Genomic DNA, 248,230 nt, shown 5'->3' with positions numbered 1-248,230 from the left:
TCAGAGGTCTTCTAGACCGGTCCCCTGCTCAAGCAGGAATACCTATACCATTTCAGACAAGTCCAGTCTATCTCTTAAAAATCTCCAGTGATGAGGCCCCCACAACTTCTGGAGGCAAAGCTTTTTCCACTGGTTAATTGTCCTCACTGTTAGGAAGTTTCTCCTTAATTCCAGGTTGCTTCTTTCCTTGATTAGTGTTCATCCATTGTTTCTTGACCTACCTTCAGGTGCTTTGGAAAATAAGTTGACCTCCGTGAATTGAATTATAATCAAAGATCTGTTCCCAGGCTCCAAAAATACCCCTGACATTTATTTTCTTCTCAACGACATAATGCAGTCTCAACAGATGTTTTAGAGGATCAAATATAAAAATGTCCATATGAGTTAAGGTTGTGTCTTCATGGGCAAGAATACATTAAACTCATAGTCCATGTTCTCTTAAATTGTATTCTCTGTAAAAATGCCAATGCCCACTTCACAACTCCCTGTTTGGGAAACTACATATACAATTCTGACCTATGGCAAGAACAGTATGATTGTTTTACCCTAAAAGTGGCATAATATTGATATGTCACTGGTGAGTGCCTTTGATTCAGTGTGTTAACTCCTCAAAACTGTCTGGCAAATTCCTGAATTTTTCTTAGTGAGATTTCAGAAGTACGCTTGTTTGCTTCAAGGACAGGAGAGAGTGACTGGCCCCAGATCACCCAGTTGTCTTCATGCCTAAGATGGAACTAGAATTCACAGTCTCCTGGCTTCTAACCTGGTGTCTTAACTGCTACACTAAACTAGCCAAATTACCTAAACTAGGTAACATCATTAGTGCTAGTAAGGAGTGGTCTACTGTCAGTTTATATTCTGGTGAGTTGCCTGTCTGTGTGGTTGGGGACAGTCTTAGAGATTCTGTTCTGATTCTGATGAACCAGTTACCCAGTTAGGGTAATGAAACATCTGCAAGAAAAGAAGCAAGCTTAGAGAGCACCAAGGACCCCTCATTTCAACCCTGAGCTACAAATATTCTCCTTTATTTTGAAGGGTATCAGGCGAATCATCTCCTGGAGGCCAATATTTGGAAGATGAATTTAACAACAGCTGTTCACTTGTGTTCCTAAAAAAAAAAAAAAAAAGGAAACCAGTTCTTGGAACTACCTTAGCCATCTTGATGAGCAGCCATTGATATTTGATTTTCGTCTAATCACACAGAATAGAACAGAATAACAGAGTTGGAAAGGGATCTTGGAGGTCTTCTAGTCCAACCCCCTGCTCAGTCAGGAAACCCTATACCCATGTTGGCGAACCTATGCCACGTGTGCTGGAAGTGGCACGCAGAGCCATTTCCCCTGGCACGTGAGAGGTTGCCCGGGAGAGCCCCACTGTGCATGCACGCCACTGCCCGACAACTGATTGTTGGGTATCTGGTGCACATGCGGCGGATGAGGTGTGTGGGAGATGTGTGCGCATGTGCAGGGACACACTGCACACGAGGGGATCGCACACGCATGCACAGGCACGTGGCATGTGAGGGGAGTCATGTGCACATGTGCAGGGGGCATTGGGGAGGCCAGCATGCATTGCCTTCTGGGTGCTGGCACACAACTGCGCGCAAGCGAGCGAGCGTGCAATTATCGGTACAGGAGCCAAAAAAGGTTAGCCCCCACTGCTCTATATCATTTCAGACAAATGGTCATCTAATCTCTTCTTTAAAAACTTCCAGTGTTGGAGCACTCACAACTTCTACAAATCTGTTGCCATCACTATATCTTATGGTAAGAAATCTTATCAGCGAAAAACATATGTGTTAGGCTATGTGCAGAGTAACCCTTGTATAAAAAGGATATGTACATGGAAATGGTTTATGAGAACAGTTATGAATAAATATACAGCTATACAGAGTTAAACAAGTTGTGTTAATATTTACTTGAAGAAATAGCACAGTCCAATAAACAGTCCAGGTCATACACGTTTTTTATCAGTCCAGAAATATCCAGTTATAAACTCTTCTTACCGGTTTCGTGTCTTTTACAGCAGACAAATATCAAACCATAATACAACATATAATCTTCAATATCAACAGAATATCAAAATAAACAGGGTTAGTCAGTATCGATCCGTAGTCAGTAAGTATCAGTATCAAGAGAGATCATCAGTGAAAAAGAAGAGTGTTAAACCATGATCTATAGCTGCCTCTTATGGCAACTTGTAGCATAGTCAACCAACCAGAACACAGCATAATACATTACAATATTCTTCCTTAAAGCTACAAACATATATATTTATGGTTTATATATTGTCAACCCAACTACATTATTTACATATACATAACAATATATTCAGCAATCCTTGATAGTACCATTTTTACTACACTAGTGAGGCCATGCTTGGGATATGGCATACAGTTCTGGTCACCATTATGAACAAAAGGTCCTGAAACCCTTGAAAGAGTGTGGAGAAGAACAACAAAAATGATAAGGCATCTGGAGGATAAATCATATAATAAACGGCTGAGGGAAATAGTTATGTTCTGCCTATCGAAGACAAGGATTAGGGTAGACACGATAGTTATCTTCTAATGCTTGAGGTGCCGTCATAGAAAAGGGGTTGACTTATTCTGCAAAGCACCAGAGGGCAGGACAAAAAGTAATGGGTGGAAGCTTGTTAAAGAGAGATTTAGCCTAGAAGCTAGTAGAAATTTTCTGATTGCAAGAACAATTAATCAATGGAACAATTTGCCTCCCACAATTGTGGTTAGTCCACCACTGGAGGTTTTCAAAAATAGACCAGACAACCATTTGACTGGGATAGTATAAGGTCTCCTGCCTTGAGCAGGGGGTTGGACTAGAAGATCTCAAAGGTCCCTTCCAGCTCTATGATTCTCTGTCATGTCCTAAATCTTCCATCTCCAGATTCATGTGATTTTAGATTATAATATTATGAAATTGAAACATTTATAGCTCTCTCCAATTTTATTTCTCAGTAGCCTGTGTGTGTGTGTGTGTGTGTGTTTTCTGAGGTTCTCATGGGTATTTGTATGTAGATCTTTAGTTATTCGGGTTTTCTCCCACGTAAAATTGGAAGTATCTAGGCGACGTTTCGATGAAGTCTCATTCATCATCTTCAGGCTTGTGTCTTCGGCTTTGTGCTTCTCAGAGTAATGTGAGCTTGCAGTTGCTTCTTCCTTTTAACTGCTAGTGGGGTGTGTGACTTGATTGGGTGGGAGCTTGGCTGTGTTCTGATTGGGTGTGGGTGTGTTCTCAATGGTTGGGGGAGAAAACCCGAATAACCAAAGATAGATAGATAGATAGATAGATAGATGATAGATAGATATATTTCTTAAGTTTTCGCGGGTACTTACATGTATGGTATTCAGCTTTGTTGGGTATTTTCCCATGTCATTATATATACATATTGTTTGGGTACTTGTGAGGAAGTGTTTTTGAACACAAAAATGCAGTAAAAAAGCTGGAATACACTTCCTCACTAGTCCAACACATGAAAGCAAAAGGTCACAGCATTGACTTCAATGGCATCAAAACCCTAGCCACTATACAAAACCCCAGCTACAGAATTATCAGAGAAGCCATAGAGATTGAAAAAAGACCTGAAAGCATGAATAGAAGAGATGACTCCACCACTGTCAATTATCTGGAAGCCTGCATTCTCAAACAAAAAAAATATCCACACCACAAGCCAGTCAAACACCTGGGCACAGACAGATCCCTCCTGATACTTCCAGCTCAAACACACCCCAACCAGGCACCCAGATGAAACCTAGCTTCCTAATAAATGATAAGCATCCATTTACTTGGAGCCAAGCCGCACTAAAAGCCTCCAATACAGGAACACTATGTTGCCAGCCAATCAAGACAAAAAAAGGCACAAAAAAGACAGAAGATATTAGAAGCACCAATCAAGCAGAACACAGCAAATTCCAAGACCAATAAACAAAGACCAAGACACCCAACCAACCAGGATGAAGAAAAAACCATTCTATACATTTATATATTTAAGGCAGCCATGTCTCTATTTTTCACTTTTTGAAACTAGCCTGCCCCTCTCTATGGCCGTCATAGCATCCCCATGGTCACATGATCAAAATCCAGATGCTTGGCAACTGGTTCATATTTATGACAATTTCAGTGTCTCTTTCTGAGACCTTCTGATAAGTAAAGTCAATGGGAGAAGCCAGATTCCGTGAACAAATGTGACAAGAAAAACTGTAGAATGTGGCAAAACTCAGTTAACAAATTTCTCATTTAACAACATAAATTTTGGATTCAATTGCGGTCATAAGTGGAGGACTGCCTGTGGTCTCTTTTGAGAACTTCTAGCAAAGGGTAGGTCATCATTTAATATGGTCCTTTGGCTGACATTTCATATAGTTAGATGTTTCTCCTGGTATCTAGCTTGAATAGGTTTCTTAGAACTTAGAATGACAGAGTTGGAAGGGACCTTGGAAGTCATCTAGTCCAACCCCTGCTCATGCAGGAAAGCCTATTTCAAATATTAGCCTCTACCTAGGATCAAACTCACAGCTTCCCGATTGTGAGGCAAGTGCTCCAACTCTAGGCCACCAGAGCTAGCATATGTTGCAGTTTTAATCTATTGGTTCTTGTCCTGCCCTCTGCAGCAATCAAGTAATGGTAGTTCAATACTCTGACAATGTCAGCAGAGGCTGACAAAAGCTTAGTAAGTATAATAAATATAATTTTAGTTCCGGAGATCGCAAAATATCTCTTTGTTCTCTTACAAGGATACCTGGAACTCGTATTTTTAGAATAGTTTTCTGTCAAACTGAATATTGTTTGTGGTTTTCAGAGAATTCAAATTCCTTCTTTATCTTCTTTTGATTCTACCTAGGATTTGGTAACAGTTTCCCATCTCCTATATTTGTTAAATGTTCTAATTTTGCTTGGGGAAATTTTTCTAATTTTTGTAAAATTTGTGTAAAAAAATAATAATAATGAAATGACCTTCTTAATTATTTGCACTGATCCAGATTCATTCAGAATCTGATCCAGAAATGATCTCTGCATTGGGAAGGCTAATCTATCTATCTATCTATCTATCTATCTATCTATCTATCTATCTAAATTATATCTATCTATCTATCTATCTATCTATATCTATCTATCATCTCTATCATCTCTAATTATAGCTATAGCTATCTATCATCTATTTATCTATCTATCTATCTATCTATCTATCTATCTATCTATCTATCTATCTATCTATCATTTATCACCTATCATCTTTCAAAAATGTGAATAACCTGCCCCTAAAAATGAGATGATATCTAATTCAGCATCCCATTCTAAGGTTAGCATGTGTTTTTTTTTAATAATCTTTGGGAGTTTTTTCCATTTCAATGATGAAAAATTTCATCCATTTTGATCATTTTTCATTTTCAAAAAACAGCTGAACAAACATTTCACTGTCTGCCCCATAATTTTTAACTCCTTTTGAATGAAATAAAAAGACAGATGGAAGATTTGACCATGCATTGTCTGCCTTACACATTCTAAGCCTGTTAGATTCTATTAAAATAGCAATTTATGAATTTATTTTAGGATAAACATTTTGTACAAAGTCCCACGGGAAAACATTTCATATGAAGTCCCATTTGTCTGCTCACAATAGAATTCCCTATGCCTACAGGCTCAAAATTTTGGGCCTGGACAATCTAGAACTGCACCTCCTGAGGTATGATCTAAGCATAGTACACAAAATTGCCTGTTACAACATCTTACCTGTTAACAACTTCTTCAGCCTCAATCACAATAATACATGGGCAAACAACTGATACAAACTCAAGGTAAACTTCTCCAAACTCAATTGCAGAAAATACAACTTCAGTAACAGAGTGGTCAACACGTGGAATGTCCTACCAGACTCCATGGTTACAGCCTCAACCCCTCACAGCTTCAACTTCAAACTGTCTACCATGGACCTCACCCCATTCTTAAGAGGTCCTTAAAGGTGGCGTACATTAGCGCACCAGCGTGCCTGCTGTCCCTATCTTACTGTCCCCATTTATCTGTATTTACTTCCTTTGTTCATGTTTATATTCATATCTATACTTGTTATCTTGTACATGTTTGGCAAACAAATAAATAAAATAAATAAAAATAAAATGTTAGTTTCTCTATTCTTTCTTAAATTTCTTTGACTACTTCCTCCATTTTTTCCTGTTTTTATGAGAATATCATTTGGATTTATAGATCTCAGGTACAACCATGAAATTGTTCACCATTGCTTTTCGTGGTTGGCTTGTTGTTGTTATTGTTGTTGTTGTGGTTTAGTCTCACTTGTGTGTTTCATCCTCTTGGATCTGCTGAATGATTCTTGGTTTTAACATGGATATTCTTTTTAGGGGACTAAATAAGCAATATATCACTTTGGCAGTTCCTAAGGTTCTTTCTGTTCCACATTTGTCCTGTTCTTCTTGGAGATACTTTCTGTCTCCATCTTCTGAGAAAGATATGGTTTTAGAAGCTTGGTCCCTGACCAAGAACTGCTGTATGGCACTACAACTATACCTGGCAATTACTTTCAGCTTGTACTGCAACAAGCTTTGGGTCCTGCCTGGAAAAGAAAGAACCAGGAGTTCTAGCAGCTGTTGCACTGTGGAGTACTGCCAAGTTCCATTACCATAGCAACAGCATCAGCACCATCCACATCCTCCTCCTGCTCCTTCTCCTCCTCCTCCTCCTCTTTAGCATCATCAGTATCAGGAAAAGCAGCAGCAGTCCTGGTAGAAGCCAGAGGCTGGTAGCATTGGCTGCATTTTTACAAACTGGCTTTGTCAGACTGCTCAGCCGCTACAACCGAGAGATGCAGCAATCACTACTCTGTCGTTTCCCGGAAGATGGACAGATAGAAAAGGAGGGAGAAAGAAAGAGATGAGAAGAGTGCACTGCAGAGAAGCCAAAGGATACCCAGGTAAATATCCCCACCTCCTCATTTCTGTTCACCAATCTCTTTCCTTTGGTTGCTTTAGGATTATTTATGTATCTTTTTGATTGCTAGTACCTTTAAAACAAATAATATTTTTCTCTATCAGCAATGCCTGCTTCCTCCCCCTTCTTCTTTCTTTCTTTCTTTCTTTTTTTTAAGAGAAGCTTCAGTTTTTCCTCCTTTATCAGCAACTGGGGGTGCGGGAGGAAATCACAAATGTTCAAAAAGCAAATAAAACAAGCTTTGTCAAATGTTGATGTAGGTTGTTGAAGGGAGATGCTACGGAAGAGACACAGTATGGTACACTGAGAAGGTGAAAAAGAGGCTGGCAGAGTTTATTCGGAATAAAAAGTGAGCAGTTGCTTAGATAAGAGGCTGACATAGCAGCAGATAATCTTCTTAAACACACACACACACACACACACACACAGAGCGGGGGGGGGGATATTGCTACACTTTGGTAGAATATCTGTCAGAGTGATTTAATTGACATTGACTCAGATCTGTTTGTGTCTCCCTGCCTGTGTGTTGTTGGTGTGTATGTAAATCCCGTATACTGTGTGCAATGCCAAAAGGTTACATATTGGGAAAATAAGAAAAAATAAAGCTTAGAGGGAATTAGAGGGTTGGGGGGAGATGAGATCATGAAAGCTCATGTTATCAAAACATTGGGTTACATAGTTGATGCCTTAGCATGCGTCAGAGTGTTGGATCACCTAACATAGTATTAGATACACAGAGAGATATCCCCTTGCTCCAAGGTTCACTTATCCTCTTCACCTCTTCTGACGTTTCAGCAATAGAAATCGATAGCAAGAGAGATTGCTTGTAATCTTCTCTCTACCAAACATGTGCACCTGACTTGAGTCAAAGGTATGTTCAGTCTAGTGTGTCTCAGAGAGTGGACAGTCTTGCGTGCCCACTGTCCAGAATCTTCAATTCAGGGATGGATTTATTTCAGGGTTGTTTTTTGGAACAGGGGACTAAAGTGGACCACAATATTATACACTTTTAAACTGGGAGTAAATCCTGGTTACAACACTCAGACTTATTTGGAGCGAGGAAGTCCACAATTTTGCACCAAATCCAGTACATCCCATACAAGTTAAAAGAAGTGCAATTAGTTGCATTTTTCACCCTAAATATAACTTGCGCATTAAGATCTACAACCATACCATCTCTTGACTGTGCTCGTATGATTGATTCAATCAATCAATCAATCAATCAGAATACAGCTGGAAGAGACCTTTGACTTCCTGCTCAACCAGAAGACTCAATACCATTCCAGACAAGTGGCTGTCCAGGCTCTTCAGTTCAGGGATGAATTCAGTTCAGATTTTTTTGGAACAGTGACTAAAGTGGACCATAATATTATGCACCTTTACATTGGGAGTGAATCCTTGTTACAACACTGGGACTTATTTGGGGTGAGCAAATCTGTGATTCTGCAGCAAATCCAGTGTGTCCAGTATAATAGTGCTCGAAAGAAGGTCTATTAGTTGCATTTTCTCCCTAAATGTAAGCTGTACATTATGATCCACGTTCACTCCATCTCTCATCAATGTTCCTATGATTCAATTGATCAATCAATTAATCAATCAGAATAGAGCTGGAAGGAACCTTGGAGGTCTTCTAGCCGAATCTCCTGCTCAACCAGGAGATCCGATACCATTTGAGACAAGTGGCTGTCCAGACTTTTCTTAAAAGCCTCCAGTGATGAAGCACTCACAACTTCTGAAGGCAAGCCATTCCACTGGCTAATTTTTCTCACTGTTAGGAAGTTTCTCCTTAATTCCAGGTTGCTTCTGTTCTCGATTAGTTTCCATCCACTGCTTCTTGTCTTGCCTTCTGGTGTGTTGGAGAATAAGTTGACCCTCTCTTCTTTGGGGTAACTGCTCAAATATCCACCAGCCAGAATTCTAGGACTTCTACACTTCTAATTTTGTTCCTGACTTGAATGGATTCTTCTTTTCTTATGGGTAAACTGCTTGATGGTTTGTATTAACAAACCTAGAGTGGGAAAGTTGAAAGGGAATTTGAGTCATCGAATTGTGCCACCTCTTAATGCAAGTATTTCAATCCAGTCTCAGCTTGAACATACTCAGTGCGGAGAACCCATAACAAGTAGCCCTTCACTAACAACCATTCATTTAGTGAATGTTCAAAATTACTACAGCACTGAAAAAAGAGACTTATGATTGGTCCTTTCACTTACAACCATCACAATATCTTTAGCCATTCAATCAAAATTCAGCAATTGGCAAGTATTTATGATGATTGCAGCATCCTGAGATCACATGATTGCTATTTGAAAGCTTTCCAGCTGACTTCCAACAAAGAAAGTCAGCAAAGGAAGCCACATTTGCTTAAAAATCATGGCAAAATAAAAGTCATAAAACTGGGCATGTTTCAATTAACCATTGCCTTCCTTAGCAATGGAAATTCTGGGCCCAATCGTAAGTTGATGATTACCTGTGTCAATGGCGAAAAAGTACGGCTCTACATTTTGGCAAGAAAAACAAAAGGCACAGGCGCAGTATATGTGGTACCTTGCTCAATAGTAGTAACTTGGAGTCTTAGTGGACAATCACTTAAATATGAGCCAGCACTGTGCTGCAGCTGCCAAAAAAGCCAACACAGTTCTAGGCCGCATAAACAAAGGGACAGAATCAAGATCATGTGAAGTGTTAATACCACCTTATAATGCCTTGGTAAGGCCACACTTGGAATAATGCATCCAGCTTTGGTCACCACATTGTAAAAAAGATGCTGAGACTCTAGAAAGGGTGCAGAGAAAAGCAACGAAGATGATTACAGGACTGGAGGCTAAAACATATAAAGAATAGTTGCTGGATCTGGGTATGTCTAGTTTGATGAAAAGAAGGACAGGGGAAGACATGATAGCAGTGTTCCCATATCTCAGGGGCTGCCACAAAGAAGTGGGAGTCAAGTTATTCTCCAAAGCACCTGAGGGTAGGACAAGAAGCAATGGGTGAAAACTAATCAAGGAGAGGAGCAACTTAGAACTAAGAAGAAATTTCCTGACAGTTAGAACAATTAATAAATGGAACAACTTGCCTCCAGAAATTGTAAGTGCTCCAACACTGGAAGTTTTTAAGAAGAGATTGGATAATCTTTTGTCTGAAATGGTGTAGGGATTTCTGCCTAGGCAGTGGCTTGGACAAGAAGACCTCCAAGGTCCTTTCCAACTCTGTTTCTATTCTATTCTATTCTATTCTATTCTATTCTATTCTATTCTATTCTATTCTATTCTATTCTATTCTATTCTATTCTATTCTATTCTACTCTACTCTACTCTACTCTACTCACCTGTACTTCCAGGTAACCTGAGTTATTTCACAATAAATTGTTAATTATACTTAAGGAGTCAAAGTTGAAAAATTCCAAAATAAGTTGGATATTACTTTTAAATTGTACCTGAAAACATAGAACTTACCAGGCCTTAAAAATCAATCAAATCCAGAGAAAAATAAGATGGAGAATATTCTGGTGTGCTTAGGAATGCACCCATTTTTTCCCATCTCTCTGTGTGCAACTGCCAGTTACAATCCTACCTTCATCATTCCTGCCAACAGAAATGGCAAGAGATATTTTTTTTTACAAATTTAGGATTATGTAGCAGATAAAAATAATGCATAATAGTAAAAAAAATAGGGGCCTGTAGGGGATTACCAGGATGAGCCTGAGGGAGAGGTCAAAGATGTTATCGGTCTCGAGTCACCTTCGTGCTGGCAAGAGATCTCAATCCAGTCCTTTGTGTTTGACTTTGACTTTTATCTACTGCCTATTTGCTTTGACCATTAATAGGTCAGATTCTGGTAGAGAGCTTAAGCTTGCAGTGCATTTTTATTCCCACTTGAACTGTTTGGATCTTCTGATTTCCCCAGCACTTGACAGGACTTGTGTTACTTTGTGTGTCTATGTGTGTTTGTAGAAATGGACTTACCCATGTGTGACTTTTAGAGAATGAAATAAATTGATAGTGTTTCATTTCTCCTGTGAGATACATTTAGGACAAAAGGGACAGTCATTATGAGTCTTGACTCTTGATGAATGTATCTCTTATTTTATGTATACTGAGAGTATTTGCACCAAGACAAATTCCTTGTGTGTGCAATCACACTTGGTCAATAAAGAATTCTATTCTATTCCATTCCATCCTATATTCTATTCTATTCTATTCTATTCTATTCACATTTTCCTCTCTGTGTGTAAGTTAGAGGGACCAGTGGTCTTCTTTAGGTCATGTACATAGCAAAAAATCAAAAGCTTCACAGGAACTATCTTCTGCTGTGAGCATTGGGAAATGATCTTTTAAACTGTGGTGGTATCTCTCAGCTCCTAGCTTCTGAAAACCAAAGATAAAGTAATCTTGACCTACTGAACTGGATTTCATGACAATGTTGATAAGCAAAGATGAATCTCTTTCTGAGTTGATAAAAACTGTTCTTGAAAATAGCAACCATGGTTGCATCTACTGTAAAAAAAAATCCTTGCACAGTTTTAGATCTGGCAGCTCTATGTGCCCAACATTAAAATGTAGAACATAGAACACCAAATAACAGAGTTGAAAGGGACTTTGGAGATCTTCTAGTCCAACACCCTACTCAAGCTGGAGACTCTACACCCTTTCAGACAAGTGGCTGACCCAGTGGTGGTATTCTACCAGTTCAGCCTGGTTCAGTTGAACTGGTAGTAAAAAATGTTACCGTTTGGCCAAACTGCTGTGCCCCCTCCCCCCCGAGCTTCGTTTTTGGCCTCCTGGGCCTCAGGGAAGCCTCCTGGAAGCAAAAATTGCCTCCAAGGAGGCTTCCCTGAGGCCCAGGAGGCCAAAAAAAAAAAAAAATGGAGCGTGGGGGTATGTGCAAAAAAAAAAAAAAAAAAAGAGAGAAGAAGCCATGCCCACCCAATCATATGGCCAAACCCACCTAGCCACATCCACAGAACCAGTAGTAAAAATATTTGCACCCCACCTCTGGTTTGTCCAATCTCTTTTTGAAAATCTCCAGTGCTAGAATACCCACAACTTTGGAAGGCAAGCCATTCTACTGATTAATTATTCTGACAATAATTAATTAATGATTAATTGTTCTAAATTTCTAGGTTTAGTTTCCATTTTTAAGAGCTAACTATGAAAAACCTATCTCCTCCTCCTCCATTCTACATGGTTTACAAGGAAATTAGCAATTTTCAACAAGTTTTACTTTTAAAAACAGGAACTAAAAGATAAAACATGAAGAATGGTTGCAGGAATTGGGTATGTCTAATTTAATGAAAAGGAGATGATAGCAGTCTTCCAATATCTCAGAGGCTGCCACTAAGAAGAGGGAGTCAAGTTATTCTCCAAAGCACCTGAGGGCAGGACAAGAAGCATTAGATGCGAAACTAATCAAGGAGAGAAGCAACCAAGAATGAAGGAGAAATTTCCTGACAGTTAGAACAATTAATCAGTGGAAAAACTTGCCTCCAGAAGTTATAGATGCTCCAACACTGGAGGTATCAAAGAATAGATTGGACAACCATTTGCCTGAGATGGTATAAGTTTTCCTGCTTGACCAGGAAGGTGGACTAGAAGATCTTCAGAGTCCCTTCTGATGTTCTTATTTTATTATTCTGACAGGCCTATAAGGAGAGGCTTTAGAATAAGCAAAACACATTCAGAAAGCCTATACTGTCACTGGAATCATTAGATAAGGCATTGCAGCAACATTTAGCCCAGTGTTATGTAGTCAGGGATAAAAAACAATATGGCTGCTTCAATTTTAGAAACACAAAACCCCACATTAACAATACCTTTTTGAAGGTGTTCATCGCTCTAAGGATTAATGAAGCAAAAGAGCTATTTAAAGATTCATCATTCTACTTAATCAATGTTTTTATGACAATTTCAAACCAAACATGGTCTTTTAAAACTCCTTTCCAAAGAGTTGAATTTATTTCTAAACATAGATACGCCAAAACCACTGTTGAACAAAAAGCAACTTTTAGGAAGGGGAACTTCCTTGTTAATGCTGTTGCTTGTCTTTGTGGTTTTTTTGGCTGATTAGTTTAGCATAATAAAATAACATTAAGAAGATAAATGGTTTCTATTGAAGGAAAAAGAAGGAATGCAAATGTGCTGTAGACCTTTGGACCTGGCCCTCTGGAAGTTGGACCCATGGACATTCCAAGGAAGGAAGGAAGGAAGGAAGGAAGGAAGGAAAGGAAGGAAGGAAGGAAGGAAGGAAGGAAGGAAGGAAGGAAGGAAGGAAGGAAAGGGGAGGGAAGACCATGTGCTGAACCATTCATGCATTTCCCTTGGATTAAGTTTAGGCAGAAGTGCCATGGGGAAGGGGAATTATTTCTTCCTAAAAAACTACCTAAAATGCAAGTGTTAAACATTCCTCTATATGTTCATGTTTCATTTGAATGGGAAGTTTTAAGGGCTTTATTGCAGAGCAAGAAATATGAACTTCAGAGGGGCGTGTTGTAAGAAGCTTTCCTTGAATTAAAAAGATCAAATCAAGTCTGAGAAGAATCTTTGATGCAGCCTTCCCCAGAAGGTGGCTTCTTACTGTCTCTAAAACAGGGAGAGGTAAAAAAACAGCCCTATGATTTTAGTGTTTTGGGAAAATGCTTTGAGCAACTATGCCGGTGTTGGAAGAAATGTCCATCTGGGTTCTGCTCCAAGGAGGGGAAAAGACACTGGAAACACAGAGGCTGTTTGGAAAGATAGTTTAATGGTAGACAGTATCACATGGCTTGGAGCTCTTGGGCGAAGAAAAAGGTCTGAGGGTCCCTGGTTTTTATTTTTCCCTCTGTTGGGATTTGAATTTGAGCTTGCATTCTGATTGGTTGTCAGACTCCCACAGGCCCATGTAGGGGCAACTCTGTAGACTGTTCTGAATCCCAGGCTTGGTTGAGCCTTGCTGGATGATGGTGATGTAATAACAGGGCTTTGGGCAGTTCCTATTATGTCTCTACCTGGAGGAGGTAGAACTTTGTTATGTAGAATAAAATGGCTCAGGCCGTAATGGCACATTGACAAAGGTGTGTGTGGGGGGGGTGGGGGGTGGGAATGAGTTTCTGCCTCTCTGAGTTTCTACTTCTTTGTTAGGGGAAATATTCTGCCTTTTTAGTATATCCTAAAATATTTCATTTTTCCAGGGGACGTGTGAGTTATAACTTCCTCCCTCTAACCCTAACCCTAACCCTAACCTCCCTCCCTTCCCTCTCCCTCTTCCTCTATCATTGTTTCTTCCCATCTTCTCAGTTGCACTAATGTGCAGGCTGAATGATTCCTGCTCAGTTTCCATCATTTCTTCAATTTTGAGCCTCAATCCCCCCCGCCCTCCAATTCAGGATAAAAAGGTATTGGAATAATTGGATCTCCATAATTGTCCCACCATTGCAAATTGCTTGGTAACTAAAAAGAAAGTTAGGATGAGATGAGAGAGAGAGAGGGAGGAAAGGGAGGGGAGAGGAGAGGAGAGGAGAGGAGAGAAATAGGATAATTTTACCAAGAGCAGCTAGCCAGGTTTCACTGAACTACAATTCCCAACATTCCTTAGCTGAGTAGAACTTCTTGAAGTTATAATTTAGAAATGTCTGGAACATGAAAGGGACTAACTCTACCCCAATTTCTTGAGTATCTTCAAAGGTTTTCTTGTTGGAAGGGTGGAATTATCTTGTGGGATTGGAAATAACTGACCTCCTTATGTGTCCTTATATCGCATAGCTTTTGAGTAACTAAGATAAGACTATTAAAGAATATGCCCATCCCTATCATACAGTGAAAGCTAAAGAGAAACGTTGCCATTCAGTTTTGGTTGCAGGAATTCTAGAATATTGAATTCTTTTTTGTTGACCATTATAGGAAACAATGCTAAATGCAATGAGGACAAAGAAGCAACGAAGGAGAACATTTGTAGCTCAGCTTTGAAATGAGGGGTCCTTGGTAGCCTCTGAGCTCACTTGTTTCTCTAGGTACCATCTAGTTAAAATTACCTCGTTAGGGCAATGAAAACTCTGCAAGAAAACTAGCAAGCTCGGAGTGCACCAAGAACCCCTGAAGAAGACAAAGTAATTCCTCCTTACAGAATAACTGAAATCTAGGTGGAGCTTTGAAACCAAAAAGAGCAACTGAACAAATCTGGAAAGAAAAAAAAAAGCTAGCTTATTTGCAAATGTTCAAAATATTGAAGTATTTACAACATGTTGTTGGTTAGGCTCAAGAACAGACATTTCCCTCAGGCTGCTTAGCAATGTTTCATGTCTGGGTTAATTTTTCCCCCCCCTGGGGTTTAAGAATTTCATTTCAAAAAGGAGGTAAGCTGGGACAAAAAAAGGAATGAATTGACAATAAAAAAAATTAATGGCATCTATCTTTATATTGCTCAGATTGCATTAACCTCAACTCGTTTGATATCTCCTCGTGTATGTGGTCTTTAAAAAAAAAAACCCTGTCAAATTCAGAATTTAAACTAATCAATGAGTTCTAGAGAAATTCAAGAGACTTCTGGTCCTTTATAATTAGGGTCCCCACCAGTAATGGGGTTCCTTTTTTTTAAACTACCGGTTCTGTGGGCGTGGCTTGGTGGGAATGGTGTGGCTTGGTGGGCATGCAGGCGAAGGATACTATTAAATCTCCATTCCCACCCCAATCCTGGGGGAAGGTTAGTGCAAAATCCCATTCCCTCCCTATCCCACTAACCTGCTTTCCAGCTTCGTTCTCCTGTGCAAGGCAACAAAAGAAGACCAAGCCGATCAGCTGGGACTTAGGAGGCAGAGAATAGATGGGGGCGGGCCAGTCAGAGGTGGGATTTGCCGGTTCTCCAAAAAGCTCAAAATTTCTGCTAACAGTTCTAACAGTAAATAGACAAGGAGAACAACTGGCTTTTGAGAAGTATGCCATGGCTCACCTTACTGGAATGCAACCAGGGAATTGCATTAACAGTGATTAGTAGATTAGCACCTACTTTGGGTAATGAAATGTCTGCATGAAAACAAGCAAGGACATGTCATTTCAACCCCGAGCTACACATATTGTCGTTTATTGAATCTTGTTAAAGCTTTGAAGAATCTTATGAGGAGACAAAACAAAACAAAAACAAAATTAAAGAAATTAAAGTTCTAAGGTATTATTTGAAGGAACTAAATATTAAGATTGGTAAAAGTAATAAGAAGGAATATAAAGTTTCCTTAGCTGATCAAGGTTAAAATAGATATGTTATCTCCAGTAACCCTGAATAGAACTTTTGCTGATCATAACCGAAATGACCACATATTAAAGATTTGTTTATAAATATGAAATGGAATATGGGATAGAGTTCATTTATTTTACGAAACTGTATTAAAAAATGTTGGTAGTTGTGGTGAAGGGGCTTAATCATTTATTTATATATTTATTTTATTTTTCTCTTTCTTTTAAATGTTCTTTTGACTTTTTTTTAGCATAGTAGAAGATAATAACATAGAAGATAATAACAAGTCTAGCATGTACTAGCCAGTAGTATATACTGTAATATATTTTTTAAAATTTATTTTTATTTTATTTTTATTTATTTATTTTTGTCAATTGCTTACAAGACAATAGGTATAAGTAAAAAACATAGTTATGAATACATGGATACATATAAGAAAAATAAAAAAAAAGAAAAGAAACAATAGGACAGGGATGGTAGGCAAATTGGTGCGCTTATGCATGCCCCCTACAGACCTCTTAGGAAAGGGGTGAGGTCAACGGTAGACAGTCTCAGGTTAAAGTTTTTGGGGTTTGGGGGAAGAAACCACAGAGTCAGGTAGAGTATTCCAGACACTGGCCATTCTGTTGCTGAAGTCATATTTCCTGCAATCAAGTTTGGTTCGATTAACCTTGAGTTTGTATCTATTACTTGCTTTTGTGTTATTATGGTTGAAGCTGAAGTATTCATTGACAGGTAGGACCTTGCAATGTATGTATACTATACTTAGATTGGACTGAAGGCGTCGTAGTTCTCGATTTTCTAGGTCTAGAATTTCTAGTCTGGTGGCATAAGGTATTCTGCAATGAGTAGAGGAGTGGAGAACTCTTCTTGTGAAATATTTCTGGACTTTCTCAGCTGTTAATATCAGATACGTAATGTGGGTTCCAGACTGATGAGCTGTATTCGAGTATTGGTCTAGCAAATGTTTTGTATGCTCTAGTTATTAGTGTAATATATACTAGCCATTCCTACAAGTACGGACCTATCTAATCAGGAAAAGCAAATTTCATTTTTTTTCCATCACAAGCACAAAATCCAGAAGCAGTTTCCCAACAAAAACAAAATTAGATATGTTCTTTTAATGGAATAAAGCAATCATTTTAACCCTGCCTGCTTTTTTCCTTGCCATGGGAAGTAATATGTATTTCTGTTTACACTTATGAATCTTTATAGACTAACATCATTTATATTAACAAAATTTGCTCTAGTCTTTCAGATTCTTTACCGTTAAAGGGGAAAACACTTTGTTCTTTCAATGTACATATTTATATTAAGTGTACTTGTGTTTTTAAACAGTATGTGTTGTGGAGCGAAGGAACAGACGAGGCTTAGACCAGAGCATGCAAGTAACAGACTTTATTCAAAGGAATAAAGGGTTGTCGCATCTGCCCGCTAACAAGGCAGACTGCAAGCGAACAATGGCTGGCTCTGATACCGCTTTATACAATTCAGTGAACAATGAGCGGCCGCTAAACAGGGACCTGGTTGGGAACCCAACAGTCTTGAAGGAAGTTACTATGTTTGCAACCAACTAATGCAAGTGTAGTTGTTGTAAAAATTGAAGGGGAGTTTCTATGCAAAAATATTTATACTCAAGGGTTGGGCAACAATAGCTGTTGGGATTGGTCTGTTAGACTCGAAGCAATCCTTCCTCCCATTCTTATTTCTCAGGCAGCTTGGTCTCTTAAGTAAATTTTGAAATTTTGTGATGTTACTTTCATTTCATGCATCATCCTTACTGCAATCGTGCAGAAAGCTGATTTTAAACATTGCCCTTAGATGCAATTTTTAGAGAATAAAATAATTCAATAGTTGGATTCCATAACCTTGCCAACTACAGCTTTTCAATGGGATTTGATTTTATTTCATGCATCCCTGGCTTATGAAAAGCTATGCCGGCAAACATATCTCAGGGAATGTATCCGTAACTGACTACAGATAGAAAAAACAGGAACAAAAATGTAGCCATGAAAGAACTAGGACATTAGGGAAAACATTCTCTTCTTTACAGTCCTGTATTATGTGTCCAATATATAGGTGTGCCTTTAAAAAGATGTGGGATCATTTAAACTTGCAGCCTTCTTATTTATAATCTGGAGCCAAGCCAATCTGAAACACATATTCCATGCCACAATATTAATCAGGTATGCTTGCTGTTCTCTGAGCTTGGTTATTTCCTTGAAGATATTTCATTACCCAAACTAGACTAGCACGGATGTTGTTACCTAGTTTGGATAATGAAACATCCGTAAGAAAACAACCCAGCTCAGAGAGCACCAAGGACCCTTCATTTCAACCCCAAGCTACAAATATTCTCCAAGACAGGAAACAATGATTAGAAACTAACCAAGGAGAGAAGCTACCTAGAACTAAGGAGAAATTTCCTAACAGTGAGAGTAATCAAACAATGGAATAGATTACCTCAGAAGTTGTGGGTACTCCATCACTGAAGGCTTTATTGGCATAGGATCTCTTGCTTGACCAGGAGGGTTGGACTAGAAGACCTCCAGGGTCCCTTCCAACTCTATTTTCTATGTCTTATGTTCCTTTATTGGTACAATATTAAAGAAACAGCTTGGCTTTCTAAAGGGAGAAATGGTTGGGGTCATGGTTTAAGCAAATACGAGTAGTTCTGACCACAGACTCTGTCCAGATAGGCAAAGGATGTGCTTAACTGGAAGTTTTAAGAAAAGATTGCCCAGTCATTTGTCTGAAATGGTATAGGATTTCCTGCCTGAACAAGGGGTTGGACTAGAAGACCTCCAAGGTCTATTCTATTCTATTCTATTCTATTCTATTCTATTCTATTCTATTCTATTCTATTCTATTCTATTCTATTCTATTCTATTCTACTCTACTCTACTCTACTCTACTCTACTCTACACTCTACTCTACTCTACTCTACTCTACTCTACTCTACTCTACTCTACTCTATTCTACTCCATTCCATTCATTCCATTCCATTCCATTCCATTCCATTCCATTCTCCCTTCCAGCTATATTCCCATTAAATTGCTTGCTGGGTTATAGGAAGTGGGCCACTCAAAAGCTCATTCCAAGGTAGGGCAGATGGGTCCAATTTAGCCTCCCAACTTTGTATAACATTTCCTGAACATAGTAATCATTCAGTCATAGTTCAATATCAAAATGACTTCTTTTGAGATCACATAGTGTTGTGGGTTTTGCAAGGATGAATGTTTCTACATTAGTTCTAACTTATCAAAGAATTGTCTGAAATGGTATAGGTTTCCTGCTTGAGCAGGGTGTTGGACTAGAAGACCTCCAAAGTCCCTTCCAACTCTGTTATTCTGACTCATCTATAGTTTCTTGACCTTTTGGCTAAGATCAGATATGCAGAATAAGATTGGATCATCTAAACTAGTTTTGCCTATACTTTAGAGTTTTAAACCCAATTGTTCTTTGCTTCTTAAACTCCCGTTAACTAGACCGTTAAACCATGGATGGGTTGAGTGTAAAACATGTCCTTATTTCCAAATTCTCCTGCCATTGACATATGTGGCTTAGCATAGAGTTTAAAACAGGTCTAATAATTGATCTCAAGGGTCGCATGAAATATCTGACCCGCCCTTTTTTTAAACTTCAATAGAAACTTCTGATGTAGAAACCATGATTTATTTCTTTTTTTCTCCAAGGAATAATGGGAGACTTTATAAGTAAAGGAGACTTTATTTCCTGATTGACAACCATCTCATCTCAAAGGTGTTTTTTCAATTGGCAACTGGACTATTTTTTTCCTCGAGGAAGAATGGTCTGCTTCTCATTCAAGAAACTTCATCGGCCAGAACTGATGTCGCTTCTTGGATGAGAAGCAAAACATCTTCTTCCTCAAGGGAAAGTGTCAACTCGTAAAATATTTCTATGGTCTTTTTTAGAGTTGCCAACTGAAAGGGAGGGGGGAAAGGGGGCTTGAAAGAGCAGTGCGGCAGCTTGGAAATCAAAAGTGCATTCCATAAATAGTTTTCAAAGATAGTAACTAGGTGACTGAAGTTTCTGCTGTGCACAATGCTAACTGGAGAGCATGATTGATGACTCTTGGCTATGGATGTGTCCCATTGGACAATATGAATTATGATATACCCAGGGGGTGGGGAAAACCAGGGTCAAGGGTGACAATGAATTATATATCTTAGAGTCAGCTACACCCAGGCAGTGCCAGATATGTTAACTCTCAATAAATCCTTTTGAAGTTTTGGAAGTTTGGCTTGAGACTCATGATTTAGTTGAGGCAACTGCCGGAATCCTGACAGAAAGAAAGAAACAGTCCAGTTTCTGTCCATATTTGAGACAACTGTGACCTGGATGACTGAGAATCTCCACAGATGCTTAGCCATCTTATTTTACAAAATAACACACTGTTGGACTCAAACAAAAATCTGAATTAATGCATCATCCCGATGCCATTGCTAGGTGCCCTATCTCTACTGACATTACTGTATCATTTAACCAAGCTGAACATGGTGTACTTCAGGATGATGGTACAGTTTTATCTGTAATTGTGAGCTCCATCACCACAGGGAGAAAATATTTGGGATACCGCTTATATGTACAGTATCTTGCTACAGCTGGCATTGTGTGAAAAGGTGCCATAGAGTTAAGATTCAAAGAAAATGTCAACCTTGGCTTGCAGCAGCTATTGAAAAATGTCAAAATTTCATTTTACGAAAGTCAAGAAACATAAATGCTAGTATAATGAGCTAGTTATATCACTGCAAACAGTTCTTGGAATGTAGGTAAAGTTCTGGCTACCACCTTTATTTTTAAAAAAAGTATATCTGAAGTAAGGGTAGAAAAGACCAGCAATAAATTAATATGAGACTAGAACAGTTCCTCAAGAAACATGGCTACAGTATTTGATATTCAGAACAAAGTGAAACAAAGTAAAGGCGTGTAGACGTCTATGAATCATGGGTAACATGGCCAGAGCAGTTTCTTTCCACATCTCACAAATGTTTGAGATTTGAGCCACCCATTGACAAGAAAATAAGATGCAGAAGGATTCAGAACAGCCTGTTTACCAATGTCGTTACTGATGCTTGATGTTTCATTACCAAACTACATAACATCATCAGTGCTTTGGTAAGACACTTTGTTTTAACCTCATGTATTTCTTCTGCTTCACATCATCTTTTATTTAAGAATGGTTTTGCATGCTAAGCCTCTGGTTAATTTCATATATCTCAGATGGAATCTATCTTTCTTTCCCATTGTATCCACATGTTAAAAGAACACACGGAGGGATCAAATTATAATTTCCTGCAACTGTAATGAAAATCATGGGGTTTTTGACACCCACATGATCCTATATTTCTATCTGTGTAGAGATGACACCCCTTCTCTTCTCTTTCCTGGATTTCTCTCTCCCATTAATGCTTAAGCTTCTCCCCCACCCATTGTTTTATTCTGGTAGATTACTTGCATTCTAATTCAACAGATCTGTAAATTAAAATATCTGCCTGCCTGCCGGCCAGCCTGCCAATCCACCCACCCATCCATCCATCCACCCACCCACCCATCCATCCATCCCTCCACCCACCCATTCACCCACCCACCCATCCATCCATCCATCCATCCATCCATCCATCCATCCATCCATCCATCCATCCATCCATCCATCCATCCAACTTGGAAGAATAATGCAAGGACAAACCATTTCAATAACATTGCTAAGAAACCTACATGAAGGTGTCCTTGAAGTCAAGGTTTACAAGGCAGCCTTTATCTCGAACAGATGGCAGCTCTTACCTGCCCTTCAAAAGCTAAGCAAGATCACGCCTGAATGAGAAATCAGGCAACATCTAGATGAAGATAGTAGTATAATACAGTATCTCTGTGTGGTTTCCTAGAGAACTACACAATCGTGTGCAAAAAAGTAACTAAGTTTTGAGCTTGGGTGTATACTTGCAGACATGTTAGCATCTGACCAAAAATATTTCCAACACAATAATCAAGCTCAAACGGCATTAAGGACTCCATAGTTCAATTTTGGGCCACAGATAGTATCATCTATTGAAGTTCATCTTGAAACTAAGATTTAATGTTTTCATTAGAGATTGTTGGGTCTCTGATGGATAAAAATATCAAGTACAACAGTGAACAGTAGACAAGGACAGCAATCAGAAATGTACAAGTGAGTTTCAGGCTTGGGATCATAAGGAAAGGGACTGAAAATTGTGTGTATGTATATGTATGTGTGTGTGTATGTGTGTGTCTGTGTCTGTATTCAAAAGCAAAGTTGAAGAGTTCCTTCAGTTCAATGAATACAACTTTCTAGAAACTGCATAGTTCTATTTACTTGTCTTGTTCACCCCCCACTTTTCTGAATGCTGAATATACCAGTTAAAATGATATATCAGCCAACTTTAAAACATATTCAGAAAAAAAAATCAACAGTAACAAGAGTTTTATAATATTTGCAACCAGCTTGGTCTTACAGGTCTTTCAGTGGTACACAATTGAATCCATCTACTCCTGCAATTGAATCCATCTACTCTCTTGGGCATCCTCTTCTTCTCTTTCCTTTCACCTTTTCCAGCATTAAAGATTTCAAATACTTGGTCAATGGAGAATAATTTGAGCCTGGTCATTTGTGCCTCAATGTAATCAATTGGTATGCTGATCAAGGAAGCTAAATTAGAAGAAACTGAGCATGGTTTTAAAATTGGAGGCAGGGATATCAATGTTTTGTGCTATGCTCAGGGGTGGGATTCTCCTGGTTTGGACCAGTTCAGGCAAACCTCTAGCTCCAACGATCAGCTGTTGAGCCAACTGGTTCTCTCCAACAATCATCCCTGTGCTCTACTGACCTATATCCTCTCAGTGGATTCATGCAGCAGAGCAGAGTGCCCCGTCTCAGCTGTGTTACTCCCCAGAAGTAACATAGAAGCTAATTTTTTAAAAAACCTGCACACATGTATGCAGCATGCATCAGGCATATGAGATTACTGAACAGGCTATGATGAAGACACCACTCAGCTAAATATGCTTGATTGTCCCAAATACATTTTTTTTCAAAAGGAAACTGGACTTTGTTTTTCCTTGAAGACAAAAGACAATTTCTTCAGTCAGAACTGAAGAAGCTTCTTGGATGAGAAAAATAAATGTCTTCAAGGAAAAACAAAACCCAGTAGCCTTTTGAAAAAGCATCATTAGGAAAAAGTAAGGAAATAGAAAAAAACACACTGATAGATCTATTCAGATACAATAGTTCTTTGTTGGCATGATTAATAAGATATTCCAATTTTAACTTTTAAATCACTGCATTATTTTATGGAATTATGAAAATAACAATGGAGGTATTCCTAAAATATGAACTATTTTTGCAACATAGGAGGGGAAACTAGAAGCCCTTGACAATAACGTCCAGCAATTTTATGTTCCTTCCTATCTCATAAGTCTTTCTGCAGTTCATTGTCAATGGAGCATTGTCCAGAATCCATCTCCAAAATTAGTAAAGAACTAATTTCCTGAAATTTAACCCAAACAAAAAGAACTTCAGATTTGTGAATTAGATTCTATCATTCTTGTCCTCTTTTTCCTCCGTGACAACTGGGTTCCTGGCTTGACTCCAAGATTCAACTTCTCTTCTACGTCGATCATGAAAATGTAGAATGAGAACACTGGATGAAATTTTTAAAATATTTTCCCACCAGTTCTAGTTATTAAAGTGCTTACCTTAGTCACAGAGAGCTGAAGAATTTCCTTCCAAATTTTCTTGGCAGCAAGCTTTTAAGTTTATTTGATTTTTGGAAGTGGTCAAGGGGTGACTGCTATTGTATCTCATTTATATTTCCATCCCTCTGACACCTCACTGATGACCTTACCAATTTTAGAAAGCTCAGTGGAAGGACTTCCACCATAATATCTTTAACTGAGACACTGTGGAAGCTACAAAAGAATGAAAGATGAGTATACTGTAATTTTCTTTTCCTGTGAAAGAAAGTTCAGATTTATCTCACCAAACTGAACAAAAGCTGGCAAAATAAAAAATAAAAAAAACTTAGTATTTTTTTTCTGCAAAGTATCAAAACACATTATATCAGCATCAGCCTTGGAAGCCATGTTTTACTTGGAAGCTTCAAAGCTGCCACATTCAGTGCCTAGGAATTTTGGAGGGGGATTTCATAGGGAGATAGAAGATTAGACACAGCAACATTCTTTTCTCAGAGTGTCAAGGACATGTTTCTCTGCACCTGGAGAGGAGTGTCTGGGGGAATGTCTCCAGTTGGGATGAACATTTGATTGGGCCATATGATGGACTGACGGGTGATGGAGATGGATCTTTGAATTCTCTTCTGGGAAGAGAAAACACAGAACTCTCAGATTCAGGTTTCCCAGATGTGCCAATATGACAACTCTAATGAAATGGAACTTTGAGCAACTGATTGTCTCAGAGTTTATTGGTACAGAGTTGGTTAGTTGGAACAATGACATTCAGAATAATAGAATAACAGAGTTGGAAAGGACCTTCAAGGTCTTCTAGTCCAACTCCCTGCTCAAGCAGGAAACCCTATACTATTTCAGACAAATGTCTGCCCAATTTTTTCTTAAAAACTTCCTGTGTTGGAGCACCCACAACTTTTGGAGGCAAATTGTTCCATTCATTAATTGTTCTAATTGTCAGGAAATTTCTCCTTAGTTCAAGATTGCTTCTCTCCTTAATTAGTTTACATATGTTGCTTCTTGTCCTGCCTTCAGGTTGTCCCCCTCTTCTTTGTGACAGCCCTTTAGATATTGGAACACTGCTATGATGTCTTTTAATGAAATTAGGCATACTCAATTCATGCAACCGTTTTTGTATGTTTTAACCTCCAGCCCCTAATCATCTTTGTTGCTCTTCTCTGCACTCTTTCTAGAATGTCAACATCTTTTTTATGCTGTGGTGTCCAAAAGTTGATGCAGTATTCCAAGTGTGATCTTACCAAGGCATTATAAAGTGGTATTAATACTGCATATGATCTTGATTCTATCCCTCTATTAATGCAGCCCAGGACTGTGTTATCCATATTTCTATTACATTTCAGATACTAAAATGTTGTCTGAATTCCCCACATCACACAAAGCCATAATGATTTAGTTCAGAATTCCTGCAGAAGCCATAGAATTTAAATTCATCTATCTTACTCAACTGTGAAGCATGAAATATCCTACTGAGATCCTGGTCAGTTTAGGATAATTATAGTGATAATTATAAATTATAGTTTATAATATTTCATTTGGTTCTGATTTCATGCAATGTGTCAAGCCAAACCAAGAAAACCACAGGATAGCTTAATGAATTAAAAGATAATTTCATAGAATTATGGATAACTGGATAACTCTAATTTTCCCATTGCCAGGAAAACATAGTTTTAGCAATGGGAATAAGTAATGAAGGATTCCAGCTACATTATTAAAACAAGCAAACAATTCTACTGGGTTTAGTTTATTCAATACTTGGGCAAATAACACGAAAGTCAAAAATTATCATTTTCAGTGATGACCGTGCTTGTAAAATGTCTTATAGCTTGTGTTATGTCCTGAGGACTCAAGGAGTTCTCACTCAGGTCCACTCACTTTACGTGGGCGTTATTCCCCCATTCCCATTGGTTGGCTCTCCCCAGCAGCCAGCTATAAAAGCAGGCTGCGGGGTCCAACCGGTTGCTGATTGCTGCGAGCCAGTTCCAGGCTTGGCAAGCACGGTCAGCCCTTTATTGTAAAATAAAGTATTGTTGCACTCATGCTCTGGTTCAGCCTCTCATTGCTCAAACAAAACACTGGCGACGAGGATGGGATGGCTACCAGAAGCACCTTGCAACCGCTGAGTCACTAGCCACCGATCCACAGCCCAGAGAGCGTCGGCTGGCGACAAGAAACGCTGATCCGCAGCCAGAGAGCGGTCAGCCAACAATACGGCGATCAAAAAGAGCAAACGCTGATCCGCAGCCAGAGAAAGCGGTCTGATTCAAAGTTAGAAGCGTCTGTAGCCGCTTGTTAGCCCGCTGCAGGGAAAGTGAAGCGCTGCGAGCCGCAGCCGCTCTGTATTGGCGCGAAATTCAAGCGGGTGTCATTTGAATTTCGGGCCAGTAGGAGACTACAACACAGCGCTGTAGGAAGTCACTAGCGCCCACTTTTGGCGCGAATCAAGACACCTCAATGGCTAGCAGCCAACGTGGTAACCCAGAGAGAGAAAGAGAGGTAGCAAAAAACCTCTCCAGAGCTGATATCACTCACGGCGCCCGTAGTCCCAGAGAGATTTTTCCGCAGGTTGCACAGCCGTTCCAGCACCATGAGTTCCAACCCAGTATTCCCGGCGTTTAAACCAGACAAAGAGAAGTGGGAGTCGTATAAGAACCGCTTCAATCATTACATCGATGCGGTCGGCTTGGCGGATGCGGGAGAGCATCGGAAAAATCCTATTTCCTAATCTACTGCGGAGCCACCGTTTACGATACCGCCCAGCCTTTTCGTAGCGCCCGAGAGAATTGAAAAAGCGTTCCGTGGTCCGAGTTGCTTGAGGTCCTCACTAACCACTACGCTCCCAGGCCTTCACAAATCGCCAGGAGGTTCACGTTCCGTATGAGGAAGCAATCAAGTAAGGAGACCATCAATCAATATATGGCCGCCCTCAGAACAGCAGCCCTGCACTGCGGGTTTGGAACATACTTGGAGGACATGCTCCTCGATCAATTAGTTTGTGGGGTCAAGGATCTCAACCTACAGAGCGCCTGCTAGCAAAAAGACCTCAACCTCGCGCAGCGGTCGAGGAGGCCCTAGCAGCCGAGCTAGCAACGAACTCAGCCACCCGAAATTCAGGGCCCAAGTGCCAAGCTAGCATCGTTCCCAGTCCATTCCGAAGAGGTGGAAGCGGAGGAAACCCACAACGATGAAAACGCGTCCACCGCCTCGCCAACGACAGACGGTCGCAGGTAGGGGCCAAACAAGAATACACAGGTCCACCCAAGCACATCACATTGTGCCTAGCCTGTGGGGATCGCATCAAAGGGCCACCTGCAAGTTTAAAGGAGCCACTTGCAACAACTGCCATAAGAGGGGCACATCGCGAGAGTCTGCCAAACCCCAAAGCGCTGCACACAGACCCCCGTCCTGCACGCGGACCACAGAGGCAAGTATTAAACTGTCGCACGCACCGCCTTGCCAGGCGTACTTGCCACGCTGTTAGTAAAATTTCTCTCTCCGTTTCCCTAGAAGGTAAACCGTGCCACATGGAGGTTGACACAGGGTCAGCGCTCTCAATAATCTCGTGGAACACCCTCAAGAGACTCCACCCCAGCCTATCTACTACCCGGCTTCAGAGATGCCAGTTCGGTCTGAAGGACTACCAGGGAAGGCCATTCCCGTGATCGGCAGAGGCAAGTTCTTTGTCAGTTTTAGAGCTTTTAAAGGCCACCTACCTCTAGTGGTAGTTAACGGCAATCTACCCACCTTATTGGGGCTCGATTGGTTTCCCCACCTCGGCCTAGGGTTAACAGGAGTCCATGCTGTCTCAACCTCAGACACTGACTCCTTATTCGCTGACTACGCAGATGTGTTCAGCGAGGAGCTGGGTGTTATAATGGAACCCCATCTCATTCACCATTGACCCCCAGGCAGTCCCAATCAGATTAAAACCACGTAGAGTTCCATTTGCTATTCGACCAAAACTAGATGCTGAATTGGATAAACTACTAAAACAAGGGGTCATTGAGCCAACAGATTTCGCCAAGTGGGAGGCCGATCGTCACACCCTTAAAAAGATGGTAGCCTGAGAATTTGCTCGGACTACAAGACAACAATCAATAAATATTTACAAGTTAGCGCCTACCCTGTGCCCGTCATTCAGCACTTATTGCACACATTCGAGCCGGGCAGTATTTTTGCTAAATTGGACATGTCTCAAGCATATCAGCAGTTCCCTGTTGATAACCAAACAGCGGAACTTCAGACCATCGTCACTCACAGGGGTGCCTTCCGATGCAAGCGTCTCCAATTTGGCGTAAGTGTTGCCCGGGTATTTTTCAATCCCTCATGGAGCGGATTTTACAGGGCCTCCCTGGTGTAGTACCCTACTTGACGACATCTTGGTCTCGGCCAGGGACAGACCCCAACTCTTCCAGAGAGTGCGAGCAGTGTTAGAAAGGTTCAGACAGCATGGCCTCAAGTTAAAAAAGAAAAATGTGCCATTGCCACTAGACAGGTGGACTTTCTGGGTTATAAAATTGACGCCTCTGGCATTCACCCCCTGGAGTCCAAGGTTAGAGCAATCCACGAAGCTCCCACACCAACCTCCAAAACGGAGCTACAAGCTTTCCTAGGGCTGCTGAACTTTTATGCATCCTTCTTGCCCCATAAAGCCTCAGTAGCCGAACCCCTACACAGATTACTAGACAAAAAGTCACCGTGGCACTGGGGGCACAAAGAAGACCAGGCGTTTAATGCCGTCAAATCACTACTTACGTCAGAGGCAGTGCTCATCCAATTCGACCCCAACCTTCCTTTAGTACTGGCAGCAGACGCATCCCCTTTTGGAATTGGGGCGGTCCTTAGTCACAGACTCCCCAATGGCGCCGAGGCCCCCATCGCCTTTTTCTCCAGGACGCTCTCGGTCATGGAGGCGAAATTACAGCCAAATAGACAAGGAAGCCCTAGCAGCTGTTGCAGCCGTGAAAAAGTTTCACGAATTCCTTTTTGGCCATTTCTTGAACTGGTCACCGACCATAAGCCCCTCCTGGGCCTACTGGCCGGCGACAAACAGACACCTCAAGTCCTTTCCCTAGAATGACAAGGTGGACATTTTCCTAGCGGCCTACTCATACAAACTTATTCACCGCCGGGCAAAACTCTATCCCACGCCGACACTCTCAGTCGCTGCCCCTTACCGCTCCGGCTGAAGACCCAGCTCCTGTCAACGCCATTTTGAAATCACCCAGTTGGACCTGCCCATCACCGCCCTTGACATCGCCGCTAAAACCAAGGCAGACCAAACGCTCGCCCAGGTGCTCGACTGGGTGAGGAGGGGGTGGCCGGGAGGCAACGTTGATAACAAATTCGCACCCTTTAAGACTCGCATGCAGGAGCTGTCCAGTTTGCAGGGTTGTCTACTGTGGGGCACTCGGTGGTCATTCCGACCTCGCTGCGTACCCGAGTCCTGGAGCGTTGCACGAGGGACACCCGGCATTGTGAGAATGAAGGCATTAGCACGCAGCTACGTGTGGTGGCGGGTCTAGAGCGAGGACATTGTCAATTGGGTAAGTTCCTGCAGCATTTGCCAGGAATCCGTCCTGCTCCCCCATCGCCACCCCTACCAGATGGGAGAGCGCCAACGCCCTTGGTCTAGAATCCATATCGATCTGGCAGGCCCGTGCATGGAAAGATGTTCTAGTGGTCGTGGGCGCTTATTCCAAATGGATAGGCGTGGCACAGCTATCCACGACCACCACACTAGCAATCACCAACATGTTAACGCGCCTGTTCATTACACATGGACTACCCGACTCCATTGTCTCCGATAATGGCCCACAGTTCGCATCAGTAGAATTCAGCCGTTTTGCTGCCAACCTGGGCATTCGTCACATTTTCACAGCCCCATTTCACCCTGCCAGTAATGGGTTGGCTGAAAGGGCTGTCAGGACCACCAAAGAGGCCCTCGCTAGGTTTGGCAGGGATGACTGGCACCACAAACTCGCACGGTTCCTGATGAGCCAGCACTCAACCCCTGTGCAGTCACCAATAAGTCCCCAGCGGAACTTCTGATGGGCCGGCGCCTGAGGACTGTATTGGACAGATTGCACCCACAATACTGCCCTGACTCTCCCCTCGCTTCTACGTGGGGTTAGACATTTTGTTACAGGAACCGATATTCGCAAGGAATTTCGCTGGGGACCCACTTTGGATTCAGGCGAGGTCATCGCGATCACCGGGCCGAGATCGTATAGAGTCAGGCTGGAGGATGGTCGCGTCTGGAGGAGACATATAGACCAGCTTAGAAGGTGCCTCAGCACCCTTGCCAACAAGAATCCAGAGTCTCCAGTCGAAGGGAACCGCCTCATCCGCCGCCCAGCCACATCGTACCCAGCGACCAGTCTGCACCAGCGGTCGTTCCGGTCAGCCCAAACTCGGACAACAGCGCCCAGAGAGTTGACCAGCCTGATCCAACCCAGAGCTCGACCCCAGTAACCAACCCGGTGGTTCCCGAGGATGCCCAGTCCAGAGAGAGTGTTGGCGACACTATGCCGGCTCGACCATCACAGACTGGTACCGAACAGACAGACAATGTTCCCGAGTTGCACCGTTCCGGGCGCCAACACAACCCCCGTCTACCTCAAGGACTATGCAAGTTCGCATCTGGGGGAAGGGGTGTTATGTCCTGAGGACTCAAGGAGTTCTCACTCAGGTCCACTCACTTTACGTGGGCGTTATTCCCCATTCCCATTAGTTGGCTCTCCCCAGCAGCCAGCTATAAAAGCAGGCTGCGAGGGTCCAACCGGTTGCTGATTGCTGCGAGCCAGTTCCAGGCTTGGCAAGCACGGTCAGCCCTTTATTGTAAAATAAAGTATTGTTGCACTCATGCTCTGGTTCAGCCTCTCATTGCTCAAACAAAACAGCTTGGATGTCCTATGTTAATGGAAGCAAGTTCTACAAAGGAAAAGAAGAGGCTTTCTTTATTAATGCTTGTCATCAGCTAATGTCCAACCATATTTAAACAGGGTTCCAATAAAGGAGAATAATTTGTAGCTCAGGATTGAAATGATGGATTCTTGGTGCTCTCTAAACTTGGTTGTTTTCTTGCAGATGTTTCATTACCCAAACTAGGTAACATGATCTTCCTTATTTTGGGTAATAAAACATCTGCAAGAAAACAACCGAGTTGAGCTTGTAGAACCAAAACACCAGAAAGCAAGACAACAAACAATGGTGAGGGGGAACTAATCAAGGAGAGAAGCAACCTAGAATTAAGAAGAAACTTCCTAATAGTGAGGACAATTAACCGGTAGAACAACTTGATTTCAGAAGTTATGGGTGCTCCTGGAGGTTTTTAAGAAGGGATTGGAGAACCATTTGTATGAAATGGTATAGGGCAGTGGTGGCTAAACTTTTTGGGCTCCTGTGCCAAAAATTGTGAACGTGCTTGCACACTTGCGCTCACATGCCAGCACTTAGAAGGCAACGTGTGCCCCTCCACGCCCCCTATGCATTCGCACACAATCTCCACCCACCCCCGCCATCCCCTTACCTGCACTGCGCCTCACAGCTGATTTTCAGCCAAAAACTAGGCCCGTTTCATCAGTTCCAGTATTTTTGGAAAAACAGGAAGTGATGAAATGGGCCTAGTTTTCTGCCTGCAGAAGCCTCCCTCAAGCCTCTGGGAGGCCAAAAAAAGGCCTCAAATCGCCCAAAAATCAGCTGTGAGGCATACGCATGCAGAGTGAGGTAAGTTTGCCTGCAGCTTGTGTGCCAGCACAAATGGTTCTGCTTGCCACCTGTGGCACGCGTGCCATAGGTTCATCATCACGGGTATAGGGTCTACTGCTTGAGCAGGGGGTTGGACTAGAAGACCTCCAAGTTCCCTTCTACCTCCATTCTGACTGATTGATAGAGCACCAAGAACCCTTCATAAACGGGGTTACTAGGTATTATATCCAATAATTGCTAATCTGAGATCTTCGAATTAGAAATTTGAAAAGAGAATGTCATTCACAAGTTTTGGAACATACAGGCAATCCTTGACTTTAACAGTTCCTTTAGTGACCATTCATAGTTGCAACGGCACTAAAAAAAGTGACATGACCACTTTTCACACAACTGTGGCAACACCCCCCTCCCCATGGTCATGTGATCAAAATTCACATGCTTGGCAACTGGTTCATATTTATGATGTTTGCAACGTCCATCACAATCACCTGTTGTGATCCTCTGACAAGCCAAGTCAATCGGGAAGCCAGGTTCACTTAACAATCCAGTTACTCAAGTAACAACTGCAGGGATTCACTTAACAAATGGGGCAAGAAAGGTCATAAAGTGGGGCAAAATCCACTTCACAAATGGCTCACTTAGCAACAGGAATCTTGGGCTCCATTGTGGTCGTACGTCGAGAACTACCTGTAATGAGAAATACAACCTTTATGGAATCAAGTTTTAGGATATTTATGTACATTTCTGTGATACTGAGATGATGGTTAAGAGGTTTTGGGAGGCAAATAGTTTTCCAAAAGTAAAAAACAACAACAACAACAATATCCTTGAACTGCCCTCACTGTTTCATTTTAATTTAATAAGGCTTCAGTGTTTAACTTGATTCGCATTTACTCAAACTGGAATATTTAGAGCTGGAATCAAGGGGACTTTCAAAATTGTCCACCAAAAAACATTGAATATACATAGTTACAGGGCTGGGTTGCTACCAGTTTCTCTCGATTCAGGCGAACCGGTAGCTAATTTTATTATTTTGTTTAATTACCGGTTCAGCAAACTGGTAAATCCCAAACCTGGCTGGCCTCGCCCACCCTACCACGCCCCTCCCAAGAGTCCCCACGTGGCCCCTTTTGGATGCCAGGTGAGTACAGGGCCCGTGCAGAGGCTCAGGCAGGGCAAAGAACCAGCCTCCCGGAAGTTCCAGAAGGCCAGAAACAGGCCTGTTCCACTGTTTCTGGCATCTGGAGGGGCTCCGGAGCTCGGGGAGGCCATTTTTGCTCTCATGGAGGCTTGAGGAAAGCCTCCGAAGGCCAGGGAGGGTGAAAATGCTCCCCCCTGCCGTGGTGCAGAAGGCCAACTAGGCCACATCCATTATGGCCACACCCACTGAGCAACTTGTTCAGAACCAGTGAACCCACCCCTGCATAGATATACAGGAACACCTAAACAGAATATAAACTAGATCTTCCCAACTCCAGTGGGGAGATTCCACAGAAAATCGTGGAGAATAAGAAAGTTGAGATCCTGTGGGATTTCCAGATCCAGACAGACAAGCAGGCACTAGCTCATCAACCAGACATCATGGTAGTTGACAAGGTCCAAAGATCCTTGGTGTTGATAGATGCAGTAACATCAGGAAGAAGGAACATAAGAAACTGGAGAACTATCAGGGCCTGAAGGAGGAATTGGAGAGAAGTGGAAAGAGAATGCCAAAGTGGTCCCAGTGATGGAGGAGACTCAGGGCTGAAACCTCTAAGTTGGAAGACTGGCCAAGAAATTCCAGATACAACGTCAGAGCTCTCCATCTAGAAAAGTGCAATGCTGAGAAGATATAGTGTGGAACCTTCAAACTCCCTGGACTCTAGTAGAGGACCCAAGATTAGAATAGAATAGACTAACAGAGTTGGAAGGGACCTTGAAGATCTTCTAGTCCAACCCCCTGCTCAGGCAGGAAACCCCATACCATTTTAGGCAAATGGCTGTCCAATCTCTTCTCAAAAACTTCCAGTGTTGGAGCATTTACAACTTCTGGAGGCAAGTTGTTCCACTGATTAATTGTTCTGTCCGGAAATTTCTCCTTAGATCTAAGTTGCTTCTCTCCTTGATTAATTTCCACCCATTGCTTCTTGTCCTGCCCTCAGGTGCTTTGGAGAATAGCTTACTCCCTCTTCTTTGTGGCAGCCCCTGAGATATCAGAACACTGCTATCATATCACCCCTTCTTTTCATCAGACTAGACATACCCAGTTCCAGCAACCATTCTTTATACAGTATGTTTAGATAGAGGAAGACACAGACTTCCCATACTGGTTAGAAAGGAATTTTATTTAATCAGATTGAATAAGTACTATCGAGAAAAAATGCAGATCAACCAACTCCTTTGGCTGGGACTTGTTTCAATAATATTATAATAGTAACATAAGACATGGACTTAATTGCACTGGAATTGTTCTGATGTAATCCTTGCTTCCTCCAACATATAGAGTTTACCTAAATGGTGAATTGGGAAACTGTGACCTGCTTCTGGATGACACAATTTTAACAGTATGGAGTATATGAACCAGGACATTGCTTTTAAAAATTAGGACTCACAACACTTGGGATTCAAGGGGAAATTAAAATTAATAATAAGGCGCCAAGAACGCACTTTCAATTCCTTTCAGTTCTTGGAAATGTTAAAGTTACTTGAAGGAGTTTTGGGCAAGTGTTTGTTGTGTGTCTCCAAACAGTTTCAAACAATCTTTTCCCTTGAAATCAAATGTATCACCCTGCCCTATTAAAAGCATTGCAAGATCTTCAATGTTAAACACTGAAAAGTATGTTCATTAGATTAAGAAGAAAATGATTCTAAAGTAAATCTGTCCACAGAGAACTGAAGTTTGTCTATAAGTACATAACCATTCTAACTTGGTCAAGTTCTCAGTAAGACAGATAACTTATCCTTTCAACTATTGTACAGCATACGTCTTTTTAATTCCTTGTATGTCCATCCACACTTGGCCAATAAAGAATTTTATTCTAGACTCAAGTCTTTAGCCTTCAGCCAAGCAAATGATCCCATCATGTTCTAAAAGTGCTATGAACATGGATATCTGGAAAAATAGGCAGCGTAGTAACATTATCACAAAACACAGAAGTCATCATTGTGATAGAGAAGAAGCAGGAAACATTAAGATGTGCCAAGAAATGTAGATCATTTGGGGAGATTAAGGAACGTCTAGTAGGAATCAGGGAGAGTGATTTTTCTCTTGTAACACCTATTTTGGAACACTGACCTGAGATTAGATGGCTCCAACCTTGGGGAAATATCTTCAGACGTGGCTGTTCTCCCAGGCATAAGGGCTATGAATTTGTTGAGCCTGGGTTAATTGATGGCTGATAGGTTTATCCCCAGCTGCTATTTTCTGCTTTTATTGCGTGCTTTATATTTTTTGTGATAACTTTGGTTTTGATGTGTGAGCTTCGCAGAGTTGCTTTGTGAGAAGGGAAGCTGTATAAAAAGGAAGGAAGGAAGGAGAGAGAGATGGAAGGAAAGAGAGAAGGAAGGAAGGAGGGAAGGAGAGATGGAAGAAATGAAAAGAGATAGAGAAGAAGGAAGGAGAAAGAAAGAGAAAGTGGCGGTGGGCGGGAGGAAGGCAGCCACTATGTTATCACCTTAGCCCTAGCCTGGGTTTCAGATTGTGCAACCCTTCTTAAAAGCATCCCTTTATGCCAACATTAGTGCTTTTCAATGTAGTTTTGTTTGTTTGATGCCTTTAATTCAGTCTTGACTTATGAGTACCAGCCAGGACCTGTCCCTACAATTTTGTTTGTGTGTTTTAGGAGATACCTTCCATTGTCTTCTCCCTATTGTTGAGACAGAGTGACTGGCCCAAGGTCAGTCAGATGACTTTTACATGCAAAACAAACAAACAAACCCAGAACTCTACTTTCCCTGCTCCTAGTCCACTGTCTTTAAACAACCAATTGAACTGGTTCATGTTAACAAATAACTACACCAAATAGCTGTATGATTTAGGCTCATATATATCACTGCATAATGCTTTACAACACCCTGTGAGTCATTTACATTGTCAGCATATTGTCCCCAACAATCTGTGTCCTCATTTTACCTATCTCAGAAGGATGGAAGGCTGTTCAAACTCCTGGCTGTGAGCAGTGTTAGCTTGCAATACTTCATTCTAACTACTGGACCACTACCACCCAACAAATGCTCTTTAAATATGTCCACGGTTTTGAAATAAATAATTTCCAACATCTAGATGTGCAGATTCAGCTATGAGTTTAATTATAGTGTGTGGCTATCCTTGTCAGTTGTGAGCTGGTTACAGAATGTATTCAACATTCTGCAGAAACATTTAAGGCAGGCATGTCCCACCTGAGGTTCACAGGCTACATGTTTCCCTACACAGCTAGTAATGTGACTGTCCTAATAAAAGGTCCGGTACAAAATCTAATTTAAAAAATATAAAAATTAAAGGAGATATGTTATTTATATACTTTATATTATGTTTTTATATTGGCCCAAGACGATTCCTCTTCACTCAGTGTGGCCCAGGCAAGTCAAAAAAGGTTGGACATGCTAGATTTAAGGCCAAGTTACTTGTTGATCTGAATGTCTCACAATACATGAATTTTGTACTGTGTCTTAAGTATAATGTTGATGTGTTGGAGTTAGAGTGAGTCCAATAGTCTTGTCAGTTCATAATACTCAAGACAACTATCTAATCTTGGTTGAAGCACTTCAGCTGACCTGGAATTAACCTTCAAGTAGTTTATTTCATTACTGAAGAGGCTTTTAACAGAATAATAGTTGGAAGGGACCTTAGATATCTTCTAGTCTAAACCTCTGCTTAAGTAGGATGTCAAGTTCCCAAGTGATGAAATCCATTAAAAAAAAAGAACAAAGTCCATCGTCCAAGACAATTTCTTTTATTTAAGAAAGCATCAAATTGGCAATTCTGGATCTGACACAACCCAGAATTACCTCACAATATTAGAAGTTGGAAACAACCCCCAAAAGTCACATTCTCCAATAGAAGTAATTCAACGTTTCTTGATGTCATAAATTTCCACCTCAAGGGGCCTAAGCACGGACAGCTCATTTTCCCATGGGAAGAAGAATCACCTGGCCTAAACAACTCTCTCTATCTCCACTCCTTCTCCCTTAGGAATGTGATAAGCCCGAAACCCTTCCCTCATGACTGTCAAAGGGAAAGTAAGAAAAAGAATATGTACTAAGCCTAATTAAAATGGCTACACATATGTCAATTTCAGGCTTGACATAGGACACAAGTGGCTGACCAGGCTCTTCTTAAAAGCCTCCAGTGATGGAGCACTCACAACCTCCGAAGCAATGGTGGTATTCTACCGGTTCAGCCCAGTTCAGTCAAACTGGTAGCTCCGAGGATCATCTGTGAGTGAGCTGGTTCACTCCAATGATCAGCTGCTGGGCCTGCCCACCCACCCTTGCTCTATTCTGACTTTCATTTCCTGGTTTTCAAGCTCAGCTGCTTCACACAGCACAACGGATTGCCCATCTGTTTAACACATAGAGAGAGTGCAGGATTGCTGGAGAAGATCAGTAGCAAACCCTCAAAGCGCACACAAAGCGCATGCTCACTGAACCTGTTATTACACTGGTTGAATCACATCCCTGTTCTGAAGGCAAGTGCTCTGGTTTGAAAAACAGAATAACAGAGATGGAAAGGGACTTTGGAGGTCTTCTAGTCTAACCTCGTGCTCAAGGAGGAAATCATATACATTTTCAAAGAAACGGTTGTCCCATCTCTTCTTAAAATCCATCAAGATTGGAGCACCCACAACTTCTGCAAATAAGTTGTAAACTAGTTAATTGTTCTAACTGTTAGGAAATTTCTCCCTGGTTCTAGATTGGTTCTCTTCTTAGTTAGTTTCCATCTCTTGCTTCTTGTTCTACCTTCAGTGCTTTAGAAAATAGGCTGACCCCCTCTTCTTTCTGGTAGTCCCTTAGATATTGGAACACTGCTATAATGTCGTCCCTAGTCCTCAGCAAGCTTTTTCCCCCTTACAGTAAGGCAAAATCAACTAATTTCCATTCAATGTTTTGCTCTAAGGAACCAGAAAGAACAATCCTGCTGAATTTTCTCCATGGCAACTTTTCAAATATATAAAATCTATAATCTCTCAGCTATACCATTCCTTATCTTCCACCATAAAAACCTTCTCCATTTGCTACTTTTCTACATGCCAAATATTATTTTTCCCCCAGTGTTGGCTTTCTTCTCCAGAAAAGGAAACAAAGAATTATCTTATTTAGTTCTGCAGAGTTCAATTGCTGGTGGTTATCCATTCATCCCAGCTCTGAATTCGGATTTGCAGCTGCATTGAAGGCAGTAGAGAGACAATGAAGAAAGGGAAGGAAAACAGAGAATAACAGAGGGTTGTGGACAAAAGGAATGTTTGAAGCTTACAGTTTAGCCAAAGACAAAGAGATAATAAACACAACACTGTGTTTTCATTTCACAGCCATAAAAACAGATCCCCTGCTACTCACAATCTTCTGCTCAGGCTTTTTTCCTGCATTTTTAACCATTTCATTTAAATTTGTTAAAAAGTAAATTGGCTTTGATTTTTTTCCTCCTAAAGGAGGAGAAGGAAAAAAAAAAAAACTGGTGAAATGTTCATAGCTGAATTGCAAGGTTTGGGTTTTTACTTTAGTTATAAGACAATTAATCATGTGTATGGTTAAATACACATTTAATCATCTGAATATCATTTCCATCCCAAGAGAAGGCATGATGAGAAAAAACTGTTTTTTGTTTTTGTTTTAATCTACAAGGTATGGGCAGAGGGAATATTGTAGAGTCGTCATGAATTTTAAAGCATTAAAAAAAGGAAAATATTCTTAGAAATATTGTAATAATTGTGGACATTTAATCGCTGGGGCAACTTGCCTCCAAAAGTAGTGGGTGCTTCATCACTGGAGATTTTTAAGAAAAATCGGACAGTCAGTTGTCCGGAACAGAATAAGGCACGGGTGTCAAACCTGATTTCATTGAGGGCTGCATCAGGGTTGTGTTTGACCTCAAGGTGATGGGTGGACATGGCCACTGTGGGCCTGGCTAGCCTGACATCACTCATATCAAGGGCACCTGTAGTAGCCCGGGCGGGGCTGGAGGCACAGGTGGGTTTCAAAAATTTTAGCAACGGGTTCTCGGCCTGGTTGTTGGGTGGGCGTGGCCATGGTGGGCGTGGCCTAGTCAGCCTCCTGCACCATGGTGTGCGGGTGGGGGGGTTGTTTGCAAAATGGCCTCCCCAGACTCCCCAGACTGGGGAGGCAAAATGGCCTCCCCAGACTCCAGAGGCTCCCTGGAAGCCAGAAACAGGCCCATTTTCAGCCTTTCCAAACTTTGGGGAGGCCCATTTTTCACCCTCTCTGAGCCTCTGTGTGTGCCCTGCACTTACCAAAATGGGCTGTGTGGGGACTTCTGGGAGGGTTGGGGTGAGGTCGGGAAGGGCCAGCCAGGAGTGGGATTTGGGGGTTCTCCGAACTGCACAGAATCTTATCTAGGGGCTCTTCCGAACCCCTGCAAACCCTCAGCAGTCCCATCCCTGGCTGAGGAGATCCACTTTTGCTACTAGTTTGCTTTGCTAGCACTCTGCCAACAAAAATGGAGCTCGTGGAGCCCTGTGAAGCCCCCTCAGGCTCCATGTTCGGTTGTGATAGCCTCCTGCAGTCCTCTGCCAGAGAAAAGGGCCACCACATGCAGCCCTACTGAGCTCTGTTTTTGCTGGCAGAGGCACTGTGGGCCAGTCCTTTGCTGTTTCCATGGCAACCCCGTGGGCCAAATCTAAGAACCCCGCAGGTCAGATCTGGCCCACCGGCCTTGAGTTTGACACCTATGGTATAAGGGTCTCTCCTGCCTAGCAGTGGGTTGGCTTTGAGAGTGACCAAGGTCCCTTCCAACCCTGTTATCTCTCTCTCTATATATAAAAGTGAAATACCACTCAAGCATCATCACAAAATCTCCAGAACCGTAAAACCTACAAACTTGAAATTTGGCACGTCTGTTTATCTTGGCTTCTAGGTGCTCACTAAGAAAGGATTTTTTTTTTAAATGACCATCAGAGCATTAGTATTTCATATATTATTTTTATTAACACACTCTGATGCTAAGGAGTTCTACTCCCCTTCCCCACCTGAAAAGAAATCTGTTCCAAATGCTTAAAAAAAAAACCAGAGGAGAGGAGTTTCAGTTTCACAACACCAAGCAGCTTTAGTGCAGAACATTTGAGATAAGCCACGCCCAAGCTCCTTGCTGTCTCTTTCTTGCTCACACAGCAAATACTGTTTCACTTTCCAAACAGCCCTCAACTCTCTCACACACTGACAGGACACTAGCCAGATGAATACCGATGGATGCTGGTAGGCAGAGGCAGAATTTTTTTCTCCCTATTTTCTTCCCCCAAAACTAAGCCCGACCACATACTGTAGTTTCAAAGTGAAGTATGGGTATTGAGCTATTTCCATAATAAGCTTTAAAATATTCCTGAAAAAAAGTCCGAAAGGATGCTGGTAATAGATTTTAGAAAATAGAAGAAAACAATAGGAATTGGAGGAAAGATTTCAATAGAGGCTTTTAACATTCTCACTGAGTAGAAGGATGCTCACAATTAATTAAGAATACCAAAAGTGTTTGTTTTCAAATGCACCTCATTTAAAAGAGAAATTGTATGATTGCAGGGCCATAGTTGTCCCATTTCTCTATATAAATTTAATTTGAACCAGGCCAGTGTGGAAGTTAAGACTCTGCAGGATAAATAAAGGGTCTAGTCTGACCCTTCCATGGAAGTTTGCAAAATGACTTTATGTCAGCCATTGTCTTCCTCAGTTCACCCTACACCATCAGGTTGGGTGGGGTGGGAAAATGGATCTTTCTCTGCATTTAGATATATATAAAAATACCAAAAAAAAAAATGCTGCTAAGTACAAAGGGCCTATAAAATAACATTGTCTCCTTTGCAATAGTAACAATTTAGAAAGGCAAACATATTCATCACTTTTATACTCATTTTTATTCAATTGTATTATCTGTTCTTTCTGGTTCCCTTTAGTCAAATCTTCATGACCCCACTTATCTTCGGTGTATTTTCCAATTCACACAATTTTCCCACAGGAGAGTTTCTTTCAAAATGGTTATATGTTCTTTTCTAAACCTTTAAGCAGCCCACAGGAAATATTCTTTGAAGTCCATCAAGACCCCTTCCACGATCAACATTCTCTTTACATTTTTTTACAAAGATTGAAGCTTTTCCCCTTAATCCTTAAACTTACATAAAGCTTCTTTCATTCAGGGTAAAAGGAAATTCTCCTGGAATATTACAGCTTGCTTTTGGAAAACTCGCGATATCTCAAAACTCATTAACAAACAATTACCTAATGTAAATAAAACAGGGAATTGATGAACCCGGCATCTAAAATTCAAATTCAAATCTTTACTGTCGGTGTACAATATATGTAACAATGAGACTGGCTGAGCCTCCCTGTTAGAAGGCACTAAAGCTGGGCAGTAATGGCTATACAATTAGCTGTAGTGAGTTGGCCATAGTAAATTGGCCAGAGCAAGTTGTTCTAGACCCCTCTGTCATCTTCATTTAATGACTCCATAATCCCTTGAAGGGTGGACTTTGGACAACTGAATGGAGCTAGCTGAGTGTTTACTGTCTGGATGCCCTTCCTGTCACCAATGTGGAGTTTTGTTCAGCAGTGTTTTGTTCTCACTGTGCCCAGAGAGAAAAAACATCTGCCTCTACCAAGGATTGAACTCACAGCCTCTTGGTTATGAGGCAAGAGTTCCACCTCTAGGCCATCGCACCACTCCATCCTAGACCCCTCTGTGAACCCCTGAAATTTGTTTTCAAATGAGATGAGAAGCAAAGTAGACAGAAAAACAACAAAAACAATAAACAGTATGGTCAGAGTCTTAATATTCCAGAAATAAATTTAGCCTAATCTGAAATATTTATAGTCTGGCTCAATCAGGGAATGCTTCTTGATTGAATCATCCTTTGAAAAAAATAATAAGAGTCGGTTGTAAGTACTCTGATGATAATGAAGATATAACTCAAGGGTAGCATGTTGTAAAAAAAAATCAGCAGTAATCAAGAAACATGACCAAGTAACAGAATAATGAATCTCTAATGCATTAAAAATCTGCTAAAGAGAGAGGTAACAAAAACATTCATATTTTCTCTCAGTATAAGTGTTGATAATAGAAGATCATTTCAATTAAAATTATGCATAAAATCTAACAGATATGTTAGACTCTTGCCTCTGATGTTTCATTATTTTATCTTTATTTTGATTTTTTTAAAGATTTTTTTAAATTTTCTCTTTATTTTTTTTTAATAAATAACTTAAAAAGTGAACATATTTTCATAGTAACAACCCCGTGAGGTGACGAGGGCTGAGAGAGAATGATAAACTGAAAGTCACCCAGCTGACTTTCATACCTAAAAGACAGGATTAAAATTCACCCTCTCCTTGTTTCTAGTTTTATTTTAGCCTGAATTATTATACCAAATTCTATTCTATTCTATTCTATTCTATTCTATTCTATTCTATTCTATTCTATTCTATTCTATTCTATTCTATTCTACTTAGCAACTATGTCACCAAGTTAACAACTGCAATGATTTACTTAACAACTGTCACAAGAAAGGCCATAAAATGGGACGAAATTGACTTAACAAATGTCTCATTTAATAACAAAAATGCTGGGCTCAATTGTGATCATAAGCTGAAGACTATCTATATTACATTCTTCCTACTGATGACATTAGCTTCCTTTTAGTATGAACTCTCTCTGATTACACAAATATTTCTCTCTCTCTCTCTCTGTCCTCTCTCCTCTCTTCTCTTTCTTCAGTATGATGTCCAATATTGCACTGAAAATTGGATCCAGCCTGATTTCAACCCGACTAATACATTGGGGGACCCTACAGCTTTTTAATAGATTCCCTGTGAACAAAAATGATTGTTTTAAGTTCAAATCTGACCTGAGATAGGATGCACTGCCTCTTAATTAAAACAAGGGCCCTTTTTATCAAACAGCCAGCATGAGTATGTGCCGACGTCTGCCTGCCAGCAGAATCCCCTTATTCCCATTTTGATTAGGAAATGGGATTACATTAAAATTGATTCTCCTTCCGTGCTCTATTTGTACACTCTTCCCTTTGATTCAATTAGATTGCTGGCCCAGTGCCTTGCCCTGACTTTGGGATAGCAGAATCGCCTCTGCTCTGTTGGTGACTTGCGTCATATTGTTGATTGATCGCTGGCAGCGCAGGAAGCCTAACCCAAGGATGAACTGTAATTTGTAAATGCATAGCTTTATCCACTGGTTCCTTTCTGGCCAACCGAGTTGGCTTAATATAGGATCCCCATTAGTGATTTATGGCATCTTCCAGCATCAGCCAGCTGTCCTTGAGGTAATAAAAAGCTCGTGCTGATTATTGTTATTTCAGCACAACTGTTGGTTGATGACTTTAGAAGATGCTAAAGGTTTCCAACGAGACTCTTAGCTGAGTAATGTCTTTGGACAGAACGAGGAAACAATTGCTGTGCTCTCTTGTGTACTCTTAGTCCTCCCAGACTAAGTACACCCACTTTGAATATTGGGTCTAGTTTGGGACACCTTGGTTCAAAACAGACAGTGACAAATTGGAGTACCACTGCGAAGTGGTGAATGATCTGGAAAGCCTTTCCTCTAGCAAGAATAATTAAAGAAACTGTTTATTGCTCAGACAAGAGATAGTGGAGGAGAGATGCCACAGCAATCTTCAACTGATGGATGGGTTATCATACAAAAGAAATGGGTTAAACCACAAGGAAGCTCAGCCTATGTGTTAGGAATAACTTCCTGATTTTACAAGCTGCCAGAATAAGCTGTCCCATGATACAGATTAACAGAGTTGGAAGGGACCTTGTAGGTCATCTAGTCCAATCCCCTCCCCAAGGGAGACCCTACGCCATTTCTGACGGATGGCAGTCCAGTCTCTTCTTGAAAGCTTCCAGTGATAAAGCTCCCACAACTTCTGAAGGCAACTTCTGTTCCGTGGGTTGATTTTTTTCACTGTCACCTTATTTACAGGGGGTGGGCTGCTGGGGGCTTCCACTTCTGACTGGCCCTGTCCCAGTTGCCGGAGCCTTAGTGCAGGGCAAAGCGGCCCTCTATCTACCTTCATGCCATGTTTGTGCATAAGGCAGCCTTTTCTTCCTGTTGCTTCATGCTGGAACTTACACCCACCACATTCAGCCAAAGAACTGCCTGGTGGGGTGGGGGGGGACACAGCAAGATGATGGCTGGAGCTTTAGTCCAGAAGCACAGTGGTCCTGTACATGCCACAATTGTATTCAAGGCAGCCCTCAACTCCTGCCGCACAAGGAGGGAGGAGAGAGATGAGAGAGAGAAAGGGGAATTATCCCCCTTTGTCTCTCTCATCTCTCTTTCTTTCATGCATGTGCACACACACACACACACACACACACAGAGAGACACAGAGGATACCCTCCTGGGCTGGAATCACAACAGCGGCAAAGGTGGCTCCGCCTCCTGTTGCCACCACTGCGTGCTCACATGAGTTGCCAGCCGTGCTGCGCAGGGCAGCCAGAGCTCTTTCCTCATAACCTTCGGTGTCTGCAGCATCTCCAGAGGTGATATTTCAGCAGGCTCTGGCCAGTTCTGGAGAATCAGTAGCGGAAATTTTGAGTAGTTTGGAGAACCAGCAAACACTACCTCTGCCTGGCCCCGCCCCATCCTGGTCTGGATTCCTCAAGCTCGCTAGCAGAACCCGGTCTTCAGCACCTTTCGGAAGAGTGTTAGAGTGGGGGCCATTTTAATCTCTGGAGGAATGATGTTCCAGAGAGAGAAGGAGCCATTTTTCTTCTGTAAGAAATCTTGACAAGAATTATTAAATGGTATGTTGTTGTTCAGGGACGCGGTGGTGATGAGAAAGGCTGGCAGTTTGGCAGTTTGAATCCCTAGCACCACATAATGGAGTGAGCTCCCATTACTTATCCCAGCTTCTGCCAACCTAGCAGTTCAAAAGCATGTAAAACAATTCAAGTAGAAAAATAGGGACCGCTTTGGTGGAAAGGTAACAGCATTCCATGTACCTTCGGCGTTTAGTCATGCCAGCCACATGACCACGGAGACCTCTTCGGACAGTACTGGCTCTTTGGCTTTGTAACAGAGATGAGCACCGCCCCCTAGAGCCGGAAGCGAATAGCATTTATGTGCGAGGAGAACCTTACCTTTATGTTGTTGTTATTAAATGCTAGTAGGGTTTTTTGACCTTTACTCCATTTTTATTTGGGGAACACCCTTCATTTATCCCACAAAAACAACACTGTGAGTTTGATAGGTCTGAGAATTATTGATGGTCCCATAAGTTTCTATTACTGAGGATAAACCTGACCTTGATCTCATTTGGTCCAATATAAGAAGCAACCCATCATGCCAAGATGGTTATTTCTTTCGTCATTGTGTCATGTGAATTTTCTATTGAGATTCTCAGTCATCCAGGTCACGGTTGCCCCAAAGGTGCTTTTTCAGGAAGCAAGTAGACTGCTTTGTTTTTTCTTTGAATATGTTTTGCTTCTTATATAAGAAGCTTCTTCAGCTCTGAATGGACGGTGAGGCATGGAAGGATTGATATTCCTTGCAGACAAAGCTGGTCATTTGCATCCTTTTAGAGAGCTGTTGAGGCCACTTGGAGTTTATCTGTGTCCTCAGGGTCACCTGAGTAGTGCAAATGGGTGTGGAGCCTTCTTGGCTGCAGGGTGTTTTCTTTCTTGTCTCCCTTCACTGTTGAAGATGGACACAAGCTACTGAGTCTGTGTTGTCTTCATCTCAAAATGAAGTGCAAATGGTTCCAGTGTGAACAGTGAAGGGACACAGGGCAGAAAATATCCTGCCAAGAAGGCTCCACACCCATTTGCACTTCTCAGGTTACTCTGAGGACACAGATAAACCTCCAGGTGGCCTCAATGATTCTCTAAAAGAGAATGCAAATGACCAGTTTTGGCCTCATAGATAAATGATATAAATTACATTAAATGTTTAAATTAATTGCCATTTTTTTTAAACACGTTGCTTCTTTGATGTATGGCCCTCGGATATTCCTTAGGAGGGTAGCACTTTTCTCTAATGTTCACAAATTCTAACGTGATGGGCTCTCTTATATCATCAATTAACTTTGGGTAGATGCTGTATTTTCTTCTGTTAGAATGAAATTTAAGTTTTCTTCTAGCTTCACCAATGACATTTGGTTCTGGGGTGGGTCCTTGACATTTATATGACCCATAAGAGATAGGATCTCATGTGTTGGACTAAACCATCTATCTTTTCAAGTCTTGACTGACAGCATCCAGATGAACTAAGAAGATTTGGGTAATTCATCTTATGGGCAGGAGTATCATGACTGATCTCACTTTGTTTTAACATTTCTGTGGAGTCCTGGGTGCTTTTTGAGCTTGGTTGTTTCATTACTAAACTGGATAACATCATCAGTGCTAGAAAGGAGTGAAGTTCTCTCTCTATTTATATACCAGTAAATCAGAGGTGGTACTCAGCAGGTTCTGACCAGTTCTGAAGAACCAGCAGCGGAAATTTTGAGTAGTTTAGTGACCTGGCAAATGCCATTTCTGACTGGCCTTCATCTATTATCTGCCTCCAGAGTCCCAGCTGATCGTCTGGGTCTTCTTTTGTTGCCCTGCACAGGAGAACGGAGCAGGAAAGCAGGTTAGTGGGGTAGGGAGGGAATGGGATTTTGCAGTAACCTTCCCCCAGGAGTGGGGAGGGAATGGAGATTTTGTAGTATGATTCCCCTGGAGTGGTGTGGGAATGGAGATTTTACAGGATCCTTCCTCTGCAACACCCACCAAGCTTTGCCCACCAAGCCATGCCCACAGAACCAGTAGTAAAAAAAAAAATGAATCCCACCACTGTAGTGAATATGTGCAAGAAAACAATCACACTCAGAGAGCAACAAGGACCTCCCAGTTCAACCCTGAGCTACAAATATTCTCTTTCTATCAGATCAAGAATTTTTTTGAAAGCTGCTCTATTATCTTCCATGCACAACTGAATTAGATTGTAGACTCAAATGAAATCAGAGACATGAGCGAGATTTTGACTGATTTGAACATTTCTCTTTTGATCCAGATTCAAGGGAGAATTCTGGTTATTAATTTGCAGAGATCTTTTGAAGTTAGTTAGAAGGAGAAAAGCACCATCAAAAAGGGAAAAATGATGCATTGACGCTTTCTGAAGTCTTTCTCTCACCTCCATTGTTGTTGGTGTTGTTGTTTTTTTAACTTAACCAATAAATAAATAAATTACTACCGCTTCTTTATGTGGACTAAAGTATAAAACTACACATTTGAAAGGATAAGGATGTTAAGTGCATGACTAAACATCAAGGTAGAGATGGCTCTTTCATTAGACAAAAGTGGCAAGCATCCAACACAATTTGGATAATTCAGCGGTATTTCTCCCACTTTGGGGTCAGCAGAGTGGAAGCCAGATTTTGACTGAATGTTTTCTTCTTGCTGAATCAGACAGCCAGGATGCACAAGTGATCCCAGGTCAGTTGGAAATCCAGCCATAGATCTGTCAGAGGCATATATATATAAACATCCCTCAGCAAATTATTATCTAGATAAATCAAGTTGTGATTTCAATAATTGCATATATATAGCTTGAGCTCTCTGGTGGAAAATTATGGAATGAATAGTCCATGGCACCTGGAGGCAGAGGTGGTATTCAGCAGGTTCTGACCAGTTCTGGAGAACCAGTAGCGGAAATTTGGAGTAGTTCAGAGAACTGGCAAATACCACCTCTGATTGGCCCCACCCCTATCTATTCTCTGCCTCCCATTGAGTCCCAGCTGATTGGCTGTGTTTTCTTTGGCTGCCCTGCACAGGAGAACAGAGTTGGAAAGCAGGTTAGTGGGTTGTGGAAAGAATGGGGATTTTAGAACAGAATAGAATAGAATTCTTTATAGACCAAGTGTGATTGGACACACAAAGAATTTGTCTTGGTGCAAATGCTCTCAGTATACATAAAATAAAAGATACATTCATGAAGAGTCAAGAATCATAAGGTACAACATTTAATGATAGTCATAGGGTACAATAAACAATCAAATCATACTAGGAAACAATCAATATAAATCGTAAGAATATAAGTGACAAAGTTACAGTCATACAGTCACAAGTGGAAAGGGATGTGTGATAAGGAGTGACGAGAAGATTAATAGTAATAGTAGTGCAGACTTTGTAAATAGTTGAACAGTGTTGAGGGAATCATTTGTTTAGCAGAGTGATGGCGTTTGAGGGAAAACTGTTCTTGTGTCTAGTTGTTCTGGTGTGAAGTGCTGTATAGTGTCATTTTGAGGGAAGGAGTTGAAACAGTTTATGTCCAGGATGTGAGGGGTGTGTAGATATTTTCACAGACCTCTTTTTGACTCGTGCAGTATACAGGTCCTTGATTGAAGGCACTTAGGTAGTAATTGTTTTTTCTGCAGTCCTAATTATCCTCTGAAGTTTGTGTCTGTCCTGTTGGGTTGCAGAACCAAACCAGACAGTTATAGAGGTGCAGATGATAGACTCAATCATTCCTCTGTAGAACTGTATCAGCAGCTCCTTGGGCAGTTTGAGCTTTCTGAGTTGGCACAGAAAGAATATTGTTTGTTGTGCTTTTTTTGATAACATTTTTGATGTTAGGTGTCCATTTTAGGTCTTGAGATATGATAGAACCTAGAAATGTAAAGGTCTCTACGGTTGACACTGTGTTGTCTAGCATTGTAAGAGGTGGGAGTATGGGAAAGTTTCTTCTAAAATCTACCACTGTTTCTACGGTTTTGAGTGTGTTCAGTTCCAGATTGTTCCAGTTACACCACGAGACACCATCCTGTGTGTATGCAGATTCATCGTTGTCTCGAATGATACCAATCACCATTATGTCATCTGCAAACTTCAGTATTTTAACAGATGGGGCATTTGAGATGCAGTAACCTTCCCCTGTAGTGGGGCAGGAATGGAGATTTTACAGTATCCTTCCCCTGCTACACCCACCAAGCCACAGCCACAGACCCGGTAGTAAAAAAAAAAATTGAATCCTACCACTGCTGGGTGTGGACAAGAGGCAGCCCACATCAGCAGTGAAATTAGTTTGTTTGCGTGAACTATGTGATAATCAGTAGCTCTGTAGTATAGTAAGACACGGATAGTGGTATTTAAGGACAGTTCACAAATGATGGTCGCTGGAAGAGCAAGCGCCTGTGAATCTTTCTTAGATTTACGGATTTTTATAGAAGATAGCAACTCCACCTCCTCTATGGATTTCACGATCTGACTGATAAATATGATATTCTCTGACTCTGGTAATGGAGTCTGGAAAAGATGCATTCAACCATGTCTCACAGACAAATATAATATTGAATGTGGCTGTGCTTAGTAAGATGAGGAATTCATTCATTTTGTTTGTGAGGCTTCTTGCATTGAGTGGCTTGCATTTTAGATATGTAGTAGTGGATCTGGAGGATGTAAGGGGCATGCATGCCTAATGTTGGATGTTGGGGTGATGGTTATTGGGCTGTAAGTTGAAGGTCTTGCTTTTGATACATTCTGTGTGGTAGTCAATGTGTAGGTTAGTGACCAGTAGGCAAATTGTTCAAACCTGGTACTATTCCAGAGTTACAAAATAACAGAATTGGAAGGGTCCCCAGCGGTCTTCTAAGTCCCTGCTCAAGAGGAGACCATATACCATTTCAGACAAATGGCTGTCCACTCTCTTCTTGAAAACTTTCAGTGATAGAACACCCACAGCTTCTGAAGGCAAGCTCTTCTCCTGATTATTTATTGTTACCATCAGGAAATTTCTCATTAGTTCTAGGTTGGATCTCTCCTTGATAAGTTTCCATCCACTACCTCTTGCCCTGTCCTCAGATGTTTTGGAAAATAGATTGATCCCTTTTCTTTGTAATAGTTCTCCAAAATATTAGAAGATTGCTTCTGGTCCTTCTCTTTGTTAGACTAGACATTCTTCCAATGTTTTCTTCCTAAGTTTTAGCCTCCAACCCCCTAATCATCTCTGCACTCTTTCTAGAATTTCAGCATCTGTTTTGTGTTGTGGTGACCAAAACGTCCAACAAGAGTTGCTCAATGAGAACTCCATTTTCAACAAACTCTGAAAGGCTTGTTGTGATAAAGCATTTTCGTCCAACTGGGATGACCCACAAGTCCTCTAATCATTTTCCAGTTAATATTGTCCTTTTGTAAAGGATACAAATTTGGAGAATATGACCCAAAGTTGAATGAGAAACCTTGTCTATTTCCTCATCGAATAAACCAGTAAAAAGTACTCTAAAGCGAAGCATTTCTATAATTGTATAGAACTACTTTTCCCTACATTCCCACACAACTATGCCCCACAACGACATCTTTTATCCTATTAATCTTGGTACCATAGATCCACAACTTCTTTATCACTTCTTGTTGCTATTATCTGACAAACACAAAACCTTATGAAAACATATACCTATGGGGCAGCCCTTAGTGCTGTATGACCTATGATACTCTGCCTTTTTCTTTTTTGCATTCTGATCTATCCATTAAAAAATAGAAAAGCAACCAAAGAGGACCACTAAGGTTTAAGGACCAGTGATGAAAAGCAACTAGCTTGGAATAATCTAAAACAGGGGTGTCAAACTCGATTCCACTGAGGGACACATCACGGTTGTGTTTGACCTCGGGGGCTGAGGTGGGCATGGCCAGGGTGGATGTGGCTAGCTTAACATCACTCATGTCTGGGGTGCCTGGGGTGTCCCGAGCTCTCTGCTGGTAAAAACAGAGTTTGGGTGGGCTGCGTATGCCCTCCTGGGCCCTGTTTTTGGTCGTGACTGTCTCCTGCAGTCCTCTGCCAGCAAAAGTGGAGCTTTTCACTGGCAGAGGACTGCAGGAGGCCATCATGGGAGGCCTGCACATAGCTCTCCCAAGCTCCATTTTTGCTGGCAGAGGCACAGCGCACCAGTCCTTTGCTGTTTTCATAGCAGCCCCATGGGCCAGATCTAAGCACCCCGCAGGCCAGATCTGACCCCCAGACCTTGAGTCTGACACCCCTGATCCTAAAACATGAGATCATGTTTTCTTCTGCTTATTACTTCCTGGTTTTGTATTCTTTTCTTTTTTAAAAAATATTCCCTTGCTATGAAAGAACAATCAAAACAGCAATAATGGCACTGACCTAGGTTCTACACTGAAGTAGGTACAGGGTTAAATTATTTGCAAACACTAGGAAACTCATGAAGGCATTCTTAGGCTAATTAACTAATTAACCATAACCTAGGTCTCCCACATAGCTTTTAGAACAGGGGTCTTCAAACTTGACAGCTTTAAGACTTGTGGACTTCAAATCTCAGAATTCCTTCTCCAGTCATGTTAGCTCAGGAATTCTGAGAGTTGAAATCCACAAATATTAAAGATGTCAAGTTTGAAGACCCTTGTTTTAGAGTGATAAATTTATGCATTGACTCTTCTATTAATATATCCATGCTTCTGTGCTATTTTTATTTATTAAAATATATATCCAGAGCTAACATGCTGTAAAGTAAAATTCTGGCTTCTGTGGTCTTAGGGTTCACAGAAACACTTCTAAAATTGTAAGAAAAGACCTGCAACTAGAAGTAGAATAACTGTTTTAAAAGAAAGCAAAGATTAAGCAATAGGTGTCATTGCAGAATTCCTATGATCAAAATGCAACAATTTATGATGGTTGCAGTCAGTGGTGGGATTCAAATTTTTTTTACTACCAGTTCTGTGTGTGTGTGGCTTGGTGGGCATGGCAGGGGAAGGATACTGAAAAATCTCCATTCCCACTCCACCCCACTAACCTGCTTTCCAGCTCCAATCTCCTGTGTAGGACAACAAAAGAAGACCCAATCACTCAGCTGGGATTTGGGAGGCAGAGAATAGATGGGGGTAGTCAGAGGTGGTATTTGCCGGTTCTCCGAACTACTCAAAATTTCCACTAGCGGTTCTCCAGAACTGGTCAGAACCTGCTGAACACCACCTCTGGTTGCAGTGTCCTGGGGTCATGTGATCACCTTTTGCAACCTTCTGATAAGCATCTGGGAAGACAGATTCACTTTACAATTGTGTTACTAAGCAAACAACTACTATGATTCATTTAACAACTGTCTCACTTAGCAATGGATATTCCGGGCTTAATTGTGGTTATATGTTGAGATCTACCAGTAGGCTGTACACCCAAATGACATCAGGATAGGAGTCAGATTTTGCTTGATTTGATCCATATTCAAAAGAAGATTTTGAGTAAACATGAACCTGTATGCCAGCAACTTCTTAAAGAAGCTGTTTCTTTTCCTGGGTACAATTCCACTAAAAGATAAAATTGATTTAAGGAGATGCCAACACTTCCGATATGCACGCTCTCTGCTTGGACTCTTGGGTGAGGATATTGAAATTTCTGATTTATGGGTAGTGCCATATTTAATGTTTTGTTGATCCTAGGATGTATCAAATGTTCAACATCAGATTGTATTGGTGCATATGTGGAAATTGTAATTACATGGTTTCTATGTGAGATATCACCTGATTAAATGGAAATCTTGTTATGTTCAATTAAACGTTTGCATAATAGAATATAATTTATGTGCATTTCCTTAAAAAAAATAGCAAACCTTCAGAATAATAAGAAACATCATGTCAAAGCTAATTGTGCGTATAGATGTTTGCATGTCATTATTAAATGAAGAAGGAAATACAACACCTCTGAAACGTGCATATTTAGTGCAGGTTTAATTTCCCATTCTAGTTGATGAAGTGAATCATGCTAGAACATCGAAGCCTCAAAATTATGTGCCAATATTGTATAAATCAGTGTTACTCAGTTTCTGAGAGCTGCAACAGACCTCTCCTGATTTAAAATTCCCAACATAATGCATGATAAAAGAAAACCACTAAAATGATTCCAGAACTTCTCTCCTATCCTTTTGTGGTTGCCCCCTTGAGCTATGGGTTTATGAGCAATTATGTTGGCTCAACCATTCTCTACATCTGTACTCATAAAATTTTAGGATCACTGGGCTGGAAAGGAACTTGCAGGTCTTCTACTCCAAACCCAAGCCCAAAGCAGGAATCTTTATATCAGCCAGGACAAATGATCGTCCAATCTTTTATTGAAAACCTCCAGCGATGGACTATCCACAACTCTAGGAGGCAAGTTGTTCCATTGATTCATCATTCTCGCTGTCTCAATTCTTGTCTACATCTCAAAAAACCTTGGTTCTATTTTTAGCCCTGTTTTGCCCTGCTGACCAAAATCTTTGAACCATGCATGTGAACCAAGAAGAATTGCACATCAAACATCTGTCTTGGGCTAGAAAATCTACTGGCATCCCCATGTTTAAACTCCCAGCATTGATTTATTTAGCAACCAGATAAGAACTTTTTATGAATCCATCCATTATTTAAAATAAAGAGATTAACAGAACTCTAGAGTGGTTTTGAGCACCCTATCATTGTATAGCAAGGGTCTTCAAACTTGGCAAGTTTAAGACGTGTGGATTTCAACTCTCAGAATTCCGAGCTAGCATGACTTAATGAGGAATTCTGGGAGTTGAAGTCCACAAGTCTTAAATTTGCCAGGAGTCTTCAGACTCCTGTTGTATAGAATCATGCAGCAGCTGCTGGGATCAACCACATGATCCTATGAGAAGATGTGACGCAGATAAGTTATAGGCAGTGCTTTATGGAGTTCTTATACTGAGGTTGCATTCTGCATTATTGGTTTATCTCTCTCAGTATATGAGACATTATGAGCTGGGACAGACAACAAGTCAGCCAACAGGATCTGTTTGGTGACTAAGAAACAGCACCTGTTGTGAGCCAGGTGGCTTGGAGACTGGGCATGGCTTAGGGTTACTGGTCTGTATGTAAGAGTTAATTTATCCTTGGATTTTTGCTTCCCTGTATTATATTGCTTCTGTAATTATGACTTCTGGATTCTTCTGGTTCTGACTTCTGCCATATGGTATTGTAAATATGCATCATATATATTACTATATATAAAGACGTTTCTTCTGTAAATGAATCCTGCTGAATTATTTACTTGTGTGCTGTTTGGATTGCTGCAAATTCTGACAATTTCATCAAATTATTGTATTTTTAAGGAGGAGTAGAGGCATCTGTTGGAAGGCGCAATGATAGCAACATGAAAGCATGATGCAATTCTGGGCTTACATCCAGTGGTTCAAATTTTTTTACTACCGGTTCTGTGGGTGTGGCTTGGTGGCTTCAGTCATAACAATACAAGAGCACACAATAGATACAAACTCAAGGTTAACCGCACCAAACTTGACTGCAGAAAATACGACTTCAGCAACAGAGTGGCCAATGTCTGGAATACTCTACCTGACTCTGTGATTTCTTCCCCAAACCCCCCAAAACTTTAACTTTAGACTGTCTACTATTGACCTCGTCCCCTTCCTAAGAGGTCTGTAGAGGGTGTGCATAAGCACACCAATTCTCCTATTGTCGTTTTATTTTTCTTATAAGTATCTATCTCATGTATTCAAAACTATATTTATTCTTATACCTGTATCTTGTAAGTGATTGACAAATCAAATAAAATGTTAAAAAAAATGTAAATGTAAATATAAACGGGGAAGGATAGTGTAAAATCTACATTCCCTCCCCACTCCTGGGGGAAAGTTACTGCAAAATCCCATTCCCTCCCCACCCAACTAACCTGCTTTCCAGCTCTGTTCTCCTGTGCAGGGCAACAAAAGGAAACCCAGTCAATCAGCTGAGACTTGGGAGGCAGAGAATAGATGGGAGTGGGGCCGGGCAGTGGTGGTATTTGCCGGTTCTCAAAATTTCTGCTACCTGATTCTCCAGAACTGGTCAGAACCTGCTGAATACCACCTCTGCTTACATCATGACATCTGACCAAATATATGTTATGCATGATGATATCATGAGAGATGAGTCATCAGTTGCCCACTAAGTGTCAACCCTGAAGCTGACCTGACTGAGGCCATTTTGAGGCTTCAGGGCTGTCACAACTGGAGCTATGGATAGTGGGGGGGGAGAGTAGGGATAGCCGGGGTAGGTTTATAGCCAAAACAAAATACTTTCTCTTGGGAATCAAGGATGTTCCAGCAGGTGCTTGAAAGGAGAGGACTGAGGTCACTTAGTAACTGGACTGTATCCAGATTGGACCATTGTTTTGTTTGTTTTGAGAAAGTGAAAACTATTGACTTTTCATTAGGTGAAAAACGTGGGAATGTTTAGAGTTGGTTTTTACTAGCTTGTGCCAATATGACATATCCAGTAAAACCAGTCTTTAAGGATTCTACCTGCCTTGGAGTTTTGTTTGCTGAGGGTATGTTACTTGGAACTCTGACACTGAGTCCCTCTGTAGGTGTCTCTGGGTCTAAAAGATACTATTTTCTGATTTTCATAATAGTTCCCAACAACATCACTGATGTCTCTTTCTTTATTTTTATATATTCTGAATTTTTCATTTCTTTTTCTGTCTTCAAGTTCATTTTTTTTTCTGCCTTCTAAGTCCCAGTTAACATTTTGCTTCAGCAGAGTGGAAGTAATGGAAATAATCCACAATTTCCATCATAGGGACATCAAAGCAGAAGAGCTAACGGAAGATTCATAGCATCCTCTTTGTAAAAGCCTTCTGTTGGGCCATGTTCCAACCCATTGTTGCTTCAAATGTTTGACGCAGCTAAGCCATTAATTCAGTTAATTACTATAGAATGGGGGGGTCAGCAGAGGTCCTGGTGAAAGCAGTCACATATTTAGCATAATAAGCGGTGAGCTTTATCTCTCCATTTCCTCGTGTGTTATCTGCAACAATATGCAGCACAGAAGGAATAGAGAAAGCACGAACAACTTAGGCATGAAGTTTGATTGAAAGCTTCGGCAATTTAAGCTCTCTGAAAACACGGTGCTACAAATTCTGCCCCACACTTTCCTTCAGCATCCTCATAAAATCCAAAAAGGGCTGAGATGTTAGCAGGCTCAGAAGAACTCGGATATGTTTCTGCTCTCTTCCTTTAAAGAGTTCTGCATCCTTCACCGTGGATAATTCCAGCCAAGATTCAATTCTACGGAGTCTTTCCCTTAGGTCAGCTTTGCAATGCCCAGATTATGAAAATCCTTTTATATGCCTATTTTGATCGCTGAGAGGTGTTGAAAGGAACTGTATACAAACATGCCAAGCTGGTGTCAGAGTTGAAAACAGACCCTATGCTGTCAAAACTGTTTTGCTACTCAGCAACAAGATTACAGCAATTTGCCATCACATCACATCTTCCAACTGTCCTATTTACCAGGAATAGTCACTACATATAAGAGAGAAAGTGAGCAAGAGAGAGAGAGAGAGATTAGAAGGGTCCATCTGTAGCAAATGGTTTGACTTCATATTTGCTTTTAGAGAAGATATTGGAATGTCATTCTGCCTGACAAACAATCAAATGTCTAGAATATACCATTCTTTTCCCATCACTCTTTCTCACCACCATCTAAAATAAATGTTTCTGGGTGGGAAAATGTAGATCCAGGTGACAAATGGCTTAAAATAGGAGCTATTAAAAGATTGGGGGTGTTGGTTAGATATAAATAACAAAAAGAGAAAGCTCTTGGGAAAATCCATGAGAGATTTCTTGCTAAGCTGAAAAATACTATAAAATACCAATAGCAGTAGGAAAGAATATTTGTAGCTCAGAGTTGAACTGTGGAGTCCTTAATGCTCTCTGAGTTTGGTTGCTTTCTTGCAGAGGTTTCATGACCCAACTAGGTAACATCATCAGTGAGTTCCTTAATTGGGGTATACCTTTGATGAAATGCCTGAAAAAACAACAACAACCAACTTCAGAGAACACCAAGGACTTCGTAGACTAGTGTGATTTATTGAAACAGGTCCATTTGGAGAATGAACAAGTATTTTAGCTCTAGCTGTTGCTGGTAATAAGCGAAGTTCCGAAGTCCAGCTAGACTCTTGGAGGGGACTTGGGTGTGGCTTTCTTAGCAACAGTTGTATGTACTTCTGTTACGTAAGTTCAGCTTCTTTTTCTTGCTGATAGTCTTGATATTTCCTGGAAGTTTCCCTTCTAAATTGGTTTAGAATTGTCTCTGATTTTTTTCAAGGTCAGACAATGTTGGCTAGTGTTACTGCCTCCTGAGATTGCCTGGCAGAAGGTTTTTCTTGGCTCAAGAAGTGTGACTCAACATCCCACGTAACAACTGGGGTTATTTGTAGAATTTACATGCAAACACACACGTGTGCACAGAGGAGAAAGATGGCTACAAACTCAGCATGTTAAGGAAAGCTAGCCTATTAAAATACAGTATATTTTTACATTGAACAAAAACATGGAATTCTGATGGAACAAAACACTAGATAAAACAATAGGAGATATATCCAGACGAAGCTGTATATCTTGACAGGAAAAAAGGTGGTAAATAGGTATTGTGAACACTTCGTGAATTTTATCTTCATTTAAATTTTGCATAGCCTGGAAACATTTGCAAATCAAAAGTGGAATGGAATATTTCATTAGTGAATCTCATCATAGCTCCTGAAATACAACCCACAAATGAACAGTTGCTTTCCTTATTAGAAAACAAGATAATGAATCTCTTTCTTTTAACATAGTAGATGCACTTTCATTGCTATAGTTACTGCACACAAAGCATGCAACTTGGAACTGCAATTCAGCTTGGGTAACCAGGTGCTTCTACAGTCAAACCCAATCTGCATGTGATGTATAACAAGGAGGCATTGAAAATATTCATTAACTTAAAAAAAGAAGAAGAAATACCTTTTGTTGCTACTTTTTCTTCCTAATGTGTCCTTTGTGTTCTTTCTAGAGGAAGAAATATAGGTTGCCAGACAACAGTACTCAGCTACAGATGCCTGATATTCTGTCTACTGTATGAAAAAGAGGTAGAACAACCAAAAATGGTTCCCTTGGGGGGGTTAGATGGGAGATTCACAAAACCAGTGTCACAATATTGGAGCACAGATCTTGTCCCTTTTCCTACATTTGTCCTGATATTGCACCACTGATCCAAAAGAGCCATGGCATCAGGACAACCACTTTTATCAGAAGGTTGTAAGTAATAAACTTCTTTAGATGTGGATGTCTACCACAGTAAATCTTGGTTTGTTTGCTTGTAACCTAAACATATACATCACCCTAATTCTGAAAGACCTTAGGTGGTTTATGACAACATAACAGATATACCCCATACCCCTCAATCCATAAAATCCAGATCAATAAAAAAAACAATTAACCTCATTCTCTTCCAGCACTGATGACATCACTAAGTCTGGTAGTGAAACATCTGCAAGAAAACAACCAAGCTCAGAGAGCACTAACAACTCCATAGTTCAACCCCGAACTACAAATATTCTCTTCTATCAGATACAGATACAGATTAACAGAGTTGGAAGGGAACTTGTAGGTCATCTAGTCTAACCCTCTGCCAAAGCAGGAGATCCTATACCATTTCTGACAGATCTTTTCTTGAAAGCTTCCAGTGATGAAGCTCCCACAACTTCTGAAGGCAACTTCTGTTCCATTGGTTGATTGTTCTCACTATCAGAAAATCTCTTCTTATTTATAGGTTGAATCTTTCCTTGATCAGTTTCCATCTTCAGGTGCCTTGGAAAATAGTTTGAACCCCTCCACTTTGTGGCAATCCATCAGATATTTGAAGACTGCTATCATGTCTCCCCTGGTCCTTCTCTTCACTAGACTAGCCATGTCTAGTTCAGTGGTGGGATTCAATTTTTTTTTACTACCAGTTCTGTGGGCATAGCTTGGTGGCCATGGCAGGGGAAGGATACCGTAAAATCTCCAATCAGAGGTGATATTTGCTGTTTCTCTGAACTACTCAAAATTTCCGCTACCAGTTCTCCAGAACTGGTCAGAACCTGCTGAATACCACCTCTGGCTCTAGTTCCTGTAACCATTCTTCTTATATTTTAATCTCCAGTCCCTTATCAATGTACAATTAACCCAATAAGTACAACAAATCAATCAGTACCACTACAGATGCCAATGGGTCTGCAAGAAGAAGACTCTTTTACCCATTTCTTGAAGTGCAAGTAGGTTGTTTGGCAAAACAAAATCTCGGGAAATTGTTCCATAATATTGAGGCTGCAACTGAGAAGGACCAGTTCTGGACCCTGATCCTTGATCCTCATGAAGTGGGAATCCTAAGTATCTCCACAGAGCATGTGCTGAATGTGGCCAGAGAGATAGAACTGCATGTCCCAAAATACCAAGCCACCCAGGGCTTCATGGATTGAAATCAACATCTTGAATTTGTGATGTGGACCAGGAGCAGACAAACCGTGTCCCTAGTATTGCTGAATGATGATTTAGAAATAAATAAATAAATGAGTAGGCAGTAAAATGGTGGAACCATTTAAGGCGCCATGCAAAGTACCGGTTGCTACTATAAATAAGTTCATTCAAGATACAAAACGCCTTGCAATATTTATGGCACAACCAAGTGCTTTACAGTATTTATGGCACTGTCTCAGTACATATAATTCACTGTGTTCAAATGTTTTGACAAGACTGAAGAGGACAGAATCAGCAAGTAATTTCCACAGTGCAACCTGATCAGCAGGTGTTGCAACAACGATACAAAAAACGTCCCGCATCGCAGTACTATAGCCCTTTCTTCGCTGTGGATACACACCCACAATAACTCACATTATTTTTCCACAGTGTCATTTTTAAAGGGAAATGTTGATGCATTCCAACTATCCCAAAAATATTTCCACTGAGGCCATAACTGCAGATGATTTACATGATTTGAAGGAGAGGAAAAATGATATTCCTTTGAAGGATGTAGAAAGCAAAACTTGGTTCATCCAGAGTCCGAGAAAGTCTTGTGACAAGTCCCAGTTGTTTCTTTTCTATGTCCTGTCCAGAAACCAATTGGATGCTAATGTCAATATATAATGTCATGTATAGAATTCAAGTACTTTATTGTTTTCTGCCTATAGTGTAGGAATCTTCCCAGACTGTTTGACTTCTTTAGAAAACAGGAAGATAAAGTTACAGGGAGCTTATTGGGTGTGGGGGTCAAGATAATAGTGATTGGCCATTAGATCCCAGCATCCTTAGGCAACCTGGCCAAAGTTGGGTAGCTCTGAGCCATTTGAAGTTGAGTAGCACTGAGCCACATATTGCTAATAATTTTGCATTTGCTGATTTCTATCTGGTGCCTTTTTTAAATCCAACACGTTCTCCTCCTTTCTCTGAATACAGGTTGCCCTTGACTTACAACATTCATTTAGTGACCGTTCAAATTTATAGCAACACTGAAAAATGCGACCTATAATTGATTTTCACACTCATGACCATTGCAACATTTCCATGATCGAAATTCAGGCCCTTGACAATTAGCATGAATTTATGGCAGTTGCAACATCTTGGGACCACCATTTGTAACCTTCCAAACTGCTTTCCAACCAGTAAAGTCAATGGGAGGAGGGAAGCCCTTCACTTAACAACCACATCATTCATTTAAGAATTTCACTGATTTGCTTAACAACAGTGACAAAATAGATCATTCAATGGGGCACAATTCATGTATCGTCTCACTCAGCAATGGATATTTTGGGAACCATTGTGGTGGTGAGTCAAGGACTCCTTGTAGCACTAACCTTTTCTGAATTGTATCCATTTGCAGAGAGAGAGAGGCAGAGAGACAGAGAGAGAGACACACACAGAGAGAGACAGAGACAGACAGAGACAGAGTGAGACACAGAGAGAAAGGCAGACAGAGACAAAGAGAGAGACAGAGAGAGAAAGAGGCAGAGACACAGAGAGAGACAGAGACACACAGAGAGAGACACACAGAGAGAGAGACAGAGGCAGAGAGAGAGAGACAGAGAGAGAAAGAGACAGAGACAGAGACAGAGAGATGGACAGAGAGACAGAGAGACAGACAGAGAGAGAGAGAGAGACAGAGAGAAAGAGGCAGAGACACAGAGAAAGAGGGACAGAGAGAGACAGACAGACAGAGAGACAGAGAAGAGACAGAGAGAGAAAGAGGCAGAGACAGAGAGAGAAAGAGGAAGAGACAGAGAGAGAGAGAGAGAGAGAGAGAGAGAGAGAGAGAGAGAGACAGAGACACAAAGAGAGAGACAGAGACAGACAGAGACAGAAAAACATTTCTAAAGATATCTGTAATGACGAACTGTTCTGAAATTGGGTACCTCAGTAGGTTTTCATTTTTGTTCCTGGGCTGTTATTTGACTCTTTTCCTGATCTAGTTACTCCAAAAAATGTGCAAAAAAAAAAAAAAAAGACTATATCCTCTTCCATTCCACACACATACATTTTGATTGCTGAAGATGTGCTGTGATGCTGAACTGTTTTGAAATTGGTGTCCTGAGTAGCTTGCTGTTTTCTAGCTGGGCTGTTGTTTGGGTCTTTTTTTTTTTCTGATCTTGTTCCTTCAAAATGCATGAAAATAAGAATACAACTTCTTCCATTCCTTCCTTTATTTCGGTGCAGAGGCCTGCTTATAATGTGAAATGTGTATTTATTTAGGAAATAATTTGTTTTTGTTTTTTGTTTTTGTTTTGGAATAGACCAGACTGCCTATAACATCACCTTGGACCCCCATGGGTCATGTATGTGTGATATTATGATAGTCCTTTGAATGACTCTGGACTCCCTGTAATTAGACAGACAGCTTAATGCTATTTTTCTTGACCGTATTTCCAGAATTAGATGGCCAGTACAGGTAATCCTCATTTTATGACCATTTGTTTAGTGACTGAAGAAGAACTGTTGGGTATGACTAGTTTGATGAAAAGAAGGACTGGGGGTGACATGATAGTCGTGTTCCAACATTTGAGGGGCTGCCACAAAGAAGAGGGAGTCAAGCTATTCTCCAAAGCACCTGAAGGCAGGACAAGAAGCAACAGGTGGAAACTAATCAAGGAGAGAAGCAATTTAGAATTAAGGAGAAATTTCCTGACAGTTAGAACAATTAACCAGTGGAACAACTTGCCTCCAGAAGTTGTGAATGCTCCAACACTGGAAGTTTTTAAGAAGAGATTGGACAATCATTTGTCTGAAATGGTATAGGGTTTCCTGCCTAAGCAGGGGGTTGGACTAGAAGACCTCCTAGGTCCCTTCAAACTCTGTTATTCTATTTTATTCTAAATCCCTGGATTTGTGAGTGTCTGCGAGTTTGCTTGGAAGCAAAGAAATGTTATTCATTGGACTGACATCCTACTTTCCTTCCAGGAGGGAGAGAAGTATATATAATTCCCTTTTTCATTTTGTCCCTAAAAATCAACCTGTTTCAGAGGCTGAGCTGGGAGAAAATAACTAGCCCAATCCTTGGTTCTATAAACAGAAGCATAGAATAAAAATCACACTAAGTATTGATACCACTTTATAAAACCTTAGTAAGGCCATACCTGGAATACTGTATCCAGTTTTGGTCACCACAAAAAAAAAGATATTGAGACTTTGGAAAAAGGGGAGCAACTAAGATGATTAAAGACTTAGAGACTAAAATATATAAAGAATGGTTGTAGGAATTGGGTATAGCCAATCTAGAGAAAAGAAGAACTAGGAGGGAATGAAAGCAGTATTCTGGTATTTGAGAGGCTGTCAGAAAGAAAGGGGGCGGGGGATCAACTTATTTTCCAAAGCACCAGAAGTCAAGAAACAATGGTTGGAAACTAATTAAGGAGAGAAGCTCTGTTCTGATTGATGTTAATGACTTAATGATCTTTCTGGCTATGAAAGCTGCAGAGTTCCTTTTTTGTTCTTTATGTTCCGTGCAGTAAACCGAATAAGGCTCCAACTGAAAGTGACCAATTCCAGTCCATTTCAATCCACTAACGAGGTCAAAGTGTATGAAATGCCCTTGTCATATTTCACGGTGTTGATCCATGTTTCTACTTGTTCCATGTTCCCACTGTAATTCTGTCTTTGCAATTTCAGATTTTCGGTTCTGGTGCAACAATATCAGCTATTACACATCCCAAAGTCTTTAATCTTGTTTTAATTATTAACACCACTCATACCCCCAAAGATCCTCAGCTCTTCCTCGGTAGCATTTTGAGAGCCAATCCAAACTGGGAGAGCTCATCATAAGGCCACTATATAAGACTTCACTTTATATTATCTATCCAGATGGAGGTTTTGTTCCCCCCTAATGGCTTTACATTGCCTTTCCCCACACAGTACAAAATGATGCTCTTGTCATCGTTGTAATCTGCCTCCAGCAGTTTCCTATACTGCTAATGCCTGATATAGGTCCCTGCTTGATTCGGCTGGACAGCTGGGATGGGTTTCATGCAATTCTACTGGAATTACATACTCTTGGCGTAGTCAAACAGACAAACTTGCCCTGAGGTACCAAGTAGGACTTGAAAAGAAATGGCTAGAAGGCTAGATAGATAGATAGAGACTGCAACTATAGAGATAGTTATAGCTATAGAGATAGAAAAATAGATAGAGATAGCTAGATAGCTATAGAGATAGAAGATAGATAGATAGATAGATAGATAGATAGATAGATAGATAGATAGATAGATAGATAGATAGATAGATAGATAGAGACAGATACTGGTATAGATAGATAGACAGACAGATTAGATTATAGATGATAAAGGGAAGAAGGTAGGTAGGTAGGTAGGTAGATAGATAGATAGATAGATAGATAGATAGATAGATAGATAGATAGATAGATAGATAGATAGAGAGATGGAGATAGCTATATAGCTAGACAGCTAGACAGGCAGGCAGACAGCTAGCTACTATATATCTTGCCTTAACTTTCTCATCATAGTATTGTAGGAATAATATTCTCGGTATACTTAATGGAAGCACATCCTTGTCATAGTAGTTGGGATCTATCCAGCTCAGGTGATTTCATTTTCTCTTGGTCCAAGCGCTGTCATCATTTCTCTCTCTTTCTTCCCCCAAACAGATGGCACAGTTGATGAAATGCCAACAAGGGTTTTGTGGCCTGCTGTAAACAGGCAGACAAAACTGCAGAATTGAAGAAAGGAAGGGGGTATTAACAGTGTGGAACCATTGTCCCCCCCCACCTCTGCTGTAGATAACTATTAGTCACATTACTTGTCCTCCTCCTCCTCCTCCTCCTCCTCCTCCTCCTCCTCCTCCCTTTTCCTTCTTTTCCTCCTCCTCCTCCTTTTGGAACATTGAGTTCTTATCTTTCTTGAAATAATTTTGAACATTCCAGGTATTTTACAAATGTGAAGATTTTCAGGTGACACTTAGGTGCATGCTTTACCATTTATTCATGGCTTGCTGGTTATTTTTTAAGACATTGACAACAGCATATGAATCTTGCACAGCTTATGTCCAAGTACAGATAGATAGCACTGCCTGTTTGTGTATTTGTAATCTTCATGTTCTTTCCTGTGGGCATCAAGTTTTCGTGGCACCTTACATCTGAGTCATCTGAACAATCACAATGTTTTTACCAACAGAAAATAAAAATATTTTTTTTTCTTTCTGAAAAGAGTGGATAAAACCTTTAGCAATAAAAGACAATTTCTGTCATATAAGGACAGTATTATTATGGGTAGCTGTACAATCAGTCAGATATTGAGACTAGATTTGGCATTTTTATCCACCTATCAAGTCCTTCCTAGGGACCCAGGATAGACAATTGGTGTATGATGGCTTTAAATATATTGTTGCACTTTTCCAATATCATCTTGTCAATTGAGAGCTGATCTTTGTTCCTCTGCTATTTAATTTTCTTAGCTACCCAACTGCAGTAGACTCAGTATTCTGCTATGGGAAATATAGAACAGAATGGAATAGAATGGAATGGGATAGGATAGGATAGGATAGGATAGGATAGGACAGGACAGGACAGAATAGAATAGAATAGTTTTGGTCAAGTGTGATTAGACACACAAGGAATTAGTCTCCTTTGTACTAAATTTAGATATATTGGTTGGCCTTGGAACTGTCATGTAAATTAGAGTTTTCTTGGATAAATTAAAGGGGGAAATGGCTTTCTAAGTATAGCTATTTAAATGTCTCTTCAAAAAGAAAAAAAATGGGTCAGAAAAAAAATGTCCATTTTGCAACTGGATTTCAGCTGTGCAATCTTGGGGAGCTCTGGGAACTGCAGATTGGTATCTGAGTAGGGCCATGTTAGATAACTTTCACCTAAATTTAATAGCTTGACTGTTTAGGGTTCCTAAGCAAGCTGTTGGGGACACCATGGGGGGGGGGGGGGGGGGGGGGGGGGGGGGGGGGAGGGGGAGGGAGCATATTAACCGGTTTTTTAAAATGCATTTCTTTTATAAATGCCGACTTTTCATTCCATTGAGAATCAAATATAGCAATGCTTACGCGGAAAAAAACTTAATGGATGAAAAGGGGGGGGGGGTTACAAAAAAAATTTCATAATAAGATTAAAGGCCTGGAGACTAAAACATATGAAGAACAGCTGCAGGATTTGGGTTTGGCTCATCTAGAGAAAAGAAGGAGTAAAGAGAAACGATATCAGTATTCCAGTATTTGAGAGGCTGCCATGAAGAGGTGGAGTCAACTTATTTTCCAAAGCACCAGAGGGCAGGACAAGAAACAATGGATGGGAATTAATCAAGGAGAGAAGCAACCTGGGATTAAGGAGAAACACCCTAACAGTGAGGACAATTAACCAGTGAAATAGCTTCCTTCCAGAAGACGTGCATGCTCCATCACTGGGGACCTTTAAGAAAAGATTGAACAGTCACTTGTCTGAAGTGATATAGGGTCTCCTGCTTAAGCAGGGAGTTGGACTAGAAGACCTTCAAAGTCCCTTCCAGGTCTATTCTGATTCTGATTCAGGTTAATGAGGGGAAAAAGCATATCCTGCACTGACCATGTATATTTCACTGTGGTGCCTTTCCCATTTCTTGCTCTGGGACCTTCTAGCTACAATATAAGCCTCACATGATACTCAGTCAGAAGTGGGTTCCAATTCTATGGAGGACAATGTGATCTGAGATCTAAATCCATCTTGTTCCATAGCCTTTGGATCAATTGTCCCTCAAGCAGGCAATTAAAACTGTGGAGCAACCATTAAACAATAAAAATACAAAAACAAAGAGCCAGTTTGTTCTATATTTTAAGGCACCGGGCTGGAAACCAGGAGACTGTGAGTTTTAGTCACACCTTCACCAAAACAGAAAAACAGAGTTTGAAGGGATCTTGGAGGTCCCTGCTGAAGCAAGGGGCCTTATGTATGAGAATTAACTGGGTTATTTTGTCACAATGGAGATGGTGAATTCTAGTCCTGCAATAGACACAAAAGCCAGCTGGGTGACTTTGGTCCAGTTTCTTCCTTTCAGTCCAAGTCACCTTACAGTGTTGTTATTGTGGGGAAAATAGGAGGAAGAATATTAGATGTGTTCAGAGGTATTTCTCAATTTCGATTTTAATTTTGATTTTGGGTTCAGAGGTATTTCTCTAGAAAAGTATTCCACTCCTCCACTCACAATAGAATTCCCTATGCCTCCTCGAAATTTTGGGCCTGGACAATCTGGAACTGTGCCGCCTACGGTCCGATCTAAGCATAGTACACAAAATTGTCTGCTACAACATCTTGCCTGTCAGCAACTTCTTCAGCTTCAACCACAATAACACACAGGCAAACAATCGATACAACCTCAAGATAAACCTCTCCAAACTCGATTGCAGAAAATACGACTTTTCTGCAACAAAATGGTCAACACCTGAAATGACCTACCCGACTCAGTTGTTACAGCCTCAACCCCTCACAGCTTCAACCTCAAACTGTCTACTGTGGATCTCACCTCATTCCTAAGAGGTCCTTAAAGGGGGCGTGCATAAGCGCACCAGCGTACCTACCATCCCTGCTTACTGTCCCCATTTATCTGTATTTACTTCCTTTGTTCATGTTTATGTTCATATCTACATTTGTTACTTTGTACATGTTTGACAAACAAATAAATAAAAATAAATAAATATGTTCTCTGCCACTTGGCTCTTGCTCAAGCAAAGGGACTAAACATGAAAGCTGGCTGGGTGACTTGGGTCAATCACCAGGAGATGGTGAATTCTAGTCCAGCCTTAGGCACAAAAGTCAGTTAGGCGACTTTGGGCTCGTCACACCCTTTCAGCCCAACTTTCCTCACAGGGTTGTTGTGGTGGGGGAAATAGGAGGAGAAAGGAATATTGGATATGTTCTCCACCTTAACATGTTTATAAAAAATAATAAAGGTGGAATATAAACAAGCAAAGGGATGCGGTGGCTCAGTGGCTGAGAAACTGAGCTTGTCAATGAGAAAGGTCAGCAGTTTGGTAGTTTGAATCCCTAGCACTGTGTAACAGAGTGAGCTCCCGTTCCTTGTCCCAGCTTCTGTCAACCTAGCAGTTTGAAAGCATGTAAAACTGCAAGTAGAAAAATAGGGACCACTTTGGTGGGAAGGTAACAGCATTCCATGTGCCTTCACCATTTAGTCATGCCAGCCACATGACCATGGAGACGTCTTCGGACAGCGCTGGCTCTTTGGATTTGTAATGGAGTTGAGCACTGCCCCCTAGAGCCAGAAACAACTAGTACACATGTGCGAGGAGAACCTTTCCCTTTACCTATGAACAAGCAAACAAACAGAAGCTACCTTCTTTAAACTTTTCCCTGGTGTTGGAGTCTAGCATTATTCTGTTTTGGAAAGGAATTTTCATTCTTAATTTCTTCATAGCTCTCACTTTGAGCATTTTTTCAAGGACAAAGGATGGGCATATTGAAGGATGACATTATTGAGGGTGAAGGTTCGTTCTCCGAGATTGTGGGTTGGTTTCTGAATGTTTCATTACCAGGCTAGGTAACACCTTCAGCAGAGTTTAGGGGATGTCAGTGTCAGTGTTCTTCTGTTTATAAGGGTTTCAGGTGTGGGTGTTTCAAGTGAGGGTCCTGTGAAAGGTCCTGTGATAGGGAGGTTACATCAGGTCAAGGTCATTAGGAGGTAATGCTGGTGGGAGGGCTTATGTGGGTTGATTGAGAGCCAGTGCTATCTCTGATTGGCTGTGTGGTTGATTTGGATTCTGATAGTTACCTAGGCTGGACATAAGTCAATGTGTCTGTTGATGGAATTGCTTGTGGAGTGCCAGGCTTCAATGAACGCATGAGTGTGGCAGGGGGTAGTGTGACCAATGAATCTTATATTGATCTAAACAAACTGGTTGTCAGGGCTCCGACAGTTACCCCCATTTAAATCATGAGTCTCTAGTTGAACTTCCAGAAAACTTAAAGATTTATTAGGAGTAAACATGCCGGTGCTGCCTGGGTGTAGCCGACTCTAAGATACATCATTCATTGTCATCCTTGACCCTGGTTTTCCTCCACCCTCCGGGTGTACCGTAATTCATATTATCCAATGGGACACACCCATAGCCAAGAGTCATCAGTCATACTCTCCAGTTAGAATTTTGCACAACAGAAATTTCAGTCACCTAGAAACTATCTTTGAAAACATTTATGGAATGTGAGCTGCCCTCTGCTCCCCCCTCCCTTTCTGTTGGCAACTCTAAAAAGACCATAGAAATATTTTCTAAGTTGACACTGATGCTTTTGGGGATCAGTGTGTGTAGAGAAGAACACTGACACTGACATCCCCTAAATATCACTGAAGATGTTACTTAGACTGATAATGAAACATTTGGAAACCAACCCACAAGCTTGGAGAATGAACCTTCACTCTCATCCCAAGCTACAAATATTCACCACTATTGAAAAGATGCAGTGGTGGGATTCAAATAATTTAACAACCGGTTAGCCCAGGGTCAGGTTGGATGTCATGGAAGGCGTGGCCCATCCCCGTCCTCCAGCTCTGAGGGATGAGCCTCCTGCGATGGCCAACCTGACCCTTGGTGAACTGGTTGTTAACTTACAACCCTCCCACCCGCTACTATCAAAGTGGATCCTGGGTGCTGCACTGCAATGGAGAAATGGGAAATGGAGCATCCGGCACAAGGGAAGGAGGAGGAGCAGGGAGAAGAAAGATGGAAAGTATCCTTCTTCCCTCATGTCGGCCACTCCGTTACCCATTTTTCCATTGCAGTACATCGCCCAGGATCCACTTTGATAGCAGGGGGGTGGATAATTTAACAACCGGTTTCCTTGAACTGAATCCCACCATTACAAAGATGATTTGTTTATTGCTTATGCAAACTCCCGTCTGTAGATTGCTCTGAAAAAGCTGGTTATTGCTATTATTATTGGTATCGTCGTTGCTCTTATTACTGCTGTTGTTATTCTTATTATTTCACTTCAAGTTTTTCTCCATCCCACCCTGGATACCTTGTTATAAATGAACACAGCTTATGAGTCATCATTGCCCTTTTATTTCAGCATCAGCTCATTTTAGTCTTAAATCTGACTTCATTGATTTCAGAACTACCAGCGCACAGTATGAGAAAGAGAGAATAATTTCTCCAGGATAGTATTTCATAAGCATAATAGAGAATGCGGTTGATTTTTTTTTTTCAACTCCATTCTTATTTCTCAGTAAGACCCCAACCTTCTCAAAAAACACTGAAAACAATGCAGTATATGCCTCAAATGATTTGAAGGCTATGCCTGTCTTATGGAAACAGATATCTAATTCCCCCTTCTTCTGTCAGCCATTATTTCAATCACTGATGTTTTGTTTTGCTTCATTGTTGTTCTTTCTTTTCTTTTTTTTCCCTTTTGGGGTGATGAATGGTTTGAATGAAACAGATCATTACAGCTGAAATTGTGGAGGATGTTTTTAATTTGCTCCAGAGTTACACTGCAATTCTGGAATAAAAGTGCCTTGTAGTCAGATTACTGAGAACGTATGCCGTGTTTGCTGTGTAGTAGATTTATGAATAGGGGGTGCGATGGCTCATTGGTTAAAGACCCTGAGCTTGTCAGCTGGAAAGGTGATAAGAACTCCACAATGGGGTGAACTCCTGTCCTTGCCCCAGCTTCTGCCCACCTAGCAATTTGAAAGCATGCAAATGTGAATAGATAAATAGGTACCACTTCAGTGGGAAGATAACAGCATTCCATGCCCCTCGTTGTGTAGTCATGCTGGCCACATGACCACAGAAGTTTTTTTGGGACAATGCTGGTTCCCTCAGCTAAGAAACAGAGATGAGCACTGCCCCCTAGAGTCAGACATGACTGGACAGGAGAAACCTTTACTAAATTAACCTAGTTTATTTTTGTGAATATAAGTGACACAGTGGGTTTTATATTTCTACTTCTCTTTCTCTATGGAGATGTGGTGAGTTTGCTAGATTTAGTTCAGGTTTTTCTGCCATTCCTTGGTATCTAGACTTAGAAATAGCTGAACTTGTAAGTTGAAGTCATGGCAAACTCTTATATCTGATCCTGGATGAATAGACCACCTCTGGCCAATCCAAAGAAAGCAGAAAAACTGGAGCAACCATACATTACTGGCATTTTATCTCCAATTCATCAACTCATTTCAAAGTGGGTGAATCAGTCACCTACACAGACAGGAATCAGTCACTAAATAGATAGAAATTTTAAGTGTTCGCATTTGCTAAAGGAATTTTTCTTCTCCATTCACCCAAAAGGTACAAATAGCAATTCATATTGCATCCAAATAATCTAATTGTATCTGCTGGGTCCAGTCCAACATTGCTCCAATGTTAGAGTAGGGAATAAAGATACTCCTTATCTTACTTTTAAATTCTGATGTTGACCTCAGAGTCCAAGCAGGAAACATATGTTGGGCTTGGAGAAGCATGATCTGATAGATGATAGATAGATAGATAGATAGATAGATAGATAGATAGTCCCTAGGCCTATTGGCAAAACTATGTCTTCAGGACCTTTCAAAAGAGTATCAAAGTGTGCACCAATCTTATTTCTGCAGGGGTGATATTTCTTAGAGGGGGCCCACCACAGAAAATGCTTATTAAACTATTATTTAGTATAATCTGATATTTAATAACCAGCTCCTTATAGATTTTCAGGGAAGTCCATCTTGCAAACCTATCATATTCCCATTTATCGATATTATATCTTTACTATTTATTTTTCAGGTGATGACCTACAAACATCATGTCGGAGGTCCAGGGAACTGTCAACTTTTCTGTGGAGCTGCACAAATTCCACAATGTTGATCTCTTCCAAAGAGGGTGAGTCAGTTTCTCCTTGCAAAGGAGAAATGAATGAAAAATGCAGAAAGCCTTTCCAAAAAAAATAAAAAAAATAAAAATCAAACCTATAGATACAGCATCATGGGCTTTGAAATGGTAGACATAATAAGGGGATCAGAAACTAGTCCCTTATTAAGTTTCATGCGCTGTATATGTGGGGAAAGGGGCAGAATTTTGTGCCTAGCATTTTGAAGCAATTTTGGACCAGTGGAAGAATTTGGAAGAAGAAGATAGGGTATAAACCTAATAGCTAAACAAACAAAAATAACTCAGTGGCTAAGACACCGAGCCTGTCGATCAGAAAGACAGCAGTTTGGCGGTTCAGATCTCTAGTACCATGTAATGGAGTGAGCTCCTGTTTCTTGTCCCAGCTTCTGCCAACCTAGCAGTTTGAAAGCATGTAAAAATGCAAGTAGAAAAATAGGGACCACTTTGGTAAGAAGGTAACAGTGTTCCGTGTCCCTTCGGCATTTAGCCATACCAGCCACATGACCATGGAGACATCTTCAGACAAGCGCTGTCTCTTTGGCTTTGTGTCAGAGATGAGCACCGTCCCCTAGAGCCAAAACCAACTAGCATGTATGTGCGAGGGGAACTTTTACCTTTATCTTAATGACTAAGTATTAAACTCAAAACTATGATTTTCCCAATAGTAATGTATGACTGTGAGAATTGGACCATAAGGAAGGCTGAATGCCAAAGAATTGATGGTTTTGAATTGTGGTGCTGAAGGAGACCCTTGAGATTTTCTTGGACTGCAAGGTGATCAAATCTGTCTATCCTAAAGGAAATCAGTCCTTCCTTGGAAGGACATATGCTGAAACTCAAATCCTTTGGACACCTAATAAGAAGAGATGATTTAATGGAAAAGACCCTCATGTTGGGAAAGATGGAAGGCAAAAAAGAGAAGGTAAAGGCAGAGGATGAGATCACTGGTGGGATTCAAAAAAAATTACTACCAGTTCTTTGGGCGTGTCTTGGTGGATGTGGCATGGCTTGATGGACATGTCTTGGCGGATGTGACAGGAGAAGGATACTGTAAATTCCCCATTCCCTCCCCACTCCAGGGGGAAGGTTACTTGAAAAATCCCATTCCCTCCCCACCCCACTAACCTGCTTTTCAGCTCCGTTCTCCTATGCAGGGCAACCAAAGAGGACCCAGCTAATCAACTGGGACTCGGGAGGCAGAGAATAGGTGGGGGCGTGGTCAGTCAGAGGTGGTATTTGCCGGTTCTCTGAACTACTTAAAATTTCTGCTATTGGTTCTCCAGAACTGGTCAGAACCTGCTGAATACCACCTCTGGGTAAGATGGTTAAATGGTGTCATTAACACAATGAATATGAGTTTGAGCAAACTCCAGAGAATAGTGAAGAAGAGGAAGGGTTTGGAGTTCCATTCCAGTGAAATTCCCAAACATTTTAAACATGAGACTAATAATGCTTAGTGAATCTTGGTGCTTGAGGGAATGAGATGAAGTATAAGCCTGGATGATAAGGTTTTGCTATAATTCTACAGTCCAAGGAACCCAAGTCTATAATTAAAGTTCAGAATATTCAGCCTTGTATAAATCTAACCAGAAATAACCCTGTCTGAATTTAGTAAACTTATTCCTAATATAGAGCAAAGACATAAATCAAGGAGTCTACTAGATTGTATCAAATAATAAATATCAAAAGCATAGTACAACTTTCGATGCTATTTAGAGGATGTTTGGGAATAAATCAATAAATAATTTGTATATTCCATCAGCAGAGTGAAACTGTGGAAAAAGTTGAGTGGGGAGCAAGCAAATGAAAATTTATTGTCTCTTTTAAACAGAAAGTATGAAACTATTTATAGAGTTTTGAAGGACAAGCATATATAACATACTGGGAATAAAAACAAATGTGATGATTCTTCACATCTAAATCCACTCCATCAAATCTCATTTTATAACTTCGGAGAGGTTTTTCAAATCACTTTAAAAGCTTCTATCAATCTTTACTGAGATAAAAAAATAAAGTTACCCATATCTGCCTGAGTTCAATTAATCATTATTTTATCTGCTCAGTTTATATAAAAATACCTTTCTATTCTCCCCTGTTCTAAGGTCATTTAGTATTTTAGTATATTAGGAATTTGATAGAATTTGTTGACAAATTGTTAACTACTAAACTGAAATAAATATTAAGATTTTGACATATTTCTAGAAATAAATGCATAGATTCTCAAACTCTGCAGAATAAACATTGGATCTGAATTTATAAATAGTTTGGTTGAATTGAATCTATTCTGAAATAATGAAATGAGAACCCAGAGAATACATACAAAATATTTCTATATAATGGAGAACCTCTCCTTTTTGTGGGTGGGAATGAATCCCTGTTTGTAAGAACTGAGTAATTGAACACCAAATTTTAATTTTAGGGAATAGGCTATTAATAGTTTGTTAGCTTTAATTGGTACAAATAGACAAAGAGTCTAACCCTTTTCATGTAATTTCCATTTAAATCCCCTTTGAAATCAGTCTGAAATAATCCTCAACTTACAACTACAATTGGGATCAAAATTTTCATTGCTAAGCAAGGCGGTTTTTAAGTGAGTCACACTTGATTTTTCCACCTTGATGTCAGGGGTTGTTAAATAAATCACAGTAGTTGTTAAGTCAATTATATGGTTTGTGATGACCCAGGGTGGGATAGAAAATAAACAAAGTCACAAAAACAGGTGAAGCCCCTTTTATTCCTTCAACATGGCTTCAATGCTCCAAATATCCTTGACTGGAGACAAAAAACTCCCCCACAAACAGTTACGGAAAGGAGGAAATGCCATTTAAACTAAAAATGCCTATAAATTATAAATAGCAAAAACAATACAAACCACACTGAAGCAATTAAGGGAATCAGGCAAGATAAGGGCTTGAAGACATTGGGAAGGACGCCAAACTCAGATAGTAATGAACAGATTAGAGATATTTTCACGCTTTGTTCCCAGCACTGTCCCATATGCATGTCCATCCTTTTAAACAGTTTTCACAGCTGCAGCCCATGAAGAGGATCAAGGCCCTTTCATCCTCCCATAGACCATGCCATTCACATCTCTCTCTTATCCTCTCCTCCCTGCGTGCCCTGGGATGGAGAGGGGTTGGGCCTGGGTTTTCCTCTGACTTCCCAGCCTGCCTCTGCCCTTCCCCAACTTCCTCCACAACCTCCAGAGCCACACTTTCACTCCCTGTCAGCTGTTCGACCACTTCCTTGGAGTTAGACTCCAACTGACATGGTTGTAAAACAAATCTGTCTTTCCTCCTTTGAACTTTGCTTGTTGAAAACTAGTTGGGGACAGTCACAAATGGAAGGTCACATGACCCCACGATGCTGCTATGTTTTAAGTACACGCCAGTTGACTAGTGCCCAAATTTTGTTCATATGTGTTATGCTCCTGTTGGAGCCTGAATCTGTAGAGGAGGATGAGCCAGAGCTGAAGCCAATGGAGATAGAGAAGGTGACTTCATTGGCTTCGGAGGAATGTGGAGAGGAGCAGGCTGAGGCAGCCCAGGGCCCCTCAGGATTGGGATGGCTTGTAAGCAGGGAGCAACAGGGTCAGGATGACCAAGAGAGGGCAAGCAGTGGCCATGAGGAGCAACAGGTAATGAGCAAGGATCGCTCCCTCCTGATCCCTGAGCATGGAGAGAGGAGAGAAGATAGGAACAGCACAGGCTGACCCAAAAACTCAGGAGGAGAGCGCCCTGCTCCTCTTCACAAGGCACACCTGGGGACTGAGATTTAAGGAGACACTGTGGGGAGGGGCCTTTGTTGGGAACAAATGCTGAATTTGTAGAGGTTCGTGTGCCATTGAAGACACAGGAATTTGCAGGACTGCTTGCTTCTTCCTTGCTTCATGGATTCATTATTTGTTCCTTGCTTCATGGACTCATTTCCCTGTTTGTTTTGCTGGATTGCAGGCAGCCAGAGACCGCCGTGTGTGTGCATGCGTGCGCACATGCATGTGAGCATGTGCCTGTGTGCACTTTGCTCTGGAACTTGGCAAGAAGGTGGGAGTGTTTGGGAAAATTTGGAGCATTAAAGGGGAGTTTGAACTCTCAGCTGTCTGTGTGGCCTTCGTGCCTTGTCCTGGGTCATCACAATATGACTCTGGAGATGTTGTGACAGTTGCAAGTACTATAAGTCATACAACACATGCAACAGAATCTCCTGAATTAAGTGTCTGTGGAGCTTCTCAGCCATCCAAATCATGTTTCTCCCAAAGGAGCTTTCTTAAAAGGCAACCAGACTTTTTTTTTTTTCGTTGAAGATGCTTCGCTTCTCATCCAAGAAGCCTCTTCATTTCTGCTTGAATAGTGGGCAGTGGGAGGATTTATATTTCTTGCAGTCATCTTGTTCTTAGCAAGTTTGAAAGAAGGGTCAAAGATGCCATCTACATTAAGATTGAAAAGCCCTCTATCAACAAAGGGTGGCAGTAGATACAGATTAACAGGGTTGGAAGGGACCTTGTAGGTCACCTAACCCAACCCTCCGCCCAAGCAGCAGATTCTACACCATTTCTGACAGATGGCAGTTCAGTCTCTTCTTGAAAGCTTTTAGGGATGAAGCTCCAACAACTTCTGAAGGCAACTTCTGTTCCATTGGTTGATTGCTTTCACTGTCAGAAAATTTCTCCTTATTTCCAGGTTGAACCTCTCCTTGTTGAATTTCCATCCATTATTCCTTGTCTGGCCTTTGGGTGCTTTAGAAAATAGGTTGACCCCTTCCTCTCTGTGGCAGACCCTCAAATATTGGAACACAGCTATCCTGTCTCCCCTGGTCCTTCTCTTCACTAGACTAGCCCTACCCAATTCCTTCAACCATTCATTGTATGTTTTAGCCCCCAGTCCTCTAATCATCTTGGTTGCTCTTCTCTGCACTCTTTCTAGAGTCTCAACATCTTTTTTATAGTGTGGTGACCAAAACTGGATAGTGGAATATAACACCACCTATCTTCAGAGCTGAAAAAGCTTCTTGGATGAATAGCAAAATGTCTTCAAAGAAAAAACAAAAAGTCCAGTTGTCTCTTGAAAAAGCACCTTTGGGACAGCCATGACCAGGACAACTGAGAATATCCATAGGCACCTATGTCCTGTCTACAACACAGTCCTTTGAGCAGTTCCAAGAAGATTCCACACCCATCTGCACTATTCAGTCATGCTGAGGGCCCAGATAAACCACCAAGTGTCCTCAACGATTCTCAGAGAGAATGCTAACAACCAGATGACTGCAAGGAATATAAATCCTTCCATACTCTGCCATTCAGTCTGAAGTGAAGAAGCTTCTTGGATCAGAAGCGAAACGTCTTTAAGGAAAAACAAAGTGCAGTTGCATTTTGAAAAAGCACCTGTAGGAATCCTGTACTAAGTTTTAGCTTAGCAATATCAGATTTTCAATTGTTCTTCACCCTGACATTTCAATATGAATCAGAGGGGTGCAACGTGGTTGAAAAATTCTAGCAATTCTGATGAAGCAGAAGAATTTAAAATAAATCTGAGTAAAATATTCAGTCCAATGGGTCTTTTTCACAAATGAGTTTTTGGTTTGCTTTCTTTTGGAGATCTTTTTTTCCCCTGCAATGTAAACGCTCCACTGTTTTGACTCAAAACTCTGGCACTTTAATTACTGAAAGTGTTCACCACCTAGGCAGTAGGTGATTAAATGCAAGTCAATTCTATCATTGGTTTATATTCATTTTTCAAGGTTTTGTTTTTAAAGATCCATCCATTAAACTGTGGGCAAGGTACATGCTGTTATTTCTTGGCAGTATAATTGCCTCTTTCTCATCCCTGTAGGAAAAACTTCCAAAAATGAATAGCTTGCTGTAAGATTAAATAATCATTTGGCTGGGCATCAGCAATTTTTGATGATGCCCTCAAACAAGCAAAAAGTTGGTTTTTGAATAGAACTAAAACGGAGTCATTGAAGGAGATATTTGCTCCCAGACAATAAAAACTACAAGGATGACTCTAGGGCAGGAAATACACACTCTTGGAACAGCAGTGTCTGAGCATAGATGTTTGGCTTGTCAGCAAAAGAGTTCCATGCATTCTTTTAATATTCATATTTCATTCTTCCAGAGAAGTCACTGGAAATGACCAATAGAAGAAAATATGTGAAGCCCAGCGTTGAACTGTGGGGTTCTTGATGCTCTCTGAGCTGGAGTCTTTTCTTGTAGTCTATGATGTTGTTGATGATATTACTGTTGGAAGAAATATCAATCTGGTTCAATTCCAAGTGGGCAGAAAGACACTGCAAACATGGAGGCTGATTGGAAAGATGGTTTAATGGTGAAGCGGAACCACCAAGCATGTGTGATTCTGGGTAGCAGCTGACCACATGGAGTGGAGAGTGAGCGTTATTTATACTCTCTCTTGGGCCTTGCCCTTCAGCTTCCTGTTCCTGTGGCAAGAGCATATATTCTATTGGCTGTAGTCAGACTCCCATGGGGCCATGTGAAGTCATGTTTGTCTGAATCAAGTTTGGCTGAACCTTGAGCTGATGCAATGTCCCTCAGGTGATTTTGTATAGAATGGAATGGAATGGAATGGAATGGAATGGAATGGAATAGAATAGAATAGAATAGAATAGAATAGAATAGAATAGAATAGAATAGAATAGAATAGAATAGAATAGAATAGCTTTATTGGCCAAGTGGGATTGGACACACAAGGAATTTGTCTTGGTGTAAATACTTTCAGTATACATAAAATAAAAGATACATTCATTATGATTCAAGAATCGTAATGTACAGCACTTAATAATAGTCATAGGATACAATCAGCAATCAAATCATACTAGGAAACAGTCAATATAAATTGTAAGGATACAAGAGACAAAGTTACAGTCCTACAATCACAAGTGGGAGGGGATGGGTGATAAGGAGTGATGAGAAGATTAACAGTAATAGTAGTGCAGACTTTGTAATAGTTGAACAGTGTTGAAGGAATTATTTGTTTAGCAGAGTGATGGCTTTCAGGAAAAAACTGTTCTTGTGTCTAGTTGTTCTGGTGTGCAGTGTCCTATAGAGTCGTTTTGAGGGAAGGAGTTGAAACAGTTTATGTCCAGGATGTGAGGGTTCTGTAGATATTTTCACAGCCCTCTTTTTGACTCGTGCAGTATACAGGTCCTCGATTGAAGGCAATTGGGTAACAATTGTTTTTTCTGCAGTCCTAATTATCCTCTGAAGTCTGTGTCTGTTCTGTTGGGTTGCAGAACCAAACCAGACAGTTATAGAGGTGCAGATGATAGATTCAATAATTCCTCTGTAGAACTGGATCAGCAGCTCCTTGGGCAGTTTGAGATTCCTTAGTTGGCGCAGAAAGAACATTCTTTGTTGTGCTTTTTGATGACATTTTTGATGTTAGGTATCCATTTTAGGTCATGTGATATAGTAGAACCTAGAAATTTGAAGGTCTCTACTGTTGATAGTGTGTTGTCTAGTATTGTAAAAGGCGGTAGTATGGGAGGGTTTCTTCTAAAGTCTATCACCGTTTCTACAGTTTTGAGTGTGTTCAGTTCCAGATTGTTCCAGTTGCACCACGAGGCAAGTTGTATGCAGTGAGCCTTGCTGCTACATAATTCTATTCTGTCCTGGAGGGTCATGTCTTTATCCCATCACCCAGGAGATGAAGGTCTTTTGTTTTGTAGATAGGCTGGCCCAGTCCTTCTTAATGGGCACCAGATATCCGCCTGGGGCTGAAGCTCTGAGTTTCTGTCTCCCTGAAGATTTCTATTTCTCCTTTAAGGGGAAATATAATATCCTGCCTTTTTTAGTATTTCCTAAAACATTTCATTCTTCTAGGAGAGGGATGGGTGCTAACTGCCTGTATTACCTAGCTGAATGATGAAATTTCTGTAAGAAAGCAACCAAGCTCAGAGAGCATCAAGGACCTCAATGGAAATTGCATGGCATGGCATTGACAAATCTTATTTCACTCTTCGATAAAGTGAAAAGAAGGACCAGGGATTCCAGTGAGAAGAAGGACTAGAGATGAGAGCAATGTTCCAGCATTTGAGGGGCTGCTACAAAGAAGAAGGGGGTCAAGTTATTTTCCCTAGCACCTGAAGGCAAGGCAAAAAAAAAAAAAAACCAAGGGAAGGGATGGAAACTAATCAAGGAGAAGAGCAATCTGGAGACACCTCCTAAATATGAGAACAATCAACCAGTGGAACAGCTTACCTTCAGAGGTTGTGGGTGCTCCATTACTGGAGGCTTTTAAGAAGAGACTAGATAACTGCTTGTCAGAAATAGTAGAGGGGCTTCTGCTTCAGCAGGGGGTTGTACTAGAAGACATACAAGAACTTTTCCAACTCTTGTTATTCTTTTATTCAGAAGATACTCCCAATATGGAATAAAGACATGTCACTTTATTCCTCTTATCCTACAAATAGGTTCCCTTTTATAATAAAACTAGCTCTATACCCGTGTTTTGCTATGAAACTATGTGAGCGGGCTTAGTTTTGAACAAGGAAATAGGGGGGAAATTGTCCTTCTGCCTACCAGCCATCCATCAGTATTCATCTGGCTAGTATCCTGTCAGTGTGCGAGAAAGTTGAGGGCTGTTTGGAAACTGAAACATGGAAAGCAAAACAGCATTGGCTGTGTGAGGAAGAGGAAGGCAGCAAGGAGCCTGGGTATGGCTTAGCTTAACTGTTCTGTACTACAGCTGCTTGGTGCTGTGAAACTAAAACTGAAACTCCTCTCCTCTGCTTGTGTTTTGCTCTTGGAACAGATTTCTTTTCAGCTGGGGAAGGGGAGTAGAACTCCTTAGCATCAGAGCATGTTAATAATAATATATGAAATGCTAATGCTCTGGTAGTCATTTTGAAAAATCCTTTCTTTGTGAGCACCTAGAAGCCAAGAGGAACATATGTGCCAAATTTCAAGTTTGTAGGCTTTACGATTCTGGAGATTTTGTGATGTGTGAATGGTATTTCGCATAGATAGATAGATAGATAGATAGATAGATAGATAGATAGATAGATAGATAGATAGATAGATAGATAGACAGATAACATTAGTGATGGTAAAAATATTGATCAGGTTGGTACTTTCATTCAGACAGATCCATTTAGACTTTCCAAATGGGGGTGAATTGGGATGCGCTGAAATCTACTTTGTATTTTGCTATCTCCCTTGGATATGCTGTAAGATTTTGCTTCTATTATGGATATTGGGGGAAAAAATGTGAGGTTCTTGGTGCTCCTGAGCTTGGTTGTTTTCTTGCAAATGTTTAATTCCCAGCTAGGTAACATCATCAGTACTGAGCACTAGTTGGGTTGGGTGTCAAAAAAACGTAGGTTCAAAACCATCTGTTAAGTTGCAGCATATGAGATTTATTGAAGCCTATACACAAGAATCTAGTCAACTAAAGTTCAATACTAAATTAGTGCCAGACAAGGATCAGTAGAAATCAGGAAGGGTTGGAATTGGATCATGTGTGGCAATGTAAGGATTCTAAACTAATGACACATTTAACTCTCCCACCCCCAGTTCTGCATGCTCTTCTCCTACATCAGGTCATGAAACATCTGCAAGAAAGCAACCAAGCTCAGAGAGCACCAAGGACCCCACAGTTAAACACTGAACTACTAATATTCTCTTCTAAAGATCTAACTGCTACCTTGATCAGCTGTTGCAGTGGTATAGGGTATTGGAAGAAACCATATTTTTTCTTGATTCTGGTGAAGAGATGGAATTCCTCATTCCTTCCAGGGCAGTGTCTTGAAAATCATGGAGTGAGTTTTCTTGGCCATAAAAGTCTTTAGAAGACAACTATCATGTTTGCTGGGCATGTAGAAAAAAAAAAAGCAAGACGATTTTGGCTTCAAATGCATTGATTCAGAGGATTCTGAAGATTCTAATAGAGTTGAGATGAGAGCAGAGTTGGTATTCAGCAGGTTCTGACCAGTTCTGGAAAACCAGTAGCGGACATTTTGAGTAGTTCGGAGAACCAGCAAATACTACCTCTGACTGGAGATTTTATTGTCTCCTTCCCCTGCCACGCCCACCAAGCCACGCCCACAGAACTGGTAGTAAAAAAAAAATGAATCCCACTACTGAATGAGAGGGATTTTTTTCTTTTTGGATGCATGAATAAACAGTTGGAAAAAGAAATAACAGATCTTTATTTTTGTACATGATAACCGCTGCACGATTGTTGTATGCACAAAGATGGAAGAATTTGGCACTACCCACAATGGAAGAATGATTGGTGATTGTGATGGAACTTGCTCAGATGCTAAATAAACTTCCGTGATCAGAGAAAAAAAAACCAATTTATTTATTGATAACTGGAGACTCCTTATAGGTGAAACAGAGAAAAAATGAACTTATGAAATTCATTGTTTTGATGATTAGGTAGAATAGATTATAGAAAGTAAAGAGTTACTATATAACCATAGAGGTAAAATTATCATTGTATTTACAATTACTATAAAGAAGATGGGAAGCTGTTTCTTTGAATCTTTTTTCTTCCTTTTTTCTTTTGCTTCTTTTTGCATCTCTTGCTCTTTTAGTTTTCCTCCCTCCCTCCCTCCCTCCTTCCCTCCCTGCTTGATTGCTTGGTTTCTCTTTCTCCCTTTCTCTCTCTTTTCTATTTTAGTTTATATTAATTTTAAATCTTTATTTTAATATTTTAATATAGCAATAGCACTTAGACTTATATACCACTTAACAGTGCTTTACAGCCCTCTCTAAGCAGTTTACAGAGTCAGCCTATTGCCTCCAATAATCTGGGTCCTCATTTTTACCCACCTCGGAAGGATGGAAGGCCGAGTCAACCTTGATTTGAAATGTCAAATTGCAGGCAGCTGGCAGTCAGCAGAAGTAGCTTGCAATACTGCACTCAAAACACTACGCCACCATCACTCATATATCTAGTTAACTAAATCTATCTCGCATCTATCTATCTATCTATCTATCTATCTATCTATCTATCTATCTATTATCTAATCCAGTGATGGCCAACTGGTAGGTTGCGGCCCACTGGTGGTCCACAAGAAAATTTTGGTGGTCCGCAAAGAAATGTCACCCCCAGAACACCCCACAAAGCAATTAATCCAGGCTGCACAAGACCACAAGGCTGAGCTGCCCACATGGCCCACGGGAACTCTTACCACCCACTCACTCCTTACCTGGCAAACTTGCCCGCTAAGATGCTATTTTTCTTTTCCCTGACCATCAGCTGTTCTGCTATGCTGGGAGATTTCGATTAGCTAGTTGGATTTCTTGCCTTCTAACTAATCTTTAGATCTAAGCAGAGCCGAACTTTCTTTAGGACTGCTATCAGCTAGCAGACTCAGCTAGCTGATGGCAGAAACACAGATCTCTGAGTTGAATCTGTGATTCTGTGAACAACTCAATCTGCCTGCCTGTTTTGCCTGATTTTGGGTAAAAGTTGCTCTTTTGTAAAAAAAAATATATCAATATTTACATACATGGTGTGTTGTGAGTTAATTTTGTGAGTTTGCTTTCAAGCAAATTCTATGGGACAGACTCAAATTAGCTGATGGCAGAAAGATAGATCTCTGAATCTGTGATTCTGTGAGCAATTCAATCTGCCTGCCTGCTTTGCCTGATTTTGGATAAAAGTTGCTCTTTTTTATAAAAAGAATTCAATATTTATATAAATATTTATAATATTTACATACAAGCCATTCCCAGCCAGTCACATGACCACATCCACAAATTAGGCCACAGCCAAGAACTGGTTCTTCAGAAACTTTAATCCCATCCCTGCCTCTCTGTGTGTGTGTGTGTGTGTGTGTGTGTGTGTGTGTGTGTGAGAGAGAGAGAGAGAGAGAGAGAGAGAGAGGTTAGATCCGATCTCTCTCTCTCTCTCTCTCTCTCTCCCTCTCCCACCAATGTCAGCAAGCCACCATCAGTCAACATTCATATTAGTGGTCCCCGGCATTTAAAAGTATGAGTTTGGTGGTCTGTGAGGTCCAAAAGGTTGGCAACCCCTGATCTAATTGATCTTCAGTCTGTGGCTATCAGCTGAGCACTTCTCAATAGCACTAAATGTACTTTCTGAAGTGTTTACTTTGCCAGAGGTCTAAGAGAAAATAACCGTGCCTTATGCAATTGCCAACAATTTGGTATGAACAAGTAGGCTGAACAGTGTCCTCCAGTGCTCTTGTTCATTTAAGCCTTCCTAGGCATTTCATAAAAAATAGAGACAAGTTTTCAATCTCTGAGGTACCAAATCTTTGAAAGCTTTGGAGAAGGGGGAGGGGAAAAAGAGGAGGAAGGGAAAAAAGAAAAAGAAGAAAGGAGAAGTAGTGGAATGAAGAGTGGAAGGAGAAGGAGATAGAAGAAGAAAAGTAGAGAAGGAGGAGAAAAGATGAAAAAGGAGCAGGAGAAGGGGAAGAAGAGGAGGAGGAGGAGAGGGAAAAGGAGAAAGGGAAAGGGAAAGGGGAAGGAGAAGGGATGGAACCAAAAGAAAAAGGAAAGAATGAAAATGAAGGAGTGAAAGAGAAAACAACAGAAGGCAAAGGAAAGGGGGATATAGAAGAAAAAACAGAAAAAAGGAAGAGAAGGAAGTGAAATATGAAAAGAGAATGAGTGGAAGAGGAGAGGAGGGTTATGGGAAGAAGAAAAGATGAGATGAAGAAGAAGGGAAAGGAGGAAAAGGAAAAAATGGGAAAAAGGGAAAAGGAGAAGATGAGGAAAGGGAAGAAGAAAAGATAAGAAGCGGAAGAAAGAGGAGGAGTAGGATAAAAAAGACAGAAAGGAGGAAGGGAAAAAAGAAGGGAAGGAAGGGGGAGAAGAATAAGGGGAAGGAGGAAAGAAGAGGAGGGGAAGGAAAGGAAAGGAGAAGAAAGGGGAGAGCAATATGGTTGATCAGATTACATGTAAAACAGTCTATATAACTGCAATAAGTTATTGGTCTTTCATGGTGTTTCTTTTGGTGTGCAGAGCTTCTCTCTGAGCTGGCATTTCCCACCCCATCTGGAGAATAAACATATGTTCCTTCCAGGAGCAATTGGTCACTTACAAATGCTATGTCAGGTCGTGTAACAATCAACCAGGCTGATGACATGCTGTGATCACAAGTCTGCTCCTCATGGCATCCTGCTGGGTGATAAACTCCTGTATCTCAGCAAAATGCTGGCTTACCTTTTCTGCTTCCAACTTGAGACAAGATGTGGCTGAACAGTGAATTTGTTTAGTGAATATTTTGTGGGCCAACCTCACAGAGATGTTATGAACAGTAGCTGCTGTTCTGAATAGATTTGACCAATTCTCTATTTCAAAATAATAAAACATGTTCTGGAACGAGACCAAAAAAAGAGTTAGGATTGGTATAGTAAAAGTAAAGGTTCCCCTCACACATACGTGCTAGTCGTTTCCGGCTCTAGGGAGTGGTGCTCATCTCCATTACAAAGCTGAAGAGCCAGCGCTGTCCAAAGACGTCTCCGTGGCCATGTGGCTGGCATGACTAAACACCGAAGTCGCACAGAATAATGTTACCTCCCCACCAAAGTGGTCCCTATTTTTCTACTTGCACTTTTACATGCTTTTGAACTGCTAGGTTGGCAGAAGCTGGGATAAGTAACGGGAGCTCACTCTGTGACGTGGTGCTAGGGATTCGAATTGCTGAACTGCCAACCTTTCTGATCAACAAGTTCAGCACCTCAGCCATTTGAGACACTGTGTCTGGTACACCGATTCTCTAATAGTCAGTACAATTAATTAATGCTGCATAGGTAGCATTACTGAATCATAGACAAATAACCATCTTTACCTCTCTATATTGACAATTCAAAATAACCCAGGGTATGCTAACTTAGAAATTGGTTCCCCTGGAGTTTTAAACCAAGTCAAGTGTTCGATATTATAATATATGTAATTATATATATTTATATCCAAGACTTATCCCAGTATCTGGAGACTATGTGGGACTGGATGGGGAGAAACCAATGTTGACTTAAATCCTACTAGCCCTACCAAGACTACTTGATGTGTATATTAGGAAACATGCCTAACAGAAAGGAATGGAATGGAGTAGAGTAGAGTAGAGTAGAGTAGAGTAGAGTAGACTAGACTAGACTAGACTAGACTAGACTAGACTAGACTAGACTAGACTAGACAGAGTTGGAAGGGATCTTGGAGGTCTTCTAGTCCAACCCCCTGCTCAGGCAGGAAGCCCCATACCATTTCAGACAAATGATTATCCAATCTCTCCTTTAAAACTTGCAGTGTTGGAACATTCACAACCTGGGGAGGCAAGTTGTTCCACTGATTAATTGTTCAAACTGTCAGGAAATTTCTCCTTAGTTCTAAGTTGCTTCTCTCCTTGATTAATTTCCATCCATTGCTTCTTGTCCTGCTCCCAGGTGCTTTGAAGAATAGGTTGAGCCTCCCTTCTCCTGAACGATGGTATATATTTGTGTATGTTTTTGTACATGTTGGGTTGGTTGGTTATATTCTGTTTGTTTGCATTCTATTTTCAAGTTGTTATATTTTGATGTGGTGAGCTGTCCAGAGTTATTTTGAAGTTGGGTGATGCCTACATATAAATTCATAAATCCATCCATCTGTCCACCCATCCATCCAAAGTTCACATTATAAGAATACAGCCAACATGATGCATTTCAGTGTATGATTTCACATGTAGTTCATTGTTAAATTTAGACTCTCTATATAATTGATTTTCTCAAGCATTGAATTTACTTATTCTGGTGACACTAATCACTTGTCTTTAATGAACCTCATTAAACAGCTACCACAGTTCCTTCCAGCCTTAGTTTGCTTCATTGTATGTTTTATTTTGTTTTGTACCTTTGAGTCAATATAGACACCCAGTAATAGCCTTGACAGATATTTTCAATTTTCTTTGCAAGATTTCAGAAGTAATTTCCCCTTGCTTTCTTCTTCCTAAGGCTGAGATTGGGACTGGACCAAGGTCACAAGCTGCCTTTCTGCCTAAGGCAGGACTAGAATTCACCATTTCCCAGTTTCTAGCCTCAAGCTTTAATCACTACATCAAACCTTCTCTCTTTTGGGTTTCCTCTAAATTATTGAGAAAATGAGTTCATCTTTCTGACCTATGGAAAATATTGAGAAATAATATTTGAATGTTTTGAATTTGTTTTTGTCAAGGTTGGCCAGGTTTTGAACTAATAGGCTCATTTGTCATCATGAGAGACTCTTAACAAAATGAAATCCAATGGTGGAAAAAAATAAGGTTCTATATTTAGACAAGAAAAACCAAATGCACAAGTATAGAATAGATCAGAGACGGCTATCCTTTTCAGCACCTAGTGTTCAAAGCACGTGTGCATGCAGGCATCCCCAACATGCAATGTGCACATGTCCCCCACACTCTAGCTTCCATGCACATGTGCACCTCCCTACAAATGTGCCCCACCCACCATGTATGCATGGCAGAGACCCAAAGCCCAGCTGGCTGGCGAGAGGCTTACACACCCCTGTGTGGCAGAGTTGAACTGGGGCAATGGTTCAAGTGCCCACAGAGGGGGCTCTGTGTGCCACTTCTGGTACGCACGCCATAGGTTTGCCATCATGGGAATAGGTGGTACCTGGCTCAACAGTAGTAACTATGAGATGGATCTTTGAGTCCTAGTGGACAATTACTTAAATATTAGCCAGCAATGTGCTGCAGCTGCCAAAAAAGCCAACACAGTCCTAGGGTGCATTAACAGAGGGATAGAATCAACACCACATGAAATCTTTTTTAAAAATAATGGTTTTTATTGTTTTCCACCAGTACATAATTACATTTTCAACAACATTTTACATTGACATATAATATTATCTTATATTTCTATCATCTATTTGTACATATCACCAATAATTGTTATCTTTACCTATATTTATTATTAATATCTAACTTTATCCATTGTACATATCTACATATCTATATATCACTCTCTTAGGAATTCTCCTATATAATCTTCTTTTTTCAATCCTTATCTCTATTTTCTAACCATTCATACCATCTATGCCAAATTGAGTAATAATCAGATTCTTCTTTTTCCTTCATTTTTAGTGTGAGCATATCCATTTCTGCACAATCTGCTATTTTTTGTAAGACTAATTCTTCTGTTGGACCCTTGGGTTCTTTCCACATTTGTGCATAAGCTATTCTGGCCTCTGTTAGAATGAGTAATATTATATATTTTATCTTTTTCAGATATTGATTTTTGATTATCCCCAATAGATAGAGTTCTGGCTTGAATTCAATTTGATGTCCGGTAATTTCTTGTATCCAATCTTTGATTTTGGTCCAATAGGTCCTGGTCTTGGGGCATAGCCACCACATGTGGTAAAAGGTACCGTTAACTTGTTGACACTTCCAACATTTTGGGCTGGTATTTGGGTATATCTTAGCTAGTCTTTCTGGGGCTAAGTGCCATTGGTAAAACATTTTGTTTAAATTTTCTTTATACCACATGAAATCTTAATACTTCTTTATAATGCCTTGGTAAGACCACACTTGGAATATTGCATCTAGTTTTTGTCATCACAATATAAAAAAAGATGTCAGTGTCTAGAAAGAGTACAGAGAAGAGCAACAAAGACGATTAGGGGACTGGAAGGTAAAACATAAGAAGAATGGTTGCAGGAATTGGATATGTCTAGTTTAATGAAAAGAAGGACTAGGGGTGACATGATAGCACTATTCCAATATCTAAAGGACTTCCAGGAAACTATTCTCCAAGCACCTGAAGGCAGGACAAGAAGCAATGGATGGAACCCAATCAAGGAGAGATCCAACCTAGAACTGTTAAACCGACTGTTAAAACAGTTAATCAGTGGAATGACTTGTCTCCAGAAGTCTTGGGTGCTCAAACACTGGAGATTTTTGAGAAGAGGTTGGACAATCATTAGTCTGAAATGGTATATGGTTTTCCATTTGGGCAGGAGATTGGACCAGAAGACCTCCAAAGTCCCTTCCAATTCTGTTATTCTGTTATTCTTATGGATACTCTGTTAAAATGGCTGCCTCATGGACTCCAAAGCTGGTTGTTGTCATCCCCCCGGTCGACACACACACTTTAGCAGTTATGTTCCTCTGATTCTCTAGAGAATCTTGTTGTTTCTATTCTTTCTCCTAATTACAGTTGCCAGATGCATCTTTTTTTTTTTTTACATTTACAACTTGGGAAGAGATTAGTCAGCATATCCAACGTAACAACTAGCAACATATGTTGGACTGCAGCATACCCCTTTGAGGGATGCACCAAAATATCTTCCTCTGATGGTGCGCACTATGTTCTACTCTAGCTTTACATTGAAACATAACATCACTCATAGCATTGGCCATAAAATCTTCTGCATTTGTAGCATAAACTCAGCCTGCATTTTCACTAGCCATCTCTTCTTAGGGAAGAAGATTCTGAGGGATATATAAAGGGATGTTGATTGTGTCTTTGGTCCTCCAGGGCATTTAGGAACCTCTGATCTCCTGAAATGAGAAAGTTTGAAAATCATTGGAGTAGATAATTTATTTTTTTCCCCAGCTATTAGATTTCTGGATTAAATATGCATAGAGAAGGGTGGACAAAGAAAACCCAGTCCTTTTTCCAAATAACCATTATTACTAAATAACCAAATATTACTGATGTAGGTTTCATGCTTAGAAATCAACATTATCAGGAAGAAGAATTGTTAATGTTTAGAAAGCCTACAGATCACTTTGGAGCTACCCAACTGACAGCCCCAACTGAGTCCAAAATATCTGTTGCTGAGTGACACATTTGTTCAGCGAATATTGCCTCATTTTACAGCTTGTCTTGCCACGGTTGTTACATGAATTGCTGCAGTTGTTAAATTAGTAACATGGTTGTGAAGTGAATCTGGCTTCCCCATTGACAGAAGGTTGCAAAAGATAAACCCCTGGGATGCTGCAATCGTCATAAATATGAGTCAGTTGCTAAGCATCTGAATTTTGATCACTTGACCATGGGGATGCTGCAACAGTCATAAGTGCGAAAAATAGATACAAGTCACTGTTTTCAGTGCTGTTGTAGCTTTGAATGGTCACCAAAGAAATTGTTGTAAGTCAGGGACTACTTGTAGTGAGGCCACTTTTTGAATACTATGTACAATTCTGGTCACCACAATACAAAAAAAATGATGTTGAGATTCCACATAGAATAGAATAGAATAGAATAGAATAGAATAGAATAGAATAGGAAAAAACAGAATTCTTTATTGGCCATGTGTGATTAGACACACAAGGAATTTCTCTTGGTGCATTTGTTCTCAGTGTACATAAAATAAAAGATACATTCATCAAGAATCAAGAATCATGATCACAACACTTAATAATAGTCATAGGTTACAATAAGCAATCAAACCATACTAGGAAACAGTCAATAAAAATATTAGAGTTTTGTGTCTGTATAGAGAAGTTCAACCCGGAATCATGCTATTTTCAAAAAAGATGTTTTACTTGTATAAAAAATAAAATTTTATTGAAAAAAAATATTTAAGATACAATGAACAAAGTTACAGTCATACAGTTATAAGTAGGAGGAGATAGGTGAAAGGAAGGATAGGAGGGTTAGTAGTAATACTAATAGTAATGTAGACTTAGTAAATAGTTGGACAGTGTTGGGGGAATTATTTGTTTAGCAGAGTGATGGTGTTTGGGAAAAAAACTGTCCTTGTGTCTAGTTGTTTTGGTGTGCAGTGCTCTCTAGCATCGTTTTGAGGGAAGGAGTTGACACAGTTTATGTCCATGATGTGAGGGGTCTGTAGATATTTTCACAGCCCTCTTTTTGACTCGTGCAGTATACAGTCCTCAATTGAAGGCAGGTGGGTTGTAATTGTTTTTTCTGCATATTTCCTGATACTGACTACAATTAATCAATAAAATAACTTGTTTCTTGGGGTTGTCAGTGCTCCATCACTGGAGGTTTTTAAGAAGAGATTGGACAGCCATTTGTGAGGAATGGTTCTCCTATTCGTGCAGGAGGTTTGACTAGAAGACATCTAAAGTCCCTTCTAAGTCTATTATTTTATGTTCAAATATAGGGTTCATTCTCATGTCTAATGAGGTATCTTTTCCAGAAATTCTGAGGTAATAAATAAACGGTCAATAAATACTTCAACCCTGGAGGCTTTTAAGAAAAGATGATTTGTCTCAAAGGGTTTTTCCTGCTAGAACAGAAGGTTGGACTAGAAGATCTCAAAAGGTCTCTTCCAACTCTGTTACTGTGCTAACTAGAATAGGAATAGAATAGAATAGAATAGAATAGAATAGAATAGAATAGAATAGAATAGAATAGAATAGAATTCTTTATTGCCCAAGTGTGACTGGACACACAAGGGATTTGTCTTGGTGCAAATGCTCTCAGTGTACATAAAAGAAATGATACATTAGTCAAGCATCAAGAACCATAAGGTACAACTATTAAGAAGAATAAAATAACTGTGTTCTCACTTGGCTCAAAAATTTCCACAAAAAATACAAAGAAATGGAAATAAAGTCACTTTCTCTCTTTTTAGCACCAATCTTCCTCCGCCTTTCTCCACTTGAGAGTAACCTGGGATTCTTGTCCCAGTAGATAAAATTCCATTAGTTTTTTTCCTGATGTATTTTTTGGTGTAGCAGCACCCCAAATCTTTTTTATAAAGTATCATGATTTCCTGGCAGCTTTGCTGTAACCGATTAGAACTTTTTATTTACTCTCACTACGAAAAACTACTAATTTCTAACCGTCTTCTTTGTTCCAAAACCGACTTTTTAGGTATTATTTGATACGTACAAGTCTGAAAACTTCACCTAAGATCCCACATCGTTTGTCAGCAGTTCTGCCTGAACAAAGAGGTGAGGAATTTAATAATAAGAAAAAGAAAATGGGGGAAAAACCCTGTTCCCCTCCAGTTGAATGTTTTGTTGCATTATACAGCAGGAGAATAAACAGGATACAGCAGGAACAGGAAACTGTTAGCACGGTGATGATTAAGATAAATTAAACCTTGAAAGAGGAGAACAACATATGAATGTTGAACATGATTTCTAAAGTGTTAATGAATGTAAAGTTGCTTGCGGTGTGGTGGCCTAGAGGTGAAGATACTCGCCTCCCACTGGGAAAGTTGAGAATTCAATCCTAGGCAGCGGCAAAGTTTCTCTATCGGGCACAAAGAGAAAATATCTGCGTGAACTCCATGTAGGTGTCAGGTCAGGCATTGGCCAATAAATGCTCAGTTCTACTCAGTTGCCCTGATCCTATCAAGGGACGACAGAGGTCGTAAAAAGAAAAAAAATATAATTTTTTTAAGTGTGCAATTATTGCTAAATATGACAGTGATAAAAAATGCAAAACACACATACATTTTTATAACCTGAAAAAAGTTTAGTTTTTTTTTACACTTAATAGTACGTGGTTCATACTCACTGTTATTATTATTATTATTAATAATAATAATAATAATAATAATAATAATAATAATAATAATAACATAGTCAGCCAGATGTTCAGACTGGGTTTGGCATTTTTGTCTACCTATCGAGTCCTTACCAAGGACCTGGGATAGGCAAATCTGAATGTTAGATAGTGTTACAGATATCGCCGCAGGATGGAAGCTGTTCCAAGTAAAGCTGCCTTCTGCAATTGACTGATAGCAAATTTGTTAATGTCTTTGGTGTTCAAGTGGTGTTCCAGTTGTTTTGGGACTGCATCCAAGGCACCTATTACTATTGGTACTACCCTTGCTTGCCTTTGCCACAGTTGTTCTTTTTCTATTTGTAGGTGTTTGTATTTTGTTATATTCTCCAGTTTTTTCTCTTCTCTTCTGCTGTCTCCAGGCACTGCCACGTCCAATATTCATATTCATTCTTTCTTACTGACAACTATTAAGTCCGGGGTGTTATGTGACAGGGGCCTGTCAGTCTCAATTCTGAAGTCCCAGAGCAATTTAACTTTTTCATTTTCTATGACTTTTGCTATTTTATGGTCCCACCAGTTCTTGCTTACAGGCAAATGATATTTCTTGAAGATCTTCCAATGCATCATTGTTGCTACTTTGTCATGCTGCTGCTTGTAGTCAGTTTGTGCAATCTTCTTGCAGCAGATTATTGTTATTGTTATTATTTTCATTAAACATGCAACTCAGTCAATTGAACATCTAAAAATGTATTATAAATATCATTGACAAGCGCAGATGGTTGATACGGGTTGCTGCCAGCCAGCATCTTAGGAATCAACCAAGTATTTTCTTAAAATGTATGAATAACAATAGCAATGACAATAACAATAACAATAATAATAATAAAGAAAGGGAAAAAGGGAGCTGCTAGAAAAATGGAGATATGTATTTAATCTCTAACTTCCCCTTTCTAAATAGTTCAACTGATTTACAGAGTTTATAGACATTTAGACACGCTTAAAAACCATAGCATATATCTTTGTATTATGTTGCTGTGTGTTCTGTTTTATATGTAAGCCATTATTGCTTGAATTTTAAATTTCTACGTTCTATGTATACTGTGAGTTTCCCCATTGCTGTATATGTAAATGTTGTTGGTATTGTATCTTGAACAAAATTTATCTTTACTGCATGGTTATGGAATTTCTTCTTCTTAATGCATTCTGTAATTATACTTAGTTAAAAATGTGATTTCATTTCCAATTTAATGTCTAACATTTCTAAAGTTTTAGGAACTAAATTTTCAGAAACTGGTTTGAGGGGCAGACTAAGGAAGATGTATCCTTAAAATGTGGAGCTCCCAAATTCTGTAATTCTGCAAACACCTATATCTGTTGCGTGTTAAAGTGTTTCAGTTGTCATTCTTGGCTTTGCGTTATGATTTGATATTGCTTTTTGAAGCTATCTCTATTTTAGTCTTTCAATGGGAGTGACCTTGCAAATATGTTTACCAGGCAGATGGTATATAAATATTTGAAATATCAGGCACTGAAAAAGGTGAAGTTCTATGAGAAGCAAGGCTCTGAATTTCTGATTTCTAAAGATAGTTTGGATAAGATTTACATGGATTTCCTGGATTTTAACTCTTCTCCATAATGAATCTATTGAACCTTTTCAAACTGCATCTCCTGTCCTCTCCTGCCCTTCCCTCCCCCTCCTCTCCCTTCCCCCTCCCTGCTCTCCCCTTTTTCCCCTCTTTCCCCTCTCCTCTTCACTTCTGCCCTTCCCTTCCCTCCCCTCTTATGCCCTCCTCTATTCTCTCTTCTCCTATCCTGCACTTCCCTTCCTTCCCCCTCCTCTCCCTTCTCTTCCCCTGCCCTCTCTTCCCCTCTCTTTCCCCTCTACACTCCTCTCCTCCACTCCTATGCCTTCCTCTATTCTCTCCTTTCTTCTCCTCTCCCTCCCCTCCTCCCCACCCCCACCCCTCCCCTCCTCTATTCTCTCCCTTTCTTCTTCTCTCTTCCTCTCTCCTCTCTCCTGCCGTTCCCTCCTCCCCTCTCCATCCCTCCCCTCCTCTATTCTCCCTTCTTCTCTTCTGGCCTGTTCTCCCTTCCTCTCTCCTCTCCTGCCCTTCCCTCCTCCCCTCTCCATCCCTCCCCTCCTCTATTTTCCACTCTCCTCACCTACCCTTCCCTCCTGTCCTTCCCTCTTCCCATCCCCATCCCTCCCCTCCCCTCCTCTATTCTTCCCTCTCCTCTCCTGGTCTGCTCTCCCTTCCTCTCTCCTCTTCTCTCCTGCCCTTTCCTCCGCCCATCCCATCCCCTCCCCTCCTCCCCATGCCTCCCCTTCCCTCCTCTATTCTCCCCTCTTTTCTCCTGCCCTTTCCTCCTCCCTCCCCTCCTCCCCTCCCCATCCCTCCCCTCCTCTATTCTCCTCTCTCCTCTCCTGGCGAGCTCTCCCTTCCTCTCTCCTCTCCTCACCTCCCCTCCTCCTATCCCCATCCCTCCCCTCCTCTATTTTCCACTCTCCTCACCTACCCTTCCCTCCTGTCCTTCCCTCTTCCCATCCCCATCCCTCCCCTCCCTCCTCTATTCTCCCCTCTCCTCTCCTGGTCTGCTCTCCCTTCCTCTCTCCTCTTCTCTCCTGCCCTTTCCTCCGCCCATCCCATCCCCTCCCCTCCTCCCCATGCCTCCCCTTCCCTCCTCTATTCTCCCCTCTTTTCTCCTGCCCTTTCCTCCTCCCCTCCCCTCCTCCTCCCCATCCCTCCCTCCTCTATTCTCCTCTCTCTCTCTCCTGGCGAGCTCTCCCTTCCTCTCTCCTCTCCTCCCTCCCCTCCTCCTATCCCCATCCCTCCCCTCCTCTATTTTCCACTCTCCTCACCTACCCTTCCCTCCTGTCCTTCCCTCTTCCCATCCCCATCCCTCCCCTCCCCTCCTCTATTCTCCCTCTCCTCTCCTGGTCTGCTCTCCCTTCCTCTCTCCTCTTCTCTCCTGCCCTTTCCTCCGCCCATCCCATCCCCTCCCCTCCTCCCCATGCCTCCCCTTCCCTCCTCTATTCTCCCCTCTTTTCTCCTGCCCTTTCCTCCTCCCCTCCCCTCCTCCCTCCCCATCCCTCCCCTCCTCTATTCTCCTCTCTCCTCTCCTGGCGAGCTCTCCCTTCCTCTCTCCTCCTCACCTCCCCTCCTCCTATCCCCATCCCTCCCCTCCTCTATTTTCCACTCTCCTCACCTACCCTTCCCTCCTGTCCTTCCCTCTTCCCATCCCCATCCCTCCCCTCCCCTCCTCTATTCTCCCCTCTCCTCTCCTGGTCTGCTCTCCCTTCCTCTCTCCTCTTCTCTCCTGCCCTTTCCTCCGCCCATCCCATCCCTCCCCTCCTCCCCATGCCTCCCCTTCCCTCCTCTATTCTCCCCTCTTTTCTCCTGCCCTTTCCTCCTCCCCTCCCCTCCTCCCCTCCCCATCCCTCCCCTCCTCTATTCTCCTCTCTCCTCTCCTGGCGAGCTCTCCCTTCCTCTCTCCTCTCCTCACCTCCCCTCCTCCTATCCCCATCCCTCCCCTCCTCTATTTTCCACTCTCCTCACCTACCCTTCCTCCTGTCCTTCCCTCTTCCCATCCCCATCCCTCCCCTCCCCTCCTCTATTCTCCCCTCTCCTCTCCTGGTCTGCTCTCCCTTCCTCTCTCCTCTTCTCTCCTGCCCTTTCCTCCGCCCATCCCATCCCCTCCCCTCCTCCCCATGCCTCCCCTTCCCTCCTCTATTCTCCCCTCTTTTCTCCTGCCCTTTCCTCCTCCCCTCCCCTCCTCCCCTCCCCATCCCTCCCCTCCTCTATTCTCCTCTCTCCTCTCCTGGCGAGCTCTCCCTTCCTCTCTCCTCTCCCTCACCTCCCCTCCTCCTCCCCATCCCTCCCCTCCTCTATTTTCCACTCTCCTCACCTACCCTTCCCTCCTGTCCTTCCCTCTTCCCATCCCCATCCCTCCCCTCCTCCTCTATTCTCCCCTCTCCTCTCCTGGTCTGCTCTCCCTTCCTCTCTCCTCTTCTCTCCTGCCCTTTCCTCCGCCCATCCCATCCCCTCCCCTCCCCCATGCCTCCCCATGCCTCCCCTTCCCTCCTCTATTCTCCCCTCTTTTCTCCTGCCCTTCCCTCCTCCCCTCCCCTCCTCCCATCCCCATCCCTCCCCTCCTCTATTCTCCTCTCTCCTCTCTCCTGGCGAGCTCTCCCTTCCTCTCTCCTCCTCCTTCCCTGCCCTCCTCCCATCCCCATCCCTCCCCTCCCCTCCTCTGTTCTCCCCTCTCTCCTCTCCTCTCCTCTCCTCTCCTCTCCTCTCCTCTCCTCTCTCCTGCCCTCCATTCTTTTCTTTCTTTTCCTTGGTTTCAATATATAGTTATCCTGATTTGCAGCACCTTTTTTTTGCAGAAGATTTTCCCAGCAATTTTATCCGTCTGCATCTTACCCCCATGACCTTGAACAAATGGATTTTGATTTATACAACGTAGCAGAGATAAGCTACTACCTTTACACTACCGAAATCCATGCTGGGAAATTAATGGGTCATCTTACATTTCCATCTTCACCTAATGAAATAATATTACAGAAAACTTTTCGTAATAATTCTTTCCAATAGTCTAATTAGAAATGCCAGAAGGGAACGTAGAAATGAAAGATTGATGATGGAGCTGGCTGACTTTAATCAGATTTTGGGGAGGAAAGAATGAAAATTGGAGTTTAATCATAAAGAAAAACAGTTGTGGTAGACTGTTACTTTCTTTGTAAAGACTGTTACAGTCTTTATATTTAGAACAAACTTTTCTTTAAATTAGGACTGTATCAACCAATGCCATTTCCTTTCCATCCAAAAAGATGGATTGGACTTTAGGTCCATCCAATTATTTTACCAAAAATAGGGAGCTGCAAAAGAAATCATTATATTGTATACTGTAACTAATAATTTGCTGACAAATTTGATATAGGTAACTGTTGTCTGGCCAAAAAATTAGGAAGTTGACACAGTCCAAATGTGGTTCTATTTCTCCCCAAAGAAACAATTTCAGAATTTGGAGACGCTTGTTGAGTTTAAGCACAAAGTTTAAGTTGAGAAAAAATCAGAGCCAGTGTAAGTTTTTGGTGGACATTCGTATACAGTGTGATGGATATTTTGTCGAGGAGCACCACAGTCACACTGAAGGGTAGAGTCAAGACTCCACTGAAACAATGAGTCCTGGCCAGACACCATGTTGGGTACAAATCCTTTCAGAGTTGACTAATGCTGTTGAGGAAGGTCAAGACCTGACACCATTTTTTGGAGGGTCAACTATGTAACTGCCTGTATCTGGGCGTCCAGCAGCCCATTTGGCTTTCCACTGTGGGTTGATGTCAAAGTTGTTAGACAGCTGTTGAGTGAGTGGCAGAGAGGGCTTCCTAGATTTAAGCCTGCCAATTGATAGAATAGAATAACAGAGTTGGAAAGGACCTTGGAGATCTTCTAGTCCAACCTCCTGCTTAGGCAGGAAACCCTACACCACTTCAGACAAACGGTAATCCAACATCTTTTAAAAAAAACTTCCAGTGTTGGAGCATTCAGAACTTCTGGAGACAAGTTTTTCCGCTGGTTAATTGTTCTGTCGGGAATGTTTTCCTTAGTTCTAAGTTGCTTCTCTCCTTGGTTAGTTTCCACCCATTGCTTCTTGTCCTGCCTTCAGCTGCTTTGGAGAATAGCTTGACTCCCTCTTCTTTTTGGCAGCCCCTGAGATATTGGAACCCATGTTAGATGAGGAAGATCAGCATGCACAGGGAGAAGTGGGTTTCTCTTAATTTTGTTGTACTCCTTCACTAAGGCTTCCTGCCTTCATAGAGCTGGTGGTGCAAAATGGCTCAAGATGGGGAGCCAGCAAGTAGGAGTAGATTTTAGGCAACTGTTTATGATCCTCATTGTACCATTCAGTCTCAGAAAGAAACAGGGATACAACAAAAACCTTCAGAAGGTGGAGGATCTCATTACAGGCTTATCAAATGAACAGACTCTTTTAAGTCTGCCGTGCAAATGTTTTGGGACAAAGAGATTGAAGGGTTTCAAAGAGACCCCGTCTTAATTAACTTACTAATAAAGGAAGGCTTTATAAGTAAAGCAATGTGGCACTTATTTGATTATACCACCACAGAAATGTGATCACGCTGGCATTATCGATGTTCCTGTAATGGGTATAGAGAATGGGCTTGAAGCAGTGGTGAGATTAAAAAAGTTTTATCACCAGTTTGGTGGGTGTGCTTTGTGCACGTGCATACACTTTGTGTGTGTGCGCGCACCAAATGCACACTTTACGCAGGCACAGCAGAGCATTGGAGAGAACCGGTTTGGTCTCCACTGCTCATCGCTGCTAACAGCTCAGCAGAACTGGGCCAAACCAGTAGAATATCACCACTGGCTCGAAGGACAGAGGGAAGATCCATTATCGAGGCAACAATCCAATAAACAAGATTGGAGTCCAGGCTGAGGAAGTAGTTTATAAAAAATGTCTAAAACAAGCTTCCCACTTAATACTCCTGAGCAGTTATGTGATTCAACTGGTGTAATATCCGGTTTGCTGAGTGTGCACGTGCGTGTGTTCTGCATTTAAAAAAACAACAACAACATTTTCAGCTATAATACTTACCTCCTACTGCAGCCCCTGTGAATAAAACAGCTGAGGCACGACAAACTGTTCTGCTGCACAAATCAGCTGTGCTCTAAAAGAATGAAATAAAGCACAGGAAAACGCAGGGGCAGGAGGTGGGGATGGGGCCAGATGCTCACTGGAACTACCAGTTCACTCGAACTGGTCCAAACTGGTAGAATCCCACCCCTGCCCCTGCTCCTGAGGCTAAAAGACAGAGGATGGAGAATGTAATCAGACTTGCAAGCTTTGTGACTGTAACTAAGTTGATATTGTGAATGGAATCTATTTCTTCATCATCCCATGATAGAGAGAGGTAAGAGAGACACATTTCATCATGAATTGTACATGATCGTCCTTGATTTATGCCCAAAATTTATGATGCTAAGCGAGACAGCTGTTCAGTGACTTTTGACTCATTTTACAACCTGCATTGACACCATTATTAAAGTGAATCACTGCTGTTGTTCAATGAGTAACCCGGTTGTTAAATGAATCTGGCTTCCCCCTTGTCAGAAAGTCTCTAAATAGTGATGACATGACCTCAGGACATTGCAACCGTCATAAATACGAGCCAGTTGCCAAGGGCCTGAATTTGACCACAGAGATGCTGCAATGGTCATAAGGGTGAAAAATGTTTACAAGTCACTTTTTTCAGTGCCGTTGTAACTTTGAACAGTCACGAAATGAATGGTTGTAAATCTAAGTCTAACTGTAATATGTTCCAGAAATTATTTCTGGTATTAATCAAAACCTCTCATCTGGATTTTAAACTTCCTTCCCTCCCATCTGTCCTATAGGATGAATAATATGTCTCATATTTTAGCAGCCACTTTTGTTTAAGGCAATAATTCTGTTATAAAATTAATCTCCACCTTTGATAATAGAAATGATTTATGCTATTTTTGTGATCTAATGTCAGTTCTGATTTTTTTTTTAATTTTTACAACAAAATCAACAAATAAAAACTATGTTTCAATTGTACAGTGTGTCGTCTTACATATATTTTGTCCACGTAATAATATCTGTATATATTTCTCATAGTTTACACATATTATATTCTAGTCAACATTATATATCATATTTTATCATTATTACAGTATCATAAGTTTTTTTGTTTCAATTACCATCTATTTTTAATAGCAAATCCCAACTCTTACTAAATTATATTCATATCATGACTTATTCAAAATAATCAATTACAATATATCAACATTGCTATATCCTTTAATTCCTTACTCTACTTTCTAACCATCCATAGAATAAGTCCCAAATCTTACAATATTCTTTTTCTTCTTGCTCTCTCATTGCTAATGTTAATCTACTCATCTCTTCACATTCCATTATTTTCTTAATCACTTCCTCCTCCATCACAATTTTCTCATTTTTCCAGTTTTGACCAAATATAATTCTAACTGGTCTCAGTACATGAATAATCAAATATGTTATTTATTTACTATAGTTTTCAGGTAAAATCCCCGATAAAAATATCTCAGGCTTTAAATCTGTATGTTGTTTTATCATTTTATCCAACCATGTGTGTATTTTAGTCCAATATCTTTTAGCTTCTGCACAAGTCCACCATAATGTCAGTTCTGGAATCCACTTGCAAACTGAATGACCCTGTTGTCTGGTTAAAATAGTGAAGCACACACTCCTTATTTAGTGACTGACTTATTTAGTGACATTCTACATTTTTGACAGTGATGAAAACTAATTTTATAACCAATCCTTATGTTGACTTTGGCAGTTCAGTAAAGCAAAGGAAAATTGAAAGAAGATCATAACCACAATTAAGATTTTATTTTGCTCACTTGCATCACTTAATAACTGAGTTGCCAGCCCCAATTGTGGCTGCTAAACAAGGACAACCTCTATAATTTAACATGGAAGAATATTAGTGAAGGTCAACATCATATATGAGCTTCAAACATATCCGCCACCAGTCGATGGCAATAAAGAGATTTGGCCTGCTCCCATCTAGTGGCTTAATAATGAATCAAACTAAGGGCTTTGTATATTAAAGATATTAATAAGCTTTATTTTCTGTCAAATCTATATGAACATACTGCTGCTTCAGTCTATGTAGAAGTGTTAGTTCCCTGCTCAGCATTTCAAAAATAGAGACCCCCCCCCCGATCAATCAAATCACACGTTTAATCAGTAAGAAAACTTTAATTAGTCGACCAAAGTGCCATCCCTAAAATTAACACAACACTAATAGATTTGCCAAGAGCCACTGTCTTGCAAGATGCATTTGGCATTAGACTGAGAGTGATTCTGCTAATTAATTAACCTATAACAACCAGTTCAGCTTCCCCATTTTGGGGGACAGTGCATTTGAATTAGTGTGCAAGTGAGCATCTCATACAAGGCCAGTGTTTTCATATAGCGAGTCAAGGGCAGCTCATTTTAATTACCACCAACATTGTTGGAAAGTCAACCATAATGCAGAACTGTGATTTAAGACAACTGAAGCTTTTCCTAGATGGCTGGGCACTAGATTCATTTACCTGGCAAGACCTACATCTGCTTTGATTTAAAGCATTGGAAATGGTTGTGCTGGGGGAAAAAAACATCCCCGTAAATTGAAAATATTCTTGTGGTGCTCTAAAAGCTATCCAATTTATAAGACCATGTTCGGCTTGAGTCCACTTTATGACATGCAGTGGAAGATGATATATTGCACAGTATATAGTTAGAACCATTTGAAGGACACAAATCCATGAACATTTACAACTTTATGTACTACTTCAAGTCTATCAGTTGCCCCGAGGCTGTTTGTTATTATTCTATGAATAAGGTGAAATAATTGTTCCTGTGGAAGGAAAGAGGAAGGAAGGTTTCAGGGAAATGTCAAGGGTCTTCAAACGTGTCAAGTTTAAGACTTGTGGACGTCAACTCACAGAACTCCTGAGCTAACATGACTGGAGGAGGAATTCTGGGAGTTGAAGTCCACAAGTCTTAAAGCTGTCAAGTTTGAAGACCTCTGGTCTTTGGAATTTTTCATTCCACCAGATCATGGTTGTCCTAAAGATGTTTTTTTTTTTTTCCAAGAGGCAACTGGACTATCTTTGTTGTTCATTGAAGATGTTTTGCTTCTCATCCAAGATTCTTCAGTTCTGACTGAATGGTAAGGAATGGAGGATTTATATTCTTTGCAGTCATTTGGTCAAGTCGGGGAGGGGGGAAAAGAGAAATACAACACCGCCTGCCTCCTGTTTACAACATAGTCATTTCAGCAATTCCAAGAGGGTTCCACACCCATTTACACTATTCAGGTGACTTTGAGGGCACAGACAAATCCCCCCAAGTGGCCTCAATGACTCCCAAAAGAAATACTAATGACCCAAATGACCGCAAGGAAAACAAATCCTTCCATTCTCCACCATTCAGCCAGAACTGAAGAAGCTTCTTGGATGAGAAGTGAAATGTCTTCAAGGAAAAAAACAAAGAAAGTCCAGAAGCACCTTTGGGTTTTGGAGAAATAATATGATAAAACAATGGACATAATTTTAAAAAATACATAATAATTTAAATACTAAATAATAGTATAAATAAATAAATGCATACATACAAACATACGTATATACATACATGCATTCTAACATACACTCTATAGATTTTTAAACTATCCCTTAATATGTTTGGGCATGAGGTGCAGTGAGAATGTATTTCTTTCATAAATTTTGGGTGGGATTGAGGATTCATTTGGGGGGGCAAGCAGGCTCAGCCAGTTTATTGGGTTTTTTTTGCCTGAAATTGGTAAGAAAACACACCATACATTTCAGCATTTTAATTGGGAGGAATCTTGAAGGTCTTAAAGGATTGTTCTTTAAGAAGTTAGAAGAGGGATCTCAAAACTCACAGACTTCAACTTGTAGGGGTCTCCAAATTTGTAGACTTTAACTGCTAGAATTCCTCAGCCATCCATGCTGGCTGGGGAATTCTGGGAATTGAAGTCCACAAGTCTTAAAGTTACCAAGTTTGGAGACCCTTGTGTTAGAGGCCAAATACAAGCGGTCGGTTGAGGAAGATTGAAATAAAGAACAGGCCGAAATGAACCTGGGCTCATGGAAAACAAAATGAATGAATCCTGTTATATTTAACTGGCTAACTAATGCTTTCTTCTTTAAATATATGATATTGGCTTCAGGTGAGATGATTCTGCATTCAGCCAGCATCTACGACAACATGGTCTTCAGCCGAGTCTTTCAGATCTTGTACCGGAATGAAGAGATTCTCCTGAACGATTCCATGAGCTTCTCTGTGCATCTCCTCCTGGATGGTGAGAGGGTGAGATGGTTTTGATTCTCTTAAAGAAGACTCCTCTTCATTCATATATGAGTAGGAATGAAAATTCGCACATGGTTATACATGGTAGAGTGGTAGCGATATAGTGGTCCTTTGCATACAGGCAGGGGTGGGCAGCTGGGGGTTTGCAGGAGTTCAGGAGAGCCCCTAGCTAAGATTCTGTGCACTGTGGAGAACCCCCAAATCCCACTCCTGGTTGGCCCCTCCTACCCTGCCCCTCCCCTCCCAGGAGTCCCCACGTGACCTGTTTTGGATGCAGGTAAGTGCAGGGCACACACGGAGACTTGGGGATGGTGAAAAATGGGGCTCCCGGAAGTTCAGAAAGGCTGGAGATGGGCCAGTTTCCAGCTTCCAGAGAGCCTCTGGAGCACGGGGTGGCCATTTTCACCCTCCCAGAAGCTCGAGGAAAGCATCTGGAGCCCAGGGAGAATAAAAATGCACCCTCGTCATGGTGTAGGAGGCTGACTAGGCCATGCTCACAATGGCTACGCCCACCCAGCAACCAGTCGGAGAACCTATTGATAAAATTTTTGAAGCCCACCTCTGTATACAGGGCAACTCCACCTCCTCTTTTATTGGGGTCTGGGCTTTTTTTGAGCAGTTTGCATCCTTCTATCAATATGTTAAGGATGTGGTGGCTCAGTGGCTAAGATGCTGAGCTTGTCGATCAGAAAGGTCAGCAGTTTGGCGGTTCGAATCCCTAGCACCGCATAATGGAGTGAGCTCCCTTTACTTGTCCCAGCTTCTGCCAACCTAGTAGTTCGAAAGCATGTAAAAATGCAAGTAGAAAAATAGGGACCACTTTGGTGGGAAGGTAACAGTGTTCCGTGCGCCTTCGGCATTTAGTCATGCTGGCCCCATGACCACGGAGACGTCTTTGGACAATGCTGGCTCTTCAGCTTTGTAACAGAGATGAGCACCACCCCCTAGAGATGGAAATGATTTGCATATATGTGTGAGGGGAACCTTTACCTTATTAATATGTTCCAGTCATGGGTTTCATCCAACCAAGTTTCTGTTATTCCAACTATATCATATCTACCTTCATGTATTAATAGTTCAAGTTCACCCTGTTTGATCCCCAGCCTTTGTGCATTTGTATATAGGAATTTGAGATCTTTATGTCTGACTCTGGGTATGCTTCCTATATCTCTTATTTGGGGTTTAAGTTTGTCTTCCCTCTCATCGCTCCTTACTTCATTATTTGATTTGCTTTCTAGGGTTTTTTCTTTGGAATTAGGCCCTGGAGATCCTAAAGATTGGTCACCCTCCCCACTTAATTTTAGTGGTCCCTCAGTACTCATTGTTAATTGGTTCCAGGTGGCATGATGAGTACCGAGCAAATTTTCCCCCTAAGGAATAATGTAGAGAGTCTCAAGGCAGCCGATACCAACAACCTCTAACTTACCTGTTGAATACTGAAAAAACAATCAGTACTGGGACAAAACTTTTGCATCAAAATGCATTGAATACCAAATTTGATGAGTTTCAAAGCAGTTGACTAACATGGTACTGCTATATACAAGATTGTTATCCCAATAGAAGAGACCATCTGCAGATTGGTGGGATCTACAGCTAAACTGGAGGGAGATGTTAAGAAGGGAACAAGCTTAGAGTCCTTACACTGCAGAAAGTAGTACAAGCCTGATCTCTGAATCCTTTTCTGACTGTTCCCAAAGGAATGCAGTCAGTCTAGAGAGATTCTAGTAACATACATGACTAACAATAAAAGTTCTACTTGAGAGTGTTCGTGTGTGGTTCTGGTTGCTTGTGCATGGCAGTAGCTCAGGGCTGAAGGGTCCTTGGGACTCTCTGAAGTTGTTTGTTTGCTTGAAAGACATTTCATTGCCCAGCTAGGTAACATCATCAGTAAGGGAGCATTACAACCAGGGGTGAGATTTTACCAGTTCGCACCTATTCGCTAGAACCGATTGTTAACATTCTAAGCAGTTTGGAGAACCGGTTGTTAGAAGAAATTACTGACCTAACCCTGTAAGGAAGGCAGGAAGGAAACATTCTGGTGTTGCTTACAGAAACTGCCTCTCCGTTAACCCTTATTATATTCTTGGCAGGACTAGACTTCCTGTCTCAGGAACCTCTCTGGATTTTTTTCCCCCTCCTTTGCTGGTACTTTGCTTGTGTGGAGTGACCATTCAAAGTTACAATGGCACTGAAAAAAGTGACTTATGAACGTTTTTCACACTTATGACTGTTGCAGCATCCCCACGGTCATGAGAGGCCAGGTGAGGAGATGTGTGCCTCGATGTGAATGATATTGAGTTGGCCACACCCAGCCAATAATATGACCACCAGGCCATGTCCACCAACTAAGCCACACCCACAGAACTGGTTGTTAAAAAAATTGAATCCCACCCCTGATTACAACCTCCACAGATTTGTTATATATGTCTTGTCATATTGGTTTGGAGAGCATTTGAAACCACTTAGATTGTCCTTATATCACTTAATCATGATAGATGACATTCACAAATGAATTTCTCCCCCTGCAGGTAGATAGTAAGACAGGAGAGAAAAGATTAAAGGAGGGAAGTTACTGTGAATATAAGTATATTGGACTGAATAACATCAATTTATGTCCAAAAGGTTATGTTAGCTGCACTTAGAAACCCATCATACTTATTATTCCCTAATGATTTCAGTGCCAAATAGGGACTGCAGCCAACAAACTAGATTGGCTAAATTGAGTGAGATAACTAGCACTTTGGAATACAGGAATAAATATTCAATATAATTTAGGGAGTTTAGAAAATAGCCTGAACATGACAGAGTGAAATTTCACAAATACAAAATTCTTCTTTTGGGAAACAACATTCAAATTCACAGTTACAGGAGGGGAATATGGAGTTTCCTGACCTAACCCTAACCCTAACCTCAACTCAACTACCTCTCTCTCTCTTTCTCCATTCTATCATCTGTGTGTCCGTCCGTCCGTCCATCCATCCATCCATCCTCTGCTCTCTCTCCCTCCCCCCCTCTTTCTCCCTCTCTCCCTCCCTCTCTCTCATCTTTGGGGAATAGTTGATCACAAACTGAACATAAAGTGGCAGTTTGACAAAGTGATTAATGAAATTATAGTTTCCAAACCACCACCAGTAATTCTTCCATCCTATTTTACACTGATTAGGTCTCATCTCAAGTACTATGTCTAGTTCTGAATACCCTGTTCTTGGAGGTTTTGGAAAATTTTAACAGGTTCAATGGAGGGCAGGCATGATGAACTAAAGTTGGTTTAGGAATGTCAGAACATGGATAATCCCAGAGAGTGAGTGAAAGAGAGAGAGAGAGAGAGAGAGAGAGAGAGAGAGAGAGAGAAGAAATGCAGCCATATTAGGGTCATGTACTGCTGAGATAGTTGACTCTTTAAGTAATGTGGCTTCCCCATTGCTCCTCCTCCACATTTTTTTCTCAGAAGTTCAATTTTGAATTACATATATCTTATAACAGCATAATAAAATAAACTAAAATACTTTTTTCCATCAAGGGAAAGTTCAGATTTGCTAGCAGGACGTAGAGAAGCACTAGAGGACTTAGATTTTTTTTGTCTTTTAATGAGCCCACAATTCCTTACATTGGGGTGGAGTCAGGGCAATTGAATGGAGCTGAGCGTTTACTGGCTGGATGCCCTTCCTGTTGCCAATGCAGAGTTCACAGCAGATAATTATTCATTGTGTCCAGAGAGAAATATCTTCCACTGTCTAGGATCAAACTCACAGCCTCCTGAGAGTGAGGTGAGAGCTCCACTTCTAGGCCACTGCACTACTCCCTAGAGGACTTAGAATGATGAAGAAAAATAGGGAAAAATGAAGTATCTTTCCACAAGTGCTATGACCTTAATTAATATGACTCTCCTCCACAAATCAGCTGAAACCACACCTAAAGAAGAAACTACAGGGGGTCCAAGTGTCCTTCAGTGTAATCCTTTGCTCCGTGCAAGGAGAGTTTGTTTGAGAGTTTGAGTTTGAAACTGGTTTGAGTTTGAAGTCTCATTCCTCAACTAATCTGGGAGACTGGATGACCTTTTAATCACAGGACAACGTAGGCTGCGAGTCTCTGAGGCATCCATCTCAGTCGCCTGCCCGTCAGATTATCAATCAGTTATATTTTCTTGGTGGTAGCTTAGTCCAGATGGTAATACATATTAGAAACTCATCTACATAGAGGAATTTCAGACTTCAAGTGGGATTTTCTGAACTATCCGTAGGGTGTGATAAAATAAGCCTAGTTGGTTCAATCAAAGTTCTACTGGTGGCATCTGTGTGATACATAAAAGACAGGATTTGACTGTCCCTTTCCAGCTCTTGATATTTGTTGCCACACCTTGTAAATGGCAATTCATTCATTCATTCATTCATTCATTCATTCATTCATACATACATTCATACATACAGACAAACAGACAAAGAGACAGGCATTTGTCTGAAATGGTATAGAATCTCCTGCTTAAGCAGAGGGCTGGATTAGAAGACCTCTAAGTCCCTTCCAGCTCTTTTCTGATTCTGTTCACTTCCTCACTCTTCTTTTCTATTTCTTCTCTCCCCTCTTCTCCTTTCTCTTTTTCCAATTGATCACAATGCTCCAAAGGTGGTTTTTTCAGGATGAAACTGGACTTTCTGGTTTTTCTTTGAAGATGTTTCGCTTCTCATCCAAGAAGCTTCTTCAGCTCTGACTGGTGGTGGGAAATGCAAGGATTTATACTCCTTGCAGATAGCTGGTCATTTGCATCCTTTTAAAGGGACGTTGAGGCCACTTGGAGGCTTGTCTGTGTCAACAGGGTCACCTGAGTAGTGCAAATGGGTGTGGAGCCTTCTTGGCTGCAGGATGTTTTCTGCCCTGTGATGACTCCCTAAAAGAATGCATAGGGCCAGCTCTCTGCATAAATCCTTCCCTTTCCCCACTATCCAGTTAGAGCTGAAGAAGCTTGTTGGATGAGAAGTGAAACATCTTCAAGAAAAAAAAAATAGTCCAGTTGCCTCCTGAAATAGCACCTTTGGGACAACCATGACCTGGATTCTCCACAGACAATTGATTCCAATATTAGCTTTTAATAATAGTTTTTTTTTCCTTCCTAAAATTGCTCCCAGGTGGAAGAAGCGTTAAGTGAAGCTGATTTTCAGCTCAAGCTGGACCTGCTTTTTACAGACAGTGAACAACAGTGAGTAGTATGCCTTTTTAAGGTGAAACGTTATTCTCTTGCAACCAGGACTCTGAAGGCATTTTAAAATTAAGAAATAAGTTGTCCTGAACTACAGTCTGTTAAACAAATACCTGGAGCATTAGGTTTATACAAATCAGTTATTAGATGTCGAGGAAAGAATCATGAAAAGAATGTAGGGGAACAATCCTATAGATAATGCCCCCTGTTCCATCAGTACCCTGATGACTCAATACAAAAAGCATGCTCACATAAATATTACCACTTTTTAATGTTTTACTTTCCTCTTTACAAGAGCAATTTAGGATCATAATCTAGTGTATGTTGACAGTGTCTAATAAAATGGCACTGTTGGAGAAGAAGGAGGAGAAAGGGGGAGAAGGAGGAGGAAGAGAAAAAGAAAAGGCAGAACAAGCAGAGAAAAGGAGGGGAAGGGAGAGGAGGAGAAAAAGGAGGACCAGGAGGAGAAGGGGGAGAATGAGAAGAAGGAAGACAATAAGAGAAAGGGGGAGAAGGAGAAGAGGAGAAGAGGGAGAAGAAGGAAGACAATAAGAGGAAGGGGGAGAAGGAGAAAGATAAGAGGAGAAGGAGGGAGAAGGAGGATGAGGATAAGAAGAGAAATGAGGATAAGAAGAGGAAGGGGGAGAAGGAGAAAGAAGGACATGGAGAGGAGGGGGAGAAGGAGAACAAGGAGAGGAAGGGGAGAAGGAGAAGTGTACAAAGGAAATGAAAAGTAAAATAAAAGATGACTGCAGGAACAGTAGGAGACAAACCATTTGAGATTCTCAGGGCATATTCAAGAAATTGACCCTGTTGTTGCCATAATTACAATGTAGAGAGTTGAGCTGCATCCTCCGAAGTATGACTCACTGCTAAGAGAATAACAGCCCATGATCAAAATTCCGCTCACACCTGAAACTCTGCAGCAGTAACCATGTCGCTGAGCAAGCCAATGTCTCACTTTTCTCAACTCTTCCACTCTCTCCTTCCAGGCTGAGAGACGTCCTGACCATCCCGGTAATAAGCAGCCGCACATTGGGACTCCACTTCCACCCCAGGCAAGGCCTACACCACCACGTCCCTGTCATGTTTGACTACTTCCACCTGTCAGCAGTCACGGTTACTCTGCATGCCTCTCTGGTGGCTTTAAACCAGCCCCTCCTCAGGTACAGTGAACCACCACATTCCTAAAGAGACAATGCAAGAGGGCTTTGCCAATTCTTCCAAAGTTACTCGCATCCTTCCCTGATAAATTATGTTCCCCAGTAAATCAGCTTTCTTCAAATCCTTAAATCAGACACATTTTTATTTCAATATCCAAAGCAAAGTCAGGTGGCCTTGCCCTGCAGTCCATGATGGAAAGAACCAGGAGGATTTTTCAAAAAAATAAAAATAAAAAAGAAAGGTGGCCGAGCCTGGAAAAAGACATGTGTCAACTCGTAAACATTCCCGGCCTGCTCTTGAGTTGCCATAGGCAGTGGTGGTGAGAACTGATGGAGGAGCTAAGTTGCTATAACCAGAAGCACATTTCACACACACCTTTCTTCAGATTGTATCCCAGGTTACTAGAGGAAGCCAGAGAGGCGTGTTTTCTACAGCCCATGAAAGTGCTCCATTGGAGAATGTGATTTATGACACACCCCGGGAGGATGGGGGAAACAGGGTCATAGGTGGGCAGTAAATTACATGGGGCAGAGCCAGACTGTACTTGGGAAAGTGCCGACATGTTGCTCCTAATAAATAATTGGATTTCTTTTGAAACTTGGCTCAAGGCTCATGAATTAATGAGGGCATCCGTTGGAACACTGAAAACATGGCTGTTTTAATGATTTGAAGAAAAGTCTTTTGCATGGCTAAAAATCATTTCTGAAGGACTGGCCCAGCCCTGAACATTAATTTTGCATTCTTCACTCCAATGCAGTCCTAGGCTGCATTAATAGAGGGATAGAACACAGTCATTTGAAGTGCTAATACCCCTTTATAAGGGCTTGTTAAATCCACATTTGGAATAGTGCATCCAGTTCTGTTTGCCACGATATAAAAAAAGATGTTGAGACTCTAGAAAGAGTGCAGAGAAGAGCAACAAGGATGATTAGGGAAGTGGAGGCTAAATATATAAAGAACAGTTGCTGGAATATGTTTAGTCTAATGAAAAGAAGGACTAGGGGAGACATGATAGCAGTGTTTCAATATCTAAGAGGCTGCCATAAAGAAGAGGGGGTCAAGCTATTCTCCAAAGCACCTGAAGGTGAGACGAAAAACAATGAATGGAAATTAATTAAGGAGCAAACTAACCTAGAACTAAGGAGACATTTCCTGACTAATAGAACAATTAACGAGTGGAACAATTGCCTCCAGAATTTGTGAATGTTCCAACACTGGAATTTTTTAAGAAGAGATAGGACAATCATTTAACTGGAATGGTGTAGGGTTTCCTGCCTGAGCATTTGGATTGGACAAGAAGACCTCCAAGGTCCTTTCCAACTCTATTATTCTGTTATCAGATATTTTAATTTTCTGAACTGCCATCTAGTTGTCTTTGGGCAGCGCATAAATCAAATAAATAAATAAAACTATGGAGTTTGCTCCCTGTTTATACACAGTAGCTCTTCCCCTGCCAGTTTTGGTTAGGTGTGTTTTTTCTTGGTGATTCCTTGAGCAAGGAATCAAATCAAGAGTTTAGCTATCAATATTCTCCTCTGTGGAATGTTTTTTTTCAGTTTCTGCTTCTTCCTAAATAGCTTTATAGGCATATAAAAATAATCAATTATTCCTAGTGCAGAAAGGAAGTGAGGGAGATTTTGATTGTAAAAAAAAATATCCGTGCCTTCCTGAGCTTTTTACATCTTCTCTTTTTATTTAGTTTTGCTCGCCCAGGAAGATCTTCCTGGCTTGTTAAAGGCAACTTGGATACGGGACCAGATTTAACTGGGATGTCGCTAGAAAACCTGGTTTTCGGAGCAGGCTACTGCAGACCAACAACTTCAGAGGTAAAATGCTGTGTTGCTTGGAGGTGTTGATATCACTCTAAGGTGAACTTGACATTCTGTAGAAAGGGCTACCAAGCTGTCAATGAATGGCATTTCTTAAAATTACAGTAGTCCTACACTTAGAACCATTTGTTTAGTCACCGTTCAAAGTTACAATTTGCACTGACTTACGACCGTTTTTCACTTATGATCATGGCAGCATCCCCATGGTTACATGATCAAAATTCAGAGGCTGATTCATATTTATGACTGTTGCTAGATCCCAAGGTAATGTAATAACCTTTTGCGACCTTCTGACCAGCAAATTCAATGAAGAAACCAAATTCACTTAACAACTATGATACTAATTTAACAACCACAGTGATTCACTAATAGCTGTGGCAAGCAAGGTCAAAAAATTGGGTGAAACTCACTTAATAACTGTCTCACTTAGCAAACAGAAAATGTAGGTTCATAAGTCGAGGATGGTCTATGATTATTACGCTTTCCTATGCTCACCGATGAAACCAGGCAATTGACTCAATATTTTCTATTGTATCAGTTGAGCTGAAGGTCGTTGCTAAGTGTAGAACCTACACTGAATTTCATTTTGTTACAATAGGGCCAGAGGTGGTATTCGGCAGGTTCTGACCAGTTCTGGAGAACCGACAGCAGAAATTTTGAGTAGTTTGGAGAACCAGCAAATGCCACCTCTGACTGGCCCCGCCCCCATCTCTTCTCTGCCTCCCGAGTCCCAGCTGATCGGCGGGGTCTTCTTTTGTTGTCCTACATAGGGGAACAGAGCTGGAAAGCAGGCTAGTGGATTGGGGAGGGAATGGGATTTTGCAGTATCCTTCCCCTGGAGTGACGTGGGAATGAAGATTTTACAGTAGTCTTCCCCTGCCTCTCCCACCAAGCCATGCCCACCAAGCCACACCCACAGAACTGGTAGTAAATAAATTGAATCCCACCACTGAACCAGGACCCAGTGTTCAAGTCTGCCAAGATCTGTCTTGATTTTGAGCCTATCTTCTGGGGTGCTAGCTATTCCTGCATCTCCATGCTTTTCCTAACCAAAATAGGCAATTTAAGGACAGGCTGACTCTACTCCTCGAAGTTTAATAGGAAGGAAATGCTACATGGAACAGATGGCGGAAGGAACAAGGTGTTTTTGCCTGATGAATTTGCATTTCCTTGCAAAGACTGGGTTTCCTTGACAGTCTTACTATATTTGAAAAGTGACAGCCGTACAAGTAATGATGACAGGCCAAGTTTTGATCTCCTCAGCTCCTGGGCCCGATGTATTTAATTTCTTTTGCACAATGTAGACGGGTTCAGCAGAAATGAAGTGTTGCTTTCCAGTTATCTGAAATGGTGTGGGTTACAGAGATAATTGAGATAACGAGCTTCATTCTCAAAGGCAGAGAACTCCCTGAATTGATATTTATTGCCATTTCTCTCTCATTTCCTTCTCCCACAATCTGATAGGTTATTCAGATCCAGTTCTCCATTTCTGTTTCGGAGGAGGGGGGTGGGGAAGAATGCTAAATGAAGTTGATGGCCTTGGAGGTGCTGGAAAGCATTAAAAGGATTTTTTAAAAAATCCTTTTTATCCCCATATTTCCTTTTCTCCTTTCACTTTTCCATATGCTGTAAAAAAAAAAAAAAAATGCAATGTGAGGGGGAAAAAGGTAAAATAGGTTATTATATTCCGGGGAGAGAAATTATATTCAGGGGTAGGCTTCAAAATTTTTAGAAAGGGTTTCTCTGCCTGGTTGCTGGGTGGGCGTGGCCATGGTGGGCGTGGCCTAGTTGCTTTCTTGATCCATGATGGGGCGGGGTAGTTGCTCTCTCCGATCTCCATAAGTTTTCCTCCAGCCTCTGGGAGGGCGAAAATGGCCCCCTCGGGCTTCAAAGGCTCTCTGGAAGCTGGAAACAGGCCTGTTTCTATCCTTCCTGAACTTCTTTGAGGCCTTTTTTTCACCCTCTCTGAGCCTCTGTGTGTGCCCTGAACTTACTTGCACCCAAAACGGGCTGCATGGGGACTCCTGGGAAGGGCGGAGCAGAGTGGGCGGGGTCAGCTGGGAGCGGGATTTGGGGGTTCTCCGAACTGCACAGAATCTCAGCTAGGGGCTCTCCCGAACCCCTGCGAACCCCCCCCAGCAGCCCACCCCCTGATTAAATTTGGTTGCAGAGGAGGTAAGCCAAATATACCTTCTGTACCAATATTTTTCAATAGTCTTGATATTTATTTTTTATTTTTATTTGATTTGATTTGATTTGTCAATTGTTTACAAGATAATAAGTATAAGTGTATACATAGTTATGAATACATGAAATGGGTACATATAAGAAAAATAAAAGAAAAATAAAAGAAACAATAGGACAGGGACGGTAGGCACACTGGTGCGCTTATGCACGCCCCCTACAGACCTCTTAGGAAAGGGGTGAGGTCAACAGTAGACAGTCTAAGGCTAAAGTTTTTGGGGTTTGGGGAAGAAACTACAGAGTCAGGTAGAGTATTCCAGACATCGATCACTCTGTTGCTGAAGTCGTATTTCCTGCAATCAAGCTTGGTGCGGTTAACCTTGAGTTTGTATCTGTTGTGTGCTCTTGTGTTGTTATGGTTGAAGCTGAAGTATTCATTGACAGGTAGGACATTGCAATGTATGATTTTATATACCATGCTTAAATCAGACCGAAGACGGCATAATTCAAGGTTTTCTAGTTCTAGAATTTCAAGTCTGGTGGCATAAGGTATTCTACAATGAGTAGAGGAGTGGAGAACTCTTCTTGTGAAATATTTCTGGACTTTCTCAATTGTGCTAATATCAGATACGTAATGTGGGTTCCAGAATGATGAGCTGTATTCAAGTATTGGTCTAGCAAATATTCCAACACACAGCACCCAAACCCCAACGCACCACACAGCCAGCCCCCACCCCCATGCAAAAACTAACCCTAAAACTAACGTTATTGAATGTGCATCCAGTTGTCAGAATTATGAGATTAGCCCTAGAGTGGTCAACTAAGAATGATAGGTCGCTACAAATCGATGGATGGCTCATCTTGCAGCTCCCCCACTGAAAACCACACAGCTGCAAATGTGTTTGATGACCAGTTTGATATTTTGAAATGATAAAATCCCCCACCGTGACTCTCCTTTGTAAAAGAGATGGTTTTCAGACCACATTCTGGCCTGATAATTTCTCTGCTTTGATTCTGCTCAGGGGAGCCAGGCCTGCCGCTGTCTCCAGCAGATGTGAAAGGGATTTTTTTTTTTTCAAAATTATTTCTTGCATTTGACCTCTTTGCCTTTTGCAGAATAATTAAATGTCAGCCTTGTAAGGCTGAAAGGAGTGCAGTTTCTTGAGGAGTGATTTTTGTACAGACTGGCTGGCCTTATTTTGTTTTATTTGATTTTATTCTCCTTCCAGCCTGGTGGGGTTCTCTAAATGGATACTGCTGTTAGAAAGAATGGGGAGTTAAAAAATAATTGCTTCCTTCCTTCCCTTCCTCCCTCCCTCCTTTCCTTCATCTCCCTCTCCCACTTTCCCTCTCTTTCCCCTTTTCCCTTATCTCTCCCCTCCTCCCTCTCCCTCTTACCTTTCAAATAACAAAAGAATCTTGAATATTTTAAAAATCGTTATTGTCCCAAATAATTCCAATTTCCAAAGAAGAATACAAAAGCTACATTTGTATCAAGCTTTGCAAAATTGCCCTAAAATTAATTTCCAATATTTCTTTTTTTCTTTCTTTCAAATCTATCCCTTAATGTAGCAAAGAGGAAACTGATAGTGGTACATATTTTAAAGATAAAATGTTTGATTGCATAAATTATTCCCTAAGCAATTTGTTGTTAAAAAAGATTTTGAGACTCTAGAACGAGTGCAGAAAAGAGCAACAAAGATGATTGGGGGACAGGAGGCTAAAAATATATGAAGAACAGTTGCTAGAACTGGGTATGTCTAGTTTGATGAAAAGAAGGACGAGGGACATGATAGCACCATTCCAATATCTCAGGGGTTGCCACAAAGAAGAGGGAGTCAAGCTAAAGTGGAATAGATAGCACCACCACTAGATGGACTCGCAACTGGCTGGCAAACCATACTCAATGAGTAGTCCTTAATGAGTCTAAGTCTACATGGAGGGAAGTAAGCAGTGGGGTGCCACAAGGTTCCGTCTTAGGCCCAGGACTCTTCAATATCTTCATTAACGACTTAGATGAGGGAATAGAAGGGGAACTTACCATATTTCCGGATGATGCTAAGCTGGCAGGAATAGCTAATACCCAAGAAGATAGGCTCAAGATCCAGCTGGATCTTGACAGACTAGAACACTGGGCCATATCTAACAAAATGAAGTTCAATATAGAAAAAAGTAAAGTCCTACACTTAGGCAAGAAAACCAAAAGTACACATATAGACTTGGTGAAACCAGGTTCAATAGCAGTAACTGTGAGAGGGATCTTGGAGTCTTAGTGGACAACCAGCTAAATATGAGCCAGCAGTGTGCACTGGCAGCCAGAAAAGCCAATGCAATCCCAAGCTGCATTAACAGAGGGATACAATCAAGATCAAGGGAAGTACTAATACCACTCCACAAAGTCTTAGTAAGACCACACCTAGAGTACTGCATCCAATTTTGTTTACCACATTATAAAAAAGATGTTGAGACTCTAGAAAAGTTCAGAGAAGAGCAACCAGGATGATTAGGGGACTGGGGGCTAAAACATACAACAAACAGTTGCAGGAACTGGGCTTGGCTAGTCTAGTAAAGAGAAGGACCAGGGGAGATGATAGCGGTCTTCCAATATTTGAGGAGCTGCCACAGGGAGGAAGGAGTCAAGCTATTTTCTAAAGCACCTGAAGGTGAGACAAGGAATAATGGATGGAAACTGAACAAGGAGAGATTTAACCTGGAAATAAGGAGAAACTTTCTGACAGTGAGAACAATCAACCCATGGAACAGAAGTTGCCTTTGGAAGTTGTGGGAGCACCAATCACTTGAGACTTTCAAGAAGAGATTGGACTGGCATTTGTCAGAAATGGTGTAGGGTCTCCCGCTTGGGCAGGGGGTTGGCCTAGATGACCTACAAGGTCCCTTCCAACTCTGATGATCTGTTAAATCTGTTATTTTCCAAAGCGCCTGAAAACCTGCAAGGAGAAATTGCCTGACAGTGAGAACAATGAATCAGTGGAATGACTTGCCTCCTGAAATTTTAGGTGCTCCAACACTGAAGGTTTTTAAGAAGAGATTGGACAAACATTTGTCTGAAATGGTATAGGATTTCCTGATTGAACAAGGGGTTGGACTGGAAGACCTCCAAAGTCCCTTCCAACTCTTATTATTCTGTTAAACAGTACTAGTCGTAATGCTTGCACCGGGTTTTCAAGAGATCCTTATTTCTATTTCTTTAATAGAAGAAATGTTCTGGAAATGTTCCGTTGCTGTCTTAAAGGATGGTGGAAGAGTTATAGGGAGATCCGAGTTACTTGCATTCCCTAATCTAAAAAATAATGGAGAAATGATGTAAACCTTGCTGACCGAGTGGTGGAAGTCATAGGCACAGTGATTTGCTTATAAATGACAAGCACTTTATGTTCCCTTGCTGTGCCTGAAGCAAGCCACTGTAATTTTCCTGAAATAATGATAGGTCTTAGATATTCGTTTCCATCCCCTAAGTTTAAGAATAAGGAAGAGTTATTGGGTCAACAAAATGCACAGGCTTTCTTTTTTTGTGTGTAAATTTTGTTGGTTTTTTAAAAACAAACATAGACAAACAAAACATAAAAACATCAAACTTTCTTCCATAAGTATACAAACAGTGTGCCGGTTGGTTTACAAAACATTTTGTGCATCCGTTTCGTAGTCTTCAATTACAGTTACATTACATAAAAGCTCATATTATCAATCAAAAATTAAGTACCCTAATATCATTATTAATCAATCATTTGACTATAATTTTATTCATTCATATTTTACGAGATAACCAGAATTTACTTAGTTTATTTTTTAACAATTCATATTATCCTCCCAAATCTATCCTAAAAAACATTTTGTAGATATAATAAAAAGAAATACATATATATATATATATATATATATATATATATATATATATATATATATATATATGTATGTATTATTTTCTAAAAATCTACATATTTCATTACTGTATTTTATTATCTAGCCATTGATAGAAAAGGTCCCAAATTTTATAAAATTGTTTATCCTCTTGTTCTCTAATTTCAAATGTCAATCTACTCATTTCAGCACATTCCAATATTTTCTTAATAATTTCCTCCGGTGATAGTATTTTCTCATTTTTCCAGTTTTTAGCAAATACAATCCTAGCCACTGTTAATACATTTACAATTAGGTCTTTCAAATCTTTGCTATATGTTTCAGGTATAATTCCCAATAAAAATATCTCTGGTTTCAAGTCTAAATGTTTTTTTGTCATTTTTTCCAACCACATGTGGATTTTAGTCCAGTATTTTTTAGCGTCTGCACAAGTCCGCCACATATGGTAATATGAGCCAGGTGTCTGATGACATTTCCAACATTTTTCGGATTTATTCTTGAACATTCTTGCTATTCTTGGCCGGGGGAAAATGTCACCTGTAAAATATCTTATACAAAAAAAAATTATAAGCTGTTGACATTGTCATTTTATAATTTTGAGACCACAATTGTTGCCATTTCTCTAAATCAATCCCATATCCAAAGTTCTTCCCCCCAAGCAATCATAGTTTTTTTAACTTGTTCTTCTTCTAGTTTAATTTCTAATAAATATCCATACAGTTTTACTCACCTTTTCATCAGTACCTGTCAAAATCTTATCTAGATCAGTCAATTTGTCATAAAAACCTTCTGTTTTAAAATCTTTATCGTACCTTGAATGTATTTGCGTATATGAAAACCAATTCATCTTTATACCTTGTTCCTCTAGTTTTTGCATCGATTTAAGTTCACCCTTTTCATTCAATATTTCCCCATATCTAACTGTTTGTTCCTTTTTATATATTATAGGATAAGAAAATGCAAAACGCACAGGCTTTTTTGATTGTTTCTTTCCGGAGACCCAATCTTCCCCCACGAATCATTATTCACAACTTTCTTCCTCATTATTCAGTCTTTGCCTCCCTAAAGAATTAGGTTACAGACAGGCTGGGGGAATCCTGAGAATTAAAGTCCACATATCTTGAAGTAGCACGCAGAGCCATCTCTCTGGGCACGCCAGCTGTCGCCCATTGGTCTTCCAGGTTCCGGCAATCATATGCATGCTACCCAGCTCGTCTTCACACACATGGGAGCACTGGAAACTGGAAGAGCAGCTCCCCAGCACACAAGAGCTCACAAGGATGCACGCTGGCCAGCTGGTCTTCCGGTTTCTGGCATGCATGCACTTGCGAAGACCAGCTGGGGAGATATGGATGCTAGGGAGCTGCTCTTCCAGTTTCTGGCACTCCCCTACATGCGCACATGTGCATCCTCCCATTTCAGCACTCAGTGCTGAAAAGGTTCACCAAATACTGGTATAGCTTTCCTGCCAAAGCAGGGGGTTGGACTTGAAGACCTCCAAGCAGTTCTGTGGGCATGGCTTAGGTGGTGGGCATGGCTTGGTGGTCATGTGACTGGGTGGACATGGCCTGGTGGACATGTTATTGGCTGGGTGTGGCCAACTCAATGTCACTCACATCAAGGCGTACATCTCCCCGCCTGGCCTCTCATGACTGTGGGGATGCTGCAACAATCGTAAGTGTGAAAAATGGTCATAAGTCACTTTTTTCAGTGCCATTGTAACTCCACACAAGCAAAGTACCAGCAAAGGAGGGGAAAAAAGCTCCAGAGACGTTCCTGAGACAAGAAATCAGTCTAGTCCTGCCAAGAATGTAACAAGAGTTAACGGAGAGCCAGTTTCTGTAAGCAACACCACAATGTTTCCTTCCTGCCTTCCTTACAGGATTAGGCCAGTAACCGGTTCTCTGAACTGCTTAGAATGTTAACAACCAGTTCTTGAGAATAGGTGCGAACTGATAGAATCCCACCCCTGCCTCCAAGGTACCTTCCAACTCTGTTATTCTATTCTATTCTATTCTATTCTATTCTATTCTATTCTATTCTATTCTATTCTATTCTATTCTATTCTATTCTATGGTGATATTCTACCGGTTCAGCCTGGTTCTGCTGAGCCGGTAGTGCCAATGAGCAGCAGAGACTGAACTGGTTCTCTCTGCTGCTCTGCTGTTGGGTCCACCTGCCCGTCCAGGCTCCCATACTCACCTTTATCCTCTGCTTTTGAAGTGCAGCTCCACGGTGGGATGCTACCTGTTCGGCCCAGTTCTATAGAACCGGTAGCTCTGAAGAGCAGTAGACATTGAACCGGTTCACTGTGATGACCATTTGGTTGTCTCTTTGGCCCGCCCACCCACCTGGGCTCTTGGCTGTCCTTTATTTCCTTCTTTTTCAACCTCAGCTGCTTTGCACGGCATAGCTGAGGTTGCCAAAGCAGGAAAGAAGAGGATTTTCAAACTCTGTGCATCCATGTGCAGTGCTTGTCAACTGTCCGGGCAGCACAGCTGATTTTTTTTCCAAATGCTGTACATGTGCAAAATGCAATCTCACCGAACTGGTCATAACACTGGTTGAATTCCAGCTCTGGTGCAGCTGCTTTGCACGGCACAGTAGAGTGCTGCGCGGCAGCTGCTGACGTGACTGGGAGAGTGCAGGTTTGCAGGAGGTGAGTTGGAACTACTCTGTGCCTGTGCAAACACTTCTGCACCTGTGCAAAGTGTGCATTTGGTGCGCGTACACATGCAAAGTATGTGCACATATGCAAAGCATGCCCACCAAGCCATGCCCACTGATCCAGTGGTAAATATTTTTGAATCCCACATTCTATTCTATGCTATTCTATTCTGTTCTGTTCTGTTCTGTTCTATTCTATTCTATTCTATTCTATTCTATTCTATTCTATTCTATTCTATTCTATTCTATTCTATGGAAGTAGCCAAGGTTGAGAAAAAGTGCTCTAAGCATCAGATGAAGTGAGTTGTGGCATGTAACAACTTCTGCCTTTTAATAAAATACAGAATACAGAATAACAGAGTTGAAAGGGGTCTTGAATGTCTTCAATTCCCTGTTCAAGCAGGAAATCCTACACTGTTTCAGAAAAGTATCTAGGGGTACAGAAAACTAACGATCTGAATTGGTCTCTCCAAACATCCTTAGCAAAATGCCCAAACCAATGCCTGCATTTATGGCTGTCATGATTTAGAATAATAAAGTGCAGGCTCCATTACTGTTTTAAGTTGAGGAGCAGCAATAGCAATAGCACTTAGACCTATAAACCACTTTATAGTGCTTTTCTCTAAGCGGTTTACAGAGGCAGCATATAGCCCCCAACAATTTGGGTCCTCATTTTACTCACCTTGGAAGGATGGAAGGCTGAGTCAACCTGGAGCCTGGTGAGATTCGATCTGCCAAATTGCAGGCAGGCAGCAGAAGTAGCCTGCAGTACTGCACTCTAACCATTGCACCACCGAGGCTCTCAGTACTTGTAAGAAACATTTTGGATACTTATCTTTCCCCTAATTTTCTTCCTGAACATTCCCCACTACCCTTTATCTCTTTTGGGGATTTCCCCAAAAGAAAACATGCTGGAGAACATCCATGCAGGTAGAAAACTCAGTGTGATGAGCTACCAAGAAAGGGTTATCTGCTTCATGCTTCATAAAATTCCATCGGCCTTGCTTGTAAATTGTATTAAGGCTGTTCATTGAAGTAGGAATAAGGCATGAGATGCCCAGAGGAGCTGCTAAGCAAATATCAGGACAAAAATAGGAGAGGGAAACTAATCTCCATTGCATTATCTATCCGGATATTTTTGATGTCCGGAGATGAATTGTAGAAAATGGGAATGGTTTGTGTTGTGTCCCTGATAGTTTCCGTTATGTCTTTTGAACTGGTTGGGGTTTCCCAACCAGGTCCGCCGTTTGAGCGGGAACTCCAGCCATTCCCATTGGCTGGCTCCGTTTGACAGTCGGCTATAAAAGCCGGCTGTCGGGCAGAGCCAGCCAAGCGAGCGAAGCGGGCGGAGCGCGGACCAACGGGGCAGCGCTGCAAAGCTCTCGCCCCGGGCTGCCCGCCCGGCCGGGCAGTTCTCACCATCAGGGCTGCCCGCCCAGCCAATGCAGCTATCGCCCTCTGGACCGCCCGCCCAGCCGGGGCGGCTACAGACCTTCCGGACTGCCTGCCGAGCCGAGGCAGCTAACGCCTCCCAGACTGTCTGCCGAGCCGAGGCAGCTGCGCCTCCCGGACCGCCTGCCGAGCCGAGGCAGCTATCGCTCCTGGACTGCCTGCCCAACCAGGGCAGTTCTCGGCTGCCTGCCCAGCCAGGGCAGCCTCGTCAACCTACTATGTTTAAATAAATTGTGTTAGCCTCCAGCTCCGTGTCTGCCTCGTGTGTCATCCCAACGACTACACAACACTGGCGACGAAGGTGGGATCACACGAAGGAGAGGCGACCGGACTGAATCAACAGAGCTAACCACCGAAAGCGAAATTCTTGAAACCGCCAGCGCCAGCGCTCACGAGGAGCGCGACAGCCAAAAGAGCTGAAGCTACAGGCATTCACCTCGCTCACAGAGAGCTTGAGCCCAAACCACTGCGTTTGAGCTGAAGATCGGGCGCTGAAGCCGCAGCCGCCGCGCGCGCAAAAAGGCGCGCGAAGTTCAACTTGCTGTCACTAGCTGAAGTCACTAGAGCGAGGTTACGGCGCTGAGAGCCTCAGCCGCCACAATCACAAAAGAGCGCGAATTTCAAAGAAGCCTCCTCAGCCGAGGAGGCTGACTCTGCCTGACAGGCGCAGCCGCAAAACGCTCTTTCTCAGGCGCGATTTTCAAAGTCACAACTGCTGATGGTGACTGACACTGCTGAGAGCACGAAGCTCTGGAGCCTCCGTCTGCTGAGGAGAAACGCACCCCCGCCGGGCGATACCGCCGGCGCTGCTGAGAGCGTGAAGCTCAAGCCTCCGTTTGCTGAGGAAGAAAACCCCCTGCCAGGCATTGCTGCTGGCGCTACCAAGAGCGCAAAGCTCAGAGCCTCCGTTTGCTGAGGAAGAAAACCCCCGCCAGGCATTGCTGCTGGCGCTACCAAGAGTGCAAAGCTCAGAGCCTCCGTTTGCTGAGGAAGAAAACCCCCGCCAGGCATTGCTGCTGGCGCTACCAAGAGCGCAAAGCTCAGAGCCTCCGTTTGCTGAGGAAGAAAACCCCCCGCCAGGCATTGCTGCTGGCGCTACCAAGAGCGCAAAGCTCAGAGCCTCCGTTTGCTGAGGAAGAAACCCCCGCCAGGCATTGCCGCTGGCGCCATCGAGAGCACAATGCTCAGAGCCTCCGTTTGCTGAGGAAGAAACCCGCCCCCCGCCGGGCACTGCCGCCGCGCGACTGAGAGCACGACGCTCAAGAACCTCCGTTTGCTGAGGAGAAAACGCCCCGCTGGGCGCTGCCACTGGCACTACTGAGAGTGCGGTTCTAGCCTCCTCGCTGAGGAGACGAACGCCGCCCACAGGCACTACTGCCGCCATTTCCAAAGGCCGCTGAAACGAGCCGGTCTACCTGTCAAACCGCGAGGGAGCCGATCCATCTGCTGAACGCAGAGACGAGCCGGTCTACCTTCTGAAAAGCCGATCTATCTGCTGCACGCAGAGACGCAGCCGGCCTACCCCTGAGAGCCGACCTTAGCGCTGAAGGCTGAGACGGGCCAGCTACCAGTTGAATCCAGAGAGCCCGATCTACTTAGCAACCGTTGACAACAGCAACCTGCCAAACCCAGAGGGCCCGGTCTACCGGCAAAAGGACTCTACCCCAGCTGGGATTTCCTAGGACTGAAGATCTATTTGCAAGCCCATTGCAGGTCTGATTACAGGTCTACCTTGTCCCTGGCCTGGGGAAGGGGTGTGTCCCTGCCCAACCACAGTCCCCAGCCAGGGCTACCATATCCCTAGCAAGAGGAAGGGGTGTCGTGTCCCCGCCTAACCACAGCCCCAGTCTAGGCTGCCATGTCCCAAGCTAAGGGGAAGGGGTGTTGTGTCCCTGCCCAACCACAGCCCCAGCCTGGGCTGCCATGTCCCTAGCTAAGGGGAAGGGGTGTTGTGTCCCTGCCCAACCACAGCCCAGCCTGGGCTGCCATGTCCCTAGCTAAGGGGAAGGGGTGTTGTGTCCCTGATAGTTTCCGTTATGTCTTTTGAACTGGTTGGGGTTTCCCAACCAGGTCCGCCGTTGAGCGGGAACTCCAGCCGTTCCCATTGGCTGGCTCCGTTTGACAGTCGGGCTATAAAGCCGGCTGTCGGGCAGAGCCAGCCAAGCGGAGCGGGCGAGCGGGCGGAGCGCGGACCAACGGGGCAGTGCTCGCAAAGCTCTCGCCCCCAGGCTGCCCGCCCGGCCGGGCAGTTCTCACCATCAGGGCTGCCCGCCCAGCCAATGCAGCTATCGCCCTCTGGACCGCCCGCCCAGCCGGGCGGCACAGACCTTCCGGACTGCCTGCCGAGCCGAGGCAGCTAACGCCTCCAGACTGTCTGCCGAGCCGAGGCAGCTAACGTCACCCGGACTGCCTGCCCAGCCGAGGCAGCCATCGCCTCCCGGACTGTCTGCCGAGCCGAGGCAGCTAACGCCTCCCGGACCACCTGCCGAGCCGAGGCAGCTATCGCTCCCGGACTGCCTGCCCAACCAGGGCAGTTCTCGGCTGCCTGCCCAGCCAGGGCAGCCTCGTCAACCTACTATGTTTAAATAAATTGTGTTAGCCTCCAGCTCCGTGTCTGCCTCGTGTGTCATCCCAACGACTACACAACAGTTTGCTTTAGCAAAAGTGAAGAATGCTTGTTGTTGCTGATCAAATAAAATAAAAAGTCTTGAAGGAAAACTTGTAGAAGCATATATTTTGCATCAGTTTCCCAAGGAAGAAAATAGAGTTTAGGGGTACTTAAAAAAAAAAAAAGCAACCAAAATTTTAAATTCATGTAGAACTATCACAACATCTTCCTTCCTTCTTTCCTTCCTCTTAAGCTGATATACATAAAGGTTTTAGAAAAAACAAAACTGTACCCTTGAGGCTACAGCAAAATGTCTCAAAATATATAATATAATTGTGTACCTTGGGAAACCAAAAACACAAATGGAAAATTAAACAAGAGTACTACACACAAGGGAACTGAAAGCACACGTGAAACCGTACAAAGTTTCATGCTGATATGATTCTATGTTGTTTGAAAATAACCTACCTGAATAATTTTGTGCTGAATTAAAGAACAGTGCCAGTGGCAGAAAGAACTACCGAAAACACCACTCATGCTTGTTATAAAAAGGAACAGAAGCCAAGTATCATATGTTAACATATAATAAGAAGATCATCATGGCCCTGTTGGATAAGAACCATGGTCTGTCTAATCCATGGTGTTCTCATATTGGCCAACCAACCACACAAGGAAACCCTCTAATCTCCTAGCAGATGGCCTTCAGACAGGGGTGGGATTCTACCAGTTCGCACCTATTTGGTAGAACCAGTTGTTAACATTTTAAGCAGTTTGGAGAACCAATTGTTAGAAGAAATTACTGGCCTAATCCTGTAAGGAAGGCAGGAAGGAAATATTCTGGTGTTGCTTACAGAAACTGTCTCTCCGTTAACCTTATTACATTCTTGGCAGGACTAGACTTGTCTCAGGAACCTCTCTGGAGGTTTTTCCCTTATTTGCTGGTACTTGATGTGGAGCAACCATTCAAAGTTACAATGGCATTGAAAAAGTGACTTATGACCATTTTTCACACTTACGACTATTGCAGCATCCCCACAGTCATGAGAGGCCAGGCGAGGAGATGTGTGCCTTGATGTGAGTGACATTGAGTTGGCCACACCCAGCCAATAGCATGACCACCAAGCCATGTCCACCCCATCACATGACCACCAAGCCATGCCCACCACCTAAGCCACGCCCACAGAACTGGTTGTTAAAAAATTTGAATCCCACCCCTGTCTTCAGAGATAGGTCCACCAACTATAAAATTATTGCAGAAACAAAATGAAAGATCATCATAACCATCCTCCCAGTCTAGGCCAAAGCTTTTCTTAGTTTTCCATCTCGTTTCTCAGTAGCCAACCAACTGTATAAGTACAGATAATCCTTACAACCATTCATTTTTGTCTGTTTGAAGTTGCAACAACACTGAAAAAAGTGACTTATGACTGTTTTTAATAGTTATCTCTATTGCAGCATCCCTATGACCACATGGTCAACATTTGGACATGTGACAACTCGCTCATATTTATGATGGTTGCAGTGCCCCATGGCCAGGAGATCCCTTTTTGTGACCTTCTCACAAACAATGGGGAAGTCATATTCACTTAACAACTATTTATTTATTTATTGTTCATTTGATTTATTTAATTTATATTTCCGCCTATTTGCCCATGGCGACTCGAGGCAGCTTATACCTATTTAGAACAAAAAATAAAAATAAAAAACAATAAAAACTAATAAAAAGAATCAAATAAATTAATAAAGCACAGTAAAACAAAATCTGCAATAAATAAAAAAATAAATAATCACCCACCCCATCCCACCCCCCCGCCCCAATGACACCAGATCACACAAACCATTAGATGGGCTTCATCCCTCTCTGGGTTCCCCAGGCCTGCTGGCAAAATCAGGTCTTCAGTGCCTTTTGGAAGCAAGCTAGTGTGGAGACCATTCTAATTCTGGGGGAATGATGTTCCAGAGAGAGGGAGCCACCACAGAGAAGGCCCTTCTTCTGGGTCCCACCAGTGTATCTCCCTAGGGAAATGGGACTTGCAACATTCCCTGCCTCCCCGCCCTGATGGGTCAGGTAGATGTGACCAGCAAGAGAAATTTCCTTTGATAACCCGGTCCCAAGCCATGAAGGGCTTTAAAGGTGACAACCAGCAGCTTGAATTGCACCCAGAAGCTCCTGCAGGAGAGGTGACACATGTGCACACTGGGGTCTGCACAAAACCATGCGGGCTGCTGCATTTTGCACCAACTGGAGCTTCCGGATGCTCTTCAAGGGCAGCCCCATATAGAGCGTGTTGCAATAATCAAGATGGGAAGTGACCAGAGTGTGAGTGACTGTGAGTAGGGACCGTTGGTCCAGGAGAGGGCGTAACTGGTGTACAACTCACAGTTGTACAAAGGGCCTCCTAGCCACGACCAGCACCTACTCTTCAAACAGGAGTCATGAGTCCAGAAAAACCCCTAGATTACGCACAGGGTCTGTTTGGGGTAGTGCCACCCCATGCAAGACTAAAGGTGGTAATTCTCCCTGAGACAACGAACCACCCAAACCCAGAGCCACTCAGTCTTGCAAGGTTTAATTTCAACCCATTGTTCCCCATCCAGCCCCTAGCAGGCTCCAAGCATTGCGAGAGGGAGGACACAGCATCACTTAACTCACCGCGGGCCGAGACATACAGCTGAGTATTATCAGCATATTGGTGATATCTCAGTCCGTGGTGTCGGACGATCTCACCCAGCGGCTTCATGTCAATGTTACTAACTATGTTACTAACTGTAGTGTTTTACCTAACAACGATGGCAAGAAAAGTCATAAAACGGGGCAAAACTCTTTTAAGAACCATCTCACTTAACAGCCAAAATGTTTACGCTATTATTAGGTTTTCTGCTTGAGACTATTCACAAGTGGTTCCGGTGGTTTGTGCCTGACCAAGAAAGATGAAAGTTGTCTCCAAGACTAACAATTTTACTTTTATTTCATGTTTTTTTTTTTAAATAATGAGATTCTCAGGCTTTTATAGTGGTGTCTTCATAGCATCTTCCTTCAAGCAATTCACTTATAAATGAAGATCATCCATTTCAATCTTCAAATCAAGATCATTTGACTTGGAGTGATGATAATGGTGCTAGAACTAGCAAACCTCTTTCTTTCCTTCCTTCCTTCTTTCTTTCTTTTTTGCTGTTTTCTGGACCAGTGAATCTAATTTCATTTTCTGTGATGTGTCCAAAAGCCAGCAACTAGAGGCAAAAGTAAATCAAAATAAAACAAAGAGAAAAAAATAGATGGAAATGCAATATTGGAGCTTAAGAGCTAGAACGAAGAATCTTCCATGAACTATGCCTTGGAATAGCAATATCACTTAGACTTATATGCCGCTTTATAGTGCTTTACAGCCCTCTCTAAGCAGTTTACAGAATCAACCTATTGCGCCTAATTATCTGGGTCCCCATTTTACCCACTTTGAAAGATGGAAGGCTGAGTCAACATTGAGCCTGGTGGGATTCAATCTGCCAAATTGCAGGCAGCTGGCCGTCAGCAGAAGCAGTTTGCAGTACTGCACTCTAACCATTGTGCCACGGAGGCTCATCCAATAAAAAAAATTCTTTGTTTTGTTTTGGTTTACTTTTGCCTTTGGTTGCTGGCTTGCGGACACATCACAGAAAATGAACAACCAACATATACAGGTGTACATCTGTGTTAATGATGCAAATTATATTATATTTACGTAACTAAATTTCAAAGCTCATCATGGAACAGGAAGGGTGTTTTTTTTTCAGTGTTCAATTTTACTTACTGTGTTGTAAATTTATTGGGAATGAGAAACTCTTGAGGATCAACTGAAAATCATCTAGCAAATCTTAATCTTCCTATATGTCAAAGGATCAGACAGTTACCATTCCATAAAATCTGATAGCTGCTAGGGCTTAGAACAAAATAAACCAATTGGCATCAAGGGAATCATAATCAGGGGTGGGATTCAAATTTTTCAACAGTTGGTTCTGTGGGTGTGGCAAAGTTGGTGGGCATGGCTTAATGATCATGTTATTGGCTGGGCGTGGCCAACTCAATATCACTCACATCGAGGCATGCATCTCCTCTCCTGGCCTCTCATGACTGTGGGGATGCTGCAACAGTTGTAAGTGTGAAAAATGGTAATAAATCACTTTTTTTCAGTGCCATTGTAACTCCACACAAGCAAAGTACTAGCAAAGGAGGGGAAAAAACTCCAGAGACATTCCTGAGACAGGAAATCAGTCTAGTCCTGCCAAGAATGTAATAAGGGTTAACGGAGAGGCAGTTTCTGTAAGCAACACCAGAATGTTTCCTTCCTGCCTTCCTTACAGGATTAGGCCAGTAATTTCTTCTAACAACCGGTTCTCTGAACTGCTTAGAATATTAACAGCCGGTTCTAGTGAAGAGGTGCGAACTGGTAGAATCCCACCCCTGATCATAACTCCCTGCACACCCTTCATTTTTCATCCTCAGTTATCTTAATTTGGCAGAAGGTTTTCATCCATTTGTCCTAAATACAAACAATGACATAGACTTATATTTCTCCTCCTAAATTAGCAACTCTCCTGCAAACAAATTGTTTTATTTCCCAGTCCCTTCTAAGAGTAGGAACGTGTGGAACATGATATGGGATTCTTCATAAAAAGATTCCAGGTAGTCCTAATAATTTGGGACTCATATAACACACACACACACCCTCTCTCTTTCACACTTTCCCCACATTCCACTATGAAATATAACACAATAATAAGCAATGGTTAATCTGGTAAGGAGCAACATATGGTGGAATAATGGAAATCTATTTTGCAGTGTTCATTCTTCCTCCTGAAGAGTTCTTTGGAACTGAATGTTTGACGTTTAATGCACATTTTTAATATCAATCAGAATAGAGCTGGAAGGGACCTTGGAGGTCTTCTAGTCCAACCCCCTGCTCAAGCAGGAGATACTATACCATTTTAGACAAGTGGCTAGGTCAAGTCTTTTAAAAATCTCCAGTGATCAAGCTCCCATAAGGCAAGCTGTTCCACTGGTTAATTGTTCTCACTGTTAGGAAGTTTCTCCTTAGTTCTACATTGGTTCTCTCCTTAATTAGTTTCCATCCATTGTTTCTTGTTCTTCCCTCTGGTACTTTGGAAAATAAGTTGACCCCCTCTTCTTTGAGGCAGTCCCCCAAATATTGGAATACTGCTATCATGTCACCCCTAGTCCTTCTTTTCTCCAGACTAGCCATACCCAGTTCCTGCAACCATTCTCTGCACTTTTTCCAAAGTCTTAACATATGTTTTTGTAATGTGGTGACACAACTGGATGCAGTATTCTAGGTGTGTTCTTAGTAAGGTTTTATAAAGTGGCACTAATACTTCATGTGATTTTGATTCTATGCTTCTGTTTATCCAAATTCAAGTCCACGTGCTGATGAAAATAACAGTGCTTCCATCTTTTCCTTTTGCATTTTTGTCTTAAAATACCTCCTCTAAAATTGCTTGGGTTTTTGCCTTCCTTTCACGATCTTCAAACACCCTGTTTCAAGAATTGCTCCCAAATTTATGTGAGCTTTTATTTTAAAGGCCCATTCATCAATAATTTCCTCTGGGGCATTTGGAGACATGCCAATCATCTTAGTGGAAAGAGTGCTTGTCCTTCATGGGGTGGAGCTTGTGATTGCATCCAAACCTGAAAGAAATAAATGCAAAGGACCAGCCTCAGCAGAGAAATGTCAGGCTAGTTGTGAAGTAAGTTAAGCCTGGAAAAGTTAATTAATCCTGGAAAGGGGGCTGCTCTGTGTTTCCTCTCAAGTGATTGCTTGGCACTTTGTTTATGTCTGCTGTGATGTTTTATGAGTGTTTGTAAAAATGATGTTGCAAGTGGCGTTCTTGTTTCGCTTCCTTCTTCTCTACTGAAGGAGACCCATCAAGGGATCTGAAATACAGAGCTGGCGTGGAAGAGATGGCAACTACCACCAAAGCTCAGTGCAACAATATTGCCAAAAAGGCTTTAAGAGTTATAAATTTAATTTTATGAAGCTTCTCCTCTGGTAATACTGATTTGCAAACTAGGGCATTTAAAACCTTTGCTAGACCTTTGCTAGCTCTGCTGTCTGGAATCTGTACTGTATATCAGACATAAATATAATTGAATGAGTCCAGAAGTCTTTTACCAGAAGAGTACTACATTCCTTTGTTTGCAACAGAATACCCTACAGCACCAGACTTGAGATTCTAGGCTTAGATAACCTTGAACTACGCCAACTAAGATTGGACTTAAGTATAGTAGATAAAATCATATGTTACAACATCTTACCAGTTAATGAATATTTCAGCTTTAACAACAACAACACAAGAGCACACAACAGATATAAACTAAATGTAAAGCACTCCAAAATCGATTGCAGGAAGTACGATTTCAGCAACCGAGTGGTCAATGTCTGGAACTCACTACCTGATTCTGTTGTCATCTTCTCAAACCCCCACTCCTTCACCCTCAAACTAACCTCTACTGACCTCACCCCATTCCTAAGAGGTCTGTAAGGGGCGTGCATAAGTGCACAATTGTGCCTACCGTCCCTGTCCTATTATCCCCAATTATTAATTCCTATTTCATGTATTTAAACTTATGTTTATTCTTATTTCCAATTATATTGTAAGCTTTTGACAAAATAAATAAATAAAATAAAAAGAAACTCTTTCTGGAGAAACAAATGTTGATCTCCTGAATGGGACAGAAAAAACATCCGCTTGCCTTGGCACCCAAACTTTGGGGAAAGAATAAGGATTGGGCTTGCTGATGGGTTTATGGATTTGGGAGAGAGATAGCGGGGATCAAGGAAAAGTAACGCAGTGTGGGGGTTGCAAGTAGACAGGATCATTTTGGTGGTGATGAACAATGAGAGATTTCTACGGAGATTCTCAATCATCCAGGTCATGGTTGTCCCAAAGTGCTTTTTTTTTTTCAAAAGGCAACTGGACTTTCTCGTTATGTTTGAAGATGTTTCACTTCTTATCCAAGAAGCTTCTTCAGTTCTGACTGAACGGTGGAGATTGGAAGGATTTATATTCCTTGCACATTATCCCCCTTTTTTTTTGAGGCCTAGAAGTGGAGCTCTCATCTCACAATCAGGAGGCTGTGAGTTCAATCCTAGGTAGAGGCAGATATTGTTCTCTCTGATATCTCTCTCAGATATCAATCCTAGGTAGAGGCTAATATCTCCCTCTCTATCTGAACAACACTCTGCATTGGCAACAGGAAGAGCATCCGGCCAGTAAACACTCAGCTAGCTCTTTTCAGTTGCCCAGACTCCCCCCCACAAGGGATTATGAGGTCATTAAAAGAAGATAATCAGCCCTCTTTCTTAGAGTCATTGAAACTGGGAGGTTTATTTGTGCCCTCAGGATCACATATAAAAGAGGCCCAATGACCACATGACTGCAAGGAATATAGATGCTTCCATACTCCACTATTCAGTCAGAATTGAAGAAGCTTCTTGGATGAGAAGTTAAACAACTTGAAGCAAAACTCCAGTTGTCTTTTGAAAGAAAGTACTTTTGGGACCACAGTGAGAGATATAAAAGAATAACTGTAGGAGATGACCAGGCCAAGGCCAAGGGAGGGAAGGATCACATATGTCATCAGTCTCAAATCCTCTTGGGCCCACAAGTGTTCTAAGTTCAGCCCACCTAGAATTCCATTGACTCTTTTCTACCGCCAATTTGCTTTGAGATATATTAGTTCAGATTCTTGTGGAGAGCTTAAGCTTGTAATAAACCTGTATATACATTTGAACTGCTCAAGTTTGCCGATTTAAGCTAATTGGCTTAAGAAGTTCATCTCCTTCCTGAAATCAGCCTGAAATAAATAGACCGTAGCCTCGTTCACTTCTAAGTGCACTACTTGACCCATCTCTTTAGCTGATGGAAATTGTGCACTTCTTATTTTTTTAAAGTGATTTTTCATCAAGGAAAAAAAGAAGAAGGAAAAAGTGCCGTGATGAAGAAATGAGGCAGACCAATTTGATTTAAAACAATCATTGATTGAGTCACTGGAATCTGGCAATTTAAACCTCCCCCCTCCAGCTTCTGTTCATACAGATGGGAAAAATTATAAGCTTTGGGAAATAACTTGACATGTTCCTTTTCGGAGTCTTCCACCATCTGATTGCTTGAGTCAGAAAATAAGCTAGAAAAGTGGACAAGGATGGAATGGAGCTGAACAGCTTTTATGCATTTTATTTCTGGCTGGGAACAGTTACTTTGTCTGTCTGAAACATTTCCTGATATTTGGGGGTAGAAAGTGTCACAGTTAATTGTCTGTCTGTCTGTCTGTCCATCCATTATCTATCTATCTATCTATCTATCTATCTATCTATCTATCTATCTATCTATCTATCTATCTATCTATCTATCTATCTATCTATCATCATGCAACAAGGAAATCAGGAAATCCAGGCAGTTCAAATGCATATAAAGATGTATTGTGAGCATAAGCACCCTGCAAGAATCTGAACTTACTAAAGATCAAAGGAAATCAGCGGGAGTTAAGAATAAAAAGGAATTCAAAGAGAGCTGGACAAGATCACTTGTGGGTGTGAAGGAATTAATGACTGGTGGTGTATTTGACCCCTCCATCTGGTTCAGCCTCATCACCCCATCCATCCATCCATCTGTCCATCCATCCATCCATCCATCCATCCATCCATCCATCCATCTATCCATCCTTTACCTATCTTCAACATCTCCCTTCCTTCCTTCCTTCCTTCCTTCCTTCCTTCCTTCCTGCCTGCCTGCCTGCCTGCCTGCCTGCCTGCCTTCCCTCCTCCCTCTTACAGCCCTTAATGATTGTTCCATGAATACTGATACTGTATTCTCGTAAAACAGATAAAATGAGCATTTTCCTAATTATTTCTTGCAATAGATTTTTTTTTGCTGTCATCAAGAGTAAGCAATTTATGTCACTCCCACATGTTTGTTTCTTCATTAAAAGTCACCGTGCCACATTTTGCAATGAACCATCATATAATTGAAAGGAAGAGTAGCATCAGGAACAGCAATGAAAATGATAAAATATATTCATTAAAAATTTGGGATGATGCAAAACTGCTTACAAGGTGTTTTATGCCAAATTGCAGAAGAAGCTACTGAAAAAAGATTTAATTATCTGTGTGATGTGATATCCTTAGATTTTCTTTCTTTCTTTCTTTCTTTCTTTCTTTCTTTCTTTCTTTCTTTCTTTCTTTCTTTCTTTCTTTCTTTCTCTCTCTCTCTCTCTCTCTCTCTCTCTCTCTCTCTCTCTCTCTCTCTCTCTCTCTCTCTTTCTTTCTTTCTTTCTTTCTTCCTTTTCCTTCCTTCCTTCTTCTTTTCCTTTCCTTTTCCTCTCCTTTTCTTTTTTTCTTCCTCTTCCTCCTCTCCTCTTTTATTTTTTTCTTTTCTTCGCAATAACTTTCATTTGAGACCTGATTGGGGCCATCAGTTTGAGGGTGAGAGGGGTGAAACCAAAAATAACAGTTGCATGTTTCAAGTGCTATTCTTGGAAAATCCATTGCACAGGGTCAGGTCTATTGTTCTCTTGTGAATTTAATGGAGTTCACACGGAAGGCGAGAGCGGTGTCGAAAAATTTCCCTAAAAGTCATTCATATACTATTAGTGTTTTGTTTGAGCAATGAGAGGCTGAACCAGAGCATGAGTGCAACAATACTTTATTTTACAATAAAGGGCTGACCGTGCTTGCCAAGCCTGGAAACTGGCTCGCAGCAATCAGCAACCGGTTGGACCCCGCAGCCTGCTTTTATAGCTGGCTGCTGGGGAGAGCCAACCAATGGGAATGGGGGAATAACGCCCACGTAAAGTGAGTGGACCTGAGTGAGAACTCCTTGAGTCCTCAGGACATAACACCCCTTCCCCCCAGATGCGAACATGCATAGTCCTTGAGGTATACGGGCGGTTTGTGTTGGCGCCCGGAACGGCGCAACTCGGGAACATTGTCTGTCTGTTCGGTACCAGTCTGTGGTGGTCGAGCCGGCATAGTGTCGCCAACACTCTCTCTGGACTGGGCATCCTCGGGAGACACCGGGTTGGTTACTGGGGTCGAGCTCTCGTGGGTTGGATCAGGCTGGTCAACTCTCTGGGCGCTGTTGTCCGAGTTTGGGCTGACCGGAACGACCGCTGGTGCAGACTGGTCGCTGGGTACGATGTGGCTGGGCGGCGGATGAGGCGGCTCCCCTTCGACTGGAGACTCTGGACTCTTGTTGGCAAGGGTGCTGAGGCGCCTTCTAAGCTGGTCTATATGTCTCCTCCAGACGCGACCATCCTCCAGCCTGACTCTATACGATCTCGGCCCGGTGATGGCGATGACCTCGCCTGGAATCCAAAGTGGGTCCCCGGCGAAATTCCTTGCGAATATCGGTTCCTGTAACAAAAAATGTCTAACCCCCACGTAGAAGCGAGGGAGAGTCAGGGCAGTATTGTGGGTGCAATCTGTCCAATACAGTCCTCAGGCGCCGGCCCATCAGAAGTTCCGCTGGGGACTTATTGGTGACTGCACAGGGGTTGAGTGTTGGCTCATCAGGAACCGTGCGAATTTGTGGTGCCAGTCATCCCTGCCAAACCTAGCGAGGGCCTCTTTGGTGGTCCTGATGGCCCTTTCAGCCAACCCATTACTGGTAGGGTGAAATGGGGCTGTGAAAATGTGGCGAATGCCCAGGTTGGCATTAAAACGGCTGAATTCTACTGATGCAAACTGTGGGCCATTATCGGAGACAATGGAGTCGGGTAGTCCATGTGTAACGAACAGGCGCGTTAACACGTTGGTGATTGCTAGTGTGGTGGTGGTCGTGGATAGCTGCGCCACGTCTATCCATTTGGAATAAGCGTCCACGACCACTAGGAACATCTTTCCATGCACAGGGCCTGCCAGATCGATATGGATTCTAGACCAAGGGGCGTTTGCGCTCTCCCATCTGGTAGGGGTGGCGATGGGGGGAGCAGGACGGGATTCCTGGCAAATGCTGCAGGAACTTACCCAATTGACAATGTCCTCGTCTAGACCCGCCACCACACGTGGCTGCGTGCTAACGCCTTCATTCTCACGATGCCGGGGTGTCCTGGTGCAACGCCTCCAGGACTCGGGTACGCAGCGAGGTCGGAATGACCACTCGAGTGCCCCACAGTAGACAACCCTGCAAACTGGACAGCTCCTGCATGCGAGTCTTAAAGGGTGCGAATTTGTTATCGACGTTGCCTCCCGGCCACCCCCTCCTCACCCAGTCGAGCACCTGGGCGAGCGTTTGGTCTGCCTTGGTTTTAGCGGCGATGTCAAGGGCGGTGATGGGCAGGTCCAACTGGGTGATTTCAAAAATGGCGTTGACAGGAGCTGGGTCTTCAGCCGGAGCGGGTAAGGGGCAGCGACTGAGAGCGTCGGCGTGGGATAGAGTTTTGCCTGGGCGGTGAATAAGCTTGTATGAATAGGCCGCTAGGAAAAGTGTCCACCTTGTCATTCTAGGGGAAAGGACTTGAGGTGTCTGTTTGTCGCCGGCCAGTAGGCCCAGGAGGGACTAATGGTCGGTGACCAGTTCAAGAAATGGCCAAAAAGGAATTCGTGAAACTTTTTCATGGCTGCAACAGCTGCTAGGGCTTCCTTGTCTATTTGGCTGTAATTTCGCTCCGTGGCCGAGAGCGTCCTGGAGAAAAAGCGATGGGGGCCTCGGCGCCATTGGGGAGTCTGTGACTAAGGACCGCCCCAATTCCAAAAGGGATCGTCTGCTGCCAGTACTAAAGGAAGGTTGGGGTCGGGTGGATGAGCACTGCCTCTGACGTAAGTAGTGATTTGACGGCGTTAAACGCCTGGTCTTCTTTATGCCCCCAGTGCCACGGTGACTTTTTGTCTAGTAATCTGTGTAGGGGTTCGGCTACTGAGGCTTTATGGGGCAAGAAGGATGCATAAAAGTTTAGGAGCCCCAAGAAAGCTTGTAGCTCCGTTTTGGAGGTCGGTGTGGGAGCTTCGTGGATCGCCCTAACCTTGGACTCCAGGGGGTGAATGCCAGAGGCGTCAATTTTATAACCCAGAAAGTCCACCTGTCTAGTGGCAATGGCACATTTTTCTTTTTTTAACCTGAGGCCATGCTGTCTGAACCTCTCTAACACTGCTCGCACTCTCTGGAAGAGTTGGGGTCTGTCCCTGGCCGAGACCAAGATGTCGTCAAGTAGGGTACTACACCAGGGAGGCCCTGTAAAATCCGCTCCATGAGGGACTGAAAAATACCAGGGGCAACACTTATGCCAAATTGGAGACGCTTGCATCGGAAGGCACCCCTGTGAGTGACGATGGTCTGAAGTTCCACTGTTTGGTTATCAACAGGGAACTGTTGATATGCTTGAGACATGTCCAATTTAGCAAAAATACTGCCCGGTTCGAATGTGTGCAATAAGTGCTGAATGACGGGCACAGGGTAGGCGCTAACTTGTAAATATTTATTGATTGTTGTCTTGTAGTCCGAGCAAATTCTCAGGCTACCATCTTTTTTGAGGGTGTGACAATGGGCGTCTCCCACTTGGCGAAATCTGTTGGCTCAATGACCCCTTGTTTTAGTAGTTTATCCAATTCAGCGTCTAGTTTTGGTCGAATAGCAAATGGAACTCTACGTGGTTTTAATCTGATTGGGACTGCCTGGGGGTCAACAGTGAACGAGATGGGGGTTCCATTATAACACCCCAGCTCCTCGCTGAACACATCTGCGTAGTCAGCGAATAAGGAGTCAGTGTCTGAGGTTGAGACAGCATGGACTCCTGTTAACCCTAGGCCAAGGTGGGAAACCAATCGAGCCCCAATAAGGTGGGTAGATTGCCGTTAACTACCACTAGAGGTAGGTGGCCTTTAAAAGCTCTAAAACTGACAAAGAACTTGCCTCTGCCGATCACAGGAATGGCCTTCCCCTGGTAGTCCTTCAGACCGAACTGGCATCTCTGAAGCCGGGTAGTAGATAGGCTGGGGTGGAGTCTCTTGAGGGTGTTCCACGAGATTATTGAGAGCGCTGACCCTGTGTCAACCTCCATGTGGCACGGTTTACCTTCTAGGGAAACGGAGAGAGAAATTTTACTAACAGTGTGGCAAGTCGCCTGGCAAGGCGGTGCGTGCGACAGTTTAATACTTGCCTCTGTGGTCCCGAGTGCGAGGACGGGGTCTGTGTGCAGCGCTTTGGGGGCTTGGCAGACTCTCGCAATGTGCCCCCTCTTATGGCAGTTGTTGCAAACGGCTCCTTTAAACTTGCAGGTGGCCCTTTGATGTGATCCCCCACAGGCTAGGCACAGAGTGATGTGCTTGGGTGGACCGGTGTACTCTTGTTTGGCCCCTACCTGTGACCGTCTGTCATTGGTGAGGCGATGGACATCGTTCTCATCGTTGTGGGCTTCCTCCGCTTCCACCTCTTCGGAATGGACTGGGAACGATGCTAGCTTGGCGCTTGGGCCCTGAATTTCGGTGGCTGAGTTCGTTGCTAGCTCGGCTGCTAGGGCCTCCTCTACACGCTTGCGCTAGGTTGAGGTCTTTTTAGCTAGCAGTCGCCTCTGTAGGTTGAGATCCTTGACCCCACAAACTAATTGATCGAGGAGCATGTCCTCCAGGTATGTTCCAAACCCGCAATGCAGGGCTGCTGTTCTGAGGGCGGCCATATATTGGTTGATGGTCTCCTTACTTGATTGCTTCCTCATTCGGAACGTGAACCTCCTGGCGATTTGTGAAGGCCTGGGAGCGTAGTGGTTAGTGAGGATCTCAAGCAACTCGGACCACGGAACGTTTTTCAATTCTCTCGGGCTCCACGAGTGCTGCAGCGGTATTGTAAACGGTGGCTCCACAGTAGATTAGGAAATAGGATTTTTTCCGATGCTCTCCCGCATCCGCCAGGCCGACCGCATCGATGTAATGATTGAAGCGGTTCTTATACGATTCCCACTTCTCTTCGTCTGGTTTAAACGCCGGGAATACTGGGTTGGAACTCATGGTGCTGGAACGGCTGGGCTACCTGCGGAAAAAATCTCTCTGGGACTACGGCGCTCGTGAGTTACTAGTGATATCAGCTCTGGAGAGGTTTTTTGCTACCCTCTCTTTCTCTCTCTCTGGGTTACCACGTTGGCTGCTAGCCGTTGGAGGTGTCTTGATTCGCGCCAAAAAGTGGGCGTTAGTGACTCTCTACAGCGCTGTGCTGTGATTCCTACTGGCTCGAAATTCAAATGACACCCGTTTGAATTTCGCGCCAAATGCAGAGCGGCTGCGGCTCGCAGCGCTTCACTTTCCCCGTAAGCGGGGCTAACAAGCGGCTACAGACGCTTCTAACTATTTGACTCAGACCGCTTTCTCTGGCTGCGGATCTGCGTTTTCTCTTTTTGATCGCTCGTTTCGTTAGCTGACCGCTCTCTCTGGCTGCGGATCAGCGTTTCCCTTGTCGCCAGCCGATCGCTCTCTCTGGGCTGTGGATCGGTGGCTAGTGACTCAGCGGTTGCAAGGTGCTTCTGGTAGCCATCCCATCCTCGTCGCCAGTGTTTTGTTTGAGCAATGAGAGGCTGAACCAGAGCATGAGTGCAACAATACTTTATTTTACAATAAAGGGCTGACCGTGCTTGCCAAGCCTGGAAACTGGCTCGCAGCAATCAGCAACCGGTTGGACCCCGCAGCCTGCTTTTATAGCTGGCTGCTGGGGAGAGCCAACCAATGGGAATGGGGGAATAACGCCCACGTAAAGTGAGTGGACCTGAGTGAGAACTCCTTGAGTCCTCAGGACATAACAATTAGGATAAGGTATTAGGGGTGCTAAATGCAGGTCTTTGCTTGCAGTGAAAGATCCATAATCCCTGACAAAGCAGAAGGCTTGAACAGGCTCCATCAGTGTCCTTTTCAAAATATTTCTCCCCTCAAAAATCAATTTCAAACAAATGAATAACAATGGCAAATTTTGTCATCATCATCTTTTAATTTATTATTTATTTGATTTGTCAATTGTTTACAAGATAATAGGTATAAGTATAAACATAGTTATGAATACATGAAATGGATACATATAAGAAAAATAAAAGAAACAATAGGACAGGGACAATAGGCACATTGTTGCACTTATGCACGACCCCTACAGACCTCTTAGGAAAGGGGTGAGATCAATAGTAGAAAGTCTAAGGTTAAAGTTTTTGGGGTTTGGGGAAGAAACCACAGAGTCAGGTAGAGTATTCCAGACATTGACCGCTCTGTTATTGCTGAAGTCGTATTTCCTGCAATCAAGTTTGGTGCGGTTAACCTTGAGTTTGTATCTATTGTTTGCTCTTGTGTTGTTATGGTTGAAGCTGAAGTATTCATTGACAGGTAGGACATTGCAATGTATGATTTTATATACTATACTTAGATTGGACCGAAGGTGGTGTAGTTCTAGGTTTTCTAGGTCTAGAATTTCAACTCTGGTGGCATAAGGTATACTGCAACGAGTAGAGGAGTGGAGAACTCTTCTTGTGAAATATTTCTGGACTTTCTCAACTGTATTAATATCAGATACGTAATGCGGGTTCCAGACTGATGAGCTGTATTCGAGTATTGGTCTAGCAAATGTTTTGTATGCTCTGTGTGATATTATCAGAGAACAAAATGACCCCATAATCCCTCGCAGGGTGGGGTCTGGGCAACTGAATGGAGCTAGCAAAGTGTTTTAATGGCTGGATGCCCTTCCTGCCACCAATGAGGAGTTTTGTTCAGCAGATATATCCTCAGTATGCCCAGAAAGAGAGATATCTGCTTCTACCTAGGATCGAACTCACATCCTCCTGATTGTGAGGTGAGAGCTCTACTTCTAGGCCTCTCCACAATGGTAAAATTTGTGTGGTATTATTTTTGCAATGTTTGAATAGCACACAAGAAACGCCCCAGAATCCAGGCATATAACTGCATTCTCATGCTTTATTTAGGGAGGATTAGCTTCAATTAAAATTATTGAAGAATTATCGCTTGCTTTTATACCATGATACCACACAGCAAATAAAGAAGGAACTAAGCAATGCGCTGATTGTCAGTTACAGGAAGTTCTTGACTTGCAACCATTTAGTGACTGTTCAAAGTTACCATGACATAGAAAAAAAGTGATTTATGACCATTTTTCACTCATATGACCATTATAGCCTCCCCATGGTTACGTGATTTACATTTGGATACTTGACAACTGACTCACATTTATGATGGTTGCAGTGTCTTGGGGGTCACGTGATCCCCTTTTGCAAACTTGTGATGAGTACAATCAACGGGAAACCAGATTCACTTAATAACCATTTTGCTAACTTAATAATAACTGTGGCAAGAAGGGTCACAAAAAGGGGCAAACTCGGCTAACTGATGTCTCCCTTAGTGATGGAAATATTGGGCTCAATTGTGGTCATAAGTGGAGGACTATCCATAGTTCAGCATAGTCCTGTCCTGGGTGGCGAAGAAGTTAAGAAATGCCTAGTTTAGCCATAGACCATCTTTGTGAATTTAATATCAAATGATTTGGCTCAACCAAAAAGAATTATGTCAGGTTGTATGTGGTGTACTCTGGCTGTTTTCTTGCAGATGTTTCATTACCCCAACTAGTAACATTATCAGTGCTAGAAAGGAGTGAGGTTTGCTCTCTGTTTATGTACAGTGTTGTCAGTGTTCTTGGTTGTTCCTTGATTGGGCTGATATTCATTGTTTGATTGTCTGAGTTGATGGTGTCTCGACTGGGATAGTGTTTGTCACTTGATCGTTCATCTGCAATTACCCTGGCATTAATTGACAATTTGTTTATTTATTATTTGCATTCCACCACCACCCTTTATTATTTTTACAAACAACTCAGAGTGGCAAACCTATCCAACACACCTTCCTCCTCCTATTTTCCACACAACAACAACCCTGAGAAAGATTGGACTAAGAGAGAGTGAAGTCACCCAGCTGGCTTCCATGGCTAGAGCAGGACTAGAACTCACTACCTCCTGGCTTTTGCAGCTAAGGCAGGTTTAGAATTCGCTGTCTCCTGGTGATTGGCCCAGAGTTAACCAACTGGCTTTTGTGGCTAAGGTGGGACTTGAACTCACAATCTCTTACTTTCTAGCCTGGTACCTTAACCGCCAGACCAAAAAAATCATGATAATATATTTATTTCTTTGAGTACTTATTTGTTTAAGCTACGGTGGCACAGTGGTTAGAGTGCCTGAAATTTGCCAGTTCAAATCTCACCAGGCTCAAAGTTGACCCATTCTTCCATCCTTCCAACGTGGGTAAAATGAGGACTCAAATTGTTGGGGGCAATATGCTGACTCTGTAAACCGCTTAGAGGGGGCTGTAAAACATTGTGAAGTGGTATATAAGTCTAAGTGCTATTGCTATTATGTGGGCTGGAAGAATTGACATTCCTCATGGAGCCTTGCTTGTCAGAGATCTCACAGCATTCTGAAAATATCCTTTACATGAATTTCTCCTTGCTTGAAACAGCTCAATTTTGAAAAGTTAATCCGGTTTGCTGAATACAAAATCCATTAAACACACAAACACTTAAATCAGAATTACTGTATTTGCAGAAAGAGACTTGACACAGAAATGGTTTTTTTTTTTCCTCTTTCTAAGATTGTATCTGATTAATTCAAGAAATGGTGATTTAGGCAGATTTGATGAGCCTCAATCCTACCTTCTAAAGGAAAATCAAGTAACGTGGTCTCCTTGCTTCTCTCTCATTCTTCTCTTCTGCAGGGCAGCTGCTATGTGCCATCCGAAAACTGCAGGCAACACGCCCACAAGTGGCATAAAGACCTCTGCCTCCTGCTCCTTGGTGCCCACCGAGGACTTCACAGCTACTACGCTGCTGTCACAAAGGAGGTTCCCAATTTGCCACAGCTGAAGTTAGGTACATGGAGGGTTGGGAATTGAGAACACTACGCAGCATCTTCTTCTCACGCTAAGATCAACACCAGGACAGTTTCACTCTTCCACCAACTTGCCCGGGTCACATCTTTTTGCTCAGTGTCAGGCTGGTTCCCACTTGAACATTTAGGAAAGAAAGACCCTTGATTCCGTGTTTAAAGCGAAAGGATCGTTTTTACTAAAGTTAAGCGGTTGGAGAATAAGCAAAGCTGGATCTGAATATTCCCATTCAGAATCCGTGTTTTTTTTCCTCTTCCTTGGACCTACCCCTTGATCGATCCACCGGTGTCCAATGGTATTTGAATTAGGTGTTTTGGCATTTCTTTGGCATTTCATCTCGTGCCTTCGTCCTTGGTCAGAGAGTTTGCTCCGGACTGAAACCTCTGGTTGTTGTCATCCTGTCATCCCCACTCCTTCTTCCCTGTTCCTACTCCCCTACTACAATCAATCAGAATCAATCAGAATACAGCTGGAAGGGTTCTTGGAGGCCTTCTAGTCCACCCCCCCCCTGCTTAAGCAGAAGATCCTATACCATTTCAGACAAATGATTGTCCAATCTGTTCTTAAAAACCTTTGGTGTTGGATCTCCCATGATTTTTGAAGGCAAGCTGTTCCACTGGTTAATTGTCCTCAGTGTCAGGAAGTTTCTCCTTAATTCCAAGTTGCTTCTCTCCTCAATTAGTTTCCATCCATTGTTTCTTGTCCTGCCTTCTGGTGCTTTGGAAAATAAGTTCACTTATCCTCTTTCTTTGTGGCAGCCCCTCAAATATTGGAATACTGCTATCATGCCTCCCCCAGTCCTTCTTTTCTCTAGATGAGCCAAACCCAATTCCTGCAACTGTTCTTCATATGTTTTAGTCTCCAGGCCTTTAATCATCTTAGTTTCTCTTTGCACTTTTTCCAAAGTCTCAACATCTTTTTTTTTTTGTGGTGGGGTGACCATAACTGGATGCAGCATTCCAGGTGTGGCCTCACTAAGGCTTTATAAAGCGGTCCTAATACTTTGCATGATTTTGATTCTATGCCTGTTTATATAACCAAGGATTGCACTGGATTTTTTTGATTGCTGCCACACATTTAAATGATTGTCCACTAGGATTCCAAGTTCCCTTTCACAGTTACTGTTTTTGATCCAATTTGATCCAATATTGTTTTTGATTCAGAGGTGGTATTCAGCTGGTTCGGACCGGTTCTGGCGTACTAGTAGCAGAAATTTTGAGTAGTATGGAAAACTGGCAAATACCATCTCTGGCTTGCCCTACAATCCCACTCCCACCATTCCCTGTCTTATATTCCTGTCAGGGCTCCAAAAAATCCACCCTCATTCAAATCAAAAGTCTCTAGCCACATCTCAGAGAAAAGAAAATTGATTTATTAGAGGTTGCCATGTTGGCACATGGCTGGGTACAGCTGATACTAAATTACATTATACATTCCCCCTTGACCCTGGTCTTCCCCCCACCTCGTGGATATGACCTCCAATGGGACACATCCACCTCCAAGAGTCATCCATCATGCTCTCCAATAACCTTCTTATGCTCTGACAACTTTGGGCTACCGGGGTGATTATCTAGGCACTTCAAGAATGCCTTGTATTCCTCCACTCTCTTTTTCTGGCAGCTAAAAAGAGCAAAAGAGTATCTTTTTAGTTGACAATTCCTTGTTGTTTACCTCAGCTGATTCCCGTGGTAGAGCGGATTGCTGCACCTCAGCTGAGCTAAAGAAAACAGCTCAGGTCACCAGCACTGATACCGAGGGCAGTGTCTGAGTGCTATGTGTGCGTGCAAAGAGTGCATTAGGTCACGCCTGTGCAAAAAGCACGCGTGAGTGCACAAACCGTGCTCTCATAGAACCAGGAGGAAAATATTTGGAATCCTACCACTGGCCAGGTTTCCTTCCCAATCTTCTTCTCCTCCCCTGGCATTCTATGGCAAGATGCCAGCGAAGCAAAATATACTGAAGATGACAAACCCAACACTCAATTTCTTCCCTGGTTTAAAACCCATTCCTACTATTTTAATAATCTTAAATCCATTCCTACAATGCAAATCTCCATTTCATTTGTTGTCTTGGCTCAAGTCGCTTTATTGGCTGCAGTCAAAGGAGAATATTAGCTTTTCTATTTTATAAGGGTGCATTCGCCCTTGAAATATTACTTCATCATCCTTAGTTAATAAACCCTAATGCAGATATACTACAGGTAGAAGGTAAAGGTTCCCCTCGCACATACGTGCTAGTCAGTTCCGGCTCTAGGGGGCGATACTCATCTCCATTACAAAGCTGAAGAACCAGCACTGCCCGAAGACGTCTCCATGGTCATGTGGCTAGCATGATTAAACACCGAAGGCAGACAGAACGCTGTTCCCTTCCCACCAAAGTGGTCCCTATTTTTCTACTTGCATTTTTACATGCTTTCAAACTGCTAGGTTGGCAGAAGCTGGGACAAGTAACAGGAGCTCACTCCATTACATGGTGCTAGGGATTCGAACCACCGATCTGCCAACCTTTCTGATCGACAAGCTCAGCATCTTAGCCACTGAGCCACCACATCCCTATGCTACAGATAGTCCTTGACTAATGATCATTCATTTTGTGACAATTCCAAGTTATAACGATACGGAAAAAAGTGACTGATGACCATTTTTTCACATTTATGACCATCACGATCATGAATTCTAGGCCTCTGGTTCATATTTATGACGGTTGCAGCATCCCAGGGTTATGTGATCACCTTTTTGCAAAGTACTGGGGAAGTCAGATTTACTTAACAGCCCTGTTGCTCACTTAACAACTGCAGTGATTCACTTAACAACAGTGGCAAGAATGGTCCTAAAAATGAGGCAAAACTCACTTAACAACTGTCCTGCTTAGCAACAGAAATTTAATGCACACTTTTGGGCCTAAATCGAGGACTACCTCCCATCCCAGTACCTTATCTCCTTGTTTGTTTAATTCAGTTAATTGATTGGGAAAAATCTATTTTCAGTGTTTTGTTTTAATGAGATAATTGAATAAAACAATGTTGCATACAATTTCTTGACTGAGATTTTTTCCCCCAGAGGTTTATGTAATATCAGAGGGTGACTCATGACATGCCTGTTATTCCTGGAAAAATATAAGAGTCATATCTGACAGGTTTTTTTTCTTCTGCTATAATTTGATTTTTCTTAGCCCGCTTAGAAACAGGCATGTGTGTGTGTGTTTAAGTAAAGTAAACCATTGTTAACTGAAGTGGTTGTAGTGTGTCTTTCAAAGTGAATAATTGAATAAATTAAATTAAATCACTACCAAAGCTCTAAATTATTTATCCTGGAATGAATAGATAGTTGACATTTCTACATATCAAGACATCAGTATGATACCTGATATTGAGATTATAGATGTTAAGGAAGACGTTTTTATGTCTGCTCATTTTTGGGGGGGCACTTCTCAATTGCTTATAGGTAGAACCATACACAGAGGTAACGTATTACACAGAGGTAACCATACACAGAGGTAACATATTCATGTTCTTTCAAGTGTTCCTGTGAAAAATGACCTTCGATTCTACTCTTAATTATGCAGGGAGTTGGGCATTTCTCAAAAGCAACATTTTGACATCTTATTTGGCAATGGTTAAGAAGCTGTCAGAACTAAACCAAAGTATGTTATCTGAATATCAAGTATGTCATCTTTAGTGATTATATCTCCCTTTCTCTCTCTCTCTCTGGCCTCCTATGTTCTGATTTCGAAGCAGGAAATCCCCTCTTAAGGCGTGATGCTATTGCTTCGGTGTGTATTTTATAATCAAGTTTTAAAGTTTAAGCAAATGATAAAAATGAAGATCCTCAGAAACCGAGCTTGCTTTCTGCACTGTGCAGTTTCCCTGGGAACAACGTGGAAGCGGTTTGCCACTGAATTTTTTTTTCCCCTGAGATTTCTTTGTTGCTGACTAAATAAGTCAGAAACTCCTTAACCTTTTCTGATCAACCAAATGCATCTACTTTGCTGGTGGGGAAAAAAAAAAAAGAATGAATGCATTTCTAATTTGCACAATTTTTATCTACAAAGAATCTTATAGTTTCTCCGATTCCCCGATTGGCCTTTGACAAGATTTGACAATGATTTTCCTGTTTCTTGTGTCTTTGTTCAAGGTATATGCCTCACCTAATCAATTTTCCTATTCTTCCTTTTTTATTTTTAGAAGATCTTGTGGTGGAACAGACACTATCGCAACTTTCTGAAGACCTGCAGGTATTTCTCCAACACTGGGAAGTAGTGTTAACGTCAAATGCAAACATACAATAAGCTGTGTCCTATCAGTTTTAACACAAACTTTACAAGGGTTTATTTTTAGTGTGGTCCAATTTATTTCCTTTTATGAACCAGAAGTGTGTGGCAGCAGTTAAAAAAGCCAATTCAATGCTAGGTTGCATTAACATAGGGATAGAATAAAGATCGCCTGAAGTATTAGTACTGCTTTATAAAGCCTTAATAAGACCCCACTTAGAGTACTGCATCCAGTTTGGTCACCATATTATAAAAAAAGATATTGAGACTCTGGAAAGAATGAAGAAAAGGGTAACAAAGATTATCTGGCTGCTGCAGGCTAAAACATATAAAAATGGTTACAGTGATCGGATATGTCTAATCTAATGAAAAGGAGGACTAGGGGTGACATAATAGTAGTGTTCCAATATTTGAGGGACTCCTACAAAGATGAGGGGATCAAACTATTTTCCAAAGATCAAAAGGCAAGACAAGAAACAATGAATGGAAACTAACCAAGGAGAGAAGCAACATAGTACTAAGGAGAAATTTCCTAATGATGAGAACAATCAATCAATGGAACAGCTTGCCTCCAGAAGTTATGGATACTCCATCACTGGAAGTTTTTAAGAAGAGACTGGACAGCCATTGTCCAGTATGTTATAGGATTTCCTGCTTGAGCAGGATATTGGATTAGAGGACTTCCAAGGTTTCTTTCCAACTCTGTTATTCTTAAAGTTTGAATATTCCTGGGAAAGAGCTTAGAATATAGGAGGTCTGTTTGAATCTATTATACACCAATTTGACCCTGAACTTTTCTGTTGTTGTAGCTACAGGCCTTGTGAACAACCACGGAGGAAGTGTGGAGATGTTGAATAGCACATTTTTTTTCCCACCTTCCATAAATATTTTGCACCCGCCATGCCACCTAATTCACTCAATTAATCAGCAAAGCAATATTTTGGCTCGTGGCTGATTTTTCCCACAAATTCCTTTTAAAAAGGACTTTGTGAAAGTAGAAATATAGTAGCCTGGAAGTTTTCTATTATTCTTAGGACCCAATTTGGATAGTGTGACCAGCTTGGAAAGGTATTCTATAACATCTACGGTAGGCTTTAGAATTTGATGATGAGGGTGAAGATGATTGTTCATTCTTATTTTGTGATCACCATCATCATCTTCACCATTGTCTTCATTATGATCATCATCATCATTTTGTATAGGATTTTATATAACATACACGGGGGGGGGGGGATTCTACCGGTTCAGACTGGTTCTATAGAACTGGTTGTTATGATTGTGTGCAGTTTGGACAACTGGCAAATCATTCCCCTGGCTGGTCCCTCCCCTCTCCATCCAGGCCTCCCCTCTCCAACTAGTCAGTCCTTAGCGTGCCATGCATGCTCGACATTGCTGACTGCATCCTCTCGAACCAGTCACTCCTTAAGGTATTTTTTTCCTCCTCCCGACAATCAGCTGTTCCAATGATCAGCTGTGCTGGGATCTCCATTGCTGTCTTACAGCTTTGCCCAGGAGGCTTCCCTGAGTCCCAGGAGGCAAAAAGGGGCATGCGGGGGGGAGGGGGTGTTAAAAAATTTTGAATCCCACCCATGATTACATGAGACTGTGATGAGTATTCACCTACAAACATTACTCAAATATTTTCTCTGGATATAGTACCTTAATAATTTTTTCTCTCTCAAAAATGAAAAGACAGCAAAACATATGCTTGTCCTTATCCTTCATTCTATGAGCTTCACCGACGCATTTTGCAGAATAAGTAGGTGGTTCCTGGTGTGATCCTAGCTAATTAGGGAATCACAAAATGTTTTTAATGATACAACAGCAGCAAGAACAAATATATAGCTGTGATGACCATTGGTGCTTCCTGGATTGAAGATGTAGATCATTGGCTAATCTAAACGATCTTGTTTAAATAATAAAATTGTAGACAGAATTTAGAACAGAAGAGAAGTGGAAAGTACCTTGGATATCTTCTGGTCTAATGCTCTGCTCAAGCGGGAGACCCTATACCATTCCAGACAAATGGCTGTCTAATCTCTTTTAGAAGCAAAGTTTATTTTTTATTTAAAATCATATTTAATATACATGTAACCTTTGTATAAAACAATTAAAATTTATATCCCTGTTCATTACTTTGGTATTAATTCTCTATTCTTATCTTATTCTTATCTTGTTGATATACATAATATCTCTATTACTATAACATTTCTTCTTAATATGTTTAATTCTATTAACATATTTTCTATATTTCACTAATTTATTAGCTATTTCTAGCTTTCATATTTTTTTCTTTAGTCATCGATAAAATAGTTCCCATATCTTACAATGGTCAGTTTGCTCCTTCTCTTTAATTGCAAGTGTTAAACTATTCATTTCTGCACATTCTAATATTTTTCTGATCACATTTTCATCAGTAGGAATTTCGTTGCTTTTCTAATTTTGAGCATACAATTCTAGCTGCAGTTAATACATGAATAATCAAATGTACTTCCTCTTTATTATAAGTTTCAGGTAAGATCTCCAACAGGAATATTTTAGGTTTTAAGTCAATATGTTGTTGTATTATCTTTGTCACTAGCTGTTCTTGACGTTGTCTTTCATCCTTCTAGATGCTGAATAATTCAGAAGAGATAGCAGAGCAGATCAGCAAAGACCTTGGATGGCTCTGCTCCCACCTTCTAGCCACATGGACCCAATTTTTGGCAATTGTAACCCTACATCCTGACATCACAACATTCCTTGTACAAGAGCATCACACTCTAAGGGTAACCTTGCAGAACTCTGATGTGCCCAACTTAGAAGCAGAAAGTGATATGAAATCAGGTTGAAGTGTATGGTGTTAATTTTGAGCTATTATGGGATTGCTTTGTACATACAAACTTGAGAGTCAATTTCCTTTAGGTTTCTTACAAAGCCTTGCTCTTTCTGTTATTGGTAACTAAATTTTATTAAAATATTAATACATTATTATTCTTGATCAAACACATTGCTTAACAGAAATTGTTCTATTATTTCAATGCCAACTGGGAAAATTCAATAGTGCAAAGTTTAAAAGGGGTGACAACATTCATCAAATTAGTGTATTTATTTAAATAATGGACAGTGTGTTTATCCTTCGTAGCATCTATGTGGTTCATTTATTCAATATGGTTTTGAAGTCAAGTCAGGTTAAAGACTGATTCCGTCAGAATAATTTAGCTAAGTGGGTTTGTTTATTTATTTTTAATCAAAAAAAGACAGAGAGGCAAGTGACAACAACATTTGACTCTGATTCTAAGTGGATTAATTTCATGAGACAGGACAGCTTGCTTTGAAGATGATATGCATTGATATATGTTTCTCCGCTAGGTGAAGAGATTCTCGGAGGCCTTCTTTTATGCAGAGCATCAAAAATGTGCTGCAACAACTTTCCAGGAGAGCCTGTATGTAATTTTCACTGTCTTTTTACCATATCACATCTCTTCTTTCCCTTCCCCTTTCCCTTCCCCTCCCCCCTCCTCCTCCTCTTCCACCCCCATATTAAATATTAATGTTCTTTATTTTTTCTAAAGGAGAATTGTTGCAAGAGATTTTAAGAAACACAGAAGAGATCTTTTATGCTCTCTCAGCTTGGTTGCTTTCTTGCAGATATTTCATTACTCAATGATAATGATGTTGATGTTATCTAGTTTGGGTAATGTCTGTAAGAAAATAACCAAGCTCAGAGAGCACCAAGGATCCCTCATTTCTGTCCTGAGCTATAAATATTGTCCTTTATTGAAACAGAGAAGGCCCTGGTGACTTAATTTTGGTTTTGCATCTAGGGGAGAATAACTGGTTCGGGGCAAAGCTTCCACTGAATGTGTGAAGTTCTCCTCTTTCCATCTTCACTTCATGGCTGAGGGCAAACAAGGGAATGATGAGTGGTGAATGATGCCTTGAAGAGCTGTTGGACAGAGGGATCAAAGTGAGAGATACTATAGAGCAGGCTTGTCCAACCTTTCACCTTCCCTGGGCCACATTAGAAGATGAAAATCTGGTTTGGGCCGCACATAAAATAAAATAACAGTAACGATACCTGATCATCCAAAAAAACATAGAAAACATAGTTAACATATTAAATTTATTTGGAAATGAAGTTAGTGAGATGTTTGACATTGTTTCTCAGCCACCAATGCATCCGTATTTGCTTCGATGGAACTTGTTGCAATTCTCACTGAGTGCTCAAGGTGCTCATCAGATATTTTGGCTCTGACGGCGCCCGCCTTTTCTGTTGCTGCTTGGCATGGCGCTCGCCTCGCCCCGCCTCGCGCCTGCCTCTCCTCCTCCTCCTCACTGGCTTGTCCTCTTGCACGAAGGTTGGGGCGGGCACTGGGCCGCATTACGAGCCGACCTGGGCTGCATGCGGCCCGCGGGCATGGGTTGGACAAGCCTGCTATAGAGACTTGTATTTCTTTTCTCGATGGCTTTCTCTTGAGATAGTCACCACCAAGCTCCACATTCTATAATATAAGATTCATTGATTGTTTAATGGGACACGTGAGGAAATTTTGGAAACTTTTGCACAATTGGTACCTATTTGGTCTGATTTAATAAGAATAAACTGAAGAAGGGACACAGCGAAGGTTTAAGAGAAGCTCCTTATAGCTGAACCTGAAATGTTCTACAATTTGGGGTAGACATTATTTAAACATTGCTCTGAAACCCTACCTTAGACCAGGACTGTCAAACTCCCATCCCATGGACCAGATCCATCATATACTGGCCATGCCCATGCCTGGTTTAGCAAAGGGGCAAAAAGTCCTGATACATCACATAATGCCACGGTGATGATGTGAGTTTGACACCCCTGCCTTAGATGTAATATTTAAAGAACAAAAACAAGTGAAAAATCATTTTAATCTACATTTCATCCCCCCTCCAAAAATACTAAACATAATGCTTAGCCAGCCCAAATATTAGTTATCTCTGCTTTAAATTAAGCTATTGATACCAGGCAATAAGAATAGAGGACCACACATTAAATGCCAGTTAGGCTGATTTATTGTGCATGCCAAGAATTTGGTCAACTAAAAGTCAGCACTAAATTTGAGCTAGGTAAGGGTCAACGGAATTAAAGAGAGGTTGGACCATTTGTGGGAACATAATAACTCTAGGTTGACTGTCTATGGAGATTCTCAGTCATCCAAGTCATGGTTGTCCCAAAGATGCTTTTTTCAAGAGGCAACTGGACTTTCTGGTTTTCCTTTGAAGACGTTTCACTTCTCATCCCAGAACCTTCTTCAGCTCTGACTGGATGTTGGAGAATGGAAGGATTTATACTCCTTGCAGACTGCTGATCATTTGCACTCTTTTAGAAAGTCATTGAGGCCACTTGGGGGTTTATCTGTGTCGTCAGGGTCACCTGAGTAGTGCAAATAAGTATGGAGACTTCTTGGAACTGTTGAAAGGACTGTAGACTGGAGATAGATGATGTCACATCCCTCCCCCCTCTCTGTTGAGAGATATGGTATATGCAGTATATGCAGTATAATGGTCAGATCTGTACATAGGGGAAACAAAACAACCACTTCATAAAGGCATGGCATAACATGGGAGAACAAACCCATCAGGACTAGATTCAGAAGTCCATCTGCATTTAAAAGGCAAATCCCACTCTTTTGAAGACAGCAAAGCCCACATTTTGGATACAGAGAGCTGCTGGTCAAAGAGGCCATCTATGTCAAAACTGAACAGCTCTCTCTCAAAAGAGGGGAAGGAATATAACATCATCTATCTCCAGTCTACAACACAGTCATTTCAACAGTCCTAAGAAGACTCCATATCCATTACCACCACTCAGGTGACACTGAGGACAGAGACAAACCCCCAAGTGGCCTCAACAACTCTCTAAAAGAATGGAAACGACCAGCTTTGTCTGCAAAGAGGACAAATCCTTCCATTCCCCACTATCCAGGCAGAGCTGAAGAAGTTTCTTGGATGAGAAGCAAATTGTCTTCAAAGAAAATCCAGTTGCCTCTTGGAAAACGACCTTTGGGACACTCTAGGCTGATTCTTCTCTTGATTCCACCACAGACTTTGCCTGTTCTTCTCCTACAATTGGTTCCTAAATTATGTGCATTCCATGGAAAAGGTGGCAGAGCTTCCACTGAAAGTGTGAAGTCCTTTTTTTTCATCTCATTACTTCATCCCTGTTACTCTCTACTCATTTCTTAACTTCCAATAGAACTGTCATCTTCAGAAACAATTAACTATGGGATTATTGATTATTAATAGGTGAAGAGGGAAATATTCCTCTCCCCAAAATAGAAGGAACAAAAAACTGATGACGATGAAAAGCTACATTTTGATTTTCTCCATCTCCTTCCCAACAGCATCCAGCATCACAACCAGATTTCAACCGAAGTTCGATATTCTGAGTATTTGACCCGCATGCCACCTCTTCCTGTAGAATGCCTGGACATTGATGGAGACTGGAGCACGCTACCTATTATCTTTGAGGACCGATATGTTGATTTCCCTTATCAAGGTGAGCAGGGGTAGGAATTCCTTTTCATTTCTGGGAGCTTTCACTGTTAAAATGAATGAACAGAATGAACCGTTTTGATCTGTGAAATGCTGCAGTTACTTAAGAACTGCTATTTGTGAGACTGAATTGTCAAGCCACGTGTACAAGAAAGCCAATTGTGTGAGAGAGAGATGGAGAGTCGGTCTGACGGTCAGAAGACATGATGAAAATTCTTTAGTTTCACAACATATAAACAGATTTAGCCATAGTTTCAATTGGGAAAAATATGACCATCCTAGACCAGGCCAAGTCCAAAAAATGCCAGGGAACTTCTAGAAGCCTAGCACTCTAACAAATCAGCCATCAATAGACCCATGGACATTAGCAACATCTATAGACTATGCAAAAGAGGCAGTCAAGCAGCCCAAAAGAAAACAAAAAGACTTCAGCACCTATCCACCAGGACTCAGCAGCTAGATCAACATAGTTGAATTCCAAGGTTAACTTCAGAGCAACATATCAAATAAGCAATTCTCCAGTCAAGAAACTGCCAACATCAAACAGCGCAACAAAATAATCTCTAAGACCTCCCCACACCCACATAGACAAGCAAGTCACCAGGATATAAACTGACAAACAGCACTCCTTACTAGCATTGATGATGTTACCTAGTTTGGGTAATGAAACATCTGCAAGAAAACAAGCAAACTCAGAGAGCACCAGAAACCCCTCATTTCAGTCCTGAGCTACAAATATATTTGTACTGATGGAGAAATGTGCTTGGTTCTACCTGTCTATAGGGAATGTCAGGCTGCTTGATCTCTAATAAAACTGTACTTTTCTCAACAAATGGAGCCAAGAATCGTTTCTGTTTAGAGATTTAACTTGTGGGCAGCCTGATAGTTAGTCAGAGCTGAGAATTGCACACCAAGATCCCTCTCTTCTATTCCCCACCCTTAACTGCCTCTTGCTGTCCAACCCACTGTAACCAATCAAATCCATGTGAGGCATTTTCATAATGGTACGAGGCTCCCTCCTCCTTCCAGCTTGATGGCCTTGAGGCAGCTTCTCAAGGAGGTGCCGTCTTTACTTTCGCTTCCCCAAGCATCCTACTCTCCATCCCTCCTGCCCCACAGTTCACGACAAAGCACAGCAAGCGTAAGGCAACAGCTGACAGGGAATCTTGTGTATGATTACAAAGGAAAAACACTGCCCAAAGGAAGCAAGGAGATTTTCGGTCATCCTAGACATGGAACCGTGGATTTTTGTCACAGGAAAGCAGATTCTAAGTTAATACTGGGAAGAATTTTTTTCTTTTTTAAGAGTGAGAGATGCTCAACAGTGGAAGCAATTATCCAGATCCTATTCCCCGGATATGTTTATGGGAACGCTATACGACCATCTGTCAAGGATGCTTTCTTTTGTATTCCTGCACTATGATTTTAGGTGCAATTATAGTTTGGTTTTTTTTTTGTGTGTGTGCAATTATGGTTTATGTGCAATTACACTATTCCACTCGGGAAAAGAAGCAATATTTAGTTCAAAGTCAACAGGGCCTGGAATAGGATCTAGTTTTTTATGCCTGAGGTTGTTTTTTGGGGGGTGGGTGGGTTTACATCTCCAAATTTCATTTAATTAAAGATAGTTGTACAAAGAGTGAGAAAAATGTCAGAGGGACGGACGGATGGACAGACAGACAGATGGAAAAGACAGAGGGGGAGAGAGAGAGACAGAGAGGGAGAGGGAGGGAGGGAGGGAGGGGGATAGAGAGAGGGAGGGGGGGAGGGAGGGAGGGAGGGAGGGAGAGAGAGAGAGAGAGAGAGAGAGAGAGAGAGAGATATGTTGTACAGGGACCAGTAACGTTCATGAACTGGAATTGCCTTCTATGAAACTGTTAGGACTGTAACTGTATTCTTGCACAGCCATGCTTGCAAAACTCAACAGCTGGCAGTCTCTTTATTGACTGTGGTATCCTTGTACATCTCAGGAATTCCTTCTGAAGCTGATCCTTTCCCTATTCTTCCCCAACCTTCCTTGAGTTGGTGCAAAACAGTATAGGCATATTATCTTCTGTCCATGGCTGAGCTAATCTGATCATGTCCTCTTTCTGTAATTTGTAAGGAAGGGGTTCACAAACTTGCATCTACCTTTTAATTTGAGGAAAGTGCCTTTGGACGCACAACCTCTTGCTCATTCACAGTGGGGTAGGGGTCTCCTTGGAACTTTTTTATACCTCCTAGGAATGATCTGATGATCCACAAAACATTGCGAAGGAGACATGAACAAAGTTTCATGGCCAGTTCACTTGATCAAGTGGCAGAAATGAGTCCATCTCCTGAGTCCTGCTTCAGTGAGCACATGCAGATGTTTGATCTTTTTTTTCAAAGAGAAACAGGACAAATTAAAGAAGGCTTAGCCGTCTTGCAGAACACTGAAGAAGGCTTAGCATGTATGTAAGCCAAGGAAAAAGAAGCTAAAATACAACTCATACCAGTTCAAGCTTGCACGGCTCACAACGAGGGGAATTGTGAGTTGCAGTTCACAGTTTTTGTATGCCAACATGGCAGTGAATGGTCCTTGGGGCTATCTGAGCTTGCTTGTTTTCTTGCAGGAGTTTCATTACCAAACTAGATAACATCATCAGTGCTAGTAGGAAGTGGGATTTGCTCTCAGTTTGCATTCTAGTATATTGCTCTGCCAGTGTTGGTGGGAGTGGTTATAGGGGTTCTTTGGTTGGGCTGTTTACTGTTAGCTTGTTTGGCAGTTCCTTGATCTGGGTATTTTTTGCTTCTTGATTGATGGTCTGGTGTTAATCTTGGAGTTAATCTATGCTCATTTGACATTGATTGCTGAAGTACATTTGGACATGTGAATGTCAGACCCAAAAATCACTAGACTGAGAAAGGTGGTCATCTAAATTCGAATGTCAGGGTTCCGAGTAATACACCCATTGAAAACAGAACTCTGAGGCAGTAGGCTTCTTAAAGAACATGTTTATTGGATACATCATATTGGCACAGCCAGTGAAAACCAACTCTAAGAGCTTTCACTAATTAAAACAGTAAAAAAAAAAACCCTCTTAGGTGTCACCAGTCACTTTGTCCAATGAAGAGGGATGACAGGCTCCTCTCCTCCTTCAACAGCCACCTGTTATGATGACCTTGGTTCCCAAGGGAAAATTTTTGGTTTTGACTGTAGCTGAGCTATCTACTTCTCCCCTCCCTTCCCCCTCTCAGGCTTCATGGCAACTATGAGGCAGCACAAGATGGCTTCAGCCAGGTTTGCTTCAGAGTTGACACATCTTTATAGTAATCTCATTTGGGCTTGGTATTAAGATTTTCTCTGTCGCTGTCATATTATGGGTGCCTAATGGTTCCATTTTTCTTTCCTTTTCAGTTCAGTTAGACATTTTGTCAAACTACATGATTTCTGCAGTGGACAATTCACAAGTGGACCTTGACAGAAATGAAGAACGTTCCTCAAACAATATTGCTTTAGCAAAGGAGGACAGCATTCCTTTTGTTATTCATACTGATAGGATAAATAGAAATTTGATGTTTCCTTTTGGCTATTCAAAAGGTGACTCCTGTACAGGCAAGAATTTCAAGGTTCAGTCCATGACTCAGGTATATACAATGAATGGCAATATCCAGCCCTACATCACTCAGAAAGACCTGGAAAGCAATGCTATATCTAGCTTGCCATCAGATCTCCTGAAAGATCCTTCAAAAAACTTTAAGGGACCAATGAGTTTTACAGAAAACCACAATAGGCTCGCCACAGAGGTGCCATATTTGGATATGGACCCAGTGTTTAAGACCGCTCACCAGAATCAATCAATGCTTGTTATGAATGTTCAGTGTGACGCTGGCAATTGTGAACCTCCTAAACACATGGATGGGATTTGTTTGAGCCAAGCATCTCAAAGGGATTGTTGTAAATCTACTCTTGCTTCTGACAAACCAGTGTTCACTGAGACACTGGTAGATCAATGTAGTAAAACTCAGAGGGCATTTGGCCTGACTCATAATTTCGACTCCATTCCAACAAACCCCAAAACAGTTGTTGAAGAGTTAAAGTCACCTCTGAAGCAGCATAACATGAAAAAGCATGAAGAGGTCTCAACCTCAGGGGTTATGAAGAGATCTTCATCCATAATTTCAGACTCGGGAATCGAAAGCGAACCCAGTTCGGTGGCCTGGTCTGACGCAAAGAGCAAAGCTTTGGAGTTGCCTGGAGATCGAGAGATCCTTCACCAGCTTGTCAAAAGGCATGCAGCCCACCGGAATTCCCTAGAAGGCGGACACACAGAAAGCAATACCAGCCTGCCTAATGGCATACAAGCCTCCCTTACATCTATCAGCTCCTTGCCTTATGAGGAAGAAGAAAGAGAAGTGGAGCCCAACAAGTTGACCAAATCAATCTCTGCTCCTCAGATCAGCAGTCCTGAGGAACCTGCGGAAGTCATGGATACATCCGAACCTGACCAAAACATCTCAGGTGGGCAGTATGTGGAAATAGGAAATGCCAGAATGGTCTCAGTGGGAAATATTTCTGCCTGCCGAGATGGAAGACCTCAGCTGCCCAGTGCTTTGATGGAACACCCCAAATCTGATTCTAATACTGCTCACTTACAAAGAAGTGTTAATAGCTTCCCTGAGAATGACTGTAATTTGGAGGCCACAGGGGGACCACTACCTCAGGTGGAATACCAGTTGCCAGAGGGAAGAGAAGATCACTGTTTAGAAACAGCCAATAATTATTTGGATATGAATGCTTCTAATCTGGATGTCTACCATGAAGATGCAAACTTGAGCCATGACCACAATTTGCATGCCACAGATGTTTATGCCTTCTCCCACTGTGAAAACGAGATGATGGAATTTTGCTACACCAATCCAGACTCAACGGACTTGGCCTATGAATTGAACTTCACCAAGGGGAACTCTCCCCGCTCTTTGGTCAGCAGCAACACTGTAACCTGTGGTAGAGAAGTCACACATTTACAGAAAGTTGAGCTGGACAACCGATCCGAGTGTGGCTCATGCAACATTGAGCTGGAAAAAAGAGATCTCAAGATCGTAGCAAATAGCACGGGGTTTCATTCTGCGGTGCCAGAGACCTTGGCACTTGAGAGTAAGAAGGCCATGGAGATAGTTAATTTATCTGTTTCTTGCACGGCTACCTGTCTGCCCTTTTCTTCGGTTCTCAAAGAGACACCTCCACTGACTGTCTTGTCGTCCAAGCAGGTCACTTCTCCTATCACTCACCAACCAGTAGGGTCCTTTGGGGTCATCTCTTGTGAATCTAGTAAAGTGGGAGAAGAAGACAATGAACAAATGCTCAAGTAAGGATTGACTTTAAAAAAAAGTTTTATGAAAGTGTTGATATGCTGAACATTTGCACAGTAAAGATCCTGAGGTGGTAAAGATGATACAGAATGTAAACATGTAGTATCTTCCTTCCTTCCTTCCTTCCTTCCTTCCTTCCTTCCTTCCTTCCTTCCTTCCTTCCTCCCTTCTGTGCTAACTTTCTACACTTCCTTCCTTCTTCCCTCCCTCCCTCCCTCCTCTTGTTGAAAAAAAAATGATAGGAAAAGTCAAGTATTATTTTGTGATGGTTTTATAGAAACATTGCACCTGGTTGTGAAACACAGGGAAAAAAATCCTTTAACCTTGAGACTATCAAGGCATATATTCCATAGGAATATATGTTTGATAAAAATATTGACATGCTGAACATTTGCACAGTAACAGATCTAAAGATGATATCAAATGTAAACATATAGTACCCCTTTTCCTTCCTTTTTCTCTCACGTCTCCTTCCTTCCTTCCTTCCTTCCTTCCTTCCTTCCTTCCTTCCTCCCTCCCTCCCTCCCTCCCTCCCTCCCTCCCTCCTCTTGTTGAAAAAAAATGGTAGGAAAAGTCTATTTCCTAAATTCTAATCCTCAAGTATTATTTTGCAATGGTTTTATAGAAACATTGAGCTTGGTTGTGAAACACATTAAAAAAATCTTTAACCATGAGATCATCAAGCATGTTATTTTTCCATAGGATCCATGTGAATAGGAATGCAACATATAGGTGGTGCCCCTTTAGAAGCTTCTTAGCAGCATCAGTGGGTACATCACTACACCCTTGTGCCTCTCATTCATCTTTTGTGGTTTTTCCAGGGTTCTCTGCAGTGTATCCTTCCTAAATGTAGTGGGGTTCCTTTATATAACTTGCCTCCATTTATCATAGACAAGAGCAGAAATAAGCTGTGTTTCTTGACATTGCTGAATTGATATGGCACATAAATGTGGGAATTTAAGGAATGCTGTTTGCACTCAGATTTGAACAACTAAATCAGTCCTGCTTCTCCGCCACTGAGATATCCATCGTAATTAACCAAATGGTCGAAGTAGTTACATCCTACCGATTGTTCAGCCTGTGATTTATTGGTGTATTCTCCAGTTTCTATCAGGCCAAAGAAACGTTTAAAAAGGAACTGAAGATTGAAGGATTTCTGTACAGTGACTTATCCATACTAGCTTCTGATATCCCATATTTTCCACCAGAGGAAGAGGAAGAAAATTTGGAAGATGGGATTCACCTTGTGATCTGTGTCCATGGCCTAGATGGTAAGGCAAAAGACCACCCGACACACACAGACACACGCAAACATGTGTGTGTGTGTGTGTTAGAGGGAGGGAGGCAGAGAGAGAAAGAGAGGGAGGGAGAGAGAGAAAGAGAGATGTTCATACTGCTTCCCTCCCAAGTCCTTTGCTTCTATTGGGGCACATCAGGCAGAAGGTCAGGACCATGCATATGGTCAGGATCATATGTTAAGTTGCAGTTCAGACAATTTATTACTCAACCCTACACACAAGAATCTAGTTAAGTAAAGTTCAGTATTAAACTGGCACCAGATAAGGGACGATAGAATTCAACATGAGTTCGATTCAGACCATTTATGGGAACATAACGACTTAATGCCACCCACCAACTCTGCCTTGTTGTTCTCTACATCTGGCCCTTCATGTGCAAGCTGACCCTGTGCTATTTGAGCATGCCCGTAACATTTCACACATAGTCCACTGCAGTTCAAAAATTGGTAAATCCTGTTCCTTTAATTCCTGAGGAGCGGGGAGAGGTTCCTTGTAGTCAATTTTCATCTCCTGGCAACTGTGTGGACAAATCCCTTGCAGCGTTTTTGGTATGGTTTTCCAAATGGTGTGTCATTGCCTCCTTCCTAGGGGAGGAGTGGGAGGGAGAGAGACCCAGAGAAGGAGAGGGAGAGGGAGGGAGGGAGGGAGAGAGAGAGAGAGAGAGAGCTTGCTTTAACACCAAACTGCCTCTCCATTTCCTTCATAAGGATGAACTACTAGATATACAATAAATAGAGCAACCATTCCACCCTGCATGGTAAGGATTCCAATCTTGACTACATAGAGCAAGGGTCTTCAGACTTGAAAAGACTTCTGGAAGTTGAAGGCCACAAGCCTTAAAGCTGTCAAGTTTGAAGACCCCTGACACAGAGGGACACAAAGGTGTATCCAAAGGATAGTTGGATCAAAATCTTTACTTTTTTGGTTTTCCAGGTAACAGTGCAGATCTTCGGCTGGTAAAAACTTTCATTGAATTGGGTCTCCCTGGAGGGAAACTGGACTTCCTAATGTCAGAACGGAACCAGGTATTTGATTCATCCTTCAGTGGTTTGTTTGAAAAATTGATGTCTGCATTTCCATCTTATAAAGAAGGGTTTTGTATGGGTGAAAAGTGGAATTGAATGGACATTGCCACAAAAGTCACAAATTACTTCTGCAAAAGCAAAATATTAGTATGGTATTAGTTTCCATTTTGAAACATTTCACATTTGTTATTCCTTCATTTCTGTTGGACTGTTTTGGGGATGTCTTCAATATATTTGCATTAATAACATTACTGTCATTTCACAAGCATTTTCTCCTTCCTAATTCTTTGACTAAGTGCTTTTTATTGCTTTTTGTTAACACGGCAGTAGCAACATAATTTATTTCATGAGCTATTCTTAATAAGCAGCACCGTCTACCAAGAATATTCCATTTCTTTCATACAATTTTGAAGAACAAGATTCTGGTTTCACTAAAGAATTTTAAAATGCTCCAAAATAATGTACCTTTGAGAGCAATCAGAACCAGCTCTATTTTTTTTTTACCTCTCCAAACACTAAAAAAGAAACAAAATTATATTTTCTTCACAGATACTAAAGTGGTCTATGAAAATATACCTATTCATATCCATTTGTAACTCATGTGATTTGTTTTATAATTAAACAGATATGTGATGTCATCATCTCTCATTAACTCCCAAGAATTTATAAAGTTATAACTCAGAAATTTCTCCTTAGTTCTAGATTGCTTCTCTCCTTGATTAATTTCCACCCATTGCTTCTTATTGTGAGAGTAGCTCGTGATGCTGTCACTTGGAAAAGTCTTATCACATGTGACATAATAGAGACCATTCTCACCCACATCTAAAGGAAGTCAGCATATTCTTACCATAAGAAACTTTAGTTTATTTTATGATGCGTGCATTTGTGGGCTGCTTACTCCCATTGATTTTTAAAGGGTTAACCTAAATGGTGGTTCTCACATCAGATACACTATGGAAGGTTTTTTAACTGATTTTTGAATGTTACCAAGTCCAAGGTTATTAAGGACTGGAGGCTAAAGTGAACAAAGAACGGTTGTGAGAACTGGGTGTGTCTAGTGTTATAGTGCGGTGGAGGAACGAGGCTAAACCAGAGTGCAATGTAAAAGGCTTTATTGCAATGAATAAAGGGTTGCCGCGTCTGCCTTCTCACTAGACAGACTAGCTGGCGGCAATGGAGCTGGCACTGCTCGACAGCCGTCTTTTATAGCCGGCTGTCAAACGGTGCCAGCCAATGGAAGCGGCTGGTGCTCCCGCTCAAACAGCGGACCTGGTTGGGGACTCCAACCAGTTCCAAAGACATAACACTCCTTTCCCCCAGCTGGGAGCATGCGTAGTCCTTCAGGTAACTTGGTTGTCTGCGCTGGCGGCCAGAACGTCGCAAACCGGGCAAGCTGCTGGATGGCGTCAAGTCCTTGCCCCCAGGCATCATCTCGGAGGTTGTTGGGAAGTGGGTTCGGTCTGGTGTGGTGCTCTGTGAATTAGGTAAGTCTCCGTGTTCGGGCTGACCTTGGGGAGTCGCTTGGTCCGGCTGGCAGGCTGGTTTGCTTGGCTGATGGCTCGGTGTCCCTTGTTGACAGCTCGGACCCTCCAGCAAAGTCTCCTGGTCGATGGGGTAGCTCGGATTATGCAGGGAGCTCCCGACTGGGTAGGCTGGTACCGGCAGGGAGTCCTCGGTGCTAGGAGGTTGGGTTGGGTTGGGTTGGTATCAGTTGTGCTTCTCCATCGCCTTCGGAGCTGGTCCACGTGTCTACGCCACAGGCGTCCATCTTCCAGGAGGACCCTGTAGGATCTAGGACCTGTGACTGACACAACTTGACCTGGTACCCACAGAGGATCCCCTGCATAATTCCTGGCGTACACCAGGTCGTGCAAGGCAAAGTCCCTGACCAAACTGTCAGATCCTAAAGGGGTGTCTGGGCAGTAGTGGGGGTGCAACCTGTCCAGGGTGGTCCTAAGGCGTCTCCCCATCAAGAGTTTGGCAGGGGATTTATTTGTAGCGGTGCATGGCATCGAAAGCTGGCTCAGGAGGTAACGTGACAGTTTGGAATGCCAGTTTTCCTGGCCAAACCTGGCAAGTGCCTCTTTCGCTGACCTGACTGCCCTCTCAGCCATTCCGTTGCTAGTGGGGTAAAAGGGGGCTGTAAGGATGTGTCTGATGCCCAAGTTGGCAACGTACATGCTAAACTCACATGACGTGAACTGGGGGCCATTGTCAGACACCAGCGTGTCAGGGAGCCCATGGGTAACGAAGAAACGGGTCAGAGCCTTAACGATTGCTTGAGTGGTTGTCGAGGGTAGTAGGGCCAAGTCTATCCACTTGGAATAAGAGTCTACTACAACCAAGAAGGTCCTGCCATGTACTGGTCCAGCCAGGTCGATGTGCAGGCGAGACCAAGGGCCACTAGCACTCTCCCACTTGGTAGGCGTGGCTGCTGGTGGGGCAGCCCTGGTTTCTTGGCAAGGTTGGCATGAGCTTACCCAGTTGGAGATTTGGGCATCCATGCCGGGCCACCATACGTAGCTGCGGGCCAGAGCCTTCATCCTTACGATGCCCGGGTGGCCCTCGTGAAGTACTTTCAGGATGGGTACACGAAGAGTGGCTGGAATGACTACCCTTGTCCCCCACAGCAGACATCCTTGTAGTTTCGACAATTCTTGCTTACAGGTTTTGAAAGGAGCAAAGTCAGTGGTGTATTGTGTTTCCGGCCACCCCCTTCCCACCCAGTCCATAACTTGGGCAATTATTCTGTCTTTTTTTGAGTGCGCAGCAATGTCCTCGGCTGTAACCGGCAATTTAAGTTCGTTAACTTCAAAAATGGCATGAACAGGTGCTGGGTCTTTGACTGGGACTGGTAGGGGGCAGCGACTAAGGGCATCGGCGTGACTCAAGTTTTTTCCAGGGCGATGCACCAACTTGAATGAATAAGCGGCCAGGAACAAAGTCCACCTGGTCATTCTAGGTGATAGTACCTGTGAGGTTTGCTTATCCCCTGATAACAGCCCCAGGATTGGTTAGTGGTCAGTTATAAGTTCAAAATGGTGTCCAAACAAAAATTCATGAAACTTTTTTACTGCAGCTACTGCAGCCAAGGCCTCCTTATCAATTTGGCTGTAGTTCCTTTCTGTAGTAGAGAAAGTCCTAGAGAAGAAAGCGATTGGTGCCTCGGAACCGTTGGGAAGCCTGTGGCTCAGAACAGCCCCAATCCCAAAGGGGGATGCATCAGCAGCTAGGACCAGGGGAAGTCTTTGATCAAATTGGATTAAAACTGCATCAGATGTGAGTAAGGATTTGACTGACTTGAAGGCATGGGCTTCCTTGGGTCCCCAATGCCAGGGGGATTCTTTGTCTAACAGTCTGTGTAAGGGTTCAGCAACAGACGCTTTGTGCGGGAGAAATGAGGCGTAAAAGTTTAGTAGCCCCAGAAAGGCTTGGAGCTCCGTCTTGTTAGTTGGTGTAGGCCCCTCATGGATAGCCTTTACTTTGGATTCGACTGGGTGAATGCCAGAGGCATCTATCCTATACCCTAGAAAGTCCACTTGTCTAGTGGCGATGGCGCACTTCTCCCTTTTAAGTTTGAGGCCATGCTGCCTAAACTTCTCTAGGACTGCTCTGACTCTCTGTATGAGCTGGGGTCTGTCAATTGCTGAGACTAAAATGTCATTGAAGTAAGGGACAACCCCTGGGAGACCTTGGAGGATCCTTTCCATGTGGGATTGGAATATACCCGGGGCTACAATTACGCCGAACTGGAGGCGTTTGCACTTGAATGCCCCTCTATGTGTGACTATGGTTTGTAACTCAGCTGTCTGATCGTCCACAGGAAACTGCTGGTATGCCTGGGACATATCTAATTTGGCAAAGATGGTGCCGGGTTCGAAGGTGTGTAACAGGTGTTGAATAACGGGGACAGGGTAGGCGCTGGCCTGTAGATAACGATTGAGGGTGGTCTTATAGTCTGTGCAGATTCTTAAACTGCCATCCTTCTTGAGTGGGGTGACTATGGGGGTCTCCCACTTGGCAAAGTCAGTTGGTTCTAACACCCCTTGCTTAAGTAACTTATCTAATTCTAAGTCCAACTTTGGATGGATGGCGAAAGGTACTCTGCGTGGCTTAAGGCGAAGAGGGATAGCCTGGGGGTCCACAGAGAAGGAGATGGGGGTGCCAGAATAACAACCCAGCTCGCTGCTAAAAACATCAGAGTAATCTGAGAATAGGGCTTCTACGTCAGAAGTTGAGACAGCATGGATCCCAGTTACACTAAGGCCGAGGGAGGGGAACCAATCTAGCCCCAACAGACTGGGGAGGGCACCATTAACAACCACCAAAGGCAAATGGCCTTTAAAGGCTTGGAATTGAACTAAAAACTTGCCTTTCCCGAGGACAGGGATGTTCTTGCCCTGGTAGTCCCATAGTGTCAGGTGGCATCTCTGCAGCTTCTTCTTCGCAAATCTGGGATGAATCTTCTTTAGGGTTTCCCAGGAGATGATTGAAAGTGCAGATCCCGTGTCTACTTCCATCCTGCAGGGCTTGCCTTCTAAAGAAACAGAAATACTGATTTTATTAGGAGTCTGGGAAGTTTGGTTAGCGTGGTAGCAGGTATAGCAATCCTCCACTCGCCTTTGAAAATTGGTAAGTGGTGGAGGTCTTTGAGGAAAGGTTCACCCTGCTTGGCAGATTCTAGTGAGGTGGCCTTTCTTTTGACAATTCAGGCAGATGGCGTTCTTAAACCTGCAGGTTGCCCTAGAGTGGGAGCCCCCGCAAGCTAGGCAAATGGGAGGTTGCTTGGGGGCGAAGTTGTTTCTCTGCCCTGCTCCTACCTGTGAAGGCTTTTGTTGCTTAAGGCGGTTAATGTCTGTTGCGTCTATGGGGTCTTCTTCAATGAAAACTTCCTCTGAATGGATGGTGGAACTGCTGGGTTTTACAGGAGTTCCTTGAATTTCAGCTGCTGATTGGGCAGAGAGCTCAGCAGCTTGGGCTTCCTCCACGGCTAAGGCTAGGTTTAAGTCCTTTTTTGCTAGCAAACGTCTTTGAAGTCTAAGGTCTCTAACCCCACAGACGATCTGGTCTAGTAACAAGTCTTCTAGGTAGTCTCTGAAACCACACTGTAAGGCAGCTGTCCTCAGAGCTGCCACATACTCATTAATTGACTCTCCCTCAGCCTGTTTTCTGGTTTGGAAAGCATATCTCCTGGCTATTTGGGATGGCTTAGGTGAGTAGTGGTTGGAGAGGATCTCTTGTAGTTCATCCCACGGAATGCTCCTGATAGCGTGAGGGGCGACTAGTGCTGTAGCGGTGTCAAAAACCGCAGCCCCACAGTAGCTGAGGAAGTAGGATTTTTTCCTGTGCTCAGCAGCATCTGCTAAGCCGATGGCATCGAGGAAGTAGCTGAAACGATTTTTGTATGAGTCCCACGTTTCCTCGGCTGGCTTGAATGGTGGGAATGTCGGATTGGCATTCATTTTGGAAACGGCAGGGCTCGTCCCTTCAGTCTTGATTCAAAATTCGCACTCTTAGAAGAGCGCTTGTGGCTGCGCTATCCGGCGGTGTCTGTCTCTCCGGCTACGGAGGCTTTTTGAATTTCACGCCCTTTGTGAGCGCCGGTGGCTGCGGCTTCAGCGCCCGTGACTTCGCTCTAGTGACTACAGCTCAAAACCCGGGGGCTTTTGAATTTCGCGCTCTTTGTGAGCATCGGTGGCTTCAGCTCTTCGGAATCGCACTACTGGTAGCCTCTAATCCCACCCTCGTCGCCAGTGTTATAGTGCGGCGGAGGAACGAGGCTAAACCAGAGTGCAATGTAAAAGGCTTTATTGCAATGAATAAAGGGTTGCCGCATCTGCCTTCTCACTAGACAGACTAGCTGGCGGCAACGGAGCTGGCACTGCTCGACAGCCGTCTTTTATAGCCGGCTGTCAAACGGTGCCAGCCAATGGTAGCAGCTGGTGCTCCCGCTCAAACAGCGGACCTGGTTGGGGACTCCAACCAGTTCCAAAGACATAACATCTAGTCTGAAGAAGAAAAGGATTAAGGCTGACACGATAGCAGTCTTCTTTAAATGAGGATGTTCAATTTCTAAAGATGAAAATATGCTCTTAGGCCCAGCAGAATACTTATTTATTTTTCATATTTCATATCTCAATTGCCCATTTCCTCCAGTTAGTTAAAGATGTTGAGACTCTGGAAGGAGTGCAGAGAAGAGCAATAAAGATGATTAGGGAAATGGAGGATAAAATATATGAAGAATGGTTGCAGGAATTGGGCATGTTTAATGAAAAGAAGGACTGGGGGAACTTGGTAGCAGTGTTCCTGTTGTAGTTGAGCAATGAGAGGCTGAACCAGGGCATGGATGCAACAATACTTTATTTAGGAAATAAAGGACTGAACGTGCTTGCCAAGCCTGGGACTGGCTCGCAGCGAACAGCGACTGGTCGAACCCCGCAGCCTGCTTTTATAGCCGGCTGCTGGGGGAAACCAGCCAATGGGGGACAGCAAACGCCCCCACAGCGTGAGCGGACCTGAGTGGGAACTCTTGCAAGTTCCAGGGACATAACACCCCTTCCCCCCAGATGCGAACACGCATAGTCATTTAAATAGGCGGGTTGTCTGTGCTGGCGCCCTGAACGGCGCAATTCAGGTGGGTTGTCAAGTAACTCGGAGTCTGTGGTGGCAGGTTGGACCGGTGGGACATCGCGAACTTGCTCATCGGTCTTCGTTGGCTCGGGAGTCGTAGGGCTGGTCGACGGAGATGCGTCTTCGTCTGTTGATTCGGGTTGGTTGGTCGTAAGACGGTCACGGTCCACGTCTGGACTCCCCGGCTCGGCTGGAGGTGGTGTCGGGTCACCGGTGCTGGCGTTGATGTGTGGTTGATGCAATGGTCTTGGACTGATCTGCGCCCAAGAGTCAGCATTGGTGTAGGTACCGTGGCGCCTCCGTAGCTGGTCCAGGTGCCTTTTCCAGATACGCCCATCCTCCAGTCTGACTCGGTACGACCTGGGGCCGGTGATGGTCACGACCTCTCCTGGGATCCATAAGGGGTCTCCAGCGTAGTTCCTCGTGAACACAGGTTCCTGTAAGACAAAATGTCTAACCCCCGACGTTGAAGCGAGGGGGGAGTCAGGGCAGTAATTAGGGTGAAGCCTGTCCAGCACTGTTCGCAGGCGTCTACCCATCAGGAGTTCAGCCGGTGATTTATTGGTGACTGTGCATGGGGTTGAGTGCTGGCTCAGCAAGAAACGGGAGAGTCTGTGGTGCCAGTCCTCCTTGCTGAACCTTGCTAATGCTTCTTTAGTGGTCCTAACGGCTCTCTCTGCCAACCCGTTGCTGGCAGGATGAAAGGGGGCCGTGAAGATGTGGTGGATGCCCAGGTTCGCAGCGAAACAACTGAACTCGGCTGAGGCAAACTGGGGGCCATTGTCGGAAACAATAGAGTCCGGTAACCCGTGTGTTACGAACAGGCGGGTCAACACCTTGGTAACTGCTTGTGTGGTGGTCGTAGATAGTTGGGCCACATCAATCCACTTTGAGTAAGAATCCACGACCACCAAAAACATTTTGCCGTGAATCGGGCCCGCCAAGTCAATGTGGATCCTGGACCAAGGTGCGCTGGCGCTTTCCCACTTTGTGGGGGAGGCGATTGGAGGGGATGGTCGTGATTCTTGGCAGGGATGGCAAGAGCTTACCCATCTGATGATGTCATCGTCGAGGCCTGGCCACCAGACGTAGCTGCGTGCCAACGCCTTCATCCTGACGATGCCAGGGTGGCCCTCGTGTAATGCCTCCAAGACTCGGGTGCGTAGTGAGGTCGGGATGACCACCCGGGTGCCCCACAGCAAACAGCCCTGCAAACTCGACAACTCCTGTTGATGGGTCTTAAAAGGCGTGAATTTGGTTTCAATATTATTTCCCGGCCACCCCCTCCCCACCCAGTCCAGTACCTGGGCGATCGTTTTGTCTGCCTTGGATTTGGAGGCGATGTCAAGGGCAGTGATGGGAAGGTTGAGCTGGGTGACCTCAAAGATGGCGTGGACCGGGGCAGGGTCTTCAGCTGGAGCAGGCAGGGGGCAGCGGCTGAGGGCGTCTGCGTGGGATAATGTTTTCCCTGGACGATGTATGAGTTTATACGAGTACGCTGCTAGGAAAAGGGTCCACCTCGTCATCCTGGGAGACAGTACTTGGGGAGTCTGTTTGTCTCCTGCTAGGAGACCCAGGAGAGGCTTGTGATCCATGACTAGCTCGAAAAAGTGGCCAAAAAGAAATTCATGAAATTTCTTCACTGCTGTGACAGCTGCTAAAGCTTCCTTGTCGATTTGACTGTAATTGCGCTCTGTGGCAGAGAGCGTCCTGGAAAAGAAGGCGATGGGAGCCTCGGAGCCATTGGAGAGCCTGTGGCTTAACACTGCCCCAATTCCAAAAGGGGATGCGTCAGCTGCCAGTACTAATGGAAGGTTGGGGTCAAATTGAATAAGGACTGCCTCTGAAGTGAGTAGTGACTTAACTGCACGAAAAGCGGTGTCTTCCTTGTGTCCCCAGTGCCAAGATGATTTTTTATCCAAAAGTCTGTGCAGGGGTTCTGCCACTGATGCTTTGTGGGGCAGGAATGATGCGTAAAAATTCAATAATCCCAAAAAGGCCTGCAGTTCTGCTTTGGAGGTTGGTGTGGGTGCCTCGTGAATTGCCTTAACCTTGGACTCCAGGGGGTGAATGCCTGAGGCGTCAATTTTATAACCCAGAAAGTCCACCTGTCTAGTGGCAATGGCGCATTTTTCCCTTTTTAACTTGAGGCCATGCTGTCTGAACCTCTCTAGCACTGCTCGAACTCTCTGGAAGAGTTGGGGTCTGTCCCTGGCCGAGACCAAAATGTCATCGAAGTAGGGTACTACCCCAGGGAGGCCCTGCAATATCCGCTCCATAAGGGATTGGAAAATGCCTGGAGCAACACTTACGCCAAATTGGAGACGCTTGCACCGGAAGGCACCCCTGTGGGTGACAATTGTTTGAAGTTCGGCTGTTTGATTGTCAACAGGGAACTGTTGATACGCTTGAGACATGTCCAATTTGGCAAAAATGTTGCCAGGTTCAAAAGTGTGTAAAAGATGTTAGATGATGGGTACTGGGTAAGCGCTAACTTGTAAAAAGCGGTTAATTGTGGTTTTGTAATCCGAGCAAATTCTCAGGCTACCATCTTTTTTGAGGGGTGTGACAATGGGCGTCTCCCATTTGGCGAAATCTGTTGGCTCAATGACCCCTTGTTTTAATAATTTATCCAGTTCCGCATCTAATTTAGGCCGAATAGCGAATGGAACTCTATGAGGTTTCAAGCGGATTGGGACTGCTTGGGGGTCGACTGAGAATGAGATAGGGGTACCGTTATAACACCCCAGCTCATTGCTGAATACGTCTGAGTAGTCAGCGAATAAGGAGTCAGTGTCAGAGGTTGAGACCGCATGGACTCCTGTTAACCCTAGGCCGAGGTGGGGGAACCAATCAAGTCCCAAAAGTGTAGGGAGGTTGCCGCTAACTACCACTAGAGGTAGGTGGCCTTTGAAAGTTTTAAAATTAACAAGAAACTTGCCTCTGCCGATTACAGGAATGATCTTCCCCTGGTAGTCCTTCAGGCTAAGCTGGCACTTCTGGAGCCGGTTTCTGGATAGACTGGGCTGTAGTTTCTTGAGGGTGCTCCAAGAGATAATTGAGAGCGCTGGCCCCGTGTCAACCTCCATGCGGCAAGGTTTACCTTCTAATAAAATGGAGAGAGAGATTTTACTAATGGTATGGCAAGCGTACTTAGCATGGTGGCGGGTGCGACAGTTCAATACTTGCCTTTGGGGTCCAGAATGTGAAAAGGAAGGGACCCTTTGTACCGAGTTGTGAGCGGCTTGACAGACTCTGGCGATGTGCCCCTTTTTGTGGCAATTGTTGCAGGTGGCTCCCTTGAATTTGCAGGTGGTCCTTAGGTGAGATCCACCACAGGATAGGCACAGGGTGATGTGCTTGGATGGACTGATTCTTTCTTGCTTGGCTCCTACCTGCGGGTGTCTGGTGTGGGCGAGGCGGTGGATGTCGGACACATCACTGGGGTCCTCCTCGATGACCACCTCTTCAGAGTGGACGGAAACTGCAATTTGTTTGGAGACAGGACCTTGGATCTCGGTGGCTGAGTGTGCTGCCAGCTCCGCTGCCAGGGCTTCCTCGACGGTTTGAGCGAGGTTGAGGTCCTTCCTAGCGAGTAGGCGCCTTTGGAGGTGAAGATCCTTGACCCCACAGACTAGCTGATCGAGGAGCATGTCATCCAGGTAGCTCCCAAACCCACAATGGAGTGCTGCAGTCCTGAGGGCAGCCATGTACTGGTTGATAGTTTCTTTGTCTGATTGCTTCCTCATACGGAAGGTGAACCGCCTGGCAATCTGTGAAGGTCTAGGAGAATAGTGGTTAGTAAGGATTTCTAACAGTTCTGTCCAGGGGACGTTTTTTAACTCACGTGGAGCCACGAGTGCTGTGGCAGTATCAAAGACGATGGCTCCGCAGTAGATCAGGAAATATGATTTTTTTTTCGGTGCTCCCCTGCATCAGCCAGCCCTATGGCGTCGGTGTAGTGGTTAAAGCGATTCTTGTATGACTCCCATTTCTCCTCATCCGGCTTGAACGATGGGAAGACTGTGTTGGAATTCATGTTGAGAATCTAGTGGCTAGCTGCTTTGGAATCTCTCTGGGACCACAATGGAGGCAAGAAAAAAAAACTCTTGTGCCTAGGCAGGCAAGTGATTACAGCTCGGGGGCTCCGCGCCTCCCGCTCTCTCTCTCTGGGTTTGCACGCTGTAAGCAGCAACGGCTGTTTGGCAGCGCTTTGAATTTGGCACCTGCGTTGGCGTCAGTGATTTCAAAAGAACGCAGCACCGCGCTGTGTTTTGTATAGAAATTCAAACGACAGCCGTTTGAATTTCGCGCCCTTTTGTTTAGAGTGGCTGCGGCTCGCAGCGCTACACTTTCCCTGTAGCTGGCTAACAAGCGGCTACAGACGCTTTCTCACTCTCACTTGTTCGCTGACTGCTCTCTCTGGCTGCGGATCAGCGTTCGCTCTCGCTGCCTGCTGATCGTTCTCTCTGGCTGTGGATCAGTGGCTAGTGATTCAGCGGTTGCATTTTGCCTCTGGTAGCCATCCCATCCTCGTCGCCAGAGTTGTAGTTGAGCAATGAGAGGCTGAACCAGGGCATGGATGCAACAATACTTTATTTAGGAAATAAAGGACTGAACGTGCTTGCCAAGCCTGGAACTGGCTCGCAGCGAACAGCGACTGGTCGAACCCCGCAGCCTGCTTTTATAGCCGGCTGCTGGGGGAAACCAGCCAATGGGGGACAGCAAACGCCCCCGCAGCGTGAGCGGACCTGAGTGGGAACTCTTGCAAGTTCCAGGGACATAACAGTTCCAATATTTGAGGTGCTATCACAGAGAAGAGGGGGATGTACCTGAGGGCAGGTCAAGAAGTAAAGGATGGAACTTATCAAGGAGAGAATTCAAATCTAGAATTAAACAGAAATATCCTGTCAGTGAGAACAATTAATCAGTGGAATGGCTTACTTCTAGAAGTTGTGGGTGCTCTATCACTGGAAGCTTTTAAGAAGAGATTGAACTTTATTCAGGATATTATGGAGTCTCTGTTTGAGCAGGGGCTGGATTAGAAGACCTCAAATGTACCTTTCAACTCTGTTATTCTGTAATTTGATAAAAGCGCTTTGGTTTGGAGGGAACAAAGTGTTCCAAACAGAGAGAATTGCAATTGTTGTTTCAAGTTTCTGTTCCCTCAACCTTCAGCTTTTAGGAACTATAACATCCTCTCCTTAGCTAACATGTATGGGGCAGGATGATGGCCATGAAGGGTACGATAAACAATATATCGTCCTTGAAATATAAAGGCCAGAAGCAACAGGACACACAGAAGTCAGGTATAGGAAAGCAGGATAGGTTAAATTGAAACAATATATTCTCTCTCTCTCTATGTGCTGACCTCTGGCTTCTGGAAATAGACATCGACACATTTTGTCTGTGTCCTCTGTAATTCAGTGGATTCTTTCATTTCAAAATATCAGGGAAAACTGAAAGGATTCAAAGGAAACCATTTACTATCCATTCAGGCAAAGCAAAAATAATCAGGAGTCTTTGTTAATGATCGACTTTCATGGAACAGAGGTGCTGAAAATTGGATCTCTAAATATTTTAAATAACCAGTTAGGATGTCCCATTTCTCTACCAAGTAATTGCATTTTGAGCCTTCATGTCTTGCTTCTTAGCATGTTGGGTGTCTAGGGAAGATAAAGATAAATTCTTTTTCAAGCGGAGTTCAACGCTGGGTGACTTCATGTCCAGGAAGACTTGGTAACACTACGGGACTGGTTTACCCTTGCCTTGCCTTGCCTTTCTTGGGTAGTTGTGTCAAGTTTTAAGAAATTCATCTTAAAGGTAATTTATACTAGAATAGAACAGAATAGAATAGTTGGAAGGGACCTTGGAGGTCTTCTAGTCCAACCCCCTGCTTAGGCAGGAAACCCTAGACCACTTCAGACAAATGGTTATCCAACATCTTTTAAAAAACTTCCAGTGTTGGAGCATTCACAACTTCTGGAGGGAATCTCCAAATAAAATGGATTTCCCAAATTAGATTCACAATGCAGATTTGATAACATCAGAGATGCGCACAGAAGCTTTTCCCACATTAATTCCTTTAATTAATTGTATCTGTAAAATGTAACATTCCTTGGGTGAGGCCTACTGTATCATTTTACTTGGCTTCCTGGAGGTAGCTGACCTCCTCCTCCTCCTCCTCCTCCTCCTCCTCCTCCTCCTCCTCCTCCTCCTCCTCCTCCTCCTCCTCTTCCTTCTCTCAATTGTAAATTCAAAGCATATATAGTACAATTTTATTCACCTCAATTATTGTCTTGGAAACTTGTTTCTTCTTGTCTGGAGAGACCCCAACTTTAGGAAATATTTCCTCCCACACCCCCATTTTGTTTTCACAGACAGATACATTTGCAGACTTTGATACCATGACAGATCGGTTGCTGGATGAAATCATTCAACATATTCAGCTATACAATTTATCAATATCACGTATCAGGTAAAGGCCAAGAAGAAGGAAATGGGCTACAGGACTATATTAGGATCCTTTCCTTATGTGAGAAACTGTGGGGAAGCTGAGAGAAGAGTCAGAAAGCAGGAGGGAATGTTAGTTCACCCCTCCTGAATAGAAAATCCCTTACTTCATGAATGGAAAATCAATTCTGATGGGGCGAAATATGGGAAAAGACATCTTAAAGACTTTGAAGATGCCTGAACAAACTTAGCATGAAGAAACTAGAATGATATTCTGCCTGACACACAATCAAAGGAGACAGTGGGTAGAGAATTTTTAAACTATGCAAAAATAAGTATACGTTGTGTTGTTTTCATTTCTGTAGCTTCATTGGTCACTCGCTTGGTAACGTGATCATCCGATCGGTACTGACCCGGCCCAGGTTTCGTTATTACCTCAATAAGCTACACACCTTCTTGTCCCTCTCTGGACCTCACCTGGGAACGCTGTACAACAACAGTACTTTAGTTAGTACAGGTAAGAGCCCCTGAAATCATCCATGGGTAAGGACTGAAAGAAGAAATGGGTGTGGATAGAGTGAGCAGAATAATATATGATCAGCTTGATAGTAGGAGAAGGAGAAGGAGGTGGTCAGCTACCTGCAGGAAAGCCACTGTGGTTGATTTGAGAAGAAAGAGAATTCCCTTAAGTCTATTAAATAATTCATTAATTAAACAATCCTTCTTACCCCATTGGGTGGTCTGCATCTTCCCCAATCTCAGGTCTTTTACAGAGGCATGGGAGTTCAAAGTTTTTGCACAATATTTTAACTAATTCAAACTCTGCGCTCCGACATTATTTCTGAAATCTGTTGGAGCCAAGTTTCCAAACTTAGAGATCATAACTGGGACCACTCTGGCCTTTACTTTACACACATACACACACAGCTATTACAAAGAGAGCAGTGTGATGGCTCAGGGGTAAAGACGCTGGGTTTATCAGCTGGAAAGCCAGCAGTCTGAGTTTGAGACATGAGCGCCATGCCACCAAGCGAGTTCCCATCTTTGCTCCAGTTCTTGTTAACCTAGCCATTCAAAAGCATGCAAATGAGAGTAGATAAATAGGTACCACTTTGGTGGGAAGGTAACAGTGTTCCATGACATCATGCTGGCTACACTGGCCTTGAAACAGAGATAAACACTGTCCCCTATAGTCGGCAATTACTAGTGGAGTAAAATCTGCAGGGATTCCTTTTTATATTAGCCCAAGTGTCATTTTGCACATGCAAAATGCACAGTCACCCCCCCAACAGGGCAAAAACATAGATATAAAAACTGTCATAAACACTGTTTGATCTCTAATAATCATTTGTAAGTATGTGAAATGCAGAAAATCCCCATCTTCCTGAGTGCTTAATCAAAAAATTTTTTAAAATGAATCTCTCCACATTAATTGGTCTGATAGAAGAGCAGAATGGAATGGAATGGAATGGAATGGAATAGAATAGAATAGAATAGAATAGAATAGAACAGAACAGAACAGAATAGAATAGAATAGAATAGAATAGAATAGAATAGAATAGAATAGAATAGAATAGAATTCTTTGTTGGCCAAGTGAGATTGGACACACAACAAATTTGTCTTGGTGCAAATGCTCTCAGTGTACATAAAAGACAAGATACATTCATCAAGAGTCAAGAATCATAAGGTACGACACTTAATAATAGTCATAGGGTACAATAAGCAACAAGCATACTAGGAAACAGTCAATAAAAATCGTTAGGATACAAGCAACAAAGTTACAGTCACACAGTCATAAGTGGGAGGGGATGGGTGAAAGGAGATGGGAGGATTAATAGTAATAGTAATGCAGACTTAGTAAATAGCTTGACAGTGTTGAGGGAATCATTTGTTTAGCAGAGTGATGGTGTTCGGGGGAAAAACTGTCCTTGTGTCTAGTTGTTCTGCTGTCAGTGCTCTATAGTGTCATTTTGAGGGTAGGAGTTGAAACAGTTTATGTCCGGGATGTGAGGGGGTCTGTAAATATTTTCACTACCCTCTTTTTGACTTGTGCAGTATAAAAGTCCTCAATGGAAGGCAGGTTGGTAGCAATTGTTTCTTCTGTAGTCCTAATTGTCCTCTGAAGTCTGTGTCTGTCCTGTTGGGTTGCAGAACCAAACCAGACAGTTATAGAGGTACAGATGACAGACTTAATCATTCTTCTGTAGTTGTTCTTCTTGCAGATCAACTCTCTTTTTATCCTCCTCTCCCTAGGTTTGTGGCTGATGCAAAAGCTGAAGAAATCTGGCTCTCTTTTGCAGCTGACTTTCAGGGACAATGCCGATCTGCGGAAGTGTTTCCTGTACCAACTTAGCCAAAAAACAGGTGGGTTTTTTTGAGGGAGAACAGGTAAGAATGTACCATGCCTGACTCCTTAGGATAGAAAGACGCCAACTAGATGGGAAAATGATTCTTGCGTAAGAAGAACAACAGTGCTTTAAAAAAGTGAAAAAAAGTTCATGACAATTATAGAATAGAATTCTTTATTGGACAAGTGTGATTGGACACACAGGAATTTGTCTTGATGGAGATGCCCTCAATGTACATAAAACAAAAGATATGTTCATCAAGAGTCAAGAATCAGAAGGTACAACACTTAATAATAGTCATAGGGTACATGACCATTACACCATCCCCCGCGGTCACGTGATCAAAATCCAGATGCTTGGCAACTGACTCACGTTTATGACCGTTGTAGTGTCCCAGGTTCGTGTGATCCTCCTTTGTGACCTTCTGACAAGCAAAGTCAACGGGGAAGCCATATTCACTTAACAGCTGGGTTACTAACTGAACAGCTGTCATGATTCACTTAGCAACTCTGTGGCAAGAAAGCTTGTCAAAATGGGGGCAAAACTTGCTTAACAGAGGTCCCACTGAGCAACAGAAATGTTGAGCTCAATTGTGCTCGAGGACTTCCTGTATATCCCTTACTAGGTGATATTCTAAAATGATCATGCAATGGGAAGAACCTAACACCAATTGTGTTCATGGCTTTAGACGTAGGAGTTAGTTCCTTAACTTTCTAATCTGAAGAGATCTTCCAGAAATCAATCTGTCTCTTCTCTGTCTCTCTCTCTCTCCCTCTCTTTCTCTTTCTCTCCCTGTTTATCTATCTCTTTTTCTCTCTGTGTCTCTCTTTCTCTCTGTCTCTGTCTTTCTCTCTGTCTCTGTCTCTCTTTCTGTGTGTCTGTCTATGTGTGTGTGTGTGCCTCTGTGTCTCTCTTTCTCTCCCTGTCTGTTTGTCTATCTCTCTTTCTCTCTGTGTCTCTCTCTTTCTCTGTGTCTCTCTCTTTCTCTCTGTCTCTGTCTCTGTCTCTCTTTCTGTGTGTCTGTCTATGTGTGTGTGTGTGCCTCTCTGTGTCTCTCTTTCTCTCCCTGTCTGTTTGTCTATCTCTCTTTCTCTCTGTGTCTCTCTCTTTCTCTCTGTCTCTCTTTCTGTCTGTCTGTCCGTCTGTCTGTCTGTCTGTCTGTCTGTTTGTGTCTCTGTCTCTCCCTTTCTCTCCCTGTCTGTTTGTCTATCTCTTTTTCTTTCTTTCTTTCTTTCTTTCTTTCTTTCTTTCTTTCTTTCTTTCTTTCTTTCTTTCTTTCTTTCTTTCTTTCTTTCTCTCTCACTCTCATTCTCTCTCTCTCTCTCTCTCTCTTTGGCTCTCTCTTTCTCTCCCTGTTTGTCTCTCTCTCTGTCTATCTGTCTCTCTCTCTTTGTGAATGTCTCTCTCTCTCTGTGTGTGTGTGTTTCTCTTCCTGACTCTCATTCTCCCCCACTTCTCTCTCTTTCTCTCTCTTTTGCAGGTCTTCAGTATTTCAAAAATGTGGTCCTTGTTGCTTCTCCCCAGGATCGCTATGTGCCATTTCATTCTGCAAGAATAGAAATGTGTAAATCTGCCTTGAAAGACAGACATACAGGTGAGAGTCTCCTTGAGTTGAGGTACCCACCACATTCATTTCAAATTTGTAAGACTCTTTTTATCACCCGCAAACATCAGCAAGGGTTTAAGGTTAGAGTTAGGGCAGGCATTTGGCAAGCTAAGCGCATTTTTTCAAGAATAACCTCCCCTTATTCCTGAAGAGAAAAAATTTTGATCCGTGTCTGTGACCTGCTCTAATATATGATGGTGAAACATGGACACTAATCTCACAATCGATACAAAAACTACAAGTGGCCCAAAGAGGCATGGAAAGATACATGCTTGGCATAACATCACAGTGTTCATTTTGGAAAGGAAACTATCCTACCCATCCTTGTTTTTCCTTCATTTTCAGAATATGCATAGGGACCTCCCATCATACACACCCCACCCCCTCTTGAAGGATATAGAGGTTGGCTTTATGTCTTGAGCTCTAAGGCAGTCATCCCATTTGATAAATAGCTTCCATGAAAGAGGATGCTAAACAAGATGGAGTGATGACATCACCAAGTATTGAGGGCCCAATTGGCAAAGGAAAGCTCAGGACCGTATTGGTTGGAAATAGAATGGAATGGAATGGAATAGAATAGAATAACAGAATTGAAACGGACCTTGGAGGTCTTCTTGTCCAACCCCCTACCTAGGCAGGAAACCCTATACCACTTCAGACAAAGGGTTATCTAATCTGTTCTTAAAAACTTCCAGTGTTGGAGCATTTACAACTTCTGGAGGCAAGTTGTTCCACTGATTAATTGTTCTCACGGTCAGGAAATTTCTCCTTAGTTCTAGGTTGCTTCTCTCCTTGGTTAGTTTCCATCCGTTGCTTCTTGTCCTGCCTTCAGGTGCTTTGGAGGACAGCTTGACTCCCTCTTCTTTGTGGCAGCCCCTGAGACACTGCTATCATGTCTCCCCTAGTCCTTATTTTCATTAGACTAGATATACCCAATCCCAGCAACTGTTCTTCACATGTTTTAGCCTCCAGCTTCATATGTTTTAGCCTTCTCCATCTTGCAGTGGATAGACAATGACTAGAATGATGATAATGACAATCATTTTTAACTGGTCTATGGGCAAATAGCTAGTGCTTGAATTATGATTGTAATTAAGATTGAGAATTATGAGCATAAGTTGTGATGTTTGCAAAGTAGGTCATCCGGCGACCAGCCTGATTTTAGAACTTTTTTTTTTTTTGTAGCAGTCACAAAATGACTCTTGCAGTCATTAAGTGAACATCACAGTCCTTAAGCAAGCCCATTGTTTGCTATGGAGTGCTTTTGTTGAAAAGTGGAAGCACATGCCATTTTTTTTGCCCCCATGATTGCAGTCATGTGACCAGAGGATGACGCAAACAGTCATGATTATAGACTTGTTCAGAGGTGGTATTCAGCAGGTTTTGACCAGTTCTGGAGAACCGGTAGCAGAAATTTTGAGTAGTTTGGAGAACCAGAAAATCCCACCTCTGACTGGCCTCTCCCTCAATCTATTCCTTGCCTCCCGAGTCCCAGCTGATTGGCTGGTCGGCTGGGTCTTCTTTTGTTGCCCTGCATAGGAGCTGGAAAGCAGGTTAGTGGAATGGGGAGGGAATGGAGATTTTGCAGTATCCTTCCCCTGCCACGCCAACCAAGCCATGCCCACCAAGCCACACCCACAGAACTGGTAATAAAATTTATTTTGTCAAGCATGTATTAGATAAGTATAAACATGATTACAAGTACATGAAATGGATATGAATAAAAGAGAACATTAGGACAGGGATGGTAGACAGGGTGGTGTGCTTATGCACGCCCCTTACAGATATCTTAGGAAAGGGTGAAGTCAACAGTAGACAGTCTAAGGTTAAAGTTTTTTGTGGGGAAGAAACCAGAGTCAGGTAGTGTATTCCAGACATTGTCCGCTCTGTTGCTGAAGTCGTATTTTCCGCAATTGAGTTTGGTGCGGTTTACCTTGAGTTTGTATCTATTGCTTGTGTGTTGTTGTGGTTGAAGCTGAAGTAGTCATTGACTACTACATTACCTTTAGCAGGTAGATGGACTAGAAGATCTCCCAGGTTCCCTTCCAACCTTATGAGTCTATATTCTAAGATATTGTGCAACAAATGATATTGATATATATATATATTTTCTTCAATTTTCCAAGGTCCTGTTTATGCTGAGATGATCAACAACCTTCTCCAGCCCGTCGTGGGAGCTAAGGACTGCACTTTAATCCGTCACGATGTATTCCACGCCTTGCCAAACACAGCTAATACGCTGATTGGGCGAGCTGCACACATAGCCGTCCTGGATTCTGAACTGTTTCTGGAAAAATTCTTTCTCGTGGCAGGACTCAACTATTTTAAATAAAACCAGGAGCCTCAGGGGAGCACAGGAATTTTTTTTCCAAAAAACAGCAACCGTTTCTGAATCAAGGGAGTGCTATATTACCAGGAAGAGGGGAGGGAATGGCATAGGCTAATGGTGACATAGCACGCACATACTCATACCCTATTTATTTGGGGAAAGAATCAAGTGCTTCAGTTATTAAGCATTTAAAGGGCCAACTTTTGGTGCTTTTGAGAAGATGGAAACATCTCCACATTCAGTTCCTTTGTCCTTTCTCTCTTTGGTCATCCACCTTGAATAATTGGTCTTCAAATGTCGAGAGTCGGATTCCAGATCTGCCACTTTATATCTGATGGGATCAGTAATTGTTTTTTTTTTTCCTGTCTCCTTCATTAGGAAAACCTCTAAACCTAAGCCAACTTAGGTAAAACTAATGTTGATTGCAAAACAGGCTTGCTGTTTCATTTTGTAGGTTAACATATGCACATGGAAACAACCACGAAGCTCTGGTAAAATGAAAACTGAGTAAAATCTAGTTGTACATAGTTGTATAACATGGTACAGACACATGATCATGTCCTGAATTTTAGGAGTAAGGGGCCAAGAAAGAAAGAACAGAACAGAGCAGAATGGAACAACAGAGTTGGAAGGGACTTTGGAGGTCATCTAGTCCAAACCCCTGCTCAAGTGGGAAACCCTATACCATTTCAGAAAAAATGGTCATCCAATCTCTTCTTAAACACTTCCAGTGTTGGAGTACCACAATTTCTGGAGGCAAGTCATTCCACTGATTAATTATTCTAACTGTCAGGAAATTTCTCCTTAGTTCTAAGTTGCTTCTCTCCTTGATTAGTTTCCATCCATCATTTCTTGTCCTGCCTTCAGGTGCTTTGGAGAATAGCTTAACTCTCTCTTCTTTGTGGCAACCCCTCAGCTATTGGAACACTACTATCATGTCACCCCTAGACCTTTTTTCCTTTAAACTAGACAGTTTGAAGGTGTGCAGTTTCAAGCAAACTGGTCAAATACTGCAGTGTGTCCACCAATATTGTAGGTTGATAAATTTCATCTGAGATTTTTTTCCTTTTTATTTATATATATTTAATATGCAAAATACAAAGAAAAACAGAAATAAGAAATTAAAGGAAGGAAAAAGAGAAGAGAAAGTTTGAGGTACAAGGGGGAAAAGTCATTGACCACTGACTCTTTTTAGCACAATACAAGGCAAATTTTATCTGAGAATTTAAAGAATGAAGAAAATGTAGCCCCTGTTATCTAAAGGGCAGGAACTAATCTTGGAGGATACTAAAAATTGTGTCCTCATATACAAAGGCCCTTTTTAAGGCAACATGGCCTAATTCCCCCATGTGCCTTTCTTGAAAAGAGCTATTGTAGAAAAGACAGTCACAGCAAAGGGTGCTAATTGTGGAACTGGGAAAAAAAATTAAGCAAAGTGAGGCTGAATAATATTTCAATGATAAACCATCAGAAAATTCCAGAACTATAAAATAATATATACATTCCAAAAGAAGGCAACCAGGGCCATATTGCTGCAAGGAAAATAACAGAGTGATTTTCAACATATTGTCTATGTTGTTGCTGTGAATTGAGCTTGACTTAAGATAGCTTTTTCCCTTAAAAAAAAAAAAAGGACAATTATATGTTTAAGTAAACAGTGAAGATAAAGCTTGGATAGAATATATAGAAGGCTTGATTATGGCAGATAATCTTTATGGTTGTGTTCACATGATCCAAATTTGGCTGCTCAATTGTTGAAAGGAAATGTTATCCTGCTAGTAATTACTGACTTCTTGGCTTGACCAGAGTATTACTTTTGCATAAATCTAGTGAAACTGAGGTGAAGGGAGTGAAGGGTGAAGGGAGTGAAGGGAGTGAAGAGTGAGGTGAAGAAATAGTGAAGGGAGGAGAGCAAATCATGTAATCAGTTGGCCTATAAAGAATAATTGGTCCCTGTAGGAGATGTCTAAGCTGAGCCCGAAGGTGGTGTCAAATGCATCATCAGTCATAAGTTACTGCGTGCCCACAAGAGATCTAAGTCCAGCCCACTGTGAAAACCTTTCTTATCTCCCGCTAATTTCTCTTGACCATTAGTAGCTCAGATTCTTGTAGAGAGCTTAAGCTTGCAATTAATCTTTATACTCATTGAGCTGCTGACTCTCCTGATTGCTCTAGTGCTTGATAGACTCCGTGAATGCTTCAGTTCTTTGAATACTATTCTCCTCTAGAGACAAATATGCCGGACCTATGGATGGCCAACTATGTGCTATATTATGTACTGATATCACAATACAATTTTGCAAGGAGAAACTCTCATCTCACTTACAGGTAACTCTTGACTGACAATCATTTATTTAGCGATCTTTTGAAGTTACAATGGCACTAAAACAATGAAATATGACTAATTTTCAAACTAAGCTTTGCAGCATCCCCACCGTCACATGATCGAAATGTAGACATTTGGCAACTGGCATGTGTTAATGATAGTTGAGTGTGTCGGGGTCATATGATCATGTTTTTGCAATCTTCTGAAAAGCAAAGTCATCGGGGAAGCCAGGTCCATTCAACAACCGTGTTACTAATTTAACACCTGCATCGATTGACTTAACAGCTGGAAGAAGAAAGGTTGGAACAAAACTTATTTAATGAGAGTCTTGCTTAGCAGTGGAAATTTCGAGATCAATTGTGAACATAATTCAAGGAACATCTGAATTTAATCCTCTTCACTTTTTCTGAACGTGGCTATTCTCTTGATCTCATAGTCTAATATAGTGTCTTTGAACTTCTTGGATTGAGTGGAGAAAAACAGAGCTCTTTTAGTTAGACTATGTTCTCATTTACTAAAGTTTGATCTTGGCTGTTTGTGATACCCATTCATATTCTCTTGCCCTATTCATGAATTGTGCACATGATATTCACAGCACATTCCCCAATTCTACATAGAGTTATTCAGAGCATCATTCAGAGACCACAGCCTTGATAGATTCAGAAGTTTATCTTTTCATTGCATGATGTGGGATAGCAGAACACATATTTGTGTATGTACTAGACTCATGTCCATAAACTATTCGTCCAGAAAGGTGTGACAGTCCACAAAATGTGTTCTGTACTAAATCATATTCAAACTAATACACATTGCATAGTGATAATGTGTTAATATCTTCAAGTCTTTAAAAAGATGTCAGATTGTGTATCTATACCCACTCAGTATTTACTGGTCCCATTATCCTGGCCATGGATCACAGATAATTCTCTGAAATGTATGTCAGCCAACATTAGCAAAAGTAACTATTTGTAAAAGTTTCCTATTGATCCTAAATGGATCTTCTTTCTTTCCAGCCAAGAAAATCCATGGATCTCAGACATTATCTGCCAAATCCAGAAATTCCCTGTGGGTCATTTGCAGGTCTCTCTTCTTTCTTAAGCATGGATGTGGATTCCATCTTCACAAATGCTGCCACCATTGTGTTAAATGTATAGGCAATAATAATCTGGTTCTGCTGAAAATTTTCAGCAAACAGGTTTTGTTTCTTTCCCTCTAATTTTTTGTAACTGGGATGCTGTCTTTGTAAAGACTATTCTATAACCCTGTCTTACATGAAGAAATAAATATTTATGCTAATCTACTTGTACAAAAACCTTACAAGATACCTGCCTTGTACAGAAAATAAAACCTTCTAAAACTGTTGGAACACTGCTAAGACATTATATGGCCTCCTTTGAAAAGGCTTTTAAGATGTCTCTTTCTGTGTAAATATGACCTTGTTAATTTCTGTTTAGCTCAAATATTGGGGGAGCATTTATCAATGTCCTTGGATGTCTTCATCAATATCTGATTTCTCTGATTGTTTTCTCTTTCTTTCTTTTCTTCCTTCCTTCCTTTTTTTTCTTTCTTTTGTCTCTCTCTCTCTCTCTCTCTCTCTCTCTCTCTCCCCCTCCCTTCCTTCCATATATTGCAAGTTGGGGGAAATTCTATAAATAATGTGGATAACTCTTTTAAGCTTTCAAGCTGACCTGGTTACAAGTGAAGCAAATAAAACATGCTATATGTTATATTGAGTATAGGAAAATTAGAGAAATGTGGGCCCTTGTTGCTCTGTTAGCTTGGCTATTTTTTTTTTCCAGACATTTCATTACCAAACTACACAACATTATCAGTGCTAGAAGGGAGTGGGGTTTGCTCTCTTGCACTGATCGTTTTACCGAGTTTGGTAATGAAACGTCTATAAGAAAACAGCCAAGCTCAGAGAGTACCAAGGACCACACAGTTCAATCCTGAGCTATAAATATACTATTGTTAAATAGAGAAATGACAGGCAGCACCGGATCTTACTTGTGAGCAAATTGATCTGTGATTGTAGGATGACAATTCCATAGGGGTAGAATGTGGATAAACATGCATGAACGAAGTGCAAACCAGCAAGGCCTCCATTCTTCTTACAGCCTTCTAATGTATCATATGATACAGATTGGAATATATATCTCTACCTGCTACTGGTGAGGCTGTTATCCACACATGTGCAATATTTTTTCTGCCTGCAAATATCTCTGAGTTGTAAAGTACATAAGGATAGCTGTCTTTGTTGTAGAACTTTGACTTGAGACCTAGTAAGAGGTAGTACCAGGAAATCCACCATGACTCCTTAGATAGGAGAACAATATATACATCTCTTTTCCCCCGCTTTTTTTTTTTTTTTTGTCTATTTCATGTGGAATCTATGATGTTTTGCCTGACAAATGACTCTCCCAACTAACGTAGACATCTCCATGGGATCATGCCAGTGAAACTCCGTGGAATAATTGGAACAGGCTTAGAGAAAGGGCTTTTAATGGTCTAACGCAGTGTTTTTTTTTTCTCCCTCAGTCTTGGCAAGTTTAAGGCATCTGGACTTCAATACCCAGATTTCCCCCAGTTAACATGCTGGCTTGGAGAATTCTGGGAGTTGAAGTCCAGGCATCTTAAAGTTGCCAAGTCCTTGGAAAAAAACTTGTCTAAAGGACTATCTCTGAATCTTGATCACTCTTAAAGCATAAAGAGCAATTGGCCTCTCATCTATCCAAAACTGCAGGTGTAAAGGTTACAATGACACTGTGATATTTTAATGCTTAGGGTTTATTGCGATGATGATGATGATGAAAAGGATAATGACAACAACAGAATGGTTATAATGATTGGGGAATCTACCTATGACATAATCAGCAAGGGACACACTTCAGTGCCAATATGGTTCAAGTATTTTTCTACATATGCTTTATGGTGACAATTTTCGTGGCTTGTGTAGGGTGTAAAGGAAATGTCAATAAAACTATTTCCTTCCTTTTGTCTGGCAGTGCACAGTTTCTTACAGAGAGTTTCTGTATGTATTGTATAAACAGGATTTCTTTGCCTAGATGATAAATGATAGAGATAGATAGATAGATAGATAGACAGACAGACAGACAGACACAAGATAGATAGATAGATGATAAATGATAGGTAGGTAGATAGGTAGATAGATAGATAGATAGATAGATAGATAGATAGATAGATAGATAGATAGATAGATAGATAGATAGATAGATGATGATAGATAGATGTTTAATATTTTACTTGATGTTGATTATGAAGATGGTAAATAGAATATTCTACCAACAAAGTTAAGCATTTACTCCCACATCAAAAAACTAACCAACTATTTGAACTACCAATGTAATCGATTCCTAAGTCACTCATCACAATTTCATAGGTTAATTTTCATAATAAGGAAAATAAATAAAACAAGGAATAATCATCATCGTATTGGTAAGTTAATGTTCTAAGGGATAAATACTCAGCAGAGATGTGAGAGATTCCGTGGGTGAAACTATAATTATGGTTCCCACAAATCTCTAGAAAAATGGGAATAGGGCTACAATGCCTTTTATCAAAGACATCCTTAATCTATCATTAAGAAGCCTAGGAAAATGATCAGGCCTCATCCCAAGATAAATTTTAAACTTACCATTTTTCAAAACTTGATCTGAATCAAGAATGGAAAGTATTACTGTATATCTAACAGCATTAGTATTGTCTAGGAATTATTGAAGTTGTGCATTTCAGCTCTATCAAAATAACAGAATAACAGCATTGGAAGGGACATTGGAGGTCTTCTAGTCCAATCCCTTGCTCCAGCAAGAAACCCTACACTATTTCAGACAAATGGTTATCCGATCCCTTCTTAAAAATCTCCATTGTTGGAAAATCCATACCAGTGGCAGCACCCACACCCATACCAACTCACCAGTGATGGGACTCAATTTTTTTTTTACTACCGGTTCTGTGGGCATGGCTTGTTGGGCATGGCAGCGGAAGGATACTGTAAAATCTCCAGTCAGAGAAGGGATTTGCTGGTTCTCTGAACTCCTCAAAATTTCCTTTACTGGTTCTCCAGTTCAGAACCTGCTGAATACTGTCTCTGTAACTCACCTGATATTAGAAGTTTAAAGGAGTTAGAAAGTTCTAATCCGCGGACTCTCCATGCTGAAATCAGTTGTTTACTTTTGTTTGAAGAACATCAGATACACAATGCCTGTGCAAGGATGGTTAAATTCTGATTGAAAAAGAGAGAGCTTCCAGCCACGTGGTAGCATGCCTTTCCTCAATGAGCTACTACTTCCCATAGTTCAAAGCAGGAAACATTTCATGGACCCTGGTTTCTCTCTTAGAAAGAAGTAGAGCCTCTTTGCTTTGGGGAAGCAACTTCACCCCCTTAAATATCCACAGAGCCCTAGCCCAAATCCACACTAAGCACTTTGGTTCTGTTGCACAGAATAAATAAAATCTATCAACAAAAGTATAGCATCACGGTCACGAGATGTGATAACGCTGCTTTATAACACACTATTCTGGGAATACTGCATCTAGTTCTAGACACCATGGTACAAAAATGATGCTCAGACCCTAGAAAGAGTGTAGAGAAGAGCAAAGATTAGAATGGGTTTGGAGGCTGAATCATATGCTGAAGGAGTTAGACAGGTCTACCCCAGGGGTAGGGAAACTTGGTTCTTCTATCACTTATGGACTTCAACTCCCAGAATTCCTGAGTGAGCCATAAAAGTTTCCCTATCCCTGGCCTACTGGTTTTTCAGTTATTTTTATTTGATTTGATTTGTCAATCACTTACAAGATAATAAGTTTAAGGATAAACATAGTTATGAATACATGAAATGAATACATATAAGAAAAATAAAAGAAACAATACGACAGGGACGGTAGGCACGTCCTACATTTGTATATTAAACTGTCCCATTCAAGTCAAAAATTGATTTCCCTCACAACTGAAAAACCAGTAGGCCAGGGATGGGGAACCTTTTATGGCTCACTCAGGAATTCTGGGAGTTGAAGTCCATAAGTGATAGAAGAGCCAAATTTCCCTACCCCTGGGCTAGCCTATTGAACAGAAAGATTATGTGTGATATGAAAAATGTCTTCCAGTACTTGAGGGACTGTAACAGAGAAGAAGGTGTTTGTCATGCCCCTGTCAGAATCTGATTGGGAGGGGGAGGCTGAACAGCTGACAGGGAGTGTGAGTGTGGCTCTGTTGGCTGTGGAAGAAACTGGGGAAGGGCAAAGGCCAGCTGGGCAGAGTAGGGGAGAGGTAGAGCAAGGGAGAGGGAATTTGAAGGAAGACACAGGCCCACCCCATCTTCATCCTAGGGCACTCAGGGAGGAATGGAGAAGGGAGCAACGTGAGTTGTGTGGCTTACACAGGGGAAAGGGCCCTGATCCCCTTCATTAGCTGCTGGGAACACAGTGTTTAACAAGGGAACCTGCACACAGCAACTTGTTGGAAGCAAATTGTGAATTATCTGGTATTGTTGAGGCTTATCTGGGTTCTTGGCATCTTTCCAACTGTGTGTGTTTTGCTGGCCTTTCAAGTCTGCAATTCCTTCTCCTGCCCTATCAAGTTAATTACTGCAGCGTTGTTTGTGTGGATTTTTATTTACAGTTTATATGTTTTCAGACTGGATTTTTTCCAGTTAAGGGCTGTTCTTGGGATAATTTTTTCTCCAGCCGAAGGTAACTAGATATTGGGGGCAAAGCTGGAGGTATTAAAGGGACATTTCTTGCTTATTTGACTGTGTTGCCTTTGTGACACTCCCTGGGTCATCATAGGGTTGATCTATTCTCCAAAGCACCAAAGGGCAAGACAAGAAGTAATGAATGGAAATTTCTTAAAAAGAGATCCAACGTAGAAGTAATGAGAAATTTTTTGAACCTGGGAACAATTATTAATGGAATAGCTTACTAAATGGTGTGGTGGCCTAGAGGTGGTGCTCTCATCTCACAGTCAGGAGGCTGTGAGTTAAATCCTAGGTAGAGGCAGATATTTCTTTTTCTGGGCACAATGAGAATATATCTACTGAACAAAACTCCACATTGGTAACAGGAAGGTCATCAGGCCAGTAAACACTCAGCTCCATTCAGTTGCCCAGACTCCATCCCTTAAGGGATTATGGGGTCATTAAAAGAAGATGAATAGCTGTCAGGTGCTCCATCGCTGGAGGTTTTCAAAAATAGAGTGGACAGCCATTTCACCGGGATGGTATAAGTTATCCTGCCTTGAACAGGTGATGGAATATAAGAACTCAGAAGTCCCTTCCATCCCTATGATTCTGTTTAATCTTCAGTGTTTTTGAAATATTGATCACTCCGTATTCAAAGGATTTCAAGTGACTTGAACATTTATCCTTTCAGATTAAGAAGGTTTATTTGAAATACATCTGCAAAGATTGTTTGCAATACACACTTGGTCTGACAAGTGATTTCTTGGTACATGGACAAGGGATATAATACATGGTGATCCTGCATATTTATCTGAAAGAATAAGAAAAGCTCCTGTTTCCAAGGAGATAAAGTAACATGCAAAGCTATTTTCAGATGCCACAAGATGGCAGTGCTTACTCACCTAAAACTGCTAGATGTGTGGGCTACTCAAATACCCTGCACAGATAGTGTTTTCCCTCATTATTTCCATCCGCAGAGGAATAACTTTCTAGAGAGAAATGATGCTTGATTTCCACATTCCCCAGGGTCTATTAAATTTCTATAGAGATTTTCCATTCCCTGGTTGATCAGGCTGAGAACAGATGGTCGTGTTTCCCTCTGTTTGAAATCTTGAAAATGCCTACTAATGTAAAAGAACAATAGTTTCCTCAAAAGGCCAATAAAAAGACTCACAGAAGAAAAAAGAGGAGGTAGCAATTTGCAACCTTCAGATCTTGGCCTTCTCACAAAGACTTCACCCAGTAGGTTAGAATGCAGGCAGAACAAACACCTGTTTTATCATGAGTGGCTAACCTGAAGGCCTAGAATTCTCCATACTGCCTGGCTAGGGAATCCTCGGAATTGATGTCCATGGGACATAAAGTTGTCAAGATCAAAAAACACTGCCCTAGAGTAGCGTTTCTCATCCTTAGCTTGTTTAAGATGTGGGGACTTTAATTCATAGAATCCTCCAGTTAGCATTCTGGTTGGGGAATTCTGGGAGTGGAAGCCCATGTATCTTAAACTTGCCAATACAAGAAGAAAAATCCAGTCTGGTTCCAAACTGGGAGAAAGGTGCTGGAAATAAAATGGAGGCTGACTGGCTGCAAGAAAAGAAGGTTTATTTGGTTACCAAAAAACTTCAGTGGCAGTAGCAAATGTTTCTGGAGTGGCTGACAAAATGGCTGAGTGAGTGGATGGAACTTTATAAGGTGGTGGGGTTTTGTGTTTGAGATGCTCCGGGGGATTGTGCAATATAATGAGCCTTGTGTCTTTTGCTTTTCTAATGGTGGTGGGTTAATCCTATTATGTCCTAAAGGACATGTCTTGTCTTTAGAATTTGGGTGGGGAATGTAGATTTTAGGAATCTTTGATTTTCTACTTTTAATTCCTTCTGGGGGGGAGCTGGGATGAAGGTTTTTATTTGTGAATAGGCTGGCCTAGATTTCTTAATGGGCACAGAATATCCATCTCTAAAGACTTAGGGCATCTGCTGGAGGCTGTTTCATATAGCAGGAAGACTGGGGCTGCTTTCTGCCTTTAAGAGCATGTTTCTCTATTTCTCCTTATTTGGCCTCTCTTAATATTAATAGAATATTAATATTCTATTAATAAAAGAATATTTTAATCTGGGGGGGAGGGGGCTTCCTACACCAAGGTTGAGAAACAGTACCCTAGAGAAAAGAAAAGTAAGAAGAACTGGTTGCAAAAATAGCAATGGTGTCAAAATCTAGAGCCTCAGCTTATTGTGATGACCTACACTGACAATTAAAGGAACCTGACAAATGTGGGCAGCCATCTTCTTCAGTTATGCATCCAGAATCCTGAGATAATCCAGCCCCAATTTAACTTTTCTCAAGAACAGGAAGAAACACATCGTAGGGCCAGGAGAGTGAATATACACTTATAGTTCTTTGTTGAAGAAAGAGTTAAATATCTGGAGAGGTTTACAGCCTAACACAGGTGCAAAGCAATAGATCCATGCATGGCATGAGATATAATTTGAGGAAAGTGTCTTGGAGTGTAAACACAGCACCTGTCTTCAGCTCATTAAAGCCACCTTGTCACTTCTCAAAATCATTTGTCATCACAGTTGAAGAGGTTGCTGGAAAGACCTGCAGACAGGTGCTACATGCACCAGAGCATCTTTCTGAAATCAAATCTGAAGCCTTGCACAACCCTAATATAACATAGCTGAAATAAGATATAAACTGTGCAGCTGATATGCACCCCAAGTAGCTTTTCTAATGTCCACTGGCATTGATAAAGCTTATAGTTAAACACAGTGCATACTATATGTGCCAAGGTTAGCCCTGAGTACGGTTCCCCAGGAAACAAGGTAGAAGAGCACTAAGAATCATAAAGGTCTTTACATGGAAATAAATGAGACTTAGACTTAGAATAACTTTTTTGGCACTTTGAATGAACACTAATCAGCATACATTAAAATGAAAGTTAAGTCCATACAGCTCTCAAAGGGTCACCACTTCCAATATATACTACATAAGCATGACTAAATAAATAAATATGCATATACCTGCATATATTATATGCCACAGAGAGACAACACATTCTAGTTCAGGTGTATGCATGTACATGACAAGAAAAATGAATCTTGTGAGTTTACCAGATGGATGGCCTAGCTGTTTCAGAATCTGGTAGTCCTGCTAGAAATACTTCAAAACCTCCTCCCAGAGGGGAGCAACAGAAACAGACCATAAAGTGGGTGTGTGGAGTCTCTAACAATGCTAAGCACACAGCATTTATAAGCAGTATCCTGAATATCAGGAAGTGAGCTTCCTATGATCTTCTCGGCTGTCCTCACCACTCTCTGTATGGACTTTCTATCTGAGGCACTGCTGCTACCATCAAACCAAACCGTGATGCAGTTTGCTAAAACGCCCTCAATCGGGCCTCTGTAAATAGTGGCCAGGACAGAAGGGGAAAGATGAGCTCTCCTCATCCAATACAGGAAATGCAGACACTGGTATGCAGGCATCACTACAGATGATGTGTGGAGAGACCAGTTCAGATTGTTAGTTAATAGAAGAAAACCAAGATCCATTTTATATAAACTTTGAATCCAGGACATAAATGTCAGAAATGGTATAGGGCAGTGATGGTGAACCTATGGCATGTGTGCTATAGGTGGCACGCAGAGCCATTTGTGCTGGCACGCGAGCTGCTGGCAAACTTACCTCACTGCCCATGTGCACACCTCACAGCTGTTTTTCAGCTGGTTTGAGGCCCTTTTTCTCCTCCCAGAGGCTTGAGGACTGCTTCTGCAGGCTTTGCAAGCCAAAAACTAGCTCCATTTTGTCACTTCCTGTTTTTCCAAAAATACCAGAAGTGACTAAACGGGATTAGTTTTTGGCCTGCAAAGCCTGCAGAAGCCTTCCTCAAGCCTCTGGGAGGCCTCAAACCAGCCCAAAATCAGCTGTGAGGCACAGTGCAGGTAATGGGGTGGGAGGGATTGCGCACACATGCATAGGGGGCATTGCCTTCTGGGTGCTGGCATATGAGCGCGAGCATGCAAGTGTGTGCACAATTTTTGGCACAGGTGCCCCAAAAGGTTAGCCACCACTGGTGTAGGGTCTCCTGCTTAGGCAGGAGGTTGGACTAGATGACCTACAAGATTCCTTCCAGCTGTGATTATCTGTATAAATAATAGTTTCAAGAAACCAATTTAAGTTAGGTTTTTTAAAAAACACCCCTTCCTAGAAGTAAGAAGAATTCAGCAATGGATCTAATAGCATAAAGATCTCTCTTTTGCTGTATCTGATCAAGCAGAGGCAGAATTAATATTGGTACAGATGCTTTAGAGTAAGGGTGTCCAACCTTGTTAACTTTAAAACTTGTGAACTTCAGCTCCTAGAATTAGTCAGAATGGCTGGCTGGAAATTCTGGGAGTTGAAGTCTATAAGTCTTAAAGTTGTCAAGTTTGGACACCATTGCTTTAGAGGCCTAGTATGGTTTTATGATTAAAAAGACTCATCTAAAAGCCTCTCAAATAATGTATTGCAAACATTTTTTGTGTGTGTCCTTAAGCACAAAGCTGGCTGGGTGACTTTGGGGCAGTTCCATTCTCTCAGCTGTTGGAAAAAGACAAGCTACTTCTGAATACTTTGCCAAGAAAACCACAGGAATCAGTCCAGGTTATCACCAGAAGTTAACGTTGACTCAACAGTATTACAAAAACAAGAAAAAAATGAATTGGTTTAAAGAGAAACATATGACCAATTGCATCAAACTATACTCCATGCATTAAACAAACATTCCATAGTCTTTAGATGTAGTTTACTTTCTGCATGGTGGCGCAGTGGTTAGAATGCAGTATTGCAGGCAGGCTCTGCCCACTGCCAGGAGTTTGATCCTGACAAGCTCAAGGTTGACTCAGCCTTCTATCCTTCCAAGGTCGGTAAAACGAGGACCCACATTTTGGGGGGTGATATGCTGACTTTGGGATGCAGTGGCTCTGCAGTTTGGCAGTTTGAATCCCTAGTGGAGATTGTAACAGGAGTGAGCTCCTGTTACTTGTCCCAGCTTCTGCCAACCTAGCAATTCGAAAGCTTGTTAAAAAAATGCAAGTAGAAAAATAGGGACCACTTTGGTGGTAAAGTAACAGCATTCCGTGGACCTCTGGCATTTAGTCCTGCCGGCCACATGACCATGGAGACATCTTCGGACAGCACTGGCTCTTCAGCTTTGTAACGGAGATGAGCACCGCCGCTATAGCCAGAAACAACTAGCACATATGTGTGAGGGGGATCTTTACCTATGCTGTTTCTGTAATCCACTTAGAGAGGGCTGCAAAGCACTATGGGGTGGCATATAAGTCTAAGTGCTGTTGCTATATTCCCTTCTTTGAAAAGTAAGTACACATATTAACCCAATACGGCTGCAGTTAAGACAGTTGCAAATTATCCATCCAGCTTTTCTTTGTTTTCCTTATGAACCTTGTAAGTCTAAAGTGCTATTGCTATTTATTTTACAACTTCCCACCCTACCGTAAGTTTAAAGTCAACAAGCAAGCGGGACATAGCAGAGTTCTGAGCTATTGCTGTGGATATTCTTTGATGTCGGAGAATTCAGGAACATGACGCAATGCGTGGACACGAAGCAACTTTTCTGCAGTACGGGACACAGGAAAACAATTTCTAGCTTATTTCAGGACTGCCATTGTATAAAAATGGAACGTAAGGAGGGCAACATTATTTTAATTTATTGTTATGGTAAATTGTGGGCCAGCTAAACCGGCCAGTAGATATGTGTGTGAGGAAAGGGAAGAAATGGTTTGAAATTTGGCATGTTCTCTGGGAACAGCCCTGAAGCAAAAGTGTAAATAGCTATTCCAGAGGTCTTGAAGAGCAAGCTTCTAATAACTAAAATGTGCAATTGTAGCAATTTCCTTTTGAGTGCCTCTGGGTAGAATCTCTCCCTTGTCACCCCGCGCTGCCTTTTAAGCAATTTTCCATATGTCTTGAGATGGAGAGAGAATGAAAACATACCAATTCTGCCTGCATCCATTTCCTTGGAAATGGCAGCAACCGTGAAGGCAATGGCTTTACCGGCCTTTGCTCCAGCTGATCTTCATCCATGCCTCAGCCGCCCAAATATTAGTTTATGGGATATGAACTGCGCTGTGACTCATAGAAGCAAAAAGTGGCCAGAGCAGATTGGATGATGGGAGAAAATAATTCTCAGAGATACAGCAGAAGAGGAGAGGGGAGGAGAGGAGAAAGGAACGGGGAGAGGAGAGAAGGGAAAGGAAGGAAGAGAAAAGAGGAGAGGAGAGAAGTGAAAGGAGGGGAGGGAAGAGAAGGGAAGGGCAGGAGGAGAGGAGAAGGGAAGGGAAGAGGAGGGAAGGGAAGGGGGACAGGAGAGAAGAGGGGAGGGAAGGGAGGGAAGAGAAAGGAAGGACAGGAGGAGAGGAGAGGAGAAGGGAAGGGAAGAGGAGAAAAGGGAAGGGTGAGGTCAGGGAAGGGAAAGGCAGGAGGAGAGGGGAAGGGAAGGGAAGAGGAGGGAAAGGAAGGGAGAGATGAGAGGAGAGAAGAGGGGAGGGAAGGGAGGGAAGAGAAGGGAAGGGCAGGAGGAGAGGGGAGGAGAAAGGAAGGGAAGAGGAGGAAAGGGAAGGGTGAGGGCAGGGAAGGGCAGGAGGAGAGGAGGACACAGAGAGAGGGGGCAGAGGAAGGAAGGAAGGAAAGAAAGAAATAAATGTTATAAAATGTTCTTATGTGAACTTAGCTAGTTCTTGAACAGGCTCACCTATTCCTTGCAACCCTTTTCAATTTTAATAAAGGTGTTGTACTAATGAGTGAGTTCACAATTTCACCCATATGAGAAAATAACAATGACTGATGCAGGCTTACAGCAAGGAAGGGAGTTGGAGAGCATTAAGCAAAATTAGGGGGCAGAAAAAGAAGAAGGGAAGGGAAGGGAAGGGAAGGAAAGGAAAGGAAAGGAAAAAGGAAAGGAAAGGAAAGGAAGGGAAGGAAGGGAAGGGAAGGAAAGGAAAGGAAAGGAAAGGAAAGGAAAGGAAAGGAAAGGAAAGGAAAGGAAAGGAAAGGATCCCAAAGGCAACAGTGCTAGCTTTCAGGCTCTGTGATCCACCCTAGGCTACAATTCCAAGAGATAAGCCAACAATGACACATAAGCAAACATCAAGGTTTGAATGCAGAGAGAATCATTACTGAACTCGATATCTGAGAGGTATGTAACCTTGAAAAGTTGCCTTCTATAAGAACGCAGCTCCAGAGGGAACCCAATAGTGAATTTTTGGATGAATAAGTTCAACACTTAGTCTGAAATAGGAATTATTCTGGAACTTGTCACTCACTGCAATGTAATAATCCCCTTCCCTGGAATAAAATATTATTTAGTCTTAATATTAAAAAGAGGCAGAAGAGAATACTTTCCCTGGAGGAAAAGAGGAGAGACAGCTTCTTAGAGGCAGAAAGTAGCCCTCGTCTTCCAGCTATATGAAAACAACAACCTACAGCAGAAGCATGAAGGGGGTAGTCCTTAGGAATGGAGATTTTGTATCCATTCAGAAAGACTGGGCCACTCTCTTCATAAACAAAGAGTATCCAGAAACTCCAAATAAGCAACACAATAGGCAAGGAGCCAAAGCTGACAAGATTAGTTCAGGCAAACAAAATACCTAGAATTTGCATTTGCCCTTTTGCCTGTAGAGTAAGGGTGTCAAACTGGTGGACCAGATGCATCATGTGCAGGCCACGCCCACCCTGGCTCTGCAAAGGCAAAAAAAAAAATGTCACGATACATCATGTGATGTCACATGACGTGATTGAATTTGATACCTGTGCTGTACAACTATCCATGACCCCAACATGACCCCCATAGGAATCCGGCCACAGCCAAAGCACATATTCTTGCACAGGAACAGGCATCTCAATTACAAAGCCCCAAAGAATGTGTAAAAGCTATTCTACTCTCCACCTCATTTTGTCAGCCATCCCAAAAACATGCTGCTGTCACTGAAATTTCTGGCTACCTGATAAATGGAGGCCTTCTTTCTTGAAGCCGGCCTCCATTTTATTTCAGTGTCTTTCTCCCAGCTTGGAATTGGATCCGATTTTTCTTCTAACATCCCCATTAAGCTGCCTACCAAAGTGGTACCCATCAATCTACGTGTGGTCTCCTGCTTTCGAACTGCTGAGTTGGCATGAGCTGGAGCATGTGATGGGAACTCACCCCATCCCAAAGGTCTCAAATGTGAGCCTGCTGATCGTTAGCCCAGTAGTCTAACCTCATGAGCCACCACACTCCTTAAAGAGTGTGTAGACAGAGGTCTTTTGAGATTTTCCAACAAAATTGAAAGTAGGATTTCTGGGAACACTGCTGCTGGAAAAAATGTGCAAGGATAGTTTCCTCTTGAGTCCTTCCCTTAAAATTTAATGGAAGATCTGGGAAGCTGGAAATTGCTGCAAATATTACAGGTCACCTTCAGGTCCGATGTAAGTTCTGGGTAAGTCCTAGGAACTTGGCTGCCTTCTTGCAGGCTTTTCATTATTCAAACTAAATAACATCATCAGTTCTGGGGGAACGATGTTCCGAAGGATGGATAACTAGAAAGAAAAAGAAACAGAATTCTCTTGTTTGTTCACCCATTTCTAAAGCCAGTTCTTTTGTCATCCAACAGAATGAGAATTGATTGAGAAATAAAGCCTCAGATATATCTCTGCCTGGTACTACTAAATGCTCATTCTGATGGTGAGTTAATTTTGGCTCTATTATCATATGGACAAAGTAGACCAGGATTTACTGAGAGTTATCCGTACCTGCCTTGACTATTGCAATGTGTCCTTCGCAGAATTTACCCTTGAATACCTGGAAATACTAATTAATGTGTCACAAGAAACCAGAAAAACACTGCATGCTTGTCAAAGAGGCTTCTTCATTGTTACTTGGCTATTTACAGGAATCTCCCCATACCAACTGCACCTTCTTCTCAAGAACAACCAGATAAGGACATGAAGGATTTGGGAACTGGAGTCAGGACTGTTGCGTCCTCTTCTGTGAGGACCCCAAGCTGGTCAGTCTCCTAACTCCCTCTCCCTCTCTCCCCCCCACCTCTCTCCTCTCTTTCCCACTCTCTCCTTCTCTCTGCCTCCCCCTCTCTCTCTCCTTCCCTCTCTCCACTCCCTCTCCCTCTCTTCCCCCTCCCTCCCTCTCTCTCTCCTTCTCTCTCACCCCCCTCTGTCTGTTTCTCTCCCCTCCCACTCTCCCCTCCCTCCCTCCCTCTCCTTCCTCCCCCCCTCTCTTTCTGTACCTTTTATTCATCCCTTTTTTGGAGAGGAAGGTTGGTACATATTTTTTGATATTTGCTGATGCTTAATAAGTAAACATTAAGGTACAGTATTGGTACTTGAGGGTCGTGAAGGCTCACTCTGATCTCAATAGAGAGATCAAATGAGAGTGGGCTGGGTACAAGCTAACCTGGAGATCACCTACAACGATTTCCCAAGAAAATACAAAACAGCTGCATTGAATCCAGATTTGACAGATGAAAACAGAAAGAAAAGGGTGATTAAGTCATTTTGGGGAGGTGTTGCTTCCTGCTGTTCCCCCATCACCGCCACCACCATACTTCTCTGATCTCACCTTCCAGGTGATTAAAGTTTCTATCAATGTATAATTTACCAACTGAAAGCTTGCTCTGGATAAATGGAGCTGTGTTAATGTAGGAGCTTAGCCCGCTGATCTTGTGAAAGCATTTCTTTTCACCGCACATTGTTTCCCAACTCTGAGAAATGTCTGTAGTACAAACGGGATGCTCTCCAGCCTGGCCTTGATTGACATCAAGGTTTTTCTTTTTTCTTCCACCCTTGAGGTGTTAATCAGCAGGGTAAAGCAGGATGCATAGCTTCATACCATTCACCGCCCATGCTGGGAATTGGAGGATATAACAGAACTGGTGGAAATGTGGGGCTCTTCAGGGGAATCAGATGTTTTCAAAAATCTGGGAGGCAAAATATGGTTTTCAATAAAAGGAAATGCCAATCTTAGTGGAGAGTGGAGAGGTGGCCCAGGGGGCACCTTTTTATTAAATTTTATTTTGTTCTGACTTTTAAAATAAATCTCCATCCATCTTAACTTGATCGGGCAGTCATCTTCTCTGAATCCAGACATCAAACTGAATTAACTTGAATTAACTCTTAGGAAGTGAGCCAAATGAAATGACTGCAGACTTCTACCTTGCTTGTTTGCTTAAGGGCTTATCAGACTTATAAGCTGCTTCAATCCTGATCAACTCTGAGCAATCATTTAACCCCGCCTTTTCAAAGATACAAAAAAAAGGTATGTGAATAAGAAAAGTATGTATTTAATATTACATGTCTTAACAGCAGTGAGGATTACCTGCAAATAATATTGGAAAAAATGAAGAAACACCTCAAGGCAAAGAGATAATTAAGAAAATATTAGATTGCGCAGAAATGGATAGACTTACTTTGAAACTCAAACAAAAAGAGGACACAGAATATCATCAAACATGGAACTTATTCTACCAATAGTTGGAAAAAGGGGGTGGAGAGTAAGAATATAATTTGTATTGTTAAGCAATACCCAGACAACACGATGTTCATTAAGCACAAAGAAAAGTAATAAATAGAAAATTAATAAAATGTATTAAAAATGCAAACAAAATGCAGGAAATGAATAATCAAAATGCACCAGACATCATTAGCAAGGCTAACTATCAACTTCATATAGATCTTTCTCTTACGGGAAGGATCAAAGCCATCTCTCAGATCTTGACGCAAAAGCTGGGTCTTAGTTCCTTTCTGAAAAGTCATGAGAACTGATCACCAGAACAGTAGAGAAGCACGGTGGCTGAATGACACTGGAAAAAGTCTGTACTCTGGGCGGTTCGAGCCCTAGCACTGCATGACAGAGTGAGCTCCCGTCACTTGCCTCAGCTTCTGCCAACCTAGCAGTTCGAAAACATGTTACATGCAAGTAAATACATAAGCAGCTCATCAGTGGGAAAATAATGGTGTCTAGTTAGGCAGAGTGAATCCAGCGGGTACTGGACCTTCTCCGGTGTATGGGGAAATATATTTGGGGTTTTTGTTTATTTGAGTGCTGTGAAGAACTGATTTTCCTCATGGAGCCTTGTTTATCAGCAATCTCACAGCTTTCTGAAACTAGATCTCATGGTCCCCAGTTTTATAGGCTGGTGCTTTAACCACTAGGCCAAATTGGCTGAAAAGCTTACTGAAGTCCCTTGAGATGTACCTTTAGTCAACCCTTGGAAGCCCCTTCCAACTGTTCAAGGTTGTGAAGTCACACAAAACAATTGACTGAGGCAAATTTTCTCCCCAATTTACCTCAGGGAAGAGAATCCACTGTTGCTTCCTCAGAGTGCATAGCCTCCTCCAGACAAACCATAGCCCCTCACTAAGGCCTAGTCACTTTACCTCCAAATGAGCTCTTATCCGTGAAAACGGATGCTATCAAAAACACGTTAGCAGTGCAAATGTCAGGACTTTTCCCATTTCTGCTCCAGCTTTCTTTGGCTAGGAAAGACATTTTTAAGAGTTTAATCTTTAGCAGGACTGCCCAAGCTTTTCTCTAAAGTGTCCGAGGGTGAAAGGAAAGGTGATAGATTAAGAGACACTGAGGCAAAGGAGATTGGTAGATGGAAAGTGAAAAGAGGCATAAAGACTTCTTGCCATGGAATCAAGGGAGGAAATTAATCCCTGGTATTAAAGCAGCTGCTCATGTCAAACCAGACATATATTTTTTTTTAAAAAAGGAGGAAACAATCCTTAATCTCACTTCTTGTAAATCAGAGATATTGTTAAATCCACCCTTATTTTTAAGCACTTTGAGTAGCTTTGTTAGGATGAAGCATATTTCTTAGAAACTTCACTGCTGCTGTCATGGATATGTCCAAATGAGTGTAGATGGGCCCAAAGAGGAATAAGAGGTAATTTTGTGGCATCTCCTACATTAATGGCTATTTTTGGGGTGTGTGTGTGTGTGTGGTGTATATGACGTTCAAGGTCCTTTCCAACTCTATTCATCTGATCTAATCAGATCTAACATTGAACCAGATACTCATCTTCTGGCAGTATATACAGCTAGTCTTTGACTTACAACCATTCACTTAGTGACTGTTTGAAGTTACAACAGCACTGGAAAAAGTGACTCATGACCGTGTTTCTCACTTATGACCTTTGAAACTTCCCCATGGACATGTGATCAAAATTTGGATGCTTGGCAACCAGCTTGTGTTTATGATGGTGTATAACAGAATAAGAGAGTTGGAAGGGACCGTGTAGGTCATCTAGCCCAACCACGCCCACCCAAGCAGGAGACCCTATGCCATTTCTGACAAATGGCAGTCCCATCTCTTCTTGAAAGCTTCCAGGGATAAAGCTCCCACAACTTCTGAAGGCAACTTCTGTTCCATCGGTTGGTGGTTCTCACTGTCAGAAAGTTTCTCCATATTTCTAGGTTGAATCTCTCCTTGCTCAGTTTCCATCCATTCTTCCTTGTCTGGCCTTCAGGTGCTTTGGAAAATAGCATGACCCCTTCCTCTCTGTAGAAGCCCCTCAAATACCAGAACACTGCTATCATGTCTCCCCTGGTCCTTCTCATCACTAGACTAGCCATACCTAGTTCCTTCGGCCTTTCATCATATGTTTTATCCAGGGGTGTGATTCAACCAGTATAACAATCGGTTCGGTGAGCGTGTGCTTCGAGCTTTATGCAAAAGGTCCATAAGAGACATCCAATCAGCGTACATGTAGATTACATCTTTTCTCTAACCAAAGAAGTTTATTTCTCCATTTTATCAAAATCTCTAAGCTTCACCAACCATTCATCCTTAATATATCAAGCCATGCTATTCGGGTATTCTAAAAAAAAAAAAACAGAGAGATGACCTTGATAAGGGGGAAAAAAGGAAGTACTTGGAAAAGTAATTACTTGTTTCAGAGATTGAAGCAAGCTTGAGAAAAAAAAAATAGTTGAAATAACCCTGCCTTGATATTACTAGTATACAAGGGAATTTTAAAATAAAACAATATCCCTTAAATCCCTGAGTTGTCCATCTCTTGACCTGGTCAACCTTGAAGGGCTGACCCTGGACACAGCTTTCAGTTGCTAAAATCAAATAATAATCATCTTCAAAGTTCTTACAAAGCAGCACAATCTATCTCCCATCCTTGTGCCTTAACAGCTCTCCCAAAAAACTAATAGTTGTGGTTGAAGCTTCTCATGTCTTATTGAGAACTAGCTCGATATCTGTGCTTCGCTATGAAACTATGTGGTCAGGCTTAGTTTTGTGAGAGGAAAATAAGGGGAAAAAAAATCTGCTTCTGCCTACCAGCATCCATCGGTATTCATCTGGTTAGCAACTTCTCAGTGTGTGAGAGAGTTGAGGGCTGTTAGGAAACTGAAGCAGTATTTGCTGTGTGAGCAAGGAGGAGACAGCAAGGAGCTTGGATATAGCTTAGCTCAAGTGTTGTGTACTAAAGCTGCTTGGTGCTGTGAAACTAAAACTGAAACTCCTCTCCTCTGCTTGTGTTTTGCATTTGGAACAGATTTCTTTTCAGGCGGGGAAGCAGAGTAGAACTCCTTAACACCAGAGCGTGTTAATAATAATATACGAAATAGTAAAGCTCTGATGGTCATTTTGAAAAATCCTTTTTTAGTGAGCATCTAGAAGCCAAGAGGAACATATGTGCCAAATTTCAAGTTTTGTAGGCTTTACGGTTCTGGAGATTTTGTGATGTCGGGTGAGATTATTTTTTAAAAAGCTATGATTTGATGATCAAATCAGTCAATCCTAAAGGAAATCAACTGTGACTCTTCTTTGGAAGGACAGATCCAAAACCTGAAGCTCAAATACTTTGTCCACCAAATGAGAAGAGAGGACCTCTTGGAGAAGACCCGGATGTTGGGAAAGATGAAAGGCAAACAGAGAAATAGATGGCAGAGAATGAGATGGTTAGATAGCATCATCGAAGCAATGAACATGAATCTGGGAAAACTCAGGAGACATTGGGGCTGGTGTGCTATGGTCCATGGAGTAGCAAAGTGTTAGACATGACTTCATGACTGAACAACAAAATGATTTGATTAGATTTTTGGCTATCAGACGGTATTCTGGTCTAGGGTATTAAAGTAATAGAGATGTGTACCAATGTCAAGATTAAAAATGGAGTCGGTGATTCACAAACCCCACTCCCTCCTTGCACTGATGCTGTTACCTAGTTGGGTAATGAAACATCTGCAAGAAAGCAACCAAGCTCAGAAATTGCCAGCTGATGATCTGGAAGACAACTTGTTTCAACTCAGGGCCAAATCTGATGCAACATGATATGCCAGGTTACATATTGACAGTGGCAAAGACATGAGTGTTGTGGTTGTGTTTCTTTTAGAATTAGAATTTGCTACTTTCTTGCTGCCATCAAAGTTGATCATAGTTATGACTTCTCCATTTATCTACCTGCATTTGATGGGAAAGGAAAATGTTTGTTTATTTGTTTATTATTTAGAGTTTGGCATAAATACATGGATAGCAGCAGTAAAGAACACATAATAATATGATACATAAGATGAGATGTGTGGTCAATTTTGCAAGGTATAAGAGATTCAAGAAGTTATATATTAAGTCACAAGTTATATTTTAAAATACATTGGTTCATAGAAATGAAATAGGTATTCTATATATTAAGGCACTGGTATCCTAATTTAAACCCTACATCTGTCTATCCCTTCTATATATCTGATGATGTGAACTGCATCTTGAGAAAGTTATGCCTTTTAATCCAAATTGTTAGCTGGAAAAAAATTGCCACCAGACTCCTTCTGATTTTATACAACCTTGTCATGCCCCTGTCAGAATCTGAATTGGAGGCCGAGCAGCTGACAGGGAGTGGGAGTGTGGCTCCATTGGCTGTGGAAGAAACTGGGGAAGGGTAAAATCCAGATGGGAACAGGGGAGAGATAGAGCAAGGGAAAGGGAATTTAGAAGACCCAGGCCCACCCCCTCTTCATCCTAGGGCATGTAGAAAGGAATGGAGAAGGGAGCAACTTGAGTTGCATGGCTTACGGGGAAGGAAAGGGCCCTGATTCCCTTCATTAGCTGCAGCTGGGAACACAGTGTATAAAAGATGAAGCTATGCATAGCAAACGTGACTTTATCTTATATCATTGTGGCTTATCTGTGTTCCTGGTTTCTTCCCGACTTTGTGAAGATGCCAGGAACACAGATAAGCCACAATGATACAAGATAAAGTCACATGAGTTTTGCCATGCTTTCAAGTCTGAAATTCCTTCTCCTGCCCTGTCAAGCTAATTACTTCAGCTTGATTTGTTTGAATTTTTAGTTACAGTTTGTATGTACCTTGTTTTGGACTGAATTTCCTCCACTTAGAGGCTGTTCCTGGAAGAGTTTTTCTCCAACCAAGGGTAACCTGGACATTGGGGGCAAAATTGGAGATAATAAAGGGACTCTTATTGCTTATGTGACTGTGTTGCCTTTGTGCTCCTTTGGGTCATCACAACCTTCTAGTTGCTTGGTGATCCATAGAGCAGAAAAGGTAGGAATCAAAGAAAAAGAAACTGGGCAATGAAAAGGAACGATTTAATGACGGCTAGATTCCAAACCTGGTTATGCTGGGTTCTTGGGGAGTCAACATGAACTAAAACTAGAATCAGAGATTGAATTGAGACAGGTCCTTTAGGTCAGAAACAAATACAACCCTAGACACAAAAATCAAATGTTGGATGGCACGAAAGTTGATTATCCACCATGCAATTAACTGGTAAGACTCGCTGCCTTGAGGTGAAGTAACAGCAACTAATTGCAATGACTCTAAGATGGGATAAAAGAATGCATAGAATGTTCTACCAGAAGTAATTAGCTGGATAAATCTGTATATTCAGTCCCATTGAAAAGCATTTCTGGGTGTCAATCTGTTAGAGAGCTTCCATTTTTGTGCCCTATTTTTGTCCTTCTGGAATCTTCTTGGCCGCTGCAAGAATCAACGGTATCCCCAAAGGTCTCGTTCTGTTAATAATATCCCTCCTGTTATTAAGCAGGATGTGAATCTGATCCTCTCCTGAAAAGGGACTCTTGAGGTGAGCTTCCAATTATAATGCAAATGCCTGTGCGTCCATTAACCAATTAGAATCCAAGGGTTTTGTTTTCTTTTGAATGTATTGGATTTCTACAAGTAAGGGCCTGCTTTTTGTAAGCTGGATGGGATTTCATTGCTGGGTGAGATTCCATCACAATGATGGGATTTATTGTGTCTGCCTATGTGTGTATGTGTGTGTGGAGAGAGAGAGAGAGAGAGAGAGAGAGAGAGAGAGAGAGAGAGAGAGAGAGAGAGAGAGAGAGAGAGAGAGAGAGAGATTAGATCAGTAGATAGGTAGATGATAGATGACAGATAGAAAGTTATATATAGATTAATAGAAATTGATATAAACATAGATATGATAGATAGACAGACAGATATCAATAGACAATAGATAATAATAGAGAGATAAAGAAAGACAGAGACAGAAAGAGATCATATAAATAGATATAAATAGATTATAATAGATTTAGAGATAGAGATACAGAAATAGATATAGAGATAGATAAAGATAAAGACAGAGAAAAAAAGAGAGATGATAGAGAGATACTGCTTGAAATATAGGTACATATATAGATATGAAAGATTTGTTTTATTATTTTATTGTACTTTTACTTTTCATTGTAAGGTAAAAGTTTCCCTTGTCCAGCCATGTCTGACTCTAGTGGGCATTGCTCATCTCTGTTTCTTAACTGAGGGAGCCACTATTGTCTAAAGACACTTCTGTGGTCATGTGGTCAGCATGACTATAAGCCGAGGGGCACGAAATGCTGTTACTTTCCCACCAAAGTGGTACCTATTCATCTATTTCCATTTACATGCTTTCAAACTGCTAGGTGGGCAGGAGCTGGGGCAAGTTAACGGGAGCTCATCCCATTGTGCGACACTCAGGTCTCAAACCTGGGCTGTTAGCATTCCAAACTGAGAAGCTCACATCGTTAACCATTGAGCCATCGCATGGTTCTCACCCCCTACATTTCATTGTAGCTTTCATTTATTATTGTAAATCATTCCGAGTCAGTTAGGTGAGATGGGTGATACAGAAATGTGATGAATGAATGAATGAATGAACGAATGAACAAAGGAGGGAGGGAGGGAGGGAAGGAGGGAGAAGGAGGGAGGGAGGAAGGGAAGGAAAGTAAGGGAGGGAGGGAAGGAAGGAGGGAGAGGGAGGGAAGGAAGGAAGGAAGGAGGGAAGGAAGGAAGGAAGGAAGGGAGGGATGGAAGGAAGGAAGGAGGGAGGGAAGGAAGGAGGGAGAGAGGGAGGGAGGGAAGGAAGGAAGGAAGGAAAGAAGGAAAGGAGGAAGAAGATAAAACAAGGTATTGACTAATTGAGAAGATACCATTTATTGTTTCCACTGTCTGCATTTGAGGTTTCAGTGCATTGCAAGTTATTTTTAAAAGACAGACATTGGAAAAAATAGTATGTGTGAGTTTTCTTCTTTCTTCAAAATCAATCCCATTACAGTATCATACATGTAATGGACCATACATTCTTAATGGGAGGCAATGAACACTTGAGCAATTGAGGAATGAGATAGAAATGTGACAAACATATTGCTAATTAGACAAGCCACATCCATCTGAAGGAGTGGCAATGATCTCCCTTTTAAAAATTCTGCTGCTGCAGAACAAAATGTCCTGTACTATTAATGAGGATACGCTGAGACTCAAAGGAGAGTAGGCTGCATTTCTTGGATTTCTTGAAGGATCAAAAAGTTAGAGGCTCCATTTTCCCACAGAAATCCATTAGTCTAAATAGATAAGCCCAATGATTGATTCCATATTCTATGTGGTCCTTTGGAGAAGGCATTGTGACTAATTCAGCACCAGTTAAGAAATCCCTCAGTCAGAAACTTCTGGAAATTAGTCTAAAATGTTGTCTTTAGAGGAAACAAAGGGCTACACATCTTTTTGTTTTGGTCACCACATTACAAAAAAATATGTTGAGGCTTTGGGAAAAGTGCAGAGAAGAGGAACTAGAATGATTAAAGGCCTGGAGACTGAAAGATATGAAGAACGATTGCAGGATTTGGGTTTGGCTAGTCCAGGGAGGACATGACAGCAGTATTCTAGTATTTGAGGGGCTGCCGCAAAAAAAGGTGGGGTCAATTTTTTTTTCAGAAGGAGGGAAGAGAGGGAGGAAGGAAGAAAGGAAGGAAAGAGGGAAAGAAGGAAGGAAGGAGGGAAGGATGGAAGGAAGCAAGGAAAGAAAGAAGGAAGGAAGGAGGGAAGGAAAGAGGAAAGGAGGAAAAAGAAAGCAGGAAGGAAGGATGGAAGGAAGGAAGGAAAGAAAGAAAGAAAGAAGGTAGGAGGGAGGGAGGGAGGAGGGAGGGGAGGATGAGGGAGGGAAACACATTATGTTCAGACTGCCAATATCATCACAAGAATAAATGCGAAGTTCATTTATTGGTCCCTATTTTCACTTGCATTAGTTACAGTTATAATCTGACCCACTGCCCAAGGATAAACAAGATGCTTTTCCCCCCCAATTTCACTAATTGGGAAAAGTAGGGCATTTCAGTGCATCAGACTGGAAGCAATTGCCAAGACATTTTCAAAAATGTTCCCTTTTTTTTTGCCTCCAGGTATAAGAAAACAACCACTGCCAATTACAGGCAATTATCAACCAGCTGTTTCTCACGATGTTCAGAAGTCAAAGAGAATTTGCTCAGAGAAACAGAGATAATGGGGTCCACGTGGGAACCTGAATTCCTGCCATGGAGGAAGAACAATAATGCAAATGTTGACGGTCACAAGGGAGAAATGTTGGGTGCCTTAGGGAATTAATGCATAACTCATGTTGGTTTGTGTGGCCTTTCATTCTTCAACATTGGATGGACTTCATTTCACCAGGATTATTTTTCAGCAGCTGTTTCTTTGAATTCTTGCAAAGCTCATGTTATCCTTGATAGGATCTAAAAACCGGAATGGAACAACTCGCTGTGCCCAGCTTGTTGCAGCCAATTCATTTTGGTCATATTCACATTTCATTTTGGCCTTCTTTTTGCATCTTTTATTTTTATGATTCTATCCCACCATTTCTTCAATGTCAGTGTAATTCTTGTCCCACGGTAAGTTGTCTCTCAGCTGACTCTGAACCCCTGATCAGTTGCTCACACAAAGCAGATACATCCACATCTCAGCTTTATTTGGAGAAATCAGGATTAACAGCAGCAAGCATGGGAAACCCGTGAAAAGCCAGCGCTGAGAGCTAACGCCTCTCAGTGCTTTAAATACCCTCTTCCGTAATCTAGCCCCGGGTAATCCAACATCCACCTGGAGTAGTGAAATACCGTGTCCTTCTAACCTCTGTCGTTCTAACATCTGCCTCTCCTATCCTACCCCTCAATCCTATACCCCTGTGCTCCCCTAAGCTATCCAAACTCTGCAAATCCAGCAACCACAGCCACAGCCAGGCACAGTCCCCATTCAGGATGTGTGTGCATCACCTTCTTCACGCATGGGCTCTGCAGCCACCCCGCCTTTTTTCATCAGCCTTGCTGATTTGTCAGGCTCTGGAACCCTGCCGTTTGGTTCCGCACTGAGGTGGACGAATGCCAGTTTGCCAAGTACTGTAGTTTCTAGTCCTGAGCTCCTGGGTGGCTACAATCTGTCAGCAGCATCCCTCTCATAACCCTGCCAATGTGTCGGGCTCTGGAACAGGTCAAAAAAGCCCCTGGAGCCTGACATTCAGGGGTGAATTTCTACTGGCTCTGTCCACCTTTGTAGAATTGGTAGTTCTGAAGAGCAGCAGACAGAGAGCCTACATAGAACCGGTTCTATGTCTGCTGCTGTTTTGGCCCACTCACCCACCCGGGCTCTTACCTGACCTTTATTTCCTGCTTTTTCAACCACAGCTGCTTTGTGCAACACAGCTGCGGTTGAAAAAGCAGGAAAAAGGGGCTTTTCCAACCGCTGCGCACTTGCACGCAGCGATGCTCAGCTGTCTGAGCAGCTCAGCAGGTCATAAATTGCACTCACGCGACTCACGCAAAGCGTGCATGCGCTCACAATGCAGAGTGACAGAACTGATAGTGATACCAGTCAGATCCCATCCCTGCCGACATTGTCCTGCAGCGAGTTGGCCATGGAGTTGCCCCATGGCAAATTGGCAAGTTGGCCCTGGAACATTGGGCATGGTGAATTGGCTGGGACCAGTTGGGTGTGGCGAGTTGGCTGGGACCAGTTGCAGTGAATTGGCTGCAGCAAGTTGGTCTAGGCCAGGGGTGTCAAACTCGATTTCATTGAGGGCCGCATCAAGGTTGCGTTTGATCTCAGCGGGGCGGGGTGGGCCGGGGTGGGCATGGTCAGCTCGATGTCACTTGTGATGGCCTGAGTTCTCTGCCAGCGAAAATGGGCTCCCAAGCTCCGTTTTCAGCTGGGACAGCCTCCTGCAACCCTCGGTCAGCAAAAGCTGTCTTCTGCTGTTTCCAGGGCAGCCTAAGTACCTCACGGACCAGATTCAGCCCATGGGCCTTGAGTTTGATACCCCTGGCCTAGACCATTGTTAGGAATAACATAGGTTACCTAACGTAGTTTGGGTAAAATAATATATATAAACTATGATAGTAAATTTAAGTGTGTGCCACTTTAAACAGCAAAGCATGTAATTTTGGGTGCGGTTGTGAAACCGCCATAAGAGGGAGCAAGAGAACCTGCTGTATTGCTGACGATTGCTGGTTTGATGGATTGATGATTTGTTAACTGCATGTTCCCTACTGCTGATTTGCTGAACGTCAAAGGAAGAAAGGAGGTTTGACTTCTTCATATCTCTACTACGAGGAGATATATTACTGGACTGATATTTGTAAGTTTACTGACCTCTTTTTCGACACTGGACTTTGCAACTGTATAATCCCCGGATGGACTGAACTAGTGAATGATTTATGGACTGTTTGACTATGCTAAAACTATTACTGGAATAAATTATTTAACTAGCACAGTGTATCTGTTTTACTGAGTGTAAGCTACATAAACGTTTATCTCACATATTTTGCCTGCCTGCCTGACTGCCGGGCAGATTCTGCTAGGGTGTATCCCTAACAACCATATCAAGACATCTTATCTTCTGCCATGCTTTTATTTTATTTTTTTAGATTACCTTCAGTTTTTTAAGCGTTGGTGTTACTCATCCAGTTACTCTTCTTACCTCTGCATCAACATGCTCAAAATATTTAAACATTAGCTTCACTTCAAGTGAGCAGGCTACTTTTATTTCATCTCCTGTTGAATTATGTGTTCCTCTCACAGCCCAAATTCTTATAAAATAGAATTCTCTGATCCCTTAGTTCAAAGGCATCCATTTTTTCTTCATTCAAATCTTTAGATAGTCCAACTTTCATATCTGTGTCTTACAATTCCCCCGATGTTTTCATTGGCCTTTAGGAGTTAGCAATGTGATTAAGGGTATCTTCTAAAACTAACTTGTACACCTGATCCTTCTCATGTATTGCTGAAATCTGGGTTACAAACTCTTGAGAATTATCTTACTATATATAAAGAATAAATGCAATTATTTATAAGTTGTATTCTTTAGTCCCAACCTGTTCTGATAGTGAATAGAAACCAACATTTTTCCAATCTCTTGATTGCTACTGTGTTTTCTATCGTTTCTGTTCTTATAAAACTATGGAATTCACATTTCAGTAATCTTTTCCAGTGTCAATTTAACTCCATATTTCAAATTGTCTGGCGATTGTTCAGTGATCAAACCTTCAAGGAAGTAAGGAAGGGAGGGAGGGAGGGGAGGGAGGGAGGAAGGAGGGAGGGAGGAAGGAAGGGAGGAAGGAAGGAAGGAAGGGCTAGTTTGGTCTAATGCTTAAGACACCAAGCTAGAAATGGGGAGACCATGAGTTGTAGTTCCACCTTAGCCCTGAAAGCCAGCTGGGTGACTTTGGGACAGACACTCTCACAGCCGAAACCACTTCACAGTGTTGTTGCTGTGCGGAAAATAGGAGGAAGAAGGTGTGTTGAATATGCTCGCTAACTTGAGTTATTGGTAGAAACATCAAAGGTGAGTTACGAGGGAGGGAGGGAGGGAGGGAGGGAGGGAAGGAAGGAAGGAAGGAAGGAAGGAAGGAAGGAAGGAAGGAAGGAAGGAAGGAAGGAAGGAAGGAAGGAAGGAAGGAAGGAAGGAAATCAGTCCAGCCTTGAAAGTCTTTGATTCCAGCTCACCTTTGAGGAGATAAATTCTTCAATCACTCCAAATAAATAAGTTGAAACCTTTATTTGGAAAGGTTGAGGTGCACATACAACTTCCAAGGCAGGCTATTCCCCTATTTGACAGCTTTCACTGGAAGAATTTGTTGTCTTTGGTTCATGCTACTCATTGCTTTTTGTTCTACCCACAGCCATTAAAGAAAATACATTCATACTTTCTTCCTTTTCCTTTCCCTTCCTCCTTTCCTTTTTTCCCTTTCCTTTCCTTTCTTTTCCTTTCCTTTCCTTTCCTTCCCTTCCCTTCCCCCTTTTCTTTCCTTTCCTTTCCTTCCCCCTTCCCTTTCCCATTATATCTATAAAATCAGGGATGGGATTCACATTTTTTAACTACTGGTTCTGTGGGCATGGCTTAGTTGATGGGCATGTGACTGGGTTGACACAGCTTGGTGGTCATATTATTGGCTGGGCATGGCCAATTCAACATCACTCACATTGAGGCACACATCTCCTCACCTAGCCTCTTGTGACTGTGGGGATGCTGCAACAGTCATAAGTATGAAAAATGGTCATAAGTCACTTTTTTCAGTGCCATTATAACTTTGAATGGTCACTCCACACAAGCAAAGTATCAGCAAAGGAGGGGGAAAAAAAATCCAGAGAAGTTCCAGAGACAGGAAGTCTAGTCCTGCCAAGAATGTAATAAGGGTTAATGGAGAGGCAGTTTCTGTAAGCAACACCAGAATGTTTCCTTCCTGCCTTCCTTACAGGATTAGGCCAGTAATTTCTTCTAACAACAAGTTCTCCGAACTGCTTAGAATGTTAACAACTGGTTCTAGCGGATAGGTGTGAACTGGTAGAATCTCACCCCTGTATAAGATGCTGAACTGGGGTGGAGTTGGAGAGTGTGGATGATCTAGTTTATTTTATGAACAACTGCTGATAAGATTAAATATGTGTTGCAATTTAGCGTATTGCACTACACTGTCAGTAATTTGTACTGACAGTTATGTTGCACCTTTTCAAGAACTATATGGAGTGAGTATAGATCTGATTAGATCATTTTAAAAACTTGTAGCAAATATTCCTATGCTATAAATAGCACACAAATTCTGATTTTGTCATGATGAAGCTTTGCCTACAGGTATGTCACCAACAGTGGAGCATGCATTTTAATTTTGTGCTTAGACAACCAAGACTATAGTTTAATATTGGGCAATTTATGAAAATCTCATTTCTCAATCTTTGGGTTAAATATACAGTAGTTTCTTCCTAAGCACAATTTAAGAAGCACAAAAGAGCTTGTTTTGCAGCCTAATTTTGGGCAATTTATGAAAAAATCATTTCTCAGTCTTTGGGTTAAATATACGGTAGTTTCTTCCTAAGTGCAATTTAAGAAGCACAAAAGAGCTTGTTTTGCAGCCCACATCGGATTATTTCTCAGAAGAATTTGTCTCTGATTAGTATAATGTGAACAAATAAATAACAGCAATCAAACAGATCCATATTCATCAACAGAAAGGTAATGTAAAATCTAGCATTATATCCTAAAATCATATTTTTAACAAAGCCATTTCATCTATTGCTTTAGATTCTGCCATTTCCTCCTCCTCGTCCTCCTCCTCGTCCTCCTCCTCCTCCTCGTCCTCCTCCTCGTCCTTCTCCTCCTCCTTGTCCTCCTCCTCGTCCTCCTCCTCCTCCTCTGGAAGAAAGAGAAAGAAAGAGAACCAAGGAGAGAGGGAAACTGGGAGAATAATTAGAACATAGAACATGGAATAACAAAGTTGGAAGGGACCTCAGAAGTCTTCTAGTCCAGAGGTCTCCAACCTTGGCAACTTGAAGACTTGTGGACTTCAATTCCCAGAATTATGGACTTGTGGACTTCAATTCCCAGACCCCTGTTCTAGTCCAACTTCCTGCTTAAGCAGGAGACCCGATACCATTTCAAGCCAAAAAGACTTTCCTACAACAATATCTGGAGACCGTATTGGACAATGTGATCTAAGTTAATAGGTGTGCGGGTGGGGTGTGTGTGTGTGTGAATTTTGAACTTTAACTCTAGGGGTTAGGGCAGGAAAGCTCTAGATCTGGTTTTGCCTTCAAGTGTGCCTAAGTGATGTACTCAATAAAGTTTTACATAAAGAGATTAGAGCATCTCTCATGCTTGCTTTGATTGGGTTCATCAGTCAGAACCTTGACACAAAGCCAACGGGGGAAGCCAGATTTCACTTAGGAAACTGTGTTACTAACAACTCACTTAACAAGGAATAAGATAGAATAACAGAGTTGGAAGGGAACTCTTTTAGCTTAACTCCCGGCTCAATCAGGAGAGTCTATGTCATTTCAGACAGATGGCAGTCCAGTCTCTTCTTGAAACTCTCCAGTGATGGAGCACCTACAACTTCTGAAGGTAAGACGTTCCACTGGTCGATTGTTCTCACTGAACTTACCTTCTGTCTTGTTTAAACAACATTATCTGATGGGACCCAGAAACAGTGGGTATTCTGTTGCTCATCTTGCAGAACCACAGATAACCCCAAGATCTAGATAGTACATAGAATAATAGGATTAGAAGAAACCTTGGAGATCTTCCAGTTCAATTTGCTGCTTGAGCAGGAGACCTTATGCCATTTCGGATAAAGCAATGTCCAGCCCCTTCTTGAAATTCTCCAGTGATGGAGTACCCACAACTTCTGAAGGCAAGCCATTCTACTGGTCAATTGTTCTCACTGGACTTAGCAACAATCTTGTTTAGCAATGGAAATGTTAATTGTGGTCGGATGTCGAAGACTACCTGTATGTTTCTTGAAATTCTTCATAAAATGCATGCTGTTTAGCGATAGGATCACCCTCCGGCCAGTAGATGGAGATCTTGATTCATTTTTAAAATCCCAATTATCCAAAAGAGAAGTAAATTGAGAAGTCAGAAGGTAGTCAAACACCAGCTTAGATTTCTTTCTTTAAAAAAAAAATGGAGGGTTAATTTTCTAGTATAATCAAGTGTTGGAATAGGATGGGGGACACTATAGCCTCCAAATCTCTCCTGAGCTTTGGAAAGTCACTGAGTGACCTTGGGGTGGTCATTTTGTCTCAGCTCAGTGTATCCCAAAAGGATCTGGTTGCAGGAAAAAAAAATAAGGAGGAAGCCTTATGCATATCCCTTGAGTTTCTGGAAAAAAAGCAGAATGTAAATCTCACACAATGTCAGCCAATCCAAGATAAGAAATGGTAAGATGGAAACAGAAGTGATGAGAACATTTGCCCTGCAACCATCATTTTACACAGTCAGTATTCTCTCCCCTTTTCCACTTCTAGAATATAACTAGGAACAGCAAAAGTGGCCAGGGTGCAAATACAGGACTGAATTAATACAGTGTGAGAGAATTGTCTAAGTGGAATTGTTGAGGGGCTGCCACAGAGAGAGGGGGGTCAAGCTATTTTCCAAAGCACCCGAAGGCCAAACAAGGAACAATAGATGGAAACTGAACAAGAAGAGATTTAACCTGGAAATAAGGAGAAATTTTCTGACAGTGAGAACAATCAACCAATGGTATAGCTCACCTTCAGAGGTTGTGGGAGCTTCATCATGGGAAGCTTTCAAGAAGAGACTGGATTGCCTTCTGTCAGAAATGGTGTAGGTTCTCCTACTTGGGCAGTGGGGGGTTGGACTAGATGACCTACAAGGTCCCTTCCAACTCTGTTAAATCTGTTAAATATGAAAGATTTTTGATTAATTAGTGCTATGAAATATTTGGAATTAAAGATTTGCTGAAATAGTCACTGAAATCTAATCATTTAGCGGGGAGGATGGCTGATTTTAGGATAATTAGAAGCAACTCCTTCCATCTCTAGCATAAAAAAACGATGAACCATCACAGCAGCTGTATCTGTTACATGGATTGTTATGTCCTCTAAAAAAAGTGAAGGTAAGCAAGAAACATGATCCATTTGTATGTGTGTGGATATGTGTGTGTAACACAAATGCTTTGTATGGTCAGCTATAGAATCCTACACCAATGTTTGAGACTTTATTTGGCTAATAAACTTTACAAATAAACAGTGTCAGCCCTGAAGCTGACCTGATCAAGGCCATCTTGAGAGCTTCAGTGTTGCCACACTGGAGTTGAGGGAAGAGGTATTTTAAATAGCTGGGATCTTGTAGCCAAAACAAAATACTTTCGCTTGGGAATCAAGGACATTCTCACTCCTGCTCAGAGGAAGGTGGAATGATGTCACCTGGCAACCAGACAGCACTGTAATTGGACCATGTGACTGATTGTTTTAAGAAAGTGGCAAACTTTTACTTTTAATTAGGTGAAAACCACGGGAACCTTTAGAGTCGGTTTTCACCGGATCTGTGCCAATATGATATATCCAGTAAAGCTATTCTTTGAGGAATATGCCTGCCTCAAGAGTTTTGCTTGATATGGGTCTATTACTACTTGGAACCCTGACAAACAACTCAGCCAAAGTTTTCATCTAGAAGTACCAGAACCTGGCTATAGTTATAGTTCTCATCCAAAACTAATTCAGGTTCACCCTTGAATTGATGAGAATAAACCTTTTCTCTTCCTAATGTTCACTGTGACACTCTATAAAAGTGCAAGCTGGACTTTCTATAAAAGTGAATGTTGGATTTTTCAAAAAGCAGAACAAGAAAAGTATTGCCTCTTTTGAACTTTGGTGTTGAGAATACTGTAGAAAAAAAAATCAACCAATGGACCATTGAATGAAACAGTCCAAAATCCTCATTTAAGGTACAAATGACTACACTCAGACATGCTCTCTGGAAACTGCTACAATCCACGGAAGGTAGAAGAAATGAGAAGAGGAGAATGACCAGAAACAAGGTGGATTGACTCAATTACAGTGGCAATAAATGTGCCGTTGGAAGGTCTCAAAGACCAGATTGCAATGGAGGAAAAACTATGGATGAGATTGCTAAGTGTCCATAACAATTTGATGCCACATAATCAATTATCAATCAATCATCCTAACTTAGGAAAGTCTTGGGAATTTTTCTGAATTTGGGGAAGAGGCATTTTCCCCAGGATTTATATATTTCCATTTATTTAACAGAACAGAATAACAGAGTTGGGCGGGACCTTGGAGGTCTTCTAGTCCAGCCCTCTGCTCAAGCAGCAGATCCTGTACCATTCTGGACAAATGGTTGTCCAATCTCTTCTTAGAAACCTCCAACATTGGAGCACCCACAATTTCTGGAGGCAAGCCGTTCCACTGATCAATTGTTCTTACTGTTAGAAAATTTCTCCTTAGTTCTAGGTTGATTCTCTCTTTGGTTAGTTTCCATTGGTTGCTTCTGCTGCTGTCTGATTTGTTAAAATCATAAAAAAGAAAATGTTTGGTCTCTTTTTCTCTGCCAAGTGCACAGCAGAGAGGAAAAGGGGCCATTTGATGCAATTAACATCAAATTTGCCCATGAAGTCTTCTGCTGCCTAAAAGGTTTTCTTCTCTTTGGCATAATCCAGCAAGCATATATTTCTCTCCTAATTTTGACCTTGATCACAGAGGTGATGAGGCCTGACTGGAGAATCCTCAGTGGAGTCCACCGATTGTCCAGTATTTCCTCAGCAACCGGCTGATCTTTTCTGTTTGCCAGAGAAGGCCAGAGAAAGCCATCAGCGCTGTTATTCAAACATTATTACTTTGTAATCCGCGGGGAGACCTGTAGAGGAAAAACCTGCTTGTTTGAAGCAGAAGCAGAAATAACACAGCCGTATCTCATTTAGAAATAAGAGAGTCCTGTCTTGCTCTTCAGAGTGTGCTAAGCTTTTTATCTGGATTTTAAAGACAGGAATAAAAATGATCCCCTTTCAACTTTATGTCTGTCTGTCTGTCTGTCTGTCTGTCTGTCTGTCGAACTCTGTGGATAGTCTGTGTTTTCCTCAATCTCAGATTCTCTACAGGGATTTGATAGTGCGAGGGTTCTACCCTTAGCTGTGCTCAGATTGCACTCTTCTGGACAGAGAATTTATGTTGTTCCTGGAATCAGTCCTTAGAGTCAGTCTTCCAATTTAGGATACACAACTCCGAGTTCTCCTACAACCACTGGGACCACTTTGGTCTTTACTTTCCAGATCCCCTCTAGATCCTCTTTCAACCCTGGTACTTTCTTTCTTCTCCTTTTCCTGATGTTGCTGTCAGTTGGAACCACTACATCTATCACCAATGCTGTCTTCCGATCCTCGCCTACCACCACAATATATGATTGATTGACTTGAACTTTACTTTTTGTCTGGATCTGGAAGTCCCATGGAATCTTGGCCCTCTTATTCGCCGATCCCTACTATGGAATCTCCCATCTGGATTTGGTTGGGTCCTAGCCCATACACTGTTCACATCACCGGTGGGATCCTACCTGGTTCGGTGATCATGCATGCATACACATGCACCTAACATGCACACTCAGCTTTCCACATGCCAGCTGAGGCCTGCAGCACCAATCAGCTGAGAAGATGAAGAAAAGTGCACGGGCGGGTGAGACGGCCAATCCTGCACTTTTCTCTTCTTTTTCCTCTCAGCTGATCATCAGAGGTTTTTTTTTACTACGAATTCAGCCAAACTGGTAGCAATTTTTGCTACTGGTTCAGATGAACAGGGCTGAACCGATAACAAAACACCACTGGTGCAAATGTTCCCTTACACAACTCCAGCTAGTTGTTCATGCCATTCAGTGTATGCTGTTTCTGTCTGCATCTAGGTGTTATGCTGAGTCTGGGACAACTTCTGCTTAGGTTACACCTACTGGGTCTAAATGTCCAATGTGGGAGACCCCTGTTTCCATGGACAGGTATGTACAGTACATTCAAACACACATACAGAGACACCTGTACACATGCACACAAAAATTTGAAAAAAAAACCCATAATACCTGTGTATTTCTATGTATGTGCACACACACACGCGCACAAACTGTGTCCATTCAGTAAAAATGGTAAAAAGAAATCAGTTTTTTGAAGAAATATGCATGAAATGAACATTAAGGGTTTTGGTGAATATGTTTTTAAAAAGTGTACAGAAATATATAAAATATATAAAAAGAGAAAAGGCCATCTGATTAAACAATAGCAAATAACAAACAAAATGAAAAAGTGCAAAAGTTCATTTATTTCAGTAATGTAACTTAAAAGGTGAAACTAATATATGACATAGACTCATTACATGCAAAGCAAGATCGGTGAAGCCATGATTTGTCATAATTGTGATGATTATGGCTTACAGCTCATGAAAACGCCAAATCCACAATCTCAGAAAATTAGAATATTATATGCAATCAATAAAACAAGGATTGTACATAGAACAATATCGGACCTCTGAAATGTATAAGCATGCATATGTACCCAGTACTTGGTTTGGGCCCCTTTTGTAGCAATTACTGCCTCAATGCGGCGTGGCATGGAAGCTATCAGCCTGTGACACTGCTGAGGTGTTATGGAAGACCAGGATGCTTCAATAGTGGCCTTCAGATCTTCTGCATTGTTCGATCTCATGTCTCCCATCTTTCTCTTGGCAATGCCCCATAGATTCTCTGTGGGGTTCAGGTCAGGCAAGTTTGCTGGCCAATCAAGCACAGTAATCCCACGGTCACTGAACCAGGTTTGGGTGCTTTTGGCAATGTGGGCTGGTGCCAAGTCCTGCTGGAAAATGAAGTCAGCATCCCCATAAAGCTTGTCAGTGGAAGGAAGCATGAAGTGCTCCAAAATCTCCTGGTAGACAACTGCATTGACCCCGGACTTAATGAAGCACAGTAGACCAACACCAGGAGATGACATGGCTCCACAAATCAACACAGACTGTGGAAACCTCACATTGGACTTCAAGCATCTTGCAGTGTGTGCCTCTCCATTCTTCCTCCAGACTCTGGGTCCTTGGTTTCCAAATGAGATGCAAAAGTTGTTCTCATCAGAAAAGAGGACTTTGGACAACTCAGCAACAGACCAGTTCTGTTTTTCTTTAGCCCAGGTAAGATGCTTCTGATGTTGTTTGTTGTTCAGGAGAGGCTTGACAAGAGGAATACGACATTTGAAGCCCATGTCCAGGATCCGTCTGTGTGGTGGGTTTTGATGCACTGACTCCAGTATCAGTCCACTCCTTGTGAAAGTCCCCAACACTTTTGAATGGCCTTTTCCTGACAATCCTCTCCAGGCTGCGGTCATCCCTGCTGCTTGTGCACCTTTTTCTTCCACACTTTTCCCTTCCACATAACTTTCTATTAATGTACTTTGATACAGCACTTTGGGAACATCCAGCTTAGTTTGCAATTACCTTTTGAGGCTTTCCCTCCTTATGGAGGATATCAATGATGGTTTTCTGCACAACTGTCAAGTCAGCAGTCTTTCCCATGATTGTGATTCCTACTGAACCAGACTGAGAGACCATTTAAAGGCTCAGGAACCCTTTGCAGGTATTATGGCTTAATTAGCTGATTAGAGTGGGACACTTTGAGCCTAGAATATTGAACCTTTTCACAATATTCTAATTTTCTGAGGTTGTGGATTTGGGGTTTTCATGAGCTGTAAGCCATAATCATCTCATAAACATCACGGCTTGAACTATCTTGCTTTGCATGTAATGAGTCTATCTCATATATTAGTTTCACCTTTTAAGTTGCATTACTGAAATAAATGAACTTTTGCATGATATTCTAATTTTTTGAGTTTCACCTGTACATGTGCTGAATCTATTCCTGAACATCTATAACAATGCTACTTTTCTAGTTTCTCAAATTCATTCTCTTAACTGACAGGGGAGATACCATAATCCCAACGATGAAGGTTTTTCAGAGTGACCAACCTTGACATATTCTCCAAAATGCAAAATGGAGAAAAGGTGAAATGTTCAGATTTATTCATCTTTATTTATGCCTTTCCTAATATGAACATTTTTTAAAAAAAACTGTAGATAGCCCCAATCTAGTGAGAATGAGGACAGTATCAACAAAACATGGAAAAAAAGAGAGTGAAATCTCTAAAAAGAATGCAGAGAAGAACAACAAAGAGGGGGCTGGAGGCTAAAACATAGAACGAATGGTTGCAGGAACTAGGTATGTCTAGTCTAATGAAGAGAAGGAATAGGGTTGACATGATAGCAGTCTTCCAGTATTTGAAGGGCGGCCACAAAGAAGAGGGAATCAAGCTATTCTCCAAAGCACCTGAGGGCAGGACAAGAAGAAATGGATGGAAACTAAGGAAGAAGAAAACTAACCTAGAACTAATTTTATGACAATGAAAACAATTAACTAACTATTGGAATGGCTTACCTTCAGAAGTTGTGGGCACTCCATCACTAGAGATTTTAAAGCAGAGATTGGACAAACACTTATCTGAGATGGCATAGGTTGGACTAGAAGATCTCCAAGTTCCCTTTCAACTCTAATTCTGTTGAAAAAAAAAGACCCCATATGTTTTGCCCTCTGGAAGCATAAAGCATTTGGGATGATTACATTTTGAACATTCTTCCAATTGGGCCATAATCATTGAGATGATTTTTCTACTCTTCATATGTCATGGACTTCCAGCCACCTTGGAAAACATGTTACTTGAACAGGTGGTCTCACCATCTTTTCAAAAATCCATCTCACAAAAGAGGTTCTTCTTTCAGGCCAGAAGCTTACACATTGAATATATTTATATGGCCGTCTATCTGTCAACACATTCTGAAGTAATAAAAACAAAAACAATAGCCACTTCTGATGTTAAAAATGGCACACAAAAAAAGAAATACAGTTGTGGAGAAACACCCCCCCCCCAGAAAAAAAAAATCACCACAGTAATATATCAAAATGTATTAGCACTCAAGATACAGCACCTGGGGAAATTACTAGATTTTTACTGCTGTGCAGAAGGCCATCGGGACAATTTGAAGGAAATCTCCAGGCATCCTGAAAGTAAGAAATATACTTTTGCAGATGAAGACAACTTCTTAGAAAGCCACCAAGATTAGGAGCCATGAATATTTTGGGGACACTTCTGAAGATAGAGAGGAACTATTAAGGACCAAGTGATATTGCTTCACTGATAGGACTTGGCCTATACTCAGAGGTGGTATTCAGCTGGTTCTGACCAGTTCTGGAGAACCGCTAGCAGAAATTTTGAGGAGAACCGGCAAATACCATCTCTGACTGGCCCTGCCACCATCTATTCTCTACCTCCTGAGTTCCAACTGATTGGCTGGGTCTTCTTTTGATGCCTTGCACAGGAGAATGGAACTGGAAAGCAGGTTTAGTGGAGTGGGGAGGGAATGGAGATTTTACAGTATCCTTCCCTTGCCACGCCCACCAAGCCACGCCCATCAAGCCACACCCACAGAACCGGTAGTAAAAAAAAAAAAGAATCCTACCACTGCCTATACCTGACCTGGTGGAACAGGCAGAAGAAGTGATGGGAGGAGAAAGTTCCAGGCTATGTAGGACTTTGAAGATAACAATACCTTGAATCAACACGGACAATCCCTGAAGGAATAGTCTTTGTTTATTCCAACCTTAACCTTTTTATGAACATAACAGATGCTGAATGGAGTTGGAAAGTAGGACAACAGATGATTCTTCCTCTATTCCAGACCATGAAATAAACATTTTGGTACATGGGGTCAATAGAGCAAATGCAACAAACCCTTCTAAAATAAACCCTAGTCACACTGGAAGGAAAAATAGATCCATTTTGTGGGGCACAGGACATTTTTTTTCATTATTATGGCTTATTATAAGTGAATATAAAGCAGTTTCTTTTCTCAGGACATGGAAGTGGATGGGGGGTGGGGAGAGAAAGAGAAAGAGAAGGAGATACCGGATGGATGCCCTTGAAAGCTTCAAATGGTAGTCAAAATCTTTGTTGAAAACAGAAGCTGAGGAAACATCATCCTATGAATGATTAGAGAATGCCTTTCAGAATGTGAATCAGTGTAGCTTAACTTAATGTCCCCCAAGCATATTAATATCATGGTTGTTAAGTTTGGGCAATGAGAGGCTGAACCAGAGCATGAGTGCAACAAATACTTTATTATAACAATAAAGGACTGACCGTGCTTGCCAAGCCTGGAACTGGCTCGCAGCGATCAGCAACTGGTTGGACCCGCAGCCTGCTTTTATAGCTGGCTGCTGGGAGAACCAACCAATGAGCGAGGGGAAAACCGCCCCGCAATGTGAACGGACCTGAGTGGGAACTCCTAGAGTTCCAGGGACATAACATGGTGGCTTGAAAAGACTCTGTCCAATTTGATGTCATAAGCAATGGTACTCACTGGAAATGAGAACAGTCTTTGGATGGTGTCCAGAGATTTCAGATCTGGAAATACCCATCCCAATAGTTTGCTTGGATAGAAGATGAAAAACTATCCTGAAAAATTATTTCCCCTGTTTTAAAGTAGGAGAAGCTTTCTTGAATAAGGATAATTTCATCACAAGGAATGAGTTAGATAGCAGTTGGGCATTGGGCCAACAGGAGTTATTAATATTGAGTACTCAGCCCTGAGAAGAAAAGAGAACACGCAGGCATAAAATCACCATGTGTGCTCATCTTGGTTTAAATTGTAAAGAAGAGGATTAATTGATGAACACGACAGCTCTCTATTTAGAAGGTGTCTGAAAACAGGAGGGTGTCAACCATATAATTTGGAGGAGGCGAATTTTGAATTTCAAATTGCTAACCTAGTCTACCCAGGTTTTCTTCTAGTCCATCTGGAATCTTAACCGAACCCCTTGAAGAACACTAATTCACCAACAAGAAACGATAAAGGGAAAAGAAACACAGAGATAAGCCTATTCTGAAAAACAACATTGTGATTTCTGCAGCTAAATTATACAAACAAATGTCCTTTCTTTTTCCGCCATTTGCTTTATCGGAGCTATTAATGCAGCGCTTATCCTTCCTCTGCAGATGGGAAAATAATGTGCAGGTTTGCGGAGTATGAAACGAAACGTGCAGATATGGCACTTTTAATTGCCAGTTTGCAACAAAAGACAAGCAAAACAACACAATAGGCCTAGAAGCAACAAACTTTGATGCTTAATGAAAGGAACAGCCAGCAGATCTTTTCTCAGCTGCTGGTTTATCATAGGTTGAATGAAAAAAGAGACAATCAGATAATAACAAAAATAGAGCGCATATTAAGGAAGTGTACAATTAAGTACCTGTTTTCACACTGTCAAACAACCCATTGAGCTGCAGGAAAACTTAGCTCACTGTGCATGTGCGCATCTCACAGCTGATTTTCAGCTGGTTTGAGGCCTTTTTCGGCCTCCCAGAAGCTTGAGAAAGGCTTCTGTAGGCTTTGCAGGCAGAAAACTAGGTCCATTTCATTATTTCCTGTTTTTCCGAAAATGCTGGAAGTGATGAAACGGGCCTAGTTTTCGGCCTGCAGAAGCCTTCCTCAAGCATCTGGAAGGCCAAAAAAGGCTTCAAACTGTCTGAAAATCAGTTGTGAGGCACAGCTCAGGTAAGGAGGCAGTGGGGGTGGGTGGAAATTGTGTGTGCACACGTAGGAGACATGGGGGTGTATGCGTTGCCTTCTGGTTGCTAGCACGCGAGCACGAGCGTGCAAGCTCACACACAATTTTTGCCACAGGAGCCCCCAAAAGTTACCCACCACTGGTATAGGGTCTCCTGCTTGAGCAAGGGGTCGGACTGGAAACCTCCAAGGTCACTGCCAACTCTATTATTCTATGTTCTATGTTGTAGCTTTCTGTATATATTGACTTTGATGATCATTTGCATTCAGAATTCCAAATTTACATTTCTTAAAAAAAAATGAGAATCTGTTTGGGTAAAATTGTAGTTTCATTTCACTTGTAGCACCTTGGTTCACGTGCCAACCATTAGCAGGGAATGCTGCATATGGCAAGGAAATAATAGAATAGAGTAGAGTGGAGTGGAGTAGAATATAGAATAGAATAGAATAAAATTAATATAGACTAGACTAGACTACACTAGACTGGACTAGAATTGAATAGACCTTGGAGGTCTTCTAGTCCAGCCCCCTACTCAAGCAGGAGAACATATACCATTCCAGACAAGTGACTACACAGTCTCTTCTTAAAAACCTCCAGTGATGTTAGCACCAACAACTTCTAGTAGCAAGCTGTTCCACAAGTTAATTGTCCTCACTGTTAGGAAGTTTCTCCTTAATTCCAGATTGCTTTTCTCTTTTATTAGTTTCTAACCATTGTTTCTTATCCTGCCCTCTGGTGCTTTGAGGAGTAATTTGACCCCCTCTTCTTTGTGGCAGCCCCTCAAATACTGGAATTCTGCTATCATGTCACCCCTCATTCTTCTTTACCTTAAACTAGCCAAACTCAAAACCTGCAACCATTCTTCATATGTTTTAAGTCTCCAGGCCTTTGATCATCTTAGTTCTTTGAACTTTTCTCAAAATCTCAATACCTTTTTTGTCCTATGGTAATCTAAATTGTTTGTACTATTCCAGGTGTGGCCTTATTAGGGTTTTGTAAAGCAGCACAGATATTTCACATGATCTTGATTCTATGCCTAGTTTGCACAGTCTGAATCTGTTAGATCTGGGAGGATGGTTCAGAAACAGAGGCAAGACTCAGATAACAACAGCTCTTTATTAGTGACTTCAGATCTGAGCAAAGAATCCCAGCCGTAGCAGCCCCTTATATAGGGCTGGCTGCGGCTAGGCAGCCAATGAAGGCGATTTGAGTTTGCCGCTCTTGGCAGGGCCAATCGCGGCAGCCCGTTTACTAGCCAATCAGATCAGTCTGCGGTGACCAATCACGATCTGCTATTCGCGGGCCAATCAGAGTTGCAGGCTTTCGAGCCTGCTAGTCCGGAACAGAATCTTAACAAGTTTGTGAGAAATTCTTGATTGCTGTCGATTATTCATTGTTTCCTTCTGTCCCATTTCTTTTAAAATCAAAAGAACACTTAGGAAGAAATATGAGAAACTTTACCTATGAAATAGCCCCCAGATTTAGAGCAGAGTGATAAGAGGCATTCATACTTACATTCTTCTTCTGTTGCTGTTGTTCGGTATTGTTCACCAGGTAATAATAACTGGCTAGAATTATTCAAAAATGTTGCAATCAACAGATGGTGCTGTGGACCTTATTACATTTTGGGATTCAGACAGTCCTGTTTACATTTGACCGAGAGTTGGGTCAAGAAAACTGATTCTAGCTTCGTGATTTTCACTGAACAAGCACTCTTCTTGACTTGTGCTTAAGGTGTGCTTCTAAAGTCATTGGTAGATCTAAGTCACAGGAATCCTGAGTAGGATTATCAATAGAGGCATGTCCCTTCTTTTCGAGACTATTCTTTCTTGCTTGTTTTTCAGGGTTGGTTTTTATTTCTTTATGTGTTCTGTCTGTCTGTCTGTCTGTCTGTCTGTCTGTCTGTCTGTCTGTCTGTCTCTGTGTGTCTGTTTTTGGGGCTGTCACAGAGCAGAGGGGATTGTCTCAAAAGCATCAGAGGGTAGGATAAAATGTAATGGGTAGCAGCTTGTTAAAGAGAGATCCAACTTAGAAGTAGGGAGAAATTTCCTTTTAGTGAGAATAATTAATTAGTGGAACAGTTTGTCTCCTGGAGTCCTGAATGGGACAATTTGCCATGGCCAACTCGCATGGTCAACTCTTACACTTAGGCAAGAAAAAACAAAAGTACATATATAGACTGGGTGAAGCCAGGCTTAATAGCAGTAACTGTGATCTTGGAATCTTAGTGGGCAACCAATTTAATATGAGTCAACAGTGTGCAGCAGCAGCCAAAAAATCCAATGCAATCCTAAATTGTATTAATAGAGGGATACAGTGAAGATCAAGGGAAGTACTAATACCACTCTATAAAGCCTTAGTAAGACCACACCTAGAGTACTGCATCCAGTTTTGGTCACCCCATTATAAAAAAGATGTTGAGATTCTAGAAAGAGTGCGGAGAAGAGCAACCAGGATGATGAGGGGACTGGAGGCTAAAACATATAATGAACAGTTGCAGGAACTGGGCATGGCTAATCTAGTGAAGAGAAGGACCAGGGGAGACATGATAACAGTCTTCTGATATTTGAGGGGCTTCTGCCATAGAGATGAAGGGGGCTCCACCTTTTTCCAAGGCACCCAAAGGTCAGATAAGGAATGATGGATGGAAACTGATCAAGGAGAGATTCAACCTAGAAATAAGGAGGAATTTTCTCACAGTGAGAACAATCAACCAATGGAACAGCTTGCCCTCGGAAGTTGTGGGAGCGCCATCTGTTGAGACCTTCAAGAAGAGATTGGACTGCCATGTGTCAGAAATGCGCTACACCACCCCCCTGCTTGGGCGGGGGGTTGGACTAAATGATTTACAAGGTCCCTTCCAACTCTATAGATCAGAGGTGGGCAACTATGGCCCCTTTATGACTTGTGGACTTCAACTCCCAAAATTCCTGAGCTAGCATGGCTTGCTCAGGAATTCTGGGAGTTGAAGTCCATAATTCATAAAAGGGCCTTAGTTGCCCACCCCTGCTCTAGATGATCTGTAGTAATATATACTAGGTTTGGGGACTTAAGTCAAGACAATGAAAGTATCATTGTGTGATTGTGTCAGATTCCCCAACCCCTTTTCTATTTGTATTGTGATGTCATATGCTCCAAAGAAATGGAGCTTGTGGCCAAATACCACTTTTGTCATTCTGCTGGAAGCAGTGTTGTCTTGCAATATGATGGTGTAGTATGAATTAAGAAAGCCACACTAGATCACTATATTGCACTATATTAAAAAGTAATGGATTTCCAAATAAAATTGAGCCCTTCCAGGCACTGCTTAGATTTTTGCTGGCCTGGCAAATATTTTTTCTGTTCCTAATTATCTTTCCTTTTTTTACCACAACAGCAATCGTGACGTTGGGTTCTTTAAATTGTTTTTTCCCCCTCTTGTTTTCTAGTACTTGTACTGTTAAAAAAGAATCAATGCGGTACTTACAGAAATTGTTCCGCAGATATTAATTCCTCCACACAGGGCTCCATAAATTCTTACAATTGCAAATTGAAATCCAGTATCAAAGTGTTAGGCTGTAATCACAGCTAAGTCTACTAAACTTGTAAGAAACAGCAGCGACATTAAACTAGCACACGCACAAAGACGTTGAATGGCAATTTTCAAAACATATTGCTGACATCTATTGTTTTCTGAAATTTGCTTTGTGCAAATTTCTTTCTACGGAAGAAAGAAATACAAAGAATATTTGTTCCACTTGTTCCAATGCTATTTGTAATGGCCTACATAAAAATTCTGAGATTAATTTAAAGGGTTTCACTTTAGAGGTTCAGCGGCTCAATGGCTTATTGGTGCTGGAGATGGTCTCTGCTCCAGCAGTTTGAGTCCTAGCATTGCATGGTGGGGTGAGCTCCCATCACTAGCCTCAGGTTCTGCCCAACGTGCATTTCGAAAGCACGTTCTATGCAAGTAGATAAATAGGTACCACTTTGGTGAAAAGACAAATTGGTGCTTTGTGCAGGCAGTCAGATTCCTTCTGGCTCTGAACTTTCCTGACTGTGGCACCCATTTGCAAGGTGGCTCCACTTTCAGAAAGACTTGTTTGTCTTTCTAGTGCAAAATCAGATCACAGATGCACCCTGAAGCACACGAACATTTCCTACAACAGAGATGGTATCTTGGCAGCCAAACTACTACTCTGCAATACAGTGGTGGGTTTAAAATTTTTTCCTACCAGTTTGGTGTCAGCATGTGCTTTGCATGAACACATGCACTTTGCGTGCACACGCACACTTTGGACGGGCATGCACCAAACACGCATTTTGCACGCAGGCACCTTCTGCTGAAAGCCCTGTGTGTAAACCAGCTAATGCACAGCAAGTGGCTGTGCCACATGAAACAGCTGAGGTTGAAAAGTAGGAAATACAGGTCAGTATAGAGCTGGGGTAGGTGGGAGGGCCCAGCAGCTGATTGTCGGAGCGAACTGGTTTGCTCACAGATGATCCAAACCAGGCCGAACCAGTAGAATACCACCACTGCTGCAACAGCACTGTGTTCTCCTAGCTAATATAACAACATCGTATGTTAATAACAAAAGCAACAATAATAACAGCAATAATAAAGAGTTTTACTGCTCAGGAGCATAATTCAAGAGTACAATTTTGAACAGAAGCTCTCCCAGATAAGCGGCCTGTAGCTATCAAAATTCTCAGCATTTCTATGCTGTATATGAGGAAGACCTTGGGGGACTAAGCAAAAAGATGCTGCCAAAGAACTAGTCAGATAAAGGGCCACTGCAAAATCTCAGTTCCCTCCCCGTCCCACTAACCTGCTTTCCAGATCCATTCTCCTGTGCAGGGCAACAAAAGAAGATCCAGCCAATCAGCTGGGACTCAGGAGGCAGAGAATAGATGGGGGCAGGACCAGTCGGAGGTGGTATTTGCCAGTTCTCCAAACTACTCAAAATTTCTGCTACTGGTTCTCCAGAACTGGTCAGAACCTGCTGAATACCACCTCTGGATCACTCCATATTTAACAAGTCCCTAAAGGATGTGTGTAAGTACACTGGCATGCCTATTGCTCTATCATGTTTTGATTTTCGTATTTTGTTGTTCAGATTTATAATATTTTTCTTTAAGGAATAAAACAAATAAAGAAACAAATAAGACACTGAAAAAAACTAAGCTGGATTTGCCCAATGAAACTATTGTCCTATAAAAGGAAATGGAGAGAAAACCATTGCACTTTCACACTTGCAAGTTTCTGTCAATAAAGTTAAATTAGCTTATTTGGTTGTGATCCATACCTGGTATATCTCACAAAACTGATAGCATTTGCTGTAGTGGCTGGAGAATTCTGGGAGTTGAAGTCCACAAACCTGAAAGCATCACAATTAGGGAAGTCAACTAACTTGATTAGGAACTATGTCTTACTTTCTGAATGAAAATAGATTTGAATACTGAGAAGAAAGTAAAAATCCTTGGGCATCACTTTGACAAATATAAATTGTATATCACTTCCAAACAATTTTGCAAAGACAAAGAACAAAGGTGAGAAAGATATGTTAAGATGGGACGAAATACAAATGTCATTGTTAGGAATAATTTCTGTGATTAAGATGAATGTTTTACCTAGAATGTTACTTTTCTTTCAGACAATACCTGTTTTGACAATTGATGTACCCCTTAAACAATGGCAGAAGGATATATCTAAATTTGTATGTCGGGAAGAAAAAGTAAAAAAAAAATGAGATGTTACAATTTGCAAAGGAAAGTGAAGGGTTGGGTTTACTTGATTTTGAATTATATTTTGCAGCTTTGAGGTTGGATGAAAGGGTGTTAGTTGCTGAGAAAAAGAAGACTTTTAGAATTATAAGGCATGATCTGTGTTGTGGTTGATATGGATATTTTGGTATGACAAAACTAGAATAGACATAGATTTTAAAAATAATTGTGTTACACATGCCATATTAAGAATAGAGGAAGTACTCAACTTACTATCACAACTGAGCCCAAAATGTATGTTGTTTAGTGGTAAATTTGATAAGTCAGTTTGCTCCATTTTACAACTTTTCTTGCCAAATTGGTTAAATGAATCACTGCAGTTCTTAAATTAGTAACACGGTTATTAAGTGAATCTGGTTTCTCTATTGACTCTGCTTGTCAGAAGGTTGCAAAAGAAGATCATGTGACCGCAGGATTCTGCAACCTAAATATGAGTCATAAATATGAGTCCGTTGTCAAGAATCCGAATGTAAATCATGTGAGCATGGGGATGCTGCAGTGGTCATAAGTGTGAAAAATGGTCCTAAGCCACTTTTTTCCCATGCCATTGTAACTAACTATACACAATAAATAGAAATTCAAATTGTGCCTATAAGTGCCTTTGTGGCTGTCAACCCCAGAAATTTGTGTCCGTTTTATTAGCAAAAAATAATAAACGAACATCAATGGTTAATTTACCATGAGCATCAGTGCTGATGAAGTTACCTAGTAATGAAACATCTTCAAGAAAAGAGAGAGAACCTCAAGGACCTCACAATTTGCTATTGGTTGCAGTAGAAGTATTTACTTCGTTCTCTGGTTTACTGGACTAGAGCTACAATCAAAGTTAAGTCTAACATCGTACATTGATTGATTGATGGTTGGATAATTATGTACCACCAGGTCACTGTTAATTCTTAATGGTATAGGGTTTCCTGTCTAAGCAGCGGGTTGGACTCCAAGGTCCCTTCCAATTCTGTTATTCTCTTCTCTTTGTCAACCCTGAAGTTGGCCGAACGGTGGACATTTTCTTCTGTAGCTTTTCTCTAGAGAATTTTCTTCTCACAGCTTCAGGGCTGACACCACCTAAAGCGAAGGAACCAGGGAGGAGGAGTGTAGAGATAGCTGGGATGTTGTAGCCAAAATAAAGTTCTTTCCCCTGGGAATCAAGGACATTGGTGCAGGTGAATGAAAGGAGGTGACTGGGATCCATCTAAAAGCTGGATGATGTGCTGATTGGACCATATGATGGGTGACTCAGGGAGGAAGTGACTGTTTAACTTTTAATTGGTTGTAAAACTAATATCACTTTATAATGCCTTAGGAAGACCACACTTGGAATATTGCATCCAGTTTTGGTCACCTCAATATTAATCTCTATATATATATATCTTGAGACCTTGGAAAGAGTGCAGAGAAGGGCAACAAAGATGATTGGGGGATTGGAGACTAAGACATAAAGAATGGTTGCTGGAACTGGGTATGTCTAGTCTGATGAAAAGAAGGATTGGGGTGACATGATAGCAGTGTTCCAATATTTAAGGGGCTGCCACAAGGAAGAGGGAGTCAAACTATTCTCCAAAGCAGCTAAAGGCAGGACAAGAAGTGATGGATGGAAACTCATCAAACAGAAATCCAACTTAGAACTAAGAAGAAATTTCCTGATCATGAGGACAATTAACTAGTAGAATGTCTCACCTCCAGAAGGCTTTTAAGTAGAGGCTTTTAAGAAGAGATAGGCCAGCCACTTCTCTGAAATGGCATAGGGTGTCCTGCCTGAGCAGGGGGTTGGACTAGAAGACCTCCAAGGTCCCTTCCAACTGTCTTCTCCTCTCGAGACTCTAGAAAGAGTGCAGAGAAGAGCAACCAAGAAGATTAGGGGACTGGAGGCTAAAACATACAATGAACGGCTGCAGGAACTGGGCCTGGCTAGTCTAGTGAAGAGAAGGACCAGGGGAGACATGAGAGCGGTCTTCCAATATTTGTGGGGCTGCCAGAGAGAGGAAGGGTGGGGGCGTCAAGCTATTTTCTAAAGCAGCTGAAGGCCAGACAAAGAATAATGGATGGAAACTGAACAAGGAGAGATTTAACCTGGAAATAACGAGAAACTTTCTGACAGTGAGAGCAATGAACCAATGAAACAGCTTGCCTTCAGAAGTTGTGGGAGCTTCATCGCTGGAAGTTTTCAAGAAGAGACTGGACTTGCCATCTGTCAAAAATGGTGTAGGATCTGTTTTGGTGGGGGTTGGACTAGATGACCTACAAGGTCCCTTCCAACTCTATTGACCTGTATCTGTATCCTCTCCTGTTATTGGATTGGCATTAGGGAGTCCCTCACATTTACACTCAGTTATAGAAGCTCATTAGACAATGTGGGGCCTTTGTAAACCCAACCCACCTCACATGATTGTTGTGGCAATAATTGGAACTTAACTGTCTATTTTGCACAATACATCAACCCAGAAATTCTAACTGAAATAAAAATACACCCATCTTACTGTGTTGGAAAAATGTTACTGTAGGGTTTCAACTGACCTGGTTAAGCCTCTCTGCAGCTACAGCTGGTTTTAGAGATCACAGAGATTCTTAGTGCATTTGAAGTACCTTATATCTTGTTCATGTGGTCTTAGAAGTGGCCTCTGGCTTATGTGCCTGGCTTTTTGAGATGGGGGATGATTTCAAAGGTAATACGAGGTTGGCTGCCTTTTCAAGGTATGGAAATAGTTTTGATTCTTTCAGATAGTTCCAGCATGTTGTAACCAGAGAAAGGGGGGGGGGGAGAGGGGGGGGAGAGAAAGGGTGGGTGGGGGAGAGAGAGAGAATTGGTAAGGAAAGAAGGACAACCTGAAACTTTTTTCTCTATGGTTTAGCATTCTTCTTATTATTTTTTTCTGTCTTAATATTGACAATTTACTACTGATTGATGCACAATTCCCGCTGATATTTTAATTGTCTTCCATGCTGCTGAAAAAAGGAGAACACCAACCAGGTCACTTCTGAAAATTTGGTCTCTCTATCATCAGTCTAGTTGTCTGTCTGTCTGTCTATCCATCTGTCCATCCGTCCATCCAACCATCCCTACATCCAGCCATCTGTCTGAAGTTATTCAAAACTTAAGATTGGTTCAAGAAATACATGTTTGTGGCATGCCCGTTATTTCTAGTATATTTGGGTATTTTCATAACAAAAGAAGGGTTTTCTGAAATATATTTGCCCTTGGGCACTATGGCCTGGCTCATTCATCGCAATTAAGGCAAAGTTTTACATGTGAGGAAAATTCAGCAATTTTTATTTCCATGGAAACAGAATATTCCTATAAAAATTAACATCTTCAGGCAAGTGCAGTGACCTAGGTCAAAAACAGTCTTCCAAATTTCATCACCCAGTTTCCATGCGAAGAAGATCACGGATGCAAAATTTCTCTTATTTTCTCCCAGAGGAAAAAAAAAATCACACATTTCAAACATTTCTTAAGGACTCTTGTTCCATTTGGAGGTTTATCTGTGTCCTATATATTTCCACTATGCAGGTGACCCTGTGGGCATAGATAAACCTCAAAGTGCCCTCAATGATTTTCAGAAAGAGGGCTAAGGACCAGATGACTGCAAGGAATAGAAATCCTTCCAACTATTCAATCAGAACTGAAGAAGCTTCTTGGATGAGAAGTGAAACGTCTTCAAGCAAAAACAAAGTCCAGTTGCCTTTTGAAAAAGCACCTTTGGGACTTTACTCAAAGAGTTCCCACTAAATCTTGGATTGAATGGAAGTAGAGAAAGCCAAAATATTTGAAGATTTGAGAGAAGTCCTAGTACGACTGGAAGCAGACCATTTCTGCAGTGGTTTCCAATTCCCTCACTGCAAGAATATGACTTTCCATCCATGAGATTGTCTCTGTAATCCTCTTCTCTTCTGAAAGAATAGCAAAAGCAATTTTCTTTTCATCAGATTGAATTGAGAAATGGCAGGAGGGGGGAAAAATGCAGAATCGCTGTGCCCAATACTTTGTGAAATTCTATTTCCTGTTTTGGCAAAGCTTAGCGGGTCTCCAACTTTGTAGAGTATCTTCAAGTCATACCTATACTCCCTGCTTTCTTATTTTTCACCAGACTGCATTCAAAGAATGCCAATCTAATTCCTTTCTGCTCTGGAGCTAAACAAGAACTCGTCTACAATCTTACCTTTAGTGTAACAAGCTCAGGGAAGAGAGGAAATACTCCTTAACTGGTAAATGGCAGCAAACAAAGGAAGATTTGTGTGTGTGTGTGTGTGTGTGTAATGCTTGGGTAGATAGAAATAAGATTCAGGTTCATCTTTACAAAATGTGGAACTGGGCCAGAGTTAATAAACAGTTAGAAAATAACATCATACATACAGTTTTGGGCTTTTGCTAAATCAAACGAGCAAAATAGTACAGATTAGGTAAAGGTAAACATAAAGGTTCCCCTCGCACTTATGTGCTAGTCGTTTCCAGCTCTAGAGGACAGTGCACATCTCTATTACAAAGCCGAAGAACCAGCATTGTCCAAAGACATCTCCTTGGTCATGTTGCCGGCATGACTAAACAGCAAAGGCACACAGAACCTTCCCACCAAAGTGGTCCCTATTTTTCTACTTGCATTTTTACATGTTTTCGAACAATGGAACTGTGCATATGCTCAGGGGGATGGCACATTGCATTACGGGCAGGTGCTTTTGGCACACCACAACAGAAAGGTTCGCCATCACTTGTATAGGTTCTTCTGTTTAAACAGAGGGTTGGACTAGAAGACCTCCAAGGTGCCTTCCAGCTCTACTGTTCTGTTCTGTTCCATTCCATTTTCTTGCTCTACCTCACTCGTTCAGCACAACCATATATGTGGCAAAATTCCCCAAAGGCATTCCCAATAGGTTTATTGCAAACTTAATGAACGAAATCTAGTTTTCTTCTGCTTTGTCCTTTCCATCTTCATGTGTCATGCTTCTGAGATTGTTTCAAGCCTTTCCTATCTCAAGTTCTCATGCATCCTCCTCCTCATTTCCGAATTATAGTTGGAGCTGCAAAGGATGGGGGAATCTTCTCCACCCTTGATAGAGGCTGATGTCATTTTTCACCACACCTTTGTGCAGTTAGTAACATCCCTCCCCAAAAAGGAAAAGGTATCTCCTATCTCTTCTTTTGAAGGGGTCAGGTCTTCAAATGCTTTCTTCAAATGCTTTCCTCCTGCACTTTCTTTTCCGGTTGAGTGCTTCTTTGAGGTGACCATTTCTGACCACCGCTCCCACCGCCTTCGGGAAAGGGAGTTTGATGTGCAGAGGTATTTCTTTCTTCAAAGTTCACCACTCATTAAAATATAGTTGAGGCAAAGAAGGCAGAAAAGTTTGGAGAACCTGGCAAAAACCATCTCTGACTGGCCCCACCCCCATCTATTCTCTGCCTCCTGAGTCCCAGTTGATCATATTGTTGCCCTGCACAGCAGAACGGAGCTGGAAAGCAGGTTAGTGGGGTGGTAGTGATAGTAAAAAAAAATTGAATCCCACCACTAAAGAAAGAGGAGGGAAGGGATATTAAGGGAAATGAGGAGGGGAAGGGAAGGGAAGGGTAAGAGAAAAGATGGGAAGAGAGGAGAGGAGCAAGGGTGGGATTCTACCAGTTCACACCTATTCTCTAGAACTGGTTGTTAACATTCTAAGCAGTTCAGAGAACTGGTTGTTAGAAGTTGTTACTGGCCTAATCCTGTAAGGAAGGCAGGAAGGAAACATTCTGGTGTTGCTTACAGAAACTGCCTGTCCGTTAACACTTATTACATTCTTGAGAGGACTAGACTTCCTGTCCCTGGAACTCCTTTGGAGTTTTTTTCCCCCTCCTTTGCTGGTATTTTGTTTGTGTGGAGTGACCATTGAAAAAAGTGACTTATGACCATTTTTCACACTTATGACTGTTGCAGCATACCCACAGTCATGAGAGGCCAGGCGAGGAGATGCGTGCCTCGATGTGAGTGATGTTAAGTTGGTCACACCCAGCCAGTAACATGACCATCAAGCCATGTCCACCCAGTCACATGACTACTAAGCCATGCCCACCAACTAAGCCATGCCCAAAGAACTGGTTGTTAAAAAATTTGAATCCCACCCCTGGAGAGGAGAGGAAAAGAGTGGAGGAAGAAAGGGAGGGAATGAGAGGGGAGGGGAGGGCAAGAGAAGGGGAGGCAAGAGGAAAGAAAAGAAAAGGAGAAAGTGGAGGAAGAAAGGGAGGGGATGAGAGGAAAGGAAACCCGAAAGATTGAGTAATGAGATTTTCATAAATTGCCCAACATTAAACTACAGTCTTGGCTCTCTAAGCAAACATTTAAAATGCATGCTCCACTGTTCGTGATATACCTGTAGGCAAAGCTTCATCATGCCAAAATCAGAATTTGAGTGCTATTTTATAGTATAGGAATATTTGTTATAAGTTTTTAAAATGATCCAATCAGATCTATACTCACTCCATATAGTTCTTGAGAAAGTGCAACCCAACTATAAGTACAAAAATGCTAAATCGCAACACATATTTAGTCTTATTAGCTGAATTTGTTCATAAAATACACTAGATCATCCACACTCTCCAATTCCACCCCAGTTCAGCATCTTATAGATATAATGGGGAAGGAAAAGGAAGGGAAGAGAAGGGAAGGGAAGAAGGAAAGGAAAGGAAAGGAAGGAAGGGAAGGGAAGAAAACAAAGGAAAGGAAAACAAAGGAAAGGAAAGGAAAGAAAGGAAGGAAGGGAAGGGAAGAAAACAAAGAAAAGGAAAGGAAAGGAAAGGAAAGGAAAGGAAAGGAAAGGAAAGGAAGGAAGGGAAGGGAAGGGAAGAAAACAAAAAGAAAAGGAAAGGAAAGGGAAAGGAAAGGAAAGGAAAGGAAAGGAAAGGAAAGGAAAGAAAGGAAGGGAAGGGAAGAAAACAAGGGGAAGGGAAGGGAAGGAAGGAAAGGAAGGAAGGGAAGGGAAGAAAACAAAAAAGGAAAGGAAAGGAAAGGAAAGGAAAGGAAGGAAAGAAAGGAAGGGAAGGGAAGAAAACAAGGGGAAGGGAAGGAAAGGAAAGGAAAGGAAGGAAGGGAAGGGAAGAAAACAAAGAAAAGGAAAGGAAAGGAAAGGAAAGGAAAGGAAAGGAAAGGAAAGGAAAGGAAAGGAAAGGAAAGGAAAGAAAGGAAGGGAAGGGAAGAAAACAAAGGAAAGGGAAGAAAGGAAAGGGAAGGGAAGGAAAGGAAAGAAAAAGAAAGGGAAGGGAAGGAAAGGGAAGGAAAGGGAAGGGAAGGGAAGAAAGGAAAGGAAAGGACAGAAAGGGAAGGAAAGGAAAGGAAAGAAAGGAAAGGAAAGGAAAGGAAAGGAAAAAGTGAAGAAGGAAGGGAAATGTGGTACAAGAGGGAAGGTTGGAGGGCAAAAAGGGGAAAGGAAGAGAAAAGTGAAAGAGAATGACAGGCAGGCAGGCAGGAAATCTTACACCTCAATCTTATTAGGAATGCTCCCTGCATTTTTGTTTGTTTTGTTTTGCTTCATGTACAACAGCAAATGCCAAAAAAGAAAACAATGGAGCAAAGCTTGTGCAAGGCATACGCTTCATGTCCCTATTTAGCAATCTGAGCATGTTCTCCAGACTGACAGGAGTGGGCATTTGTTGCATGTTCAGCCATCCATTCCAACCAAAGCAGCCAGTGTCTTCTAACTTGAGAAGGCTTCCTGACAGTCCTCACTCCCTATTGATCTCTCAACTGCACATATAAAGACACACACACACACACAGAGAGAGAGAGAGAGAGAGAGAGAGAGAGACAGAGAGACAGAGAGACAGAGAGGACATGAGAGGGAAATGGAAAGAGCAAAAGAGAGACACACAGAGAGCATGGGACTCTACTTTTTTACTTTTCTTAGTAATGAACTAACTTCTAACCACCAACTAACCACCACTTCTTTTACTCCTCATTCGAGGACACCTATTCTTCTGCAAGACCAAGACAACTGCAGTTAATCTAATGCAGGGTTGTCAAACTTAAAGCTCGTAGGCTGGATCCAGCCTGCAGGGTGCTTAGATCTGGCCCATGGGGCTGACATGGAAACAGCGAAAGAATGGCCCACGGTACCTCTGATTGTGAAAACAGAACTTGGTTTTCGCTGGCAGAGGGTTGCAGGAAGCCGTCGCAGCCTAAAATGGAGCTCGGGAGCCCATTTTCGCTGGCAGAGTGCTCGGGCCACCACAGGCACCCCAACATGAGTGACATCAAGTTGGCCACACTCACCCCGCATGTCCCACCCCAAGGTCAAATACAACCCTGATGTTGCTCTCAATGAAATTGAGTTTGACACCCCTGATCTGATGCAATGTCCCAAAACAAAACAAAACAATACAAAACAAGGGGTCAAGCTATTTTCCAAAGAACCCAAAGTCCAGACAAGGAATAATGGATGGAAACTGATCAAGGAGAGATTCAACCTGGAAATAAGGAGACATTTTCTGACAGTGAGAACAATCAACCCATGGAACAGAAGTTGCCTTTGGAAATTGTGGGAGTATTATCACTGGAGGCTCTTAAAAAGAGACTGGACTGCCATCTGTCAGAAATGGTGTAGGTGTCAACTAAAAAGATACTCCTTTGGTCTTTTTAGCTGCCAGAAAAAAGGAGTGGGGGGAAACAAGGCATTCTTGAAATGCCTAGATAACCAACTCAGCAACCCAAAGTTGTCAGAGCATAAGGTTATTGGAGAACATGATGGATGACTCTAGGAAAAGGATGTGTCCCATTGGAGAAGACACATCCAGGGGGTGGGGGAAAGACCAGGGTCAAGGGGGAAATGTATGATGTGATTTAGTACCGGCTGCAACCAGCCACACACCAACATGGCAATTTCTAATAAACTAATTTACTTTTTCTGAGATGTGGCTAGAGACTTTTGCTTTGAATGAGGGGGATTTGTTGGAGCTCTGACAGCAGGGTCTCCTGCTTGGGTGGGGGGGTTGGACTAGATGACCTATAAGGTCCCTTCCAACTCTGTTAATCTAATCTAATCTAAACATTTCCACATTGCTTTTAAATTTCATTTTAAAAATTAAATTAAATTAAAATAAAATAAAATAAAATAAAATAAAATAAAATAATAAAATAAAATAAAATAAAATAAAATAAAATAAAATAAAATAATCATATTTAGAGGCATTCTCCTGGGCAGGCTCCAGCAGCCCTGGATTCCCTGGCTGACCAATTTAGCACCTCTGCTTCTTCCAGTTGAAAGCATCTTCAGGTAATGTCACAGGATATATTTTCTTTTCCCCAAACAGGTGTTTTGGGAAGCTTCTCCCCACTCCAATCAGCAAAGTTCATCAGCAGTTCATGAACTTCATATACAATTTCTTGAGCATCCTTGAAATCAGGGACAAAAGGGAAAGCAAGAAACCAAAGCAAACTGAAACCGTGGGAACTGCGTGGGAAGCAAATTTGAGAAGAGATTTTATAAGGGGATATAAATTCTTAATTCACATCCCCTTATGTTTATTTATGCTTGTATCATGCCTTTAATACTTTCACAAATAACACAAAGGGGCAACACATTATCCTTCCCCTATTTTCCCCACAACAACAACTCTGTGAGGTGAATTGGGCTGAGAGAGCATGACAGGCCCAAAATCACCCAGCCAGTTTTCATGGCTAAGGTGGGACTAGAACTCATTGCCACCTGAAGATTGGTCCAAAATTATCCAGCTGGCTGTCATGTTTAAGACAGGACTAGAACTCACTGTCTCCTGGTGATTGGCTCAAGTCACTCAGTTGGTTTTCATACCTTAAGGCTGTCCTAGAATTCACCATTTCCTGGTGATTGGCCCAAAATCACTGAACTGGCTTTCATGGTTAAGGAGGGATTTGAACTCACAGTCGTCTGTTTTGTAGTCTGGTACCTTAACCACTAGACCAAACTGGCTCTCTAACCCTTATATCCCTCTATATCCTGATATTCTTCCAGGCCTAAATAGATATTTAATTCTTGTCATTGATTTAATGTTTATAACAGCTTTGAAAGGTACCTAGAGCAAAACTTAATTTTATGAGATGGCTGGTAGGAAAGCCCTTTAAAAGAAAACATTTGAAAGTCAAGCCTCTTTGAAAAAGAAACCATCCTTGTGTTAGAATATTTTTATAATACAGTGTGAGGATATTTTATTGCAGCATTTACACTTTTATTAAGGCATGGAAACCATGTGTCTTTTTGTTTTACTTTAAGATTAGTTGGCTGTCTCACACTTCATTGTTCACAGACATTCAAAGTAGTTTATGCAGGAAAGTGAAATAAGGCTTTTACATCCCAAGGATTTTCCTTAGAAATTATTCTCAAAAGACATAAAAGCCATGGCAAGGAAGGAAGTTCCTTATATGAGGACGAAACTGGGTAATATCAGGTGCAAAAAATCAGGAGCATATGTTAAGTACAAATTCTAAGTTTCTAAGCTCTACTGATCAAATTGGCACTGGATAAGAGCTAACAGAATTCAAGGGGAACTGGAGTTGGATTGTTTGTGGGAATGTAATAACTCCAGGCTAATTTCTCTCTTGACTCCACCCACCGCCTCTGCCTCTTCTTCTCCTATAAAAGCAGTGGTATTGTAAAGGAGGAGTTGATTGTAAGATATTTAAACTGTGTTGATGGAAAGGGCCATGCAATCCACCGATCGAACAGCTTGCTGTCCTCAGTCTTAGGTGAAGAATAAATAACTTAATTCATACACCTGTCTGTTTTCTTCACCCAGGCTCAAGAACAATTGGTAAGGAAAAAATATATCCCAACACTTGAACCCTTCCTGCCCATAAGATGAAATATTTTGCACAAATGTAAAACAACATCATTAGTAATTACATCTCTCTCACACACACATTCTTTCAATATCTCTCTGTCTCTCTGTAGGGTTTTGGGTTTTTTTAATTTTGCTTTTCAGTACCTGTCACTCAGAGAATATTAGACTTTGCTGTCTGGGTTACAACCACAGACCCATGGAAAAACAACGAAAATGGTCTTGATAAAAGGATGGTTTTGCTACCTAGCTTTCCTTTGGCTTTGGAGTCGGCTGCAAATGGAAACTCTGGCTGATTAACATGCAAGCACATTACTCTTAATAACACCTTTAGCCACTCTTGTGATGATACTGACAACATTATTACAGCCTGACACCCGGGAGCACCCATCTGACACACCGTTGTGTTTGTCTACAAAACAAAGGTAATCAGAAGAGTGGGGATGAGGAAGGGAGTGTTGATTCAGTGAATGTCACAGGCTGCTATTTATACACATCTCATATTGTTCCTGCCAGGAACCTTCCCATTAAGTGCCTCCAGATGATTTGCATGATAAAAGTGGCGCCTGGAGTTGATGACTGTAAAAAGAAGCAACTCCGGTTTTTTTTTTTTTTTTTTTTGAGAGAAAGACTGTTTTCCTATCTTCTTTCTTTGCTCCGTAGAAAACACGGCCAAGAAAACTGGATTCATAAAGAAGCAGGTACAACTAAGTGGTTTCGTTAGGCTCAAGATGCAAATGCTCTAGGCTTCTCAGATGTTCCTTCAAAAAGGCCACCAGTCACTTCTCAGAGTTTAAAGTAAGTAAGTAAGAATTCCAAGCAAGAATTTATTAGAGTTGTTATATTGGGACATCTGGGAAAACCCGAATCTGAAAGTTCCGAGTTTTCCCTTCCCAAAAGAGAATTCAAAGATCCATTCCCTGCACCCATCAGTCCATCACATGGTCCAATCAAATCTTCAACCCAACTGAAGACATCCTCTCAGTCACTGCCCTCCAGGTGCAGGGCGACATGTCCTTGACTCTCTGAGAAAAGAATGTTGTTATGTCTAATCTTCTACCCCACTATGAAATCCCCACTCCCAATTTCCCAGGAACTGAATGTGCCAGCCTTGTAGCTTCCAAGGTAAAAAAAAAATGGCTTCCAAGGCTGACAAATAGCTGGCATATATTAACAGAGCATCAATGTTCCTAGAAAACTTCAAAGAAATAAACCTACATGTGGTATTTGAGCAGTTACTACTGGTTTGGTGGGCATGGCTTGGTGGGTGTGGCAAGGGAAGGATACTGTAAAATCTCCAGTTAGAGGAGGTACTTGCCAGTTCTCCGAACTACTCAAAATTTCCACTACTGATTCTCCAGAACTGGTCAGAGCCTTTCATTCTTAGCTGTTTTTTTAATCAAAATAACACAATGGCAGAGTTGGAAGGTACCTTTAGAGATCTTCTAGTCCAACCCCCCTTCTCAAGCAAGAGCTCCTAGACCAGGGATGTTAAACACAAGGCCCATGGGCCAAATTCAGCCTGCAATGTGGTCTGATCTGGCCCGAAGGACCATCCTGGCAAATGTAAGGAGCCAGCTCATGTTGCTTCAATCCAGTCTACCCAGTGGTAAGAGGAAACTTCAAGCCAGTCTGGCTTTGGCCTGGTCTACCCAGTGCGAAGAGGAAACATGCCAGCTGTTTGGGGAGTGGCATCAAGCTGACTACACCCACCCAGTTGGCCACATCCACATAGTCGGCCACACCCAGTGAGTGGTGTCAACCTGGCCATGCCCGCCCATTTGGCCACACCCACCCAGTCAGCTACACCCACTCAGCCCCCTGAGGTCAACCGCAGCCCTGATATGGCTCTCAGTGAAATTGAGTTTGACATCCTTGCCCTAAACCGTTTCAAACAATGGTTATTAGAGCTCTTCTTCAAAACCTGTATTGGAACACTCACAATTTCTGGAATCAATTCCACTGATTAATTGTTCGATCAGGAAATTTCTTCTTAGTTCTAGGTTGCTTGTCTCCTTGATTAGTTTCACTTTGAACTTCACTCACACTGCTAGTAGCTCATTGTTTAAGCTAATTTCAGTTACTTTTAGGACAATTGTTTTTATTTCCATCAACACTACCTTGACTTGCCCCTGTTTTTTTCTTCTTAAAGTTCCTCTTTGAATTCTCAGTAGCTCCCTCAGATCCTGCTTGCTGAAATAGACCTTCTTCTTACCATTCTAAGAAGGATAGGACATATAAGTTTATGGAGTTTAACATCCAAAATAGGCAGAAGAAGCTCTTTGAACATTGTCACAGCTTCAATCCTGCCAACATGTAATGAGGTTCCATGACCTAAGCTCCCAATGCTGTCCTCCACCTACCTCAGCTCTTGATAAACAATTAGATATAGGCCAAGGGCCTTCAAACTTGGCAAGTTTAAGACTTGTGTACTTCAACTCCCAGAATTCCTGAGCTAACATGACTGGAGGAGGAATTCTGGGAGTTGATATCCACAAGTCTTAAAGCTGTCAAATTTGAAGACCCCTAATATAGGCAGTGACCCATTAGGGTGTCTTCTGGAAATGGTTATTAGCAGAGGTGGTATTCAGCAGGTTCTGACCATTTCTGGAGAACTGGTAGCGTAAATTTTGAGTAGTTTGGAGAACTGGCAAATCCCACCTCTAACTGGCCCTGCCCCCATCTATTCTCTGCCTCCTGAGTCCCAGCTGATTGGCAGGGTCTCCTTTTGTTGCCGTGCACAGGAGAATGGAGCTGGAAAGCAGGTTAGTGGGGTGGGGAGGGAATAGGATTTTGCAGTATCCTTCCCCTGGAATAGGGTGGGAATTAAGATTGTACAGTATCCTTCCCCTGTCATGCCCACCAAGCCACGCCCACCAAGCCATGCCATGCCCACCAAGTCACGCCCACAGAAAAATTTGAATCCCACCACTGGTTATTAGGCGGTCCTTCCACTGGATCGAAGAGGCTGCATGAATTTGTCAATGTTTGGGCTACCATTTCCGGGCTGCAAAATTCAAAATGACAAGTCAATAAAGTTTTCTGCATTTCTTTGCTCCTATTTAGTCATCCTCTGGGTTTTCTTTTGCAGCCCAGATATAGTTGCCCTATTTGGTGGCTTAAGCAGGGGTGTCATAACAGAACAGATTTGAGGCATAGCTAGATGGATTGCTTTACTTGCAAATTCCTCCAAACGGCATTCGGTCCAAAGCTTTCCCCTGATGTACTTAGCTTGCAACAAAAATCAAAGGAGGAGATTAGGTTAATCTGGCACAATGTGTTTGTGATGAACTCCTGCTGGTACCTGTGAATTGTAGCAGGTCTATTCAAGGGCTGCTTAATCATCTATTTAAGCACCTTGCCCAGGATAGATGTTAAGCTGACAGGTCTGTAGTTTCCCAAATACTCCTTTGGGGTGATAGGGCTAGCCTTTGCTCTCATCCAGTATTCTGGGACCTCACCAGTCCTCCAGAAGTTCTCAAAGATTACCCAAAGTTATTCTAGCAATCACGTCTGCTAGCTCCTTCAGTTCTGCAGAGCATAATCCTTGCGGCTTGAATTGATTTAAATTAGACAAGTTTTCTCTCACCAGTCTTGGTCAAATTTATCCCTCTTCCTTGTCAATCCTTAAATTTCTATTCCCTGCTCCCCCAATGGCATCATAATACCCAAGAATAACTCTGTTCCTGTTTTGTTGCAAAATAGCAGTGTAGATGTGCTTTCTCCTCCATGATGGTGCAAGTAGTTAGAATGCACTATTGCAGGCTGACTCTGCTCATAGACAGGAGTTCGATCCTGACCGGTTTGAGGTTGACTCAGCCTTCCATCCTTCTGAGGTCAGTAAAATGAGGACCCAGATTGTTGGGGGCAATAGGCTGATTCTGTAAACAGATAATCAGAGTTGGAGGGGACCTTGTAGGTCATCTAGTCCAACCTCCTGCCCAAGCAGGAGACCCCACATCATTTCTGAGAGATGGCAGTCCAGTCTCTTCTGGAAAGTCTCAAGTGATGACACTCCCACAACTTCTGAGGGCAAGGTGTTCCATTGATTGCTTGATCTCACTTGTTCTCACTCATTATCTTCCTTATTTCCACGTTAAATCTCTCCTTGTTCAGTTTCCATCCGTTATTCCTTGTCTGGCCTTTGGGTGCTTTAAAAAATAGCTTGACCCCTTCCTCTCTGTGGCAGACCCTGAGATATTGGAAGACTGCTATCATGTCTCCCCTGGTCCTTCTCTTCACCGGACTAGCCAGGCCCAGTTCCTGCAACCATTCATCATTTGTTTTAGCCTCCAGTCCCCTAATCCTCCTGGTTGCTCTTCTCTGCACTTTTTCTAGAGTCTCAACATCTTTTTTATAGTGTGGTGACCAAAACTGGATGCAGTAACTGCAGTACTCTAGGTGTGGTGTTACTAAGGCTTTATAGAGTGGTATTAGTAACTCACTTGATCTTGATTGTATCCCTCTGTTAATGCAGCTTGGGATTGCACTGGCTTTTCTGGCTGCCAGTGCACACTGCTGGCTCATATTTAGCTGGTTGTCCACTAAGACTCCAAGATCCCTCTCCCAGTTACTGCTATTGAGCCTGGTTTCATCCAGTCTATATGTGTACTTTTGGTTTTTCTTGCCTAAGTGTAGGACTTTACTTTTCTCTACATTGAATTTAATTTTGTTAGATACAGCCCAGGGGTCTAGTTTAGCTTAGAGAAGGCTGTAAACAGGAGTGGGATTCGATTTTTTTAACACCCGGTTCTGTGGGCATGGCTTAGTTGGTGGGCATGGCTTGGTGGTCATGTGACTGGGTGGACACAGCTTGGTGGTCATGTTATTAGCTGGATGTGGCCAACTCAACATCACTCACATCGAGGCACGCATCTCCTCACCTGGCCTCTTGTGACTGTGGGGATGCTGCAACAGTCATAAGTGTGAAAAACAGTAATAAGTCACTTTTTTCAGTGCCAATGTAACTTTAAATGGTCATTCCACACAAGCAAAGTACCAGCAAAGGAGGAAAAAAAAAACCCTCCAGAGAGGTTCCTGAGGCAGGAAGTCTAGTCCTGCCAAGAACATAATAAGGGTTAACAGAGAGGCAGTTTCTGTAAGCAACACCAGAATGTTTCCTTCCTTCCTTCCTTACAGGATTAGGCCAGTAATTTCTTCTAACAACTGGTTCTCTGAACTGCTTAGATTGTTAACAACCAGTTCTAGCGAATATGTGCGAACTGGTAGAATCCCACCCCTGGCTGTAAAACACTATGAAGCAGTATATAAGTCTAAAAGCTATTGCTATTTTCACCCTTACTTCCTCCCTGTTTTCTCCCTGCAATGGATCTAACACCAGGGTTGTCAAACTCCAGGCCCACAGGCCAGATCTGGCCTGTGAGGTGGTTAGATCTAGCCCACAGGGCCACCCAAGAAACAGAGAAGGACCAGCTTACAGGGCCTTGGCCCAGCCCAAGCCAACCAGGGGATGATCTTGAACTTGGTGGAAGCTCTTCGGACTGGATCATGGCCAACCTTAGATCTGTGCTACGGCAAGCACCCTGCCCGTCCCCCACAGGCGCCCCTCATATGAGCAATGTCAAGCTGGCCATGCCCCCTGAGCCATGCCCAGTCACCCGCGCTACGCTGACCATGCCCTCCCCCCTCCCCTGCCCTCCCCCAAGGACAACCACAATGCTAATCCAGCCCTCAATGAAATAAAGTTTGACACCTCTGTATCTACGCCCTCCTCACTTTTCTTTTTATTTATAATTTACCCAAAGAAAAGTTTTTCTAGCAAGCTCAGCTCATTCTGAGCATTATCCTCCCTGACGCAATTCCTGAAAGCTGACTTGTATTCTTGTTTGGGTATGTTCTTCTCTTTCCGCTTTCTGTGGTTATCCTTCTTCCCCCTCTCTCTCTTCAGCATTTTAGAGAGCTCTGCACAGCATCTTTACTCCACCCACCCACCCCGCCCGCCATTTTCCCTTGGGATTGTTTGCGGTTGTGCTTCCAAGGTGCCTTTCTGTAGAATTTTCAGATTCACCTTCAGGTTTCAAGCCTTTGGAATCCAGCTTAACTGCCTTTTGAAGAAATCAAAATTCACTCTTCTGAAGCCCAATGTGTCAGTCTGACTCTTCTATCTTTTAGATACCCCGACTTTCAAGAATAATAGGATCTCGCTCGCTTTGGGTTCTCGTTGCCTTCCACCAATTCCTGCCTTTGCTAGATAAGATCTAGGATAGCAGACTCACTTATTCTTCCTTTTGCCTTCTGACACATTGTCAGTAAGAGATTTCCAGTAGATGTGAGGATAATTTAAGATCAACATCTAAAGGGCACCCAATTGTGAAAAGCAAGACACAAAAGGGATCTCTAAATTATATAAAACTGGGGGCGGAGAAGGGAATGGACGTGAATGCCATTCTTATAATCTATATTGCAGCTGGAATTAAGTTTTAGACATAAGCTCAAGCTGATAAGTAGATCTGTGGTTTTTTGACAGCCCAACTTTCTCTCAACACAGGAAACTAGATGTCAACTCTTATAACAAGGAGTACATCGAGTCTGACAGGTGATTTTGTGTTTTTTTTTTTTTTTTAAACATTTCTGGATATCTTTTTAAGCTGAAAACAGAGGACAAGCCAAAAGCAACTGGAAGAAAGGAAGCAGAAGAGAAGTGAGGAGGGGAAAGGAAGGGAAAATCAGTGGAGATTACTGTCCAGCGAGGTTCTTCTTGACTTTGATATAGACTGGCTGCTCTTGACCATCACAAACATGTTTATCCTTGTGGAAAATTGGCAGCGTGGAGGTGGATTGCTCTCAGCTCACTGAACAAAAGATGTGACAGTGACTGAGCTAATGGAAAGCCCTGTACTGCATGGAGAAAAGAAGAAAAGAAAAAAAAAAAGCCCAGCAAGCCGAGGCTTTTGAAAAGCAAAAGAGTTTCGACTTGTTTGAACTTTAGTTTATCTGATGGAAACATTTGCTGGCAGCTCAGCTCAGCTACTCTTTCTTCTTTACCGAGACTGCTAGATGGCCCTGACTGAGATAAGCTTCAGAAAGAGAGAGAGGGAGAGAGAGAGAGAAAAGAGAGAGAGAGAAAGAGAGAGAGAGGAAAGGGCAGAAGTAGGCAGCAATGAGAGTTGATGAAGAGGGTTTTGTTTGAAGTGAATGAGTAAGTAACTCCAGGAGAAGAGGATTATTAAGGAACTGTTAGTCCATTATACTTTCGGCCTTGACTGTGGGAGTCATGTTTTCATGCTCCTCTTTTGAACAACCGGGCACCACAGGCCAGAGGATGCTAGTACTGTTTCAGAGCCTGGTTATTGAACGATACACGGTCAGCGTTTGATTGTTAAAATAAATTACATTTCAAAATTGTATGAAAGAGCTGGATCCCTGCAGTGCAGCACTGAACTATTCTGGAACAAACACACAACGAATCAAGAGTTTGTTCTTCTTTGCAGGTGATGGGTGGCGAGAAGGGGATTGCAACGGCTCAGCAGTTAAAAGGCTGAGGATGTTAGCTGAAGAGCTGACATCTCTTGTCCACCTAGCAGTTCAAAAGTATGCAAATGCAAGCAGATTAATAGGTACCACTGGTGGGAATGTAACAGTGTTCTTTGTCCCTTTGGTGATCAGCCATGCTGGCCACCTGACCATGGAAATCAAGCTAGAACTAATTTCCTGACAGTTGGAACTATTAACCAGCTCCAACACTGGAAGTTTTTAAGAAGAGATTGGACAACCATTTGTCTGAAATGGTACAGGCTTTTCTGCCTGAGCATATGGATTGGACTAGAAGATCTCCAAGGTCCCTTCCAACTCTGTTATTCTATCCTATCCTAACCTATCCTAACCTATCCTAACCTATCCTATCTTATCCTATCCTATCTTATCCCATCCCATCCCATCCTATCCCATCCCATTCCTTATTCTATTCTATTCTATTCTATTCTATTCTATTCTATTCTATTCTATTCTATTCTATTCTATTCTATTCTATTCTATTCCTTATTCTATTCCTTATTCTACTCTACTCTACTCTACTCTACTCTACTCTACTCTACTCTACTCTCTACTCTCTACTATTCTTCTACACCAGAGATGTCAAGCTGGCGGCCTGCAGGCCACACCCACTCCAGTTCCACAAAGGGGGGAAAATGTGATACATCACATGATGGCAACATGACACTACGAGTTTGACTTCCGTGCCCTACACATTCCTCACTTTCCAACATAACTCTAAAGTAAAATGAGACCTGTGAAATTTCTAACAGGGATTGCACATTGTGAGGAAGGGACAGAAATTTAAATATTCAGTTCATTGAAAAAATGTTCCAGTCCTAGAAAACACAAAATGTTTGGGTTACTCTGGGTAGGCTTCACATCTGTGTAGCAGTGGTGGGATTCAAAATATTTTGCTACCGGTTCTGTGGCCATGGCTTGGTAGGCATGATACGGCTTGGTGGGCATGGCATTGGAAGGATACTGCAAAATCCCCTCCCCTCCCCACTAACCTGCTTTCCAGCTCTGTTCTCCTGGGCAGGGCAACCAAAGAAGACCCAGCTGATCAGCTGGGACTCGGGAGGCAGAAAATAGATGGGGTCAGGGCCAGTCAGAGGTGGTATTTGCCGGTTCTCTGAACTACTCAAAATTTTCACTACCAGTTCTCCAGAACTAGTCAGAACCTGCTGTGTAGGCCTTGCTTGTCCTCAGACAGTCCTGCTACTTTCTTTGTATGAAAAAAAAATGCATTAAAAAAGAGAACGAATCGCAAAATCAGGAGAAGAGGGGAACATTATCCCAGAGGGTCGAGGTCATTCCAAATTACCATTCCACAGGGTGCTGTTAATCCAGTAGAGGCTACAAAACTTCCAAAGCTCCCCCATTGTGTTTTTTCAAGATAATCTTTCTCTCATTCACTGCACCCCATGCTAAAAGAACATGGTTGTCATTTGCTCTCTTGGCAGCCTGCAGAACATTGTTTACCACACAGCTGAGCAATTGAGGGATGCAGAGAATTAGCTATTAACTTGGGGAGATGAAGCTGATATTGTGAGGCAGAAGACTGGGATTGTTATACAAGATTAAAAATTCCAGTGTCCAGAATGAAGGACTGGACAAAGCATGTGCAATTTCCAACTGCTGCCAATTGGAAATATGCCCCCAAAACTGTTATCCAGCAATAACAACAATATTGGTAGAATCTTTGCAACAACAACTAATGTTTCAGTGAGGGCAGTTTGCGTTATCTGTCTCTTTTCGGTGTGCTTGTGTGCATATGTGTGGTATCAAATATTTTTAAATTAAGCTTGATTCCTGATGTTTACATGTAAGTAGCAGTCCCCAAGGAGTGTATGTAACAATGCAACTAAGTTAGTGGTTGACGTGTTGTTGTTGTGGCCCATTGGCCACTGGTTCCTCCAGCAGCCAAATCAGAGGAGGAGGAGGCCTGGGAGTCAGAGTCAGCATCAAAGCAACCTGAGAGCTCCAAGGGGGAAGAGGAAATGGAGTTGTCAGAGAGAGAGAGAGAGATACAGAGGTGAAGCCTGGGCCATCAGTAAGCCCTCAGATGGAGAGTCAATAGCCCCCATGTCCAGGGATGGGATTCAGATTGCTTAACAACCGGTTCTGTGGGCGTGGCCTAGTTTATGGGTGTGGCTTGGTGGTCATGTGACTGGTTGTATGTAAATATTATAAATATTTATGTAAATATTGATTTTATTATAAATTAAAAAAGAGCAATTTGTACCTAAAATCAGGCAAAGCAGGGAGGGAGATTGAGTTACTCACAGAATCACAGATTCACTTAGAGATCTGTGTTTCTTCCATTGGCTATCTGAGTCTGTGCTGACAAATAGAAGCTTCAGTCCTAAGCGAGGTTCAGCTCTGCTAGCGGAGCCAAAGATCTAAACATTAGCTAGAAAGCAAAAAAATCTATCGGTTTCCTGCTTTCTAGCGAATCTAAATCTTCCAGCACAGCAGAACAACTGATGGTTGGGGGGAATAAAAAGGAAAAATAGCAATTTAGCAGGCACGTTTACCGGGTAAGGAGTGAGTTGGCGGGGCGGGTTCCTGCAGGTCA

General features: G+C 42.0%; 1 protein-coding gene and 1 long non-coding RNA gene across 2 annotated transcripts; both read left to right on the top strand.

Moving 5' to 3' along the window:
- The first annotated feature begins 5,697 nt into the window (after window positions 1-5,697).
- On the top strand, window positions 5,698-179,558 carry FAM135B (family with sequence similarity 135 member B). Its single transcript, XM_087931751.1, has 20 exons — window positions 5,698-6,939; window positions 70,778-70,873; window positions 90,644-90,723; window positions 102,063-102,202; window positions 107,323-107,393; window positions 108,386-108,559; window positions 110,257-110,383; window positions 140,906-141,059; window positions 145,260-145,309; window positions 147,958-148,113; window positions 148,697-148,770; window positions 151,702-151,856; window positions 155,232-157,182; window positions 158,291-158,457; window positions 159,418-159,509; window positions 172,520-172,617; window positions 172,958-173,109; window positions 174,847-174,957; window positions 176,422-176,535; window positions 178,674-179,558. Exons 2-20 carry the CDS (start codon window positions 70,797-70,799, stop codon window positions 178,877-178,879), a joined length of 4,149 nt encoding a protein of 1,382 aa, XP_087787877.1. The 5' UTR covers window positions 5,698-6,939; window positions 70,778-70,796; the 3' UTR covers window positions 178,880-179,558.
- A 1,230-nt stretch (window positions 179,559-180,788) lies between these two features.
- Window positions 180,789-184,199, top strand: LOC148126468 (uncharacterized). The gene is made up of 2 exons (XR_015743321.1): window positions 180,789-181,204; window positions 182,216-184,199. It is a non-coding gene; the product is annotated as an uncharacterized LOC148126468 (long non-coding RNA).
- Window positions 184,200-248,230: the final 64,031 nt, after the last annotated feature.

Source organism: Pseudonaja textilis, chromosome 3, assembly GCF_049901715.1.
Source record: "Pseudonaja textilis isolate UNSWEBS1 chromosome 3, rPseTex1.2, whole genome shotgun sequence".
NCBI classification, from domain to species: domain Eukaryota; kingdom Metazoa; phylum Chordata; class Lepidosauria; order Squamata; family Elapidae; genus Pseudonaja; species Pseudonaja textilis.
The sequence above is the reverse complement of the archived record's forward strand: the minus strand, read 5'-3'. Positions and strand labels throughout refer to the sequence as shown.

Coding starts and splice junctions, on each gene's coding strand:
- FAM135B (XM_087931751.1), top strand. CDS start 70,797: ATGTCGGAGGTCCAGGGAACTGTCAACTTTTCTGTGGAGCTGCACAAA. Junction 102,203..107,322: donor TCCTCCTGGATGGTGAGAGG/GTGAGATGGTTT, acceptor AATTGCTCCCAG/GTGGAAGAAGCGTTAAGTGA. Junction 173,110..174,846: donor CAGTACTTTAGTTAGTACAG/GTAAGAGCCCCT, acceptor TCCTCTCCCTAG/GTTTGTGGCTGATGCAAAAG.